This window comes from Dromaius novaehollandiae, chromosome 2 (assembly GCF_036370855.1).
Source record: "Dromaius novaehollandiae isolate bDroNov1 chromosome 2, bDroNov1.hap1, whole genome shotgun sequence".
NCBI lineage: Eukaryota > Metazoa > Chordata > Aves > Casuariiformes > Dromaiidae > Dromaius > Dromaius novaehollandiae.
Window position 1 is genome coordinate 134,985,936 of NC_088099.1, and position 243,793 is coordinate 135,229,728.

The following is a 243,793-nucleotide window of genomic DNA, read 5'->3' on the forward strand; positions in this document are numbered from 1 at the left end:
TTGACAAGGTTTCTTTGAGAGAAAGGTACTTCTCTGCTGGTTGAGAGAGGCAGGTACTTCAGAATAGTGAAAATCTGTTACTTAATAATCATATCAGCTAGACTCTAAGAGACCACTGCAAACAGAGAGATTACAAGTCCTGTCTTCTTCAGGCTTATAAAGCACAAAATGATGAAAGGCTGAGGGAGCAAGGGACAAGTTTCCATTTTTACAATCACTTATGCAATCGCTTATCACAATCCACAGCTGTGGAACAAGAGTCAGCACTTAGAAAATTAGTGGTTGCTGTGTGTTATACAGTACATTGGGGTATACTGATTGTTCTGCAAATGTGTAAGTCACCTCACTACCTTCAAAGTATTTGTCATCTAAAACAAAATAAAAAGCAACAGACTTTGAAAAGGAGAAGGAAGAGCAGAAAAATGAAGATTTGGTGTGGCACAGAATCATTATGTCTTTGTTTCCTCTTTCATATCTTTTTTCAATCAATTATCTCCACACACAGCTGCTATGTACCTGCAAGGCTGCCCTGACTTTCCATCAGAGCGCAGGGCTGGAAGCCCGGACAGGGTATCCATCACAGCCTTCTCCGGACTTCTCTCTCCCCGGTATGGAGTTCTCAATTAGTTCTTCAGTGTATTACACCCTGCTGTTTCCATCCCATGTTCTCCAGTCCCTGCTTCTTCTCTTACCTCCTTGTTACAACACACTTTCCCACCTACTGCTTTCATATATACCCAATTAGTTAAAACCTCACTAACTTTTTCTTCTCTTAATCAGCCGTCAACAGAGCCACCTCACTTCCCAAGCATCACTACAGACCTCTGCTTTCTGCTGTTAGTTCTGTTTTCCTGATGAGTCTCTAATTTTTCCGCATCAGAAACCTTGTATTATTATTTATTAGGAAGAAATTTTTCAAAGGTCCAAATAGTAGGAAGAGGCGTCACTCTCATCAGTCAGGGTTATTATGAATTGCCATTTAAATTTTGGGCAATTTCTCCCTTCAGCTCTGTCCTGACAGTCTGTATGTAACTTTATTGTGTAGACAATTGTGTTTTTATCAAATTTTTAATCTAAACTCCCCAGCTAACCACTCACAATTTTTTCTTTACACAGAGAATGAAGATAAGTCTCTTGTGGGTTGATAGTTCTCCATTTTCTTCTGCAGTACAGACAGGTTCTCTTGAACGTAGAGGTAGTATGAGGAATATATGCCACAGGCACATAGAGGAGCATGCCAAAACAGTGAGCAAAGACCTACCCAACAGCAATCTCTTTGCATCTGACTATGGCAGGCTATTCAGGGTATTGATTATCTGTGTTCATCGTGCAAAGTTACAGCTTGTGCATTGGCAAATAAAATCCCAGTGGAGGGAAAGCACAAGGTACCTGGATAAGGCCCTGATTTATAACAGCACTTGGACATACATTTAAAATTTGAGCATATGCTTTAACACCTCTCTATCACACTAGAATTACTTGTGCTTTCTTTCCTTCATCTCACTGCTCTGAATAGTGTGTGTCATCTCTAGAGGTAGGAGAGAGTTAAGCAATGCTGCGCACTCACCTGAGGGAGCCCTCAGCCTCCACACCCAACAGTGTCATGCCAAAGCATGGCTGGGATCAATAAACTGATCACTTCTGCACCAGAATACCCAGAGAGAATCAGAGTGAACCAGTTCCACCTCCATAGCACCGAGTTCAGTAAAATGCAACAACCTTGGCAAATGTCACTTCAAACAGCTGGTACTACTGCTGCCACCACTATCCACTTTTATACTGCAGGGTGAGGGTAGGTATCAGCAAAGCCAGATACCTATGCCATACCCCCTTGCCCTGCACAGTTCCTGCCTCTGCAGATTTGATAAAGAAGTTATAGCCAGGTTTTTGAAGTGTACTCCTACAAGGTGGAAAATGTGGTTTTAAGTCCTTCACACCACCATCACCACAACCCTACTGTAGCAGAAACTGGCATACTGCTCCATGTCTGAAGGGCACATATCACTTTTACCATCAGCAAATATCAATAAATATCTGTAACTCATAGGAGCTGATTTAGTCACCTACGTCCACAAAGAATAATTGGCCTTTGAATCCAAGTGGTATTAAAGGTCTAATGTGGCAAGTGTTCTTGTCTGGGAAAAGAAGTAACTTCAGACACATCCCTGTCTGTAATACTACCTGTTGCAAAGGTTAGTGGCTTTCTGCCCGGGCTGTACTTCCATGTCTCACTGGAGCTCCAATTAAATTAGCCTTGTTTCACAGGCTTTCATTCTGTGTTGTCTGTGTGGGCACACAGTGAATCTGATCACAGAGAGGGTCCAGATGAAAAAGCAAACACAAAATATTTTATTGTAGTTTTATTCATGAGGATCAGTGCTGATCTGGTTCACCACACTGCAGTAGAAGGCTCATGGAAATAAAGACACAAAGTGTCAGATCTAGATACCAACCATCACACCAACACCACAGTAACTTGATGGGTTGTGGACCCTGGGATCTGGGCATCTAACAGTTAAGTTGTGGTGATACTCAGTGCTGGTGTGCTCCTGTTCCTATGAGGATCTGGCCCTTTCTTAGTTTGATTTACAAGGGATAGAGGCATGCTGTTCAGCAGACCATGCTGCTGGTTATATTTGCTGTGCATTTAGTAAATATCTTGAACAGAATATGTTAGTGCAGTACATCTCATCCCAGCCTCGCCAAAAAGGAATTGGCACTCCTCATGGACACAGTGAATGGGGTTCCAGTAGGTAACAGTTTGTCACTTCTACAATTCTTGCATTTTCAATCTGCTTGTAGAACTCAAAAAAAACCTCATTTGGGGCTCAGTGAACTCTTCTTAGAGGGTGAATGTGACTCGAAGGAAGTGCCTGCAGCAAAGAAGAAACTCAGAATGCAACTCAGTCTTCTGTGTTCAGGATGATGATCCTTCCTTTACACTGGAACTTCCTTTGCCCTGCAACTCTACCTGTTTTTCTTCTTCTGGAATAAGAAGTCAGCTTTGAAGAATTCTGTCTAATTCTACTGTTTGCTCTACTTCTCTCATAGGCAACCTTGCACACAGGAGACATTTGATTTCTATTAGAAAAGCACCAGATTTCAATCTAAGACCTGCTCCTCTCTGGGGATTTGCAATATGCGACTAAGGATGAGTTTGCATAATGCTGCGTTGCAATGATGTACCTACAATGGCTAAAGCAGCCGGCAAGGACTGTTAGGCCTGTTAGGACTCTACACATTCCACAGTGGATGTGTAGAATGAACCACAGAATATAGGCGCCAGTGCTAGTGCCTGTACTTCCTTTCCTACTTGCCAGTTAAAAGAAAGCAGATCACTCAGACTGCCTACAAGCACATCGCACTCTTCCACTTAAGCAATTGGGATAGGCAGACAATAATCAGTGTTTTATCACTGAAATATTTATCTATTTTGAGCTGCTCTGATGGGGGGGGGGGGAGAAGAAGATGAAAGACCTTTAAACAGAATACGGCCTTGAGCAAACCAGGACACACTAAAGTAAGAATGAGCATCCTAGTCACCATGCAGCTGCACTTATCCAGCTCAGACCAAGCTCTTAATCTGTATTTCTTATCATCATTTGTTGTGACACATCCATAATTAAGATCAGATGGTTGTGAAGTCATGATTAATATCATAAGGTATCTACTCTAGTTTAATGTGAAGCATACATAGTAATTCACAGCACTAGTGGTTGCATTGCTCCGCTAAAGGTGTCAATATCTACCATACTGCAAAGGCCCAGAGTTTTATGAACGTGAAGGTAGACCAAAATACAGTGCAGCCCTTTAGCAAAAGCCTGCTGCAGATTAGTTACAAGTAAGCGAAAGTGAAAACACTTAAAAAGTTGCTCAGACTTGTTCTTAGGACTGGAATGACCTTGGGTTCCTTTAAAAACATACAGCACAATGTTATGCAAAATACAAACAATGCCAGCCCCAGTCCCACACTCCTGGAATTATGCCAACACTCACAAATTACTCCAAAAATACTAATATGTGGCATGAGGGTGGTGACATTCTCATCTGATACAAATAGGACAGTTCCATTTCTAGACTGGAATCAAGAATAACAATAACACTTCTATAGTACCTCCCACCTGACAGTCTTAAAAAGGGTTTCTTTACATTAAGGCTAACTTTCATCATGCAGACAAATAAACTGAAGATATCCAGTGAGTTTTATTTCTTGCCCAGGAGGAGAACTCTGTAAAAGCTGGGGAAAGAAGCCAGGTCTCTCAGCTTCTAGCCTCCTACTCTGATCATAAGGTCAGTCTCAGTGTTAAATGTTATTAATTTGAAAGTATTACTACCAAGTGCAAGTCTTATTTAAAACTTTTAAAAATTAAATGAATGCTTTTTACGCTTGTTTTTTTTCTTTTTAAGTGAGCCACTTTAAACAATAGAATCCACAAAAAGAAAGCAGCCACCAAAACCAAATTTGATCAGTATCTCTGCTTGGCTATCATCAGCCTCCTGGATTTGCTGTATTAAATCATACATTAAAAACTCCTCTAAAGTATTCTAATTTGATAATTTATTTTTTGTGAGCAGCTCTTGAGGGTGCAGCAGTCTTAACTGTAGATAAGAGTCTAGACTTTGACCCAAAACTGAGTACCTCAGAGAAAGAACTTTTGACCTCTTTCAACAATACTTTAAGTAGAATGTGCAGTGGAAGCAAGAAAAGTATTTATTTAAACAGCAGGGCAGCTTTCAAAACCCTGCTCTTTCCGACTACAGGGAGCCAATTTTTTCCTAAGCAAGCAAGCAGAGCAACCTTCTCTCTCACCAGTATACAGCACAATATACCCATCCTTTCTTCTTGAATATGTTCACATATAAGGAGTTCTAAAAATTTCTTTGGAAAAAACAGGTTATTAATCACTGTTTAATATTCTTTATTATGACGTATATTAAATCTGGTGTCTCACGGCTGAACGTTTGCTTAATTCAACAGATAAAGATAAGATTGTGAAAATTCTATGCTCTTGTTTTTACAGAAGTGTAACTGCAACACAAATATACCAAGCTGGAAAGGGGGCATATTAAGGATCTAAGTGCCAAGGAAGTATCTTCAGCCATATTTTTCTAATGGCACTAAGCATCTCCTACTCTTACCTACTTCCTCTAAAGTTGTGAGTATTCAATGCTTTTAAATATCTCAGTTCTGTTGTTTAAACATGAGCATAAGGTTAAAAAAACCCTCCAAAATAATGTCAGTTTAAGGGAGGAAATTATCTATAGCAGAAAATATGCAGCACTTGGTACCAAGTTAGCTAACTTAGATCCTATTCTTCTCATTCCTGTTCTGTATCCCAACTACAGCTGTAAGCCATTTTGCAAGTTCAAGTTTCCTTCATTCACATGAATGACAACAGCCACGAATGTCACATTCGCCCCAGTGAAACCTTGTCTCACGCAGGATGACTTCATGCACGGCGTGACTATGCCAGGCGATCTCTCCACACTCAGTGTAAGCTGACGTGCAGCCTCTTCACGCTCAGCGTGAGCTACAGTCCTCCCGAATGCAGCAACATCTTCACACAGGCCTTCGTGGTGAATTACCTTAAGCCCTACGCAACCCCAAGACTAATATTGCCAACTTTCTCTCAACTTCCTCTGAAGTCGAAATCACTGCCCTCCTTTCCCCCAGTAACACTTCTCCAGCAGCGAAATCTCTTTTCTTCCACCCGCAGAGCCCAGCTAGGTTACTTTCCTCAATAAATAACGCAAAATTTCACCAGATGAATTGCCCAGCATTGTGTAATTTCTACAACTCCAGTCAGTAGCTTCTCCCACAGAAGTGATTTCTTCGCTTACAAAAATCAAAAACACATTGTGAAAACCAGCAGTTATGAGGAAACTGTGCAAAAAAAAAAAAAAAAAAAAAAAGAAAGAAAAAAGAAAAGAAAAGGAAAAAGAAGTGTCCCGAGAGCCCTCGGCCGGCAAGCTGCTCCCTTGACCCCGCGCGACAGCCGAAACCCGCCTGCCCGGGGCCGGCCGCTGCTCCCTGCCGCCTGTGGGCAGCCGCCCCGCGCCCCAGCCACCGCAGCCGCGCGGAGCGGACGCGGAGCGGCTCCGCTCCGCCCCCGCGCATCCGGCCAGGCCCCGCCGAGGGGCGGGCACAAGGCAAGAAGGACGGGGTGGCTAGGCCGTGCTGCATGAGGGCTCGCGGCGGGATCCCGGCCTGTTCTCGCCCGCCCTGGGGCCGCCGCGCCCTCCCCGAGCAGGCTGAGGTATCCCAGGCGAGGGCTGCGGGGCCGGGCCGGGGGGTCCCGTGCTGGCGGCAGGCGGCGGGGGGACGCGCCGCGGGCTGAGCGTGCGGAGGGGACGGGCAGCCCCGGCGGCTGGCGCTGCGCGGCCCCTGCGGGCCCCGCGGGGGCGCGGCGAGGGGCGCGGGCGGGCCCCGGGCGCCGCTGGGGGCGCGGGCGGCCCCTCCGGTGCGGCCCGCGGCAGCAGCGAGCGCGGCCGGGCGTGAGGGCGCAGACCTCGGCAGCGCCGAGCTAGCAATGGCCCCTGGAAACTTGCTGTTTTTCTTCTGTTTTTTTTCTTTTCCTTGATATTATCAATTACTTAGCGGACAAGGTGTGTCTTCCTGGAGTAATACAGGCTGCTGCACTGCAGTAAACTAGAACAGTGTGTTATCTTCTAGCTAGTAAGGAGGAGATTGCTACACGTAAGTCCTTGGGTTGTCACTCCAGGAACGTTATGTTTTTGGAGGGTTGCAACCCTCCAAATACGATGGGCCAATTCATGCCTCACTCTCCCCGGGTGACTTTATGGTCGACTTTTAACAGAACATAGCCTTGAGCAAACCAATTTTTGTTGTCGTTATATTATTATTATATGATCAGCTGTGCCTAGCAGAGGCATATTCCAGCTCAGAAGTGAGCCTAAGTTCTGCCCTGGTGTTTCATGAGCAGTGGTAGTCTGCAGGAGAAAATCGGCTGTGAGCATCAGCACGTGCACAGTCAAGACTGCTGGCAAAATTATCAGTAGCTGAAAAGAAATCTTCTAGATAAACTATGTAATGATTTGATATTTCACAACATGTAACAGCTCTTGACATTTATGTGTGGGTGTAGGCATGTTAATGGCAACATATGCCATCAGAAGCGTTGTGGTTCGGATTCAGAGGTCTGATATCGTAGTTGTGCTAAAGGTATTGTTGGTCAATACACCTGTAAATAGATCCCTGGTCACTTTGGTTGAGGAACCAAAATCGGCCAAGTTTGTTGGCTAGTTGCATTGCTCTTTGTGGGTACTCTTATTTACTAATCGCTGTAACTAGCCATGCTGATGCAGTGAGTCAGTAAGGAGTGGGGGCCTTCTGGCCCAGTTAAAGCTGAGTTAGGTGACAGATGGCTCAATGGCAATCAAGCACTCTTACGTCCTTAGGGGATGTGGAGTAGCTATGCTAACAGAAGGTCTTCTGTAGAATGTATCCTTAAGATGACTCTGCCCAGCAGTAACTACATCTCTGAGCTCTAATGTACCTCTATCATATGCAAGCCTAATACATGATTATTTTACATAATAAGTTACTGACATAAAAGCTCCTAAAGTTCCAGTAGGTGTAGGTCAAATTGTGTATTGTACTCCAAAAACAATGACCTCTCCCTTTGTTCCATAGGGATTAAGGACTGTATCATGCTTCCCTTTAACATCCTTATCTGCCCCAGAGATACCAGTCACCTTTCACTCGAATGGAGAAAGTGTTATGTTAATTACATTAAGTTAGTGTAATCAAGTTAAACTCAGCATCTGTATTTATTTTAAAGATTTCTTGCTTCTGTTTTAGACCCAGCAAAGAGCTTGTGTTTCCAAAAGCTTGCTAGTTTTTTTCTTGAATCACATGAAACTTATTTTTCCCTGATAAAACCTAGTTTTGTTTATTTCTGTAGTAGTGCTATAGCTGTGATAGTCTACTACAGAAAATGTCAATATTAGCCCTAGAAAAATGTTACCATGCTGTCTTGGTGTCTCTTTCATTTCTCACCAGTTTTGTTGTCTGTTATCTGTGCCAGAATCTAAGCATGCACTCATATGTTCCATTTTAAAGGGAACTAAGAACAGAAAACATTTACCATATGGCTAGTCATCTTCAGAAAGAAGAACTTGCTTCCCTACCCACTATGGTTTCAGTAAATGTTTTTTTGTTAGCAGAATGGTTTTAAGATTTCCTAATGTTACTGTCAGAAGATTTTTCTGAAATGACTTGCCCTGTTTTAGTAGCTGCTTGTTCTGTTATAGAAATTGAGTTGTTTACCATGTACCAAAACCTAAGGCTGGTCATATTATGTGTATATGCACATGCTAAACTTCACGAACTTTGCTCAGTGTAGCAGAAATCCAGGTGACTTATCTCTTGGCGCTTATCAAACATGATTGCCTGTGTACATAGATAGCAATGTTAACTAAGAGATATGATCAAATTAGGCATGTAGTGCTAAAGGTTGAAGTGTAAACTCCAGCGTGCTGTACCTTTAGCTGAGAAAGAAGAGGACAGAATATTTAGACTGGATCTGAAAATGCTTTTCTGTTCTAAAATACTAATGTTTGCATTATCTTTCTTTATGGTTTATTCTATCTGGTAAACATTTTCCATTATCAGGTATCTGACGAAATAGCCTCAAGATGAACTTCTTCTTGGAGATACTCAAAGTTGTCGGACTTTCATTTTATTACCTGTTGGAGTCACTAACGTTCTTGATTGTGCCTAAACGGAAGAAGAACGTTGAAGGTGAAGTAGTATTAATAACAGGAGCAGGAAGTGGAATCGGAAGACTTCTATCTATAAAATTTGCCCGCCTTGGAGCCACGCTGGTTCTTTGGGACATTAACCAAGAGGGGCTCAAGGAAACAAGTAGACTGGCCAAAGAAAATGGGGCAGTAAGAGTACAGTCTTACATCTGTGACTGTAGCAAAAGGCAAGAAGTCCACAGAGTAGCAGATCAGGTAAAGTACTTCATCTGTGACTTTGATACCATTCTAAAATATGTGTGCATGCCTGTGTGTATGATGTATGTTAAGTCTGAGAAACTTCAAAGTAAGAGGTTAAAGTTAATTGGTTCTGAATTTATTGCATATGCTACCTATTTTAAGAATGTTGTTTTCTAGAGTTTTCTTTTGTTCTCTTTATTTTTTTTTCCTTTTAGTAATTCCAACTGATTAGCTTCCCTGATTAGTTAAGTTACTGAGCAAGCACTTGGTGGAGTGCAGAAAGTGAATTTATTGACATTAATGAAGTAGTTCAAGTTCTGGCAACCTTCTGTAAAACTAAACCACAAAGGCCGTACCTCATCAAAAGGATTAACTGGTTAGGCAAATTTAGACTAACTCCATCAATGAATTTTGTAGATGCACTTTAAGAAAATTAATGTGTCTCTTGAAGGCTTAAATATTTCTTACTTTCCTTTTTGAAGCACTTTAGCAATAAAGCATATGGTTGTATATTTTGGGTAGACCAGTAGATATGCCAAAAGCTAAACTCAACAATTTCCATTATAACAACCTGTTCTCATTTGCTTAAAATATTGCTAAACTTAACTGTTGGACTAGAAAGTTTCCACAGTGAGTGTTTGCCTCAGGATTATTATTATTATTATTATTATTTTCTTTAAAGAAAAAAGTTCAGATGCCTTTGGGAACACCTGTTGGCTGAAATAATGTTTCTATTTTGTCCTTTCCAGTGCTGTTCAAGAAGGTCTAGCGCTCTGCGTTTTTCTGTCTGTATGACAATGACCATAAAACAAACTTTCTGACAGGTGAAGTTTGCAGATGACCTGTAGCTTGTTAGAGGCTGCTACTGTTAGATTGTGACGATGTTAATCACGCTTGCCCTGTCCTGCAGCTCCTTTATGCTGGTTAAGTTGCACATCTTCTGTCTCAGTAGAGCAATTATATATGTTTCAGTGCAGGCCTCTAGGTTTTCTGCTGAACTGGGAGAAGGAAGAGTGGTAGTGTGAAGGGCTCAGGAAAATAACCTTCAGTTTTGAGGACTCAAGGGCTGGCGCTTGGGTCTCGTAGAGAAGGTGGAGAGCAAAAGTTTATTTGATCAAACATAAAAGGGAAAAGAGGGTGTGGACATGCATATGATACGGGTTAAGGATGATAAAAACAAGAGGGAGATTGGAGTGAGGAAGTGAAGAGGAGGTCTGTAACTGGTCAGTGCAGGCTTCCTGAATTAAACTATTCTGTCACCGGTCACTGGGAAAATCCACGGATAAATCAATTCTCTGGCTGATCGTTGTAGAAGAAAACGGCCAACTACTGTTTCAGAAATGTGTCCTGTTGACAAATGTGTCCTGATGCAGAGTCAGCTGACATCTTCCCCATCTAACTAGTAACAATAAGACCTTAATATTAACTAGTGCTTGATGGCACTGCTTTAGTACAGTGTAGTAGATTTTGGTTCATAGTGTGCTCAGTAAGCCTTTGCGAGATGAGGCAAAACAGTTTGAGTCTGAGAGGGTTTTTCTCTGTGATTCAGCTGTACACAATGACTTAGAGTTTTGCAAGATTATAGTGAACTAAACTCACACAGGCAGGACAGAATATTGTTGAAAACCTTGTGCCCAGCAAAACAGTCCTACAGCCAAAATGAAATGAACATGAGCTTAGAAATACCCGCTTTTGGTACTTCATCAGCCACACAGAGGATATGATCCCTTAACACTCAGGAACTAGAAAAACAATTATTGCAGTAAGAAGAAAACCCAAAAGTCCTGGCCATGTCATGTCCTTGTTCCTTTCCTGTACCAACAGCAGGAAGGAAAGCTTATGGCTATTAAAAGCTATACCTTAAAGCTTATTTATAATGTCCCCCTTCCAGAAGCACCCCACCCCCAAAAGGAATGCAGCCTTCTCCCAGCCACTGCCTCTTCCCTGGAATAACTTTCAGGCTCTAGGGCTCTGAAAGAGGAAGGTAATTCTTCATGATTTTTGATTTCCTACTTGTGAGGAAACAGAAGCCTTTTCCTCATTATCAAGTTGCGGAATTGTGTCTGGGCTCACATTTACTTCCAGAATCTCTCTTGCACTTTACTGGTTTGCCTATGCACTGGTTTTGCTTGTTTGTTGTTCCACGTGTCAGTCTGCAGCCAGTTTTCCATTTTTCTAGAAACTCTTTTTACTGTTGCCCATATGCACACCAGAAATACATTTCGCAGTGATATTTCATCCAGCTCTTGTTTCTACGCCTTCCTGCCAGTTATGGAAGGGGAAGGGAGAGAAACATTGTCTTAGTTCCCTGGAAATAGAGACTTTGAGAGCTGTTTGGGAATCATGGTAATTACTCACTAGTAAACTTCCACTTACAAGGCAGAAATACATATGTGAAAACAATCAGGAAACAGTAAGCATCTTTTCCGAGCATGAGTAACAGGATCAGCTCTTTGTTTTAGGCCTGTGTAAGGTAAACATCATGAAAACACCTGGAATGCATTTTCTAGCACTGTACAATGGAGAGATTTAAAGTTCTGCAAGGTCAGCATTATCTACACCTTATTAACTAGGGAAAAGATTTTTTTGTAAAGGACTTCTGTGCTTGGCCTCAAGGTGGGATATGGGAGCCTGGGCTAGCTGACTTAGCTCTCTGTGTTGTGCACAGTAAGAGTTGAGGGAAGAAAGGAGTTAAAATGGTTAGTTTGCTCAGCAAGGAGCTGCCACATCTAGTTTGTTGGAAAGTAGCATGAACAGAAGTGTCATAAAGCCAGAAGTATCTGTCTGGGTTGTAAGAAGGCACTTGAATGTGCTTTGAATTCTCTCCAAGGTGTGAATATTTTTTGGAAAGCTGGGTAGAAACAGCTGTCTTTAAACATTGGGAAGGGAAGAGGTCATTTAAGTTTTCATCACTAGTTACAGCTGTTACAGGTGATCAAGGTTTTGTTCTTCTTTCCCCTCTTCTGACAGTGTTTTCATCTCTTCCATCTATCCTGAATATCCCAATAACCAACTTACAAACTGTGCACCACATAGCCCCACCTCTGTCTGTGTTTGTGTGCACAAAAGGAGCATAATGAAGTACTTGCATAAACAGTGATTTTCCCCAAAGGGTAAGTCTGGGATACTGGTCCAGGCTTCTAGGATTACTAAATCATCTGACATGAGGCAATACTAATGCACCTTTTACTAATGGTTGCATGAATGTCTCTCAACTCATACTATTTTGAATGTGTGATGCATTTCATGCTCCAGCAGTGACTGGAACAACTTGTCTAAGGCTGGTGCTACTTCAGAAATATTTAAATTGTTACTTAACTTTTTGAGAGGGAAATAGAAAGAAAAGCATATATAGGAACAATGACCAAGGTGGAGAGGGACATCTGGCTTCTGTATTCATTATAAAAATTATTCTGTATAATCCTACCAAGGCTGCCTTGCATTTTTTTTTAAATGGTTAGCTAGCTAACAAACACAGATGAGATTGGAACAGATTTAAGAAAAAATGAAGTTAAGCTGAAGGATTTATGATAAATCTCTCCTTAATTCTTTCCTGTTATACAGGCTATGCTACCTAGTTCTGCCTGTGCTTTCTTCAGTCACTGTATTCACCTAACATAGGAGATACCATAAAGAAATGAGGTTCTGTGGTCTGGAGCTATGTGGCTAGATGGCATAGGAAGAATATGTTTCCATGAACTAGCTAAGCATATATGCCGATCATATTTGATCTGGAAATTGTAGATAAAACAACTAAGGGGAATTGTTTTCTGCTTCCAGAAAAGCTTAAATTAATGAGCTGTACTTCAAATACTATGTTAAAAATATTTTCATGAAAGCTGGTGTAATATCTTGATCATATTAGATGGCTTATTATCCTCTCAAATGAGCCTGCACAAAAGTTCTCATTCTGGAGCTGAAATGAAAACTATACTTTGTCTTACTGAACTACATATGTAGAGATTATTCTTTAGTTAACTTAAGTTCTGGGAACCATCTCAAAGTTTCTGGTACAGTGTTAGGTTCAAAGCACATATACCAGAAAAAAACTTCTGCACCACAGTCTGCTTCAGAAGACTCATAAGATTTCTGCCTTCTGTGGATGCATGTGTCATTTTAAGAACTCCGTCACCTTAACTGTAGGTACATGAACAAAATCTTCTTTTATTGAGAAACCCAAAGCTTTTTTTAATTTTTATAACAAACTCTTGAACTTCAGTTTTCTCACTTTCTGTGTTGTCTTGAGAGCTAGTATAAATGGAACCATGGTGTTCTTTCAAGGGATCTTCATGAAAAATAAACTTATATAAAAACTTTTACTTGATAAGAGAACATTTTAAAAGTTCCTGACCTATAAAGCTGCTTGCAGTAATCAAGATACCTGAATAAAGAAAAAGATTGTAAGAAGAAATTACTTTATGAAGGGCCACTATGTAATACATCTTAGTGTTTAAAGACTGTAGTCAAGAGAAGTAGAACATGTGGAAAACAGCACAAAGCATCTTGAAGTACCTGAACTATTAAGATGCTGTTAAGTAGCTGCTGCTCTGTGCAGTGGGAGGGATGCTTTCCTGGGCTCTTGAGACACGAGCAATCAATGCTACTAACAGGGAATCCAGTTTTTCTTCTGCTCATCAGAAGACTCAAGTGCTGTGCAAGCTGTCTGTGGTCCAGAAGTTGTATGGTTGTACAGCTTTTTGACCCAAGGAACTGTGTCGAAAATGCAAGAGAATTTGAGTGTAATGTAGCTAGATACTACAGCTCTTGCATAGATTTGAGGTATATGCTTCTGTGGGACCTAGCTTGAGGATCTCTGCACTATGCTTCACAGCACAACATAGAAATAATCCTAAGTACAGAATGGCTCATTGGTTTTAAAATGGTTTTACTGTAGCAGAATACTTCTTGCATTAGACAAACTTCCTGCAGGAGAGATTTATATGGAACAGTCATAGCAAGATCCAGAGGTGCTGAAACCAGAAGCCTACTTGGAGCTGTGGAACTGTTGGGCTCCACATCTCCAAAAATGTCCAGGTCCTAGCTTAGCTCTAAAAAGAGACATCAGGAGAGAATGTGGGAGAGCAAGGGATATTTGGATCCATAACAAGCCTAATAAAAGTTTAACTTAATTGGAACCTGCCATATTTATATTTCTTTTATTTTCATAAGAAAAACTTGGAAAGTGTATATTATATATAGTGCTTGACATCTTGCGGCTTTTTATTTTAGGTTAAAAAAGAAGTTGGCGATGTTAGCATCCTAATCAACAATGCTGGTATTGTAACTGGAAAGAGGTTTATTGATTCTCCAGATTCACTTGTGGAAAAAACCATGGAGGTGAACACAATGGCACACTTCTGGGTAATACATGTACTTATACATATTTCTTTATTTACCCTTTTAACATGTTTTCAGGGTTAATTTTGCCTTTTGGAATTGAGGAAAATATGGAAGGGTATATAGCTTCTTATAAGCTCAGTCAGAAATGATACAGGAAACTTTTTCATGCCTGTGAGTCCATGAAATAAAGGGTGGAAGAATGGATCCCTTGGGAACTTCTGGGTAGTAGGTAGGTGGAAGCAAAACTGTTTAGTATTTAGAAATGCTTTTGAGAATTGAAGTTTATATTCTGCTAAATCCTGTAGTTAGTATGCTATACCCCTTGATATTGGTATCATGCAGGCCTAGCCTAGAAGTTGCTACTCTATTACTAGAGAAATGTCAATCCTGTCTTTGTTCTAGTTACTTCGTGGTTATGATAGTTTCAGTAAGAAATACCACATGTTCAGACAATGCTTTTATACTGATTATGTGGGACTTGGTCCAAAATGAGTAACTTAATGTGCTTTTTTCCTCCTTTCAGAGAAGATGGGTCATGTATGTTGTGTTCTTACTATAAAGAACTGCAAAGGGGATGTTAAAACATACTTCAGGTTGATAAAGAAATTTAATCAAGAAGATTAAATTATTAGGAGAAAGAGAGGAAATTCAGATTTTTGTCTTTGCTATTTAACTCCAGTTTGAAACATTACAGCTCTGAGCTTTGGACTTGCAGAAATCTAACAACTAGCTGAAGCTTTATCCTTATCACCATAGATAGATATACTGGTATTGGTGGGGCCTTGAATGTCCCAGCTTAGCAGATGATAGAGTTGAAACAACAAACTCCTATTTTTTTTTTCCCTTGCATGATGGGGGGGGAAAAAAATCTTAAATTGCAAGCAGAATTCCTTCTAAAATAGCATCAAAATATTAGAACATGTAGCTTTTTGAGTAAAATGTTTCATTGCAACTCTGACTTACACTGCAGACTTACAAAGCCTTCCTCCCAGCAATGATGGCCTCTAACCATGGACACTTGGTTAGTATTGCAAGCTCAGCAGGGCTCATTGGAGTCAATCGTCTTGCAGGTTAGTGTAATAAAGCTAATGCTTATTTAGACAATTTATCTGGCTTAAACTCAGTGAACTATGCTCACCTGCCCTGCCCCCTCCCCCCCCCCCAAATCTGCCAAGTCTGAATTTCTGGATCACTGTATATAGGTAAAAAAACAAAGGTCATACTTTCAAACCACTTAACTTAAATAGATCGTTCCTTTCAAAAGATGATTTCAGATGCTCAGCGCTACTGTGAAGCAGGTTTTTCTGCTAAGGTAGTTAGAGGATCTAGGAGCTACATATAGACATCTAGAAACTGAAAACTTCAGTGCTGTAAAGTTAACCTGAAGGTGTTTGATGGGGAAGAGATTTGTTTTTGTTTTTTTTTCTTTTTTGCAAGTATGTTCGCAATTTAAGCGAGGTCCTGTACAAGCTCCCCTAACTGAAATTATTGTTAAAATCTAGACGTTGTACAGTGGCAGATGTGTGATGACTTATTTTGCATCCTCTTGCTCTTGGAAATGCATTCAAGAGAATCCATACAGTGACAGAAAAGAAAGTGTTGAGATTAGGACAAACTGAGAAGAAATTATAGGAAAATGTGTGCGAAGGGGGAGCAATATGAAATCAGGTGGCATAGCAACGAAAGAAATCTAGCTCTGTTATCTTCAAGGCAATGATAATGGAGACAAATGCAGTTGCAAGTTGAAACCAGATTACAGAGAGCCTTGAAAGCTTGAGTTTGCAGTAAATAAGAAGCTAGTGCATGGATTCAAAGGTAAAGTCCAATAGGAAGAGATTTCATCTGCTGTTGTTCAGTAGAGTGGAAAGGTGATAGCAGGGGTGTGAAGAGAAACCCTCTATATGCCAGTATGTAATAACAATTAACTTGAGAGGGAAAGTAAAAGAACAAACCACATCAAGTCTGAGTAATACTTTAATCATGCAAATGGTCCTTGTCCTGTTGTGAAGTACTTTATTACCAGACAGTAGTTTTGTGCAGGTACTGTGTTTATGTCATTTGTATGTCATGGGGCTGCTGTTGTGTATCACAGCCACTGTGGATGCTCAGTTTACTCTTATTAAAGCATAGTTTTGTCCTTTTCTTCTCTGTCAAAAACCGTTACTGCTCCTGTGAAGTTGTTCAGCGGTAAGCCCCACTGAAGCTGGTTAGTAAGGTTTAATTAGTAAATGAAAACTGCAATTAATGCTTTACTTATTTTACAGATTACTGTGCAAGTAAATTCGCAGCAATTGGGTTTGCAGAGTCAATTAGTTTAGAGATGAGAGATCTGGGAAAGACTGGTATTAAAACCACAATTGTGTGTCCTTACTTCATAAACACAGGAATGTTTGATGGCTGTAAAACCAAGTGAGTAAGCTTTTGTGAAGTTTTTATGCAACTTGCATGTTTACCATGCCACATGCTCATATTTCCTTTACGGAACTTACAGGCTAGACTTTGCTCTGCTTGCTTGCATTATTTTTAGGGTCTCATTGGATATTAACACTGTTATTTAATGACAGGATAACTTAAATGTCAACACCTTTGGTACCTAGCAATTCATTTAAATTGAAACATGAAACATACAATCAGTGTCCTTTTCTACAGTCCTTTCCTCTGCAGAAGTCAAATGCTCCAGTTGTCCTCCTTGATTTCTAAACCCCCATTCAGCTCCTGAAATCAGTGACATAGCTCTGCTCAGTATGCTTATATAATTACACTAGGTTTTTATTTTGCTCATTTTTGTATCTTAATAGGAGGACTATGTGGGTTTGCCTTGTGGGAGATTATGCAAAGTGAAAATAACAGTGGCCCCTTACTCTCTTCAGGCTAATGTAATGAAGGTTACTTCTCTTCATAGGATTTGTTTCTTATTTTAATTTTAAAAGTCTTCATTTTGCAGATATTCAATTAAAAGTTGAATCCAAAACAGCTTGTATTGTAATTGCAAATGCCTTCTCTTCCAGGTGGCCACGTCTGCTTCCCATTCTAGAGCCAGAGTATGTAGCTGAAAAGATAGTCACTGCTATTCGACAGAACCAAGAAATTCTGATACTACCACGCAGTCTGTATTTTCTTTTTGCTTTGAAAAAGTAAGATTCTCCCCTTCCTTTTTTTTCCTCTCCTTTTTTTTCTTCCCTATCAAATGATGTTTCAGCTACATGTCTGAACAAAAATGTGAGTTATACTTGACAGTATGAATTTTTAGTAAGTTCTGCGTGCTTCTGGAGTTTTCTTCTTGGTTTCTAGGGGTTCCTCCTACCCTTAGACCACAGAACAGTGACAGAAATGCCTACCTGTGGCTCTCTGACTCCATCTGGGTGCAGTTTTGCTGTGGGCTGTGCTGATTGGGTCTACTCCACACTAACTGCAGATCTGGTCTCTCTTGCTCCAACTTTGGGGCACTTCTGACTCTATTGCAGGCCAGGTTAGGGAACTGATCTATCTAACAACTAAGGCTGCCGAGTGAGGGTAATAGATATTTTGAGAGAACCAATGGTACTCCAGAATAGAGGGTATATTTTCTTAATTGTTGGCCAGGTAAAATGATTTCTGTGATGAAACTGCACAACTCTTCTGATGTCTTTTTTTTTTTCTGTTTGTTTTTTTCTCCCCTCTCCCACTCTCATACCTCACAGTGTGCTACCAGTGAAAGTAAGTGTTCTTCTTGGAGACTTTGCTGGAACCCTCCATTTCATGGATTCCTTCAGAGGTCGAGGGAAGAAGGACTGAAAATAGTGCAAGAATCAAATATCAGCAACTCTAAAGTGAACTGTGTTAGGGGTGGTAGCGGGATGGGGTGCTTTCTAGAAGCTGTGGACTAAAGGTGCCTCACTTTGTTAGTAACAATTTTTAAGGAAATTGCTTTTTAATTAGCTCTTAATCAACAGCTTTGACACAAACAGATTTTTTTTTTTAATCTAGTGAAATGATTTCTTTTCACCTCATTGTGGAAAAACATTAATTGAAATGAGTTGCCTTGGGGATGTCTGTTATAATATCTTAAATAAGTATCTGCATCACAAACTAATAATTGGCACTTTTGTGGGGAGATTGGGCCAGGAAAGAACATGCAGTTGGCAGGGCTTCAGCAAAGCCTTTAGTGGATATGATCTGTCATTGTCACTCACTAGACCATTAGGAGGGGTTACACTGCTGAAGCTGTTAAAATTCTGTGATAAACTGAAGAATTCAAGAGTTTCCTGAAACAACAGATTCTAAAATTCAAGTTGCAACAAAGGGAAGCTTTGTGAAATGAAAATACTTGCTGCGTTGGTGCATAACCAGTAAAATGCATTAATTTTTGAGGGTGTATCAGGACTCAGATGACTGAATGTCTGGGGGAAAAAAATGGATGTAAATGATGCATTTGTGCTACTAATGTACTTTTATCAAATATAAAATTTATTTTTAAAGCCAATACTATGTCTACAGCTATATAGTAGAACAAAGTCTTTGTATCTTTTAAGTGCAATATTCCAAGAACAAACTTAGATTTTCCACTCCTAAGCAAAATACACCACTTATACAGCATAAAAGTGCCATTTTAGGGGGCTATCAGACAGCTCGCCAGGTAAGACAATAAGCTACTAACGTAACATAACATAATCAAGGCTTCTTCTGGAATTATTTCAGAAAGGAATGATGCTGGCAGACATGAAGTAAATGAGATCACTATAGACAACAGCTATAGTTTCACCAAGTGTTATGTTTTGTTCCTCCGAATTGAGGGGATTGCCTTGCATCTACAGAGATTAGTTTTACTTTCCTTTTACTGTTGGGACCATTCACTTATTTTGGACAAGTGCTGAGGAGGCCTCCCCCCTCCAATGGCCACTCACTTAGAAAATGAAAAGCCCCCCCCTTGACTTTTGGTAAATCCAAAACAAGAAAAAGGAGGATTATGCTTTAAATGTATGCCATTTAAGCATATGCTGGTTAATCCCATCTCATGTCACAGTACTCAACTGGTGACTGGTAATACCTGAAAACTAAGACTATACAAAACTCTTTATCATGTAAACTAATTGAAGGATGGTAGAAGAGGGTGGGGGGGTTCTTTGTTTGTTTGTTTTAATGTCTGTCTTCCATGTTGGTCTGGAGACTACCTTTATTTCCCTTGTCTATGCAATTAGTGAGGTTTATCAATTGATAAAAGTTTACATAGAACTATTTTACTACTGAAGAACAAGAAACACTTGAGTAAAATGAGCATGTTAATAATAACTCTCCATATGTACTTTGCACTGTTTGCTGATAATAAAGTTGACCACTAATAACTTTTGGGTGTATCTGTGTCTTGTAGACTCCTCTCTCTCCTTCATTAAGAGGATGAAAGATATACCCACACCAGCCACACTTTTCCTCTTAACTATGAAATAATAGGTGCGCAGAATTCCAGAGCAAAGGAGGAAGGAGGCAGAGCATACATATGAACAGTGTGTATCAAGCTCCAGTTCCTGTTAGGGCCTATAGCTTTCCATTCTTAGTGTCTCTGCAAATACATTCTTATTTGGGAAGTTCAAAGCAGTGAATCTAGTGAGATTTGTAGATTCTCACCATGCTCAAGTTTGTCATACCACTGGGAGGATCTTGCCTGTTAATCTGTGCTAGAGAAGAGAAGTTTATCTCCATAGAGATTTTACTACTTCACATAATCACTGATGCTGGAAGGGACCTCTGGAAGTCATTAGTCCAACCACCCTGTTCAGGACAGCATCAGCTAGACCAGGTTGCCCAGGACCGTGTCCAGTCAGGTTTCAAATATCTCCAAAGATGGAGACTCCACAACCACTCTGGGAAATGTCTTCCAATGTTTGACCACTCTCACAGTATTTTTTGTTATGTTTAAATGGAGAATTCTTGTTTTGGTCTGTGCCCATTGCCTCTTGTCCTTTAACTGGGTACCACTGAGAAGAGTGACTGAGTCTTTAGTCCCTCCCATCAGGTGTTTATACAGATTGAGCCTGTGCCTTCTCCAGGCTAAACAGTCCCATCTTTCTCAGTCTCTCCTCATAGTAAGTGCTGCAGTCCCTTAATCATCTTTGTGGCCCTTGGCTGGATTCACTACAGTAGCTCTATGTCTGTCTTGTACTGGGGAGCCCAGCACTCCAGATGTGGCCCCACCAGTGCTGAGTAGAGGGGAAGTATCGCATATCTTGACCTGCTGGCCACTCTCTTCCTAACGCAGCCCAGGAGGTTCTTAGCCTTCTTTGCCACAGCAGTACGTTATTGGCTCCTATCCAACTTGCTGTCCACCAGGACCCCCGGGTCTTTTTCTGCAAAGCTGCTTTCCAGTTAGTTGGCCCTCACTCTGTGCTGTGTATGGCATTATTTGTCCCCATGTGCAGGACTGCACTTTCCTTTGAACTTCATGAGGCTTCTGTTGGCCCATTTCTCCAGCTTGTTGAGATCCCTCTGAATGGCAGCACAACCATATGATATATCAACCACGCCTCCCAATTTTGTATTATCTTCAAACTTGCTGAGGATGCACTCTGGTCCATCATCTAGGTTATTAATGGAGATGTTATCTCCATTAGTAATGGATTTTTTTTTTTCTGTTTTTCTCTTGCAAGCTCAAGTTGAGTAAGATCTGAAATCTGCCATTAAGTAGGTAAATGATAGCCTTCCTGAATGCACTGGCAACTTGATAAAAGAAGGTGAGGTGTGACTTTTGGAGCTGTAGTTGAGTGTGTAAAATTTGCTAATGCAGTTTCACTAGAAAATCTCTCCTTTGCTGGCCAGCTATCCTGGTAGGAGTACATAAACATTGCTTTTATACAAGTATGCTGCTATCTCTTTAAATATCATGGTCACCATACTGAAATTACTTCATGTGACTGGAGGATAAGATGCTATCCTGATGGCAGTTTTGAACCCCTACAAATACTGACCACATCTATTGAGATGGCCTGATAGATATGTAGAGATATATCCTTGAGATCAAGAGATGAAAATCCTTCCTCTGTGTTGAGGAGGTGGGTATGAAGTGAGTGTTTGGATCTTCAACTGAACTATGAACTTCTTGAGATCAAAGATGGCTTGCTACCAGGAAAACAATGGTTTTCATTTCTTTCCTGATATTGATTCTACCTGCTCCTGGTAAGAGAACTAGTCACAGAAGGATCTCAGCGAAAGACCCAAACAAGGAGGTAGAATATGAAATAAAAAAGCACCTCAACTGTGACAGTGCTCGGGGCTGACAACAATGCAGAGCTGCTTTCTAAAGCACCTCAGGAAGATACTGCAAAGGAATTATTTGTTCTATGAGCATTGCTTGAAACTCTAAATCGTCTCTACCAAAATGCCCGCATCTCAAAGTTGGCTAGGATAGCAAGGTTGGCTTGACAATCACTGACAGAATAATTCATAGACAGTGCAGAACATAGTGTTTTGTTACCTGCTATATTTCTTCTCCAGGTGTGGGAGATCATATTCCTGTAACAGCAAAGATCTTACTAATCCTCAAAGCATGGAGAGTATCATTTCTCTTGGGAATATTTTGATCCTTTAAACAAGACTGAGGAGGAAAAGAAGATAACTAGCAGCTGTGATACAACCTATATTATTATTTACTATTCTATTGCTATGTATTTGGAAATCATCCATGAGCAATATCCATCTACCTGGAAGCTGGTCATCATGGTTTGATCTCGTTTTATGAGGGAACTAAACAGCTACCTCTTTTCTGGTAACTTTCCTAGGGGCAGATGATACTCTGAAGACAGGTATCTAGATTGTGTGCTTTGGTAATCAGCTGTCCTAAACCATAGTCTTTGTAGAATAAATCTTATAACAAAATAACTTCTCTGGATGAGGTTTTTTGTTTTGGTTTTTTTTTTGTTTTTGTTTTTTCTTGTTTTGTTTTTTTTTTTGCCGTCACAATCAATATTGACCTCTTCAGATCCGCAGCTACTTGTTATCCCAGGAGGATGAAGAAGTACTGTCCTTCTGGTGAGACTTGGTGGTTCATGTTGATGTTTCAAGAGGTGGGGGGCAGTACTACAGCCAGCGGCTTTTGTCTTTTCGGTGTATAATATACTTTCTCCATAGCCCTAGGGGCCTCTGACTTAGTATGTCTTTTCCTTGCTTGCCAAAGCCACCGGCTTGTGGCCTGAAGTTGCAAAGGTGGCATGTGCCTGAGGCAAATACAGTTTTGTCTAGGGAGGAAGGGTGAAAAAGAATCCTTCCTGGCTTCTTCCCTTCCCCTCAGCAATATTCATGCTATGAATGAGTAATTGTCCATGTGATCTGCAGATAAATGGACAAGAAAAGGGTATGACACTGGGAGGCAAAGGCTATATGTTAAGATTATACATCAACCTTTCAGTGTTGGGTCTGTTAGATAGTTACGGGTTGAAAACAAGTCATAACTAACAGTATAGCTGTGTTGAGAGATGTGACTCTTATCCCAGGTGGTGAATAACCACATCTGCCTGTAAGGAAACGTGGTTCTACAGGGCTTGTCTTGGAGCCTTCCAGGCTCCCTGTACAAAACTCAAGAGGAAAGAACTGCAGAAGACACTCAAGAGAGGCAGAGCCCTGAGATAGGTCATACTCAGGCACTTCCTTCTCTCCATGTCTTGAGGTCCAGTGGCAGCACCACTGGTTTTGGCATAGGAGGAAGAATCAACAGGCCCACGATAGGAGGAGAAGGGACAGCCTTATCAGCTGAGGGTCCCCCAGGGACAACGGGTACAACAGGAACGACAACAGTAGGCAACAGCAACAACTGAGGTTCTTGCAGAACAAGTTTGTTGTCACCACAAACTTCGGTGTCACAATCTAGGCTATGAAATTTAGATGATAGTGCAGTCCCATTGGAGAAGAGTCACCAGTATTGACTGCATTGGTGTAGAAGAAGCTTACTCAGAAATTAACATAGAGATAGATAGCTGAGGCATTCTGTCATGCGTGCAAGGCTCAGTGAGTATTGTTCAGTGCTGGGAATTCTTGGTGGAGGGCTTACTTAGAGGAACTTCTCTGTAATGATTTTTTTTAAAAAAAATACACCTTGAATTACTTATTAGTCCATCTGTGTATTTCTGGAATGATTATGGTTGTGACTGGAAGTAGGGTCATACAATGCTCCATGTTCAGTTAATTAAATTCCAAAACCGACTTGAATCATGCTATAGTGATTGTTATTGCAAAATAGCATACCTGTGTTTCGGGACTATTCTAACTAACAACTTACTCAAAGAAAGAGCTGTCAGTGACAAGTAATTGTATACCAAAAGGATGTGTACCCAGAAAGAACAAATCTTGACAGAAGACTCAGGTGAGGTACTTGTTTGAGGTGTTTTCTTCAAGAATTATGTCACTTCTGTGCCCTGGTGTTGAGTGAGTCTGTAACAGAGGATGGGAATAAAATGACAAGATACATAGTTGAAATTTTGTGCATTACAACTCCCTAAAAAAATGGATGTGGAATTTCATGCACACACGCACACACAAAAGGAAAATCAAAGGATATAAAATATGTAGTGAGCTTCAAGTAGCTCACTATTTTTGAAGCCTGAAGTTTTTCTAAGCTGCATCTAAATTTCTTTGACATGGATCACACTCTACTACTGTAGTTAATGGTTTGTTCTACAAATATGCAAATAGAATTCTACCTGAATTTAAGGCTTTTAAGGCTGTTACCTACATCTGCTATAGACCATGTATCCTGTCCTTATTTTCATGTGATGACAAACCAGGTGGTTTGTATAATGTGCTTTAAGCACACTGCTAAAGTGTCTTTAGCACTTTAGCAAGGTGGAGAATTGAACATATACACCTAGTTGGGTCCAAGAGGACAAAATTAAGATAATTCATTAAAAATTATGATGTTCCTTATTCTCCAATACAGCTTATGTCTCTGAATCTATAGAAAATGAGAAACATAGTTGCCATTACCCTGTAGTGTACCAGCACCTTACCCTGTAATACAGGGCAAGTGGGGATGTGACAGGAATACTTGAAGCAGGTAGAGCTTGCTTGTAGAAATGATAACCACCTGCAGCAATGGGCAGAAATCTGTTTTCAGCCTTGCTTCTGAACTGAAGATTTGCAAGATAGCTAGGAAACTAGTTCCTTCAACTTTTTAAAAAATTGTCAGTGAAAGGCCTAACTGCTTTCAGTCAACCTGTTAGACACAGATAATTTCATCTGCAGTTGTATTTATATTAACACTTTAAAGGTCATGTTAAAGGTCAAGTTTAAAGCATTCAGATAATAAAAAAACTAAAGTATCTTCACTTTTAATTTGCATGTGATTGTAACTCTGCTGATCTAAAATGGTTCAGGTTTTCAGATAATCTGGTCGATATTAGAAGCATCACTATAACAATCCATTTGTCTGAAGTTTACTCTTCTCAGAAAATCCGGATACCTCACTCTCTTCCTTTAAATGCTCCTTCTTTTCTGTGCAATCAAAAGTACAGTGTCTCAATGGGCTGTAAAAAAGAGGAAAATGACCTAAATGTGCTGTAAATTGCCTGTAGTGCCCCAGAGAACTACCACTAACTCCACATCAATCTCCCTATAGACCATCTGGGAAAGACAGGAGAGTGGTGTAATTAGGCAAAGACACTTTGAGGCCAAAACAAAAAAAAATCTCTAAGTCATGGGAGGACAGGGATTCCTTTAGGCCTTGAATAAGTAGAATAAGAAAGTTTAGCTGGAGCTGTTCCTTGGTTTAAATCAGCCTATGCTGGTAAGCGTAATTCCTTCGTTCAGATTGTCATGGGAAAGCAAGAGCTTTCAGATGACGATCTGAAGGAATACACTCCATGTTCAAGCAAAAATGTCATGTTGTCTTGTTCCCAGACTGGGAAAGAGGCAGCAGGATTTGGCGAGGAGAGCTACAGGTTCCAAAATGCAGGAGCACCTTAACAAGACTGCTGGAAGGATGAAAAAGTAATGAGGAAGTTTAATTCACCTTGTTCCAATGTGAGTCCACTAAGTATGTGGAGGGAGGTGGGGAAAGAGGGAAGGGTGATCTTGTTAATGAATAATTTGTTGGTACAGGACCTCCCAATAGGAAGGCCTTTTGCTCCATAGGATTCTTGAAGGAGGGAACTATGTCTTCTGCTTTAGAGAATCTCCTGAATTAAAGAAGGGGTAGGTTAGCGTTGCGTCTTAAATGTGTTTTGTGGAAAGAATAAGCAGAGGGATGGCCATTTTGGAAGAGCAGAATATAGGCTAGGAGGCACATATATATATATATATATATATATATATATATATATATATATACACGTATATAGATAGATAGATATGTACACATATATGCTAGTATGGCCAAAGGAGCAACATGCCTTCTTCCTGTGGCAGAGGAAAAGAACTCCAAATCCAGCCTCCTTTTCAAAATCTTTTTAACTAGTTTTTGCAATTTGGATTTTCTATAGCCAGCTAGAGCTTTCTGTTTGAGGCCATGTAGAGCTTTATTTACGCAGCTCTTTACAAAGATTAGCAGCCTGCCACTCTTTACAAAGAGCAGTCATATATGGGGAAGCACCCCAACTGCTACGAACCCACATTAAGTAGATGCTAGCATATGCAAATCTTTTTTCTCTGTAGTCAGGGACAAGGCTAGCCTTCTTCTCATTGCTTTTTAGTATGCCACACAGAAGTAATGGATTTTTAACATCCAAAGGAAGAGTCATTTTCTTCCATTGTTGAGGACTGTCTTATGTTCCCTTGTATAAATATGCTTTTTGTCTGATTGTACCATGGTGGGCCAAGTCACAAGGCCTTACTATAAATACCTATGTTCTCCACCTGAGTTATGGAGCTTTTTTTTTCTTTCTTTCTTTTTAATAGTGTTGACTTCATATCCAAAAAGGACCACTAAAAACACTCATAGATCAAGCGAACATACTAGGAGAGATGTTCAGGGATCACACTATTCCTTGACTGAGGGTTTTGGAGGAAATCTAATAGAGCAATGAATTATTCCTTTGCAAACCAAATATGATTTTTCTTAACTATTTTGAAGTATCTGGTCTGGCCATTTTCACATCCAGAAAATCACACTGAAAGAATCTACAATGTCTGTTCTTGCATTTCTTAGCATTAGAGCTTCTGTGGGGACTGACTAGTGAAGTTTTGCGTTCGTTAGGGCTTCATGCTTGTGTATTCCATGAAATCTTCTTTTGGAAGACATCATTTGCCACAGTACTGTCTCCAGATTTTATACGTTTACAAACACTTCTAAAGAACACTTTCACACCAACAAAACTATAATCTTTAAACTGTAGAACAAATGTAACCTAAACCCAGAATGATGAGTTTAGGTGGTAGCTAAAATAGTTTCTTGTAGAGAATGTTTTGGGGTCAAAGAATGCTGAAAGGTTATGTTTGTTCCTAATTAGGCAAACAGCTTCCTTTCTTCTTCTTTACGCACTGCATAAGGAAGTGAGAAGCCTTGCCTTTTTCTGGGATGCATTGATAATATCTGCTAATCCGGGGCAGAATGGTCCTACATCTAACTTTCATCAACCAAATATTCATGGCACTGCTTCAGTAATGACTTACTAGCACTTTTAAGATTTCTGGAAATTCCTTGGCTCTCATCCTATTACCACTCCCAAGTCAGACTGTAAAGAGACTTGGCTGGAAAATATTAAGAACTTTTGTATTATGTCTGCATAGAAAAAGGGATTGCTGTAAATTGACTGCTATTATCATAGAACTTTTTTAAGAATAGTAAAATGGATTGATTGTAAATAGAATATAATCCTTTAAGCAATAATATCGCTCCTAACAAAAGCAGTTGTTTTAGGAGAAAAAAAACCCTATAAACCTACATGAACATACATTATGCTTAACTTCAAGACAGTGACTAAATAGAAGTTAAATACAAGTCTGAAGTTGGACTAATTTGTTGGAAGAAATAATTCATAGCTCTATTAGGTTTCCTCCAAAATCCTCAGCGAAGGAATAGCGTGATCCCTGAACATCTCTCCTGGCTTGTTCTCTTGATCTGTGTGTGCTTTTAGTGGTTCTTTTTGTATATGAAGTCAACACTTATTAAAAGGAAAGAAAAAAACCTTCAGAAGTCTGGAGACTTTCAGTGGTAAAATGGTTGGTTGCTAGTTTGAAAATGAATTGAGGTAGAAAGACAAAAAGGCAAGTCACAGTCTGTATGATGCTGATAATACTTATGTGGCTCTAAGATGTGTGTGTGTGTGTGTGCGTGCGCATGTGTACTGTAGTCCAAGGAAGAACACAGCTTAGCAGTGGCTCTCTACTGAGGTGTGAATGATATTAAGGAATACAGTATTACATGCCACTTAGAGAGGCATGTGTACCTTTGCTTTAGTTTCTCCATGGATGCCTACACTTTCCTTGTAGTGATGTTTTGGAACAACATCTCCGCAGATAAGAACCTTAAATATGTCTACTATTCCAGACAATGAAATATCATATAATATTAAAGATGTGGGAATTTCATGGAAAAATATGTAAAGGAATGTCTTAGAGTAAATCTCAAATCTGTTTCTCAAGCAACATGCTTATCGCAAGACTAATTTGAAGGCTTATTGAAAGACAGTGAGTGTGATCATATGAGCAAACATGGCTGTGGGATTCTGCCATCTCCTTGGACCTTCCCACACAGAAATGTTAATAACAATCGGACTTGTTCCAAAAATAAGAATTGATAGAATTGCAGTTGTTCATTTAGCTCAGTCCTGCCAGGTGATGAACCCTCTCCTCTGGCTTTGCTACAGTGAGGAGTTATACAGATACATAACTTCAAATAATGCTATTTGGCACCGTCTTTTCTACCCTGCAGGACTGAGAATTTAACTAGCCTTGTGCAGCCATTGGCTTGTGAGAGGAATCTGGCTCAAGAGACCCTGACAAAGATGATAGGAAATATATGTTAGGACAGGGTGAGCTTGCCAACCAGCTGAACAGTGACCAAGATACTGTTATCCACATAGGAGAGAGGGGAGCTGGAGATACGCCTTTATTGAGGATGAAGCCAGTTCCCCAAAAAATCTTAAGCCATAATACCAAGAGGCCAGTGTAGACAATATCCAGCAAAATATTTGCCAATGTAGATAAAGCTTAGTTTTTCCCTGTGACTTTCTAAATTCTATCATCCTGAATGGACAGTGGGAAGCCAAGGTAACTACCTGTGATTTTTCTTCAGACTTCAGCCGCTCAAGGAACTATTGCTGGTTAGGCTGAGTAGCACAAATCTGCACCACGGCAGGTGAAGAACAAAAAGCATGCTGGTTCTTGCCAAGCTGTTCTCATCGGTGACTTGGAGCTGATCTTCTCACAGTGTCTGCTTGCTCAGCAGTAGAGGTGGTTGGTATTACTGTCACTGAGAACAGTCAGCTGGTCACTTTTCTTCTAATATTAAGGGAAAAAAAGGTACAGATACTGAAAGAAATAGTCCAAAAGGATCATTGATCACATTAGTCAAAAATGTCGTGGTGTACTAGAGTTGTCTGGTGTCTCTCAAACTGGTTCAGTTTGTTTGCAAAGGAAACTTAGACTTGCCACATAGTGACAACAAGTTCTCTTTGTTTTTCTGCACAGCTGCTGGTTGGACATGTGCAGTCCCTTTGGGAAGCAGAGTCTGGCTCAGTATGTGGTTTTTAGTTTTCCTCCTGTCTTTCTCTGCTGTCACAATCCAGAAAATGGTAATTTGAAATTGCAAGATTTCAGAAGGCTCTTCCAGCTCTGTTCTCTTTGGGAAAAATTGGAAGTAACACCTGGTCAGAGATATTCCATTATTTTCCATGCTGCCAACTGGAAAACAGTGAAGCATCCCTGACCAGTTTCTCCAGTTACACTGTATACGAGTTATTCACAGATAGCTTTTCTGTAAATGAACGCTTATGGCAATGCTTGTGAAAAAGTCCTTCCTATCATGAATGAGCAGCTGCACAAAGAAGCTTTGATTAGACAAGATCTCAGCAGGGATTGTTGAAATTACAGTAAAGTCTGTGCAGATGAAGACAACCACCTCCAACTGCAGCAGAGGTAGATGTGCAAGCAGGAAAACACTCCCAGCTGCAGAAAACCATTTCCTTGCTCGTCTGTCTTGACAGTTCACTGTTGCTTGAGGAACTTGAGCCAGACTATCACTTTCAGCACTTCAGCAGGTGATTCACCAGCAGCTGAGTCATCCCTGTCTGAAGGTTACCACTTCCAAAAACAAGGGAGGGGTACACAGCTGAGGAAAGGAAGCACAACAAAACTTCCTCTGCTAATTCTTGCCATCTGGGAGTGACAGCCTGTAGCTTCATTTGCAAAATTTTGCTTACATTGTTTGTTACTGAGTCCATAGGGAAAAGACTCACAGTTCACAGTTCATCATCATTACAAAAACTAACGTTCTGGATTCAGCTTCAGAAAACAGGAAGCAATACTTGTAAGGCTGGTTTCTTGGGCTTTTTTGCAGACTACCATTGGTAAGAAGTTAGATGGGAAACTGAAACTGGACAGTGTCATGGAATTGGAATGTTGTGGTGTTACAGGTCTCTTTGCTGAGCTAAGGAGATAGGAGCTGTTACAGTCTTGACTCATCAGTTTGAGCGGTAACTCTGGCTTGTTCTTGAGGTCTCTTGCCCATGACTGAACAAGAGGGCAGCAATCACATATGGTCATCTGCAAGCAGATGCTACGTGGTCCCTGTAGCTCACGTGTCCCAGTGCTTGCACAATCCCCATGCTTAAGCATGAAATTTCATGAGGCAAGTCATTAACCCAACAGAAACCTGTTCCCTTTAACCTGCTGGGTTAACAAACTTAATCAGTTCAGTGAAGGGTCCAGCAAGTGTCAGAACTAGTGAAAGGTAGAAGCTTACACTGTCCATAGGTAAGAGGATGGCGTAAAGGGAGCAGGCTCTCCCCATTTCAACAGTGACGTGCTGTTAGACAGCTCAGCCCTAACATGTAACTTCATCTTAGAACCCTTCCTTTATTGCTCTCCGATGCCACTTAAAAAAAAAAAAAAAACAACTCAATAGTAATTACTGAGAGTATGATTTGCTTTCCTTTTGGTGCAACCAACAATTAAATAACAAACTCACAAGGTAAATATACACAATGGATTATTCATCAACCCACAGTGCGAGAAAGACAAATTCACAGACCTTGGCTAACGCTTTAAACATCAAATTAAAGTCAAAATACATGTCAAAAATCACATTGACCTGTAGTTTCCATGAAGAAGGAGCATTCATTGCACTTCCACTCTGATCATGCAGCCTGGATTGACAACAGAGTTTCTAGCATCAAGAGTGGGGTGAATGGAATGGACACACTCATCTTCCCCAAGTAAAGGTAGGCTTTGGCTGAATTTCAAGACTAGAAAATTGGACTAGAACTAAGATCCTGAATCCCAAATCAGCTCAGGTTCTGTCAAAGGACATAAATGGGGGCAAAACATTCCCAAATCTCCTCTCCCTTTTTGCCCCCACTTTCTCAGACATGACAAGGAGCCAGGAATTCACATGTGGTGCAGGTTCGTGAGGAACCTAAACAAAGGCATGAAAACAGTAGGAGTGTGATATCAACAGTTAAAGGCCAGGATTTCAGGTGTATCAAGTGGCTGAGCTTTCAAACTGCGAGCATAGCCTGAGACATACTCAGAGGATCAACATTCACAGGGAAGAAATACTGCCTAAAATCACAGCCTTCCATTCTGAAAGCACTCGCTGAAACTGTCAGTATCTGGACCTGGGTCTATGAATATGAGAGCCATTGGCATCACTGAGGATGGCATAGGTCTACAATGAATAGGACACAGACTGCAGGTTTCCTCATCTGTCTGCTCTAATGGAACCTTTCATCTCTAATTGAAGCTCAAAATTCTCCCATTTTCTGACTTCAGAGCTTTGATATTACAGGTGCATGTGAACTTTTAAAAGTTATTCAAAAAAGTTACTCAGATCCACTTATTCAGATCTAGCAATGGCTTAGATTTTTTTTTTTTTTTGAAAAAGCCAGCTTTGGCAACAAAAATCCTCCTCTAAAAAAGCTGGACCATAATCTTTATTAAAAGAGGTCCTCAAGCTATCAATAAACTACTACATTAACTAAAGCTAATTATGATAACTATTTTCAAATGTTTGAAAATGTTTGTCTATCTTAAAGTCTGTAAATGTTCTGTTAAATATTCTATTTTTCCTTTCTCTCTCCCCTTCCTTGAATTATCCTGATAAATGGCATTTAGCCTAATAACATCTATGTAGCTGAAATAGGTCTTAAAGAAGGGGAAATAAATATACTTCTGGTTTGAAGAGCTAAAATGTGATTGTCTCACCAGAGGGAAAACATGCACAGGAGGTACAGTGGACATTGACAAGTAAATGTCTACTTGGATGTGTGCCAGTTGCCTTTGTTTTAAAGGGGAATGAGGCCTAGACGTTTGAAAAATGAAGCCAGAAATTATTTGGGAGAGGTCTACCTGAGAAAGCTGTATTCATAATAGCGTTACGGAGGTGCCTTTTACTGCCGTTCCTTGGGCCAGTTTTTTTTCAGAGCAGCTGGTAGAACATTATCTGTGTGGAGGAATTTGGAAATTTTTCTGACCCTCATTAATAAAATCTCAGCTGTCCTTGACAGCCAAATTCAACAGACTTATAAGCTTCTAAGGGAGCTATAGCCAGATGGGAGGGGGGGTGGATTTTTTCCCTCAAGAATTAGGTTTTCATAGCAACTGAGGAAAAGAAGTAGCAGTAGTTAGATTTGGCTTCTTGAGAATAGAAAAAGATTACTTTGGTTTGCTATTGCCATCTTTGCTGAATTAAAATACATTTTAACTCTGCTGGGTGGCCAGAGATTGGGGTTGCTGTCTTTCAGGGTTTATAGGTGAAGCTAATCTTCAAATATGCTGTTTGCTACACACCCAGAAGCAGTTGAGGCACCTGGTAATAAGCAGGATATCACATCATCTTATTTTTCAAACAGCTTTGATTCTGTTTAGCAGAGAGGGAACATTTTAAAAAGCTGCTATCATCATATTTATTCTGAGATTCACATGGAAGAAGAATAATTTATAAACTCCCTGATGCAAACAATGTATTTTCTCACATTGTTTTCTCACATTTTCTTACTAGTATTTGGTAGCTTAAATGTTTGATTCATCTTGTGAGGGTGAACTTACTTCTACCAGCCACCCAGAAGGGTTGAGTAGTGCAGCCCAGTCCTTACCAACAGCCAACAGGTTCTCTCAGACTCCACGACGCTAACTGTGAAAGTAATGAGTATTCATATGAACCTAAGTTGCTGCCTCAAGTCTTTAGAATGTATTGGATGAATACGGATGTGTTTCATTAAATCAAAACTATTTTATGGCAAGAAATGTCTTGCAATTGAGTTATGTTAGGGGACAATACTGTTAAAGGAAATGGAAGAGATTAAAATACAGTGAGGTCATTTAAGGACAACTGTTAGTGATATTCTGTTTATTTTGAAATGTCCAGATTTTTTTTTTTTTTTTTTTTTAGAAAAAATCCTTCTAAAAGTGATTTCTTATTTTTAGAGTTGCTAAACTTTATGAATAATCAAATTGAATCAAAATATGCTTCTAATTTTAAGAGAACAAAATCAAAGCTCCACTTTAACAAAAAACGTGACTGGGAAGAAAAATAGTATTGTTTCAGCTTCAGGAATGAGGAAATAATGGCACAGTCTTAGGAATACAGAAATATATGTATTAATATAAAAATAACTTGGCAAACAGACACTGTCAAAATCAAATGCTAATATTTCATAGTAAAACTCATTTGTATTTCGGTTTGCTAACAGAACTCTTATTTCAGTGGCCGAATTTGTGACATCTAATACTGGCTTGCCTGATGATTTCACACAAGATCAAGACTTATTACTCTAATTATCAAAACAGAATACTCAGGATACACTGGCTGATGAAGGTAGAAGCTATATATTAAAGTGGGATCACCAGTAATGAAACAAAGTGCTTATGGATGTCTTACTCTAAGAAAAGCCATACTAAGGACCTACCTTCACAATATGGTAAGATAAAGTCAGTCTGGCAGTCTAGTAAACTGTATTATGCACTCCAAGAGTGCTACATATCCAGAAACAGCAGGACAAATTAAACAATCTATGTAATGTAAATAAATGGAATATAAACCTAGTCATCTTCTTATATCTCTCAAAGAAACCTGATCTTTGTGCTACTCCTTAGAGGTCGGGGGGGGGGAAAGGAAGGGAGGAAGGTTATAACCTCTTTTAAGTCAATTTAAGGTCATTTAGTTAAATACTGTGGAAGTCAATGTTATCTGTGAGCTGCCTGACAGGCTGTTTCAGACAAAATCCAAAGCACATGATCAGTAATATCTGATCCAAAGATCCACTGTGAAGATGTACAGCATGTTCTGAATCCCATGAGCATCCTACAGTACAGAAAGTGATACAGGGAAGGAATTTCTGGCAAAAATTCATTTCTGATAGTGCAATCACTTCTCTCCAGAGAACTTAACACTTTTAATTACAAAAAGCACCTAACTTCAGTGGTTCTTGGTCTTTGGGGATACAGATAAATGATTTTTCTGTCCAGAAATGTTGGAATATGTATTGAATATGGGCTTTTGAAAGAAGAACTCTGTGCACACCAAAATCTTCATTACTCACGGAAGGGTTTATGCATGTGAATTTAACACAGTGAATGGTTTGCCTTGTTAGGAAACCCAGAAATTACTGTGAGACCAGTGAGCAGAGTCCTAGGAAGTTCTTCTCTTTTTGTGCATTTTATAAGCCAAAACCTAAGACAGGCTGGAATATCTCCGATGAAATAGAAAGCAGTGAAGTGATAATATAAAACAGCTCACATTTCTTTGGGCTGTTTCAAATTATTATTTTGACTTTCACAGATTGGCTATGTAGCTCTGCATCAATTCCTGCTTTGAAAACCTGAACGAGAACAACACTGCTCTGCTGTGCGCTTAGCTGAGCCATTCCCATCACGCCCTCTTTTGGTGGGAAACCTCTCAACACCAACAACTCCACTCTTCCCCTCTCAAAAATACCGCATAAAACAGATAGTTTAATAAGTACCAAATTATATTGCACTAATAAAAATAAAAATCTTAGCTAAGCAGTTGATTTGGCTCCATCTAGTTTGATGAAAAGTGGTTTATTAAATTAAGTCAATTTGCTTACCTAAAATTTGTTGAATATGTTCTTGCAACACCACATGTAAGAATGTCCTTTTAAAGGCTTGTGTAAGAACATCTGCAAACCTCCTGTGTCAGAAATATCTCAGAAATATTAATCCCTTACTGAACAGAAAAATGTTATTTCTCTTGGGTTTCTGTGGAATCTAGTGGTGTAAATGCTAAACTGGAAATAAATCGACATAAAGACTTGCACATAAAATCATTCTGTAAAAGCGAACAGCAATTCTATACTTAACAGAGGATGCAAACAAAGCATAAATGAATCAGTTCATGTTTTAAATTGGCAAATTTCTTCTGAGTACTCTGATTTTAGAAACAATGTCAGCTTGTCACTCTTTTACAGAGGTCAATCTGTAGCAATAATCGGCAGAAAATGACCTCACAAGCACCTTCAAAGACAATCAGCTTGCACTTCTGAGCCAGTACAAAATTGTACGGAACTGTACCCATTCGAGTCAAATTGGGAATTAAAATTCCCAGCCCCAAGGAATGGCTGGCTGTTTGCAAACACCTATGGCCAGCTTTACAGCAGCTTCTCTGGGAGCAGATCTCCTGCCGCTGCCAACTGGAGGAGACCAAGAGAGATACTGATGCTCTCTGCCAGCTCCTGGCTGGCAATTTTTCTATACTGCAGAAAAACCAAAGCATTTTGTGAACTCTTCTTGTCCCACGGCAGCCCTAAAAGAGCTGATGTGTTAAAGTATTTATTAACATAATCAAATCTCAGGGTTTTGAACATTAAAATTTAAGGGGCAGAAACTTGAAAATTGCTTTTAATGCATGGGTAGGTAAAACCTACCACCAAGTCTTTTATTGCATTTCTACTCCTCATACTTGTGTGCTTGCAGCACTTAATTGCAACACAACTACATTTAGGTGTAAAAAGATCAGCACACTGTCAAGAAGCCTAAGCTGGAGATACTTAAGACTAAGACTTAAAGTCTTGGCTCCTTCCAGGTTTTAGCTGCTTGCCACCTCAAGAATCACAGCCCTTGTGTACCCCTGGGTTTGGAAACCTTAACCCTTTCTTTAAGCAACTGCACTCTGGTTTCACCTGTGGTAGTTGCTGTGGCTTCAGCATTTGCTCCCCATGTTTTGCTGCCCACTCAACCGCCCTGTGTTGTCCCCTCTGTCCCAAGGGCACAAATGTTGCTGCAGCTGCACAGTGAAATGCCAGGGAACACACTAGACTGAAAAGCAATAGCCCTCCCTCTCCCCTTCCCCCTTTTTCCTGGGCTGCTTTTCAGCTTCACACATTCCCCAGGCTCAAGCTCTGCACCAGCATTCATGGTGGCACAACAGGGACAAGCTGAGGGGCAGGGACAAGGAGCAGCAATTGCTGAAGGCAGTCACTGAAAAGTGGTTATCAAATAACACCCTGCAGAAATCTAAACTTCCTCCCCCCCACCCACACAAGTGTATTTCATAGCCACTTCCCCAGACTGATGGGGTGAAACATTTCTTCCATGAATCCCAACAGCACTGAGCAAGGGATAAGCGCCCAGCCCATCGGCCCCATCAGCACCAAAGAGCCCTTGGCAGACCCAGAAGCAGACTAGGAAGCACCAGAGACATTTGATATCACAAAGCTTGGCACCTACAGCCTCTAGGTTAGCTGACAGAGGAACTGGCCTTCAGGAACCTCACTTTGAATTTAAGAGTCAAAACAGTTCTTTCATCCTTTTTAGGACTAGCCTAGAATTGTAAACTAACCTTAATCTTTAACTAATTTTTTTTAAAGGAACTGCTTTTGTTTACCTGTCAAGCAGAGGAACACTAAAATGCAGCATTTCTTAGACCATCAGTAAAGACTATTTGAATCCACCAGCTGCTAGGAAACCTAGAGCCAAAGTACTGAACACTGATGTTGCAGGTTATCGCAAAAAATCACAACATATGCCATACTTCAGTATCTGCCCCTTTAACTTTATTCCTTCCTTTTAGTACCTATGCACTGAAGAAAGTATTGTACTGTTAGAATATTCCAGCGCAGCAAACATTCAATTCCAGCATGTATCCAAAATCTAGAGGAAATACCACAAACTCAAGTCCTGCCACTAATTTTCATATGCAACTTTGTTGACTCTATAGCCAAGGATTGCTTAGAGGTCCACATCTTTCAAGGCAAGAATTTTGTTTGAGACTCACATGTGGTATAATAAAAAATATGACAGCAGGCTATTTCAGCAAGAACAATGCAAAAAAATTTTTTTTTTTTTGAAAAAAGCAATTGCAATCTTTTATTAAAGAAAAATGTTTAGATTCTTCACAGAAATATGACAACTTCCAAGCTTGAGCTGATCCTATTTTTACTATTAGTCTAAATTGGTCTTACAAGTGTGAATTATGTTTAGTATTGAGTCCCTTTTAATCTTCAGCATAACCTTTCTTGTACATTTTCTTATTCCTCTTGCAATTGTTTTCCATATTGGAACAAATTTTGAAGTACAAGTGTCTATCGCTTCACTTTTTCACCCATTGCTATAACGTGATATATCATTTGGACATAGAATCCTGATATTTGAGTGACAGTAATTCAATTTTGTTGTATGCATATAAAACAAAAATCTGATTCTTGACCCAAAGAGTTCACAAATTGAACAGTTTAAAAAAAAATTCAATCAGGTCACCCAAACTTACATTCAACTGCTGCTACTGAAAAGTACTCAAGGAAATCTTTCATTTTCATCCCAGTAAGAATAAATTTAAAAGAGCGCTGTTATTTTTTCAAAAGAAGTTTGTTGACTGGATACTTTCTATTTTAAACCTACCAATCTATACCACACACAAGAAAACATCTGGCTGTTGCAGAAAAGGTAAGGCAAAACATGGTGTTTTGCAGTGACTGAGGGTGATTATTCTTATTTTAGAGGGTAATGAATGATATTGATATTCCTTGGCACAAAGGACAGGTTGTGTGCCAGGAAACTGTCATGTGAAATGTTAGAAAACAAAACAAAACATAACCCAGCATAGCTAAGGTGCTGAAGTATAGGAATTTAACATCAGCTTTCGAAAAGCAAAGGCTGCATTTAAAAGCCATTAAGAAAAGAATACAAAGTATATAGAAGAGGGTGTAAACTGAAAATACCGAGTGCTGTACATAAAAAGCATTGTACACAAAGAGCAGGTAGTCAGATACATGCATTTCTGTGCCACTGAGGATGTCAGATACAAGATCTCTTCACTAAAATGGAATGAAAGATGTAACACAGGAAAAAGATAAAATGCAATGCAGTATTTGTAGTACTGTTATTGTAAGAGTAAAGCCATTTTCCAGATAAAATCTGAGCCTGACATTAACAGAAAACATATTACATACAAGCTATGGTCCAACTTTTGAAGCTGCTATCCACTGATGCAACCTAGAAGGTGAAAGAGCAAGAGTAGGCAAGATGCTTTTGAAACTGTTTGAAAATGGAAACTTTCCAAAGAAAAAGTAGTGATTTTGACAATTATTTAGACACACTCACTTTTGTTGCAGGTTCACGTTCTGTTGAAGTTACTTAAATATCAGAAAGTGTTCACAATGCAGAGCTGCTTATCAGAGTAAGTTAGGTAAGAGGTAGCCCAAGGGTACTCACACTTTCAAAAAAAGTCAGAATAGTGCAATACAATATGGAAAACATTTTTCAACAATTAACATTTGATTAAAAACAGAAGCAGATTGTGGAATAATTCCAGTTAGATTAAAATAGTGTAGAACTGGGGTCTCGGTCTGTTCAAATTTAACTTTTTAAAAAACATACAGATCCTGGACTGTGAATGAGAGTTATCGTTAGGGATATATAGTACCTAGAAGTTAGTGTAAATCTGTTTACTTAAAGGGGAGTGTTACATGTAAAGCCCAGATACAGAAAATTATAAAAATAATTTTAAAATGATGTTTCAGAGGAAAAACAGTATATGTTCAACAATGAAGGTTTTATTAGCTTTAAAAACACACCAACAGAAACATCTGTTTTAATTGATGGAAGAGCCATGACCCTCCAACTTGTCTCATTTTGTTAGACAATATTTATATATATATATATATATATATAAAAAAATAAAAAAGAGAACTATTCCTGTAGACAACATTAGGAGAAAGCACTTCATATTAAATTGCCCTCTATGTCTCTTTGGAAGAGATTAACTTGCGAAGGAATTGCTAATAGTAATTAGGCTGTCTGCCACACTACTTGAATGTCAGAAAAACATTAAAACCTGTTGAAGCTCTCAGCCTAACAAAACTCAGCATTATTTTTACTTTTTCTAGAGTGCCACGGCTCTGTATGGCATTCTACAGACTAATAAGAAATGGCAGGTTGCTGCTCAAGGAGCTGACAATCTGCATTAGACACAAGGCACCATAGTATAACAAATGAGATTGGAAAGTTTTTTGAGAAGGGGCTACCAGAACTTTAAAAAACATTAAGAGATATGTTTTCACTAGCTACCAACTTAGTATTTTATATGGATACACAAATATTCTTGGATTTGCTGCTAGAATAGCCTTTTCTTTTCATCATAGGGAATTAGCTACAGAAGTGCACCTTTGGGCAGGAGTGGAAGCAGTCCTGTAAGAAATAAGTTTTAGATGTACTTGTAAGAGAAAAATTCAGCTAACACCTGTATGAGCAGGGAAGATATTTCACTCAAAGCTTGTACAAATCAGCTTGTGAAAGAACACAAGTTGGAGAAAAAAGCTGTAGAGAAAGGAAACTTCAAGATGAACTTTGAAACTCATGCATATATGGAAACCATGAAGTTACAAGTCAAGTTCAAAAGCAGCATAATTGATAAAAGAAAGTAATAGAGAAATCAGGACATGAGACAGTATTGAAGCTGAAAAGCACAAAAAACACAGTAGGAGAACAGGGTCTGCAGGAAGGAGTTCAGCAGCATCAATGTGAGGAAGACAAAAGGCTGAAATTATTGAAAGCGATGTTGAAGGAAGAGACAAGCAGTTACCAAGAGATTTCATGTTACCTACATTCAGCTTAGCAGCTTGAGCATCAGAAGGGAAGTAACCATGTGATTTAGAGATCATTATGTGATAGGCATGAAACCTGAAGTCACTCAAAAAAGTATCTTGAGAAAGGAGGCATCAAGACAGATCCCTGGAGGATAGCAAGATTACTTGTTCAAAACCAGATGAGTCTTAGTTATGTACAATGGAACATAGTATCTTTTTATATGTATATTTTAATTACATGCTGCATTTAGTGGATAAGTATAGTATCTCTACATTTCTCTATCAAATATGCCAACTTTTTTCCTTTCTTATAATCTGCTTGTTCTGTTCTTTATTAGTTTCAATACTTGTAACACTGTTTCCTGCAGTCACCTCAAGTTCTTAAGCCTGCAATAGTGCAGAATAGTTTTTTTGGCACAGTCCAACTCTTTCCTCAAACTCCCCCCCCCCCCCCCACTGATGACTTTTTCCATAGCTATTTTGGTAGATTGACTTGAAACATGCAGATACTTTTAGCCTGGGTTATTGGTAGCCTCCAGAGGAATTAGAGCAGAATTACATTGCATGCTCCATGTTCATCCTATATGTTCATCCTGTCTGTTCTGAGGAAGTTTTACTGAAGCATTCCTATATGTGTATGACCAAGGGCATGTGTTTAAGTCAAAAAATGGCTTAAAGCAGGGATCCAGAAGTTTTATTCAGAGAAGATCATGAAACAGATGAAATATAAGGCTCAGGGCTGCTACACAGACAACTTTCTGCTTTACAGAGAAGCCTCAGCTACTAAACCCAAAGAGATCTTCAGGACTCTAGACTGGGATGTCTAACACATTCAAGACCACAGACCCATCCTAATCCTGGCAGCATGAAATATCTGAGGCCAAACATGCAGTGGTCTCACCCTACAGGGTAATGAGAAAGAGTAAAGCATACAGATATGAAACTGAATATTCACCTAGGCCTGGCAGAGAGCCTATAGTTGCTACTGCCTCAGTACTCAACTACTTCTGTCAGATGACCACAGTAAAATACTGTTCTGAGGACCATAATACAAGGCTTCTAAGGCTGCATGCATCAAAAACCTTACACCTTCCAGCACAGATTCTGGTCCTCCTCTTTCATTTACAGTGTCAGGACAGCACCAAACTTCTTTCTCCCACATGACTTCTGCAACCTCTGTACCAAGAGGCTAAAAAGCCTACATAAAAAGGACCAGTTCCAGGAGCGGACTGGTTTTGTTTTCATACCCTCTTTGCTGTGCAACAGCACCATCCAGCTGTCAAACAAAAAAGTGAAACGTCTTAGCACCAGTATCCAGATTTGGTTTTTGTAGTACTTTGGATCACAAAAAAAGAACACAGACAAGATGAAGAATTCTAAAACTATTACAAAAATGGAAAATCTTCTCTCTGCTTCTGAATGAATCATACTAGTCCTGTATGCTATATGCCTGTACATAAACTCAGAAGTGTGCTTTAGAGAAACTAAGAACTCAGCCCAGCTTATTTCTGCTCAATAAGACTGGCAATCTGTAGCTTACCTCTATAGCTTACCTCTGTGTTTCAGTGAGCTATGGAATATAAACTCTCAGACATGAGGAAAACACCATTATCTTCGGCTCACAACCAAAGACAATTAATCATACTACAAAAATTAATGGAAAAAACTCAACTGTTGCATACATAAGAGCCTATGTTTCAACGACCATAATTTACCACCTCAAGCCTCAGTAGTAAAAGCAAAGACAGTAACCTCCAGTGAGGGGAAAAACACCAAAAAAACCAGACTTCACAGGATAGCTTTTGAGAGGCATTATGGCATGAGGAAGAAAACTTTTGTTTTCTGAGATTTTTCCATTAAAAAGAAGTTGTGTTGTTTGAAAGTAACTACAAGACACACTCAGAGGAAATACATGAGTAAATCACATTGCTCAGAACAGGTGACTACCTGAATTAAACCCATTAAACCCATATGGCTACTGCCTAAATTGCCCTCAGATATTCACTGAGAACCTAGCTTTGCAATAACATCCACAAGCAGTTTACCATGTGTACTCACTGATCATCAGAAAGCCTCCAATGTTAGAAACTGTTCTTGCCTGTGCCTTAGCCTGTCCTGGGATCTCGCTTTTTTTTTTTTTTTTTTTTTTTGCATTGTAGGGTATTTTTTAATCACAGAATGCACCTCTTTCTGATTTTCTGAAGTCCAGTAGTTTGAAAAAACCCATACACTCTGTAAAGCAGTACAGGCTATTCAGGCCTAAAGATAAGTCAGCCATCTCTTATAAGAAAGCAAACAAACAGTGGAGACTAGTAAGTAAATAGTAGCAGAAAGAATTTGCAAGTGCGACAGCCTAGGAGAAAGGGCTTTTCTATATCCAAAAGGTGAACTAGGAAGGAAAACCTAGGATAGACAAGTGAGATACTACATGAAACTTAAACTCATGCAAGGAAGAATGAACATAATCACTTCAAGAACAGAGACTGTTTTCCCTCATACATTACTAAAACATACAGTAGATCTCAGTGTAAGCCCAGAAAATAAGATTCCAGTAACAGGAAAACAGCAAGTACTACAATAGCAACTAAAGCCATAGGAGCGAAGAGAACATGCCATTAGAAGAGAGAAGCAGCAAGACCAGAAGATTCCAGAGAGATACAACCCAAAGGAAGAGGGAGCAGTCAGCTCCCTGAAGACTCTGAATGAACAGATCAAATTGAGGCATTGGCCATTAAGGAAACAGCATGGCTAAGTCAGATCATGAAAGGAAAAAAATTCTGCTCTCACCAAGAGGGAGAACACACAGAACACATGATCTTCAAAAAGAGGACCTTCATTAGAAAGTCACTGCAGGACTACAACATGAGAACAGAGAAAGAACAAAGCTATTAGGGAAAAAAGGGTGGAATAAGAATACAAACCAAAGAGCTAGAACCAATGAAAGAACAAATCTGGGCCAAGCAGGCAAGAAAAGACTGATAAGTAGGAGGGTATTGAAAGAATTTGAAGGTGATGGGCAAGTTAGAGCTTTTGAAGTTATTACAGAAGTTTCTTCTCCATACCACAGACACAGCATGATGAACAATGACAGCAGAGTTTAAAGTACAAGTACAGAGAAAATCATTTAAAAGAAATTAAGAATTTGGCAACCTTTATTGGAAAAAGACTATTTCCCTCACCAGAGCCCACCAGAGAATTTGCTACATGGTTTGGAGACTGGACAGTTATGCACCAGGAGATGTATACTCAAAAGGCATAGAGTTACACACTCTTTCCAGTAAGAGAAAGAAAGGATATGATTGATCCACTGCTGAAACTCGAGTGAGTAAGAGCAGCCAGAATGAAAAAGGAAACGACAACATTACAAAAAGAGTAAAAAAAAGAGAAGTTCTTCATTAGTTACTAGTCAGGTCAAACAATAAGGGGGAAGGTGGAAACAAATATCCCACTAAGTATAGAAATAGGCCTCTAATGGAAAGAGATGAGAGAAGCCAGCCAGAAGGAGAAATTGGAAGCCATGAAGTCTTTCCAAAACACTCTAAATAGATACAACAGTTTTACACCATCCTCCCTGAGGTCAGCCAGAGTTCTGCCAGCTTCATTGCAGTAAGTCTTAAAGGATTTCACATGGAACTTGAGCTGATGACTTTTTTTTTTCTGTTTTACCATAGGGTGTAATTTTAAGCCAGAACACCAGAAGGTAATCAAGGTAGAAAGGTAGTGTTTCACTAGATGACAACCCGATTACACTTACTAAGTGTCCAGTTTAGTTAGGGAATCAATCTTAAGATTAGAGTTCCTGTTCAAACTGTGCGAGTCCTGTATGAGCAAAGGTTTCCAAACCCAGGCCATCAGCTGTCCAGAAAGTCTTACATGGATGTACTATAGTTAAACCTGCAATGTCACTCAGAGTATATGTTTACATGTCTACTAGCTTCCCCCAAGTGAAGTATCTGTTTACTATCCAGAGAAGGTACTATTACTACTCAGTTCAGACCTGAGTTCAGTTTTATCTTCATCAACCTCTCTAACCTTGTAACAAGCAAAGCTTACCAGTCTGATTTATAGCAAGCTTCTGCTTTCAGTGGTGAGTGCGGTGGTGAGCCTCCTCAAGGACAACTTGTTAAATCTGCAGTTTTAGTTCATGAACAGTCTTATTTAAACCAGGGACATGGAACAGTTGGCACGAAAATACTGATGCACTCACACATGAGAAATGCTGACTGATTGTCAGAATAGCTAGATACAAGAAATATGCTGCAGAGAATCTTTCTAAATCTGCTTCATCCTTAGAACTATATTGCAACTCCCACCATCACCCCCTTTTGAACAAACTTTTTGGCAGTCCCATTAATTTGATAAAGACTTCACTTGTTATGGAATGCTACTTCCAAAGTGTCTAGACATAAGTTGTATCAGTACCCAGTTTCCAGTGGAAGACCAAGTTCCCATGAGGGTAAGTATGAACAGAACCAAGAAGTCCTATTTCAAAATTCAAGAGCTTATTTTAATTCCAGATATGGCAACAGTAAAGTTGCCAGTTTAAGAAGCTTGCTGCTGACAAGTCTTCATATGTACAGTGAAAAGAGTAAAACAATGCCAGTTTGTAGTCAGCAGGGCTTCCCTATTGATTCCAACATTTTCTTTTGCTCTTCTGCCGAAGGCATCTCTGGTTTCACATCATTTCTTCTCCTTTGCATCTTAATACCACGCTGAAAATAGAAGAAAGCGAGAATGAGAACACACATTTCTCTGAAGTCTTTGCCTCTACTGAGCTCCTACTGAATAAGGTTCTTCATAGAAGTACTTTTATATATCGGAATCCAGATATTCTAAGTCTGATTGACTGATAGCTTAAGCTAAGTACCAGTGCATCTACTTATCTGACAGTTCACCTTGCTGTTTCAGGAGACAGTGAAATCAAGTACTCTTGAAGAATTACAGTATTCCCATGACACCATGTCAGACTAACATACAATTGTCTGACAACAGTTTTTTCATTGTTTGTGCAAGCATTTAAAAGCATCAGCTGAAGAGCTCTTTACTTGCAGGGCTCATGCAAAGAAAATAGCAGTTCAACTGCAGACAGTTCCTCATAAAACTTTTCTACCCAGAAGGAGAAGGAAATAAAGACATCAGATGAAGAATGAACTTTTCCTAAGCTTTATCTTAGGTTAAGGACAACATGACCCAAAATAATGAAAAACTAGATAGGCATTTTACCTCAGATAGCTTTCCTTATAATAATTTAAAACAAAACTTGTTACTAGAAATATCTGGCTTAGATTCAGAGGGAAACATATCAGGTATTGTAAGAACATTCACTTACAAATCTAAGAGGGTAAACTTAGGAGAGCCAAGTATAGTCTGATGTACATCTGCTTAAGTCTTCCAGCAGCACATATTGAGACTACCTAGGAACTATACCTAGGTCTGTAGGTCACTGTAAAAACAGGAGTAGTCAGCACCAATTAAATCTAAAGAGTCCAGAAAGCAGTCTATCAGAAGTAATATAGTTACAGCAAAGTATGGAGTAAAATTTCAGCTCTACTGTGCTTAAACCTGCTTACCCAGAATTTTCTGCAGCTTTTGTACTTCAAAAAATAATCAGTACACATACTCTTGTCATAGTTGTCATCCATACATTTTCTAGAGGCATCTGTTTCCTTTAACAGGGAAAGGATACTTCAGACCTGTGAGAAGTTACCATACTAAAAGTATACAAATTCTAAAGAATCATTGAATGTCTACAAAGATAAAAGGCAGCTACTCAGATGAAAAAATATTGAGGAAAGGAGGCTAACATCCATCACAAAGCATAGTAAGTAGCCCCAAGCAAGCCCAATTCATTTGGAGACAAAAGTTAGGACAGGAGTCCACAGGATAGCTGTTTGCGAAGATGCTTGGTTCATTTTAAAAGTCTTCTGTGGGTTATACCAACCTTGTCTAACCAGGATTTGACTCTTAAATTAAGGACACAAATTTCAGAAGATTGCTACTATTTGTGTTACTCCTATTTATGAAGAATTACTGGTTGCCATTTCACACTTGCTACAAAGTGATTTTCAGCTTGTCTCTGCCCCCTCCCCCCTCCCCCACTTCAAACTCTTAAAGAAATTTTATGCAAGATCTTCATGCAAAAGTGCTACCCACAGTGCAATTTCTGCAAGAATTATCTTAATATTTTAGCCTAAAAATGTATAAGCAGAAATCACAATTTGATCTTACCACTACACATGGGTTTGTATTATGGTCTCTAAGCTGTTGCGCATGTCTGGACCTTCTAGATGGATGCTTGCACCTTGGTTAGAAACAAAAAAGAAGCACATTAGATATGTATTTTTTGTTGCATTGGAGGATTAAACTTGAATTTCCTTCTCAGCATCTAGTGAAGACCTCAGTTCTGCACAAATAGCTTAAAGAAAACAACTGTTTTGCAAAATTGTATTTCAAAGGGGAGGGGAAAGAAAGAAAGGCACTGTCTAACAGCAAGACAACTCAAACCAGTTTAGTCCATCACCAAGATGGTTACTACCTGATAAATTCCTACCAGGAGTGAAGCCACTGTGGTGTCCCTTACACCAGCCTGTCACATTGCTAAGCAGGTTAACATGTCTAGTATTTTGGACAAACAGCTACATGAAACAGCCAACACTTCAGACACTCATCCTTCAGTTAACGGGGCTGGGAAGCAAAGCACAAAAAAACTTCCCCAGACTTGTACCTACTCTTTGACTGGATCATGACATCTGCATCCTTTACTGATCTTTCCCAGATGTATAGAAGCTTTCTCCTATATTGCTGTATCAGACAGGTATTTGACAACAGAAAAAAAGCTGTTTCTCTGCAAGGAGATAGCCACTTACAGCATGCTTGACAGCCTGAAACCTCATTTTTGACCAGTTTTAGCCTGGCACTGAGTCTAGGAACTGTGAGCTTGAGAGACAGTGAGAATCCAGTGCCAATAGCCTAGTTGATTCAAGATTGCTCTTCTTGATGTTATCAGCAGACCCTTTGCTACATCCCATGCATTAGCTCTGGAAGAGATGTGGTGGTGAAAGCAGCAGTTCCAAAGACCAGTTCTAACAAAAAAGCTAAATGAATGTTTACCACGTGACTGTTTGAGCCAACACACATAGGAACACAGGACTGAGGAAAAGATGGTCCTTAACAGCAAAACTGAAGTACAGTTGACTACAGAGATGAAGAAACAGCACCTTTGCTTGGTCTCAGTTTATTTTTTTCTTAAGATATTGCTCCTAAGTCCATGCTCAAATGTGTTTCTGTTCATGTTTGTGATTGATTACTGTAGGTCTGCAGTAAAAAGCTGATTCTGTGCAATATCAGCTACCAAAAAGTCAAATACTGCTGGCCATTACCCACAGAGAAACTCACCGAAAACAATGTTCTAGAAGAAGGTTTTTTTCCTCCAGTAAAAGTAAACAGAGTAAATAAACCTTAATTTTCACATTTAGAACTTCAGTATAATCTCATAGCAGCTAGAGCACTTTCTTTTACTCCCCATTGACACAAACAATTTTATGGACACAGGTCTTAAAAAAAGCATCAGGAAACCCTTCAACTTTCCTTTGAGAACCATCCAGTGTTTAAGCTAGCTTTAATAGCTAGCTAAGTTGTTTTTTTTTTTTTTTTTTCCTTAAATGGGTGCAGGAGTATTTTTTGACCAGGCACTTAGAACTAAAATGGGGACACAGGCAAGCAGAACAATAGCATTATCCCAGATTTGAAAGCAGGAACAAACAAAAAAACAGAAGCAGCATACCACAATACCTCATCTAAGTCAGTACTATGGACACAAGATTTTCAGAGGTTTGTTTACATCCAGTTGTAACTCAGTGTTACACTGATTTTGGAAGTGTTAGTAAGTACCACCAAAGCAAGTATGTTTTAAGGTGTACAGTATTAATTGACTTCAGTCTTCTCCTCAAAGATGATTCCCAAATGATTTGTGGGCACCATCAGCACTGTTCATTATACACATTGGAGTTAACATTTTCAGTTTGATTACAGTACCAGGGTCTACTAATGTGCCAAATCTAGGAAAACAATGTGTAGAATACACTGAACACCTACTTAATGAACGGGCAGTTTGGGCTCCCATGAAGCTGCTGAGTTCAGAGTAGGCAAGTGCTTAAACTAAAGTGCTTTAATAGTACTTAGTACTATTAAAAGTCTGATAGTTCCTGTACACATTCCCTCCTCCCTCCCCTTTCCAAAGTTCTTCAAAAATCTGAAACATTATCAGCTAGAAAGGGCAAGCAGGTCACATGCAAACACTGCTATTTGATTAAATTAACAGTTTGGCAGGAAGTGAACTTTTCCCACAATTTTTACACATCTACATGCTTCCCTTCCTGCTGTAAGGCTACAGGTCTGAACCCAACCACAACCAAGGGCTTGTCTATTCCACAGTTCTTAATTATGTTTTAACACATTAACAGTTGTGCACTGTACCACAGAGAAATATATTTGTTGCTAGCACTCTCCAACCTTAAGGCTTTTTCAGTTCATAAACCATCACGATATTTTCCATGGGCTCCTTCCATTAAAAGATTTTTAAGTATATATTTACATAGAGCATTGCTAGTTATACTGCAATACAGACCAGGCTATTAAACCTTCGGGCAAAGGCTGTGTAAAAACCACTACAGCTTTCACCGATATTACAACGGGGAAAATGGAGGGGGAAGGAGGCAGTGAGCAGGTCTACATGCTGCACACTACAGAGCCGGTCTGCCTGCCCCGGGCTCCGGAGCATGGCTAGGGGGGCGAGCCGGGCTCAGACGGTGAGAGGAGGCCACCGCAGGGCCAGCCAGCGCCCGCCTCCCCCACGGACGGCGAGGGGCCCACGCCGAGCGGCAGCGGCACGGTCCCGCTCTCCCTGCGCCGCGCGGGCAACGGCGCGCCTAACCGCCACCGGCGCCCCAACCGCCACCGGCGCGCGCGCGCAGGCCGCGCTCGGCACCACCTGCCGCGGAGAGCGGTGCCCGGGCCCGGCCGCAGCGCAGCCCGCCGCCGCCACCGCCCGGCCCCGCGGCTCCCTCGCCGCCGCCCGACGAGGCAGGGCTCCCCCCACCTCCCTCAGGACGAGCGAGCGCACCCCGGAGCCGAAGCCGGAGCGGCACTGCACAGGGGGAGCGGCGCCCGGGAGGAGGGCGGCGCGGGTCCCCGGCGGCGGCGGCGGCACTCACCTCCGTCCCCGGCCGCGTCCGCGGGAACCCGCGGCGGGAGGGGGCAGCCCCGTCTCCAATTCGAAAGACGTCAGCGGCTCGGGCAGCCCGCTTAAGTACGGGCGCAGCCTACCCCGCTCCCGGCCTCGCGGCTCCCCCCGGCCCAGCGCCGCCGCCGCCCACGCCCCGGCGGCGCTGAGTGGCACGGCCGGGCCGCCAATGGCGGCGGCGGCGGGCCCGCCCCGGGCTTGAGCGGCGCCTCCTTCCACCAACGGTGCGGGCGGCGCGGGCCGCAGGCGCCGGCGGCGGGGCGCGGCCGCGGCGCTGACTGACGGGGGGAGGCGTCCAACCCGCGGTGCGTGTGGGCGGCGGGCGGTGTGGGCGCGGCGTGTGCGGCAGGCTGGGCTGCACCGCAGCGCATACACTACAATGGCTGCTGGAAAGACGGGAAAGCAAACAATTTCCAGGCCCGCCGCGTCCAGCCCGAAATATGGGGAAAAAATTACAGAAAAATCGGAGAACACTGTAAAGGGTGGAAACGGGGCGCAGAGGGGATGCTGAGGCTCCCGCGGTGAGTCTGCTGCGGGTTTGGGGGGCCGGCGCCGGGGTTTAGCAGGGAAATATCAGGGTTATTTAAATTATGAAGGGGGAGGAGGAGAAGGAGGGGGGAGAGAGGAGAGGAGCAGCGAGCAGTGAGGAAAAGTTTGTGTTAATCATCCCTCCCTTCCATCCTTCTCCCCCCGTCTCCCTCAGCCCCCCACCGCCCTGCGTCGGACCCCCCTTGAGGGGAAAAACAGGGGAGGGGATGCGAGCGGTGCCCCCCTCCTTTCTTCCTCGCAGGGAGAAAGAGATGATTTTCAGAGAAACCTCTCTCAGGAGTTTCCTCCACTCCTCCCCTCCCTCCCCGCGGCGCTATACTGGTTCGCGAGCAAGCGGGCGAGGCAGCGGTCTGCCCGGGGGACGGCAGGAGGGCGCGGGGTGCCCGCCGCCGACCCCCGCGGCGGGCCGGGGCCGGGGCCGCGGCGGCGGCGGCGCGGGGCAGGAGCTGCGCGGCCGCCCCCTCCCCTGCTCGCCTCTGCGGAGCCTGTGCTGTGAATGCAGTGACAGCGGCGAGAGCGGCGAGAGGGAGCGGAAGACATTAGAGACCGCGGTGCCGAAAAATGAGGGAAAAAATTAATATAAATTCGCCCCCCGCCTCAAATCGGCTGAATTTCGCACAGAAATTTCCCCCGCGGACCCGGCTACCCGTGGGGTGTCCCCCGGCCCCGGCGGCTCCGTCTTTGGGGGGATCCGGAGTGACTTTGGGGCACTCGACCCCCCTTTCCCTGCGTTTTTTGGACAAAAGTTTTTTTTTTCATAATAAAGAAACGAATTTGCCTGCTCTCCCCCTCCGAGTGACCCGGAGGCTTTTCCCTTCCCCATCGGTGTGTGCTTAGAGAAAAGTGTGAACCCAAGTAAGTGCTGAGTCGTGTTGCATTGGGGAGGGGGGTTTGCTAACTGAAAGCAGGAGAGATCCGGAGAGAGAGAGAGAGAGAGCAGGGACAGCTTGTTGTCAGTATCATAAACAACCAAAATGGAGGGAGAACTGAGGCATATAACAAAATAAAAATCAGAAAAAATGCCAAAAAATACTTAAAAATCGGGGCAGCTCCCCCTTTTCTTCCTCAAGGTAACAGAATAAAACCCGTGTCTTCCTGAGCCCGTTTTAAGGTTTCAGGGAGCAAGGAGTTAATATTTATTATTTTTTTTTGTTGATGAATTCTTTGGAAAGGCAAAAGCCTCTTATAACTCGCCACCGACAATGAGAAAACGTGAAAATCCCTTTCAGGAGAGAGAGGTAGGGGCAGATGATAGTGCAGAAAGTGCATAACTTTGGGGTAATGTGGAGTGATCCTAGATAAGATAAATGCTGTATATGCTGCTTTATAACTTCCCTTTTCAATGTTTTTTGTGTGTTTGGGGGATTTTTGGAGATGGGGGCTCTTTCCTTTTTCCCTGTCTTTTTCTCTCCCTCTTTTTTTTTTCTTTGGGACCGGAATGCAATGCCTTTGTAGTGTCACTTTCCTGATCTAATTAGGATGTGTGAAGCAGAGAGTAAACCTTTCCGGTTTATAAAGTACGGTTTCGTTGCCTTTCAATTTCAAGTTTTCCTGGTGGCTCCCTCCTCTATTTAAACTGGATTCTTCAGAGGAGTATGGGGTTGAGGTAATGCTCCATAGGGAAAGCCCAGAGTGCTCAGAGGCAGGGCACCTCTCCTGCGGCTGGTTGCTGGTTTCCCTGGCATGCTCAGTTCACCTGTTTGTGTCCTACCAAGAATGTATTCTGCAGTCTCCTCGTTTTATTTATATAAAATAATGATGCCTCATCTTGCCTCACATTGAAGTTAATGCGAAAGTGCTGCTGATGTTGGTTCCACGTGGGATCAGGGACATAGCAGGGCATTTTAAAGAGACAGCTTCTCTTTTCCCATAGTTATCATCACCTCTGCAGTACCTCTGCCTCTAGCAAAGGGATGGTGTGGTGGTGTTTTTTTTGTTTTTTTTTTTTTTTAATGGAAAGGTGTTAAATCAGCCCTGGTCTGATAAATTAATACAGCTCGATAGGGGGAAAACATGCAGATTTGTTTGGATGAAAGTATTTCTTTTGTGTATAGCAGGTCTTCAGGGTAGTTTTCTTATGTGTTAATTAAAATGCTGTGTTTTGGAGAGTGTTTTTTGGAATGGATGTTGTAGAAATGAAATAGTCTCAGGTTGTTAATATTAAAACCTATTGCTGTTCTGCTAGCTCTGAATTCTCTGAGAGGAGACCTGTGTGTGTAACACAATTTCACTGGTGTTTTGTGAAAGTTGCAAAGTGCATTATTTTTACTTTAAATAACTTCAGTTTTGTTGGAGACACCTGAGTTTGTTCAAAAGTATTGTAGGGCTTGTTCTATACTTAAATCTTCTGAACAGTTCCAAAAGGTTTTGAAAATAGTGAAAATAACTGCAGGTTTTAATTGGCCAAAATAGGGGTTTTTTAAAAGTACACCTTAGGTGTGTAATTATAACATCCATTGGAAGAATTACCTCTGGCTTTGTTTAAAAAAAAAAAAACAACATCCTAACTGTGGTCTAGTTTCATATATGTGTGTGCATGCATGCTTTTAGCATGTGTTTTGGCTGATACAATTTTTTGCTTAATTTTTAATTTGTAAATGTTTAACTGTAATGATGTGAAATGTTCTGCTTGTCTGTGTTATCTCCTATGTATTTTAATTTTCAGTTAAATGTCCTATTAAAAAAATTAACATCATCTCTTAATATGGCAATTTGATATCTTTATGAGGAACTACACGTTTCCTTTACACATGCTTTGTTTTTGTAGCCTTTGTGTTTAATTCTAGATTAAAAATTGAATACAGGTATCTGGCTCTAGAGAGGGAAGATGGAGTACTGAACTAGTAGGGAGGCTATTTCAGCAAAGTTTTCTTTGAACTTCTTGGTGTTGAATGTAATTGTGATAGCCCTCTGCGTTCAATAGCGTGTGTTCACAAGTGATCTGTACCTTTTCTGCAAGTGTGACTAAAGAAGCTGTTGTACAGTAGTTGTTGACTAGGATGGTCTTGTGGTTACAGATTTTGGAAGAAATCTCAAAGTTTTCCAGTGACTCACAGTTGTGAAAATTAAATCACATCAACTACACTTAGGCTTGAAAAAAGGCTCATTAGGGGAGAAAAATTAATCAGTTCGTATAAAGGGATGAAATTCAACATTTTTCCAAAACTGTCTTTTCATGGTTTGGAGGTGTTTCTTATAGTTAGTAAGAATTCGTACTTTGAAGTTCCTTTCCAAATATTTCTTACACTGATTTTTCTTTTTGTTGACTGAATTTACATTCTCTCAAAATTTATAGAAATTTGATGAATTAATAACAGTGTGCCATGTCTTGGGTTTTTTTAATGCACCGGGGTAGATAGCTAGTAGTAGATGTGCAGAACTAACTTTATTAAACTAGTCGATGGTTATACTAGTTAATGAAAATAGTATTTGAGAACTCTTCAAATACTGCATCTGTGACAATCAGTACTGAAGTATTTAATATGTTACAACATTTTTACCGATTTAAGAACTTCTAAATCATCAATTTTGTAATGCTGAAAATAGTTATAGGCGTAGTTAGAGTTATTTGATCATAACAACATGTATGATACACATGTTGTGGAATATATTTGTTGACTTGCAGTTATGTGTTACAAAGTAAATTCAGTATATCCAAGCATAGCACAAAATTCAGGACATAGGGAGGAGGAAGAGGGAAGGGTGTTCTCATAGAATTTGATACTCTTCTAAAGTAGGTTTAATTTGAGGGTATAATCCAGATGATGATGATAGTAGTAGAAGATGAATATTGTTTAGGATTGTTTTTTACAAACTTAGTTACTCTCCGTATGTACAAAACTGAATTCTTCTTAGGGGGATGATGTGAGGCTTAATAAAAATAGAAGTAACTTTCAAAGCTTCTTTGCTTCTAAGAGTTAAGATAATCTTTTCTATTATACATCGCTCTGGTTCTATACATGATTCAGTAAGATTTTCAAGATTTTCTAAAATTTAAACACCTAAGGAAACAAATACTTATGAGTTGTTGCTGGCAAAGTTACCCTAGATTTTGTAGGTAAACTGGGGAGTTCTAAAAGTATTAAAACCTTTTGTAGATATCTATCAAGCCTATTGAATAGTGTTTTAAAGTTATTAACTACAGTATTCTACATCAGTTCAACAAATGCAGGAATCTAAATTCTCATGCATTAAACTTTTCCTGAATGCTTAGTTCAAGAGTGTTTCTTGGTGTGTACATTTTATTTAGTAATTAGTCTGAAAAATGAGTTTTCCCATGTAGACCTTTGAGATTTAAATTAAGAATTTTTTTTTTAAAATTTATGTAGCTCAAAAAGACACTACATACAAAGTGTAGCCACTTCTAATGGTCGCCCATCTCTGCAGTTAGTCAAAATGGTGCCCTTAGGTCTCCTCCTTTCAGGGCTGTGCATATGTTTTAAAATTAATGGGTTAAAGAAGGCACTGCTCATGTTCTAAATAAACTACTGTTTTTAACTGTTTAAAGTTATTTTGTTAAAATAGATGTTTTATTTCAGAGTCTGAAACGTAAGGGTTTTTTAATTTTGTATCTGTAACATTAGATATTTTTAAAAGTAGATTTTCTCAGCAGACAAATAACTTTTGGGAAGGTTCTTGAACTAGTTTGCCTGTTTACCAGAGGGAAATATTCTGGAAAATATGAAGTGTGTTAGACAATTGTCAGATGCAGTGTAAAGTTAAAAGCAGCTAGCAGCCACCTCCACTGAAGTGATAGAACACTTGGTTTCAAGGAGATACTCTCCAAATATCTGCAGCTAGTGAAGATTTCGCTTGCATTACTTTTGAGATAAATGTACAATATCTGTGCACCGAACTGCTAACCGTCTTTAACCAATTACCAAATATTTAGGTAGCCTTAACAACTGTTTTAAAAATAATTCAAATATGAGAACAAAGTTACATTTTGTATTGATCAGATGTAAAAAGTTTAAATTTCTGCAGTATAAGGGAAATTTTTTGCATTTATCTGAGCATCTCAATAATATAGAATTGTGTATTTTTCCTGTTAATCAAAAAATCACATTTAGCAGTTAATTAAATGTATATTGATTTTTAAATTGTGTGAACTTATAACTTGAATGTATTTCATATTGATTAACTCTCATTAGAATCACTTATGCAGCTTTCTACTTTTAATTTTTCAAGGAACATAATAACCCTGTATCTGAAATAGAATAGATGCAATTACTAATGAATTTAAAGTGAGCAGTTGTCCATCAGACATCAAATGAGAAAAGCTCCAACTGTATGCAGTTGTGAAAACCTATTATTGAATAGAATTGATCACCAGTACTGCAAGTTAAATTTTACTTTTATATAAACTGGCTTGTCAAATTATTTCTTGTCTACTTAAGTGCCAGTGTTCATCTGCTATTATCTCATCTTATAGGGATGAATTAGCAGAAACTAATAGAATTACATTTTTTTTAAGTGTTGACAAGACGTAACATGCTTTCAAAAATAGTTATGCAATAGCAGTTATAAATGATGAGGCCTTCTCATAGAATATATTAAAATAGTTAGTATTTAAATAGTTCCTGGATGTCTTCTAAACAGTTATTGCAGGATGATGGCATTAAAAGTAACCACAGTATATAGTGGGGATTTGAGATGGCTGTGTAAGTACTTGAACAGTGAAGAGTGGGAAAACTTATATAGTTAATCTCATGCTGAAGGAATAAATCCATTTGTATTTTAATCCTCTTTGCAGTAACTTCTGTTCCTTTTCTAATTCACTCACTGTTCAGAGCATAGAGATAACTCATTGACTATATTAAAGTACGTGGTCATACTGATGGACTAATTTACACATACCCAAACCTGACGGTTTCTATAGATTTGCAAGGGCATGAAAAGAATAGAATGTGGCCCAGTGTACATAATTATATTTTATTTATCTAAAGGAAAGATTAAAAAAAAAGGAAGTAAACCACTATAAAATCAAAAAGTGAGATAGATAAAACAAATGAATATAGACAAATGTGGCAGTAATACACAGAACTGTAGCTCAACTCTGAAATAAAATAGCTCAAATCAGTTTGGAGAAGTTGAGTGGCAATCAGGAAAGCAGAACCTAGAATAGCCATCCAATACAATTAGAAATAACTATGTAGAGGAACTTGGAAAAGGCAAAAGGGGGCCGTTACAGTAAACTGAATTGCTATAATCTTCTTTTGCACTTAATGTGCTAAATGCCTCTCTCAAAGGAGAATATCCCTAGAAATCAGATTAGAAAGTGTTTAAAGGGAATTATTTGTCAAAGTTGTTTTTTTACTAAAGTTAAGATAACTAATAACAATCTCTTCCACATTGTTGTAAGTAGTAGTTTATTTGGTATCATTTAACTATGCAGGTTGCACATTGACTATAATTTACTACATATTGTACGGATACTTCACCTGGAAGCCCAACATTGTATGTTGCTAACTTCCACCCTAAAAGTTTTCTTTATGGTTATGGGTCAGATTACATTTTTGAGACTGCCAAATCTAAAGTATTTCTCATGAAATAAGATGTAGCTAGCTGATATTGTCTTATTCCCATTCACTATGAATTGTCATGTAATCAAAAGCAAGGAGAATGTGTCACAAAGCTTATCTTCTCTGTTCATTCACTGAGTAATTTGTATACTACAGGGTATCAAATTTACTAGGGCATGATTTCTTAAAAAAGCCCTGCAAATCATTTGAATCTGAATTAATGAGATCTCATTACACTAACTGTTTGAACAGCAGAAAGACCCTGTGTATGCAAATTAGAATATTTTACTATACCAAGTATTTGTCACTTCTAGTGAAACAGTGTTTATCGTGTGCTGTATGTATTTATCGTGAATGTTACCTATATATATTTATATTGAAGGGAAACCTCAGGCTGGTTAGGCAGAAAGTCATGTCCTTTGAGTGAGTTGTAATACAGGAATCTTTTTGAAAAGAGACCCTTTTGAAAAGAAACCAGTGATCTTATTACAAAAAAAAAAAAAAAAAAAAAAAAAGCAGAAAGAAAGATTCTGGCAGCTTACTATTAAATCTCAATCAAGCCTGTATAGTTAGTAATAAAACATTTACAAGTTTGTAAATGTTAAGTTTCTTCAAACTCTTATTGTCACGTGTGGAATTTTCATTTATAATAATTGTGCGTTTAATACAGCTGCCTACATTCAAGGCTTAACAATAATACAGTATTTATCATACATATGTATAGATACAATATAAATATGTAAAAGTGGAAATTGCCTACAGCTATTCTTATGTTTTCATAAGATGGGACACTGCAAAGGCAAAAATTTGTGCTGTTAACTGCCTGTTATCACTGTACTGGTGCTCTTCTCCCCAGAAACATTTTAAGCAAAATGGGTATTAAACTAAAATAAAACAAATGTAAAAATCCTTTCAGGGTTTTATGCTCAGTTTAAAAATAAACTTCATTAAAGCTAATTTTGATTCCTGGAAGTTACTGTGGTCAATACACATTTAATTTGTCTCATCTAGGATGTTAGGAAACTGTGAACAAAGTAGCTTAAGAAGAGCTTAGACCTTAGCAGGTAACAATTAGACCTCAGCAGGTAACAATAGAGGCCAGTTAATTTGAATCTGGTAGGGTTTTTTTTCTTTTTCTGCTTTGACTTGACACAGTTTTCTTCAGTTCTTTAGAGTGCTGAAATTGTGTTTAGACTAAACCACTTCTAATTATACCCCAGTGCAAACATACAGCTTATGGCTATATTTTAATCAGTTTCAGAAAAAGTCATAAAAATATTATTGTATATGTCAAAGGATGGTGTTGCTACATGCTATTTTAAATGGTGTTTAAGTACAGTTATAAGCATACCAGTACAATGAAATCAGTTCTATTCCTAAACAACAAAGTTACATTATTTGTTACTTAAGAGGTTACTCAGAATCATATGTTAATTACCCTAATTATTCAGGCTGTTTTTAATATGTGTTGAAATTGTTTTAAAAACTATATATGAAATATTTATATTAAAATAGTTTAATTTCTCATTACTTGTAAAATGTAATGTTTTCCCAGTTGTAATTTTTAAAGAGTTTTTGTCTTAAATACATGAGTGTATTCTTTTCTTTCGATATCAGGACCTAACTGTTTTTTAACTTATTTTAAACTTTTGTTCTCTCAAAATCAGTTTGTGGCCCGTTAAAGTGTTGATATTGATAATTTTTGTGCTACAAAAATTGTGCTGAGGAATAATTAACTTATGCTGATGATGATACAAGTATAAAAGGGGTGGGGCATATCACAGATAACTTAATCAGTGGTATTTGAATGATGGAAACAGCCCCAAACTGGGTGCATGTTAAACTAGCCTAGGAGGAAAAGATGTCAGGCTTTACAGTATTGTAGCACTAATCAAATATGTGGTGAACAGTATCACTGTTTCTCCTGGGAAATACCCAAACACACTTGTAGCATCGATTGCTGTAGAAGGCAAACAGAAAACTAGATTATAGTTTCAGAAACGATAAACTATGAAATATGTTTCTTTGGAAAATACTGGTTTTAGAGATCTCGCCTGTAATATAATATTATTTTACCTTTGAGAACTTAACCACTTCAGAGTATTTGAGAACCAGTAAGTTAAGTCCATCTTCAGTAATACTTTTGAGATTTCAGTACAGTTTTTATCTACGCATCGTGTAAAACAAACTTCATACTCTTCATTAAGGTTAACTATTTGTGCTGAAAGGAAAGTGCATTTGAGCTGATTCATTTGATTGGAGTAGAAAGGTGTTTTGATTTGGGAAGGGTAAATATATGTGATTCTCTTCTCTTTTGCCGAAGTTAGCCTAATAAGTATGCCAAATATAAAAGGAGGCTGGATCTTTTCTCAAGCCTCGAGGGATGAGGGGGGTGCAGTTAGGAAGGGACTCTGCTGCCTGAAGCCACTAGCCCTCAGTCTCTCAGAGTATCTGTCCTCTGTGAATTGGTAATTTCAGTCGCACAGCAGTGTTGCACCCTTGAAACTTGTCAGATGTTCAGTTATCTTGAGATAAATTCCACAGATCTTCATCAGGCAGATTGAATTCCCTAAAAGTTTTGTCTGAATAAGGGCTTGAGTATTGCGCTGCTTGTTCCTGTATGGGCAATGTTTCCATCAGGTGTTGAGCTATAGAAAGTCTCATTTCTCTGAACAAACCCGCAGAGACTTCAGGGATGCCCTAGACTACCCTTTGAGGTCATTCCTGTTACAGCTCTAGCTGTTACACTACGCTTGCACTGAATATAATCCTTTCAACCAAGTGTCCATGTTTTATCATAAAGGATGTCTTTATGTACGTGATTTAACAAAGAAGCATAAAAGCAGGCAGCAGTTTGCTACCAAGTTGAAAGTGCTCTGTAACTATTACATGAAGTAGCGCTTAAAACACATTTGTTTCATTAACATAGTGAGACCTGTAGTTTGAAGAAGGCAGAGCTTAGCTGATTTGTCAGTCCCTCCTCCCCAAATACAGGTTAAAATTTGTTATGGCTCTTGCTGCCTAATAGCGCTCTGAGTATTCTCCATGCATATATAGGCAGACTTTTTGTAACTTAGGCCCTTGTAGGAAATTCAGGAGGACTAGTGGATGGAGCTCATGGGATGTTAGTATCCCTCTTATGGATGAACTGCATTTAGCAAGTTTGTAAATTCATGATGTGATTTTATATTCAAGGGTACATCTGAGAGAATATGTAGTCAAAAATATGAGTATCCTAACTGTGAATAGCAGAGCTAAGTCTTAAGAAGAGGTATTCTACCCTCTTGCTTTGGGTATTTAGACAGGTTACATGGAGATAAACATTTATTCAGGTGTTTTCCTCCGCTTGATGCATTTATCAATTGTTGAAGAAGTCTATTTCGAGTTTTGTTGAGAAGTATGTAACAGTGGCTGGTGAAGTTATTAAGTGGCCTGAACTACAGAATTGGTAGATGGAAGAGGGAGACTTTTTTCCTGACCTTGAACAGGTTATTTGCATGGTTCCTTGGCCCTCTCAACAGCGCTTTGCTGCAAGTCAGAACAAAGGAAATTGAAGAAATATTCCATAAAAACGCACATCGCAGGTTTCTCTGGCAAAGCTTAAAAATCCAATTGAATGCTGATAGTTCATCTTCACTGTGACCTCCAAAATATTCAGCCTGTCCTTCCTGCTCTCCAAATATGATCATTTCCATCTATCAATTTCTAGGTAGATCGTTAGTAACAGTGCAGTAGTAACTGCGTATTCTGTAGGCTAACAATTTCAGCCTCTCTCAGCACAGGAGATTCATGTTCAAGTTGAAACACTTTCTAGGGAACAAATGGTATTTCCACATCTTTTTATTTTATTTTTATATATATATATATATATTTATTATAACATGTCTCCAGATTGAGGCAATTTCATGGTGGCATTCATGAAAATGAGTAATCTTTCAGGTTGTCAAGAACGAAGCCATTCAGGGCTTTGTAGGTTAAAGCCAGTATATTTTAGCATCCTTCGGAAACTGGTCACCATTCAGGGTACATCATGGAACAGTAGAGTCATGTGCTACTCAGCAGGGCATGCTGCTTCATGATGGGACTGCAGTGTCCTGAATTGGGGAGGAGCAGACCTGCACTGAAGGTTTGGTCGCTCCCCATAGTGTGAGTAGGGAACTGCTTTACTGTAGCTTTTATAAATAAGTTTTTATAAATAAGCTTTTATAATTTTACAATAAGATTCTCCACCCACCAACATACTTTTTTTCCTGCAGTGTCAAAAACTGACATTTCAGGATGATTTTTACAAGTCTGTGAACTTAAAAGGGCAATTAACATAACCACATATAAAGTCAGAGTATTTGAAAAGCACAAAAATCCTCTAAATGAAAATCCTGGGAAAATATTTAAGACTGTCTTTAAAGCAAAGAAAAATAACTGCCACACTAAAGTGATGGTATTTTTCAACCAACTAAGTAATACTAAGATGTCGTGGGGGTTATGGCTTCATTTAGCAATAGCGTGAATCCCTCAATAAGGGAGTGTCTGTATACTAATATATATATGAATATAATATCTAATGTACATTTAGAAAAATTTAGTTTTCAGTAACAGAAATCATCAGAACTAGATCAAAGCATTTTTTTTTTAATGCTATATCCATATACATCTGTGGCATTTTCTGACGTGAAAAGCTTAGGTACCTCGGTACATTGAGGTGTTCAGAACCCTGCCCTGTCTAGTCCTTGGAGGTATGCAAACATAAAGCTCTTAGACGGTGTGCAGATTGTGTATGATAATGTGCTTCCTAAGGTTGGTGAGACGGTTTGTTGTTTTTGTGTCTCTGAATTCAGAATTAAAAGCGATATGTAACGATATGTTACTGACTTAGTAACACACAGCACTTTAATCCAGTATAACGTGTGTGTATTATACAACTTTAATGTAAATGTTATGTGGCTTAGACTTGACTTTCTGGTACTATAGATTGTACCTAAGAATAAAACTGTTTTGTTTTGTCAGAATTGCTGTCTCCCTCTGGTGTATTTGCCTTTAATTGAATTCTGTTCTGTGACTTTTTTTTTTTTTCATAGAATTGTTCTCATGATTTTTCCTCCAAATGAATACAGATAGCATTGTGTTTCTGCTGTGAGTATTATACATAGCACCTCTGACTCAGCAGATCAAAAGTTATGTTTATTGAAAGCCAGAATTGATATTTTATACTTTTTTAGATCACTTAAAAATAGCTGCATGAAAAGAGATTATGCCTTTAACATGCTAATCCCCTAAGCCATTATACATCATTCTGTAGGGAATGTTGTATACTAGGCAGCTGTCTCTTACTGGAGTCCGTTTGCAAGGTTTCAGGTTATCACAGAAATATATCCATAAGCTTGAATTCTTAAGGAGAAAGGCTTCTTTAATACAATGTATAATATGTGCACTACCCAATTGCAGCCTTTTTTCCAAGAACTGCTTTATATATCAGTATTGTTTGGCCTGTTTTAAGTACTCTGGACATTTGAGACAAATTGTTGATAAAAAGTGGCATATGCAAAAACCTTCTCTGAGTGTGTGTGGGGGGGTAACAGTTCCTAATTTTAATGGAGCATATTATGTTGTGGTAACCAAATATCTGAATGGAGTGCTTTACTGATTATGTGAAAGACAGAGTAAAGAAGGGTGAGAATTTGTGTCAGATGCACTGAAGACTTTGAAGCTCATCTGAAGTGGTAGTGTCAGTTGCTAGTCTTACCCCAGTTCCTCTGCCACTTTGCGTTTTTAGCAGTTGCATTTTCTTCCTTCAGTTTTTGTAATTGTATACCAGACTGTGGAAAAGAGTCATGCAAACAAGGGAAACAGTAATACTGACTTTGCAGAAAATGCTGTAAAGTGCACAAAGTGCAGCTGAAAAATACAGTTCTATCTAATCTTTTGACTTCAGAAATCCTAGGTCTTACCTGTAAGAACAGTATGTGTTAGACTGGCAGTTGACTACAGACTGACTGCCACTTTGTACATCTGTGACTAGAATCTTTTAGTTATTAAAGATGAAGAGAAATAATTTGCATATAGTTAGATGAACTATGATGCAAAGTTTGCTGACAGAGCTTAGCAATAACCATTTTCCTTTACTTTTACAGATGCTAATTCAAAACGGTACAACATGAGAGAAATGTTTAGTTAGCTATTACTACTTGATATTCTATTCTGGCTAGTTATAGAGCTCTACTTAATGTTCTCTGACAGGTTAGACTATTTAACTTGAAGATCTGCTGCTGCCAGACTGGTGAGCTGGGACGTTACCTACTGTGATAGGCAATTGGCAAGATGTCTGAAAACATTTTGAGGCAAACTTGGCCCTGCTTGAATCTAATAGTTAGGTAAGGTTTGATACATTTCTTAGTGACATATTAAAATGCCTTTTGCAATTTGGACAAATATATTTTTGAACTGGAGAAGCGTGTTTCACATAATCTAAAAGACTTCCAGTGTCAGGTGGTATTAGTTCCTTCAGTCGAAGTATGGTTCATTCTTTTGTTGCCCGAGTAGTCTATGAAGAAGTACAACCATAGCACAACATGTTGTGGTGTTGATCACTTACATATACAGCCATCCGCAAGCAACAGTGCAATAATGAGAGACAGGGAGTATATGCGAAAGAAAATAGCATGTGGGAACAAGTAACATGAAACATTGTAGGGCTCACACTGAGTATACGATAACAGTGCAAAGAAGGTTATGCTAACTGTTCTGTTGTAAGGCTGTGTGCTAGTTGTATGTGAAGATACTTCCTAAATATTGCATATAGATTATATTAATAATTATAATATTTGCGACAAGAAGCTTTACGTTTCAGCAGAACAAAGTACTGCATGGAAGTAACTATGTTAATTTTTATGTACATTGTTTTTAAATAGACTGTGGAATAAGATTGTGTTCCAAACAGTTGCAGTTTAAAATCCTGAAAAGGAAGGAATTGTAAATTGTTTTGTTCTGAAGCTGTATACCCAATCTTCCTGGCAGATAGGATACTTCATTCTTCTAAGGCTATCTTTTCACTGAGTAATTAGCAGGAGTTACCTACATTTGAACTAATTCCTGAAGTTAGCCTAACTTGGGTGAAAACGATAATGCTGAAAAACAGTACATAAATCACTTTGTGGAGCTGGGTTGTTAACTGCATTAGTAAAAAAATATGTTCTTTGACTCACCAGTTTAAATTAAAAAAAATAAATAAAACACCTAGAGAGTTTTGTGTGTGATTAGGATAGGGCATTACTCAATTTGTATGTATGGCCAGTGCAGAAACGAAGAATGTCTCTAAATTCAGCAAGTGGTGTGTGTTGCTCTAAAGGCAGCAAGTGACTCATGTGACTGTCTTAGCAGCTGGGCAGCAAGATTAGAGAGCCACTATGTACACATTCCCTTACTGAGGGGTCCAAGCTATTGCTAAATGAAGTTGTACTACAGCCAACAACCGAATAACTGGCATAAGAAAATATAGTAAATAAGTGTGTCATCAGGTTGGTGCGGTACTTATTTTAGACGGTCTTTAAAGTGGAAAAAAAAATACCTTTTTCAGTATTTGTATTTAGCAGATTTTTGTCCTTTTTCAAACAGTCTAACATTGTATGTGGTTACATATTAATTGTCCCTTTAAATATGCAGACTTGTAAAAATCATCCTGAAATGGCTGTTTCTGGCACTGCAGAAAAAAATGAAAATGTTAGTGAGTGAAGAATCTTATTCCAAAAAATTCATTTATTTGTAGAAGTACTAAAAATGTGTTTGTATCATGAAGTATTTTGATTTGAACTGAAATTGGCAAAGCATATACTTCTTGGTCACTTGCTAGTTTGAAGACTTATTCATGATGTTATTCCTCATGTATTTCCTAATTGTAAGAATTTATGAAGTTTGTTCCAAATTGTCTTTAAGTTTTCCTGGCATGCCAGTATAGATTAGAGGAATATGTATTTTTTTTTTCTGAATTTCCATAATCTATTTTTTTTTACTCAGATACCTGCCTTTCTTAAGAAAGTTGCTGAACACTTATGAATGCTTTGTCCTTTATATTTTCAGCTACAGATAGATATTTAAACTAGTAGTTATGAATCTAAACTCAAAACTGTCACCCTGTCACATATCTCTGTGGAAGAAAACTTCGTAAGAACTTTCAATCCTGAGGACCGAAGGACGTGAGCTTGACTGTTGCAATCAAGTAAATTGATACAGAAATCAAGAAGAGATGAATGTGGAGTTCCTTGGTGCTATTTTTAGTGTCAACTTTCAGACCAGAATTATGCTTTAAAGATGAGAATGTATTTACTGAAGAAGAGTTTTTATATTTAAAAAGACAAGGCAGACAGGAGGTCAAGCCCTTGATAAATTCATTATAGTGAAAGAATACGAGAAGAGTGTGTGTTCCTAGCATTACTCACTGTGTCCTACTGCCCTCAAAAAGATTAAACAGTTTGTTTTTCTTTTTGTCTGCTTCAGGGTCTCTGGATTTCTACTTTCTCTCTTTTGCTGTCTAGTAATGACTTGTTTCCTGTATTGTTAATCTCTTTCATGTTTATTCCAAGTTTGTGCAGCTTTCCTTACTAAGAGTTTTCATTTATATCCCTAAGATAAAAAGGATAACATAAAGTAGGGTTGTCTGAAATTGTCAGTGCATCTGAAAACTACCCTCTCAGAATGAACCAATATTTTAATAACATTATAAAAACATCTTGTTAATCCATCCCTTTTTTTTGTGTATTTTTAATATTTCTTTGTAATTGTCTGCTATTTATTAGTATTTTAAAATCTTTGATTCATAGGAATTCTTCCATTTTTTAATTTTTTTTGGTTCACTGTTTTCTGAATCTTTCCTTACTACTTTTTTAATATGTACTATTTTTGTGTACCAAATTGCTTTTCTTTTTTCCTACTCTGCTTTCGTCATTTTTCAGTCACACATCAGTTCCAGTCACACACCAGTTGCAAAAGAAAAATGTTTGCGTTCTTATTTCTGCACTGCTTAGTCTGATGGCGCTGTGTGACATAGGAGTACTAGGCAGCAAAGAGATTCTTGTATATTGATAAGTAGCTTGTAGATAAGGTGCTAGCAGATTGTGACCAAAGATATACCTGCAGAATTTATTGGTCCTGTGAAACCAGTAGCTGCTTGTGTGCTTCAGTGGATTCTTGTGTGCTCTTCTTAATGCTTCTCTTGAATTTAAACAACAAAAATGTCCATCTCTCGAAAAAGCTTCAGGTGCTGGGTTTTGGTGCTCTGTGTTGTATGCAACAGCCGTTTCTGGGGCTTTGACCTCTCTGGCACAGCGGAGGAACGTCCACGGCGTGTGCTGAGCCGCTTTCCTTGCTTCTTCAGCACGCTCTGTTCAGAGCACCTTTTGCACAGCTGGGAGAATAATACACAAACAGCTGTCCTGAGAGAATATTTGTGTGAACTTGGGACTGTCTTGTTTATTTGTTTGTACATTTCAGAATTATGTCCAAAATTTTTGAGCCCACAACTTTTGAGCCACAAATTTGTGCTGCTAATCCCCACTGAACTAAAGGGGAAGTGTCGTCTCATGGTTGCTACAGAAGAATGCTCTTAAGCTACACGTTAGCCAAAAGTATAGTATTTTCTTTAATGAATTTGATTTGCAAATGGCTAAAGGGAAACAGCCAGCGAATAAGAATATCTCATACTTGTGTGAGATTGTCTGCTTTAAGCTGTCATATTTAAGAAAGATAGGAATAGGGAAGTATGAAATGAATGGGCAATATCTTGCTTAATACAGTCCTTTTCTGCCCTGCTCCCCGTGCCACTCCGTTCTTGAGGGGGTAGTCATCACTGTGTTTCCATCTTAGGGCTGTTAAAAACCATGGATATTCTGAAGGAAGTTGAGGGGCTGCTTGTGAGGCTGGTTCTGTCCTTCTCAGGAGAACTTTGTGAGTGTTTTTGTGATGGTGTGTGCCACCTGCCCAGTATGCTTTCTTTGACAGGAAGACCTACAGCTGAGAAGAAGAAAAAAAAATGGTTTGGGAAGAAGTTGCCAGCTGTTTTTGAAAAGCTCATCCTGTGCTCTTTGACAGCATTTCTAAGGGCTAGAGCTGCAATCTCACCACTTTCCTTGCACCAGCAGAGATGTGGCAAATTGGTTGAAAGTAATAAGCTGATCTGAAGAGACTCTTTAGCTCTTCAGTTTCAGTTGTGATCGTGGTATCTGATCCTTTTAAGGAGTGATGAGCTTCCCAGTGATGAGAGAATTTCGGTAGCTGCCTTTGAAAAAAGAGAAATCTTGGTTGTGGTATCCTCTGAGAAAGCAAGCCTTCTGGGGCAAGCTTAAAAATAAAGCCTAGGAAGGATTGGGGCCTAGATAACTGAAGCACTCTTCTCCAGTAACTATAGATACTGTGGTCTTTCACAGGAGAGCAGTGGACAGGAAGAATGTTTGTTTCTAAGCAGTGATGACCGTGTAAGAATAAATAGAACTAAAGGAGGCCTTAGGAGTTGTGTTGCTTTGTTCATGTCTTTAAAAAAAAATAGTATCCATTTTTAGGATTCAGTGTACTAGAGCCTGAAAAAGAAAACACAGCAGGCATTTGTCCCCTGACAAGCTTACAGTGTTACTTTGAGAAAAAGAACACGGGAGGCATTGGCGGGGGGGGGGGGGAGGGGGGGGGGATGAAGTTGAAATGCTTACAGTTACATATACGCATGCTGTTTAATTTTGGGTGTTAATTTAGCAGCAGTGGCTGACACTGCTGCTGTTGTATGAAATAGTAAAATCAACTGTCCTTCACTTAGGCAAAGCCAAATTATATTACTCTTAATCATTGCCATGTGCACTCCTAGGCTATCCTGCTTTTCAGGCCCTAGATCACTGAAGGAAAATACAGAGTGGGATGCTAGTTCTCAGAGCTGTATGCATCCTGCAGATGGGAGTTCATAAGCCAGTTTGCTGGCTGGAAACTTATACATGGATCTTGACAATGGAACATATTTATACAGAGTTCTGGTATGCTCTCTAGTATGTTTGATGTTTTGCCTCAGGCTCTGGATACTTTGAGAAATCCTGCCCTTCAGCCAGTCTGTACCCTTGTGAAATACCTAGTTGCTTGTACATGGTTTCTGGCTCTTGTGATGGAGAGACACTACTTGTCCAGCGTACATCATAGCATTTGTACCATAGGCACTTCAATAGCAAAACAGGAGAGCCTGCAGTGCGTGCAAATAAAATGCAGCATGAAAGCAAAGTAAATGGCTCTTGTGGTTTTCTCAGGGTTGTTTTTTAAGAATCAAGTTTCTGTGGCATTTTTCAGGAGAACCTGTTTTGAGATTACTAGGCCTAGTTTTTCAAAACTATTGTCTTTATAATCCATTTAGAACACAGCTTTCACTGACTTCCACTGCAACTGCCTACATTAAGCATTTCAGCAAATCCCTCCGTGTAGACCCATGCCAAGGACCCAGAAAGTTAACGGCTGCTTCTGCAGTGTTTAGTTTGAATGACATAGAGAATCTCTAGTTGAAGCTGAGAAGAATCCAGTTCTCTAGGACAGCATTCAGTTATCTGACACAAAAGGTTAGTTTCTGAACGAGAAAAGAGGTTGCAGAAGAGGCAGCCAAGAATTGGCCAAATTTGGGTAGATTTCACAAGAATGACAGCTCTGCCACCTTTCCCATCTAATTTCAAGTCTCCATCCTGAAGGACAGGGGTTCAGAACTCTACTACGACAGATCTGCCAGAATTTTTCAGCACAAACTAAACTTTTTTTTTTAACCTTAGACGTTATTTTTTGAAATGGCTGTAAGACATTATTTTTTGAAATGGCTGTAATATTTTGAATGAATAAAAGTAAAGAAAGCACTGAAGCAGACACTAACTTGTAAAATTTCAGCCCAAGTGATGGCAGTTTGGCAAAGTTATAAGTTTTCTTATGTAAAGAAGATTGTCTTTCAATGGCAAGTGTCAGGCAGCAAAACAAAATGTGATACTACTAATTCTGCTGGTAGTAAAATATTCTGGGTTTCAGTTAGCGTTTGAACCTACTGCTAGCAGTGTCAGTTCTTGTGTAAATTAACACAGGAATTATTTTCCTGCTTCAAAATCAAGGGTTGATAGAGAACCATTATTTCAGGTCTTATCAATCCAATTGAGGCCCAAGATGAAAAATACTGTATTTAATCAACCTGATAAATGCTGATCAAATTCTATGCGTGTGTGTTTTGTTTTGTTTTGTTTTTAAATAATCACAGTTATACTTGTGTGCATATCGAAGTCTTATATTCTGTTTCTGATAGTCACAAAAACAAACCTGTAGTGAAAGACACAGGAGCAGGGCAAGTATGTAGTGACAGTTTTCCCGGACTAATCTACCAGTCTCCAAAAGTTTGCTGGTCGAGGGTTTTCTGAACCAGACACGGTGTTTCTGTGCTTGCTAATCCTTAGTAGACTTTTTCCATGAACTTTCCCAGTGACCTCTTGAGCCTTTGTAAGCCTCCAAGTGTCTAAACACCCTGTCACAAGAAGTTCTACAGCATAAAGATGTGAAGATCCAGCATCTTTTCTTCTTGAACTTGCATTCTGGTAATTTCATTTGATGACTCCAGTTCTTTTATTGGAGGAGGCAGTTACTACCAGTCTGTTCACCTTCATCTGTCAGTCTCTACCCGCTTTAATGCAGGTATACTGGCATTTTAGCAATCTCCGTTATCTACATGTTATTGTTTCCTTCAAAGAACTGCACTTGCTTTGTGGAGCTTGGCTTCCTTGTCCAAAAGTTTAGTTGTCTCTTCACTAATGTCATATTTTATTCATATGTCCCCTCCCATTTTTATTAACGTTTCTAATGATTTGCCTGATGAGGATGTCAGGCTTACTGTTCTGTAGTTCTTAATGAATGTTGGGAATTGTTAGAAAAGGAGTAAAAACAGGCAACAATCCATGGTGTGTCAGCGTCTTGAATACCATAAGTAGTTCTGGTCTTATCTTGTCATAGGAGATGTATCTAAAATGGAGAAAATACCGGACAAGGTGATAAATATGATCAAAGTAGTGAAACACCTTCCATTCAAGGAAGGCCTAAGTAGACTTAGACCTTTTAGCTTGGAGAAGATACTACAAAGGGAAAATTCCTACAAGTTTCATATTTTAGACAGGTGATCATAGAGGAATCATGAGCAGTATAGATGGGATGAATGAGGAACAAAATCATTCACTGAGGGGAAGGAGAAATAGCAGGTGACAGATTCAAAACAAGCTAAAAGAAAGTGATTATTAATAAAATGTGTAATGAAGCTGTGGAACTCCTTGCCATGGGCTATTAAATCCATCTGGCTCAGGAAATACCTAAACTACAAATGGTGATACTTCCCCAAAATACCACACGCTTGCCCTGTCGTACACTTCTTCCTTGTGATCTGCTGTTGACTATTGCTGGAGCGAGGATGCTGGGTGGATGGACTTCTGGTCTGCCCCGGTGGGACCATTGCTGTGGTCTGATGAGAATTCAGGGACTCAGTCACTGCCACTGAGCCAAATGCCTGGCTGTCATAGGCAACCGTATCTGCCTGTTTGTAAACTTGCATAGATCCACTTGCAAATTACATTTTTCTGCTCTTCACATCCCTATCTTTTGGCATGTGCACTTAAAAGCAAAGATGTTTTTGGTTCGGAACCCTTTTAATTTCCAGCCTAAACTCACTCATAGTAAACTTCCATATTTTCTTCATGCCGACCCTGCTAGTTTCCTCTCTGGTGTATTTATTAAGACCTTTTGTGACTTTTGTCAGCTGTTTTGTTGTGATACACCAAATACATTTTTTGTGAATATGTATTACCGGATTTATACAGGGTGTTTTCAGCAAGATCTTGCTAGTCTGCCATAATGGCATCTCTGTGTTCCCTTCTGCACTGGAAATACAGTTGCTTTTTTGAATCATCATATTTTGTTCTTTTCTCAGCCAGCTTTCATTAGTGACTTATATTAGCTGCTCATAGAATGATTATACATAGATTTTCTCCTTCTCTATTACTTCCAAGTGATGATGCTTCACCTTTCAGCAGAAATTATTGTCTCTAGGTGGGCTACCCTGTCCTTTATTGTTACTATCCATCCCATTTCTGTTGCAGCTGTCCTTGGCATTTGTCAGTTTTTCCTGTAGGTTGTTTCAGTCTGTGCCGTACTGCTGATGCCTTCTAGTTTTGTATTTTCCACAGATTTTGTACTGTTCTCTTAAGGGCATAAAAAATTTCATAAGTGAAAATACTGAATCAAAAAAGACTGAAGACTGATCTTGGCAAAACTCCAAAAATAACATCCTTCCACCTTTCAGAAAGAAATCTGTTCTCATCTCTTCTTCAGCTGCTGCTTTTCCTGCCTTATGGTTCTTGAACTAACCCCTGTCATCTCAGCTCAACAAACTACTTCTCATGTGGTAGTATATCATGTTTCTTACTGAGTTAGACTAGAATTGTTGTGCTGCTTTTGTCTAAAGAATATGCTTTCATGTCAAAGAAAGGAGTTAGATGTTTGACACAGTTCAACTCTTAAAAATCAGTTATGTTTTATTCTATTTGCTCTTTACCTTCATGTTTTCATTCTTTCATTCTTTTGTACTCCAAGCCTTAGGCCATGCTATCATAATGTACTGTATGTCCAGATCACTTTTCCCACCTTTCTTTAATATTGAATTAAGGCAAAATATTTATTTGGATTTGATGCTGTTCTGAGACTCTTCAGTCTCATCACATGGCAGCTGTGCTTCCTGTTAAATCAGAAGATAGTTCTATTATTTATATATGAAAGGTAATGGTAATTGCTGTGGGAGCAGTGAATTGAAACAGTTGCCCACTGCATCTCTTTGTTGTTAATGATTATTCATTGTATTTGGTAGACTTAGTTCTGACCAAGCTTATTTTATTCAATAAAATATTCGTGCTTCCAATAAAATGAGTTTAGTCATTTAATACCATTGTCACCCTTGGTAAGGTGGGGGCATCTCGCAGTGCCATGCGCTCCGCAATAGTTAGTCCGTTGTGCCCACTCTGCTCGGCGAGGACTGTACCCTTGTCCTGCTCTCGGCTGTTGTGTGCGCAAGCCAGAAGTGATGCCAAGTCTGTTTCTGTTTAACAGGTACTAACGTTTCTGCTCTTCCTGACACTGGACTGACACGCAAGGTGGTCAATGACAAGAGACCATAGAAAATCCATAGGTGTGGTTTCTTGATGATTTACACTTTGAGTTAGGGCTGCAGTAGGCCTTGTGCTTCCCTTCACCTGAGATGGCTCTTCTCTGCCTCTTCTCTCATTCTGGCACCGGGCCACTTCGAAGACCTAGGCTGCGTGCAAACAAACCACATTTTTTGTAGGGTTAAGTCTTGACTGCTTTAGCTTTCCAACCTGGTATGCAGTGTGGTCAGACGAGTGCCAGTGTGAGAAGCAAAGGGAGGAGAGAGGAAGCACTAGAGCTTAGTTTAAACTGATTGAACGTGGAAGCACCTCCAAAATAACTACGTTCTTGTCAGCCCATGCTCTGGGCTGATAATGTGTCCACATCCAATCCAAAAGTGTCAGCCAAGGTGCTATGCCAGAGGTAGCGCACCCTGCCGCGGAGCTGGTTGTGTTAGCTTGACCCTGCTTTCACTGCAGAGCCCGGCCTCGAGCTGAGCAGTGGCTTGCACCCAGGCAGCTTGGGGTGGTGGCACGGCCCGTTTGCCTCTGCCCAGCGGTTGACCTACGGTAAATAAGACACTCGCTTTACGTGGAGTTAGCTAGTTGTGGAGATAGCTGTTTGGCTTTTGCTTTGGGGACTGGATCCAGAGAGTAGCTGCTGAAGCTGCTTGCAAAGTGAGCTGTCAGATCTGGTGAGAAATCAGATGAGGTTAACTTCCGCCAATTATCTGTGCCGTATCTAGATCCATGACGAGTGATTCTTCAATGTTTAAAGGAAAAAAAAACAAAAAGCAAAAACAGTGTGGTCTCACAGTGCTGGTTTCTGTAGCCCTGTAATTAAAGTGAAGCATAAATATGAGCCCTCTTCTTTGCAAGTACAAGATTTTTGGGGAAAAAACAAAGTTTTTGTGACAACTGTGGTAGCAGTGAGAGTAAAATACACAGGGCTGACCTATTCTGAGCTCCTCTTTGGGATACAGACTCCTCCAGAAGCACCTCCCTGCTTTGGTAAGCTAATGATTTTAGAAAGGGACATGTTGAAATCATCAGGCCTCTGTACCTATTCTTGTCAGCATTGAGCCTTTTTTCTTAGCCATTCTATCCCATCATCTTAACTCTTTTTGACCAGTTTGTACCCATCCCATTAGCAGATGTTTCCCCCAGCACTAGTCATGGTTGCAGCTCGGGCTAATTGGCTGTGCTGGGAGAAAACAGTATGTTTGGGGAGGCTGGCAGAAGATCATCGTCACTATGGGCCAGAAATAAGTGAAGTGTGTGTGGTCAGTAATACATAACAAGTGCGGTTTAGTAAGATGAGCTTCCAGCTCTCTCTGCAGGAGAAGGGGATGCATACCTTTCTTTACTTCTGCAGACTTCTGTGATATGATAGGGGCAGGAAAGAAATTCAGTTTCTACGGCCAAGTTGCTATGTGTTACTTTCTCATGTGTTCTTAATGATAGCAGGCTTGGGTGGGTGCCGCGCTGTCAGACTTCGTTATCCAGTATCAGCTGTTCGTGAATCCTTACCTCGTGTTTACAATTCTTGCAAGCATTTCTTTCTTTTTTTTTCCTAAAGAATGTTTGTGTGCTTACAAACAGTGACGGCATGGGCCTGGGTCTCCCCATCTCCCTTGCCTGCCCTCTGCTATTCCGAGTTGAGTGTGCAGGACCGATGCAGTTTGAAATTTGTGGTTGTAACATTATCTGTTACGGGTTAAAAATCCTACTGAAACAAGTGGTGTACATCGCACTGGATCTACTTCAGATATGTCTGTTGCTTTGTGCAAGTTAGACCAAGTTTTTTAAAGGATTAGTAGATATTATATTTTAAGAGATTGGTTAGCAGCAGGAAATAAGGCTGCCAGTGAAAATTTTCTTGAAGAGTCCAAATGCAAAGATCTTGTATTAAAATTTATCCAGTTGTTCAGCTTTTCTTAACAGAAAGTTCATAGGTCATAGAAACAAGTGCTATATGAAATTTCAAACTGGGTGGTAACTGGCTTTTAGAGAAAAATGGTAATATACCCCATTTTAGAAGGCAACACTGTTATTTATTTACTGTTCTGCGCTGTCAAGATATGCCCCTATTAGTTTTTATTCATCTGTATACCAAACTGTTTGGGTTTTTATTTTGTTTATTTTTTATCTGTAGAAGCCAGGACAGTCTTATGAGGATTTCATTCCCCTTTTTTTTCTGGATGCTTTCTATTTCTAGATTCATTCTTTTCTTTTTTCCTAAGAAAAGGTGACCATAACAAAATTGTAAATAATCCCCTCTGTATTCAAATATGTTGAACAGTGAATGTTGCCTTGCACCGTTAACACTGCCACCGTGTTTCTGCTTTGCTTCCTTTATCTATTTAGACCCTCTCTTCTTCTTCACAGTATTCTCTGGTTTTAACCAACTTTATCTTCCAGAAAAAATGGCAGGGAGCAGGGTGAGGGGGAGAGATTTCTTTCTTATAATTGTCCAGTTAAGAGAGCCTTGCTGTTCATAATCCACCTATAATTTGTCTGTTTCCTCTTCCTTGCTTTTCTTTTGCCCCGTCCCATCATCTGCTCATCTTCATCCCCATCCCTCCTGCCTCCGTGATCTTGGTTTGATTTTGGAAGAAGCTGGAGGCTGGTTAGTTGCCAGAAGAGCTCAGTTATTACTTACACAGGGAAACTTCATCCTGTCCAACAAGAATGCTATTCGTAGCCTTCAGGGCTATATCTAAAGGGCACAGAGTTTCCACTCAAAATTTAAGTGATTAGATTATGTATACATATTTGTTGTGACTTGGCAGGTATCCCAGTGCCCGAAGTCTTAAAACATATACTCACCTATACTCAAGGCAAGCTTGACTGCGTGTTTCAAAAGATGCTCTGGAGAGATGGGAGACTGCTACCTGGAGTTCACAAAAATGTTATCCTCCGTAGATCTGATATGGCATAGGAATTCAAACTACTGTTCTGTCTAGTCCTGTATGTTGTCTTGATACTAGCTGCTATCAGATGCTTCAGTAGTCAGTTTGGCTATAAGACACAGGGGAGAAAATCCTGTCTTAACTTTCTGTCGGTTTGGATTTTGTCTTGGAAGAAGAGGGTTTGTCTTATTTTTCTGAAGCCGTCTTAGAATCATATTATAATTCTAGATGATCCATTTATGTGTATGTGTTGTCTGTGTAACTGTGTCTGTTGTCTTCTGGCAGTAAATCTCACAGGCAAATAGCTTGCTGTTAAAAAATAAAGCATTTGTGTTTATTAGTTTGAGATTTGCTATACTGTGATTTGATTGAATGTCTCTCAGTCTTGTAAGAACAGAATAAATGATGTGACCAATTTACCCTTCTGCTGATTATTTTAATAGTATTATCTTGTGTACTTAAAAAAAAAAAAAAAAAAGACAATGCCAAAATTCAGGTGCTGTAGATAATGTTGGAGGGAGTCCTGTAGTTAAAACAGCTGTATTTTATGAAATTCTGTTTGATATGGCACTTTTCCTTATAAGGTCCAATGACCAATTGTTTTGATTATTTAGAGGGAAAAAATTCCATGAGAACTGTTACCAAAAATGACTAACTTGGCATTAGTGATCTGTCGCTCTCTTACAGCATTTGATGCAATACTGAAGTTAATCAAGATAGCTGAAATACGCAGTTAGCCACTAAGCACTTCAGCTGATCAGTGATCTTCAGATTCATATGTGACCTGTTTATTACATTTTCCTGCAAATTGCTAGTGATATCTCTGAATAAATACTGGTTTTGTTTGTAGTGGTGTCTTCTGGACATCCACTCGTTTGTAAATAAGGAACAGCCTCTATATCTAATAGAAAGCTTGAACACTTAATTCACAGTGCACGATGACCTGTGGACTTTTGCAGTAAAGAGCTGAAGCGATTGCTCAGGTCTTGTCGTTAGAGCGGTGAAATCTTTGCAGGAGGATTGTAACGCTGTGCTTGCTGACGGACGGTGGAGAATCTGCAATAGCCGAGTGGGTAGAGCTGCGTGTCAGAAACCAGGGATTGTCCTGTCAGATTGCAAGAGAAGAGAATATTTGGCAGGGAGGCAGACGGGATGTAGCTAAGTGGTTTTGCCTCTTTATTTAAGCAAGGATTGGGAGTTGATAAAAATACACTAGCTGATGTGCGGTAGATAATAGCTCCTTTTGCTCAGAATTACAGAGGAGAATGTGAGAGAGATGGGACCAGCATTTAGTAGATCTGAAAATGTATGTTCACCTGACCTATTCTTTTGGCATCTCAGTGGCTTAGAGAAGACACACTTGAAAACAGCTACTGCAGTTGCCAAAAACATTTGTTATCTATTAGAGTAGTCTTTTAAAGTCAGAAGTTGACAAGTAACCTGTTGTGTTTTGGTTTTTTTTAACCTTCTGCATGATATTCTTCCTGTATGTTGAAAGAAGGATTTCTCCTAATGAAAGAAACTGCATGAAAAATTTACTGCATTTTCTTGTTTTACATCTTTTTTGCTTTTCTAAGTATGGAAGCATAGTATTCACTCAAGCAAATAGTAGGTAGACTTGTTTCTTTGTAACCTTAAAAGGGTGACCCTAAAAAGTGGAAAAAAAGGTCTAGACTGTTGATCACTGGGAATTAATAACAAAAGCAACTTACTATGGCTTTGTTCATGGTATGATGTTACTTTGAAAAACTGTCGGTCCTCTTATGGCATCTTGGGTCCTTGCTGAACTTGATTCTCAAGGGTGTATTAAAAAAGACTACTTACTACAGTAAGCGCAGCAAATGCAGTAAATGCATTTTGCCATGTTTTAATTTACACCCTAAGGTTTCTGTGAGTTAATGTGCTATGGTAGACTTTCTGCACTATATTTCTTTGTACCTGGCGCACTATCTATGTTCTTCATTACTCCAGGATCATGTTGGCTGGAGGTAAATGGTATATAAGTGTTGGCAGGCAGCCAAGAGTGCTCTTCTTTATGATGGTGGTCATAAGCAAGTTGGTCATAATGAGTTATTACAATTATGAAGAGTCTGTAAAGGCCACACACCTCTGATTCATGTATGTCTGACCCTACCCAGATAAGAATCATTACAGGACGGACTTTTACAGGTCACTGCTCGTATAAAAGAAGGTGAAAGCACACCTAAATCTGGCCCCAGGGATGAATCAACACAAAGGACCATAAAGGAAGTATCAGAAGACCGAGAAACACAGCAGGATTCTTGAGCAGCGTCATAAATTCTCTGGACTGTGGTTTTGCAAATGACATTGCCACCAAATCCAGGAATGTGATTTTTTTCGGATAGTGCACAGTGCCACAGCAGGACCCCAAGATAAGCATGCGAATGCCCAGCAGATAAAGCTCAGTAGCATCACCACTGCCATGCAGTCTGACCGGGCCGGGGCCTGGGGCTGCAGGACACGCTGTGGCTCATCAGGTGGGAGCCATACCCAGGAAGTAACTACAGAATCCTGCAGAGGCTGGAGAAAGAAACCGATCCAGTAAGTATTGCATGCTCAATTGCACAATAATTTCACAGCAGGATTTAAGCTACTTTTTCTGGGGTAGGGCTCCCTGGCTCACATAGTGGCTCTTCCACTTGCCATTGAACTCAGCAGTCCTCTAGCTTAGATCAGACACCTATTTATTTTAGTATTAGTTTTGGGCCTCTTGTCGACACATATACACTGTCACTTACTGGCCATCTCCAAACTTCTGCGCTCCAGCTACCACCCCTACGTGCCTTCATTTCCCTTACCCTGTCATCCAGAACGTAACAAATTTTACTGCTGATATCCCACTTTGCCACCCCACCCCACCCCAAATTCTTGGTGTCAAATCCAGTAAATTCTGTTCAATCTTCACTGGGCTAATCTTGTCTAATTATGAATCCTGGTTTACTGAAGGACATCTTGAAGTCTGCTGTGTCAGCTCCTTTGTACCTCCATTTCTTTCCCTCCTTCCCCTCACTATCTGCACACTCTATCTTCTGTGTAAGAGATCCATCCCATGGGGGATGGCCGTGGGTTCTCCTCACTGCATAAGTCTTTGCAGCTCCATCCCAGGGCTACCTTGCCCTATTTGATAAGCCTGGAGTTCTCTACACAGAGCAAAGTGACCCTGCTGATGGTGCTGATGCAGCCACTGAGCACCTTGCCCTCTCCTCGCCTTCCCTGGGGAGCCCCAGAGCTGCAGAGAAGGTACAGAGCTGGGAGGAGAAAGCAGCCCTGCCCAACCAGCTAGCCATTGCAAGGATCACGCATGTCCTAACTGAGCCACAGCGGTGCTACAGCTTACGTCTAAGCTCCCCCTTTTCTCAAAGAAAGTGCTGTGCCCCTCACAGGGTGCAAGAGGAAGAGAATTTGGAGAGTAGAGAGAAATGTGTGTACTGAGGGAGGCACAGATGTAGAGGACAGATGGAGTTACATGGGACTCTTCATGTTTCTTCCTCCTGCTTCTGCCTGCACCCCTCGTCCCTGCCCTCTGCCCATGTGGTTGGTCCTTCAGTTCAAGAAATACAAATTTAACCTCCTCCCAGGGTCATCTGTGACATTTGTGCTGTTGACATAAGGCTCTGTGGTTTTCTCTCTTCAGTATCTGACCCTGCAAATACCACAACTCTTGGCCACACTTCTTCACGCTCGTGCCTTTTTTAGATTGGAGTTTTTTTACTCTTGTTCCCCACTAAGTTGAAATGGCATCCTTTTCATCAGTCTCATCTTAAAGCTTTAACACTTTATTTCTTTGCAATGCCAGTCCCAAACATGAGTTACACTTTTCTGCCTACTTTCTCAGCTGTTTGGTCTCCTCTCATTTCCTCTTCACCAATTGCACTCTTCCCCAGCTTTGGCTGTGCTGCCCCCTGCTCCAGACCTTGGTCGTGCATGGGGTGTTTCTAAATCTTAATGCAGTTTCAGATGTAAAAGCATGCTCAAATTTTTGCTGAGATTGAATCTCAGACTGCTCTGCTATTTTAAAATTTTATAGTGGGCTTGTGTATATAGAACAACTACTACAGGATTTTCTTAATTTTGCAATATGTTTTGCAGTAGAAGCCAGAATATGGGTGAAAAGGGAGTGTGTGTGTGCATGTGTGTGTGGGGGAGATTTGACACAAAAATTGAAAGGTAAAGCAGTTTGGGGTTTTTTTTTGTTATTTTTTTTTGGGGGGGTGGGGGCTTTTTTCTTGAGGAAATGTTCATCTAGCACTCTTAGACTAAGCTCGTTGATAGCCTTGCAGTGTGTTATCCCAATTTGCCTGTTGTCTTTATAAACAAGGCCCTTGTATCTCCCAGAAATTTGACAGATTAATACCCTCCAGCATAAGGAGCTGCAATTACCAATGTAATGCCTTGTAACTTTTTTCTTTAGGGGAAAAAACCTAACCTTTATGTTTAAATGCTGATCCAACTGTGTCCTACCATTTCAAGTTTTAAAACAATAGCAACCAGCTCACCCTGTAATGTACTTCTCGGAAAAACCTATAACAATATATGTAGTATATGAAAGCAATTTGAAAAGCATCTTGCATTTTTGAAGGGAACACAGTGAAAAGAAAACTTAGGAGGAAAGAATTTGAATGTGGTGATGAGGGAAACTAAGTGGCATTTTTAAAATAGAGTTTGTAAGGAGTGGGCTGACTAGTAACATTTATTTTTTCTCATTTCTCTTAGCACATATAATGATGCAGCCCATATGAAGAGGGGAATTATTAGCTAAAAGACATCTGTCAGATTTCAGAAGATAAACAAAAGGTGGATCTGAATCTTGAAACTGTCAGCTCAGCTCAGGAGGAGGCTGCAAAGGCAGAGTTGTGAAAAGAGGGTTTCCTGGAGATTCCCAGAAGATTGAAATGGATTATGTGATCCTAGAAGGAGACAAGAAGCAGGCAATACAAAGGTGCTAAACAGTTGGTCAAGCACTTTTCCCCTACTTTCAACACCTTGAAAAATGTAAAAGACCTTTCATATTGAGACCACTGTTTCACCTGAGCTAATCAGAAATGTTTCCTCACAGTATTCAGGATCTTGCACACAGCATCTAGAGGAGCACTCCTTGCACTGCCTACTTTGTTTTTGTAGCTATTATTTTTTCATTGAAAAAGCACCATCAACTAAATCAGTAAATAAATCAATTTCCTAAATGCCTGTCTGAAAAATGAATTCAACACACAAATATTGTAATACTCATCTCTTCACAACGTTTTAAAAATAAAATTAAACTGAAACATACCTTTATTTTGGTTGCAAATTTTTCGTTATTGCAGAGCTACTTTCCCTCAGTGTAAAAAAGAGCTCATGCGTCTTGTTGGAAAGCACTTTAAAGAAATACATTCTCTAGGACTCAAAAAAGCATCTCCATTTCATGTTTCCATCTGCCCTGCAGGATTTTTTCCCATAACGTGCATGAAACGTTGATGCATACCGTACAGTCATAAGACCATATTTTTATTCCATCCTTTTTGTCACCATCTTCCTTCCACCTTTCTGGAATCCTGCCACACTGGCAGTCTGCAGCTGTTCAAGGCAAAGTCTTGCATATGTTTTTCTCCTATCATTTAGTGCAGGTTTATAAATCAGGGAAGCAGAGGCTAAGCTAAGTTGCTTAAGGGAGGAGAAGTCTTCATTGCCTAATGTCTTGGGTTACAGAGAACAAAAATTACCTTGCAGAACAGAGGTCTTTAATCACACACCACACGTTATTGGTATTGGTGAATGCTTACTGTGATAAATGGTGTCTGGTAGGACCGTGAAGAAATACGCCTTTTTGTTGATGATGTCCTAAGCCTGTGTGTTTGGGAGGTGCAGACAGGATAGAGTGGGGGAACAGGTGTGTGTCTCGTGGGCTGTTTTGTGCCGGTTGGGAACCCTATCCCTTCAGAGCTATCTGTGACCTCCGGTGCAGTGACATGTCGTGGAGCAACCTCCTTGTGCTACCGTGAGCCTTCCTGACTCAGTTGCCCTGCCAGTAATAGCCTGATTACTTCATGACTAATTGTAAAGATGTTTGGTGACTATCTACACGGTTATGACATTTCATCAGGCTGATAGGAGCTCCCAGATTAGTTTTCTATTGGTGCAGCTCCAGGGCAAAAGCTGTACAGACTTCTAGGAAGTTCCATTTTTGCTGCCTGAACCTAGTATTTATTGCCAGTCACCTGAATCAAAAAATTGTGCTCCAGGTGACTGTTCTGGATACTAACTGCCTGGCTTCATCTCCCTCCACTATGTTCAGTCATGTGTAGCTGTAAATTATGCATGACTGCTTTCAACTGTTCGTAAATTGGACATCAGATCTCAGAATTCTTATAGATTCTGGCATGCATCCCAAAATGTGCTGCATGACAAACTGGAACAGAGCACTGTGAGTGAACCACTTAGAGGACCGAACGGGACGCTGGAGTGAATGCAGGACTATGGACTTACCTCCCTAACAAGGATGCTCTCATAACAGCATGGGGGTGGAAACACTCTGTAATGTCTTTGTGATCAGAATAAACTAATTACATGTACATTAACATCATTGTGTAGGCAAAGCTGGTACGTGTGAACTAATTCGAAAATATATTCAATACCTGAGCTGCGCAGGTTCTGAAAGGCCTGTTAATAACAACTTTCATTCACTTGCTGACCAGTTCAGAAAGGGTTTTGTCCCATCACTGGAAATTGTCCTTTACTCCATGCCCTCTTAATTCTGTCTGTCTGTCTGTCTCTCTCTCTCACGCGCACACACACACACATATGCATGCACACATAATGGAGTATTACATGAGGCTTAATACAACAGAACCCACTGTATCTCTCTCAGAATGTATGTTTTATTTTTACCTTAAATATTCTGCATCTTCAGTTATCCTTTCCTAAGGCTTTTGTATTTTAGCTCGTAGCGTCATTTGGTACAATCATCCAGCATCAGAACTACCGCAGTAGTGGCAAAGGCCATCTTGACTAAATGTGAGTGATGCTTTTTATTTAATGTAAAGCTGTAGTAATCTATCAAGTTATTTTCTTCAGATAGAACAGCAGTTCCTCAACAATAGGGTGTGTTAGAAGATTTGCTGCTGCTTAGAATTTGGGCATTATGTCTTACTTTTTGCCTTTCTTTCGGGGCTGGGATGGGGGGCAGAGGAACTGGAGAAATCAGGACCAGCATTTTAATTGGAATAGCACTAATAAATCATATGAAAATCCAAGGTTACAAAAAAAAGGCAAGGCTAAACCTTGTCACAGTTTTTACCCCCCAGGCAGTGTTGTTCAGACTGTGTGATTAAGGGCAGGACTGGGCTTCTGCTACGTTCTTTGGACTGCTGTATAGAGTTACCATGTAAACTCAGTATGTGGCATATGTGCTGGGAAGACTCTCCTTTCTCTCAGTGACTTTCTATCTGTCTGTTTTGAGTTGGTATATTTGTCTCAAATGTGAGCTTCTGACCATCTAAGCTAACCTCACTTCAGCTTTTATGTGCCACTGCAATTTTTCAAACACTTCCTCCCACCACCTTGTCCTCCTTATTTGAGCTTGCGTTAGTGATACGGGTAAGTATTACCCTTGTTTTACAGCGGGCGAAAATTGAGGTAGGATAGAGGACTTGTCCAAGCCCAAATGATGAATCACTGGTTGGATTATTGTAGTCCAATGTTTTTTGACTCCTAGTCCGTGCTTATTTTACAGACTTTGCTATTTAAAACCTGTCCTTGCCTTCTGGCACCCTGTTAATTTCTCCAGCACAGCCAGTTCCTTTGTGCTGTCTGCATAGCAGACTTTCAAGTGAAATTACTGAGGTCTTTGGTAAGTTTTATTTTTTCAGCTTAAATTATGAGCACAGCACAAAGTAGTATGACTGGTAGCTGCTTTTTCCTGTGCTGTGTTGGCTCTGACTGCCTCTAGAATAGATATTGCTAGCTGTACAAAATTATGTTGTGTGGTGCAATATGTGAGCGAGAGCTTATCTTGAGTTCACCAATGTCATTGTGATTTCCACCTAGCAGGCTTGAGCACCAGAACCCATTTTTCTTGACTGGTTACTGAAACTGTTAAAAATGTCTTATATTATGATTCAAGTTACAGGACTCTGTCTCAAAAAGCAAAATTTATAACTAGCTTCCTATTCTATCTAGTCATGCTCTACAACCTAATTATATCATTTAAACGGTACATCCTAAAGGGTGCAGGTTTGGAAAAATACTCTGAAATGTAGTAAGATCACTATTTCAAGGGAGGTCAGGGGAACTACAGGCCTGTACCAGGCAAATCTGAAATCTGTACCAGGCTATTTTGGTAAAAACTATAATAAAAAATAAAATGGTGGCCACCAGGGTAGGTATGGGAAGAGTTAAACTAACATTTGTGAGAGAGTCCTGCCTTACGGTTCTGTTGGATTTCTCTGGAGGCATCAGCAAGAACGTGGATAAAGATACTTTGGTTCAGAAATCCAAGTAAACTGTATGAAAGGCTTTTAAGGAAACTAAGCAGCCATAATGTAGGCAGGAAGGTACTTGCATGGGTAAGTGACAGATTAAAAGACAGGATCAAAAGGTAGAAATAAAAAGTCAGTTCTCAATTAAGGGAGCGCCCCAGCTTTGTTCCACAGAGGCCTGTGCAGTTCATCCCATTCATAAATGATGTGGATAAGAGCATGAGCAATTGGGTAAGCAAGTTTGCTGTGAGGAAGAAAGCCAGCTGTGAAGAACTGTAGAAGGGCATTACAGTGCTGAGGGACTGAGCAACAAAGTGGGAGGTGAAATTCAGTCTAGATAAATGAGGATAAGTGGCCAAAACGGTCCGGATTTCTCATACAAAATGCTGGGTTTGATCTCTGAATTACCACTCAGGAGTAAGATTTTAGTTGATGATTCTGTGGGATCATCGGCTCATTGGTCACCAAAACACAGCCCAAAATGAGCCCAATCCAGAACAAAATGGAGAATGTCAGTATGACAGTGTATAAATATGTGGTTCACATGCATCTTGAATACTGTGTGCTGTTTTGGTGCCCTTATCTCAGAAGGGGTATGCTAGAACTGGGAGAGGCTCAGAGAAGGAGGTCAGCAAGGTTGATGAGTTACATGGGATGGCTTCCCTGTGAAGAACACTTATGCAAACTGGGACTTCTCTCTAGAGAGGGAATGACTTGAGGACAAGGCCATAGAGATCTGCAAAATCAGAGACCTGCAGAGGAAGAAAGAGGGTAGTCTGACCATTGCCTTTCTAAACAAGACCATAAAAAGTTAGGAGAGTTAAAGTTAGCTTCAGACCCTACAAGAGGAAGTGGTAGTGTACAGGGCAACCTGTGAGACTCCTTTCTGAAGTATGCTTTAGGTATTAGAAATTGGTGTGGTTTCCAAGGAGAGCCTGGACTATTGCTCGGAATGGTGATTTGTTGGAAATTGCTAAATTAATAGAAACCACATCTGGTTGTGGAAGTCCCTGATGTCCGAATAGTTGGAGAAGGGTATTAGAGAGAAGTATTGGATACTCCTGACCTGTTCTAACTCTTCCCTACGTATCTGGTTATGGCCATTACTGGAGACGGAATACTGGGCTAGATGAACCTTTAATCTGGCCCATACACCTATTCCCATGTTCTTAAGAGATCCTAGGAAGACCTTGTTTTACTTTGGGGAAAATGGAAAATAATGTTTCTCACTTATATCAATGAATTCATCGTCATGATAATAGTATATAGTCTGATGGGCACCTTTTGGATGTGTGTTATGTTTACTTATGCATATACAGAATTTGCTTTTGGTTAGGGTTTATTATAAAAATGACATGGTCCTAGATGCAAATTATACAGTAACCAAAAGTTTGCTCTCACAGAAGCATCATCAGTTTAAAAATGGATTTATGCAGGTTATTCTTTAGGGGTTTTTTTTGATTCAGAAATATATAAAAGCCCTTTTGGATTCTAATAGTAATTACAGTAGCATTCTAACAGTAATTACAGTACCAACATTATTTGTATCACAGCCTCTCCAGAATTTTTAGAAAACATATCTATGCAGTGCCATAGGGATTCTTAAAAAGCCGATAAAACCACAAGCATCAAATGGGTTAATTCTAGGGAGCTCTTGTTTCCTTTAATTTAGTATATAATCAGGAATCCTTTGGAACATTTAGTAACCAAAACTGAGCTCTTAAAATTTGAAATGGACCTAAATAATTTGAAACATGGAAAGCCCACAAAAAGATGCTGGATAGTATTGTGATTTTCTTTTCTTTTTTTAATTACAGAATATTAGGTCATGATAAAATAAACTTTGGTAAATTCATGCTCTACATTTCCAAAAACTTAAGAAGAAAAAAAAGCAGGCATGGTAGAGTATTTTTTAAATATTCTTAAAAGGTTATGTAATATTCCTTCTACTGTGGCATATTATAAAAATGAGTTATTTTCTTACATTAACATGCTGGTAATCCAACATTTCATGACCTTAGTACAGCTTTAAAAATTGCAAAGTCTTACGATCATGAAAAAAAATGTTGTATTTAGGAGGCAAACCCATATAAATATCTATTTTCATATGACAGCTACTGTCCCACAGCAACTTAGGTTTTTTACCTCCAGATGCTTGCTTTCTTAAATAATAAGAGGTATGTATATTTTTTAAAAAAAGTTTAGCAGTGGAACTTATGTATATACAGTCCAGGAAAAAATTGGTTTTGGCCATTTTGGTCCATTTGTTCCCCTTGCTGCCCATGTTTGACACTAGTTTGAAAGAGATGGATCAGGGTTTTTTTTCCCCTCAATTTTATGCAGTTCCAGAAAGTTTTTCTCTTTTGTGGGTATTCTGCTAAAAAACAAAGACTTTGATAAAATTTTGTTGAAATATCTTAATTCTTGTATTTTTCTACCTTATACATAACACTCTTTACAGCTTAGTCATTGTTCTACACACAAAAGATGTTATTACTGTGCTGTCACTAACAGAAGACTAGAATGATTGCCTGTTTCTAGTTTCAGTGCTTATGCTAATTCATTACATTTTAGCTGTTAGGCAGTCTACCTGGGGGTTAAGTCTGGTGTGTTATTATCGCTAAGCTATTCTTATCTTTATACCTAAGATCACTGGATAGATATTTTCATTGTTTTGCCCATATCATTCCATTTTTCTACATTAGTTTTCATAGGCAATTCTCCTGCTGTGTTCTTGAAATTTTTTTTTATTTTCCTGCAGTCTGTATGTGCTCTCGTTGCCATCCATCCACACTCTGTATATTGTAGACTAGAACTTGAATCTATGGAAAAAGAGTCTTCTGAACCCATCTTCCTACTATAAGGAGAAATCCTGAAGTTCAAGATAAGATAAATACAGCCTTGTAAAAAAAAAAAGAAAAAATTTTTTTTCTGATTCTTTTATGAAACCCTTTAAATGAAACACTGCTCTACAGTAGGGCCAGTGCCTACATCTTTGAACTGTTTACAATAAACATTGTCCAAAAATACAAAAGACCAAGTGACTTCACCCAACTCTCAATTCTGTCTCATCACCACCACGGCCTTAGTGTAGATTCCCGTTTTTTTTCACATCTCTTTATAAACCTGTGAAAGAACAGCAGCTATAAAAACTCCAACTTATTCTCTGCTAGTGTAAGATAATGTATGTGTTGGCTCTCTTCCTCTCTTTACCTCCCATACAGAAGTCCAAGATGGTCAAAGGCAGGGCTCCAAGATTTGAAATCTGTCCCCTCTGCCATTCAGCAGTGCCTTGTGTATGACAGTCACGCCAGGTGTCTTCTTTGCTTAGGGGAGAAACATGTGCATACATGTTGCTTACTGTTCAGATTTCTTTCAAGTTACCCAATAAAGCAGGGAGAAAATTAAGTAAAGTACTACTTTGTGAAATTGTAGGTGCAAGCCTGTTCTGGCCTAGGCAGGCTCACTGGTAAGACCACCTTGCTGTTAACAGTCTCACTCCAACAATGTCCCTTCTTCCTTCTTCAGTCCTCCAGGGTCAAAGCCTCAGCTTGAGCTACCATATGTAGCAGGACGCAGGTCACAGAGACACCTCCTGTTACCCTCCCTCGTACTGCCTTAGTCCAGTCAGGAGCAAATTGCAAAGAAAACATCTTCCTACCAAAGACTGGATGGTCCACCTAACCTATGCATCAAAGGTGAACAGGCTTCACTGGCTGTTTCTATTAAAAAATGACGTGCTGTTCAAATAAACCTGTATCAGGCAGCCAGTCAAGGACAAATAGTGACGTAGACCCCTGCATCAAGGGGGGTCATCAAGACTGAGAAAGGCACTCCTAACATCATCAGTACTTCAACATCTTTGCCAGTTAAGCATGGATTTTTCTTAGGTGTTTGACTCTTTCGGTTGGTGGGATCAACTTTTCCGGCAGATATCCTCCCTTACTGAAAGTTAGCTCTCAGTTAAGAGGCATCTCTGGAAGTCCCGGACTTGGCAGCTAGAACTTGTGCTACCCACAGCTACTTTCACATGAGCCTCTTGGTATAGAAGTCCAGTACTTTTCTGCAAGGTCAGAGGAACTAAGACCTATTGCTCCAAGGTAACCCCCTGCTCAGTGCGCATGTGCAGTAGGCACAGTGTTCCTTGATCTAGGAGTGATCTTTTAGCCTTTCAGGGCTCTGTGTCCTACCATGCTGTTCTGTAGAGATGTGGGCAGCTTGCCACTTGTGCTTTCAAGCCCTTTCCAACTGTTGGTCCAGCAGAAGTGTCAAAGAAGATCAGAATCAAATCTTCACCTTCCGTGAACCAAACTGCCTAATGGGAGGCATGGAAAGCAGCAAGTCCTGCCGTTGAGGAGACTAAGTGATGCTCCTTTTTCGGTTGCCTTAACTCGTGAGTAGATTCCTTGATCTTCAGTAATTCTGATGACATTTGCACAACTTTGATAGCCCTGGTTGAGACACACAAAGTGAGGCAGTTTTTCATTCATTTCTGCTGCTCTCTAATGAAGGTACTGTCTAATTGCCTTTTTGGCTTTTCTATTCCAAAGTAAATGGTTACACGAATTAACAGTTATTTTCTTCATTTTCTCCTTCTCTTATCTGGCTTCTCTCTTCCTCCAGTTTAGCTCCCCCTGCTATCACTCACCACTGCCATCACACTGACTGTTTGCTATGCCACAGAGCAGGTTTCCTCAATCAGTATTCTTGCTCCTCTCCCACTCTTACAGGGTATGACTTACTAGTCACCTGATACAGAAGAGAAGAAAAATGGTTATTTATGCTACAGGAAGTGTGGTTCTTCCAGACACATTCTCCATAGAGGTTCCACAAGTGATCTTTTGTCCCTCATTCTGAAGAATACTTTACTGGTGGCAAATTTGAGACAGGTTAGGTTGGAGCTGCCCAAGCTTAGTTTGCTCCATTACCACTATTAGCAGCCGCAGCTCCTGGCTTCCTAGGTTGCACATGTTCATCTTCTGTCTTTCTAAACCAAGAGGTCAGTCTGTGTTTCCACTTCCCTATCCTCGCAACCAACTTGCAGTTAGGACATCAACCCCTGCCCATTTATTTCCCTCTTTGTGCCAAGCTAGGACCCTAGTCCCTTATATGAGGCTCAGTGAACCTTGTCTACTCTCTCTCATCCAACTTCCAAAATCTTGAGATAGGAGCACATGTTCAGGACTGGCAGGATTACAGCAGATGCTGTTTCCATGTGGGAGCAGGCACTGAAGCTGGAAGTTGCCACTTCTCAAAGCAACCATTTGATGGTAGCTGCACACATAATGGCTCTTACCCCACAGCCTAGGTAAAAAACAGAGTTTGGAGCTGCTGCTGTTGCACACCGCATTAGGTGCCCTAATGATGTGCATTGCGCAGTCTGGGAGTCCTTTGGTCTTCTGCCATTGATTGTAGTAATCACAAGGGTTCACAGGCACAGCCTGGATGGACATTATTGTCTTCAAAGAACTTGATCTTGTTCATGTGAGTACGTGCTCACCGGGGATCTGTGTGGACAGCACTTCTTAAAGAATCAGAGTTACCATAGGGTAAGTAATCACTTTTAATTTTGTTTCCTTAAAGAAACATTTAAAACCGAGGATGACTCTGTAATGCCTTTGATATCTTTAAGTCTATCATTATTATGACTAATGTTTCTGAGACCGTTATTCTGATTTAGAAACTGATTAATTTCAGGAGTTGAAACTAGATTTACTCTTCTGTATAGAAGACACAAGGACACAAATTGGCACTGGGCACTGTGTTCCCATTATAGCTGTCTTATTTTGAAAGAAAATAACCATGAAACTAATGTTTTCCTTTATTGTGATTGGATACTCTAAAAAGAATACGAAATGCAAGTTAGGAGGAAGATTGTTGGTTCTATTCATTTGATGTCTTAATTATCATTTTACTTTGCGTATCAAATCATGTTTTAAAACATTTTCAAGTGCAGCTATTCTTTCAGATTCTTAAAGATGACCTGCAAATTTTGAAAAGAGAATATTCCTCCTTTTTAATATTAAAAGCAGGAATAAATGATTTTGCTTAGGGCTTTAAGGTTTTGGTTTTTTTCTTTGATTCTTTAAATGTCAGAAAATCAGGTATTGGCTAACCTAAAATTATCTGGGTACTTGGAGACTTAGTAAAACTAGTGCCTCATAGATAATAGAAAAGCCGATTAATTATGAGAATTACAATCTCATAAATTATAAAAGAGAAGAGTAGAAGAAGTCTATTTTGTTATGAGTTTCCACATGGGTTTTAGGCATGTACATGTGACAGTGCATTTTGCAGTGTGATGCTTCTCTGCTTCATGTGGAGAATAATCTGAACTTTGGTATTCATTAAAAATTGATCCTAACTCATCTGGTTGAGAAGAAAGCTTAGTAATACTATAGCTATAAGCAGTTATAAGAAGAATGGTACATCTTTTTCCAGCATTCTGCCTCAGAGATTTTCTGGCATCAAAAGCTTCTGAGAAGGGTGGTCTAAAAATTATAATTGTAATAGACGACTTTGATATTCTGCCCAAAAGAGACAATCTTTGAACCAGTAGTTGATTTACTGTTGCAAAGCATAGAATTTTTTTTAGCTTCTCTTTTTGTTTAATCCTGTCAAAAGTAGCAGATGTTTTCATTATTCATATAAACTTCTCCTCCTTTATATGTATCTTGTTAAGCTCTTTGATTTAATAATGGTCCTGTAGAAGTTGAGATCCCAGGCTAATTGTGGGTATGTCATTCCCCTCATCTGGATCCACTGCATTGCAATGTTGCTATATTTCTAAGGTGGTAAATATGAGCATCTGACCTTCCTCCTTCATTCCATTCAGCGTTTTAAGTACATCTGGCCTTTACCTTGCTTATTTACTGGTTGCGGTTGCTACAGTTTCTCCTGGTATGATAGTCTTTCCATGCCTCTGATGGCCCATCTCCGAGTCCATCTGTTTTTTGCTCAAGAAACTTTAGACGTGTAGTGAGAATTGAACATCATAAGCGTTTAAGAGAAAATGTTTGTCAGGCTTGGTGGAGCATTATAACATCTTAAATAGATTTTTTTTTTTAAACAGGAAATAGTCTGTAAATACCAATAGTGGAGAGGCTAAATGTATGAGGACTTAGTTCATTAAATTTATGTGGCTGTTTTAAATATTGACTATTTATTGTGGGCTACTTGAGTAGAAACATCTGAATAATGAAGTTTTTCCTTTTTGTTGTGTTAGTGGGAGATGTTGAGATAGGTATCATAGGGTAACTGATTTATAAAGGTCTTGCTGGGAGAGGGACTGAGGAATCATCATCATTTTTCTCCAAAATAAAGCGATCTTGACGTTCAAAAGAGGAGGTGAGAGTTATGTCCCCTGTCTTGTACATTAGTTGAGAACAGAGGTTTCAGGTTTTCTTTAGGTACCGGAGCTGTTTCTTATACCTACCTGTATGTAAAAAGCCCCAAATAACTGTTCTTAGCTGTCAGAAAGCTTCCCTCAGTTTCTGCAAAGCACTTTTGCCTTTGAAATGTGTTCAAGCATGATGGTTCGCTCACATACATGCTTACCAGCAGAGGAGGTTGGGGCTGTGCAAAGTTGAACTCAGTACCAAAATAAAGAACACTTTACAAGAGTGAATGGGAAATGAGAAAGTGTTGGGGGCGGGGAAATGCTACATTATTTCAGGGCCTCCTGCCACCTATCATGAGCCTAATATGCCACATGAGGTATGTGCTCTCGTTAGGATTTTGCCCTTACGTGCCTGGAGGAGTTGGAGGACATAAACCTCTCCCCTACAGTGAGGTGCTGAACATGTTTTCAGTATATGCCTGTGTTATCCAGAAGGCCTTCTAGCAAGAAAAGGAAGACATATTGCATATTTACAAAAGGATAGTGGAAGAGAAAAGGGAGAAGTAAGGAAAATTCCAGAAGGGCCCTCTGGATTTGCTGAGGCACACCTAGACTTGCCCTGTATTGGGACTTACCTGTAGCATGTACATCATTAAGAGGCTTTATAAGTTTTTTAAATTAATTTTATTTTCCTTTGCAGGTCACCTTTTAAGCTGCTATTTCCTGTATAATTAAGCAGAATGAAGGCATTAGGTTCTAGTGTAGTTGGGCCTAATCCAGAAATCTTCTTTTATTCAGTCTTTTCTGAGTAAGAAACTGAAGTCTGGGCCCAGCATTTTATGTGTTTTGTTATTATTTCTATATTATTTGTGGTCTCTGAATTTTTTGTTTTGTTTTTAACTTTACTGAAAGCTTCTTTGCATTTGTCTAATTTTATCTGTTTATGTGTTACTATCCAGTATAGCATTAGTTGAAATGATGTAAGTATACTTAAAGTGCATAATTGCTACTGATAATGCAAGAACAATTGATTCATACTGTTCATAATTAACAGTGTATAATGTTTTGTGCATGGGTTGGATCTATCCCTTTTAACTTTTGCTTTCTGATTCTTTCTGACCCCTGGTTTTGCCACATCCCAGGCTTTCTGAACATGCTGGTTTCACTAGAGTCTAGTCCATTCTTCCTTCTGTTTTTCAGACCAGTAAAAATGGGAAGTACTGGATTCTGGTTTCCTCCAAGAAGAGTCAGCGGAACTGGTTAAGACCAAAATCTGAGGACTTTAGTGGGCAAACATCAGGTGTGCATTAAACAGAAGCTGCTTTAATCCTGCTTTAAGTATATGCTTCTTTAAAATGGTGTTATGTATGAGCTTTTGTATAATGTGCTTGCTACACTGCATGTAGTTATTCATCCTGCAGTTGTGAAAGCACCAATAAGAATGAGGATTGTAAGTGATAATATGTTGAGACACAAACAGGCAATATTACTCATAAAATTCTTTCAGCTGGTCTTTGGAAAGTGTAATATTTGAGGATCAGTGTTTTTTTAAGTTTTATCTCCATTGCTCAGTCTATACATCCACAAGAAAAAAAGAGAGTGGTTATTTGCTATTCAGAGATCAATACTGAAGTTCTTAATTACCTGATCTGTTGAGAAATGATACTGAGATAATAGTGCATACACGTTTTTAATAAAACACTATCATTGTCAAAGATTGAATCCACACTATACTTGTTTTAATGATGCATTTTTAAGGACACTTAAATGCAATTCAAAGTCAGCTTAATTAATTTGGATCATAGAGAAACAAAACTTGAATTCCTTATCCTCATGAATGTTCTGACTTACATTTGATACAGCAACTAGGTTACTTGAAGTTTTGGAGAAGATAAAAGTAACGTTATATTGGCCTGAATATAAGGTGGCCTCAAAACTGAGGTGTGATCCTCATATTTAGAACAGACACGAGAAATTGTCCAAAACAATTAAACCTCCTATGCTGTTCCACAGCAAGCACTGCTTCTGGCCTCATACAAGACCCTGCACATCGCCCTTCCTCATGGCCTAATATTATCCTGCATCTGCCCAGCTTGATGCACGCTCATTTCCTCCTGGCTGCCCCACAAGGTCCTACAGCTTACCCCATCCTCCTTTCTTTATATGTCCCCAAACCCCATGCAGCGCTTCTGCACCTCCTTGGCCCCACAGCTGCATCTCATTTCCAGCATTGTTGCCCCCCATCCGCGTGGCAACTCACCCCCCAGCCATGCCTCCTACCCTTGCCATCTGCTTAGCACGCAGACTGCTTGCTGCTGAGCACTGGACCCAGCATGATCATGTTAATCCCACTAGCCTAAAGCAAACCACGGATCTTTGCTCTTTGCTGCTCCTCCTGCCTGCCCCTTCTCAGGCTAGGTGTGGGTTTGGCAGGGAGGCTAAAGGGGTCCTAGCTCTGTCTTCCCCCATTGCCACGGTAGGTGGTTTCTGACTGACTGACTGCTGGAGCTCCTGCCTGGGCTGTGCAGGGAGGTCCACTCCCTGTGGTAGGTCTCCTAGGTGCCTGTGTGGTATAGAGACATCACCTGTAAACGTCGAGTGGGCTGGATTCACCCTCCCCAAGGTTCACTTGTCAGGAGAGGACAGGCTAAGACAACAGTTCATTCTATATTCGGGCCAATATGCGTAGAAGACCAGTGTGTTAATTTGCAGGAAAGTACAATTAATTCTATTAACAGATTCTGATTAAAGTGTACATTGAAAAATCTTTCGATCTACAAATTTGTCACAACTTTTATGTGGAACATATCCTCCTTTTGACTGCATTGGCAGCTCCATTGAAGCCTTTGGAATTAGTCTTCGTTTATTTTTGCTGCAGAAACAGACTTTGGTCTCAAATTTCCAAATAACCGTTTCATCCCTTCACTCATGAACTAGAAAGTTCCTCGAAAGAGAGGAACTAAAATTAAGCTGATTCTTTGAAGGCCTGTGTATGTTCCCACTCATGGGATTGTCCTCAGGCTTTGTCCCATGAGTTGGAATGAGTCAGAGACAAATCTAAAGTAATAAGGGTCCTTAAAGAAACACCTTTTCTGTCACTGGATGTCTTTAAAAAGATTAGTGGTTTCATACAAAACTTGGGGGGGGGGAGGTGGTCTTACAAAATGTTTGTGATTTAAGAGTGTAGTATAATCTGCTATTCAAAGATTGTAGGTTTTGAAAAGTAGCAGATTTCCATCTTGATCTGCCAGTATTTCTTTCCTCGTATTAAGACAAGGGAGAAGTTATGGGGAGGAGGGAGGACGAGGCGCAGACAAAGACATACTCTGTACATGCGTTTCAAATGGAAATCTCAATCCGAAGCATTCCTAAAATGCACATGCACATATTAAAGAGGCACCTCCCGTTCCCCCTCCGGCCCTCCCTGCCCCCAGCCCTCCTCGCCTCCCGCACGCTGGGAAACTCGCAGCCTTGCCTTGCTCCCTGCTTCCTCCCCGTGCCATGCTGGGGGTTACTTATTTTCGCACCGGTTGCACCCGCACAGTGCTCTCGGCTCCTTTTTCCGAGAGCGTCCACGCCGCGGGGCCCAGCCTCCATGGGGCAGAGGGCCACGAAGCCGTCCAGCCTCCTCTGGATGCCAGCGGGGAAGGATTCGTTTTGTTTTTCGGGGCGGTGGCGTGAGGCTGAAGCAGCTGCGGCCTGGTGCTCCTCGCCCGGTTCCGGCCAGCCCCGCTCCACCTGTCCTGACAGCTGCCGGCTTCCCCAGCGCTGCGCGGGGGCAGCCGGGCCGGCGTGGGGGCTGCAGCCCGCCCGGCCCTTCCCGGGCCGCCCCGGCCTCGGGCACCCACAGGCCGAGGTGCGCAGCTGCACCCGCAGGCGTCCAGGCCGGTGGCAGCTGCAGGAGCCGCCCGCGAAACCGGGGGTTGCTGCTTTGCAAGGGAAAGGCCAAGTTGGGTGCTCGCTGGTCCTGCCCCTGGTTACGCCGAAGGCTGCCGATGCATCTTCCTCTGCGCTCCCCAGCGGCTGCAGACCCAATGGTTGGCCTTTTCCGCTATGGATGGCTCCGGTTGTGGTATCTAGAGTAGCAATCATGCTCGGATGCGTAAAAAAAGCTGTCGGCCACTTCTGACAGTGGCAGATTGTTAAGCACCCTGTGATCACAGATGCCCGGTTGCTACTGTATGTTACCAGATTGTGAATTTAGAGCTATCCTTGCCAACGAATTGTGTATGAGCATCACGCGCCTCCTTTAGCTGAGCGTCTGATGCGCAGTTCGTCATGCCCCACGACAGGCAGCGATCCCCCCGGAGTGACGAGCTGAGAGCCTTCCTCCCTCCCCAGCTGAGCTAGACCTCCCCGTCCACAACACATGCATCCTGCAGCGTAGCGTGAGCAGCACGCGTGCTTCCAGGGTTGGGCCAATACCCTAAGCTGTGAGATTTCTGTTATTCCTATGACAAGTATTTATTAGCAGAGGATAAGTTTACAGGAGAGTTTCACTTATCATTAAAAATTATTGGAAATGTGTACATTTTATTAGAATACATACATACATATATATACAGTAATCAAAATGAGCTGGTATACCAGAGAATATGAGCTGTGCACCCCTCAGACAGTCAAAATGTGTAACTACTGCTTTTTGTGTACATTTTCAAATGTACAGTTGTGTTTCAGGACTTAAAATTTTTCATTTTGATAACCGTGTATGTGCATGTGTGTGTGCATGTGTGCGTGTATGTACAAACACCACAGGCACAGCATTAAATCCTTTGAAATCAGAAGCTGCCAAAAGCCATCTTCATACGTTCTGAAGTAAGTTCTTTGTTTGATGCCTCCTGTAGTCTGACAGAAACTTTGCTGTTCTCCATCAATGCCTGAGGGGAAAGATGTGAGGTGTAATTTCAGGGCATATGTGGATCTGTTCATCCTGAGCAATGCATTTTAAGAGTTGCAGCAAATAGTGTAAAGAAACCTACAGGTATTACATTAGACCAGCTGAACCTAATTTTATTTTTAAGTTTTATTCAGAAGCATCACATAGCAAGTAAACTTCAAAATTTAAGTTTAGTTACAAACTAGTTGTTTCTTATTTTTTTTTTCCAGTCCCCTTTTGCTTTCTTTTACGACCACATGAAACTTGAGAAGCCATCTAAAGCTAAATCATTTAGTGGAGTTGGGCAATTCCCAAGTGTCCAACAAGAAGGCCTGGTTTAGGCTGCGATGGCCACTGTCATTCCTGGTGATTTGTCAGAAGTAAGAGATACCCAGAAAGTCCCTTCAGGGAAACGTAAGCGTGGTGAAACCAAACCAAGAAAAAACTTTCCTTGCCAACTGTGTGACAAGGCCTTTAACAGTGTTGAGAAATTAAAGGTTCACTCATACTCTCACACAGGAGAGAGGCCCTACAAGTGCACACAACAAGACTGCACCAAGGCCTTTGTTTCTAAGTACAAATTACTAAGGTATTAAACTCTATTTATCTTTCAGATTATATTATCTATTTTATGTTGGCCGTGTTAAGCCTTGTAAAAGTATATATTTGTGTACGCCTTCAGCTGATTGCAGAGAGGATATGTTAATTAAAGTAGACATGGGATTGTTTCTAGAATTCTAAATTACAGTGCATAAGTTTACAAGCTAATGTCTTTGATTTTGTTTCTTAATTTGTTTTCTGTTTTTGTTTTCTGTTTGTTTGCTTTTTTAATGAGAATAGAATTTTCATTTGTATAAGGAATTGTCACAAGAAAAGAGTATGGACTGAAAAATTTTTTGGCTATGGACTTTTACACAAGTACTTTCATACTTGCCCATATACCCCTGTTACAGTAGCTAAAAACCACCAAAAACTAAAGTGTCGATTTAAGAGAAATGGCTCGTGTTTTGCTATATTTTAATTTGTCAAACTATCTTTGTAGTGTCATGCTTTCAGTTAAAAGGTTCTGTTGCAAAGCAACCTTAGTGTAGTGTTTAGCAGCCATTAAAAATGAACACATGTATCTTTTTCATCAAAATAATTACTTACAGAATATATCTGTGTTTAAAGGCATATGGCTACTCATTCTCCTGAGAAAACCCACAAGTGTAATTATTGTGAGAAAATGTTTCACCGAAAAGATCACCTAAAGAATCACCTACATACACACAATCCCAACAAAGAGGCCTTTAAGTGTGAAGAATGTGGAAAGAACTACAATACCAAGCTTGGGTTCAAACGTCACCTGGCTTTGCATGCCGCAACAAGCGGTGACCTCACCTGTAAGGTATGTTTGCAGACTTTTGAAAGCACAGGAGTGCTGCTGGAGCACCTAAAAACTCATGCAGGCAAGTCATCGGGTGGAGTGAAGGAGAAAAAACACCAGTGTGAGCACTGTGATCGTCGGTTCTACACCCGAAAGGATGTCCGTAGACACATGGTAGTGCACACTGGAAGAAAGGACTTCCTCTGTCAATATTGTGCACAGAGATTTGGGCGGAAGGATCACCTAACACGCCACATGAAGAAAAGTCACAACCAAGAACTTTTGAAGGTCAAAACAGAGCCAATGGACCTTCTAGATCCCTTTACCTGCAACGTTTCTGTGCCTATTAAGGATGAGCTGCTTCCAGTGATGTCTTTACCTTCCAGTGAACTGACATCAAAGCCATTTACAAACACTTTGCAATTAAATCTCTACAACACTCAGATTCAGTCCATGCAGAGTTCTGCATCTGCACACCAAATGGTTGCCACATCGTTACCTTTGGGAATGCCTTGTCCTATCGATATGGAATCTGTCCACCCTTCTCACCAGCTATCTTTGAAATATCCGCTCAGTTCTACCTCATACGCAATTTCTATGCCTGAAAAAGAACAGCCATTAAAAGGGGAAATTGAAAGTTACTTAATGGAGTTGCAAAGTGGTATGCCTTCTTCATCCCAGGATTCTCAAGCATCTTCATCAAAACTAGGGCTGGATCCACAAGTAGGGCCACTAGATGATGGGTCTGGGGAGGTTTCCCTTTCCAAGAGCTCTGTTTCTATTAGCGAACCTCTAAACACCCCATCATTGGACTTTTCTCAGCTGTTCAACTTCATACCTGTAAATGGCCCTCCCTATAATCCTTCCGTTTCAGTGGGAAACCTCGGAATGAGTTATACGCAAGAGGAGGCACATTCTTCTATGACTCAACTTCCACCACAAACACAGGATCCACAAGATCCTAGCAATAGTATAGGTCTTGGGTCTCTGCACTCATTGTCAGCAGCTTTCACAAGCAGTCTAAGCACAACCACCACCCTACCACGATTTCATCAAGCTTTCCAATAGGATGTACAAAGCTGGCTTATTACTGTCTATTTGTAGAAATGCCTTAGGTGACCATTTTTAACTTAGTGCCTACGATAAGACATTATAAATTCTCTGCTTTTGTACAGTACCGATCTCATGAAGCCAGTAAGAAATTTAAATTAACTTTTTAAAAATGTTTGAAAGTGTTTATTCTAACTGTTTACTTTGTTTTTTAAAAAAGTCTCATTGTATTGTTTTCATTTTCACTGCCAATTGACACACACTTAAAATATTCAATAGAAAGTCATCCCTACCAAACTTTTTACACTAATACTTTTAAAAAAACTTTTCCAGCTGCATCAGTTATTCTGTTTTGTTGACTTCAGTGGTAGAACTACCATTTTTACCTTTTATGTATTTTAATATTTGCAGATAATCCAGTTAAAATATATATCGCACAGATTCCTGAAGATTTGGGGAAAAAAATCCCCCAGCCCTTTTCCAAAAAAACCCCCTTCCCCAACAGCACCATCTGATCTGTCCTATTATGGCAAATCTAAATTTTTAAAATAGATATATAAATCAGATTTTTCTGAAAACTTGTGTGTATATATAGAAGTCCATATATACACACGTAGATATATATAACGTTTTGACTTGTATTGAAGTCATTATAAAATTGGCCATTTTCTGGCTTAAATTGCTGTGGCCTGTTAGAAATATTGGAAGAAAAGAAATTTAGTTTAATTTTCTAAAAGCATGATTTAACAGAATTTGAGAGAATCTCTGCTTGCTAAATGACAAATGTTTCCAGCTGAAATTGGAACTGTGTTGTGCTTTGATGACTCTGGTAGAGGGAAACAGGCAAAAACAATGGCTGATCTTGAAATATAAAAGTGTTGTAATTTAGTAATGCAGAATATTTTGTCGCAGTTTTTGTTTTAATTCTTAACTTGCTGTTTTTTCTGTGTAGTGGCATAGAAAGAGTACTGCATAGGAATCTTCCAACAGTGTATTCACATTTGTAGGCATCAGTTTTCTCCCAGCTGCCACCGCCAAAGGGTGGGTCAAGTCCAGCCAGAAAGTGTTTATCTATTGTCAGTTCAATACTAGCGTGCAGTCAGAGAGTGAATGTAAATTTGCAAATACCTTTTTTTTTTTATTGGAATGATCTTTTCAGTTGTGTTACATGGTGTGTTATGTCCTCCTAAGCAACAAGTTAGATGTTAATCACGCTTTCTACACCTGGGTACTTGGTTAGGGACGTTTTGCCCGTTGCCAAGATTTAAAGACAGGACTCTTAGGAGTGAAGTAAAAGCATATTGCTTACACCACTTTTACCTAATACAATATATTCTATTCCCCAACCCCTAATAACCAAAAGAGGGAAAAAAAAAAAACTGTGATGCGTGAAAGCAAACTAGATTTGCTGTAATTCAATACTAACATTCTTTTCCTTGTCATTTTTGTACAAGGAATTAAAAAATAGAAACCAAGTACATTAATATCTCTCAAACAGTAATGAGGATTCATATAAGGTTTTAAGTGGTTAAACTAAATATATACTTCACAGAAACAAAAGTTGCTCCCATTTAAGGAGCTTATGCTCCAGATATTTTATCAGTAGCTCCTACTTTTTTTTTTTAATTCTAGGAGCAATATGCAGGTGTAGTTTTACTATTTTATACATATGTGTATTTAAATTTTATTACTGAAAGATAACATTTTTATAAATGTGTTTGTGTTCCAAAGGCATTAAAATAAGGATGTATTAATAAGGAAAATACCTTTTCAAATTCTGCAAACTACTCCTAGATTTTGGGCTTAGGAGCATATTATCTCAGAGTGGGCTTTTAGCTCTGCTTCAGGACTGCTTCCTCTGGTTTCTATGAAACAGATTGCTTGCTTACTTACATCTTTAGTTGAATGATTTGTTCAATATTGCTTTTTTCTCGTCACCTTTTTAAAGGACAGGAAAACACTTATAGACAAACAGCACAAGGCAAATGGAACAGAATGTAATTCTAGTTTCAGTCAGCAACCACAAAAGCACATAGGAGGAACCTGGTTTTATTCTCGATCTGTTACATCAGTTTGAGGTGAAGGTAAAGGGACTTGGTTCCTCCAGTGGGCTGTGTCCTGCGTGGAGCTGAGCACCCGCGACTGCCCATGGAGTCCAGGGGCAGAGCGAGCAGTCAGCATCGCCCGCGCTGCCCGTCGTGCCCGAGAGCGTCGGGCGGCGGAGGCGCTGGCAGCCCTCATGGACAGGGCTGCTTGCTCCGGGCACTGCACGGCTGCACGTACACACATCACGAATTTCAAATCTGTCAGGAGTTTCTGCTCAGGCGCAGAGGAAGTCACTTCTCCGAGTGTTGCAAATTAGTTTAATCTTTGCTGCCACTGCCAGAGCGGGATATTCTGACAGACTAATCGCCACGCTGCTGAAGGGATTTGATGTGGTGTATCTGACATTTAGCGAAAGGCAATGCCATCTGTTTATCAGTCTCAGTTGCTGATTAGACTTGATAAAAAAACAACAGACACTTTGCCAACACCCATTTCTTAGTACATAGTCAGAACCTCTACTACTTTCTTAGTGCCTTAGCTCCCTGAAAGGGGATTGATATTTCACTTCACAGTTAGACAGACATTTCACTTGAGAAGTAGGGACCTCAGACAAGATATTGAACCTCATTCAGTCAGGGTTTCACTTGGTGGCTATGTTAGCTATGTTTGCCACTGAACTAGGACGTATGGTTACGTGGAAGCGGATTGACACTGTAAGCAATACTAACACGTTAGTGCTTTCGAATCTTATTTAGGCAGAGTCGTTATTGGCCACTACTAAAATGTCATTTTTTAAAACCCTGTTTTCTAGATTTCAGACTGATTCTTCGAGGGAGGGGGGAGGGCTGGCTGATCGTGCACCACTCTTTCTGCAACTTCTAAACTTCTAGTAAGGTTTTTTTAAAAAATATATATATATTTTTGTGTACTTGTTGCTTGTGCTTTATTTAGTAGTAAATTGTGGAATAGAGTGATTTATTGTTAATTTGGCAGTAGCGGTTTTTAAAAACCATATACTGACTGAAACATGAGCCAGAGCTGATTGCTTTATTAAGCTAATAATGAATGTTAAGAGTACATATTTTCAGGATCATTTGCCTAGTGAGCTAAACATGTATTATAGGCCAATATTTTTTAAAATAAAGCTTGGTCAACCTCTATGTTACACATATTACAAGATATAGCACTTTCAAAAAGAAAACCTAAACCTTTTAAGAAAATTTCTTACAGGTTATGCTTTTTATTATAAAACCTTTTATTATAATTTGTTTCAAGTGCCATTAGATTACATATATGTAGGCCTTTGGTATAATGCTTTGTGTACAAAATGGTAGACATTGTAATTTTAAACAGGTACATTTTTACAGTGTTTTCTTATCAATTTGCTATATTGCACAGAACCAGTGTGTCTTTCTTAAGGGTTTTACAATGGTTTTTACTAGGTTTACATGTTTCAAACTACACTGTCTTCTACTGCCATTTAGAATACCAGTCAAAAAAAATTAGGAGTTCATCCTCACCAGTTGTAAACTGTGTCCTCTGGAGTTGCAGATGATAAACTATTGCAAAAATATTTAACATGCAGTATTTGACATAGATGTTTTTATCATGTCCTATCATCGCTATGCTGCTGTCTAAAGTTAACTTAGGGCCTGATCCTGCATCCATAAACGTCAAGGGGAGCAGGATTGCATCCTTGGTTATGTCTGTCTCATACACTGGTTTAGCAGCTCCTCCTATAGTCTTCTCAGTCTATAGATAAGCCTCTGAAATACATGTACTTGTCTGCTATGAAGTAAATTGTACAGACTTAGCTGCCCATCCTGCATCTTCCCAGTGTACTAGTAAAACCACAGCCTACTTAGCATTGCACCCAAGAAAGAAATAATGCCACAGTAATTCAAAGTGTGTTAGGACAGTCCCAAAGTTTTTATGTAATAAGGGTGTCTTATTTTGTTGGAAGGCAGTGTCTTTTGATAACAGTTATCTAGCCCTGGAAGTGACACAGAACTATTGCTAATCATATGTAAACACTTTTCAGTATAAGCTTCAGTGGTACAGTTGAACCAGAGTGAATGTTTATCTCCTCAGAAACACTCCTGCAATATTGTTATATTGGATCATGCTGCTAATGTAACTTGGGATACAACTCCTGTCATGGTGCTACAAACCTCCCTGTCTCATTCAGATGTATTTTTACCCATAGAAAAAAGGACTATACTAGACCTATAGTTGTATGATATATTTTTATACTGTGACTTAATTTGTCATTAATGAACTTTGTACAACACCACAATGTATTCATATGCACTTGCAAAAGTAAAATTTTGGACATGCAAATTTAAACGCTGACAGCCCAGCTCTTGTTCACAAAATTAGAAGATGACTGTTAGTTAAAATAAAATGTGGGCTTTTTATATGGTGTGGAGTGAAGAACATACTATATGTTACTAAAAGCCTTTGACTTTAGGTAAAAACTGGGAAAGTATATTGGGGAATGATGACACACCCAAACCTGACTCAGATTGCTGAAATTATATTTTTAGCTAGTGAAAAGATTGTTTGGACTTGTTTGCTAAAATGTTTTAATGATAAAAGTTTTGAGTCAAAAATAGAGAAAAAATGAACACAGAAAACCCTGCATTCCAGACTGAATTTGTATATGTTTCTTGCATTTAAAATTTGCTATCCTGTGATATGGGAAATCGAGTTGCTTATCATGTATATGTACTTTAAAATGTATTCACAAACTACTGTTGTATTTGTATAAAATATAGACAAAAAGATTGCATATATATTTTTGTGTATAAGCTCTGTAAAATAGCAATCACATTATGAAGCTGCAGCAGAACTTCATTTTAAACATTCACATCCAAAGAAACAGACTATTTATTGTCCACATACCCTGATTATAAAATATACCTTGCTGCTATTAAACAATAGTGCTGCAGCTTCTTGTGGCCTACAGTGTTATGTTTGCTGTACAAAAATATGTGAACTCCACAAAATATATCAATAAAATTACAGAATGGTTTTAGTTAATGAATCACGTATGCCTGGCATTTTAATAGATAATTGTGATCTGCATGTTTGGAATTACAGTAAATAATTATAGAGTGCAGGAATTACAATAAGTAATAATAGAATACATCCAGTTTGCTGGGTGTAATTACTTTGATTTTGCAAAGGTGTAACAGTATTTCTAATTTATGACTGGTAAAATGTCAGTTTTTCAGAAAATCTTGCAGCATAAGTATCTGCGTTTCATGATTTCACCAAGGAACAAATTGGATGATGCTAATTTATCTGTGACAAGACAGATCTGAATTGAAAGACATGACTGAGCTTGCCACCAAGTTGCACTTTGGAACTTGCTGTGAGAAACTGGAAGGTGAGTTTGGGGTTTTTACAGGGGGACTGGCTATTTGAGAGAAGTAGGTGAGTGATTCTCCATCACTTTACATTAATGGAAGTAATTTATATTGATTGTTATAGTTTTATGGTGAATTATACAGGTGTGGCATGTTTTGGACATGGTGTATGTGTCACTGAAATGTTACTGGGAGAAGCCTCTTTGCGTTGCCGTGTCCCACAGACCTCCCGTCTGCCTGGAGCGCTGCAGTTGAAGCCTCACTAAGAAGTCTGGCTCCAGCGCGTTGAGACAAGAGCAGCCTACACACAACTGCAGACAATTGCCTCTGTGCTGCTTCCATACAGTCGTTTCACTAGCATAGGCTGTTTGCCAGAAAAGTAAGAGACTAGCATTTGCCATGTGGCTGTTTCAAATTCATGTTTCATTTGCTTTCAGGACTGCATTTTGTTAATATCGTCAGCACTGTCTGTGTTTTCCTGCTTTTGGGTTCTTCTCTTTGAATTCGTTATTTTTTAGATTTCTTCCTGTACCCCTGTCTGAGATGAATTATTGTTGTAGAGAATTGTTGGCTTTTGCCTTCTCCCTACACGGAATTTTTCCTTCCTTGTTATCCGTGCGCCTTTCCTCTGAACAGACTCACCACTTCTGTGTCACAGCCTTCTAACTTGTTTGGGAGGGTTGGCCATATTATATTAAATATGAGCCAAAAGTTCTACAGATACAGGCAGATGAGGTTCCTGTCATCATCTCTTTATTGTCCAAACGCGCTTAATTGATATAGAAGGAAGATGAAAAAAAATCCATAGTAGGCCATTTAGATATTAAAGGCTCTGCAAAACCATTTATTTTCCCCACAGACAGAAAACCACCGCATTGTCTTGCTATCATTGCTAGTCTTGTCCACCACTGCTGAATTAGTATGTCCTCCTTCCACACTGACAGCCCCTGGAAACTTTGTCAGTCTCTGTGATAAGTGGAATATGGCTGCATGGATGGATGATACCTATGTTATATCCAGAGATAAATGTTGGCAGATTCCCTGTAGAGCTTCCCCTGTTACCTTCAAGGGCTTCTTCCAAGACTTGGAGGAGGGATTGGATATGGACAGTTGTACTCTCCAAAGGATGAAATGCTAGCCATGACTAGAACCTCGAGTCTTCTTATGCATCATGTGAACTGGCAGGGCCCAACAGGGAAGGGTATTTTGTGTATTTTCCTTTCAACATATTCATACTGCTTAAAAGAACAACTAAATTCTTTCTTCTCTAGTAGCCAAGTGGGTACAAAGTCCAGGTGTACCATCTCTATTCCTGGAAGAGTAGAGAAAAATAAAATGGTAAGTTAAGGATTTTTCTTATGTGATAAGGGACTGTCAAGCTCTGTGAGTTCATTTTCTCATCTTGCTTCTTCCTTAGCGAAGAAAAGGGATTATGCATTGTTGAAAAAGACATGTGGAAAGATCACCGGAGTTGTACTGAACCACAAGCATTTTCCTCCCCCTCTCTCTCTGTTCTAGCCACCCTTTCCAAAACTCACATTGGGAAGTACAGTAGACAGGCAACATCTTGAGTAAAGCTGTGAAGAATGAGACCCCAGTATCCTCTGTGTATCTGGTCTCACTGTCCTCCAGGAATGGAAGAGAAAGACTATTCTACCTTCCCCCTTCACTTCCCTTTTTTTCCTCCTCACATATAAGCATGCCCTGGGTTGAAGAATGTTTATCAGAGAAGTCTAAAGCAGTGATCCAGAGCTGCTGCTGGTGTAGCAGGCGCTGAGCAGCTACATGGTGTTGGCTTCCCGGCTTTGCAAATTAAAACATTGTATTAAATTAGATAGAAAATAAGTTTTCCAAAGTGGCACTTGCTGTAGTTGGCACAGCAAGGCTTTGTGCTCATAAACAGGCAGCAAGTAGCTCAGCAATATAAGCTCTATAATAAAATTTAGTCTGTGCTTAGAAGTGTTTTAGAGGATTAACTGCTGCATATCGTTATGAGCTATGGCCTTTAACAAAGAAACAGCAACCCTAGATTTCCATTTTCTAACAACAGTGGATAGAGTGATGTTAAAAATGACAGACCGTGGAAATCATATGAAGTGATATGTTCCAGCTCATGTGTTATATCCCAGGTAATTCAATACAAACTTTCTCTACCACTAATCAGTACAGTGTGTAACACCTCGCCCAGTATTTTTATTTTACAAAATTATACTTACTTCTTATAAAGGCCTGTATGTTTTCAAGGAATGAATGTTTTCAGAGGGACATGTATTTTAAAAACATAATTAACAGTTGTGTATACTTCAATGTCATTCTCACTCAAAAACCTTGTCTCCTTCAGGGATATTTGTGCCGTATTATCACCAGCTACAAAGCTAGTTTGCCTAAGAGTGGACTGAAAAAGATGCTAGCTAACAGCTGAACACTCTGAAAACAGGACTATAACAATGCATTCTGTGGTTGGTTTAGAAATCGTTTGCATGGATCCTTCCTAGTTTGTGCATGTCACTAATTTTAACTGTTGCACTAAACTGCAATGTATGGAGAAGAATGATTTGTTCTGTCATTTTCATGTAGTCAGTCCGAACTCTGCTTGATGCATGTAAAATAATGAAGAGTACTAGAATAGTGACAGTTTCAGAAAGCTGCTTAAGCTTTTATATATTTATGTGTGTGTGTATATATATGGGGCGGAGGTAAGCAATCAAACCTGCAAAAGTTGAGAAATGAGTTTTGTTTTGTTTTACATCAAATAGTTTGTCAGAAGTTTTTGTGTTTCATGAGTCCAAAAAATGGGTCGTGTGGTTTCTAAAGGTATCTCCTAGTTAACACATTTGGTTTCCTAAGCAAGTTGGAAGAGTTTCTTCCAAATACTTGATTAATCTATGAGAGACAGCAATTTATCTGTGGGGTGCACAAACTTCTGCAAGGAAGGTGTTTGTCAGCTATCCTTGTGTAGTATTAGATACAATTTCAGGAGAAAAGTTCTGTAGGCTGTGCAGTTGAAATTAAGCTCATCTCAGGCTTATGGCTTTTGTATTAAATTGTGACACACAGAGTCATGGGTAGATCCTTAAGTTTCCTCACAAGTATTTAAATTGAAGGTGAAAATAAAACACAGAATCTGTATGGGTAGAGGGGCATGCCATAATCGAGCAACATCCAAGCTATAATGTAAGAATATCAAATATCAAACAAACACTAATGACAAGTAAACATAGACTAAAACCCCAAACTTGTTGATGTCTGTCGTCACCTAAAAACTGTGTTTCCTCTTTTACTTTGTCAGTGCATGGCTTGTTATGCCCATAAAGTACTACAGGATTTCTCAGTAGTTTTCTGTGCTTCATTCAGCTTAGGCATGTTTTGCTTCAGCAGTATTTTTACAGCAAGCTTCTGCCTGTTCACTGATGCAAACCACATAACCACGTAGTCAAACAGTATGAAACATTTTAATCAGGCATTTTTAATACCCTTTAACTCATGGCAGCCTCTGATAATCTGCTGTGGCCCACCAGAGTGCCCAGATTATTACTGCAGAGCAACTGAATTTAGCTGGTCCTCCTACCTCCTCCCCTTTTTGCAACACCCTGTAGATGTGGTGTTTGCAAGGAGCTACCATGCTTGCTGCAGCTGTGTGTTTTGAAGAGTAGGGGAACTGGAGGTGGGTATTATCTGTGTTCATGACACTGTGTGAGCTGCTGGGATAGCCTGGCCCCCTAACACATAATGTGATCAGCATCCTCCTCTTCAACATAAGAATTCAGCCCTAGGCATCAGTATTAAATCTGTTGTACCTGGGAAAGCAGCTATCACCAAGTGGTAGAATAGCACTAACATTATCCCCTAGGCCCTTTGCTACAGTGGTCCATTTTTCTTATTAAGCATTAAAGCTGTTTTCTAGTCCCTAAGCTACAAGTCTCAAATACCACCATTACTCTTTATCTCCCTGTGACCCAGCAAGGCTATTAATCAGCTTTGCTACAGGGGCAAGACTGCAAAAACAATCTTGGACAATTTCACTGAAAATACTGCATAAGGGGCCAGCCATAGGACAGCAGTAAACCTGCCTGGATAGCGACTTGCCTCACCTGGCCAGAAAGTATTGCTGTGCATCGGAGCCTGTATTTCACATTATATCATCTTTATACTTAAGTTTAGATTCTCTTAGCTTGTCTCACAGTGCTCTTTTGCAAGTGTGATATTAATGCACAGCAGCAGGTCCCAAATTGTGATCCCTGGTCCACTGGTGGTCAGTGAGGCCACAGTAAGTTGGCTGTGAAACCTCATCTGCCTTGCTAGTGCCTTCAGTTAAAACCTCAGTGCTTTGTGGTAACGAGAACCTTTGCTTCCTACTCTTGAACACACAGAGTAACCTTACTGGGGAGGAAAAAAGCAACAGGCAACTGTTTGGCAATGTGTGTTTGAAACTTGATCTTGTTATTTATAAACTAGGGTTTAATCTTTGTAAGTGTTTATTATTATGGCTCCGTTCTAAAGATCAGCTGTAAAATAGTGTCACAATTCTTGTAAATGTAGTTGTTCTTTGCATTCTGACTTCTTTAATGAAAATTTGTTTGTATTTGCTACTCCAAGGTGTCATTTCTTCCACCAAAACAACCAAACCCTATGTATGAACTGGATTCTTTTCTGGCTTGTGCTTTTAGTCAGAAAACGGTTAAGCAGTGGCCTAACCTCAGAGCACGCTGTGTGTATGGACTGGCTTCAGATAATGGTATCACTTTCACCTGTGCGATTGATTATATCAGAACTGCTTTCATGCAACATCATCAGAGGTCAATGAGCTGTGACTGGAAGCAGCATTTGGACTGTAAAATGCTATGTGAGTAAGAAAGAATGTAGCCTGATCATCAAATCCTAAACTGAGATCACAGGGACTGACAGTAAATGAGAAAAAAGAAAACTTCGATTTAAAACTGGGGAAAAATAATCTCAGAAAACACTATGATACAGGCTGAGGAACCATGTTTTTTTTTTCAAAGTAGGACTGTAATTTAAGTACTTAGGAGATAAATTTGAGTCCTTTAGCAAGATTATAAAGTAATTTAGTAGATACACAATGCTACCTTTATACTGTAAAGCTGTTCCTAGAAGCCACTGAATACCCAGGCCTTGAAGGGTTTGGTGTATTGTACACCAAACAAATGCCCAAAGAAATAAAATATTGATTGTGGAGAAGAATACAATTATACACTCTTAAACTCTCTAAAATCAGTTCCAGATTCCAGTTCTGTCCATTTCACGTTTCAGGCAAAAATTTTCCACTGAGGAACCACAACAGTAGTGTGTACCTTGATCAAAATCAAATTCCACTTTAAGAGTAAGGGACATAGCTGTTTGGTATGTATCCTTTGTTGTGCCATGTTATATCCATATCAGCTCTTTAGACTGTAAGCCTAAAGTATCAGGGCCATCTTCTTCTGTCATGCAAAGCAATGAACAATAAAAGTAACTAGCAATAATAGCTAACAAAGTGTTCTTGATACATGATTGAAATATAAACAGATGTATTCAGCAGGACTGGTTCTGTGTTCCTTCTCAGCTTGAAGCACAGATTAGGTTGAGCAGCTGTTGCAGCATCAGATACACAGATACATTTTACTTGTAGAAATACGACACGCAGCCCTGGAACATACCCCTTGCAGCCACAGGTTGTTGTGGCTGTGACATACTGCAGCTTTTGGGACGCAGACTGTATATTCCCCTGTTGTCATTTTTAAAAGCCTCTGCTACACATTTGTTCTCAATGACACTTCAAGCAGCCAGGGAGCTCAGACGTGCCTAAGTTTGCTGCTAATGTATTCTGGTTCATACAGCTTCTTTTCTCCGTGCATTGCTGTTGCAAGAGTAGTGACATGGGAGCTGCCTGGTTGGAGGCCTCCGTGGGTGCCCGGAGCTGTGCTGTGGGTGGCCCTGGGAAGGACGGCCCTGAGGGAAGGGGGCTGCTGCCCCCAGCAGCGCGGGCTTGCAGCCCTGCTCCGCTCTGCAAAGGGCTGCGCTGCAGCCCCCCCTTAGGCCCACAGTAACGCTGGAGCTGAGTGTGGCTGTGAAGTACAACAAGGACGTCCTCCAGTGATCGTGTCTCATGGGACATACTGTGCCATGTCATTGACTGCCTTACAGGAAAGTCACGTTTATTAAGAATATAAGTCTGGTTGGTTTTAAATGTGCTTTAATTGCATTCACATTGAAAGAAATTCCATGTCCCCCTGCTACAGCCCACAGCATTCGGCTTGAGAAAAGAGAGTAAGTTGAATTAAGTCTCTTTAGATCCCCACATACGCCCCTCTTCATGTTCAAAATTGAATTCAGTAGATTCCCAAAGAACAATGCAACACCCATGCCATGAATTCCTTGCTCTCTCCATGACTTGGGCTTAGGAGTCATCATCACTATAGGCTGAAACCCGAGACAGGAACAGAAAGGTTTTTAGCAGAAAATGGTAACAAGAACATTACTAAAAAAGGGACAACCAGAAGGAATGGAGAGGATGTGGGTTTTGAAAAAAAATGGCATGAAAGGTCTACCCTATCCTCCCAAATGAGACTTCAGACAAAGAAATCTGGGAACACTCCTAATAGTGACCCTCTGTTTTATGAGCTTATATTTCATTACTGTGTTCTGCAGCATTCAAAAATCCCTATGTATGCTCCTATAATTGTCCGCCTGCTTAACAGTCCCACTCTCAGACCCTTTGTCCATACATCCTTCTTCCCACTCCCTCAGCCAACTTTCCCTTCCAAGCCTCTCTGCTACCTTAATCTAATGAAAAGAAGCTGTAACAAGTACACTTCTCCCATGAGAAGGCTGAAGTTCTTGGAGAATTTATAGCAGGAGTTGTCTCTCTGCTGTTTTTGTGTAGTATATGTAGGCACAGAAGCCCATGCCAGAATTACCACCCCTAATCACTCTCAGAAAATAACAGTAACAAAGAGAGCCTTCCTCTCTCCAATACAGACTCATCTGTTTATTGCAGCCTGTCCTTTTCATCACAACTCACGTGCCTAAAATACATTTTCTGTGAAATTTTAAGTGAAGACTTTTGCATAAAAGTGTAAAATGACAGTGCTACTCAGAAAAGAGTATAAAACACCCACTGTCCCCATGGCTGCTTACTTTACTGCATACTTAAAATTACACTAAGGCTCCTTTGGTCTTTTTTCCCTCAAAGTGTCCCTAAGTAGCTGATGTTAATGCAGTGCCTCAGGCAGCAGCAGGATATTACCTGGTTGTGCCTTACACTTGTGATGGCTGATCCTAGAATAGAAAGATCCCAGGGTGCAACAGCACCAAAGGAGTCCGGGGACCTCATTTACTATTAGATTCCCTTCTGACAGGGGCAAGGAAAGAGGCCCCTTCTGTTGTAAGCAAGTCCCATCAGCAGCAAGGGCTGTTGACAGCCCCCTTGCATCCCTAGGTCTTTGCACTCTACTCTATAACAACTCCTATAATGTATTAACACCTATTTATCTAAATCCTCCCCAACTAATTTGTCTCACATTAACAGGTGATAACCCAGATTCCCCATTCTCATTCATCTCTGGTCCAAGTTCATAAATTTGCTTCCCTGTGAACTGCAGTAACAAACTTCTCTCCTGACAGTATCAAGTCTGAGTACCAGATAAGATTGCCATCTCTGAGTTGCTACAGAATGATGCGTTTGAAACCCTCTGGCTGAGCTGATCCAGAGTTCAAACAGGGTCAGAAGATGTCTTTGGGACATTAGGTTTTCCTGTTTGGGTAAAAACTGTACCCTTCCCAAGGCAGAGAACTCCCCAACTCTGCTTGTGCATGTTCTGAGCGCTGCTGAGACCTCCCTCAAAGCATCTGCACTGCATCCTACTCACCCAGTGAAGGAGAACAAGAGGAATAGAAAACAGCAGCAAAACATTGCAGGAACCATCTGCAAAGCCAGTGCTGCCCATAGGTAAACTCTGGAGGAATGGGCACCACCAGTCTTTGAAGTCCAATGGAAGATCAGTGTCAGATGTCAGCAAAGCTGACATCCAAGTGAAAGTTGTCGGGGGTGAGGAGGTGGGAGGTAGGGTTGGGTTTTCCAAGATACTTAATTGTCTAAAGTACAGAAAAATACTTCCTGAAATGTTCAAACCATTTAGCTGCAAAGTCCCAAAAGAGTGCTCCAGTGCATGGGCAGTACAGCAGGTACGTTACACTGAGGCAGTTAGCATAAGCATTATGAATATGGGAAAGCAGGGTCGAGGGCAAAAGCCACTCTGAAAAAATATTGAAACCAGGAAGGCAAAGCTATGTTGTTTGATTTCTACCAGAACAACTTCATAACTTTAGCTAAACAGATTCAAGAAATAAAACACCCATCTGTACTAACTGCATGGGATATGATGGGAAGATGAGACAAAATCTCTATGTATAATGCTAGTTACTATATCCAGCAGGTGGAACAGAGCAATCATTTGTCTTCGTCCTGCCGTTAACCTGGCTGCTCTGTTTGGACAGACTTAAGCAGCTAAACCAGTCCCCTTGTTCCAGTCATGTCTAAGTGGCAGTTCTCTATGAACTCACTTTAATACACGTAGTTATTCCTGCTACAGACTAATCAAATGCTAGCACTCAGTATTTCAGCTGCTTCCTCTGATAGTGACTTTGAGTTGTTTAATGCATCTGAACAATGATCGTTCTTGCCTGGAGCAGTGTGAAATGCATTCACCAATCTCTGTGTTTCATTTACTGCTGGGGCGTTTTGCTGGAGGCATTCAATGGACAGAGTATCTTTCTTTTCTCCAGAGCTGACAAATTACATGAAATACATGTGAATTAATACATTTTAGTTTAGAAACCATTTGCCTTGACATTCTAGAGATTTACTTAAGGGTTGGAGAAGAATGTTTTCAGCTGAACCTGATTGGGATTTAACTAGTAGTGACAGATGCAATTCATCTGGGAGATGTGAAGAGCGGATAAAACAAGCTTTGGATAGCATTGCAGAGTTTTTTCTGTCAGGGGGACTTTCTAGTCTTTTGTCTTAGAGACTGCCTGTTCTTTTCTACATTTTACTATGCCATCGCCTATCCCTCTCAATCGCTTTCTTCCTTTGGAGTTTTCCCCATCTGTGGATTTGCGACCCTGTAGCAGCCCCTTAGTGATCCCTGGTAACAATGGAAAAAATTTCTTGGGGGGAACCCCTTCATGCAGGACTCGCCGCCTGCCCCCACGCCTGGCCTGGTGCTCCATAGACTGGGACCAGCTCTGCCTCCTGCAGCCCCTAGGCTCTGGGGGCTTTGGCTCTGTCTACAAAGCTACCTACCATGGTGCAACTGTGGCTGTGAAACAGGTGAAGAACAGCAGCAAAAACAGGCTGGCATCGCGACAGAGCTTTTGGGCTGAGCTGAATGTAGCCCGTCTGCAGCATGCTAATGTGGTACGTGTGGTGGCTGCCAGCACGTGTGCCCCTGCCAGCCAGAACAGCCTGGGCACCATCATCATGGAATATGTGGGCAACATCACCCTGCACCATGTAATCTATGGCACTAGTGATACATGGAAGCAGGGTGAGGATGATGAAGGAGGATGTGGAAAAAAGGCCCTGAGCATGGAAGAGACTGTGTGTTATTCTTGTGACATTATGACTGGCTTAGCCTTTCTTCACTCACAGGGCATTGTGCACTTGGACCTGAAGCCTGCAAATGTCTTCATCACTGAACAGGGAGTGTGCAAGATTGGAGACTTTGGGTGCTCCCAAAAACTGGAGGATGGCTTGTCCCAGAGTCCCCAGGTTTGCCAGCAAGGGGGCACATACACACATCGCGCCCCTGAGCTCCTCAAGGGAGAGAGGGTCACTGCCAAAGCAGACATCTACTCATTTGCTATCACTCTCTGGCAAATTGTCATGCGAGAGCAGCCCTACCTTGGTGAACGGCAGTATGTCCTCTATGCTGTGGTGGCCTATAACTTACGCCCTTCTCTGGCTGCTGCAGTCTTCTGCGAGTCACCTGTGGGCCAAAGACTTCAGAGCATTATTAGCTGCTGCTGGAAGGCAAATGTTGAGGAGCGCCTAAGTGCAGCCCAGCTGCTTCCTAGCCTCAGGTCCCTTAAGGGCAGTCTCTAGGAAAAACTCAAGATTCTTAGTATCTCTTTTATTGTTGATTTTTTCTTATCCCCCTGTCCCCACTGCCTACCTGAACATAATGAATTTAGCCTCTGTGTGATCTAAAGGCTTTGTTGCACCTCCTGCTTTTTATATAAAAAAAAGAAACTGCTTTGTTATGAGAAGATTATAAATAAAGAGATCCTACAAAACTATTTTCTTATTGTGGGAGGGGATAGAAGCAAGGATGCAGATGTTGGCAAATATGCCTCTTTTTCTGGTGGTTCTGCCATCCGCTGCCTTGTGCAGGAAAAAATGGGGAATGTGACATGCAGAAAAATAGCTGTTTTCAAATAAGTGGTGAAGTACAAAAAAACTGCTGCTTCTGAAAGGTTCTTGGTACATAAGAACTTTGGTATTTCCAAAATATGAGATATAAGGAGTACTTTAGACTTGCTGCATTTGAGCCTTTCCTCTTCGTTTTCCAGGGAATAAGTGTGCATCACAAAACAGTGGATGCACCAAAACAAATGCAGAGAGTCATCGTTTCTCTCCTCTTTTTCAATGTACTTAATTTCAGTAAGTATGTTGTTTCTGAAATGGAAAATGTAAACTATCCAATCTCTGTTTTGAAATAAGGGACCTTTTCATCTAAGGTTATCAAAGGTAAGAAGGTGGACAAATTAACAACTTGTGCTTATATAAAAACTTCTATGCTGTCAGGTGTCTTTGTCACAGCTTGTTACTTGGTATATTAAAAACTATTGTAAACTGGTATATTGTCTGAAATATCGTAAGAGTATCTTGTATGAAATAAGTTTCTAGGTTTTGGAGATACAGAGGGATTTTAAAAAAAATTTGTAAAACCCATGAACTTGAAGTGAGATATGTAAATACAAAACTCTCAACTCTTGGGTGTTGAGGAGGGGGAAGAGGTTACTTCTCTTCTTAATGCAGGGTCAGTACTAAGTAAGATAATCAAAGTAGTCAAAAGGAAGATTGCTTAAAGTAGCAGTAATGATATTCTGTTGGTGCTTAAACCATACACTAATGAACTATCCTCTGCTCATGTCATTGCACCTACTCATGTTTTATCTACTCTGTCTTTTCTCATCTGGTTGTAAAGTGTTTGAGACAGCAAATGCTCTAGGCAATGCTGAAGACAAAGAGCTCTGATCCTTGATCTGTCAAAAATGATAATTACAGATCTGTCTAGATCTCAGCCCTTATCTAGAACTACAAAGATCTGGCTGCTGTAGTTCATATTGCCATTCTTCTCAGACTCTGCTCCCTTTTAAGATGGGAGAAAGAGTGATGTTTTAGTTAAATTGTTTTTCATCTCCACTTCCCACCATATTCCCCCATACTCTCATTGTGGGGGAGAAAATCCCAGAACTGAGCCAGTTTCTTGATTTCTGGCATGCATCTGTCTAGTCCCATGAAATCCTGGAAATGAGCAACTGTGTGAATTTGAGATGATTCTATGGGTCTTTATGGTATTTGTGCTGCTCAAAGTTAATGCTTTATAAAGCTTAACTATTTCTTGCCTGCTGGAATCAAAAAACATGAGGTAAATGTTGGAATAGATTTGTGCTTTCCCCTTCAAAATAATTATGCTACAGAACAAGAAAGTTTTTTTTTCCACATTGCTTAAATTCTTTCAGTAAACCATGACTATCTTATAAAGTTATTATGATAAGCCAGTAGCCTTTTGAAATGATTAAACAAAGGGCATTTAAAAATAAACTGTCAGATAAAGCCATTGGTGTGCTTTACCTTAAACAGCAAGTCTTAGGTAGTGATATTTCTCCATTCTTATGACTTGCATTGTATTTTGTCATTCTAGACAGCTTGTTGCGTAAACTGCTAAAAACTTGGTGTATGGGGGGCTTATCTGGGCATGCGTTTCTACTGTTCCTTCTAAGTCAATAGAAGCTATCCTATCATGATATATCAAAATTGATTCCTTGTATCCTACGAAGGTATGTGAAAGGCAAGTTTATACCTATTGCTTCATAAACTTGCATTGCTTGAATATTAGTTAAAAGATTAATTGCATCTTCTCTCTGGAAATTTTCTTCTCTTACTGTAGTCTATCCATTCAATGGACAGAATTTTATATCAGAGATAGTAGTGACAAACCCTTTCCCAATCTCTTCTCCCGTGTCCCTCTAAAATGTCACCCACCTACTTCTAACAGCATAACTGCAATTCAGTCTACTAGACTTGACTTTGAAATATGTTGCCAGTCAAATATATAACCCTGAAAACTCAGATTCTGAACATTATCATAAATTTGTCAGAGAAATTGCATACTTTAATTTTTTCCTTGTAACATAACAAATGTATTAGGGATATGCTAAACTAAACATAGGTGTGGAGTTAGACTACCTGCTGCTCATATAATATGCTTGGGATACAGTTGTCTAATCAAGCAAACCAAAATGATACTCACTGTGCTACCAAAGTGGAGACTGACAGAAGTTCTTCCTGAGCAGTACAAAGCTAATGCTCAAGTTAGAAACTTTAGCCATGAAACACTTTTTAACACAGGAATTGGTAACGCTGTCTCAATATGAAGAAGTAAAATGTTTGAATTGTATGCAGCCAGACAGAAGGGCTGTGGTAGATAAGGTCTATGGAGAAAATAAGACAAATGCAGAAGTGTTTAGCTCCTTTCTCTCCCCCACCCCAGAGACGAAAGCAGTCACATTGAAATCTCAATAAGCTCCACTTTCCCTCAACAGTGGATGTCAAGTGGTCGGCTTTGAGCTGAAACTCACTCCTCATGGAAGTTATCTTTCAAGAAGCTCTAGCAGATATTCTCAAATCTACTTAGTTGTTCTTCAGAATGAAGTGTTACCTTTTCTTATAGTAGCTAACTGGCAGAGCTTAGGAGGCCTGGGTGAATTTAATGGCTATCTACACCTGATCTGACTTTGTATAGCATAGTTGTTCAACTTCAAATATTCAGGGAATGCTTTAGCATCAAAAAGTACTACTTGAATCTCTGAAAAATGAAGCTTCCTTCAAATTTTGTTACACTTGACCAGAAGAACATTGTGTGGCGAAGACCCACCTTTGCGGTGTGATCAGCTCTGCAGATGTCTCTGTCAATTTTGCTGGATGCTCTTCTGAGATGAGAATTCTGCACAGTAGAATTGAGATGTAGAAGCATCATAATCTACTGTCACAATTGTTCTCTTTTTAAAATAACTTTAATAATTTCTAACAATTGATTTGGTCTTTTTGACTGCTACTGAGCACTGGTTTCATACTAATAAACAAAGATCTCAGGCCTGATAGGTCAGAATCCATCCTCTTATATGCAGTAAGGATTGCTTTGCCTGTTTGCATCACTTTATATCAATCTACCTTGAATTTCATTCTGCCAATTTGTAGTTGGCCCTTGCCCTTACTGTCCTGAATAACTTTATCATCAGCATACTTGCTGCTCTTATGGCTTACCCTCTTGCAGTTCATTTATCAATGTGCTGAACAGCACAGAAGCCTGCGAAACACCAGTGGTGGAGTTTGCCTAGGTGAAAGAACTGACATTTTACTCTTACCCTCTGTTCCTATCTGCTAGGTTATGCAGTCTGGGATTTTCACTCTTGGACATGGCCACTCCATTCCTTTAAAAGTTCTCAGCAAAAGATTTTTTTTCAAAAGCCTTTTGAAATTCAAGGGGAAACATATCAACCAGCTCCTTATCTGCATGCTGTTGACTCTCCTAAAGAACTCCAATACAATTCAACACAATTGTGAAGCACAACTCCTTTCAACAGAAGCAATGTTGACTCCTAAGCAAATCATATCTGTGTATGTGACTCTTAATTCTTTTAATACTGTTTCTACTGAACTACCTGGTACAGATACCAATTTAATGAGTTGATAGTTTCTAATTCTCCCTAGAATCTTATTAACAAGAGTTTTTTAAAAAAAACAAACATATTTGCTCAGCCCTTTTGTAACAAAGATGTTTTAAGTGAGGTTTCATAATAGGATTACTAAGACAGCATCTATTTTACTCTTTTTGTTTATAAAAACAAGATGAATACTGCCTAGTACTGGCAATGGGTTACTGTTCACTTTTTTAGTTAGTCCTCAGTCAACTGGAAGATGACTCACATTTCCAGGCCTTAGTCCTAATGCTCCTAACTTTAACCACCCCAAAAGCTACTGGAAGGGCAGCACAGTAGGGCACAAGCAATCCAGATGATTTCTGGAATGGATGAGAACTCCTTGACACAACTGACTGAGAAGCCGACAAGGGGAGATGTTCTGTTGAACCTCATACTTACAAGCAAGGAAGGACTGGTTGGGGATGCAAAAGTTGCAAGCAGCCTTGGCTGCAGTGACAATGAGATTGTAGTACCCAGGATCCTGAGAGGAGGCAACAGACAACTAGCAGATTGCATCCCTGTACTTCAGAAGAGCAGACTTCACCCTGTTCAGGGACCTACTTTGAAGATTCCCATGGGATACAGTCTTGAAGAGAAGAGGGGTCCAGGAGAGTTGGTTAGCTTTTAAGGGTCACCTTGTCCAAGCTCAAGATTGGTCCATCCTAACAAGCAGGAAGTCAAGCAAAGGCAGTAGGAAGCTTGCATTGATGAACAAAGAGCTCCTCATTAAACTCAAACATGAAAAAGGCATGTGTAAAAGGTGAAAGTAGGGTCAGGTCATCAAGGAGGAATATAGAAACACTGAGCGTGCAGGGATGGTATTGGGAAAGTCAGAGCCCATCTCAAATTGAATCTGGCAAGGGATGTGAAGGACAGCAGGACAGGCTTCTACAGCTGCATCAGCAGCAAAAAGGAAGACTAGGAAGAATGTGGGCTCACTGCTGAATGGGTCAGCAGACCTGGTGAGAAAGGACATGAAGAAGGCTGAGGAACTTGATGCCACCTTTGCCTCAATCTTTACTGGTAAGACTGGCCTTCAGGAATCCCCTGAGACCAGGGGGAAAGTTTGGAGCAAGGAAGATACCTCCTTGATAGAGGAGGATGAGGTAAGGCAATATTTAAGCAAATTGGATGTACTTAAGTCCATGGGACCCGATGAGATGCACCCATAAGCACTGAGGAAGCTGGCTCATGCCTTTGCAAGGCCACTCTTGATTATCTTTGGAATAGAGCGGGGAAAGTTCCTGAAGAGTGGACAAAAGCAAATGTCACCCCAAGGGCAAGGGAAAGGATCCGGGAAACTACAGTCTAGTCAGCCTTACCTCGATCCCTGAGAAGGTGATGCAGTCAATAATCTGGGAGCTGTTTCCAAACTTGTTAAGAAGGTTATTAGGAGTAGTCAGCATGGATTTATGTAGGGGAAATCATGCTTGAGCAACCTGATAGCCTTCTGCAATGAGATGACTGGCTTTTTGGATCAGGGGAGAGCAGTGGTTGCTATCTCAGCCTTAGTAAGGCTTTCAATGCTGTCTCCCATACCATCCTCATAGATGAAGTGATGAAGTATAAGCTAGATAAATGGACAGTGAAATGGACTGAAAACTGGCTGAACTGCTGGGTGAAAGGGCTGTGATCAGTGGCATGAAGTTCAGCTGGAGGCCAGTCACTAGTGGTATAGCCCCAGAGGGTTGATACTGGAGCCAATACTGTTTAACATCTTCATGAATGACCTTGCTGATGGAACTGAATGCACACTTAGCAACTTTTCAGATGATACAAAATTGGGAGAAGTGGTTGATACACCAGATGTTTGTCCAGAGGGGCCTCGACAGGCTGGAGAAGTCAGCTAACAGGAATATCCAGAAGTTCAACAAGAGGAAACAGAGGAACAAAAGGGAACATAGGAACCCTATGCACCAGTACAGGCTAGGAGCTGTCTGGCTGGAAAGTAGCTTTGCAGAAAAGGCTCTGGGATTCTGGTGAACACAAAGTTAAACATGAACCAGGAATGTGCCCTTGCAGCAATGAAAGGCCAACAGCCTCCTGGGCTGCATTAGGAAGAGTACTGCCAGCTCCTCCAGAGCATTGCCCGAAGTGATTGTTCCCCTCTACTGGAGGATTCCCCTCTACTGTGGTGAGACCACGTCTGGAGTACTGTGTTCAGTTTTGGACTCTACTGAAACAAGCAAGACATAGACATGCTGGAACAAGTGCAGCAAAGGGCCATTAAGATGATCAAGGAATTGAAACATCTGTCATATGAGGAGAGGCTAAGAGAGCTGGGATTGTTCAGCCTTGAGAAGAGAAGGCTTGGGGGGAGGGGGTGGGGGTCTTACCAATGTGTATAAATAGGTATTAATGGGAATGAGAGGGGGTAAAGAAGACAAAGACAGACTCTTCTCAGTATTTTTCAGTGAATAGACAAGAGCCAGTAACCACAAATGGGAATACAAGAAATCCTATTTAAAAATAAGAAAAAATAAATACTGCGAGGATGGTTGAACACTGGAACAAGTTGCCTAGAAAGGCTGGGAAGTCTTCATCCCTGGAGATATTCAAAACCTGGTTGTACATAGTATTGAGCAACCTGCTCTAGCTGACCCTGCTGTGAGCTGGGGGTTGGACTACAGTCTGCAGAGTTGTCTTCCAACCTCAACGATTCTGTGATTCTGAAGTAACATCAATAGTTTTTTGAATTTCAGAAAGTTCCTGAGTCCTCCTACAAAAATGTTTCTAGCATGGGACTGTTCTCCAGGAATAGCATAAATGCAAGGAACACACTTTGATTCTTTGCAATGGCTTTGTTGCCTTTGGCTGGGGGGGTGGGGGTGGGGCTTCTTGCTCCAGTTCAGAATTCTGTGTTCATCCAGATTTTTCCCTAAGTCTGTTTAGAAGCTTTTTTTGTTCATTATCTGTTCTTCCCCATATGTATTTAACACAGTTCCAGATGGTTAATAAGACAAGGTTGTAAGTCAGGAAAAACTTTAAGCGTTATACCTCCCTAATTTATTCTCTTCATTCCTGGAATGATCACCAGCAGGTTATCAGCCTAAACAGAAAATCTATTGAAGACCTGGAGAAAGTGCTACAGCCAGGTAGTTATAGTTTATTAACATCTTCCAGTGCTTTCTGAGCCTGAAATACTTGTGAAGCCAGTGCTGCCCCAATCATCCAGCCAACCATTTCCAGTTTTGGCGGGAGGGGAGAAGGAAGAGAGGGGTGTTGTTTTTTACCCCTGTCTGTGACTTCTGAATGAACTAAAAATGTGTGGTGATGGAAGGAAGGCACAAAGCACAGGTGCCAATATCTGTGTGACCTTGCCATGATGCAAAATATAGAAAGGGACTTCACTTCTTCTGTGGACTAAGCCTTGACAGGGTTTCCACATCAAATGGAGGCAGTTGTCCAGGCCTCATGAAAATGATTTTGGGGGAAAGAGGCGAGAGGCTAAATGATCTGTTAGAAAAGATGCATAATGAGTTTGGCTGGACTAGCATTCTTGTCCTGATCAGCTCTGTAGGGTCTAGCAAATTCTGAAGTATGGGACTCAGTCCTTCACAGATTTGGATGATGTAGTATTACTGTAAAGCTAGCACAGTGGTATTCTAATGTGTCTGTAAACAGTGCCCTCTAGCCTTCTGCCAGTCAGATACGCTCTACTCAGTGTGCAAGTCCTCTGATACTAAGGCAGGGAAGAACTGGCTGGACTTCCTGAAATAAGAGTGACTGTGTGTCTTGAGTGTGCTCTTAGGAAGGAACAAAGTCTCATTTGTCCTGACTGGTAAATGTCAGATCTCTTCATGTCTTACCGATAAACTTGCTTTTGTAATCAACTAAGCGCCACAGCTTGCCACAGTCCACCAACATGTGTCCACTTCTTCCCCTCAGATGGGCATGTGGGAAACTTTACAGGATGTTGTTAAGAAAGAGATTTTTATCTAACACTAAATGAACTGAAGGCCCAACTAAGCCTTCCTAGTTAGTGCTGAAATGGTTTTACATCAAAATTAAATTACTTCTTTTCTCCATTCTAACAAACAACTTCCATGTGCGCTTTAGCATTCTGTAAAGTTGTGGAATTCAAAAATTACCTTAGCAGTCAAGAAGGAAAATAAGAAAAGACAGCTACAAGCATGGGAACTGTACAATTGTAGTGACCAAAAAAAAGTTTCTAGGAAGAATGAGAGGGAAAAGAAAAAACAAGGGTTTGGAACTGTAATTTTATCACTCTGTATTACTTTTGATTTACTGTCCTATAGCTATTACTGAAGGTTTAGTGTCTTTCATTCCCCAGAACAAATGTCAGCGGATTAAGAATTGAAAATTGAACTTTCAGTTCCCAATAATATTCATAATCAGTTAAAAAAAAAGAAGCATAAGTTGCAATTCTGATGCTACTCGGAATTCTTTATTTTGAGAGGGAGAGAATCATAATTAAACACACTTGCTAATTAAGGGGGGAGGGTTATCTGTTTCACTTTTACATAGCTCTTGGCTTCCCATCAACAAGAAGTCTCTATAACCCTGCTCTTAGCTCGTTCTGTTGTTTGCCTCTCTTTCTTTGGAGGCTTTTTCTGTGTCCACTTACTTACTTCATATTCTCTGTTTTGCTCTTCTCTAGTGTGATGCCTTATTTCAACCCAAAAAGACAGAAGTAACAACACTCTCTTCCGATGATAAAAAATACTCTATAATTCGGAGTTGGAGACATCCTTAATGCAGAGGGTAGGATGGGAAGACATGAAGATGATATATGGGTTCCTTCTGTATTCTTTGGGAAGATACAAATTACTAATGAATTACTGGACCTTTATGAAGTAGACTCTTCCATATAATTTACCACAGAACTCAAATGTAAATAATTTCAGCAATCATGTAATCCACCGTTACTTTTAAACTGTGTACTACCTTCGTATCTTTGATTATAATCTAAACATAGGCATCCAACTTCATTCTATGTAACAAAAAAAAAAAATTAATGGAATTCCACAAATATTTGTAAATTTGGTGGGACGACTCTGATAATTAATATTTGACTTACGTATCAATTTTTGTAGTATTAGCATTTGGGTTTATAAATTCACCACTGGAATTGAGGCGAAAATGGGGGTAAACAAGTGACAGTTATTTTTAAAATTAACTTGGCTTTGAACTTTTTACTTATACTTTATTTTAGCTATTTATCTGCTACAAATACCCTATGCAGCATTAAAATAGCCTCTTTCTATGCTTCAGTAGACCCAGCTGCCAAATATTTGTCTGCCTGTCAAACAAAAAGACTTAAAACCAGCTCAAGAAAGAAAATGGAACAAAAAAGTCTACTGGCGCCTATCCCAGTATTCCATCAGCTAAAGATGTCATGGGACGATGTGATAGTAGAGGCACCATCAGACCCTTGTCTTCCCAGAGCATATGGTTGAGATATTATGCTACCTGCCCAACCTGAAGTTCAACAGCCTGAGTGTTCAGCAAGGCAGGGAGGTGATTGCATTTGCCTTTGCAGAGCACCTGGGATAATAGGGTAATTCATAACTTAATAAATATTCTGCTGCACGTGTGCCAGGCTACAAAGAGCAAAGTAGGCTGAAAATTGGAAATGTAAATGTCCAGCTCTTTTTAAGTTACTCTCCCCCACCCCCGAAGGATGAGAAGAAGAACATTTTTTACTTTCAAGCCATGTATTTTTCTCAACCATTTACTTCAAAAATGGTGAAAAGGTTTTGAGTCAAATATGCAACTGGCCTCAGAGACAAGTATGGAAAGTTGCACCTGAACAGAGATATTTAAAAAGCTGAGTATAAATATGGGAAAAGATACACTGTGGATGCTGAATTTTTTAAATAGTAGCTAATAGTTTATATTATGTAATACAGTATGTTTAGAGAGATATCATACACTTTTTCTTGGCCACATCCTTGTCTCTCTGTTATCCAGCAGTTCTGTTTAAATGATTTGCAGATAACACACATCTATACACAAAGCTTCTGGAGGAATGTATGATTGTATTGCTATGCCAGTGGATGAATGTCATATGAATCTCTCTTTGCATATAAAGTAACAGAACTTTTCCAAACTTCACTTAAAGTTGTCAATACTTGTATAGCTTTTAGAAATGAAATGATTGCTATTAGATGTTTTCTAATTTAAAGCAGAGAAAAAGGCTATCATTCCTGTCAAAGGCTGACTTTGACATGGAATTGATTTCTTTAAATTTTTCAAAAGTATTTTTCAGCTTTGAATACTTTCACGTTTGCATGTTCTTTGAAAAAGTTGTGTGTTGAATTGCAAGCAGCATTTGAAAAAGTGTCCTAGCCATAAAAATTAGCACTAACTGACAAAAGCATAATAAGGATAGTATGAAAGCGCAATGTGTGTGGGGAGATTAGGGGGTTGCTGGAGGAGGCAATGAGACGAGCCAGAAACAGCGAAAGGGGAGCCACTCCAAAAATGAAGCCATTTACTACAAGCCCTTCAATTAGGAAAACTGTCTTTGAAAAATAAGTAAGTTCTTGATGGCTCTGGAATGTCTGTGTTTTGTCTTAGAGCTACCTGCCTCATTGACTAAGTCGGGTCCTCGTATGACTTGAAACTAAGGCTCTTGAACTAGCACTTAAAATTGGACAAGGACATCGACTCAGATCAGTCACCTACTATCACTAGGTAGAGATGGTCTGCTGTCTAGTTAAAAAAAAGCATAGCCCTACTCTCCTCTCCCTCCCCCAAACCAAATGTCCTGGCTAATCAAAATGGCAAATTGGCAAATTTTAAATACCCTGTATATCATTATCAACGCCCAAAATATCTGTAAGGTTTTTTTTTTCTTTCTTTCCTTGATGATTACACTATGTGCCAATTATGATGATGATTAGACATTTGGATACAGCTTTTTATTGTGATACTTTACTGAGACAACACAGATGATTTAACAATACATACTAATACACAAATAATATTGGATCTTTCACTGAAAAACAAATTTTCTGTTACATATGCAGAAGATTTTACGAGTTAGGAGCTCATTTCCGCCTATCAAAGCTGTGCTTTTGTTTTCAAGAAATAGGAGAATCAAGTCTTGCATCCCTAGGTATTTGCCTATGCATTTCCGCCTCCAAGAATGAAGTGACTGGCTTTACCTCACACCAGGAATAGTTCACAAGAGTATATTAGAAACAGTTCTTCCTCTGAGCACAAAAGGGACTCTCAAACAAGAAATATACCTTCTGCAATGTTTCAGGAAGTGGGCCATACGTGCTGGGTGGTCTCAGAACTCTTTCAGTAATCAGACTGTTTCAACATATTTTGTAATATAAGTATTTTGTACATACTGCTCCCCTTGATCTGTGCATGGAACACCTGTTGCTACTGTTTTCACTGTGCATAGAGATAGGGATGTTTGGAAAAGAAGAGCAATTATGTGTGCCTAAGTATAGTTGTTCACACAACAATGTAAGTGGTTGTTGCATGGGGAAAGACTTCTTTATATTATAGTACATTTCCTGGGAGACTAACCAATCCATATTCTCACACCTCATAATAATTGATCATTTGCAGACTGCTGTGAAAGAAAATGCACAAACTATTTTTTTATTACAAGTGAAATAGGAAATTCTGCTGTGTATTTAGGCCACAGGTTAGGAGACTTGCTGTAGTCTCACGTAAATTCTTCTCTTAAACAGAACTGCTGACTCTTCTATGAAACCACATTACAAACTCTACAGTTGTTGTTCCTGCCCCCCAACCACAACCTCTTAATTTCTAAGAAGTAGGCTGCAGCTGCCGCTTTGCCACATTAACTTTTTAGAGAAGTTAGCAAGCCCTTTGAAATCAAAACTTCTTAATATTTGATGCCTCTTGGATCACTTTCATGTTACACTGTGGATCTGACCAGCTGTTCTGAACAATCATAGTGTAATGATTTCTTCAGTAGCTATTAATTCCTGTCTGTAAAGCACATCTTTAACACCAAAGCATCTCCTCTAGTTCCAGGTCCTAAGTTTTACATTGTTATTCCTGTTTCTGTCAGTTTTTGAGTAATTTAACTTTGCTAGTTCACACAGGGTCAGGTCACAACAGGAGAAGCACTACTGAATTGGCTTCAGTAGTTCTCCACAAACAGATTCCAGGGTTGCGAAGGGCATCTCTTCTCAAGTCCCACAGAATTCAATCTGACACCTATATGGAATCTAAAGCAATTGTGGAATGCAACCACTATCCTGCTCTAATGGTCCCTTACTACCAAGATGGTGATAACATCTTCCTTTACATCTCCTTCTCATCATCTACGGCAAGCATTTGCCAACTCGTTCCAGTGCTCAGAGGTATTCATCATCTAAAAACCAGCTGGTTCAAAACTATCATGAGCAGGGAACTAATCTTGGTGGGATGAAGAAAAACTTAAAAAAAAAAAAAAAAAAAAAAAAAAAAAAAAAAAAAAAAAAAAAAAAAAAAAAAAAAAAAAAAAAAAAAAGGCAGTGATACATTCTGTATCAAGAGGATAGTCGTTTAGTCATAAGGCAGCGTGAAGTCACAATCATTCCTTAAATTATCTCCGCTCCATGACAGAGGCAGCACACGCACCATGAAACTTCCCTCCAACTCTATCTCACAAAAGAATTATATTAAAATAGTCTTTGAGAGAAAAGAATACGATCAGTGACTCCATAAAAAGGCTCTAAAGTGGCAGATAGAGGCTCATGGACAAAAAAATGTATGTGGACTACATATACTGCAAACAAATTATTGTAAAATTATAAACTACTTTTCCTTCTTCAAGGACAGACCTACAAAGTCATGCAAACACCCTGTTGTTAGTAGCTTTCCACGAAGTCTTTATAGGAGGCAGACATAAGGAAGAAAGACAACTCCTGAAGTTTTTATTAGCAAGTAATGTATTATAAGAGTTTGTTTGCACTATTATATACTGCTAGTTCCTAAATGCTCGATGTACAAAGAGTCTGTAGAGAAGCCAGTGAAGTATGCGCAACATGCCTGAGCAAACCAACAAGTATCCTGGAAGCCATTTCCAATACACCTGTTAAAAAAGTTTGGTATATTCAAATAGTCAATTGATTTTTATTTGAAGAGATGCAGCTTTCAACATGTGCTTCAAACTATAACAGAATCTTCTTGAACTATATTTTTCCAAAATAAAACACACAGTACTATGTGGTATTGCCTGAAGTGGCAAAATCTAGGTTAGAGAAATCTATGTAGTTTGGAAAAAACTTTTTATATGATTAATCTTTCCACACAGGAAGTCTTTCAAAGTGATTTCCAAAATGAAAACTGGATGCCACAATATCAGGTTTGCTTGTACATCCACTATTTCTGCTGTTGACTGATGTTAGGGATTTTTTGTACAGGAATCGCATGGCCCCCCTCTTGGTAATGTGGCCTGGATAACAACAGATGATATGGTAGGAATGCAAGTGTAAATAGCATGTGTGAACAGAATATCCACATCTGCCTGTCCCGAGAGGATGTTTGCCCCCAAACCGATAACACTAAGAAGAAATTAACAATGACAAAGTTTGTTTAAAACAATGATCAGCCAGATTAAACAGTAACCAGGGGATTACCAAGAACCTTTTGAGAAAATGAGTTAGCTTGAAAAGTAGTACAAAAGTAACATGAGAATTTGTGATTGTGAGGAGAGACTTTGGAGTGAGAAAGCAGTAACAGAGCAGTCATCAAACCAGGCATTACCACTTCTTTCTAGGCCTCAGAGCATCCTCCCCATCAGGCACTGCAAGCAGCCTGTACTGGGAGGGGGTGACAGCTAGTGGACTGTTGGCATGGAGTGCAGCAGTAGGGAACCACCCCTCAGGTGTGCCCATGGGAACTCACATGGTGCCCTTTCAATGGCATGTGGATCAGCTGACTGCAGGGAACTGCACAGATACATGTAAAGCTGCAGCAACCACATCTCCAACAGGGGATATTTAGAAATAGGAGAACCTGCGCTCCCCAAAGAGGGGTGTGCTCTTGTAATCCACACTTCCTGCAAGACAGGAGATGTGCACACAGAACCACATGGAAGCAGCTATGGGAGCAGAGTTTTTAAGGATTAATTATAGAAGGCTGTTTAAGAAATCAGTTTCTAGTATTGCAGTTTATCTGCTGTATTGCTGATACCGATCTACAATATTTAGTTAACTGATTGCTGACAAATTACAGGTTGCTAATCAATAAACCACTTTGATCCTGTTTTGATTTAAAGCATGTGAGTTGAGCAATTTTTCCCCTGAAAGAATTTTTGTTCAGTTTTGTTATTGCCAAGTGACAAGTGTCACATTGGTAAAGCAAGAAATAGAAAGGCAGACACCTTTTCAAACAAGCATGGAAGACATAATTCAGCAATTTTAAAAGAACTAAAGACCAAACTGGCTGTTTCAAAACAAATTCAAGTGATATACTCCTGAAAGCAGCCCAGATGCACAATTCTATGTTCAAAGATGTGTTACAGTGATATACCACAGGTTCAGCATCACCGGAAATGCTGCAGCATATCAGGAGTTAAGTATTTTGTCACAGTAATTTGTGTCAAGAGAAGAAGGCAGCAAAGACTAAGCAGAAGGTCCTGGGAAGTCAGGCTGTAAGCAGATTAACAATGAGAGGCCTCGTGTATTATCTGTTAGGAGAAAAAGTATGTCTTTATAGAGAAAAAGAGCTTGTGAGGATAATTATGAAGCTGATTCTGCCCACTTGAAAGACTCAATTAACAGTATTTGTGGTAACTTTTGTCAAGTGTAAAGGACTTCTTCAAACCTCAATTGCTCTTTTTTCTGAATCACGGATCTACTTCATAGCTTCCTCAATTATGTAAGAAATTAAAGAAAACCTAACATGTTGAGGTGTTTCCCTATTTTTATATGGTGAACTTTATGCAAGTATTATGAAAATTTAGGAATAGACAGGCTAGATGCTACATTAGAGCTCCAGCTGTGGGCTTGTGCTTATGCATAACACATGCTATACATCTGCAAAGAATGTTAGTTAGCAGTTAGCTACCCAGCAACCCAAGTCCACATTTAAAATGGGATATTTTCAGTTCAGCTGTGAATTCTGGAAGAGTTCTAATAGCTGAGGCAGCTGTGGACATAAACATAGATACCCAAACTCTAGAGAGTACAAAGGGTTGTTAGTAGATACTACCCTTCCTGAACCAAGAACTTGTAGGAGACCTCTGAGTCATGATATAACTGAACAACTTCAAGCTGACACAGGAAGATCTGCAGATACTCAGGATTAAGACCAAGCAGATCCTGAAGCCTTACTTAAGAGGCTTGAAAAGAAGTTTCATTGGATTTATCTACGTAATTGGACATATCTTGTCAGCCTGCTGACTGGTTTAGATACTCCACCATATATCAATGACTTCATGAGAAATCTTGATTTGCAGAGCCTGTGGAATGTGCCTGTCATTAACGCTACCCAAAGGTACAATCAGAATTCAGCATTCACAAGAAAATAACAATTAAAAATGCTGAGATGCAATGGGAAATCCACCACAAGCAACCGTTTCAAGAACAGTTAATACAATATTTTAGCAAATGCTGAGAGACAACAAGAATATTCTCATTCAGTTAGTCCTTCAGTCACATAGGCAAACTTATACCTGGATCCATTCTTGAATTATTACTGCTCTAGCACTACAAAAACATCTAGAAGATCTCCTCAAAGACCCATTATCCTATGACCAAAAGACAACAGAAAGCTAATTAATGGCTAGGCTAAATGGATTTAGATTTGTGGAGTACTAGGCCATCTTTATGGAGGTATAATTTTTTCTTCAATCGCAGTAGAGAAAAAAATTCTTCCATGTGAAAGGATTAAATAAAATGGCATCAATAGCTAAAGAATCAGATGACCATTCCTTTAGCGTAAAATAAAAAATGTGCAGGCTAAAACTAGGCAAAGGACAAAACAAAAATAATGATAAGAATCTAACTGCCTATACATGTATTTAATTTGGAAGTATAAACTCAATTTAATTGGTTTTACTATAACCTAGTGAAAAATACATGGATTACAAAATATCATCAATACTTACAGACTATTTCTGAAGGACTAACTGGTCAAAGGGTGGAAGAAAATAGTATGAATATATGAAAAGCAAAATAAAGTCAGAAAGGGTCATGAATGCACATGGATCAATGTTCCGAGTGAGAAATCATGAAGTTTAATATTAAATAGTTTCTGCTATAGAGTATTAAATCATATTAGGAACAGGATGCCTTGCTTCTCAATCCCTGTGTGACGTGAGAAAAAAAGATCCTGAAAGCTTCATCTAAAAAGCATACGCCAACAGTACATTGCATGTCCAAAGTCACAGTGTCATAACTGAAGGAACACTCGTTGGGGAGAAAAACCTACAGTGAAAACAATACATAACCAAAGCAAAATGGACACAGTACAAAACATGAATGAGAAGCTAGGAACTGCAGAAAATTCACAAGGTAACCAAAAACCAATACTGGCCACAGATGTTGATCCATGTGAGAAAAAGGGAGGAGTTATCTTGTATGTATTTCACAGAAAGCATCAAATTTAGATAAATGTTTCTGTTCTACATTTGGGAAGAAGTACACTCATATCAGAAAACTCTAACAATAACTAAGGAAAGCCTCAAACATAGGAACTAAAGTAAGGCTTTTTCTTTTTAATATATAATTTAGCATCTCCAGATTACTTGCATCCAAACCTTTTAAGAGCTGGCAAAGGAGACCTCTGTACTGTTAACGAGGATTTTCCATAAGCTTTGAGAAATCAGGGGAAGCTCAGAAAAAACTTTCAAAGAAAGCTAAGGTAATGCCAATATTCTTAAAAATAAATAAATAGGCAAAAAATCTCAGGAACTTACTGTCAACCTTGTATTAATCCCAGGAAAAAGTGTGACTTTTGCCTTGATACATGACCAAGAAGTAAGTGAGAAAGCTATTGCTTAAATTACTCAAATGTTTTAAAAAATACTTTTTGGACTATTTCTCATGCAATTAGAGCATAAGTTTGGCAGACAATAGAAACAATGTTGATGTAGCAAACATTTGTGATCTGACTTGTTCTGTATAATGCTGAGAAACTGACATAGTAGTGCACACAGTTCATGTTAAAGGAGTTAACATTAAGGGGACAGGTCTATATTATTAATAATAAATCAGTCAGATGTATTTCTAATTGAATCCTACTGGGATCAGTTCTCAGCAAAGTAGTTAATATTCTATCAGTTTATCAGGAAATAAAGTTTACTGAAAAAGCTCATAAAAGCTCTAAGTAAACAATGCAGAAAGATTGCTGATTCACAACCATCTGGATCACTGGAAAACTAAGTGTTTCAGCATGATCATATCACATACCTAAGAGTGATGAATATAAAACACTTATAGGATGGAAAACTTCCTCAGGAAGTAGTTGAAATAGCTGATAACAGAGTAAACGCTGGCTCCTTATGCATAATTGAGTTCAAATTTGTTAATGTAGTAAATCAGCTCAGAAAATAAACCACCAGAAACAAATGCTGCCTTCAGTGTAGGAAGAGGCTAGAGAAATAGGACTGTAATCAAAACAGATTCTTCACCTACTGTTCTCTGCTGGCAAAAGCCATTGCAGGTTCCAGCCAAGAGTAGTGGGATGACTACTTCTGAATTCATGTTTATCATGACTACCTTACACCATCACATTCCAAAAACAATTATCAGTAAATCAGAGATTTCAAAGAGCAAGTACAAATGCTAGAAGAACTACAAGACAAGTCTAAAACCAAGTGCTGCAATGTAATGCTTAGCATATCAAAAAATTACCTCATCTGCATGAAGGGTAAAGATCATGCAAAGACGTATAAAGTATTTGGTGGTGGGAACAAAAGTTTATTTTTGTTCAAAGGCAAAGGCTTAAAAGACCCACTGCTACAGCTGAATTACATTTCAGTTTAAAATAGAATGCAGACTGTTTTTTGAAAAACTATAGTAATTACTAAGCTTCCAAAGGTGGCAGCAGTTTTGCTAACACTACATACATCTGTGACTACTGAACTGCAAAAAAAAAAAAAAAATCCCAGAAGCTACAAAGTTAAAACGTTATTTGAAAAGCCATAGCACAGCTGAACTAAAAGATGACCACGCTGACCTTACTATAAGCCATAAATCATAACATAACACCCATTTTTTCAGTTTGATAGATCTGTGAGGTAGTGACGTAACTAAAAGCAGACATACTTGCAGTAGGATACTTTTGTGAGTGACAACTATCAATGCTCAGGCCAAATCACTGGCTATTCTTTCTAATACTCTTTAGAATGCAGGATCGGAATAAAGGGAAGGGACTTCAATAAATAAATTGGAGCTAAGTTCCTAAACCGAGGCGTGAATGAGGCTAGGGTTTTTACTTGATAGTGTTTAAAGTTTCCACTCTTCCACCTCCACTTCTAACAGCGAGTCTGAGATACAGCGTTACTTACATGGGGACGAGTCTACTACCACTGAAAGCAACGCAAGGGCGCTGGCAGAGCGGAACCTGGTGTTACCTATCACAGAAAGAGGAACTCTACCGGCAAAGAGAAACACGGGCGTAAGACGAGCGCCGCGTCCCTGCCGCAGGGCCCCGACACCGCGGCCTGTCCCCGCACGCACCCTCGCAGATCGGCTCCGCCGCGTCCCCCGGGGCGGCCGGGCCGCGCCGCAGTCCCTCAGCTCAGCTCAGCTCCGCGGCGGCGGCCGGCCGCGCCTGCCCTCCGCCCCGGCGAGGGAAGCGCTGCCCGGCCGCTTCTCGCCGCAGCCGGCTCCCACCGCTCTGCCCCGCTCCTCTCCCCGCCTCGCGGCGCGGAGCAGCAGAGCCCGGCTGAGGCCTCTACCCCACGCTTCCGCGTCCGGCGCCGCGCCGAGAGGTCCCCGAGCACCCGGATGGAGGCGGCGCCGCCGCTGCCTATATAAGCGCGCCGCGAGTGCCGCGCCTTCCTCTCCCAGTGCAGCCCGCCGCCGCCGCTGCCGCGGCCTCCTGACTCACCGCTGTTCGCTGGGCCGCCCGCCGCCCCCCTCCCCCCGCCCGGGAATAAGTCGGTCAGGAAGGCTCCGCGCCCGCCATGGTGAGGCGGCGGCGGCCGTTGGTGGCGTGCGGGGGGGAGGGAGAGGGGCGCGCGCCGCCTCTGGCGGCCGCCGGCGCCGCGTGGCTGCCGGGCCTGGGCGGCCGCGTGCTCCGCCGCCGTGCGGGGCCTCGGCCGCCGCGAGAGGCCTCGGCGGCCGCGCGGGCCCGGCCGGGGCTTGCGAGAGCGCGTGTGGGTGTGTGAGCGTGGGGGCTGCCGCGCTGCGGGGCGGTAGGCCCAAGGGCCGCTTTTGGGCACGGCGCTTCCTCCCGAAAGGGGGTTTTCGTGCGAAGGGCTGCCGAGCTCCGGGGGCACCGAGGCGGGGGGGCGGCCTTACCGCTGGCTCCTGGAGGAGCCCCCTACCCCCCCGGTGTTTTGTATACCAACTGCTCGTGCGGCAGCGGGGCTACGGTCGGCCGCGGCCCGTGGCGAAACACACAAGGACATCAGAAAAAAACAAATAAAAAGTCAGTGCCGGCGTGGATTGTGGTGGAAAAGAAATGCGCATTTGTTCTTAAAAATGGCTTTCATTAGGGGCATATATGTCAATTAATGCAACAGACGTTATTTGAACAGCTGGTGAAATACAGTATTTCAGCCACTCTTTTACTTCCTATGCCTCTTCACTCATTTCTTTCCTTTCAGCAGTGCACTTGGCCCACGTTAGCACCCAGTTATTTGCGAGCATTTAATTGCATAAGCTCTTCAAATCAGACTCCCAAAGTGGCCTAATTAGTTTTTCTGGCCAGCTGCCCCTTTTTGTTCTTGTTGCTGAAGTGATTCATACAGCCATGTTGCTGATGTTCTGTTGATATCTTGGGTACTTGATTTATGGTGAGGTTAAATTGTAAGATATGTAAAATCTTAAATGTGTTTATCTTCGAGTATGAGTAGGATTAGTGAGGAGGTGGCCTGCTGTGTAAGGCAAACCATGGAGGGATGTTCTTGCAGCTTCCAAGGTGCAATGCAGTCAGACTCTCTATATTGCCCTTGCTCAGAGCAGTTAGAACTACAATTTTGCCCTTCCTGCCTGTTCCCACCACCTGGTCCTTACCACCATACCCTTCTGATGTGTCATCTAGTAAGCAGGGTCAGAGTCCCACAGCTAGATTGTTTTTTTACGCTCTAGTCCTATGTTTTAAGAGGCTGCATGTAGTGTTAGTTGGTGTTGACTGGTGTTTGATATTCATAACTTCAATATTTTAGGCATTTAAAGATACTGGTAAAGCACCTGTGGAACAAGAAGTAGCAATTCATCGAATTAGAATTACTTTGACAAGTCGCAATGTAAAATCACTTGAGAAGGGTGAGTGATGCTTTTTTTTTTTTTTTTTTTTTTTTTTTTTTTTTTTAACAGTGGTAGCTTTTTGAAGTAATGAATGATGCAAAACATAATGTGTTGAGATCAGTACCAATTAGCATTTGCCTGTTTGCTTTGGAGGTGGCTAGCAAAGCCAACCCAGAGGGTTTCATATGCTGACCAGTAGGTTCTAATTTTATTTTGAAGAGAAACTAGCGTTTGAGGTTTTTCATTGTACTGGAAGCTTCATGTCATGATTGCTAACTTTAGAGAGTGCACCTTCTGCCCTTTAGTTCTTGTGGCAGTTTTAAATGTTACTATTTTAACGTACAAAACCAAAAAGACACGTTATCTTAATTTAAATTGTCACTCTTGTTATGAAGAGTTTAGTTTATTAGTTTAGGATTCTTTAAGCTTTTATTTAAACTTGCTTAAGAACTAGCTATGCCAGTGTTTTAACCATATATTGTAACAGTTACAGAATCATTGCTTGATGCAGGATCTTCAGGCTGATATGGTTCAAAAAAACTTAAACTTGTAGTAATGGCTTTTGTAACATGATTTGGTAAACCACAGGGTAACTCTTCCACTGATATGTAGTTGGCTGTGAGGATAACTCTTGAACGTGAATTACTGTGATCATTTTATACGCTATTCTGAGCCAGCACTTGATCTGAAATCATCTTTGCTTAAAAAACAAAACAAAACCACTCCTGACCCTGAATGTCTGTTTTACAATTTTTAGTCTGTGCCGACTTGATCAGAGGTGCTAAGGAAAAAAACCTAAAGGTGAAAGGACCTGTTCGCATGCCCACCAAGGTACTTAAGCTCTCAAGAAGATGGGGAAAGCATGTTGTTTTTCTATATATGAACACTTGGAACATCTGAAAAAATTTTGAGATGGAAAGCAGTATTACTAAATTGAGGAGGGTTGTGTAGTTTCACAGGATCATGAATTAACAAATTTCTTTGACACTTGGGAAAAACTACTGCAACAAATGTTGAAAGCAGAAGCTTTCTGTCCTTAAACATCTTTTAATGTTGAAATCTTTTTAAATTAAGTTGGGTATAGAGAATAGGCATTAAGAATGAACATTAGCGGAATCTCTCTTTAACAAGTAATTCTCCAAAGACATTATAGATAACATGTAGTAATTTTAGTTGGACTGATTCTAGACAGTCTTCTGTGTACATCAGCTTAATGCTTCTTGTTTATGATTTTGTTTCAGACTCTGCGCATCACTACCAGGAAGACACCTTGTGGTGAAGGTTCTAAGACCTGGGATCGTTTCCAAATGCGTATCCATAAGCGACTCATTGACTTACACAGCCCTTCTGAGATTGTCAAGCAGATCACTTCCATCAGCATTGAACCAGGTGTAGAAGTCGAAGTTACTATTGCCGATGCCTAAATGATGGTCAACTACTTTTAATAAAGTTGATATGCACATTTTTTTCCACTGTCTGTTTTTATATTTGTGCAAGAGTCTTAGGTAGTCCTGTGATGATTTTCATGAAGTACAGCTGAGATTATAATGAAAATGCTGTGTGAGGGGACTGTATTTTAGAGAAGAATACCTCAATTATAAACATGAGGAAGATGAAACCTGGGCATCATAGTTTCATGAGAGGTTGGTGATTGCACAGACATGAGTACATAAACATAGGCAGCACTTAAATTATTAAAAATATTTTTTCCATATAGGATTTAACTTTAGTTGAAACTTTAGTCTGTACTCAGACAAGCAATAGCATTAAAATTGATGTTTAGGTAAACTACAAGGTTTTAAATTCTTAGTTTTTGCTGTGCAAGGCTAAACTAACATTTAGCTTTCTTTGAGGCGTGTTTTTTTTTTTTTGAGCTTTCACAGTCAACAGGTCCTGAGGATGTTAGTTATAAAACTACATTTGTAATGAACATGTTGAATTTGGCAAGTTCTTTCTTTAGACATGCATGCAGAATCACAATCAAAACTAAGTTGTGGAACGCTAATTCTCTTTCTGGGTTTAGATTTCCCTAGATTGAACCATTAAAGAAATGTAAAAAGTGAGCTAACTTAGTATGTTCCATTTTTGTTCCTTGAAAGAACTATAATTAATTCTTAAACTTACAAGAGGTAAAGCCCTGAAATAAGTGAAAGATCACTGTCTCATTTCATGCATGAAGATTAGGTTGCCATCCTAGCTTCTGCTCCAAGCACAGGAGAGAACTTGAATTCTAATTAAGCAAGTAACAGAAACAAGGAAACCTGCATTTGTGTGAAGATTGAGATTCCATTCACATTTTCCAAGACCTAAAAAGGTTGCCAAAGCTTGAGCTTCCTTCCTCAGGGGTATTCAAGAATCTCATCTGCCCACTCATCTTAATTTTATTTAATTTAAATCTTAGAAGGGTTCTATCCCTCTGGCTAGCAGCTTGAGAAACTTTGCTGGAAGGGAGAGGAGAGAGTCATTTATGCACTGAGATCACAATGAGCCTGTTTGCTTGGGAAACAGCTTAAAAATAATTGTTCTCTCAAAGAACTGTGAGAATAGAAAAAGTATCTCTTTTCCTATAGGTCAGTTTCTGATAATACATTATAGATGTGAACTATCTGATAAATATTTCCAGTCTTCATTTTTAAATTATTTTTATTTTATAGGGTGGTCTGAAAAGCATGTTAAAAATTTGACTTTGTTGTGAACACAAGTCAGACTGATTAAAATGGGATAAACTGGGGCAGACAAGTAATAGCCTAAAAAAAGTGCTACCAGCTGAGGCTGGCTGACCTTTGTATATGATAAGCTATTAACTTTCACCCAGGTCTTCTTCCCTCTGCCTGTTTAACCCAGTAACTTTCTGACCTAAAGTATTGGGAGGAGGGTGGGTTAGCTAGCTTTGAAATGAATGTGTGACTTCACTTCTGCCTTGGATGATCTTTCCTGATGGTCAGTAACTATTACTATTAAATAGCTTCCCATCAGCTCACAGGCTGACTGCATGTCCGAGTTAAATTGCGCTGCTGAACATACCCAAATGACTCAGTCCCCTCTATGTTCTTTGGGTAGCTGGGGCTCTTTAAAAGAAGTTCTCTGTAGTCTTTGAGTCTTTGGGGTTTTCTGTTTTCCTCTGCCTCTGACTTGCTTGTAAAAACAGGAATGCCTGAGTTTACTTTGCATTCCTGTTTGTGCTTCTCAAAAATAAAGCCACCTTGCTACTCTCCTAATTTCCTCTTTGCCAGATAAGCTGTCAGGGAGTTTGTGTCCATTTGTTTGTTTAATGGTTTAAGTTGATGGCCTGAATGCCCCGTTTCAAAATTACCTCACTGGGGAAATAGGTCCCTTCTTTCTGTGGATGTGGTGTGTTCCACTGAGCAGGTGCATAGTTCACTTAAATTGTCCTGATCATATTGGCATTATAACCGTAATATTATAAATACTATTACATTGTAACGATTATAACATGAACATTTTGTGATTTTTTTCATACAAAAATACTATGTAGTGTTGAAATAGTTGCAGAGCAGTCATAATAACCTTACATAACTTCTGATGGAAATATTTAGATATCTGCTCCTGCCCACCTGCCCCAGCACGCTCTCAGCGAAAGACACTTCTTCCCTTGGCTGTCGCTGTTGGCTGGTAGTTTCACGCTACCCCTTTGCCGTTCATAATCCAAATCCCCCCCGCCTTTCGCCTGTTAAAAATAACTAAGCCCCGCGTCACGGCCGCACGCCGGAGGACGGCCCTCGCTGGCCCGGGGGCGCCGGCTGCGTTGTGCTGTGCGGCGGCGGCCCCTGCCGGGCGGAGGGAGGCGCCGCGCGGCGGCGTCGGACGGCTCCGCTCCCCCCCCGCCCCCCCGGCCAATCAGCGCCCGACTCCCCCCGCTCAAATCCTCCTTCCGCCGCCCGCGTGGGGTGTTTTCTGGGTTCCCGCGCGTGGCAAGGTAGCGGCCGTTGGTGCTGCGCGCCGGCGGCCGGGGCGGCGCTCGCCTCCGGCCATGCCCGGCCTCGCGCCCGCCGCGGGGCGGCTTGAAGCCCTGCAGGGCGATCTCCTCCGCGGGACGCTGACTCCCTTGCGCGGCTGGGCCGTCGCCCGGCGGTGCCGGCTTGGCCCCTGCAGCTGCCTTGCCAGGCTGACGGTGCTTCGGCTCGCTGAGGCCAAGCCGGCACCTTGGCCTCGGTGCCAAAGGGCTGGCCGCAGGCCGGGGCTGTACCTGGAGGCAGAGGCCTGAGGGGCCGAGCTCCCGACAGCTGGGGGTGTTCAGCCTTTTGGGGAGTGGTGGGTACGGGTGGTGTCCCCAGCTCTTCCAAGTGCATGAGGATAGTGCCCAGCTGAGGCAGTTGGTGTCCTTTGGCTTGTGTATTTCTTTAATATAACCCAACTGTTTGGTCTTTAAGGTTCCTTCATACTCCTAAACTTCTTATGAGGACCTTATTTTCTTAAGAAGTGTTTGCTTGTGTACAGATTAACCAGATCCCTGTTTCAGTCTTTGTATATTTTTGCCTGTTCTTTGAGAAAACTGTGCCTTTTTTTTCTTACAAGTTCCTCAGCACAGAGCAATGGATGATGAGGGGAAAAACTATGTCTCTGCAGAAGAATCTGATATGTTGGAATCAGTTTCTTTTCTGGACTTTGGGGGAAAACCCTCACCTATGGAGTCAACAGTATTGCCTAATACAGAGGAGCAGGAGGTGTGGATGGGTTTTGGAATATGTCTTTTAATTATGCTTCTTTTTCAAGCTTTGATTCTGGAAAATACATCTTCAGTAAGAACATATCTTTTCCCCTTGCCTTGAAGATATGTTTGATTGTTCTGCTTATTTCTCACTGTTTACAAATGGATCATGTCCAGTAGCAAATACTGTTGTCCTAGGCTTTTGAGAAGGAAGTAAAGAATTTCAGTACTTGCACTGAATGTATTGGTACCCTGTTGTTCTGGTTAGCAAGCTAAAAAGGTTATAGGTCCTTGTTGAAAGCCTCTTAGATGCTTGGTAATAAAAATCTATAATACTGCATACTTTTATGTTCAGTGGAGCGCTGGTCACGGCAGGGCTCTAGAAAAGTCTGGTAAATCTGTCTGCTACGTGAACAAGTTGCCAAAGTAGAGACATCTGAGCTCTGAGAAAGGAAGGAACGCTGGGATAGCTGTAAAAATCTCCCACTATTATCACTGCACCTAGATGGGGAGACCTTTGCACAACAGGAACCGGACGGAAAAGCCTATCTTAGTAACCAGAAACCTTTTTGTGATTGTTCCTGTGCAGAATGTGAGGGGTTAGTGACTGGATGGTAAAAATGCAGTAATATGAAGGTAAAAAGGTGTTGATCTATTAACTGAACATGCTCTGTACAAAATGGAAGTACAGAGCTGCAGAGCAGCTATTAGAAAATACAGCTTGAATTCAGTGCACGTGGTGACCAGAAGGTGGAAGCAGTGCAGTTTAATCCTCCAATAACATGCTCTTTTTAAATCATTGGTCGTCATACAAAAGAACACTAATGGGGGGAGGCAAAGGGGAGCTTGAATGAAAAACAGATTACTTTAGGACACCAGGCGGTCAAGAAACAAATGACAGCTTAGGGTATGATGTTTACAAGGAAGGAGAAATAGAGGCAGTAAGATAGGAAATACTGTATCACAGATGTATGCTGATAAATGATTTTGGGGGAGTTCAATTTTAAAAGTGACAGTTATAACACTTTTTTCTTTATGAATAGGCATATCAACCTTTGAAAGTCTTCTTGAGAGTGAGGCCCTTTTCTGTAGCAGAGCTTGAAAACCATGAATCTCAGGTTAGTTGTAGAGTCAAGTTATTCTTCTCCCCTGAAGAACTACTTGTATTGTAAGGTGGGATTTCCTTTTATAAAAGCAATGTTTGCTACTTCTAAATAGAGTTAGTGGATGCTTGGGTAAACGTGACTTTTTTAATTGAAGCTTTTAATAATTTGCCTGGTACACACGTACTCGCACACACTGCCCCCTACCTGTCGTTCTGCAAAACTTCTTTGGTACCTTATTTAAAAATTGGTGTCACTCTTGGCTCTGTGCAGTGCTTGAGTAACAAAGGGGTATCGTGCAAGAGATCATGCACTTTGAGGCGTAATTCAGGTTTTTGACCCTTGAGTTCCTTTGGAATGTCTGAATGGGTAAATGCCTTGTTCTTTCAATTTGTTCTATAACCTCTATGGTTTTTTCTGTCAGTTTTAGATGCTTCAATATTTTGTGCATACATGCACTCACGCGCACACACGAGTACTCCAGTTTTCTTCCCATCGTGAACACTGATGAAAAGAATTCGTTTGGCTTTCCTCAGAATACAAGTCTACTGCAGTGTATCTTCTATCTGTCAGCCCTGATCATTGATGGACTTCTTTTTGCTGACCCATTTGAAGAAGGAATTAATATTGGTTTTGATCCTTTAGCTGATTTGCGTCTTGAGATTTGCTTGATGTGTGTGTTCCCCTCCCATGTGTAGTTGTCATCTTGCATTTAATCTGCCAAAGTTGGAACCTTTTTATTTTCTTCACTTGGGTGCTTTTTCCAGAATCCATTTACCTTTCTTCAGGCCTTTCTCGTTCAGCAGTACGGCCTGGCACACTGTTTCCAGGATGGAGTCATTCAGCAATCTGAGGTGATTGTAAGGATAAACTGATCTACAAAATCAAATTGTTCTACAAGTTGCTTCTTTCTCATTCTTCTCTGGAATGGAAAACTTCTGAATACCCTACCGTTAATGAAACTACTTGTATGTTCTTAAAAGTGAGGGATGTGAATATCTGTAATTTGCAGTAAGTTTCTTAAAACTCTTGCTTTCAGGTAGTTCTTCATAAAATAGTTGATCTTGCAACACATTAGTGGTATATATTGATTTTTGCACTGCATGAAGGCTTTCCTTCTCAGCCTCCAAAAACTCTGAATTGGTCTGCAAGGTAATTCTTCAACATCTTGTACGTTTTCCATTACTGATGAGCTTAACTATCACCTGAATCCATTAGGAAGATGCTTAGTAACAAACAGAAAAAACTTCTAATGTCTGTAATGGAGAGCTCAACTTAATTCTTTTGTTCTTTCTTCTCCCTGCCATACCTAATTTTCAGGAAACCATTTTTCCTCCAAATACGTAGCACATCAAAAAAAAAACCCACCTCATTTTAGTTGTAGTTTGATGCTTTAAATGGAGGCACTCCACAAGTTAACTCAGCTATTGTTGCTTACAGAGACAATGACTTAAGCAAGCAAGGCAAAAGTGCCCAAGATGAAATTCTATAGGCTTTATACAACTGCCAGTTGTATCCAGAGAGTATAAGGGGTCAGAGCATGGCACAGGTGGAGCAAGTGTTTGGCCTGAGCTTAGTACCCGTTCTTACAGCTTCTAAACCAGTTCATAAGCTGGCTTGTTAAGTGAGACTGCTGGGAAAAGTGATATTGATATGTACATGCTACACACGATTATTAGTATTACCAGTTCTGGCTAGCCTCCAAAATGTTGGATTTAGTAGCAATTGATAATCCCTGTGCTGATGCTTCGAAGTGCTTTCAAGCTGTTTTGGTAGTTCAGATTTTATTTCTGGTAGCCTGTCTGCTGTAAAACTCTCCGGTGGTACGCATTCTACATTTGTCTAGTTAAGTGAATGCTAGGTAATTGTATCTAATATTTACTTAGTTAAGAAATAGCAATCAAATTAGACTTGAAACTAATTCAAGTCTTTTCATTACTGATGACACCATCTATCTGTCAAAAGATAACGCTTCAAATATGTTTTATTTTGTTTATGCTGTTCATAGCTTGTTTTTCACTGCAAATGATTCAAGTGGAAAACTAATACATTTCTATATAGCTTTGCTTACAGTTATATATAGGGTACTGTAAGCCAGAATCATAATATACTAGTGTTCAGAAAGTGTGAAAAAAAGTGACTGTAAGGAATCTTAGAAAAATGTTAAGCCTTCTGCAAAACTTCAGACAATGCCTTAACTTTGTGTTCTTTCATGTGAAATGAGTATCTCTGTAGTTGTTGGGTGCCTCGAGAGAGATAATATATTGAATTTTGCAACTATTCATAGCTCCAGTAAATGCATGAAAACACTGATTTTTTTTTCTAGGATAAATTTCTTCCTAAGTAATAGCTTGATGTTTTGTTTTACTTTGTCTTTTTTTTTTTTTTTTTAAAGGGATGTGTAACTATTGAAGGTTCTCAGACAGTAACTCTTCATGCACCCAAAGAGTCTTCTGCAATGAAAAACAGTGAAAGAGGGATTGGCCATTCTGTACAGAGATTCACATTCTCTCAGGCAAACCTTTTTCATATTTTTACTTATGATTTTTTTCCTCCACTGTAATGCTTAAAAATTAAAGTGTTCCTATTATATTATACAAATAAGATCTTTCATCTTGAAATTATGTCTGGTACTTCTTGGCTTTAAAAAAAAAAAAAAAAAAAAAAAAAAGACTGCTTATTATTTACTTCTAGGTTGTTAAGGAAGCTGCATTACAATGGAGATGCCAGTTAGATGAGACAAGGAAACTTCTTTGAGAGTTCTGTTTTCTTTGATTAAATGCCACAGAAGTTTCTTGTAGGCTCACTGTGGTTCTGCTGTTTCTGCATGACCTCAACTGGGAAGTGTTACAAGAACTCAGGTGTTTAAAGGGATTTCTGTAAGCATGTGTTTAGTGATGTAGTTCTTTACTGAATGAACAGCAGCCTAAATGCTTGCACCTTCTACATTGCAAGTTTATTCTTGATTAAAAAAAAAAAAAATCTATTACCTATTGCAAGAACTTCTGTTCTTCCAGTATCAAAAGATAAACTGTTCCATGCTTGGTCATTTAGACCATTGTAACTGTAACAATCATCGACAGTTGAGAAGATCAGCAGAGTTAAGAACATTGCTCTTAAAAATATGCACTAAAAGGAATGTGTTCAATAACATTCTGAGCAGTTTATCTTAGGAGCAGGAAGATATTCAAGAATAAGTGCAAGCCTGAGTGCATCTCAGAATTAAGCAGGTATGCTATGATAACCCAAAAGAAAACTCTGAATTAGGAGGAGTTAGGGCAAAACAGAAAGTCCAGCTGGTATCTCCTGCTCAACTTGTTCTGAAAAACTGGTCAGTATTCAGTATTTAATACCATGATATATATAAATAAAACTTTATATAAACTTATTTTAAATATTTATATATATATAAAAAGAATATATATTATTAATAATATTAAGAATATTAATATTATATATAAGAATATATATATTAATATATATATAAAAGAAGTTTATATAAAGTTTTATACATCCATTTTTTTCCTCTCTGCTCTTCCCCTTTCTCCCCCAAGGTTTTTGGACCAGAAACTACTCAAAGCGAATTTTTTGAAGGCTCAATGAGAGAAATAGTAAGAGCATATGTTAACGGAGTCAATGGACTAGTGTTTACTTACGGAGTTACAAACGCAGGCAAGACATTCACTATCCAAGGTATAAAATTTTGTCAAAAAGCATATATAACAACCAAATCAAAATCCATTGACAAGTTTGTGTCAGTGTCTGAATTTTATGTTTTTATTGTTATTTTGAGGGTCTTCAAAAGACTTTGGTATTTTGCCTCGCTCACTTAATGAGATTTTTAACCACATAAAGGGAAGACAGTACCTGAAGATGAACTTTAAACCACATTTGAGCAATGATGTTAAGAAACTAGAAGATGCACAAGTTAAACAAGAAGAAGCCATAAAAACTGCCATTCTTGCCTCACTAAAAGAGGTCAGTGACCCAATACAACTTCTTACTGAATGAAACTTCTTAAAAACTTTCTCACTAGCAGTTAGAATAGTTCTAATAAAATCTGTTTAACTCTTAAAGTCCTTAAGTTTATGTTGATCTACAGTATGCATACTTTGTGAACCTTGAAAAATAAGGCAACTTGCCATTCTTAGAGCCTGGGGTAAACTGGAAGAACTTTCTGCAGTCATCAGTACGTAATTCAAAATAAAAAACATTGCAGAAGCCGAAGGCTGAATTTCCATAAGGGAGCAGTTCTGACACTGGGTTGACACTAGCTCTTGAAGAGAGTGAGAGCTGACCTACCTAAAAGTTGGTTCTTGGTGTTGCCAAGGGAATCTTCTTTTGGATCAGTTCCTTAGGTTGGATTTGAAGGCGGTTGTTCAAATTCTGGTACTGGTTCAGTGGAGATGGTGACAACTTTTTAGCAGAGGTAGGAAAGAAGGCAGAAGAGTCCCTTCTGGTGGAAGACAATCTTAAGTCAGATTAAAAAGTTTGTGAACCTGTAATTTATGTAGCTTCACACAGAATGTTCTTCTGATGCATCAAGCAAATTGAGATGTCACCAAATTAGTTTCCTAAAAGGACTGCAGCATGCTTTAGGGGATTGTATGTATCTTAATTTGTAACTCTAGTCTCTGAAGACTGTAGGTAGAATGGAAGAATCTTTCCTTTGGCAGCCTTCTGTTCTCAGTATAGCTAGCCAGTTCTGTCAGCTCTGTTGAATGTGTGGCTCTTCTATTCTTCTAAGTCCAATTGCAAATTGTCACAAGATGTGTACCCTTTTTCCTTGTAATCTGAATGTCTTTAGTCTGGTAAGTCAGAAGTGTGGGCTCATGGATTTAAGCTAAAAATTCAGTAGGTTCAGCTCATCATTCAAAACAAGCCTGAATGATGCTGGAAGTGGAGAATTAGTGATTGATTGACTTTTCTTTTTTATGTTGTCTAATACCAGCATTGTTCTTAAAGCACTCTAGTTAGCTCTCAAAGAATATTCTTCAAGAATCAAAATTATATGCCAGGTTCCACTCTAAATTCTATTGCTGAATTTAAACTCTGTGAACTGAACTTTGTTTATTCTGAATCTAGTTAACATTTTTGAGGAAAGACCTCATTTCTTTTGTGAGTGTCTTAAGCTCACATGCACTCTGCATGTGTATAAGGGTGGAGATCCTAAAGAAAAAATGAGTTAGTCAAGAGAAGTAGTGGGTAAATATTTTTAGAATCTTTAGAAAACCTACAAGCTCATGGAAAAGAAGCAGCAACTCAAGGTATAGAACAGGAGGTCAAACATCTTATTTTGAATGTAACTTTCACAAGCACTTCTCTCCATTAAATCACTGATTTGATTGATAGTTCAGTTACTGAATGTTATAGTAAGTAGTCTAGATGCTGATGCAGTACAATGAAAAGTAAGCAAGCCTCCATCTATCAGGAAGGAAAACTAAAATGCATATAGGAAGTAATGCGTGACGAACTTGCCTATTTTGTCTGCACTGATGCCAGCAGGTCTGTGCTGCGATGTTTCGTATTGATAGCTCAGATATCAAGAAGCATGGCTTCAGTATTGGGGATAGCTTGTGAATAGCATCACTGTTCTGATGCTCACTTAAGCTTGTAATTTGAGAGCGGATAAGGCTTGGTGGGGTTGTTTTTGGTTTACGTGGATTTCTGTAGGCCCTTTTCCCAGGCTCAATTTACATGTTGTGCAGAATGAATCCACTGTTCCTTTTATTCTCTCAGCATAAATTGTTCTGAATTACTGCAATATCCTTGTATTTAATATTCTACTGTTCATGTTCACTCTACTGCTGCAAAAACTCATCGTGCATGCTTCACATCCTCTTCCCTTTCACTAGTCTCTTTACTGGATTAAATATTTCTTTTTCACTGGATTAAAAGCTGCTTTACTTGCACTGCAGTTCCCACCTGTCCTCTGTTATCCCCTGTCAATTGTCAGCCTCTGGCAAACAATGTCAGATTTTTTTCCCCACTTGTTTTTAGACAGTCATCTTAGTGGTCTTTTCTATATTAAGTCTTGTGATTTGAAGAATAGTACAGTGACATAGCTAATTTACTCAGTTTTGTTGAAATCTCTTTACAAAAAACTTAATCTTTATCATGCACACAGGTATTGTGGTATTGTTTTTATACTCCATTTTTGACATATGTGTGCCATACAATTGAGTCCCATACCCTGCTTTATAATCCTGCTGTGTGCTTTACAAACAGAATGAATAGGATCGCTGCTAGTGATGTCATTTGTAACTACTCTAGCAACATAAATAATTGAATGTATTGCCAGTGCCTGTCTTGGCAAAGTGGACATTTCTAAAATGGCAATGAAATCTCATGCGATTTACATCTAAAATGCAACAGCTGACCTCTTTTCTGTTTATAAATACCTCCATTTTGGATATAACAAGCGATTAACATAGGCTTACTATGAATTGTCTAGTGCTGCCTATTGCAGCATTCTAATAGGTAGAGCATTATGTCTGAGACTTAGTACTTTTTGAACATCTGTGCCCCTGTTGTACTGTGGGGTGACCCTCTCTCAGGATTGCATTTTGGAAATCAAGGTGAATATCCTAGTGAAAGTATATACTGGCATAGAAAATAAAGGGGAGAGGGGAAGATAGTAGCTGAAGAGGTAGGAATCTCTAGCGAGAGTTTTAAAAAAAGCTTTGTAATGAATTTCAGTGAAGGTGTATACTTGAAAAAACTGTGTTGTTATCCATGCAGGACTTCTTATGGCTTTTTAATTGAGGCATAGGTTATTGGTTTATCAGATCTTTAAGTACTTTATAAAGATATCATTTCCCTTTGAGGTATTATAGTAAGTTTGACTCACTCTGACAAACTTGTCACAAGCCTGTAATTTTCCAAGTGATTTGTCCCAGGCAAGCAAATAAGAAATCTCTGCTGCTTTAGTCTCTTCTTCATTTGTCCTTCTGCCATGCATGCGCACGCACACACACACTGCCATCTGTCTCTGGAAGATTCTTACTTCTCCAGCTTGTCTGGTTTGTCGAAATACTGTTCGGATTTATGTAGTAATTCATAAAGGCACTCTTGGCTGTTATGGTCAGATGGAGGATCTATTGCCTTGTTTCTCCCTGAACTGTAAAGTTGGTCTCTCACATTAGCAGCAATTAGCCTCCAAGACAGGCTGCTAGAAGCAGCATGGGGCAAAAATTCTTGTGAGGAAAGAGCATTTGTGGATCTTAGGTTCAGTGTTAGAAACGTTTCACTTGGAGCAGAAGTAAGGGTGGCTTAATATTTAATGTTACTTGAATATTTAACTCTTAAATACTGGAATTACTGTCATGTTTTATTTTTCTTCTGCTGTTCTCATAGTCTGTTCATCTGGATGTAACAGTCTCTTATTTTCTCAAGGATACAGAAAGCATCTTGCATACTATTACAAATGTGTTTGATTTAGAATCGGCTTCATCTACCAGCTCTACTTTGAAAAGTCTGCCTTCTGATTCACTAGGTAAAATAAAGTGGAAAATTCCAATGCAAATATGAATAGAAATTCTGGAACTTAGGAATGGAAATGGATCACTCTAGTGATTTTTAAATCCACTACTATACTATATGCAAAGTACAAAATATATTTTTTAACCAAGCTTAAAATTGTTAAACTCAAGAGAGAGTAAGAATGTAAAAAGTATTTTGATAGCTTTGCACCTTTTTGGGGGGGAAGAGGGAGATTTAGCTCTGCAAGGCTAATGGACAAGCTGTGAAAGCTTGTGGTAAGTGGAACGAATGTCTAAGAACTTCATCTTGTGCATGTTCTGGCTGTTGAGAAATACAAACATTCTTGGGTAAACTTGGAAGTTATGCAATACAATGCATCTCATTGTACAACACATATATACAAGCCTCCTCTTCTAAAAGGTTCTACATACTACTTTAGTACCAGAGTTTACTGAATGAATTAAAGTTTATCAATAAGGTGTTTTATCATTGAGCTTTTCTTTTCTTTTGGTTATCAGAAAAAAAATTTGTTCCACTTGACGTATATAGGACTAATATACACCAAAGAACACAAGCATCTGTGTGGATTTCCTTTTATGAAATTTATAATGAATATGTGTATGACCTATTAAGTATATTGTCTACATCAAAAAATCAAAAACGCAGAGTCTTAAGAATTTGTGAGGACCAAGGAGGAAATTCTTACATTAAAGGTAATACTATTTTATGACCTGGGTAGTTTCATAGAATTTTTACTGGTGATCAGAAGTGTCTGTAAAAGGTCTCTTTTTACAGACTTAAAGTGGATTAACATTCAGAGCACTGAAGAAGCCTGCAAAATACTAAAAATAGGAAACAAGAACCGAAGCTTTGCATGTACTAGAATGAATGAACAATCAAGTAGGAGGTTTGTTCCTCTAATTATAAGCATATGCTGTCTCTTTTCGGGCGGGGGGAAAGGGAAGATTTTAGAGCATCTCCACAATGAGCAACTCCTCAATAACAGTTTAAGAATTTCCTTGGTTATTCTGGTTTTGTTAAGAAATTTCCTTTCTGGAAGAAAACTAAGATGGGTGTGGAGAGACCAGACAAGTTTAATAGTAGCTGGACTTTTGCCATTGATAGCTTTGCACAACTAAGAACGATCAAAACACACATCCATTTTGGAGTGTCAACATGGCAACAGGTCTTGGCAAACGCTAATGAAGCTGAGTGGGTGTGGCTGTGAAGGATGTAGAAAGAAAACCTGAATAATTCTTAATCACTTCTTTGGCAGTGTAACTCTTAGAAATCTAATGCCTGTCAATAGGGATGTAGGAAGGTGTGAGTCTTGCAGTACCTTTAAGTGCTGCTAAGTTATCTAGACCCCAATTGCTGTACTGTAGCTAACCTTCATTAGTATCTTAAAAGTGAAGGCCTTACCTTTAAGCACATAGCTTTTATCCAGCTCTGGGAGAATCTGATTTGATGATATGGGAGGATATAAATGGAGATGGTAGTATGCTTTCTGTTGAAAATGCCCTCTTACTCATTTTTGTATCCCCTTATTAATTTGTCCTTTAATACGTGTGGAGGCCATGTTATATATTTAGCTAATATAACCACACTGTTATTAAGGCTGCTTTTTCTCTAAAAAGCAGGAGTTGTGCCCTTCTTTATTAGCTACAGGCAGCTGCCATTAAATTTAATGTTATGCCTCCCCCCAAATTTCACTCAAGCTTAAAGTATTGCAGAGAAGAATTCTGTGCTTTTCTGGTGGAGTTTCACACCTAGAATGTTCTACTTTTGCTCTGGAGAATACACTGACTTCCACTTAACTTGCTTCTACATTGTGCTGTTTTTTATAAACTTCACTAAATTCAGTTTGGCTGAGTGCTGACAGGTAAAGCCCTGCTCTAAAACTATACTGGAGAAGTGTATCTTCTCCAGTATGTGCTTCATGATTTACTGGATAAATTGGGGACAGAGCACTTCTAGTTTTGGAATTTTCTCTTTGGTTTAATATAGCATATGTCCATTCTCTTACCTTTGTAGCTTGATGGTTAAAACAAAATAACTATGGCTTTAAAATATTACAAATGCAACCTGAAAAACTGAAAAATTTTAAAAGTGAATATTTAACTGTATGCAAGAACTAGGCAGAACTACAGCTTCTAGGCTTCATGTGATATTTTTTCTTCTCCTGTATAAAAAGTTGCAAAATATAACTTTTATTAGCTGTTAAATGAAATGCAAAGGTAACTAATGTAAACTAGTGAATTAACTACTGTTGTTTTTTTCAGCAGTGAACTTTCTGTAGCCTGCAGATTTTACTTTGCTTCAGTGACTGCTTAGCTTTCATAATTCTAGTCATTAACAAGGACTTCTTTCCATTCCAGTCACAGTATATTTTCAATCAGGTTACTGAAGCTAACTGATGAGCATCAGCCACGTGTTCTTGGAGTTTCAGAGTAAGTGAATGCTTTGGTTGATTAACAGAATCTTAAATATTTTAGAAAAGTTGATAAGGCATAAGCATACCAAACTGGTGAACTTTCTTTTAATAGACAGTTCCTCTGGGAGCTGAGAAGGAAATCAGAAGTGCACTGGTTACATAAAACTGACTGTAAACCTGATAGAGACAGGAGTAGAAGTGTTTCCCTACTACTGTTCCGTTAAGGTTTGGCTGAAGGAACCTGTTAAAACTCTTGTCAGTAATTCATAATTTGAGGGAAATACAGGTATATAGCCTTAATTAGTCAGAGAAGGATTTGGGACAAAGTAGTGCTATGTAATAGCACACTGTTCAGTTAAGTAGAAGCCAAATGGCTGTCTGATAGAAGCTGATGTCTAAAGTTAGAGCGCAGCAGCTAGTGCTGAAGATTCAGTGTGGATGCTATGCCAGTGCTGAGAGTATCTCTGTAATTTGGGACCAAACTATAGTTAGTTAATGGGTTAAATGTTTGTGGCTGGAGCATGTTTAGTGTTCTCCTAGAACACAATTTCCAGTGTCTCTTAATCCAAAAAGAATCCAGATAATATGATTGAGACTGCTTGGTGATGCAATCTACAGCACAGTAAAAAGGGATCCTCAGGAGATTTGCCTCAAAACTGCTCTTCTGACCTGAAATGCTAATGTAGGTGTACCCTATGAAAGCAGTGCTAAGTCCTTACTGCTCTCTGTTCCTTTCTGATTTAGAGGAAGTTACTTAATGTTTTGGCCTGAAGCTGTTATAGTCCTTGTTTTTTGTGGGTTTTTTCTTCTGATTAATCCTCCATTTAGCTTGAAATGGAGTAATGAGTGCAGTCTTGAATCAGAGTGTTTTAGTTCAGTCATAGTTCCTTTTGATGTCTCTTGTTTCTGCTGAGCAGAGATGGTAATAAATAAGCACCTTGCTATGAGGTAATGCCATTTAATGTCAGATGTTGTGGTGATAAATAATCTAAGAAAAGATAACCTGAGGAAGAAGTGACTGCTTCTGTATTCTTTGCCATTCACTGTCTAGTGTATTCCACTGGTAGAGCTTGCAGCAGCTGCTGATTGAAGGACAGAAAATTTGGATGTTGCTCAAGGAAGGAAAAGCTCTTCATCTCGTACTGAAAAGGATTGAGGTCATAAGATCATATCCTTTCACACAGCTGAAAATGTGCATTATTAGTGCATATTATGTGTACTTATTTCAACTGTATGAAAGGATATGATCTCATGTACGTGTTATTTTATATAAATCAAATCTATGTATAAGTGAGTAATAGTGAGGTTACATAAGTTAACTAACTTCCAAAACTTTGTTTTTTCAAGAACTTTGTTTATATTAAAAGTGAAGAAGTCCCATCATTATTTGGGATAGTTTTCTCTGATCATACCTATAAAGCCATGAGTGGCAATTCAGTGGCCTGAATTTAATAGCACATAATTGTTGCAGCCAAATAAAGAGCTATGAGGTGGTTATGTTAAAGGACTTCTTGCCTTTTATTTGCAGTGTATTGAAGCATATCATCAATGATGCCTTCTTGCATTTGTTTGAGTGCTGAAACTAATGAAGGCAAAAATCAAAAGTGCTTTTGTAGTGTAGCACCACTGTACAAAACTGTTTCAGAAACTCCTTTTGTCTTGGAACGGGTGGCACTTGGGATTGCATTAGAAATTAGGTTCCTGAAGTGAATACTTGCCGAAGAATGCCTACAGAGTTTTAAATGAAGTCTATGAGCAGACTTTTTCAAATGCACTAAATAAACTGTTGTAGGAGCCACAACCTGTTCAAGAATCTTTACATGTGGGAAAATAGTTTAGTGCTGATATTCTAAATACTTTGCATAGTGCATTCAGAACAACACTTGAACATTGAAGAAGTATAGCTTCTTATATGATCTAAGTAGGCCAAAATGAGTCACTCATTTATGCTTTAGACTTAAAGAAATATAAAGACATGTAGTTCTAGTTTCATATTGTTTAGAAACAAGTTTGTATCTCTAATTCTTTCATGCAGGCTGTCTTTCTGTGACTTGGCTGGATCAGAGAGGTGTAATAAAACACAAGCCTTTGGAGATAGACTAAAAGAAGCAGGAAATATTAATAATTCTCTTCATATCCTTGGAAAATGCATTGCAGCATTGAAGCAGAATCAAAATCCAAAGTAAGTGACAAATCTTAAATGGCATGCTTAGCCTTTCAACCTAAAACTTGGCTTCCCATTATGCTTCTGGATGAGATTCACAAGGTAAGAGGACTGAAAATGCAAATCTGCAAAACCTTGTCAGCCGCTTTTATTCCAGATGTCACTAGAATACCTGAAGTGGATGTTCTTACTCTTACTGTTGTTTGTGGAGAATGTGGAAAGGGAAATTGGAAACAAAACTAACACACTTTTGTAGTGTGTGCATATGAGCAATGCATTTTCTGTACAGAGTTCTCATTTTGTCATCTTCCTTCCATCTCCAAATTATACAGGTGGACTCATCAGACAGTTGACAGAAGTGTCTTGTATTTGGCATTTGGATTGTTCCAGTATCTGTTTTCTAACCTTAAGGACTGTGGTGCAGAAATGCTTTACTCTTTTTTTAAATACTTTGGAGAGGTTCAGAGATCTAGCAATGACCTTGGTCTTTGAAATAGTTTAGGCTCAGATATGAGTATCCTACTGATAGACTAGATCTCTTTCCTCAAAGACAGAAAGAGAACTAAGCCAAGTTATGGTATCACATAGGCCTTTCAAACTTTTTTTGGAACTTTATTATTCTTTTCTCTGAGGATGAAGCCAAGCTATATTCCCTTCAGAGAGAGCAAATTGACTCGTCTGTTTCAGCCATTCTTCTGTGGAAAAGGCAAAGCTTGTATGATTGTAAACATTAATCAGTGTGCTTCCACCTATGATGAAACACTACATGTCATGAAATTTTCAGCTATAGCCAAACAGGTAAGAGGGAATCTACTTTCCCTGCTGTTCTGCATTCTGTTAACATAGAGTTGTGAAATGATCAGGTTGTATTGACTTCAGGGTTATTACGGCTTTTAATGTGTCATGCTAATTTTTCTGCATGTAGCTGCTTCTCTCTAAAAGGCTTTCAGTACTCTTTCCCATCCTCAGATGTATTTGTGGTGGCAAGATAAGATAGCTGCAGCTGTCTGTGGCTTGTTAAATTCTACACCACAAATGTTCTATGTAAAAAAGTACACTGGACACTTTCAGATATGACTGGTTATACCATACATTTCAGCAAATGCAAGATCTCAATTCATGCTTTTGATGACCTAAGTGGTGTGCACTTAAATATCTGTTGTATTAGCCGAGTTGTTCAAAACTTCTTGGACAATAGCAGTGCTACGAAGAGTGGCCTTTTTTCTTATTTTCCAGTATATACAAGATATCTTGTGCCCACACTGTTCTTATTTGGTTAAGTGTAAGTTATTAATACCAAATAAAAAGAAAAGACGTTTTGTGTAAATGAAGGCTGGAAGATAGTGTGCTCCTCTGCTTTGGAGGTCTCTTAAGCAAAGAAAGACTCTACTAAATCTAAATTATTCTGTGCTTTCTGCTAGCTCTGCTTACTAGTCTCCCTTTAAATTCAGGACTTGGGAGTGATATCTGATCTTAACCTTTTTCAGTTTCCCTGGAAGCTGTTGCTTGTAAGAACTTTGAGTGGGATAGGGGTGCATGTGTTTGAGGGGTGAGTTGGTGTGTTCCACAGCAAAAAAAGTCTATTTCTAGTCTGGAATTGTGGATCAGCTCTTACACTTTCCAAGTCTGTAATGGCATGCCTAATATGATCTCAGTTTTTTTTTTTCCTAACCATCTTTAGCTGCAACTTCCATCATAAGAGCACACAGTGAGGACACAAGCTTCTCTGATTTGTTCTATGACAAACTTACAATCTTTACTTACTAGAGTGACTTGCTGGATCCTTGTCACAGTATTTTAGGAAGGAGCAAATATGTTAAGGATTTGCTTTCAGTTTTTTACTGACCTTTCAGGAAACTACACCAAAAACTGACGTTATCTTTAGGGAAGAGAGCAGCTTTCTAGACAACCATATTAAGCTTGTCAGAGTACAGTCTTTCTAGTTACCATGCTGTTAGAGTAATAAAGCTTTATATCGATACTGATAGATTTTTCTGTCTGCTAAAGGCATATTAAGTTTTGTTAAATGTTCTTGTAATCATTAAATGAAGTGTAAATACAACAGTGCACTTGCATCACTTCTTCCTTGTATTCCTGTCTCTGTCGTATTGACAGCATTGAATCCATGTGGTCCGCTCTGGTTTGTGTTTTTTATTTTTCAGGTAATCCAGACGATCCTACCCAAAAGTTTTGGTTACTTTACCCCCAAGCTAATTGGAAGTGATGGCAAACCTATCATACACTTTGGTGTTAACGCATCTGTAGACGATTTCCCTGATGGTACTGAAACCTCCATGGAAGAAGAAGTGGACATCACCATTCTGAGTCATGAGGTAGATATACATCTACCCAAAATTATGCACAAGAAAGCCATTGGTATTAGCTCTAGTGTCAGAAACTCCTACTGTAAGAGATGTGCAAGAAGCTCTCCCAGATGAGACCTGTAAACTTCTACTCATTGTTAGATAGACCCAGACTTAGTCGTCTAGCTCTGAAAGAGCAAATGTAATTGTGCCTTTTTCAGCTTGTAGTCATATCAGGTGCTAAAACCTGAGTTAACTGATTGCTCAACAAGAAATGTAAGGAAGCAGTAAGTCTGTTTAAGACATAACATTACACTCTAGAAACATCAGGGACAAGTATTAAAGTAAGCTGTGGCATTTTAAAAACAAAGCTATACAGTCTAATGCCAATAAACTGTAAAAATCAATTAGCATTCAAGCTAAATGGTTGGACAAATTAATATTTAAATGCTGAAATGTATCAAACTGGTAACATTTTTCATAGCAGAAACCATCAAGATGGAAAAAGGCTGTCTTTGCTTTAGAAGAAACTAAACTTTGACAGTACTTAACCTTTCACCCTCCACCTTGAAAATATGGGTTTGTAGAAAGGGCCTCTGAATGCCTGTATTAATAGATCAATCTTTCATTTGATATTCATATTGAGATACTGTTCTGACTTGTTTTCTGAAGTGAAATATTTTTTATCCAGGACCTTTTGAAAACTACTGAGAACCTAAAGGAAAAGCTAGTTGCAGAAAGACAAAGTAAACTTCTTCTGGAGGTGAAGATACGTAAAGAGATGGCAGAAGCAATGTTCCGACAGCTACTGGAAACGGAGGAAGCCTGGAGGTAAGTCAGATGGCAATCCTACACAAGACTGGAAAGACTCCACATATACCGACACATACATAAATGTGTATATGACATGCGCACATGCTATTTAGAGAAGTTAGGGCTGGCCGGTTTTGAAGCTTCTAATGAAAAGGAAAAGAACACTAAAACTATTTTACAGATCAGCCTCTTCCTATGTACAATGAAAACAGTAATGTTACTTTGTGTTGAATTTTATTCTCTTGTTAATTTGAAATTACTGGAGGTTCTCTTGACTTTCTTGTTACTAGTATCTAGCAGATGCAAAAGGCTGTGGGTACCCCTGAGGCTTGTAATTATTCTAAAACATGCACTTGGTCATGTGAATATATGTGATGTGCTTCAGGTAGGCTGAATTGCATATCTTCTAACTATCCTGCTGGCTTCTTACTCCTAGACGACTCATGAACCTCTGTTATTTTATTGCATAAATTGCTCTGGCTGTGTGCATTGATGTCACTAACTTAGGGATTTTTATCAAGTGTGTCCAGATTGCTCCAGCTGAACTTACTTGCTCTTAATTTTTCTCTTAATCAGTTTCTTGTTTGAATTGCTGAGCAGAGACTGACTCAAAGTTAACTTGCCAACTGAACACACCATCATTTAACACTTGCCCTGAGTCTAAAATTTTTTGTGTGCCTTTGGCCAAGGGCACCTGAAATTACCACTGATACTTCTTCTCTGTTGGGGTAATGTTCTGTGTCTATGCTGGGGAGACTTTATTAATCATAGCAGAATTAGTGCATATGTTCTATAACTTAAATGCAAAATTGACCTTGCCTCATAACTACAAAAAAAAAAAGAAAGAAATAGGAGAGATGCTTCAAATATCAGGTCAAATCAGGTGTAGTCATATCTACCATTATATGTTGGTGGATTTTTTTTTTTTTTTAGTAAAATGTCATTTGACAGATCTCCCAAGACATGATCCAAATCCTGTAGCTTAAAATAATGTCATTCAGAGACTTTAACAGTCCTGATAACACCAGAATCATCCAGGAGTGATATAGATGCAAGCACTTACGTGCCATTGGTATGCCAACAGAATTTAAAGTATATCAGGAGATTTGAGTGCCTCAACTGAAATTGAAGCAAGGATTGCACTTATACTCAAAGATTTCAGGGTGAGTTTTTCAACTTTGTTCAAAAGTGAAAAATGACTTGTGGCTTAGTTGTAGCAGGAACTACTGGTTCCTGGGCAGGGTTTCTGTACTTTTGTGTGACAAACAGCTTGTGGTTCTTCTGTAGGTTTCCACTTGTTTGGGTGCTTGCATCACTGTCAAATAAACTTGATATTGAGTATTTTTGGAACTGTGAAATAGAAATATTGAAGTTCAGTGTCACTGAGAATTCATGCACTTGATTTGTTAAGTGCTTGGATTATGTAGTATGTCAGGCCATGTAAGTGCCAAAGATGTTTTTACTTTGATTAAAGTTTGTCATTACTATTATGACTATTAGCTTCTAAACAAGGCTGATATAATAGTGAGTTTGTACTGAGATCTGTAGCCGCACTTAGCGGGTAAATTTCTATTGTCACACCAAAGAGAAGAAGGGATCAGCATAACAGATAAGATGGAGTTCAAGGATTAAATATGTATTCTTCTATGCAAGTTGTCTTGGTATATGCAAATAGTTATGTCTCAGTGTGGTTCTGTAGGATCACTGAGAACAGAAAGGAGAAAGGGGAGAAAAGTACTGCTCTGTATCTTTACTTCACTGCTGGTGATTAGATCTGATAACTTTGATATTGCTAGGAGAATGCATGTCATCAAACTGAACAGCTGGAATGCTAATATATTAAATAAAACTAACATGTCCTCCTCAGCAACCGCTTGGAAGATATGAAAGACAGTTTTGAAGAAAAACTGGAGAGCAAATTTGAAATGTATAAAGAGGCCATCAAGAAACATGCGTATATGTGTGCAATGGAACAAATTGAAGATCGTTATGTTCCCATAGAAGAATTTTTGGCTGAGCAAGGGAAAGTTCAGGTATGACTTGACTGTTGCCAAAAAGCCATGTCCTAAATATGTTAGCCTCTTAACTGTAAACACTGCTTTTCCTTAACAGCATCGTTCAGGAATCCTAAATGTAACACTAAACGGTCAAAATAATTGTAGCAGCTCGGCAAAGCTATTCAGGTGTCTGTTGCTAAGCACAAAGCTAGAGATGTGTTTTGTCTAAAACTGTGTATCATTTACCTAAACTTTCTGATCTTTGAGGGCACAGTTCAATTAAAGTCATCTTCATTTCTACGATGCAATGATTGGAACACCTGGAGGGATAGTATATCCAGCAATCTAGCTGTATGGAGATCCTTGGAGCTGTAGGTATGAAGTAAAAAAAAACTTAAGGCCTGGTGGGGAATTGAGTAGAGAGATAGCTGTTGTAATTATAATGAGCCTCTGCTCTGAAGCTCTAGAGGGAAGATGGTGGGGTAAGAAACTGATGCAAAATCAAATTTTATGCAATTTAGACTCCTGAATGTACTCACACATAGAACTGCTCAGTAGTTGTGGTCAGTAAGTTACTACTCCTTTTGCAGAGTATAAGGAAGTATGTGTACCATCTCAGAACTGCATAAATATGCTACTTTAATGATAACTACCCAAGTATGAAAAGTACCCAACAGCACATCTGGAAATCACACACCTTTTTTTTTCTTTTTGAGGTTTCTTTTTGAGGCTAAAGTTAGTGGGTACTTTGACAGAAACTAATACTAGATTATTACTGTCAGTTACATGTGATGGAAAGGGTTTAAGCCAGAGTACTAAATGATGCTTTGGTTTTACTAGTCACAAGCCAAAGTAACATTCTTATTTTAAAACACTCACTTTTGCAGAATGAGGAAAATAAGTGTTGTAAGTGCTTACTTAAACTTTAACTTTGGTGTGTCAAACTTGGTTCTAGACTTAAGAAAAAAAAGTATAGAACTCATTTCCGATGGTCTTTTTCTACACTACTGTAGTGATATTCAGTTGTACAAGACTTTTACATTCTGTGAACTAGACAGCACGAAGGATTTTGTATCTTGCTGTGTCAGAGCTGATTAGATAGTTTTGTTTTTTCCCTTTGCCTAGTAGCCACCAAGTGCAAATGCTCTGTGTGCATGACAGACTAAACTCTCTTCTGAATAGCAGTTCTTGTGGTCAAGCCTCTTGCCCTCTGCTGCTGCAGTCACAAAAGGGCAGAGTAGCTTCAGAGGCCACTTAGGTCTTCCTGTTGTACATAGGTGGGAAGCAATGTCTGCTGTATCTATTCCAAGGCTGAGATGTGCTACAAAGAACTGAGGCAAGATGAATTATTTTTGCAATGAATCCTTTACAGTCTCTTCATCTGCTTTAGGCCTTTGTGTAAGAGATTCTCATCCTGCTGTAAGCAACTACTCTAAATAGCAAGGTTTTGGGTTTCCATAGGATCTACTTCTGTAGGGTCTCTCAGGGACTTCTGAGAGACTCCCACTGTAAACAGAGGTAATTTCTAACTTTCTGTAGATTGCAGCTTAATGTACCATGTCACCTCAGTGGTGAGGAAACAGCTACCACTGAGGGTTTTTTACCTTTTTGCTCTGTAAACATCTATGTGAAGTTATATCCACAAGGAAAACACCACTCCCAGACCATGTTATCTAGGACAACGTTATATTTCATGTCAGTGAGAATATGTCTCCTTCAGCAATGACTTCAGGTGAGAATACCTTCAGATGCACTTCAGAAAGTTGTTGAAAACCTAGCTTGAAATCCTGAGCCTTGTTAGCCATGTGTAACTTTATCATAGGCTTTGTCTAGCCGATGGATGGATGACTGACCCAGGCAACAGATGAGACTTGTGGGTCTTAATCTATTCAAAGCTCTGTATTGGGAGACTAGAATAGTAATGGTGTACGGTAGAGTTGCTTTCTCAGTGCGCTCTCCTGCCCAGGCACTGATCATAGGCATCTTGCCCCACTGATAGGCAGTGTCCTTTCAAGGTGTGAGGGAAGTGGTTTTCTCTTGTAGATTGTGATATATACACATTTCTGCTTTTACAGCGCTCTGTTTAGGTGCTGACAAGCAATGCTGCATTGCGCAATGGCCTCTGTTCTTCTTGTTCCTCCACACTTGTCTTTTATGGCAGGCATATTTTTGCACATACATTGCTATACTATTCAGATGGTTGCATACCTGATTTTCCATCAAAACGTTCACCAGATTAACCCCTAAGGAGGTCTCTTTAACAATTATTTTAATGATTCTTTAAATCATTCCTCTGTGACTTCTGTTGAATAACTTTTTCAGCAGTGGACCTCTTCTCTTCATGCAACATAAGCAGAGCAATAGCATTCCAGCCAACAAGTCTGGTCTCTGGAGGGGAAGGAGAGATCTTGGCCTTTATGATTGGTCTCTGATAAATTACTCTTGAAAAGAAAGATCACTCAAGTCGTATCCTAATTTCTTTCTAAAACAGTTCTGAATCTCATGCTTAGACAATTTTTTCCTAAGCCTTATTATATTGTTGGTAAATCAAGATTTCCCTTTCAACATAAGGATGGTGTTATTTCTTCATTCAGAGCGTGATCTTTTGGATCTTAGCCCAGTCTAGCTATGACTTCTGCAAATTGGCTTAGAGGGCAATCAAAATGATTCAGACATCCATCTGAGAGCTAGCTGTGAGCCTTTGTCTTACTCTTTGCTGTGGGTGTTTGTTTTGTTTTTTTTCTCCTTAGAAATAAACTGAGATGGGCTGCTACCAGAATGCAGACTTAGCACATCCTTATTTGTTAGGTCAGGCTGGCAGGTAGCTATTCTGCTTGTCCACGTCTTTTAAATGAGGCTCTTCCTTCATCCAGTTCAGAATGGAATTGTGTGGGCTGGGGCGGGGGAAGGGGGTAGAGAAACATTTGATTTCTAGTACAGGTAATTGATCTTGCCCACTTAAACTCAGCTTTTATGGTCACTTTCTTATGGCCCCGATTATATAACATTTGGTGTTTAAAAAAAAAAAAAAAAAAAAAAAAAGTGTTCTCTCTAGTTACATAGCTGCCTCTTACTCAGCCTTGCAGCCAGTGTAACAGAAGATTCAGATAGGATGGTATTGGTAGCAAATCAGACAAGGAACTGATGAAGTGCTTAAGATGTAAAATTCCAAACTGAGGAAGGAGAGCACTTCATGAAATCTAAGTGGGCAGCTTCAGAGAACCAGGATTGGATGTGTAACTCTTCTTGGTGGTGAGACTTGTTTGATCTCTCTGATATATCACACTGGCAATCTGGAGGGTACGAAACAGCAGTGAAGAAATTAACATTCAGTTTGGTGAGATATATTCTTCCTTTACCAAGCTAACTGGCAATGGTGTTTAATACAGATGCACTAAAGTTTCACTTCTGCATTATGGTTGCTTTTAAAACAATTTGGAAATCTTCAGGCTGGAGGAATTAACTCCTGTATAAAGATACCTCCTTTGAGAAGATCTCATGATCTGAATAGCATTCTTTACTGTGATTTCTCAATCATAACCATCTAATTTCCACTTGAAATTATTTAAAAACTGCATATACATATGTGGTATAGTTGAAGGATGTGCAGTAGTGCAGTCAAATTAAGGAGACACTTGAGACGATATCTACCATGTCCCCTTCTCTTTTCAGGAGAGAGAGAATAAAATAATGCAATTGGAAAGGCAGCTTGATGAACAGTCAGGGAGACCATTGGCTCTGGGAAGTCCAAGTTCAGATACACCGACTACAGAAAACTACATGGAACTGGGTAGGAATCTAAGCTGGCTATTCATACTTCATTAACTTTTTGTACTGTGTATAAACAAGATAACTTTTCTGTTGCCTATAGATCTTATAAACAAGCTGATGAAGAGAACCAATGAAGGACTGCAGAGGCAATGCAAAGAAAAGGAAGAGGTAACTTTTGCTTGGCACTTAATAAATCTGGGGATAGTAGTCCTAACATCTTGAATGGTCAACACTTGAAGATCTGCACTGTAGACAAAAGCATGAAAACTCCTGCGATGACACCAAGTTTACAAAAGAGTGCTTGCCCAGCTGTAACCTCTTTTGTCAAGATTGGCTGTGTTCTGGCTTTGCCTTAGTTTGTAAAAGCAGATGCTACTATAGCTAGTCACATGGTGAATATAGTGGGAACTGGAAGAAGGGGAAAATCTGGCCTTTTATTGGAATGTGTCACTGCTGTTATGGCCTCAGTGCTTTCCTTCCTGAAATGCTGCCTGCTTGGACAAAGGGAAACAGGATGACAAAGAATCTGGTAACAACTTAGATCGAGATCCAAAATAGCACCTTAAACCTGTTCTTGCTGTTAGTGCTGAACTCCGTCCCCCTCCCTCCCTCCTTAAACTCCAGTAATAGATAACTTCTCCTTCCCTTTTAAAAAAAAAAAAAAAAAAAAAAAAAGTCTGTGTTCTGCATGGCATGTAGAGGTGGAAATCACAGGCTTCAGAATGCTATGGAAAACAAAATATTAATCACTTTTAGGTATGCTTTTCTTTTCCTGCACCGTGAACAAACTTAATGTTAGGCTGTAGTTAGTTTCCCGTGTTTAAAGAGGATGGAGAGAAGGCAAGAGACTTGAGCCTTGCTCCTTTCACTTCCCAGAATAATTCCTAATAGAAAATAGGAGTAGGGGTTGGAGAAGGAGTTCCAGCTGGTTCTAATAAAGCATGTAAATGGAAAGTGAGCTTAAATCCTCTTCTACTGAAAAAGTGTGCTCCAAAAATAACTTTTTTCCTTACCAAGTTTAATGTCTCGTTTTATGGCCCTGGCATTTGTTTTCCACTCCTGTTCTCCAGAGCTCCACAACAATTTCCAGTTCTCATGTCAATTTCAAATTTTGATGCTAGAGAGAGAGAGAGAGTTTGGCTTTCACGCTTGATATGTGAGTTCAATATTGATTGTTTTGTGTGGCTAGAAGATGTAAGAATGATGGGATTGCTGCCTGGCAGTAACTGAAGTGAGAGCAATTTAAAGCAGTTACTTCTGTCAGTGCCATTCTGCTGCTTTGCCTCACAATATCTGAGCCTGTGTGATGAGTGATTTTCTACTTTTTGTCCTTTTCTCCCACTTCCAACCATTAAATGTGGGCAGAAGTTTTCTTTAGCTATCTAGGTATTTCCCTCCAAGTGTAAAGAAGTTAATGATCTTGCTGGCTCTGGATTTCTTTTCCTTCTTGAATTAATGCAACAGTATTAAAAACCAACTCGCCATCAGAAAAGTGAGGTCTTCTGTCATAATTATGCTTCAGTTCAGAGCATGAACAGTATTAACAAGATGAGAGCACCCTCTTAACTACCCTTACTGGAAAGGAGCAGACAGTTCCAGGAGCAGCTTAGCCTATGTTGGGGCTCTTTGTGGTTGACATATGTCTGTGCAAACCCACTAGCTTCAGCACAGTGACCCTTGAATGCACCATGACATTATTTTTTGACCAGAAATGATGATGGGTTGGGGCACAGGTTTGAGAGAAGTGGATTTCATCTCAGTTGCTTTGGTCTTCATTTCTTCTGTTCAGTACTAATCACTTAGAAATGCTTATTGTGTCTGTATGAGTTTTAATTATTAACAAAATTCATATAAAACATGCTGTCCTGAACTTCAATGTGTAGGGGTTTTATTTTCAGCTTATAAAATCTCTGAAGTTTAAAATACAGAAACTAAATGAAACCCTGCTGGAAGCTAATGAAGGCTACAGAAAAATGGCAGAAGAGAATAGTAGACTGAGGCATACAGTCATGCTTAAGGTTTGTCAGCTATCTAAAAGAAATTTTAATATGGCTTGTATCTATAGTTGTATTATGTTTCTGCACCCTCTTCTGTGTAAAAACACTGTTCAGTCTTATTCATTGCTTTTAACATGAGCATGATGTTTTTACTTGAGTTGTTTTTGTGCTTTTTTTGTTCCATCCCTAATTTCTTAAACTGAGTCAGACTTCACAATCCTTGTTTTACTCCTTGACTTTATCTTGTAAGACAAAGCTTTTTGATTTAAGGAATAGACTTGGTGAATTAAGTAACTTTGTGCTGTAAACTCTTGCTAATCTAAAGATGCCACAATTTAGTCAAGCACAGAAAATACTATTTGGAACCCTTCTAGAATTTCCTCAGACCATGAAGTGCTCTGCTGAGGCCTAGCAAGCTGTTAGTACACAAAAGTTAGCACAACAATACCTAAGATTCTTTGGCTTTAAAGCTATGTTGGCATTCCTGCAGAGGTGGCCAAGCTGAGTAAGAGCTATGGGCAGGTTAATCACTTAATACTGAAACGGAAGAACTCTCCTTCAGAAGCAGGGGCTTCGTAAAGGTGAATGCATCTGACCTTGGGCATCATCAACTAAACTCCTAAATAGAAACTAAAATTTTTGAACTCCTGACATCTTGTATGTATGCCTCATTTGTAATCTGGAGATGAAACAAGGCACGTATAAGACTGCAGAGTATTCTGAGTGTTAAATTACTTTCTGCATGCTTTAGCTCAAGTCTGAGACTGAAAATCATTCATCTTGAACTTCCTGAGTCTTAGAACCAATTAAAGAAAATGAAGCTTTTATTTTATTATTAATCACAAGGTTTAGAGAGTCTCTTTAAGATTCTGCCCATTTGAAACATTCAGTCCTTGATAGTAGAATTACAGCTATGACGTGAATTTTGATTTGACCAGTTTTGCTTTCAGTAATTAGTTTGCAGTTTAAGACAGGAAGGCTGCTTTTATTTAGTTCCTCGAATAACTGAAGTTCTTTGCGTGGGATGGCTAAACATTAGAGTGTCAGCTGCTGCAGTCAGACTGTCTCTAACTAGATCTGACGTCCCATTAGTTTGTTGTACTAAGTAATTCAGGGCACTGAAGAGCCATTTGGAATCGTAATAGCTGACATTTACTGGAATAGTAAAATCTTCTGAAACAGAAAACTGGCTCTATGGTAAAGGTGTTCTGGTGTTCACATGCCTAAAGCAGTCTTTCCTCATAGGATCAAGAAATGAGTAATCTTCAGAACTGGGCTAAACGTGTTCTTGAGCTTGAAGAAACAGTGTATTCTCTGCAAAAGGAACTTGATGAACGCAAAAAGCATTTGTGTGCAGAAGATCCAAAGCAACAAAAACCTAAGAGAGGTTTGTTAGCTAACCTGAAATCCACAGTAGCAGGCACTTCTGGTACACCCCTTGGTAAAGGCTGGGGGAAGTATGAAGACTCTTCAACCTCTTCAAGAAAGCAAATACCATTGGCTCATAAAGTAAAAGAATAATATTTGATTAAAGTGTGCAACTGCCGGGCTTCTTCAACATTCCTGAACTGTTGGTAGCTTTTTCTCACTCTGAAAGTAGATGCAATCTTCACTGTCATGGTAACTGATAGAAAAATATTTAATACAAAACTTTAAATCAAATCAGGGTAGAACTTACAGAACTGTACAAGTGTAGACCCAAACTTTGGTTTTTAACAATTGATATGGGGATATTTTTTTAGTCTTGAGTTACTGCTGTCATGGACTCCTGCATTGATAAATGTACGACTTACGTGAAGAGAGATGTTCCTCTTCTGCTGCTCTTGTTACCTTTTTATATTAAATACTTGGGAATTCCTAGAATCAGAGCTTGTAAACTTTACCTCAGGCACTTGAAATTGGTTGTTTCTTTAGTAACAGTCTGACTTTGCCTTGAAAACTGCTATGTTCGGATCGAACCGAGCAAATTCTTGAAAGTAAGATGTTTAATGGAAGCAACAAAGCTAGGTCTTGTGCCTCCTTGCTGTTTTTCAGCTAACTTTGTACAGGAACTTGTTTTAATATTGTTCAAAGTTTCACTAAGAATGTGCATGAAACTTTAAAATCTATTTATAATAAAATTTTGAGTTACTAGCTTATGTTCTGTTTATTTGACAAAGGTGAGAAAAATCAATAGAAACTAAGATAAGGAAACGTAGAGGCTAAATTGTCCTACAGTGAGTGATGTATGATGATTTTTAGCTCAAAGAATCATAGCCCTGATTATTACTTAAACTTATGTGGTAATGTAATAGCAAGACTAGATGATGATAAAACATAAAGAAGAGGTTTCTTAAAGCCATTTCAGTCAAGAGTAGTGAGGTGAGAGTGTGAGGGGGTTGGCTGCTGGTGCTGAAAACACCAGGACTAGGAGAGTTGGAGAGGCCACTTTAGAGCGAGGCTGAGCCTGTCAGTAGGCTAGAGCCATGTGTTGCTGTAATGCTATTTCAGGCCGTGCAAGAGGCTGTGATGCTGAGCAAGAGCCTCACCCTTGCTCTGAAGACACTAGGTGGTGCAGCCTTGCTGTGTGATGCTCAGACCAGCCCTTCTGGAAGGTGATGGCTCTTGACACTTTGAACCAAATTTTTTTTATTTTGGATTGGTCTGTTCAAGTGCACTAATGTGTAACTGCTCTGATGCATCTTTAACCAGTCTGAAGATGTAAGACCTGAGCCAGTGCTATTGGCATGCTTAAGCTGTTTCTGTTAAACATAGGTTATCTGGCTCCAGTAGTTTAAAAGGCCTATAATCCCCTAGCACAGAACTTATGAACTATTCTTCTACTCCCACACAGACTATTCCAGCTATTACAAACTATTTTGATGGAGTGATACAATGCACTGTGTTGATCCCGTGACTAAAAAGTTATGAAATACAAATTGCTTGAGGAATGGCAGTATTCAAACAGAACTAAGAAACACTTGATCAAAACAAGCTAGTGGTGGACACTTCCTGCAATAAGCTAAAACATGCTCTAGTGCTATGCATTGGCAGTCTGCAAGTTTATGTAACACTCTAATCTTTTACACCCTGAGCAACTGCTGCTGCTATATACCATCCTACTTCCTGGAGCTCTTTGATTAGCTATGGGAAATGGAAAGACAAGGTTAGTATTTTAAGTGTCTTTCTGTAAAATAAAATAAAGCCTGTGTTGAAGTGCTGACAGTTTTTTTTTTAATTGTTTTGTGTTGCAGTGGACAATGTTACATTAAAGAACTGTGAGAAGCTGTTTAAAGGGCATGTGAGGACAGTCCTCCTCCCTTCCTGCCCTCTAAACCAAAAGAAAAAACCCAAACCAGGATGCAGAAATAGGTGGCTCAGTCCTCTTCCACTTCTCAAAACTGACTGAATGTAAGGAAAGCAGAATTCATTAATGTTTATAACTGCAAAATAACCTTGTTAGTGGCACTGCACAGATGCTCTCATTTCTGCACCAACCCAACACTCCAGATAGAACATCAGCCATTTGTAACTCAAAGAAACTATTATGGTACAACATACTTAATCTTTAAGTGTTTATTAAAATTAAAAAATCACCATCAATAGAAACAATATTTACATACTTAACTGATAGTCTGCTTAAACTGCACAGATTGAATGAAGGAAGCCAATGGAAAAGAAAAGCAATGAATGTTTATGCTGCTGAACTGTAACTGCAGGCACACTGAAACTTTATCAAAAGGGTTTTTAAGCTTCTGCGAAGTACCATTTGTCTAAGTAATTGAGGGGGGAGGCTGGGTTTTAAGTGTAAGAAACAGTGTCACTTCAAAAAAGAAAAATCTACACTGTAGTTACATTGCAATTGCACTAGCTCAGCTTTTTGAGAAGTCATTTTGACAGAACAATTTAACATATGCAGAGCTTAGCAAAATGCATTAACTTTTTGTTATCAGTTACAGATTTATAGAGTAAGCAACAAGCCTCTAGTGTCACTGCAATGTAACTTGATATTTTATTGCAAATTGTCACAACTTTTTTGATCACGTTAGAGCTAGTTTTGGCTTTAAAAGATTTTAAGTTAGGTGATTAAAGCAGCAAAAATAAAAAGAACATTCTTGAATAATCATGACCACTTAAAAGAATTAAGATGAAAATATTTTTCACTGGTAACAGTTTTAGTGACTGCAATGAGTATATTAACTTCCTTCAGAATTCTGTGCTTTCCTGATGACCTCAGCTGAGGACTCTGGACTCATGGGAAACTAAAGGTCAAACACATGCTTGCTCATATTGCACCTCTGCATCTGTGATGGCTGTGCGATGCTTTGAGAATGTTTTGAAATTTAATATGAGTAATATAGCAGTAGAAAAAAAATCAACTTCAGTGTAAAAAAATTACATCCATAATCCTTTCTTAAAGGAAATTTTACACTTTTTAGAAAGTCTTGGAAGAGGTGACAGTACTCCAGATCCTAATGTGAAATAACAAGGATATAAAAATAACTTCTACAATATGTTTTCTTTTGAAAACAGCTGTTCATGTATCTCCTCATCCTTTTATAAAGGTTTCCTTGTAATGTATTACATCACTTAGATTCTGAAAATGCTTTGTCAATCTACACACTCCTTCTCTCTCCCCACCCCAAAAATACTTGGTTTGGGATGTTTCCATGTATGCAAAATGCAGGGTATTTAAAGAGAACTTCAACCTTCAGAGGCACTATTTTAACCAAAGAAAAAACATGATTATTTCTCTGCAGAATTACTCTTTCCTTTAGCATTTCAGCTTCCACACTTGGTTAAGACATCCACAGTCACAAAGTAATTGGTTTGACCAGTCTGTCCAAATAATAGTCTGTGCCAATGGTCCATGCCAATAGAAAAGAAAAGCGTTCTTTGTTCTATGGCTGTTGCTGATACTGCCCTTCTGTTGCTGTATAGAAGTCATCAAGCACGCTCTGTAGATAATCAAATGTTGGCCTCTCTTCTGCTTTGTCTTTCCAGCATGTTTTCATGATATCATACAGCTCAGCTGGACAGGTTTCCATACGTGGCATTCGGTACCCACGCTGGAGGGCAACCATCACATCTGAATTACTCATACCTTAAACAAAAAAGAAAGTTTTGATCAAATGATCTCTGACTCCTAAAGAAACTATTTTATTTTACTTTATTTATTTATTTATTTATTTATTTGCCTCACTCTAAAAAACTTCATTTATCTAACCAAATGATACAGGACTATTACTACTTAGTAAGGGAGCTACTAATAAGGGCTCAATGAACTAGATAGATAGATAGATAGAGTCACAGAGGAGCTGCTCTGAAAATCTGAGGGTAAGATTTCCATTTCCCTGGTTAAGCACAGTGGTGTCTTTAGTGCCAAAGCTGATGAGACCAGGGGAGAGATTGTACCTGTTGCCACCAGAATTAACTGCGTTCTGTTCCTTGTGTTCTGCTGTTTGCTCTGCTTTCAGAAGTGGTGGGAGTCACAGGCAAAAGCCCAGCTCCAGCCAACCACGTCAACAGTACAAGATCCTTCTCACCTTTCTCTCCCGAGCTAAGTAGCTCCTAACCTGCTTGCCCCACGGCTCCCACACTGACAGAGAAAGGCATAACCATTTGACCAGTGTCGCTCAGCCTTTTGCATTAACACACTTTCGCAGATGGTTTCTTCAACATCAGCTTTTGCATAACTGCTGCCGATTGGAATATACTGAGCATCATCAGGGATATTCTGCCCTGCAACAGGCAATTTCTTCTCTCCTCTTCCTCCTCCTATTCTTACTGTGCAAAAGAACATCTTGCTGGCTGTTTTGAGTTTTGCCCATTATGGTTTTCTTCCTGAGGACAAGAACCCTAACGCCAAGAACTGCACCCTGAGCCTCAGATGCAAACCAACAGAACAGTCACAGGTCACAGTCACAGTCCCCTTCAACAAGCCTGCATTTTTTTTTTTTTTTAATCCTTGAGAGATTGGTTCACATAGCAAATTCGACACCTACTTTTACAAGGCAGTGAAATGTATGAGGTCAGCTATGCCAGGGCAGACAAAAGCATACCACTTCCTCCCAAGAAACCCCTGCCTTTTAGCTTGCACCTTCCGCTGCAACTCTTAGTCAACTCAAGGGAGTAATATGCCAGGATTACCGTCTCCAAGACACAAACTCACAGCTCTTCGTAATCCAGCAAATGCTGTTTCTTTCAGTAACAGGACATGCAGAAGCACTCGTACTTCAGCCTAGATATTAGCCACTGTCCCTGAACTAGACTTTACCTCCCTGAGAAAGGGTATTCTAGACCCCACAGCTGCTGTGTGCTCCTCAAACTGCTCCGCGTGGCACAGTTCTGCCTAAGCCTGTGGTTTCCGATGCATTTCTCAGGCAATATGATACCCTCTGGTCAGGTAAGTATGTGACTTTTACTGCTTCTCCTTATGCCAATCCCACAGCGGTGCAGGGAGAGTGGCTACCTACACTCTGCTGAGAGGGGACAGGGCTGCGCCCTCCCTGAGCAACAGCAAGCAGAGGAGATGCAGTGGCTTCCCTAAGTCCTCAGTGACCATGCAGATCTGTAGCTGGACCTTTGTACCTTTTTCTGAGTAGTGATTAAGTATATGATTTAGGCCATTTGGCGCATAAGGACCTATCTGAATTACAACCAAATGACAACTTAAATAATCAAAGTAGTTCTACAAAATAAAGATGACTATATGGGGATTTTTTTTTTAAAACACACATGGAGGTTCTGCCAACTACAATACACAAACTGCATGACCAAGCCAATTTTTCTCCTTTGAAAGGCAGGCACCAACATAACAGAACATAGTGGATCTCCTTTCACTTCATTTTGAAGGGAGAGGTTATTTCTAAAATCTGCGTAGGGGAGGGTTAATATTAAATAAATAATTTGCAGAAAATTAACAATAGGACTGACCCAAAAACTGGGTTCCAAATTCTCCAAAAGGTCAGAGTTGCTTCGGTTCAAGCCTTTTGGTTTTAACCTGTTCCAGAAATGCCATGAAATCTGGTTGTGGACCAGAACACCTATGCTGGACACCTATCTTGTACTTTCAAAGTTCCACTTCAGAAGGAGGAGTGAGGCCTTGCCATGTATACAAAAATACCATTTTGAGGGCAAAGTGGAATGGGATATTGTCACAGAATAAAGTATTTTTACTATATAAAAACAAAGCAAAAGCCAAAATAAATGTAGGAAGAAAGTTGATAATGCATTTTTATAGAGATATGCTAATGAGCTATAACAGTGATTTGATTGGTTGAGCTTAAAGAAGCATAGTGTATAATGTATACCAGTACAGTAAAATAGTTATTCACATTCTACAAAGTCTCAGTTAACTATGTGTAAAGCATAAGGACTGTGCTGCCAGGCTTTTGCCCTGAAGGGCACTGATTCTGTGGGTTTAAGTACTTTGAAAGGTTGTGCTTAGATCTAGTGTCTTCAGGACTGATTCTGTTAAATTCTGAATGCCAAGGACAAATACTCTGTTTCAGCTACCTCGCAGAAAGCCTATTTTTGAAAGAACCATTTAAGTTCACAAGATAAAAACAGAAAGTCTTTTATCAGTACTGCATAGTAAATACATCATCATAAATGTACTTGCATACATGTTGGGGTTTTTTTGTTTCTTAAACACAACAACTTACCTGTCTGCCCCAGGTTCCATCCAGCACTTTCGAAATAGCTACTTGTCTAACTTTTCCAAAACTATTTTTTTAATGGCTAGAGAATTAACTGTTTCATCAAACTGCACCCTGGTCAGTAAAATAAAACCATCCTGTATGCCTGTTTCTTATACTTACACCCACTCATGGTCTCGTACCATACATTTGGAGTTAGTGTTCTTTGCGTGACGGTAATTAACACTAGGTTACCTGTTAAGCTTCACAGACAAAGAAGTATGTTCTTATATGAGAGCCTGGGAAAAGATGTGAACACAGTGGTATGGAGAAAGAATCCCACTCTATAGAAAGAGGTATATCTAATAAAGGGCACCTGACACAAGTGGAATGCAAGCTTGGATGTTTCCAATGTTTCACATACTATATAATCACCTGGAAATTGGTTTTAACAACCAATTCAACTTGCCTACAAAATCAGATACTTGCTTCATATTTCAGAGGTAGTTCCTGAAAGTATAGCCCCACTAATTGCTCTAATTTTCTCAGGAAGAAAAACAGCTGTTGGAATTTAAGAACAAAGATCACAAAAGCTTCAGGTTTCTTGGCTGGAAATGCTTCCTGTCAAGTTGCCTGCTTAGATTTTCTTTACAGTGGTATTAACTACTTGTCAGTTTTAACTCAAACCATTTCATATCTAGCTCTGGGCTGAATCCTTTCTAGTTGCTGGAGCTAGTTAATAACTGAAAATAATGGTTTTGAAGCATTCTCATTAGAACTGAAAAATCAATTTATTATTTCTACTACAGTGCCTGCTAGTTACAACCCATCACTAGGTCACTCTTGCCACACTGTGGTAATTTGCCAAAACCTATCACATCTCTTTATGTGAAATAAATTGGTCGCCCATTTATTTTGCTATCCTGCTGGTTCTTCGGTAGCAACTTTCAGTCCAATAGGCTATTTAAATTCCTACTCTTATTTAAAATGGACATCTCTTCCAATTTCATACAAGCAGTGCCTGCAAACTATTAAAATCTTCCAGTATGCAGTCAAATGGCTTCCCCCTCTAATTGCTGCTTGACAAATGAATCCTCAGTGTATGGCCTATTTATGGTGCTCATAAAAATTCCTCCTTGTTAAAAAAATATTGCTCAGACTTCCCCTAGAAGAATATTTTCCCACACTAGTTAGAACAGTCTGCTGTACTGATTGATTTTGCTCTTAAAATAAAAATATGACACCTGTTTTATGGAGATAACTACAGAGCAGACTTAGCTGTATTTTGTATTTTTATAGAGCTAGTCTCTAGGTGGGCCCATAGGTTTTTTCAGGGAAGGACAATCTTCAAGGCATCCAGAAATAACCTTGCAAGGTCATCTCAGCGTAGGTAAGTGTCTGGACACATAGGCATGTACTAATAGGAAATAAAGCATCTCAGCTGTGGGGAGAACCATGTATTACTCCACTGCATACAACGTCCATTTGATCTTTCTTGCAGGGGTGAACAGTGTTTAGAACAGATTGGGGGAAAGGGTCTGCCTCCCATTCACATATGTTATAGTTCTTACCTAAAAAAAGCCCATGAGCATATGTTTAAACATTTAGCTGTGCAAGCAGCCCTATCACTTCTTGAAGTTTAAGGAGGCTACTCTTGAGCTTAAGTGCTTTCCTGGACTGGAGCCTTGCAGAGCAAAGAGAATGTCTGTTTTGGCTCTACCTCATATAAGGAAAGCTGATTTGTTCTTTTCTAACATAGTGTAAAGTTTGCCTCCACCACCACCTTCCCCCACTGCCTGAGTCTTGCCAGAGGTCTGGTCTCCTTGTGCCCAGAAGTGTTAAGCCTCCTACTGTCATTCCGGGGTCTGGGACTCAGATCACCCAGCTCTGCCCCTTTGAAGTCTTTGGCGTTTCGGGATGCAGAATTCCAGCTGCTCATGAAGTAGTAGTGAAAATGTTTTCACTGTTTAAACAGGAAGAACTGCTGCACTCAAAGTGCTGGAAAACCTTTGCTTGAATGAATAATGTGATCTCCCTTTACTGTCTGTAAGCTGCAGGATCCTAAAGCTTCTTCTGAGAAGTTACTCCATTTATGAAAGTGAGATGAGGTGAGTGAATATGGCTATACTTTCCTCATTTGCCCACAAGAATTTCAGTTAACTTTCCATAATCTCAGTAAGCTTAAATGAAGGCAGTTTGCTTCCCAGAGATAATCAGTTATGTCTGAGATAGAACATCTCTGTGCATGCATAAATATCCTTTATACAAGCTGTTCCAGTATGCTGAAAACATTAATATGTATTTTGTTGAAAGGTTAAAAAAAAAAAAAGACAGAAACATGAAGCACATAACCATTTCACAGCTACCTAATGAAGCCATTATTCATATACTCCACTGTTGTTCCATTTCTGAGCCATACTGATCAACAAACAGTAAATATTTCCAGTGGTATGTCCGCACTTGTTTAGGCTCTGCTTTCATATATGTTTAGATTAGCTAACACTGACAAAATGTAACAGCCTATTTGCTGTGAAAGCAAATACTTTTTTAGTACTTTATTTCACATATTCTAATATTCAACAACAACCACCACCGCCACCACCACAGCTCATACAGTTCCACTAGAACTTCTAGTACTGGGTCCTCAGTATCATGATGCTGCTTAATATCCACTACTGCAAAAATCAGGATCTGTGACAGTTACAGGAATTCAGCATTTGCTGAAATTGTAACATCTTTTGAATCCATAAAAATGACTATTTGTATATGGTGCCATTATAGTCTGTTTGCTAAAAATTGCACAAACAAGCACATGGTTTATGCACACAGTGACTCTTAAGTTTCCTAAACAATAACGTGCCCTGCAAGACATACTTTTCAAATCATTGCTGCTGCTACTGTCAGATGCCAGCTCTTTCCCTAGTTTTTTTTTTTTTTTTCTTTTAAAAGGAACATCAAAGTATAAATACAGTGTAATGATAAACACATGTCCATACCTGGATAAGGAATCTTTCCATATGTAACGATTTCATACAGGAGAATCCCAAATGACCACACATCAGATTTAATAGTGAAGGATCCATAGTTAATTGCCTCTGGGGCTGTCCATTTGATGGGAAACTTTGCACCTAAGAAACCACACATTCTTAATCAGTCAAAGGCAAATTTAAACACTACATCAAGCCATTAAAGTGACTTGTCTATGATAACCCCAGATTAGCAAAGGTATCAGCAATTCCTTCTGTCCAAGAGTTATCAAAAGAGATGTGCTGCAAGATGCATTTTACCACACTGTATGCCTGGTGTTAAAGGTGCAAATAAAACACTGAAAGTTGCATAGTATCTTTTGCCTCTCAGGTATTGTGAATTTTTGCCAAAATTATACTAACCAACTATTTTCCCTTCTGCCCAATGGTCAGGGAACAACGCCACCTGTCCCATCAGCTGGAACTTTGCAAGACTTTCTTCACAATGAGAAAAGGTGGTTAAAAAAAAAAATCAATCTAGCTTCAACATACACTTTAATTCTTGTATCACATTCTGTTACTTCTGAATGACCATAGATGCAAAAGGAGCTGTAATCTATATCTCAAAATACTATCTTTCTACATAACTGATTCCAGAAAATCCCCTGTATTACAAACTCCCTCTAGTTAAGTAAGAAAAGCTCAAACAGCCTTCCTTGGTGAATATTACTTTAGCTCTTCAGGCAATGAAGAGTAATACAAACAAGTTCTTTCTGTGCCCTTTATAGCCTCCTATGGCAGTCTGGCACAAAATACCAGCTAAGCTAGGAAACTTAACTGAATACCTAAACTCAAAGAAAGGCACTTTGTGTCTAACTCAGGATAAAGAATTCATAACATGAAAGGTTTATTTGATCAATATACAATGTTCAGAGCTAGATAAAAACCACAGACAGGGGTTCTTTACCTTTGAAAACAGCTTCATCAGGGCCTTCCCTCCACACTCCTATTGAATTACTATTACCTAGTGTTTTCTGAATAGCTCACCTTCCTTTAATCTCAACTGAGGTGCATTGTTCTCTTTCTTCCTCCTACCTTTGCTTTTCTACTATCATCCGACATTACCACAGTTTCCATCCAAAATATTAGGTAGTCTTTAAAATGAAAAGAGGAAAGCCAGCCAAGAAACATGCTCAGAAAAGCTTTAGGCAGTTACCCTAATACAATCTGTGCACAGAAGCAAAAATAAAAAGTTTGTTTGTTTGTTTGCTTATTCCTTTAAAAAGACGTTGGCATCAAAGTGATGCCTTTAGGAAGTTATTATGGCATCTGCCCTTGGTGTCCAAATAGTTTTTAGATACAGCCACACTGCCTCCCAGGGACTGACGCTTTAGAGACAAAAATACATACCTTCTCTTGCTGTGTATTCATTGTCTTCAATGACTCTGGCTAGTCCAAAATCAGCTATTTTGCACATCAGCAAATCTGAAACCAGAACATTAGCTGCTCTCAAGTCTCGGTGGATATAATTTTTTCTTTCTATATATGCCATTCCTTCTGCAATCTGTAACAAAAGAAATACTGGTTTTGGTATTTTGGTATCACATAGGGACAGCAACAGTTGTGAACACACTGTTTTTCCAATGCATCTGCAAAGCCTTATTCTACTAAAATTTTTCCTACTCTAAACTATTAACAAGTTTATGATCCAAATAATAAGGGAATGGAAGGAACCAATATATATAACAAGGTACAGATGTTCCTCTAAGGACTGATTAAGCAACAGTGCAGATAGAGAAGAGATTAAAAAGAAAACTAAGCCCCCCAAAATAACAAAACTTTCTAATTACCTAGTATAAGCCTGGACAATCAGGAAACAATTACTGAGATAGGTCAAATAACTTCATGTTTATTTTCATCTACAACAACACGTATCTGTTCATACATAAGGAGCATTTGTCAAGAGCCATCATTCGGGTACTATCGTAAGTAAATTTCATTTGCATTTAAGCAGCCAAAATTAATTTCCAAGCCAAATTAAAAGTGAGTAAGTCCTCAAAATATGCACCAATGATGATTTTTTTCAGTATTTGTCCAGACTACCCTTTTTTTTGAAAAACAAAAATTTACTTTTTTCTGAAAAAGAAAATGAAACAATAAGATCTAAACTCAGAGCCATAAAACTCATGAGTAGTTAGTATTCTGCCCAAAAGTCTGATAGGAGCTAAGAAAAAATAAGCATAGTGGTTATATGCAGTCAATTTTTCTCTTCCTTGTGAGATTCTGCAGATACATCATTCCTGAGCAAGTCTAATCTGTGCTACAGATGTTATTTCAGAATTTCTGTAGATGACAGATTTCTGTATGTCATCCACATTGTATGGGGAATGCACTAATCTCTCAGATTTGTTAATGCTAAACTAGCAAAATATAAGGGTCCTTTTCCAGTACCGATCCCTAGCATACTCATAAATCAGCTGTTTCCTCTGTATCTCAGGAGGAGACAAATACACAGATAGCTTTTCAGTGACAGATTTCCACATTTCAGCTGTGCTGTAAAGCAGACAGGAGCACCTGATCAAACTTCAAGAAAACATTAACACTACTTCTGCTTCACCATTTTTAAAAAGTCCCCGAGGGGTACGACAAATACACACACTAGCACTTACAACACCAAAACCATGCTGTCTTTGTTCCTCTTTTTCAGTTTAGGCAATGGAAAAATATAACCACTTTCCCCCCAACTCCTTCCACTGCAACCCTTTTCTTATGAGGCAACATATTGCCCATTCTTCAGCCTAGAGCTTTAAATTTCAATATATAACATGCAGAGGTTCTCATTCTACACCAAAAGGAACCTCTGTGATGTAGAGGAGAATGAAGAACACCTGCATCGCATATTTTCTAGAAGTAAAATACATTTGTGTAATGAAGGAAGCAGCTACTACTGAATAGTTGCCACAGAGCCTTGCTGGAGACTTGCAGCCTACTCGCAAGCTGAAAAAGCAGTGCTTGATTCTCAGCCTTCCTTGCCTCTTTCCCTCCCCACATGTGATTGCTTGGGCTTAGGGAGGAAAGAGAAGTGAAAGTGAAGATTTTGCTCAAAGATTAAAGCTGTAATTGGGCTGTCTAGCTTGGCAGATACAGTTGAAATGCAAACAAGTTCACTAATGCCACTTAAAATACATCAGCAGTTATGAAGGAACTAGCTTTCCTCCTACTTCCTTGCACACATTTAACATGTGGGCTAACTGCTGGCTGGTGAACGAGGAACCACTTGACGAAAGAGAAGTTTGTGATGCTGATTTTTAGTTTCCAAGCCCTAACAACCAAAACTTGGTCTTTCCGATGGCTTTATTTCCTCCCATTTGTGCCAGACCCACTGAGTTCACTATCTAATTAGTCACAAATTAAGAATGTGATATCAAACAACCCATTATGTTTTCAGCAAATACAAGTTACACTTCCATGTAATTCCAGGACAATGGTTTTGACCGTATTGAATTGTACAGAAAATCAAAGAAGCCATGTATGTACAAACATTTGGGCATGCAAACAATTCCCAAGCAGGAAAAGAATAATGGTCAAGCAATTTTGTTTTGAATGGGAGGAGGGGAAAACAGAGCAACTGAACAACTCGATTCAAACACTCACATTAAATCTTTGTTTGTGACAGAAAAAAAAAAAAATTAATCAAGGAAACAGTGCCAGAACCCACGTGTTAACTCCTTATGGTAACTATTGGGATTTCGTTGACAAATGTTATGTTCAGTGCACAACAAATTCAGGTGAACAAAAGGAAAATATGAAAACACTCTTTTCCCCCTCCTTTAATGATCATAGACTTTTTCAGCCATATGTAACTACTAGTCAGGAGAAGGATAAGAAGGCTGATTTGGGTTTGTGAATTTTTTTTTATGGTCCTTAGGAGACGATTCTGCCTACACTGCACAACTGTTACTATCAAAATGAGATCAGTTTCCCCTTCCTCTTTCATGAACTACTGACATGCTTCTAAAACTACCTAAGTTAATTTGTTTTAAAACAAACAAACAACAAATCTCTAGATACTAAAACTATGTACACAGGATAAAAATGATGAGCAACCCTCTTGGAAGAAATGACATAGGACATGTCTCCATTCGACAGCCTCCATACTGCAAAGCTTCATCTAAAAATCACGCAGTAAATCAATCAAAGCTGAAGTTCTGCATTCAGTTCTCTTGCTGATTAGTTGTGTGATTTTCAGCTAGCAGTGCTCTTTCTGCTCTGTTTCAGTTCTTTCTATCTGTAAAACTGGGTGAGCAAATGGTTAACTTTCCAGAACACTTATGTGTCATCTCAAAATGAGTATAAAGGTCTTTAAAAACACTGAAAGAAAAGGGTAGCAAAAGCATGGAATAAACAACGTTGCTAGAACAAGTGTTTCACACTTTCTGAGGAGTCTTTGTACTTTCTGAGGTTGTTTGTATAAAGTGGCAAAAGCAGCAGAAAACTTTTAAGTAGGGAGCGGAGAATCTAATAAACCAGCATATCGGGAGAGGACACTCAACTTTCACAGAAAGGCTATACCTCCTGAACATGAAAAGCACTTTGTCACATCTCCTCGGTGAAATGCCATAGCTGGAGTTAGACAGCATATAGGGATGGACAGTTATGTTCTCCCCCCCTCCCCTTTCTTTCAAAAGGTGAAACTCAGCTTTTTTTCTCTCTCTCTTTCTCTCTACAGAATTGGAGAACTTCTGGATTCCTCAATTGCTCGGTTTTTCAATCCACAAAGACTTCTTTTATTTCAACTTCCTTGCCAAGGTTTGTGACCCTCTTTTGCAAGAGTTATTTCAAACAAGACATGTTTTCAACATAGTTTGCAAAGCTGTTTATTAAGACAGAGAGAGAGAGAGTTATGGTAACATCTGTAACATAATCCACTTGTATATTTCTAGGCTATATGTAAAAATGTGGTATACTGAAGAGACCAGACTGGTTTGTTTAGGCTCAACATGATATATTGTTTTTATATCATGTTGAGAAAGAAAACTGAGTGAGAGGGATCATGAAACAAGTGGAATAGAAGTGAAATGGAATGAAAGAATGGCAAGGTAAGATGACACAATTTCAGCAAAGCAAATTTCAAACAACCTGGAGGACTGGCGTGTACAATCTCATGGGAAACGAGTCTCAGGAACAACTACACCCTCCAATAAACAATAATTACAAGTGCAGGTGCAAACCATAACAATTGTGAATAAAGTGTCCAAAGAACAGTTTGGCTAAATCCTATATGGTCAGAAACAGCAGCAATTGCTAAGGTCAAATTACAAAGTACAAAATAATATCCCATCTGTGACAAAAGTCAGAATGGCCCAGCCACAAAAAGTGTTACTAGTACTAGTAAGTATAGTCAGGGAAACGCTCCAGGGGTGCATTAGTAACAAGACCAAGATCAAGGAAAACATTCACATTAAACAGAGGCAGAAAGCTACATACAAATGGTGCAGAGAACTGACTAACGCCTGCCTTTGCTTCAGCCTTCCCTGCAAAGGCCAAGGGTGCGCGCACAGCTAACACGAACAACAAAGACAAAGAACACAGGATGGAAAAGGGATGGAGCTGGGTTCCAACAATTCTGTTGAATATGGGTGATTTATGAGACACCTGAAAACTGTATGTAAAACCAAACTCACACGTGTTCACTTGCATGTAGGCAAGTAAAATGGGGAAAATGTAATAGATGAATCAGTATTCAAAGTTGAGCCTCGCTTTTATGTGGTTATAAATGAAGTCCACTCTGGGGAAAAAACAAAGCGTGTGACCTATGATTTGTGAAATATTGGGAAACACTGGGGTAAGAATGCCCCAATCCTTTCTGGATGTAGTTTAGCTAAGATTTTAAATCAAAATCACATAGAAATGATTACTTTGAGATGGCTTAGGTATACTTTTAAATACTTCGCTTGGTGTTAATAGATTTTTACTCTTTTCAAGATCCCTACGTTAAAGCTACAGGTGAAACTGCACAAAGTAAAAGCCAGGGATTTATGCATAAAGGCAGCGTCAAAATTCCCTCTGCATTGCTGCTGCTTTTGGTACAACATGCGGTGCTGGAACCACGCAGCTAGCTCACCCCAGCTGCTCTGAAGGTCTGAAGCTGCTTCTGAAGGATCAGCACTCAACAGGACATCCTGGCCACATCCCTCTTCCTCCGCTGGCCTGGCAGGGGAGGGCGGCCTGACAGCTGCTCTCAGCTGAGCACGGGCTCCAGCTCGGAGCTCTCTGAGATACTCCTGCTAAAACACGTAAAACAGCCCAAAAGCCAGATTACGTGGGAAATCAGTGAAGAGCACTTCCAGCGGGAGCGAGTATCTTACTGATGAAGTTTAAGCAGAGGAAATAAGGTAGCATATCCTGAGGTCCAGGCTGCTTTAAATTCAGTAATTCTCAGTTGTTAGGAGAGTGTCTCTAAGAGCAGTCTGCAGTTCAGAGAGGCTTGAAGCAAACATGTTTTGTTATTGATCTGGATAGGACTGTCTTTTAGTCTAGGATTAACCAAAACCAGATTCCTTTCAATAATGTTCAGACACCTAATAAAATAAAATTTACTTCTAGATCACAGAGTTTTAAAAAGGGAAAGATTGCATTTTCGCATGACCAAAAAATTTGCCTGTCAAGAGGGTGAAGACACCTTGTACCTGGCAATTGAAAACCGTTGATGAACAGTCATATTTTCAGGTCATCTTCAGGTGATATATTAATGTAATACTAATTTTCAGTTTGCAGGAGTTACTGGAATATCAGAGTATATTATTAAAAATAAAAGAATCCTGAAAAAGGAATATGATGAGGCAGCAGTGGAAATCTCTCAATGCCAAATAAGAGTCACGATGAATTCTGGTTTAAGATTCCCTCCCCTTAGAAAAGGGGGGAGAGGGAGGGATTAAAACACTGCATCAAAAATCTGTATTAAGTTTATTATTATTCTAATAGCATTGTAGTCTTAAAAGGGAATAAGAGGGGGATAAGAATTACAAAGTAGCAGATTCTAGAAGAATTAAAGTAAGTATCAGCATTGCATGGAAAAGAAAAAGGACTGATTTTGTGATAAAGCTTTGACTAGTTTGAGAAGTAGAACTTGAGTATGTTGAGTAACTATTCATATAATTTTCTAAATTCCTAAACACAGACACTCTATGCACAGTGGATAACAGATCTGCATAAGATGAGTCCCTGAAGTAGGCAGAGTTTATAAATGCAAGAGGTTCACTGAATTTGCACCATACATTTTCAGCTGACTTCATAAAACAGAAGCAAGTAAGGTTTCAAGAACTGTGAAGCTTTTCAGATAAATTAAATTAGCCCTTGGGCAGGGCAAAAAATACCCATTAACAAGAGTTTGCTAGTCACTCTAGTAATGAAATAGCTAGGCTACTGTCTGCAAGATTGCTCCGTTAGGAAGATGACAGATTTTGTGGACAAAGTGATGAAATTTGCCCAACATTTCAACTCATAACTGGGAACCGATAGCTAATAAAACCTTTGGGTTTCCTCAGCCCTCTTGCTGTGCTGACAAAGTACCAGGAAGTGGAACCGCTTGTAAATTGTGCCAGCTAATGACTGTTACAAGATCAGCCGACGAAGTTGCTGCGCTGCTGACCTGCTCACCGAGAACTCGTCACGCAGGCAGTCAGCACAGGGAAATGGGCTCAGATTCTGTTTCTGGCACACTGTATGTTTGCGTTGCCTAATTCTGCTGAATTATACAGGATTTGCCATAGCTGTATCGTAGCAAGCAGTATTTGCTGAAGATAAGTTTGCAAAACTCTGCTTCCTTTAAAACACTTATTTCAGAGACTTGTAGCAGTTATCTCTAGAGGCCAAAATTGTCTTTGCCAGGGCACAACTAACACTAGGTTTTCCCAGCCCCCACTCATACACACCAATTAAATACAGAAGAGAAACTTCGAGTCTTTCAGAGGGCAGATTATTTTAGAAAATGAGCTGGACCACCAGCATAGGAAGCATCTTCTTGCCATGTTTTCCACAAACCTAACTTCACAAATTGTGAATGTTAGCACAAAGAAAAAATTGCTGGAGTCCACAGCTGTATGTTAAAGTAGGCTCTGAATTTTCAAGGGTAACTAAGCAAGCACTCAGCTATTATCGTTAAATTGGCAAAGAGTTTAGAGGCTGAGCTAACAAAACAGCCAAACCAATATAGTACAGTAGAAGTATATGTGATTACTTGCTTGAAAAATGTTAGCTTTTAAAAAGGTGTTTGTTTCCTCTGAGGAAGAAGTCCTTGTTTTTTTCTGCAAAATCAGAACATTTTCTCCCTTGTAAAGAGGGAAGATTTCTTTCAAGATTGTTCAAGGTAAAGGCTTTATGAATTCAGTGACCGTACCACTAACTAACTTGTCCTAACTTACAGCATTCTTTTAACGCAATTTGAGAAACTGGCTTCAGCAGAGCGTTCAAGTTTAAGGGCCACTACATTCTTCAGCTATCTGTTAGTCACACAGACCACATCCCCCCCTCCCCTTCTCCCACTCCCAATCCTTCCTTATCTGACAAGGCCATTGTAAGGTGACAAAGGCCATTCCTCTGGATAAAAAGGCAACCTATTAAGTGGAACCACTTCCTGTTCATTTTCGTCCTGCCACATCCCACGCCCTTTGCTAATGTGTTGTTCTGTAGTACCCTTTCAGAAACTTTCACTTCAACAGACTACTTGCACGCACACGTGGATACAGGCAGGCCAGCTATGCAGCGTGGTTGTGAGCAGGTCAATCTAACGCAATACCACAGGAGATGTACGAGGGCTAAAAAACATAATCCTCAGATACTGTTTGTTGCATTTTCAGTTTTCCCAAGAAGCTGGAGTAGGCTAGTAAACTGCATTATCAGCATAGTGCGAATTAGACAGTCATGCTGAATTCAAGTGTGCGCCAACCAAGGTAAAAAATACGTCTGACCTCATTTAAGTAGTTCACCATGGAGTTTCCCTCCATGCCTCTTTTTACATCTTCTGAGACACAGCGTGTCAAACTTATTTTCCCTTAGGCTAAACAGGGAGGTTGGCACTAATGTTGTAAAGATAAACTCCATCCATTTATAAAAGACAGATATGTACCAAAAATCCTAAACACATTTTATGTCCTCCTTCATTTAGTATAGCTGACGTTCTTGAAGAGTGTGATCCACAGGTGTGCAGTGAAATTATCATTACCTTAGCAGCAGGCCAACAAAAGTTTGAAAATGTGTGTGTTTGTCTTTGACCCTAAAGAACAGTGAATTAAACATTCACAAACTGTCAGGGTTAGAAAAGAATAATGGAATGTCTTTGCTGCTGCATCTTCCACTCTGATTACTGTTGTCTTTAGTGCACAGGAGGGAGCAAGATCTCTAGCCTCAGAAACATATGTAGCCTGCAAGTCTATTCCATACAATCCCGCTATTACTGAATGATACTGAGGGCTCTTTACAAACATACTTGAAAAACCTATGAAGTCCTTCCCATCAAGGAAAAGGATCAAGGATTCCGTATCTCTATTCCAAAGTTTTGTTTGGTCTGTAGTTAGACATCCTCAAAGAGGGTTTCTTGAACATCCCTTAAAGATGACTCTGCAGCTGAATGCATGGCTTACTCTCAGGAACTTCTCTTGATAGCCAGTCTACATCTTATGTAAGAAAGAGACTTCTCATATTACCTACCCTGCATAAAGTCCTGGCCTCTGAGGCTGAGTGCAGGAACAGGCTCTCACAGAGGTTACTGTCAGATCAGGGTGACCAGTCACCTCCATTTCAAGTGACTCAATCCTTCAAAGATTTGTAAATGAGGATCTCTGACCTCTGTCACCTTGGAAATGATTTATCCAAGCTGCAAACAGTTGTCTTGTTTGACCCTTTCTCTCTAGTTCTTTAACCTTTTCAAGCCTTGAATTTCTGAAAACAATACTCAGGTTTAAACAATACATCATCCCTGAACTTCAGTAAAAAAGGTCTACTGTAAAACCACTTGTGCCTCTTCGCCTCCTGAATCTCCTAATGTACCACTGTTCAGATGTTCTTCTTTCTCATCAATTTTATGCACTATTTTCAAAGCTATAGAACATAATTCTTTCTCTCTCTCTCTCTCTTTTTTTTTTTTTTTTTTGTCTTTTCTGCCCAGTGTTGTTCATGTCTCCAAACCAAGACTTAGGACCAAAGGTTTTCCAAACCTAAAAATTTTTATCCCCACTAAATTCTCAAGGACAAGTTATCCAGATAGTTCAGGAAACTTAGTAAACCTGCAGCTACGCTGAAACAGCAATTACATCAAAACCAGCTCTGAGTATTGAAGCTATGTCTCTATTTTCTAAACATAGGTCTTCAAGTTAATGATTTCACCAAGGGCAATAACTTCAACTTCCACACACTTGATAACCCAAACAATACCTATATAAAGCACATGAGTTATATTAAAACTATAATAGCTATTGCAATAGCTATAGTGAACATCTATATAACAATATATAATACATAACATACAACAACGTATATATTTATATAACGATAGTTATATTGAGCAGTTATGTGATAATGGTATATTGAATGTAAGATATAATGAAAGAATCATCTCTGTTTTATTAAGTCATTTAATATCTTTCTTGTCTTTCCTCATGAATCATAGCAAATTAATAAACAGGTTACAACAGTCTGTAAAAGTCTAATGCTTATTAAAAGAACAAAAAGATTGGTGAACCAATATCCTACCCAAAATGCCTTCATTACATATTAGTAGCATGATTCACAACTTACAAGCTCTGTTTCCTATATGCCACCCTAGACGACTTCTGCTGGTCACTGTCAGAGGCAGAATACTGGGCTATGGTCTCCTTTGATGACTTACAATGTCACTCTTGATGTGACAACTCTTACATAAAGTGACCTATGAACCTGAGATCCAACCTTTTCCAGCAAGCCTTTGATATGCATTCACTCTGGTGCCTCTGCAGGTTTTGCAGGATATCCTCTACAGGATAACTGGCATACTTAGCAATGATCATCATGGTTCATAAATCAGATACTAGTACTTTCACCTCACAGCTGCTAGAAGTGGAAACAGCCTTTCCGCAAAGAAAAGTGGCTGTACCACTGTCATCCAAGCAGATCACTGGCAATATCTAAGAGGTAGGTCCAACTTTGCATACTCCCTTTGAAGCATCTTTTCTCTATACTATCCTTTCAATAATCTTATTTACTCAGACCAAAACACGTTTGAAAATGAAATTATTTGTTAATGCCACAAATTTTAGGATAAAGTTGCCCAGTGTGAATTTCAGCCTGAGAGATAAATAAAACCCCTTAATTTTGAACATAGTTCTTAAAATTTACCTGAGCTGAGAAGTCAATTAGCTTTGGAAGCATCAACTTACTTCCTTCATCACTCTTCAGAAAATCCAGCAAACTCCCTGTTACAAGAGAGAAAGAGTAAGTCAGCATACCTTATTACCAAAATAAAGTTCACACCAGTCTCACAATTTTCTGGATCATAACATTTTAACAGTGAAAGGTTTTGATGTATTTTCAAGTTGGCTACAATAAGCTGCAGGTTCTTTACATACTCTAATAATAGCAATATCCAGGTCAGCATGTCAGGTGTCTAAGTTCTGCAGCTTTCCAGGATGTAAAAGCCCTCACTAGGCCATGCCTTAGCTCAGTGGTGTTGAATTTGATAATTACCTTGTTCTATGGACTATCAGGAAAGCTGTCTAGGATAATCACACATATTAATCCTTTCCAAGTCATAAAGAATAAGTTGCTGTTGTTTATAAAGTCATCAGCAGATGACAGCAGAACTGTTTGACAATATAACAAAATAAAAATACCATTACCCAAGACAATCTGAAGAGGAAGCCTCACTTATTTTGTGTAGTGCTGCTCTATAAAGGTTGTGCTTTTCCAAAAGTGCAGCAGTCCTTGCAGGAGCACTCATTACTTGCCCCATTACACAGGTGAGTATCAACTGAAGAGCTACATAAAGGAGATTTCTAAGATTTGCTTTAATTAGTAAGTGTCTTGTTATGGCACCAGACACAAAAGTTAGGTATGGAACCTGAAGTAACTAGAGCTATTTTGGGGGTTATAGTTGCATCTGAAACATTTCAAAAATTATACATTTAAAGAAGCCTGTAAAAATAGTTTATTTAACAAATGCAAAGATGAATCATAAAATTAAATCCTCAATCCACCTCTAAGATAGGTGCTTCTTCTCATGACATGAGAATATACAAAAGAAAAATGCTAAAACCTGAAATACTCTTTTCTTTATTCCTTGCTTTTTTAAATAAAAAGGATTGATTCATGAGAAGCAGAAGAGTTATTTAAAACATTGCTTACAGTTCTTGTGTTGTTCTCACCTTTTGCCATGAATTCTGTTATAATATAAATAGGTTCTTCTTTGGTCACTACAGCATAAAGCCTAACTAGCTTGTCATGCTGAAGTGTTTTCATGAGGTTAGCTTCCTCCAGAAAGGCTTGTGCAGACATAGTTCCAGGCTTCAGAGTCTTCACAGCCACTTTCGTACTATTATGATAGTAACCTAAAACAAACAAGTATATTCAGTGCACTTGAGGTCATTCTGCACAGCACAACACCCTGACTAGTAAGAATCCATAAAGCAGGTAAGGTTAGAGTTCACTAACAGTTAAGTGTCTGAAAGCAAGCACCCAGATGTAGCACAAACAACTGTGAATCCCCTCATATTTTGCAACTGATACATTAATGCAGTGAACAATAATCCATTTTCTATTTTTATAAATCATTTATCTGAAAAACAAAAATTAGGAAAGCAAATTGCCACACTTAATACCAAGTTTTACTTTATAAAAGTCCGTAAGAAAATATTCAAACAGTCAAGAGATGTTTTAATAAATCATTGCATAAATCATCTCAGAATCTAACAGATTCCGTGGATTGCTTGCAAGATTCCAGAAAATCTTTAAATACCATGACTATAATTACTTCGTGCATACCAGTCATATGCTAACAATCCTTTCTGTAGTGCTCTCCACTCAAAATGGAACCTTATAGTAAAGTGGGACCACATAAACATTCTCAATAACAACAAAAAAAGATGTGCTGGCAGGACAAAAAGCCTGCAGTGTTCAAGGGAAGACTTAAAACATGATCATTTCTTATCATATAGCCCGTGCCAAGAGTGGAAGAGATTGAGGCCATTTCATTTTCCGTTTATTAGACATTCTAATATAATAATTATATAAAATATAACTACTAGTAAATAGAAAAGCAATGAACTATCTTCTGATCAAAATATTAAACATCTTAAAAAATAGCAAGCATTGATCCTAAAGTTTATCTTGCAAAGCCTTTTAAGTTAAAAAAAAAAAAAAAAAAAAAGAAGAAGAAGAAAAAGGAGGACACACACATACAAATGCAACTCCTTCCAAACATTTCAGAATTACAGAATGTTTTGGTAGCATAAAATGACAGCCTTTTGTGCCCTACCATATGCATTTCAACACTGCAGAAACATTTCTCGGAAGAGGTAAAGCTTCCATGACTCAACACAATTGCTGCAGTTCCTCACTCAGCAACAATCTGGACAGTGTTGCAACAATATATGTACCTCTAAATTAAAGTCCACAACGTAGGAAATCTGTGCCAAAGTAAAGAACTAGTCTCCAATTCCTAAATGATTTCTCTAACCTTTGTATCTTCTATCCCTTTTTTTTAAAGAAGGGTGTTCAGCTGAATAAACCCAATACATCTGTCACAAAATATGCATCTTCATGACTACTTGACTTTTTATTTCCAGGCACAGTAAGGTCAACTCTAACAAAGATATGTTTCCAGATGACCAGATAAGAAATGACAACTTCAGGTCAAATTCTGCACAGACATACAGTTTCTACCTATCAAAAACAAGTGTTAAATACATCTTTTTGTGCTTAAAAAGGAGAAAGTTCATTTTTACAGTTTCTATTATTCCATCCTGTACCCTGAAACAGAGCACTAATTCCACTCCCAATTTGTTCAATGCTCTACTGAGGATATTAATTAATAATGTTATTTCTGTGAAGCAATTGTGACCAACACACTTAACATTAGTGAGCGTAAAATACTGTTATACAGTTCAAGAGATCCATCAGACTGGGACTGTACTTAAAGTTTACATTACTAACCATACTCACTGATACTGACTTCTGCAGGAAAACTGTCTATTCCTGACTCTCGGGTGGTAACATACAGAGCACATGAGCTGATGAGAAGACTAGAGATGTTTGATCCTGATTTCTCTCTCATTCACTTATTTCATCAATGACTGGAAAAAAAACCTAAAGAAAGGTGGTCATGAACTACATATGTTCACTAGCACCCACAGTGGTGTCTGTAAAAAATGGACACTTGACAGTTTGACAAAACTTGAATTCTTCCCCTCTTTTCCTCACCAAGGTAAGTAAAACAGCTGTTAACTTGATTTGGGCTGCGAACCACATCAGACTTGAACGCTCCCAGAGCATGAGTCCCTACCTCCTCAGCTACACAGAGGTCACCTAGCTGTTAGTGGTAGAAAGCTCCCACGATTGGCATGTCAGAGGTGGCAGAGTAAGAATGACAGTATATATGAAGAGCAGGATATTAGGATGCCACGCTAGACAGACTTGGAGCAGGAAGCATCTTTTTAGTGTGTGTTTGTACCATACCAACATAGCAATGTCCTTGTCCCCATGTTGGGTCATTTATTACCATGAAAACCTCTGTGCTGGTTTCCACATAGATTAGCTGCTTAGCAGGCACACTATGACGGTGTGGGCAGCTGGAGACTGCAGCCTTTGTGTAGGCAGAGGGAAAACTGGTGACCTCAGGGTACCTCAACAGGTGACAGCAAATTTAATATTGAATCTGTATCACAGAAGAATTCCTCTGGTGCACAAACTGCTGCAGGAATGTGTGCCTACAGCAGCGAACTGCACCATGTCATCCCCATCTCGGGCAGTAACTGCAGCTCTGGACCCTTCTCCAGTGTCTCCGTTGGCTGAAGTGAACCTGGCTCTAGGTCTAAACACTTGTATCACATTATTCCTTGACATAAGATGCACATGAACATATGTTCAGTTTGCCACTCAAACATGAATTCAAAAGGATAGATAAGCAAAGAAATTCTTGCTTACACCTAAAACATCTGAAAAAAATTCATGTTCTTTACAACTAACATCCAGCCCATGTATGCACTGTAAAACACTTCAGTGATATTGAGGAGATATACAAACAGCTGTTCCTGGTTCATTTTAGGTGCCTTTTGTTTTAATAACAGTATTTTTGTAGTATGATTTACTCCGCTTTTTCTAATGGCTGCATAAGAAAAGATAAGCCAAGAATGTGTATTACTTACAGATGGTCTAATTTGGGCTATGCTAAATGAGAGAATCTTTTACACCTGAAATGCAAGCAAAATGTGGCTCATTAATAAAATACACCATAATGGCTCCATTTGGGTTGTTAACTTTTCTCTTAGCCCTGCTTGAGAATTCTATTCATGGATTATTAATGCCACAGAGCATTACAGTTCACATCATATCAGTGCACGCTACGAACAAAAATGCATAAAACATAGACCCTGCTCTTGCAGTGCTGCTTTGGTCCATCACATCGGTAAAGAAGCTGCCCAAATGCACTAATCTCAATAGTCTGAAAACCTTCTATACTATGGCAGGAAGCAGGAAGTCTCTCTGCAGTTTGGGCTTGTGTCAAAAATTAAATATGGTGCAAGCAATGATATGAAAGTCTGGGAATCTGATCAACTCTTAAGCAGAGAGCCATGTTCTCCACATGTTAAAACAAAATCCTCCAAAGCTGTTAATGTTTCGCCTATTTATTTTTGAGTTAATTATGATTATTTTGGCAGAGTAATGTCCTGGACAGCCAGGTTGCCACCAGATTCTTGCATGGGTTTAATCAGGCCAAGCAGCTATATGAATTTGTAACAGACAATAATGATGAGATTGAATCCACCAAAAGCCTTTCTGACCAGATCTCCAGGACCCAATATGAACGGTTTTGTGAACAAGCCTACAAAATACAGCTTCTTCCTCCCTCTCCCCGCAAAGTTATACTGGGAACACCTTTTTTAAGCTACATAAATATGACACTTTTAGAAGCCAGATAATGTCTCAGGCCATTACAGCTGCAGGAGGTGCAATGTCTCCTAGGCACTAGCTGGGGAAGTGATTGAGGAATAGCAGTTTCTCAGCTTCCTGTTGCATGTCAACACACAACTCTTCCTTCACCAACTGCAGCCATCACTCAGCTGAACAGCAGAGGAATGCAACTGTAATCGCATCTCTGCATCCAACACATTAAACGTGAAGGCAGAAAGCACAGGCCGCAGGTTTCTAACTGCTTCCATGGGTGAGCAGTGCATAAAACTTGGACACCATTCCATCATGCTCTTTTGTTCTACCACGCCAGCACAGCTGCTGCCCAAACACACATGGACAAACACTATTGCAACAGCCTAAAAATAGAAAGTCTTTATAAATTGTATAAAATTACACATAGCTGTACTTAGAAATTAAAAATGTGGTGCTTGCAGTGGCAAGCAGAACCGGGAAACCGGTGAGTCTTTACAGCAAGTTTTCTCTGTGTAAAATAAACTTTTCAGAGTTGAAAGCGATTCACCTGTTTGTTTCATAGTAACCTGGATCCTTTGCAGAGGCTCAGAAGCAGGAAACCCTCCACCTCACAGGGACATCTGGAAGGAGCACAGCAGAATGCCTGGCAGGGTGGGAGGGGAGGGCTGCTCTTCATTCCTAAGGTTTTTTTAGTCTTCCCAAAACATAAGCTAACTTCCTCCAAAACCCAGAAGTAAACACCCAAGAGGAAGATGTCAGCTTGGAAGCCCAAAGGGTACTTACGGCTGAACTAAAAAGAAAAGACTATAAAGGAGTGCTGGCAAATCTTCACACTGCAGTAACAGTATCACCTCTGTCTCCCTACCCACATCCCCTCGGAAACCCCAATTCTAGGTACCCTTTATCAAGCTGAAAATTCTTCAGTAATTACGCCACAGAATGAAGTTCATATTCAGTTCACACTACTGTCTAAATGAATGATTTTGTTCTAGATGAAGTAAATTATCAGGAGACTATAACAAGTAGCTTACAGGAATAAGTAGTACCACTCCTGACACCTCTCGTTGCTCATTATCACAATAATCAGTGTTTGTTGATACCCTGAACGGCAGGGATGACCTAATAGGTATTTCACAGCTTCAGCGTCTTTGGTTCTAAGATTCACAATGCTTCTGACTAGAAAGGATCTGTGCCATGCAAATCAGCCTCTCTTGCTTCAGAAAGAAAGCAAAGAGAAAAGGAAACACGGTGATCTGTTTCACAGTACAGTAATTTCTCTCACAGTGTAGCAATTCAGATACAAGGGTTAAGCCCAATTTAGATGTTAAAAAAAAAAAAGAAAAAGAAAGAGAAAAAGATACAAACAAGAGGAAACATCTTGAACCAGAAACACCCTTTTTAAGTTTTATGCCTTTGTGTCTGTGTGCGTGCAGAAGTAGTCACTTCCCAAAATGGTCTGCATTTTCAAACAAGTGATAACATTCTGCCACAAAGCCTTTCATTGCATTTCAGTGTCATTTGAGTTCTTCTTGCCCTGTTTATTAGGCAGAAAAACAGCACAATGGGTGACACTTGTCTTAACTAGTATGTAAAATGTCACTTATGTACATCATAGCCAGAGGCTTTCTTGAGTCTTTTCTTATGAAGGCAGATAAAAAGCCAAATTTGGCTATATTATAGAGATATGCTGCTTGCATTTTAACGTGATTTATATCAAAAGATAATACTTATGGCTGCATTACAGCTTTCTGATTGACACTGTAATCATGTGTCAGACTTGTCAGTCAAACAGCACCACTCTGTGCTTTCCTTTTCTAAATGAAAACATCTCCTCAAAACAACGAAATTCGAAGTAGCATGTTCCCATTAGACTTCTGCACTCTCGTGGGTCATCAGAGCACACTTTCCAGCTTTGTATCTTCTACTGAGCTTAGGGATACACTAAGTCACTCAGAAATGTCCTGCGTATAGAATTTTGATAAATAATAAGCTACTTATAACAATTTCATTAGCACTTAAATAAAACCTCCAGAAAGAAGATTCCAGGAAGGGTTAAGAGAATGATTTCAACTGAAAAAAATTCATAATGAAGGCACTTTGTTATGAGAGGAGTTATAGTTTATCTCAAAAAAGTCAAACCAGATAGTAACTGGTAACAAGTGTGCAAGTAACGAATAATACAGAGAACATGTAATATCGAACCCAAAAGAATACTTAGCTCCCTGAACAGGCAGCGTTTCAAAGCAAGAGAAGTAAGTGCTTTTTGCAGAACACATGATTAGACAGTGGCCATAGCCCCTTGCCACAGGAAGTCTGCGAGGCTAAGAAAATAGGACTTTTTTTAAATGAATGGCAAGGCTATTTATGATTGTAATAATTAATGCTAGCATTTTTTCAGGGTATGTATTAAAATTTACTACTTGTAGGTCTTTTGATACTTTCATTATTAGAGACCTGCATTATAATTCAAAGCTGATTAATCTGCAATCTTCTTACTACATAAGTCACCTACTTTCCAGGCAGCAAGTCGGCAGACTATCATCTTGGACTAAATGTCTCCTTGTTTCACCCAATACAACAGTCCCATGCACTATATTCCGAGTCTTTTCTTTACCAGGAGATGTAAAAGCTCTACCCATCACTCACTAAAAGACATGGTTTCTTTCTATTTCAAGTTCTTTACCACTTTCTGGTTTGAAACAAAGTTCCAAGATGCCCATTGATTTTGAGAACCAGGAGTCAGTTCTTACTATAAGGCTCTCCTTCCTCCACAAAAGACAAACAAATAAAATCTGTTGTATTTGACCCTATAAATTGCAGTGCTTACCCATAAGGGGCTACCACTGGATTTTTGCTTTAAAAAATACCAAAGGATTTGTTTCATGCCTTTGTCAGATGTCTTCCCTCTTTTAAATTCTCTTTCTTACTATTCCTCCTCATGAGAGAGGATGTTCTGGGTCTCACTATCCTGTTTCTACAAGTATATTGGACCAGGTTGATCCCCAATATTATTCTGAATAATTCTGAAATGGCACTGCTTTCAGCAGATTTAAATACTATTTGCAAAGGACTAAACTTACCCATCCAGACTTCTCCAAACTGACCGGCTCCAAGTTTCTTCACTAATTTAATTGATTCCCGTGGAATTTCCCATGCATCTTTATCCCATGGTTTTTGAGGCTTAGGACTAATACAAGCTTTTTCCAACTTTCTGCATAAGCCATCTGCTTGCTCTGTTTTCCAAAGGAAAAACAAAATACAAAATCCATTACGCTTCTCTGCCTCAGATGTCTTGAAACGAAGAACACTTAATTGCAGATATGTACCAACCAGCTCAAAATCAATTTTTTTCATGAGGTGCTCTGATGCACATGAAAATTTTCTATTGTTTTCACATAGCTTTATATATAACTTCTGTCATGAAATTTGGCATTCAGAGTTCAAAGACTGATTTAAAAGAGAAGTATGACATGCATCTGGTGCAAAAAAGATTCATGCTACCATCAGATTATTAATTTTCTTAGTACCATTAGTACCAAATAAATAAAACACAAGATCTCATTACTGACAGTACGCTGACGAAGATGCAACCTGGGGTCAGGCTTGGAATCAGTATTCTGAATTTCATATTAACTTCTCTTTTAGCATGGTTTCAGACATGTGTGTGCACACACTCATGCAAGCATAAGTAGGCCACGATTAATTTTTCAGTCACTGAACAACTATAACTTAAATACAAATGTAAAAAAATTCTCAGGTTTTCAAGCTGTGCCAAAGAATTACCATAGATGTTACAATTCAGAGAAATGTCATGGCTAAGTCCTCACTGTGGCTTAAAACAAACAAACAAACAAAAAAAAAACCAAACTGTCTTACTAAAAAATGTCTTACAGTCTCCATATTTTCAATTACAAAATAAAAAATATATATATTTTGGCTCTACTCACCAGGAAGTTATATATAATGAAAAGTCACTTTTGTAGCTAGGAAGTGGCTGGAAACAACTTCTTCCTCCCTCCCCCATTTTTGTAATACTGTTACCATTTTATGCAAGTACAATATTTCTTTCTTTGAAGTCAATGGAATTTTACTTCCTCCAAAACTCCATTCACAAAAAAATATAACTAAAAATAAATATAATTTTACAGGAAAATAAAAATGTTTCCACACTGACCACCAGATACAATACAAGAAGACATTTAGAAGTCTACACAAATAACAAACATTACCTATTATCATGAATACAAACTTACTATCAAATAGAGAATTTATTAATTTACAATGCAGTCAATTCTTCTCCCTCTCTAATTTCACATCAACATAGCTCTGATGAGACCTTTTATAAAACTATTCTTTATTTTACAATGGTATACAACAGATCAAAATCAGCCCTAATGCTGCTTGCTAACAAGGTTACTTGGGTTCTAACCAATTTCACTTTATCTTTGATAACATCCATGCCTCGGTTATTTAGAAAAAATGATGAAAAGGTCTGAAACAAAACAAGAAAGCATATATTTTCCTCCACAGGAAATAATGGCTGTATTCTACTAAGTAATCTACTAACCAATTTAACTTACTTTGATAATGTTTGATCATATCATTGATGCTGGGAAAAGTTATTCTTGGAGAGATATAAAATCCTCCATTGTCTAGACTCCTAATTTTGTAGTGCTTAATAACATCACCATTTTGTGGATCGTAGTCTCGTATGGACAGAGAATAGCTGCCTGTGAACAAAGAAGGAATGATCATTAACAGATTACAAGTCTGTAGTGTCCAAACACATACAGTTCCAGGTAACAAAATTATTATTATTTTTTTTTACCCCGCTATTTCCTCAAAAAGCATTTTGCAATCAACACAAGGAAGTTAGCCAACAGCAGGTTCTGAACTGAGCCCTAAAATGCTTATAGTCGGACTTTCTTTTTCAATCTCATTCAATACACTTATGAGTTCCATAAGCCAGACAGTTCCATGACTAATGTCCACTTCTGCAAAAAGTCCCACTGACTTGAGCAGGACCATATGGGAAAGCAACTTCAGGGTTATCACACTAGTCAGATACAAGCTAAAATTCAAAGATAAGCACATCAGAAGAGCAACACACTGAATGTCCTCGGCACCCTGACAAAAGGCTAGTTTGGAGATGGCTTGGGGCATACAGGAGGGAAAGAAGATCTGTTAGTACCAGGAACCATAACCTCAGCAGGGATTTAAGAGCATATGGAGCAGCAGTATCTATCTTAAACTAAAGAGTTTTTCATTTCTCCCACTCATACAATTCTTGTCCATTTTCTAAGGATAAGAAACCACCTCAGCCCCTTCTTTCTCCTCATTCACAGATCCAGTGACAGAAGGGGATAGAAAGAAATGTTTTGGTGGTGCTTTGCCCTACTCCCAAGCATGAACTCCCAAGTTGAATTTTGATCTCTGCCTTCATTTCAGAGAACAGTGATATGGGCCCATTACAGAGAGCTACCTAATCAAGGATCTGTAGTATAAAGGCCAGGAAAAACTAAGCCTATGGAAAGGATAGCCATATGATGGTAGAATCAAGATACTGGAGGAGAACCCTCTTACATTCTATTGAAAGCCTCAGTTGAAGAGTCTGGTGCTTTTATTAAACATTTCAGTACAAAGAGCTGTCTCTGTTGTAGAAATCCTTATCAGAAAGTTTAAAAAAAAAAAAACCCTACTGTGCAGAAGTGTAAATTCTCATCATGTAGTAAACATATTTTAAAACTTTTAATTACAGATATAGGTTCTATAATGGAAGACTTTACTGAAGGACCTTTTTAGTTGTAAATAGTAGGTGCTGCTTTTTATATAGGAATCACAAGTGTTCAGAAGGAAGACGACCTCTTCATTCATTGCTGCTTGTCAGTGTAATGGGCCATATGTTTTTTATTTCTATCTCCACTTTAAGAGTTAAGCTGTAACTCTTCTTTCTTTCCCGGTGATTTTCTCACCCTTCTCACTTCTATGTAACTGCAGTAAATTCAAACAACAGGACACGCTGGCACAATTCCATATCCAGTGTGACTTGATGCAGTTTTGTGAAGATAGATTGTATACTTTCAACTCTACTATCAATCCCAAAGTAATCAATTGCCTACCTTTTAATGTTTCACTTTCTCTGATGAGGAATGCTCCAGGACCATTTCCAGGAGCCAGGAGTTGTCTTTCAGCATCTTTTCGGGTTATGTCTTTGAAGAACCATCTGAAAAGTATTTCAAAGATTAGAACTTTTCCCCTCATTCCCAAAGGATACAACACTATAAAAAAGACAACTGCCCATGTTTAGAGTGTAGAAGAACCTACTCTTCGGTTTCCAAGGTGTTTACTTTTGCTACATAGTTGCTGGGAATGAAGCCTTCTTTCCTTGTTGTGAGAGATTTTGCTCTCCACCATTCTCCTAGCCTGAAAAACAGAAACACCAGTAATATTCAAAGTGTGTGAAGGAAAATAATGAAGTGTTATTCAGCTGCTGCTGTACTGAGGGCTTTGTCTGGGCTGGGGAGGAAAAAAAAGCATTTTTCTCTGAACTGAAGTGCTTGTAGAAGCTGTTGACTATTTCAGATCAAAGTTTGGTCACTGTTACCAAAGGCAGCTGCCAAGCCCTACCAGCAACTAGGCATACATTTGCAGTTTCACATACAAGGGAGCTCTTTCTTAATGTTCATATACTCACATTATGAGTATGAAACTAAGAAATAATAACGGGATCAAGATACGGCTAAAGAAAAACTACAACACAATCAATACTGTCATACTTACTCCTCAATAACTTTCAATTTTTCTCCTTTTTTGAAGGACAAGTCATCTTCGTGAATGCCATCATAAGGATACAAAGCTACCACAATAACTCCATGCTCCTCTATTTCTAAAAAGGCAGAAATCAAAAGGAATATTCTTATTTCACAAGTTGGTATGGGCCTAACGTACATCCGAAAATTCTTATGAAAACATACCTTCAGGAATGAATCTCTGTCCTGGTAAAAGTTGTGCTTCTGTAATTGCCTACAACAAAATATGTCTTTAATTAAGCAGTTTTAGATCTTTGACAATTTCTTTTCAGGTGTATGCACATTACAATACGATATTCCTCAGTTGCCTTGAAATCATTTTATATATCTTAATGTTACAGTCTTTTCCAACCATTGCTTAAAGTGAATTATAATGCAAACATACAGTAAGTCCCCACTAGACTTCGAATTGAGCAGCTCAGACCTCAGGAAGGTATGAAAAAGGTGTGGGGAAGTTCACAGCTTTGTGGCTTTTGCTGAACAGGCTTTACACAAGATAATTCAACAGGACAGTTACTGTCCTGATGCTAGTATGAGGAGCTGAAGAACTACACCCACAGCTATTTTCCTAACTTTCTGCAGGACAAAAAGTAATTTAAAAAAAATTTAAACAGTGCTTGTGATTTGTGTACATTGATTCAGAGTACACTGAGTCTACAGCCCCAGCTGGTGACACACAACAGAAGGGTGTCACTCACACCAGCAGACGATATGGCCCCTGATTAAGGATAGTCAGGAAATACTGCTTCCTCAGCAGAGTAGAGAGGATGGGGAAAGGGGGTACCAGTAAATGTGCAAAATATCAAACCAGCTTAATACTCTATGGGATTCCCCTCCCAGCATCCTTTCTTTTCAATGCTAGACATCACACAGAGTACTTCCACTGGCTTATTCCTCTTATACCACACTGCTGTTTACTTCAGAACTGCACCCATTCTGCTCCCATTCAGTCCTGGTGAAAGATAACATTTTGGCCTTCAATGAATAAAAGGACAGTTGACTAGAACTGGTAAAGAGTCTGATATAAAAACCTTAGCCTGTTATAAATAGAATAATTCACACCTGGATCCTTGAGTTATTAAGTAACTGCACTGTAAAAGCAACAGTATATTCCATACATTGCACACTGGAAATAAAAAAGTGGTGTTTCTGTGAAAAAGTCTGATGCTCTTCAGCTCTTATAAGCTTAGGAGGCAGACTTTTCAAATGCTGATGCTTTTAAAAATGTTTCTAAACTGCCTCAGATTTTTTGAAGTTACCTAGCATTCTTCTACAGACTTAGCTATATCTAGAACAAAAATGTCCAAGGATTATTGTTTTCATGTAGAAAACTATGACAAATATAACAAAACAATCAAGCAATAAAGTGACAGAAGCTTAAAAAAAGTATTTATTCTTTGAGGGTGAACTGCACAACACTAAAAGCCAAACTGTGGACTAATGGTCAATTCGAATTTTTTCATGCATGTGTTTCTAATCAAAATTTAAGCTATGCCAGTCATACTTTCATCTTGCTACTGGAATTCTCCCCTGAGACTATCTACTTACTGGCCTTTGCTGTTTATTGGACGTTGGATCCCTCACATAAATAGTTCGTTCAGTTTTACGTACTGGTTGATTCTTCAAATCTAGCCCATCTCCATGCAGATTCTCTTTCGTTTTTGATTTTATACATCCCATATTTCCTGTTGGAATAAAAAAGGTATTAAACAAAAACATTATACCATAAACCAAGCAGTTTCCCATGCAATCATTCAGTTTATGTAACAAAAACTTACTTCCTTTTCATCCACAGTAGTTCACTAGGATAAAAACTGAATATTAGGAGCACCAGCTACAAGTTTTTTTCCCCACTGTACAGGAAAGGGGTGACGTTTTGTCTCAATCCACAAATGAATTAAATACTACAAAATAATTATATACCAGCCCAATGCTTCTAGATTTATCACCTTTTCTCCTCAAAAAAATCCGCCAAAACAGAAAACCCTTACATCTTACTGATATTCTCTGAGTTTCGGGAACAAATATGAACAAGCCAGCTGACAAATAACTACTCTGATAGCAACTTGTTTCAGTATGTCTTAGACAGAAGGCTGTTTTGCAAGGTAATACATAGGAAATGTTCCAGAGGCTCTAGTGTAGTGGCTCTTTAGGAAACCCCCACTCAAAATTTCCAGTTCAAATGGTGGGAATTTTAGTTGGAAGTGCCAATGCGTGCATAGCCTCACTTTGTTTTGTATATGCCAATCTAACAGGGAGCTCAGCTTGATATAGATCCCTGTCTCACACGAGGCAGATGACTTGTGCAGTCCCAGCATCATGAGACGTGCTGCTACTGTGGCCTTCAGCAGTATATCTCCCTTCTTCAGACAGGTCTTAAAGAGCCCGTACAGGCATCAGTGATGGCAAATCACCACACAAGTATTTCTCCTCCAATACATTCTAGAAAGATAATCCTACTCTCTGGATGTGCATCCATGCCTAATCAGATGAGATACAGCTGCTAGCATCTGCATGACTGGAACCTGACTCCTAATCCCATCATGTAATTATATAGTACTTGAGCAAGCATATACACAACGTTATCTCTATATTCCTCCCTCAGAGGATAATTGTATGCACTCTTTAAAGAATCTGCTATGAATGCTTTTCAAATCCCGTCTTCCTGCCTCCCTCCCTCCTTTCAGGTCAGTGCTCTAATGCTAGGTTCAGTCATATTTTTCTCTTGCAGACACATGCTCTCACTCCCCCTGTCCTAGTTAATCTTTAAAACCAGTTCTTTGAAGAACAATTTAAAACCTAGAATAAGTGCCCAGTGCATATACAGGCACAAGGAAAACAGCAGTGACCAAAACGCAGCCAGAGAAACCAAAGCAGGTTGTTATGCCTTACACTACATCTCTCATTTACACCGTCTCTACGACAATAAAAAGATCATCACAGTAAACAATATTTAATTAATTAATAAAGTATAGCTGTCCTTTTGCAGACACAAATGTTTCAGCGGAAAGGTGCCTTATATATTATATTTCTGTAGAATAAGGCATGCCAGTTTGGGTCCATATTAAGACTTGTACTTTTGCAACAGTATCGATAATGATTATAATACTAATGAACATTACTGTCACAATAAAACAAGGCCTAGATGCAGCACTCCCACATGACAAGTCTCAGCTTCCCACACCACCTTCATTTAACATCCCATCCTGCTATTGAGGAAGCACCACTTAATGAGAGATGCATTGTCCTGGACAGGAGCTATACTTTTCCCTCTAAACATGCGAGGAGGGGACCTGCTCTCTCCTCCATTTCTACAAATTCTCTGTCACCCATTGCCAGTAAATCTTGAGTGTCCATAAAACAGGTTCATCAGTGCTGCAGGGAATCACAATACTGGTTTAAAAGTATCATGAGAACTCATTGCTTCCTTTTTTTCCCCCTCTTGAATTAAAAAAAGAAAGAAATCACACAGAAAAATCAAGAGGCACTGACCAGGCATCACCAGTCAACAGAGAGAGAATACAGTCTCCTGTTCTTGCGTATCAATATTTCAACATTTTCATCTACTTATTTGAAGGCATGGAGGGGGACCTTAAACCAGGATCTTCTCTTAGAAACAAAAATCTCTACTCCTTAGTTTGCACTAGACAGTTGGGAGCTCAGCATCCAACTACCTGCTGTATCTGCAGAATCAAGTATTCAGCCATCGAAGTGCTAACCTTTTTGCTCTTGAATAATCCTGCTTCTACAGAACAAAAGCTAAAGTTAAGGACATAATGTAATTTGATCCAAATTGTCCATCAAAAATCCCTTTGCCTATTGCTGTAAGAAATCCTGAAGATATCTTTACAGACTGCAACTTGCTCAGTGTCAATGTAAACATTGAGAAAACCATTCTCACTCAGATTTTTTTTGCAGCTTAAAGCATATCAACAGCTTTAATTTAAGCCTGAGTGAGGTTCTGCTGATATACTCAAGGTTAGCATTTGTTTGTGACTATAGTAACAGCATATCAGTAATATCAACATGCATGTACCACATAATCTCACAAAAGTATACTTGATGTTATGTGATATTACAGATTAAGTATGTGAAATGCATCACATGTGATGGCATCAAAGAAAAAGAGAAGATCCTGAATCTCATCATGAAGTACTCTTTGTCCCCATGCAGATGAAAACCCTTAGTCCTCACAGAACTGAAGCTATCTCTACATTAGCAAAGAGTAATTAGCAAATAGCCCAAGAGCAGCAGATTTGTAGAGTGAAAGAGCTGATGCTGCTTCAAGAGGGCTTATTGCATGTTCATTCTAGTATGGCCCCAAGGACTGAACATCCAGCAACATCAAGAGCGCAATAAGTGCACTCCTGCACTGCGTCTTCCAAAAGGAATCCAGTTTTTGCCCTCCAAGCTGGCTCCACAACGTGAACCAAAGCCTAGCAAGTGAGGACAACTGCTTCAGTAGCGGAATCCTGGTCTGAAATAAAATGCTAATGTAGATATACCCTGAAACTTTTAGTTTCTTTATCAAAAAGAAAAGAAAAAAAACTGCTTTAATCTTTCAAAAGAAACATGAAAAATATGCAGTAAGATGAACAAAAGTATTTAATACTTAACAGATAAGCATAAAAACAGCTGAAAAAAATGTTAAATGCTAGAAAGTGGATCAATAAGCACATACTCTTTTGACACTGTGAAAGACTTCTTCTGAACTCTTCAAAAGCCACCAGCATTTGTAGAAATGTAAGATTTTGTCTTTTGTAAAACTGTGTGCACTGGGTTCCAGACTTTACATTTAAATTTCTGTAAGTACAGCCCTATACCCAAGGCAAACTTACCTGTCTTGCTTTCAAAAGCTTCTGCTCAGTGACTGAACTGCAGCAGTAACAGACCTGAGAGCATACACTTAATTCATTCCAACTGCAGTGCCAGATGCATTAGATTCCACTGCTACATTATACATTTTATTGTGAAATCTGATGCAGTTCTTGCCACAGGGTTTTAAGAGTGATATCCAAGTAAAGACTGATAGGGCTAGTATGAACAGCAGGCACTGACAGGGGCATTTCAATTATCACACATTAAATAATGGATTTCACAATAATGGATTTTAAAATACAAAATGCTACATAATCACCAAAGTTAACTTCATAAACATTTAACCCTAGCAAACATATGATTACCCCCTTCAACACACACAAGCTTTGAAATATAAAAAGTGCATGCATCTTTCTTAGTTTTCAGAGTACTTGTAAAAGAAAATCTTAAGGGGGGAAGTTCATTCATGCATAAATAAAATATCATACTCAGTGTAAAATGTTTATTTGCATAGCTCTCTGTTGCCTTATCACTATCAACATCAAAGAAGTGCTTTGTGTAGATATAAAAAGAAAGAATATAGTAAGCTAAAAGCTATCCAGAGAGTGCAGTATTGTTACATATGGATTTATGTTATTGTTCTTCAGAGAGAAAAATAATTTAGACATCAAAGGAAATGCTGTCGGTCCCTACTCAGACGTTACCCATTCCAACAGTTTTATGATAAAGGAAAATACTACTTTTTATCCATACTTTTCATTTATTCTTCTTATCCATAGGTCTAGACATGAAAGACAAATATTTAATTAAAAGAAACTCTATATAGCATAGCAGTTAACTTTTATAAATGTATCTAAAAAAAGCAACACGTCATCTCTGAATAAAAAGCATCATACTACATTACATGGCTAAAATGTAAAATGTCAAGACACGTACTTTTATTAACATCTACAATGTGCTAATAAAAGCCTAATTTTAGGCATTTTTCTAAAACCCACAGAACTATCCATAAGAATTATCACAATAAGCCTCTTTAAACAGGTTGTTCCATAGACAATTTTGATGTCTACAGAGAACTTAAATTTTCTGCCTGAATCCCTTATTATCTGACCTTATTTCCCCTTGCTACAGCAGCACTTGGCCTTGATTTCAAAATAGAATAAAGTATCAGAAACTAGTGCAACTTACTTTTTTCAAAGTTAAAAGCTGCTGTTTATCCAAGGTGCGTTGCTGCTTTATATGCCTGTTGCTATAGTATTAGTAATTTATCTAAAACTTCATACTTGCTGCTTCAAATAGTCAAAGTTCTTATGGTCATTGACAGTCCATCCACCATTAGTAGCATCTGAGGTCTCATTTCCTCCAGGTGCTTATCTTTGTTTTCACCTAAAACTGACAGTATTTTTCATTCTGTTCATGGTTACAGCTATTGGCATCCTTATGATTCTATTACAGGTAATATTTATGGTGCACATTAGAAACTGTTTCCTAAAACAGTTGCTTGAAGTAGCTTGAAGTAGCAGGGCTTTTCTTGAATGAAGTCATGTGTTAATAGAAATGATTCTCAAATTCTCACAGATTTTTCAACAGTTTAGAGCAGCTTTACTTTAATCTTTATAGAAAGTATTAATTTTTGCCATGAACTATAATGGATTATTCACTGGCTAATTTTTAAAAACAGCTAAAATAATTATACACTGGCATTTCAGATAACAGTAACTTCTTTAAAGAATTAGAGCTATCATATTGCATATATACGTGTTATCTTATTCAATAAATATACATTTTTCAAAAGGACAGTAATCATATATATAATAAGCATCAGTTCTGTGGGTGGATTAGGCTTTTAACAGATTTATACATATCTATTTTAGTAGATACATAAAAACAATTAATTTGTATTCAATTACAAGGTTTATGAGCAGTAAACTCACTTAGCCCATAAAATTTTCATTTTACTCTTTGCCTGCTGCATGACATCTGTGAAATATCATTAAGTAAATAAAGCAGAATTGTTTCTTAGCAGCACAAATATCACAGAGTAAAGATGCATTTAAAAATGAAAAGAAAAATCAAGACCCAAACTATTCTGGGTTATTGAACTGTGCTCTATACTTAAGCTTCTGAGTCAAAGAACAAGAAGCAGTTATTTTCTTCTATACAAAAGCACTAAGACATATTTTTTAAAACTGGAACTTTAAAGCAGCTTGGAGAGCAGAGGTGTAAATCATTTTATTTGTAACACCTCTTTCAAAAGTTGGGGAAAACATCTTCCTCCTCCTCTGTTTTAAACTTTTCCTGGTTTCATTCTATTTTAATCTTAGGATAGTCTTTACTGCCAGCTGGTTTGCTGCTTCTTCACAGTTTATAAACCCAGAAGGTAACATCGTGATACTTTCATGTGACATCCTGAATAATCACACCATAAGTCTTCTCTGCGTTACCCTGAAGCTCAAGGCGGAAGTATCTTGAAAAAAACAAACTCAGAGAAATCAACCTGGATCTGAAAATGCTGCGGAATAAAAATCATAAGTCCACCTTGTCCAGGAACACAAACACCTGTCTCCTCAGTATCCTCACCCAACTTTCTGCATCAATGCCTCTGCCTGCTGGTTTCCCATTCTAGCAAAAAAACAGATGGACAAATCTTAAGTTTGAGGAACTCGTTTATCTTAACCTTTATTACTTATTTCCTCTCTCTATTCTCACCTGCTACCATGACATTGTGGTATTTGAGTGTTGCAATGATCTTCTATACTTCTGTTATTGGGACTATCAGGAGGAACAGTTCATCGCTGAGGGGCCTGGAAATATTATGTTCATTCCTGATCTGTTGTCACATGGTGCAAAGCAGCACAGCAACCTCCAGGGAACCCAGAGGAGTTTCATTTGAGGTGCTAAAGCTCAGCAAAGGCTTATCAGTATTGTTTTGTGATGATGCATTACTAGACCAAAGTAACAGTAGCAGTGACAAAAGTAAGTTAGCTGCAGTTGGAGTAATGTGGAAGAATTAAACTGGACCGCAGCTGAATAGAAGTGGATTGTTATCCCCTGCCTGAAACAATGTGCTGCTTCTGTTCAGTTTTGGTTTTATTCACGCCTTTTCTTATTTTGCAATTGATTGTAAAAATAATTTTGTCTTACTGTGAGTCCCAACTCCATGGTAATTTTCATTAAATTAGGCTCTCGCAAACACAGAAATCCGGGGTCAGCTTTCATTTTGGGCTTGGCATTAGAGACCAACTGGGCAAACATAAGCAGCTTGTTCGTCCTTTGCCTTTCTGCTGAAATGGTTATGTATGCATCAGTCACTCCTAAGCAAATACATTTTAATCTCCTCTTTATTTATTTAGCTTATCTCTATGGGCCCAGATTACAGTATCTGTATTTTTCCCAAATTTTAATCAATTCCTTGTATGACACAGGGACACAAACCCAACGTTCTCTGAAATACATTTCAAAAGTAGCATGAATAGCCTGAATCTACTCAGCGTTCAACTATGACAAAGGCTTAACCTCCTGCGTAACCATCAAACCCCAAGTATTACTATAGCAAAAATGTAGGTAAGAAGCATGTTACCGTGAGATTTCCTCAAATTTGCTCTCATTTAAGTCAAACCCTCAAATTCTCTTAGTGTGCCCTTTTTATAAGAGCAAGATAACATAGTTATTAAATTTATCATCGATGATTAGAAGACAGGACTGAAGAAGATTTTCTGGGAAAGACAGATTCACTCTGAACAGCACAAGCACATCATGAACTCTAAGCAAATTTATCAAGCTCCATTTATAGAGTAGCTGGGTGGGGGGGGGGGGAGAACAAAATATTATTGCTGAAAGGTTTCAGACCTTCCACTTGGGTTAGAAAGTGTCTCCCAATTCCCAGTCTTATACATGTTTTTGTGCAAATAATGACAATTAGCCTAAATAGCTCTCTCTCCTGTCTGGTGATGAGAAAGAACAGTTACACCTCTTTCAGCCTCTTTTCTAGGTTTTAAAGACCAAGCCCTTTTGGTCCTTTTTTTTATTTCCACTAGTCATCTCAGGAACCCTTTTCCACATCTGTTTCAGTTTCAATTCATCCTTCTTAAGGAGAAGAGACTGGAGTTGGTCATGTGTTTCATGACGACTTTCAGCAGTTTCTTGCAACAAATAGTATTTCTACTTCCCTGAGTCTACAGAAATACGCTGCCCAGTGGATTCCAGCAATGAATATCATTTTCACACTTTCATCATGCTGGCCTTTTATAATCGTCTTGTGATCAGCCGACACATCCAAGTTTTCATATAGTTTGGCCTTTGACTTTGAGAGCTTTAGCAATGAGACTCTTCAATGATTTTTCTTTCATTTTTTAAACCGAATCAACTAATACATTTTTAGCTCCAAAACTACCTCCTAGGTATCCTATGCTACAGTATTCTTATTAATTATACCAGTCCTAAAATAATGCTGATTCAGTGACTATTAAATGGAAAAACCCATCATTTATCATATCCAGGAATAACTGGGCCATACCATTATTAGTTGTATTTGTTCCAAGCAATAACAGGAAGTCAAAATATCTATAACAACAGTTTCCTGTCTTAAGGAGGTGTTTGAAGAAGGGAAAAAGTCCTTTTCTAGGCTGCTAGGAGAAAAAAACAACCAAAGTGCTTCCTTAAAGATATAACATTAGGCAACCAAGAGTGGTATTGCCAAGCGTTTGGGGAAGTGCAGCAGACAGACACCACTACCCCATTCAGCCTCTTTCACAATTCCTTCCTAAACAATTGTGACCAAGACAAATTCTATTTTTTCCATGTTATCTCATCTTATTTCTTTATGATTTTCCTGCATCAGCTACAGAAAACATCTCCCTATCAACCTTCATATCCTCCAACATTTGCATTCCAATTGCAGTTCTAAACCTCCACGTTTCTACTTACACTGCAACATCCATTTTCAAGTCTTGCATCGATATTTCTGCTCCTCCTCTTTGGGGCTCTGAATCCTGACATTAGCACACAAATATCTGTTTAGGTGAATTAATTAATACCCTCTTTCTTCTTGCCACCCACTTTTCTGCCTTCTGGTATTCTGTTTTCCTTTCCCATATCAGCCTGCATATTGAAACGAGGGGTAGGACTACACGACATTCATAATTTAAGTGCCACTTCATAGCTTAAAGGTTTTTTTTTTTTAATTAAAAAGGTGTGAGGGGGGAAAAGGTGTGCTGCCATCTGACTATAACGGGAGTGCACTGTGTATTACATCGTACAACAAAAATTTCCCAAAAGCTGACATAAGTACAGGAAACCTCTGGTGAAATAACATACCTGGAGTTGCTGAAGAATACTTTCCTCCTTGCTTCCCCTTCCCCGCTTTATTTTAAACTTACCAGTACAGGCATTTAGCTATGTAATAGCTTACATAAACTATGTAAATAGAAAATAAATACTACACTAAATAGAAAAGAAATAATTTAAGTTATTGCACCTCAAACTTCCAAGTATGACATGATCAAATACAGCTACACAGAAATTAGATGGGGTCAGGCAAGTTTTGAGGTTTACGTATTTCCCTTCATAGCCTCTGAAACAGTCTTCATGGACTGCTTTGGTAAAACTAACTGTATCGGTTCAGGTAAATAGTTCCCTGTGTTCAGATGATATTAGTCTCCAGTCCAACCTTTGTCTAGTCTTTAAGTCTCTGGGAAGAGGAGAAGTTTATTCAGTGCTCAACTAAATGATATCTGATCTTCGGTGAAACTCATAAACAGATATGTAACAAATGTCAGCATAACTCACCACGTGAAAGGTAGCTCTAATAGAGATTGGGGGAAGAAGAAAGGGAAAAAAAAATTACTCAAAGAATTCCCTTTTATTTTGTATAAGTCCACTATGGTTTTTGCCTAGATTTGTTAGAAGCTTGGTTTCATGCAGGGATTTTGCCTGTGGTACAAAAAGAAAAAAAAAAAAGTAAAAACACTGAAAAGAGTTAATGGCATCATAGTAGCACAATAATGTTATTAAGCTTGTAAAAGGATGAAAGGATGAAAATAAAATTCTGAAACAAAACGTTGCTTTGAAACGAAGCATAATATAATTTATATGAAATTCTGATTCTTTTTCTTGTTGAATAAAAATACCAAAAAACAAAAAGTTAATCCACACAAGATTGTAATTTTGTTAACACTGCATAATAGACTGTATGTATTATGAAAACGTTCCAGATTCATGTAGTCAGTATTTTTGGCAACGATTTTAAACTGAGTCTTACATTAAGCTAACATCTGTTTTCTGACCTTGTAACACTCACTTCATTTTGTTACAATCATTTGCCTGAACTGCATCCTTGCAAATTTTGAATCAATATCAACGAGTTAATTCATTTTGCCAGCCCTACAGCAACCACGTCTTTCATTTCCTCATTTTTTCCCACTGTACTTTATCTTTTGAAGATAGGGGTCAAATAACATCTTAATTTGTCATAACAAATACTTTTACCGAATTCTTCAAACCGAAGAAATATGAAATGGAACACAGAAAAACTGTACCAACATATTAACCAACTTATACGGAAGGTTCCCAAAACACTTTACAGCTTAAGCGTCATGCAAACTATATGTAAAAACGTAACTTTTTTTACTAGTAAAAAACTCAGTAATGACAAACAGCAACTCCATATAACAAAGTCTCCATTTCCAGCTGAAAATCTGGCCAAACCACTATGTTAAGGATAATCAAAAATGTTCCCTAAACGTTAGCAAGTGTTCCACTCCAGCTGACAAACACAAAGGAATATGTCTGCACTCCGATCTGAGTTTATCTATAATTTACACACGCTGTTTTTTCAACTTTAAACTTACCTCTTTGGGTAAGAATAACAGTGTAGCTAAGTTTCTATTGTCTAATATTTGCCCTGAGTTTTGTACGTATTAGTGTCTACCAATAGCAGTAAGATCCTTCCCCCCTCCCTTTTTAATGACTAGTGTAATCAGTGTGGCATGAGAAAATGAGAAACTACCCATAAAAATGACAACATCTTGGAGCAAGGCCGAGCAGTAGCCCAAATGACAGTATGGAAATCCATAGATCCTCATAACAAGCCACACAGCAGAGGGATGGGAAAATAAACTTTACACAGCTTTTTTCAAGAACGCGTTTTGAGCAGCTGCAGCATATTATACAGCTATGCAGGCCCCCTTTCACTGCTTGCTCTGGGCCTTGCCCAACTTAAAGATCTATAACCTATCCTTCCGCAATCCCAACACTATTTACCTGTCTCCTTGCTCTCTTTCTCCCTCGCACACATAAACTTTGCCTCCCAATATAAGGTGCAGTTTAGAGGTGCACAGTGAGGGTTTCTAGGTCAGTCCAAAATGCCTAATTTACCTACACAATGGTTTTACTCAAATATTGTGGATTCCAACACACCTGCCAATGCATTTGGAAACAAGGGCATAACCAGCAAACGAGTTATAGAACAAGTTGCACTGCATCAGCTACTTCACCACAGCAGACACCTGCATTTACCCTGTGATACATGAGAGAGAAATTACAGGTAGCTTCTCCCTGTTCCAGTGAGCCTCAGAAGAACAGATGGGAGGAAGGGAGCAGCTTTCTAAGGTTAGTGAACTTGAGGCCAATTAAACTGTCTTTCTAACATCAACTATCCAGCTATATCCCAACTAAATATCTTCAAGTGAAATCTGTCACTCTGTCTGCCCTCTCCTGAAGGTGCATAAGTAGGTATACTTGCAGGTAGCAGCCAATACCTGAAAATTATCATCTTATTATAATAATGCAGTCCAATGCTCCACCTCCACATGCCTGGAGGAAAGCATGAACAGGTCATTTGTTAGGGAGAGTCCTTAATAGCCAATATCACTGTGGGCAAGAGATGGCTATTTATGAATATGGCCTCAAACTAGTTAAGGATGTTGTTGACGATAGTGTCTTCTCCAGATATGACCTTCTGCTTTGAGATGTACGTGTAACTCAATCTCACAGGTAAACTGATAACAGAAGACTCAAAGATCATGAAATTATCACAACACATCAATGAAAACATGAGGAAGTACAGCCAGTTCACAGCCAACGAGCCCATGATAAAGGCTTTGATAGTGGCCTCATGGAAAGTTTACCACTTCTCCTTTGGGTTTATCTTCTGTTTTCAGGTGTGTTTAGTGAAATAAATAAACACAAATAACATAACAAGTAACAACATAATAAACATAAAAATAGAAAAGTATATACTATTATACATAACTATAAAAATATACATTACATAGTTTAGTGAAATAAATACATCACCACTAGGTAGGAATTCACTAAAAAAAAAGAAAAAAAGAAAAAGAGCGGGATCATCTGTGCATATTAGCTTTTTTTCTCTCAGATTCTGTATCTCCATGGAATAAATCATACTGTTACACATCTTACTTATTTTTATACATTTTACAATCCATTTTCAACATGAATGCAATGGTTGTGATTAAATTAGTGCAGAATGACTTCTACATGAATAGGTCTTAACTCTATACTAGCCTTGCCATTTTCTAACCCACATTACTTTTACACCATGTTGCATTTACCTTCCTGCTCCATTATTCAAGGGTCTTCTTATCTGCTGTCATCTCCATGTTTAAATGCTGACACATGTTCATGACCAAACTTGTGAAACACACCATTCTTATTATAACAGTATTATACTATGCCTTGAGCACCCGTCTAGAGCACTAAATTTCTCAAACAACTCAAAAGAGAAAATCAGACTTTTTTATCCTCTTCAAAAGCGAACATACAGTTCAGCTGCAAAGAAAGTTACTTCTCCAATAGCCTATTTTGTGTTTCATTAGATGGACTGCCCTGAGCATTAGATATACAGTACACAGAACAACTCTTCTGAAGTACAAGGATTGAAACAAGCCACTGCACTGGTATATGTAATGTGAATTTAAGAATGAGCTTTAAACTTATACGAAAATTTGGGGTTAAATCATTCGTGCCAATGTGGGGTAACACTCTTACTCAGGCTCCAGTTCTTCCTGGAACTTTGTGAACTTTGGACAACTTTTAAGTTGCAAGAGGAAGTTGCAAGTTCTTTAAAATCAGACAGTGTCCAGAATCCAGAGTCCATAAATTACCCTAGCAGAAATGAACTCTTGTGCTATTTAATCTTTTCAGTGATATCAGACAAACATTTAGCACTAACTATATAAGGATGCGTGTTAGGAACCACCTGATCTTATTCTCACTGATGTAAGTAGCAGAATCTCCCTTAACTTTGGGGGTGTTAAATTGTGCACCATGGTCCGGCACTTCAGAGTCCTATTTATGACTCATTCACTTCACATTATTTTAAGCTCTGTGTTAACTATATGGGCATGAATCTAAAACATTCATGTTCCAGCTGATTTCTTGCCCGGCTGTAGCTAAACAATTGTTGCAACTGGCGGGGGGGGGGGGGAGGGTGCAAAGAGATTGTTTGAACCAAGAGTTTGCTACAAATATAATAGAAGTAAACGCTATATGGTATGGAATTTTAGGAGGTTTTTTTAGATTAATTCCTTGAGATTAGGGTTTTTGTGGATACATATGCATACACTGTGCATAACCCCACCAAACACACCATAAGGAATGCAAATTGCCAGTGGTTCAGGTCTGAAAAGCCGGTAATGTAATGACAGAATCAAATTTGACAGAAGTCTCACAAAACTACATGCTGAGGATGGGGTAATAGTAAGACTGTAAATAGAAATACATAACTGAATGAACAGGGAATAAGAATTCACATGCAAGTTTCTAAGCATATTTTTCACATTTGTGGCAAACATGAGAAGGAATATGAATTTCCTTAAAAGTTAACCAAAAATAAATATTTGACATTTTTCCAATTTTCAGAGAGGAGAGAAGGGAAATCTGGAAACTTTCTTTTGAGAGAGGATGCTGAATAACTGGCATCACAATCCACTTGTTTTCATTCTTCCCTTGAGAAAGATCTTCTGCTAAGACATATATGCGTTTAAAATTCAAAGTCTCTATTCCTTAGAACAACATTTGAACCAGGAACAGTTCCCCAGATCACTACACCAGCAGCTATACAAGAATATTAACTTGATTAAAGTCTTGTTGTATTTGACAGAAGTTACTCTATACTACATGAAAGTTCTGAGTGGAGGACAGCACCCTGAAGCCAGAGTTCAAGAAGCATGCTGCATTTGCTTAATGTGTTAACTTTTTTTCATTTTCAGAAACTGATTAATACTTAGACTGTCCTGCTGCAGTTTGACTATGCCTTGACATCTCTTGTTTTATCTCTCTAAAAACAAACATTTCTGTTTTCATAAGGTATCATCATTAGTGGATTGCATTATTTGTGTGTTGGCTCCAGCCTTGCTGAATGGTCAAGAGCCTATAATCGGTCGCAGATGCAGACCTAACAATTACTGCTACAGACCTTCCACTGAGCCAGGTGCTGATCCCAGAACTGACTGCATGCAATCCCTGTGCTTACAGAAGCTCTACGGACTTTGAGAGACCACGGCAAGGACTTTTAAACAAAGTGCAGGACATAGACCTTAATGATTAGGAGAGCCTGTGTGATGTTGGCAGATTCAGACTCATGGTAAACTAGAGGTCCATGACAAGAATTATTTTCGCATTTGTACTGCAGATTGCAAGGATTTTACAGCACTCTTATTATGACCAGAGTGGCTATTCATTAAAATTTAAAACCTTTATAAGTTCAGATATCAAATATATGGCTCATAAGCAGGCTACGTGATTATATTGTACCAAACAAAACCATCTTAGACTGTGCGCAAGCTCCATTGCTCATAGGTGATTTTTGCACTCACAGACCACCCAACTAACTTTCCAAGCAAGAAGTAAATCAGCGTTCATGATGGTTACCAAGTTGTTTCAGGAGACTGTAATAACTCCACATTGACCCATCACGTGAATCCCATGGAATTAAGTATTGCGTAATGAAGACATATGAAAAACTAGTAGTGCTGCTTCATTGTTGCGCATGCACAAGTAGTTCTCAGGACATCATAAACCATATAAGAAAAGGTGTAGGGAGGAAGATTTCAGACCCTGAGAGGTCACAATTGGGGCTGTTACAAGGAAGTAAATGCAGACAGGAAAAAAAAAATCAGAGAAACAATGAGATAATAGGAATAAAATCAAATAAGAACTCAAAGAGTGACAACTAATGGGTAGAGAGTTACAGTCCCTAAGGAAGCACATTTTCTCAATGAGCATGACAAGATACAGAATACTTAATAAATGTAATATAGTCACATCACTGAAACTGTTTTCTGTTCTCAAAGAAGCAATAATTTTCCTGTGCCATACTATACCAAATGTCTTGCTGGTTTTGCTTTTATCACAGGAGCAAAGAAAAGGACTTCTTTTAAACATAGCAAGAAAGGACTTGTGCTGTACATAAATGTATTACAGAAAAGAAAATCTGTTTCAAGTAAGGTATTCAAATGATGAATTTCACATTTATATCCAATGCTCTCAGACTTTCTAAATGCTCCATCTAGAGCACAAACAGCTCACCCGAAGCACCTTTCTCCCACTACTCCACAGCACCAGCCAAGTCTCTTTTCTGCCAGTGCCTGCTCTGCTGGCAGTTAGTTCTACAAAGCTTCAACTGTCTTCTCAGTGCTAACTTTCTTAAGTTTCCTTTTCTTAAGTTTCTCTTCAGGGGACAGAGCGTTTGGGGCATGTTGACATGAGGGAGCACAGCACAGAAATCCTGGAACTAGAGCTGTTGCCACAGCACCAAACACCCACACTACCAAGCCTTGCTTTCTTCTTCACAGGCCAGCACACATGCTCATGTGTCCACACTGTACTCCACTGAACCAGACAGATTTACAACAACGGTCAGTGCTAGCTTGAACACTCTCCACATATGCCACTGTGCACCACAGAAAAACCTGCTGCATACTAGAGAAACAAAACCTGACCAGAACAACAGGTAGAAGCAACATCACAGAATGGAAAACAAAGGCATAGCAGCCAGTCCACTCTTACCATTTTCAAGATAGACACTAACCCATTTTACAAAAGGTTGAAGGACGCCAGTTTAAAATCAGATGTGGTAAGCAGTGATACAGTTGACTCTAAAGATAGATTATACCTACACATAACACATACTCTAGTTAGAAGTGTCTTACTGGCAGTCTGTAGTAGCACAAAGTTATCATTTAAGGAGGTACAGTCTACTTAAAACACTGTGAAGACCATGTTAGTATCGTCAAGTTGGTAGGCTAGATGACTGCACACCTCTACAAGAGGCTGGGGGCACATGTTGCTGGGCACATATTCCCTAAAAAAAGCAGTACAAGGAGATTACAAAAGACAATTAGATTATTAAAGATGCTGAAGCTTATTTTGTGGAAGGGGAGAAAAGAAAAAGAAAAGCTTCTGTGTGGGGATCCAAATCAAGAGATGAGGTAAACGGCTTATATCACAGACAGTCCTTGAGACAAAGCTGGAGATAAGGAAACAACAGAATGTTGTTGTTGAAATAAAAGAATGATGGGAGAAGAAAAAAGGAAAGAGTAGTATCCCACTGCTACAGTGGGATAAAGGTTGAAATACAGCTTTTTCCAGGAAATAGAAAAAAAGAAAATACAGCACATTAATATTAATTAAAACATTCAAAGCTGTGCAGCTCTAAGGCTTTTCAGCCACACTGGTGAGTGTCATGGTAGAGGGACTGGAAGTGCTACCAAGCAAATTAAGTGAGATATTTTCAAAAAAAAAAAAAAAGCAAGTTCTCCTAGTCAGGCCTAGTGGGAATACTGCTGGCCTCTGCCTGCCTAGCAGAAACACAGTCAGACAGGCCATCTACATGCCAAGAAAAATGGGCTTAGCATTCCCCTTAATATGTCCCAGTGCTTCTTCACTGGTGCCAGGATAGCTGTTTCAATATCGCTCTCAGCTAGTGCAAGTATAGCTGAAAATCAGTGAGAGCACAAAGACCCCAAAGCACAGAAAAAGGAAGACAAAGTGCTATAATTGCAATAAAGCTGGAGAGTTGCTTAAAAGACAAATTTCCCTACCCTCCTCATGGGCTGTAACACTTCTCTCTAGCCTTTGTATAGTTTAGCAGATCTTTTGCAATGGCAGGTCTGTAGTTATAATCTACTCTGAATCTCATTTGCATGCTCTGCTACCCCATAACAGCACATTCAAATGACTCTTGCAATATATTTTGAACACGTTGAACCCAGAACATCCAACATAGGATTTCCTCTTCCCCTGCCCATCCCCTTCCTGAGTATTTACCAAAAACTTTCACTTCCTCAGTGGCACAGACACCAGTTTTGGCAATCGCTTAACTATGTTCTCCAGCTCCTGTCTTCCCATATCTGAATCACAGCTACTGTAGGACATTCAGCACCTTACTGGACAGTTTTAGAAATCACATCAAGCCACATGGTAGGCCTGGGGCTTGCCCTACAGAAAAACAGTTTCTGTCCACTGAGTCTAATGAATTTAAGCCTCATGATGCTGGTAAGGGATACTGGAGCAGGCAGGTAATTTCAGTAAATGTGATATATACATTACTTTTCAGATCTTTTCTCACTTGGTTGATACTACTGGGAAATATCACCTTTATCAAGATAGAGTAAAAAAAACAAAAAGAAAAAAGAAAAAAGAAAAAGCCATAAGAAAGACCTACACATTTATAAATAATGTCACCATTATGTAGGAATTCACTAAACATACTCATACCTTCTAATATTCATTTTGTTGGCAGCCCCTAGTGTAGTCATGTATGGAAAGAACAAACCTGTTCATCAGCCAAATATACCTCTGCATTAACTCCTGTAGTATCATATTATTTCAGTTTATGCCCTAGAAAAAGCCTGAATATAAGATATCATCAAAAAAATCATCAAAATGGTTTGTACACAAATATCTGTCCAAACTAAGGAAGGAGACATGAAAAATAAGGCAATATATTATATATATATTATATTAACTGCATTTCCCACATCAGAAAACCCCCTTAATAGACTATCTTTTTGTTGACAAACTTCCTGAAATTGGTTTCTGCTAAACCAACAAAGGAGTAGTTAAGAACACATTTCTAAAGTCCCTTCCCTCTAAACTTTTATCATCTCTGGCTTTAAGTAGTCTTATAAAATAGAGGAGACTGCAGAAAACACAATTCGAGAAAAGTAGCTGTGTCCCTTACTTTAATCCCTAGGGTGAGCTATCAAATTCTTTAGTTTGAGATGATGGAATTTGCTATCATAGGTACTTTCAAGAAATGGCTTGGCCACAAGAACCTGCAAAGTAAAAGCAGGCCTTCACAAAGTAAGTAAGTATCAAATTTTTCAACCGCAATTTAGACAGGAAGAACTAGTCTCATGCTACACACAGCAGAGACCATAAAGGAAGAAGGACACATAGTTTAGACTGTTTATCATTTTAATACTTTGAACTGGAGTGAGATAGTATGCCGCACAAGCACATGAACAAACTGTAGATACTTGAGATGCCAGCAGTTGAAAAAGGATAGACAATGCTGTCCTCAGGTATAGCAAGTATTTGCTGCTTCCGTTCTTTCCCTAAGAACCGGCACCTACTCGTTCTCCCCTTCATCTTTCCCTAGTCTCCTCCTCCTTCTCTCTCCGGCAAAGTGTTTCTGCCAAAATAACATTTCGGTTCTGATGTTCAGCTGACAAAAGTAATGAAGCTATTTAGCTCCTATGAGGAATTCTTTAGGATGCACAACAAATACAGGTGTTTCATGAATATTTGGAGCAAATATTTCCAACACAAGATGAATTCTGCCTTTACATTTTGTTCCATGAAGGCACATTTTCATGAAAGATGCTGAAGACTACCGTGACTAATCCAATCCTGGAAATTACCACATTTAATGATAACGTCAACAGGAAATGTATTTGACTCAAGCAAAAATAAATAAAAAAGCACAGTCTGTTCCATCCTTCCCTGAAGGACAACTACCATTTAAATCTAAACTAAGAACATTCAGACTAAGGACAGTTACATTCTACTTGCTGTTTTATTCATAGAAGCTAAATTTCCTGCAGAAGTGATTAAAGTTACAGTTGTTCATAGTATAGCAGTCTCCTTTCCTTGTTTACTTTACTGAAGATTGTTTTCATACAAATGTAATTTTATAACGTTAATCTGCATAGTTTGCTGAGTCATGGCTTGGTAAGTCTCAGGTCCTCCTATCTATACTGTCTTTAGCAGTCATACACTCGTATGCAAGGGAGGACACACACAGATGGGAGAAATAAAGTAGCAGGTCATTGACAGGAGTAGGAATATGGTCAGTAAGAAAAAACTCCTAATTCTCAGAAGAACAACTGGTGCTTCTACAGAATGAACCTGTTCTTCTTAGAGATAAAAATCCTTTAAAGGTAAAATAATAATTATTACTACTTAATAGAGTTGCACAGTTTTGTTCATTACACTTACACACACAGCTTAATGGCTTCAGAACAAAGTATCACGTACTACACACAAAGCTCACGCAACCCTGAGAATCCCAGCCAAGGGATTCTCTCATTGCTTGCATTATCACATAATGTCTTCTATCCCTTAGGATACTGTAGAAATACAAAATATGCTCTATTTACAGCAATGCTACCACAGGCAGAATGCTAGGAGTCCTATTGTACAGCTAACTTTTTGTTTGTTTGTTCAAACCTTCACACTATTCCTCAACTTTTTTTTTTCCCCTGTGTTCATTCACTTTTGCAAAGGCAGCATCCATCCCAAGGGTAAAACTGACTTCACATTTCCCTGAACACAGGGAATAAAGTCATGCTAGCCCTTCACTCAGAAAATGCACATATGGAAAGGAGGAAAGACCCTGTCTCCTTCTCAGATCACCTAACCCTTTGAAAAAAATAAGAATGGGCTCGTGGCCAATACCTTCCCATCCAAAAAAACTCAAAAGACACCCATTAAGACTCCAAATAACATGTGAAGTACAGAGAGGCAGACAGTTCCTTTTCATCATGGAGATGAAGTCATATCTGAGATTTAATACTGCAATACTTAAATTTTGCTGAATAACTATAGATAGGCCAAATGCTACTCTCTAACAAGACAGACACCAAAAGTAGTGTTTCCGATCTTGCAGGCCACTCTGCTAAAGGGAGGGTCTTAGACCTCTTTCATTGCCTGTTCCAGGAATTCCTTCCCACAAGACCTGCTACTGTGTGATGCTATTTATCTTACAAGAGCCAACGAGGTCATAGGAATATATCTTACTTCAATTATACAGATAAAATTGAGGGAAACAGTGTAATGAAAGAGTTATTTATATATTCATAAATACATATAAGAAAGAATTTCACATTTAAGGGAAATCTATCTAATACACTTGAACGGATAACATTTAAAAGACAGGAATATTAAAGATCTTAAAGGCAATAGGGTCTAATCTCATAGGTGAAAGTTTCATAATTGATTGCACTGTCAGAAAAAGCATTGCAGAAGTCCACTGGTCAAGGTAATTATAAGGAAAGACACAAGACTATTCCTATTCCACTGCATTTACAGAGCAAAAAGGCTTATTTACTCAAAAAAATACAGGGGAAAAGCACAAGTTACCATACTGACAAAAATGCTCATTCTAAATCACTACAGTTAAAAATCTACATCATTACAGTTAGAAAAAAATCTCAACAGCATACAGGTAAAGTAGATCCTTATCTTATTAAATCAACTAGTCTGTAGCTCATCAGGCTGAAATGGAGAAAGAAAGAAAAAGCTATAAATCTCAGAAGACATCAACAGAATTTGACTTCAAGTTCATTAATTTTCAATTCTTGCCCGAGATTTCATAGTGTCCTCTTAACAGTATCCAACTGATTTTAGCTTGTTTCTACCTTTTCACAGAAAACTATTTTTTCTTCTCATCCACACTTGCAGTGCTGATAGTACTTATTATAAAGATATAAAATGTAGATATGTAAAACATAAGTTGCATCTATGCTGCATTCAATACAAGGTTGGAAGCAATTCACAGTTTCATTATCCTGTCTGTGAAACCAAACTACATTTTCCCAAGATAATTTAGTAATTTCCCCAAAAAATCTTTAAGATAGTCCCTTTTTTTTATAACTCTTTAGCAATACTAAGATGAATACAGACTTATCTACCTGTCGCTTACACTTTACAGACACTTGCAATTAACATTAGGATACCTAAATTACAAGTCTTCAAGGTACCCTGTGGGATCAAGCTAAAGAATTTCATTTCTGAGTTGTATTTCGGGGTGCTAAAGTACATTAAGATTGGTTGGACAGGCATTTTTTCAAAGGTAGAAACGAAAGGCAAGAGATGAGGTCTTGATTTGGGAGTTCAGATGAAAGAATAGAATAAGAATTCAACCTCTGTGCTCTCTATGTACATTGACAGTAATATGGTCTGCCTAAACAACTTTCAAGTGTTAATCAGTGCCAACAGAGATCAGCGAAACAGCAAGATGAGTTCCTGCAAACCTGTTAAGTACAAACATATAAAAGATGCATTTTCAACAGAAATCCGAAATGCAGAATCTTTACTGAGGGTGAGGCATCAACTGTAAAGATCTAGCTTGACTTTCAGATCCTAAATTAAATTTAGGAAGGAGAAAACCCCTCAAGGCTACTCCATAGGCACACATCATCATTACTACAGTAGTCAGCAAGAAACACCATGCATGAAACATCACTACACTGTTTTCTCTCTTTTAAGTACATTTGAATACACAGTTAAGAGGAGGCAGCTTTAACTTGGAAGATGCTCCAGGAACTAATCTACTAGAAAACGCAGCTAACAAGGAATATCCGGAGGCCGCATTACCTTTCTTGAATAAATTAGATGTATTGCCTTGGCTTAGGTCACGGACTGCAGACCTGGATCAGTGAATTTTGCAAGCGCAAAAGCCCCAGAGGACACCCTAGCCCTGAAGATCAAAACACGAGCTGGGCAAAGCCGCAAGAGGTTAAACGGTTCTTTTGAGAATTACGTATTTATTTGCTGTATTTCCTTTAAAACCCCATCTGCTCCCAGCGGGGAGGTCGCGGGCAGCAGCAGCTCCTCCCTGAGGCTGCCGGCAAGGCAACCCACCCCGAGAAGCAGCTCTCGCCTCACGCTGCCCCGTCGTGATCCACCTGGAGACCCCGGCGTGGCTCCACCGTCCCACCCTCCCCCCGCTCATCAGCCACAGGCGGCGGAACACCTCACCTTCGCCCCGCTCCCCGGCCGGCCCGTTGCCCCCCCCTGCCTCCTCCGCCTCCTCCTCCTCCTCCTCCTCCTCCTCCTCCTCCTCCTCCTCCGCCGCCGCCTCCTCCTCCTCCTCCTCCTGCCCCCCAGCCGTGCTCGGGCCCCTCCGGCCCCTCCGTGAGGGGGCGGCGGCGCGGAGGGGGCGCCGCGGGCCAACGGTCGCGGCGCGAGCCGCGCGCGGCGCCAACGGCTGCGCCCCGCCGCCAACCGCCCGCGGGGGGAGGGGGCGGGCGGGAGGCGCCCCCGGCGGGGCGAGCCGAGCCCTCCCGGGGCGAGCCGGGGAGCGCCGGCAGGCTGCCCCCGCCGCCGAGGGGCCCGCGGCCGGCCGGACCCCGCGAAGACACTTACTTTGCCGGGTGCGAAAGTTGGGCAGCGGCAAGTGAACTCCACGGTTACTGCCGGGCGGGCAGACGGGCGGCGCTGCCGCAGCGGAGGGGCCTTTCGGCGGGCGGGAAGGCAGGCGCCGCGCCGCGGCTCGCCTCGCCTCCGTGCGCGAGGGAGCGCCGAGCCGCCCGCTGCTGCCCCGCGGCCGGTGCAGCCCGCGGAGGAACTTCGCAGTGCTTCAGGCGGCCGCCTCAGCGTTTCTCCGCGCACTTCCTGGTGCTAGCGCAGATTTGCATAGAGAGCGGAGGGGACAGCGCGGCCAAAGAGGAAAAAGCTTTCGGTAACCGCGCACCGGCCGGGGCTCCTCGCGGCCGGCGGGGGAGGGGCGGCGGCCGGCGGGCGGGAAGGCGGCGGGCGGTGGCGGCTCCCCCGCCGGGCGGCGGCGCTGCGGGAGGCGGCGAGGTGGGACCAGGCGCTGAGCTGCCTGAGCGCCGGCGGAGCCGCCACCGAGCAGCGCTCCCGGCGCCCGTGCGCCCGGCCGGCTCCGTGAGGCGCCGCCACCCCGCGAAGTGCCGCTGGTCGGGAGGCAGCTGTGGGAGCAGCACGCTAGAAGACCGTCGTGAACGTCTCCAAAATTCAGCTACGGCAGCTTCTAAGACCCACGGGAGCCAGGGTTGGAAGAAGACAATGAACAAGTGAATGAAACAAGTTTATTTGTATTTATTTATTTATTTTTTAAACAGCGGTCTGCTGCCCTGTTGAAAGGCGGAAATGAGATCTCATAGATCAGCAGAAGTCCGAAGAGGCGGTGTGGGCGTGTGGACGTAAAGCCTAGATGAGGCAGCTGAAAAGCTCTGCAATAACTGGAGTCAAGACGCGAGGTGCATGCTGCCACACCACCTGAGGAAGTTTGGGGTGTGGAGATTTTGAAGACAGAATTTCAAAAGAAAAGTGTGGCAGCTTCCCACACAAAGCGCTGAGGACAGTGGGGCAAGTTTGAGGGACGGTCAAAGTGGTTCTGGAAGCAAAACGCAAAGTGCTCAAAGGGAACGAGGTTGTGTCTGTACCGTTTTCCAAGTCCTCCTGTAAAGTCTGACTGTGAGGTGGAGCCGACTGAGGAGCTGGCTAGGACTCCCAGCAGAGCGTCCAGATAGCTGGGAATGACTCAGTGCAGCTCACATCCTATGAGTTTAAGAGAAGAACCTGAAAAATGTCCAGGAAAGCAAACGGTAGCAATAGGATTTACATATCTGGTATGCATGCAAAGGCTTGCCACACACAGTGGTGTGCAACAATTGCTTCATTGTAGTTTGTGCTGCAGTACTCTCTCTTATCTGGGACTGGAGCATATAGGCCACTGCCTTAGTCCCACAGAAGACTTGGTCCCTAGAAGCGGTCAGAACATAATTTGTCACATTTCTAAACCAGTCCCAGATGTGTCTAGACATCTGTAGAGCTGTGAAAAGTGGAAGGGAAAAGTTGCTTGTCTTCTTTGAACTGTAGCATCAATGGTGATTCAGATACTCAGTATAAGACCAAACTCTAAAAATATTGTAGGATGAGGTTGTTGGAGATTCTTTCAGTTTTTTTAAATGAAAAGTTGGTAAAGGTTTTCTCCCTTTCCCCAGTTTATGTGAAGTTGTTTAAAAAGAAAAAATGACTGGTTTTCCTGATGAAAAAAATGTATAAAAAGGAAATACCTGATTTAGTTTACACTGTCTTTGGATTTTTTTTTTTTCAGTTGGAAATTTGGATTCCAAAAGTGTGTCCAAAAGTGAGCTACTTCGGAAATGCTATCACTGTGGCTCGTGAGAATGAGGCAGTGCGAGTGCCTCATGCTTCCACAGGACAAGTTCCTTGAACTTGTATCTTCTTCCTTGGAAAGAAGAAGTGGTGCAGAGAGCTCATATCTGTATTATCCTCCCTTCTTTCCTCCCCATTTCCTCTTTCTCCTCCCATTATCAAATATTCTCCTTTGTTTAAAATTCACTTTCCCATATCAAAGCATTAATATAAATAAAACAAAAATAAGTTTTATAAATGCATAACAGTGTCTAGCAGTCTAGAAAAATACTTTATTATCTGTAATGTGATTAATTCAGAAAAAATCAAAAAACTATTGAATTACACTTAATAAGCTGCTGTGCGATATTAGATCCAGGAAGCACAGCAGAAACTCATCAGTTCTGCCTCTGAAAAACTAATGTGAAAAGAGGACGGAGCAGAATGAATATACTGTGCTGTGTACAAAGAAGAGACAAAGACAGGTGGTTAATATTATATGAAATAAGTCACCATTTTATGCATCTTAGTTCTCTGTGATAAGAAGAATCCATACAAAATCTACCTTGGGAATTGTAAGCAGGAAAGGAACTCTGTCTGTCATTATCTATTCACCAAAAGGAAAACCAGAGCTGGCTCCAGCCTCCCTACATCTCTACCGTTAATCACATTTTTTAAAACATGCCTTTGTGTTTAGATCAAGAAAGATGGGAGGTAAAACAGAGCATGAAAGAAACTCCAAGTCTATCACTGAAGTTCTTGTAAAAAAGGCCGTGAGTCATGTTAGCCAGTCACTGTTCATACTCTGCTGTGGATTTTCTGCTTAGGGAGCCTAATGCAAGTCATTCGAAAGACTCCCTGACTATTTCTATACTAGTGAATTAAATACACCTGCAAGACAATTCTGAGGCCAACAGTCATTGAAACAGTCTGTGTCCGTAGTATTAAATTCTCTTGGCATCCAGAAGAAGATGGCTACATGCAAACAGTTATTTGAACAGTCTTTGGCACATGTTAACTAACTGCTAAATCAGCTCTGGAAATTTTTTGAGAGTGATAGTTGGCCTGGGCCAGAGATTAGTCTGACAATTTGTCACTAGCCTCAGAGCTCCAAGATCCAGGAATGTTCCCTTGGACACTGTATAATTCCTGGCATGCGCGTGGCCCTGCAACAATCCAGTTGTTCCTACCCAAGTGGGTCCTAGCCCGGTACCTACGTGTTGCACCTAGTCAAGTGGGTAGCTACTGATCCACGCTACAGTCACTGTTTGGATTGTATCTGTGAGTAGGCAGTGGCAAAGAACTGTAGGGGAGAGCAGCTCTGGACAGTAAATCAAAGGCGCTGCCTTGTCAAAGGCAGTGGATTTCAAATGATAATTTTGTCTTTCTATGCTTTTATATATTCCTTAATCTCATAGTTTCTGAGTACCTTCTGCAGTATCTTTGAACACAAAAGCAGAATGGTAATAGAAAAATGCTAATGATGAAAATGTAAGGGGAACAGCCACAGCAGTAGTTTGAGAGAGATCCCAAGGCACACTCATGTTCATTCAATGGAAAAAGTAGGGAAAAGATCACTTTGTTCAAAAACACATCTACAAGGATTTAAATGCTTTGTAGAAGAACAGGGAAAGAGAGAGCATATAGGAAAGCAAAGATACATGTAAAACTAAAACATTAAACCATCTGGCTTTGTAGATGGAGCCAATTTTGGAAACTGGGTCTCAACCTGTTGAGACGATGGAATGTCTTTTCTCTAGAAATTCCAGCATATACATGGCCACTGCCTGCATTGTTGCACTGTATTTTATTTCTTCCTTGAAAGATTAGTGTCAAGTAGTTAAGGTCCAAACTGTTTAGCTGCTTTATAATAATGTAGTGATTTTTAACAAGTAGGAAAGAACAGATTTAAAAAAAATGAGATCCGGGTGAGACAGACTTCTTCACTATATTTTTTTGGGGAAAAACAAAAAATCAGAACATAAAAGAGCAATATATTTTTGCATTCATTTGCCATTCCTTCTTTTCTTATAGTACCTTAAGACTTTAGAGAAAGCTGTATCGAACTATGTAAGAAGAATATTTACAAATTTTATTCTTAGAAATGTGCTTCTTATGTGATATAGATTGTTTTCATTTATTTGTTCAAAGAAAAAGAATATAGAAAAGCTTGAAACAACAGGGTAATGTGCTTATATGTGTGGATATTCATCTGTTCCTCTTCCCAGTTCCAGTTTGGAGCCTGGTAAAATAGGCTTTGCTACACTAAAGAAAAATGAAAACAAAAAAGTCCTCATTTTTAGTTGTCGTCCCATTGTGATTATTTGAAATGTATCATACATTAATTTATAATCTTGAACAATATGCTAAAAACTTTTAAATGACTAAAAACACTTTTGAGAAAAAAGCATAGATACCTATATTGAGTCAACCTGCATTTGACCCATCATTCAGACTAACACTACACCTATTTAGTAGTTAAATTTAGGAAAGTTGGCATCTTTCCTGTATTCAGTAGTCTGCCTAATGCAGTGTCTGTTACATTTTATTACATTGACATTTTCTGGCCCTAAATTCTATATTCATCCTTATTTAGTTCATCTGGTTAATTCCGTATATATACAGGAAAAATGCTTACCTTGAGATTCTCTTCTTCTGAAAGTTTAGAAGAAGCTGCTTCTTCTGTGTCTTTGTTGCTATCAAGTATTTTATTCACTTGCCATTAACTTTTTTATACACAGGAATCCTTTCTCTTTTTTCTTTTCTTTTTTTTTTTTTTTTTTTTTTTTGCTTGCTTACTTCATGAATGTGGGCAGAAAAATTACTAGTTATTGAACTAAAATATGCCCAATGCTGGAAGCCAATTGTAGAACCTCTTACAGTGAGCTAGGTTGTGTTTGCGGCATGGCATTGGTGAATATCCTTACAGAGAGAGAAAAAGGCCTACATGTATTTTACAGAGTATCTTGGATTACCTTTTTGTAGGAACGACAGATCAAATAAAAGATCTGCAGTAAAATAAGAGAAATGATCAAAAATGTAATTTAAGATTGATCTGAAACTGAGGAACAGGCTGACACATTTCTTGATTCTAATGAATATCATCTTATTCATACAGCCAAGAAAAAGAGCTGAACCAAGGGATTCTTCACAGCTCATTCCTATAGGCAATAATAAGGATGAGCAGGCAAACGAGTGGTTCCAGGAGCCCTTTGCTTTCAAAGATTTGAAAGTAGCCATTTGTAGATATTCTTATAGGTCCGAAGAGACTGCTCATGCTATTGAACAATGTGTTTAATTTATGCTTGATTTAGGACAGAATTTTGTGATCACTAATATTAAATTACCTGAAGGAACAAATTTGAACTAATTTAGAAGCAAGCGTATGATCATTTCAAATTAGCAAGATCACACAGTCATTTTTTTCTGTTTTTGCTGCCTTGTACTATAGGAATTATGCCTGGTGTCACCAGCCAGGATGGGCATCCAGCCTGCATCTTGCCCACCCTGTTTCACATGAAATGTTAGTGCAGCAGCAACGTGGCGTTTCTGGAGGCAGCTCCCAGAGTGAGGTGCTGTGGAAGCGCAGCTTTCCCTGTCCAAGATCAGCCAGTTGCTGCAGAAAATTACCTCACAGAGAGGCACCGGACCATCATTAGCATCTCATCTCTATGAGAGTTTAAGCTACTCCTGGACAGCTGCAGTAGCAGTAGGAACAGTTCCTGGCCACAATCTTACAGCAGTATGAAGCATCCCCGTGCCCCCGCAGCTTTCCTTTTCCTATGGGATAGCATAGAGCATCAGGCAACATGTGCGGACATTGAGTTACTGAAGTCAGAGGTGGTAGCACTGATGGAAGCATTAGGTACTGATTACAGTTATCAGCCCCCTCTTTCAGCAAAGGTTTTGTGGGAAGAGGGAGCTCTTACCTGGGGCAGAAGAGAGCCATTGAGAAAAAAGTTGCTTTCTTTGTTTGAAACCTGGAACCACCTGACTTTTCCTGGTCTGTTGTCAGTCAGCCTGGGCTTAGGTAGGTGACATCTACTGGTGTGAGTTAATAGGTGACATCTGCCACCCGTAAGGTTCTCAGCCTGCACCCTCTGCGGACATACAGGACCTGTTGGAAGGCTCCACTACCCATAATAGCTACATGATAGCGTGATTTCTTTATTCCCTGCCTTTGCACCTGGCACAGTTTCTCATGAGCAAGAAAGTCATGAAGAACGATAGAGAGCCATCATGGATCATTATAGATACTTTACAGCTGTCAGCTCAGGCTGGCTGGTCTGGCAAGGCATATGGCACTCACCTCTTTCATAACTCATGCCTGTCTGATGCTCTGCAGCCATGCCAAGTACAAACCTGCTGCTGATCCCATTCGGAGCAAAGGAGTTGCCAAATCACCCTGGTACTGGATGTCTGCCTACCTCTTGTTACTTGCATTTAGCAGCAACATAGCCACTGCCATAACCTCTTGCACTGCCACCTCAGCACTTCAGAGTGGCTCTGCAATGTGTCCAAAAGGAAGCTGGGGGATAGTGAGCTGCCCTTCCAAGCTAGATTCCTGTTTGCATGTTGTTTCCTTCATAAAAATTCAGAGAGCCGAAAGAGCAGATGGTGGCAGGATAGGAGTTTAACAAGTGGAACTAGAGCTGTCCCTCCACCAGCTGCAGCTTGTTCATTTCCTGTGAAAACTGTGAGGGTCATGCTGTCAGGGACAACCTGTCTAATTGTTTTCTGCTGAGTGGCTGACACCTGTTCGCTGTAACTTAAAATCATGCATATGTCGGACATGAGCAGCAAATCAGCTTTTCTCTGTCTTTCCTGTTCCCAGTTGCTGCTTCCCCCTGAAGCCCTTTGTATCCCATTCTTGGATCCAGGCCTTACTGACTTTGAAATACCAGCTGTGCTGTCCTATCTGTCCCAGCTCTGCAACTCTCAGCCCCAGGCCTTGAAATCTTTTAGATTTCAATGCATAACATCTCTGATGCCATCCAGCACTGTCATGAAAGCCCACAAAGAAGACTCTGAGCTGGAAACAAATAAAAAGTACAGGAGGTCATTGAAAAACAAATGCAAAAAGAAAATCAGATCATGAACAAAATTGGACATGGTAGCTATTTCCAGACATAACTGAACTGAGGGTGTGGAAGACACTGCCAGAGTTCTTGTCTGGGGTCAGATTGTAGCGAGAATCTCACTGATGACCATGCAGTGTCTCCTTTAGGCAAAGCTTGCAGTACGAGGAATGGTTCCTTAGCAGCTGCTGAGCCTTGGTAAGTTATCTGGTGTGGAGGTGTTTAGGATGGGATATGAATAAGTCAGGATGGCCAAGTCTGAGGTGGCAGGAGCTTTTGAGGGAGCAGGTATTTCTGATGTTCACTATGGCCACTACCAACCTGCACTACCACACCAGTGCTTGCAAGCTCAACAGCAGCTGCATTTGTCTCCTGGCTCAACTCTATGGATGTCCTAGGACACTTTATCTAGTCCAGGACAGTGTCTGTTGTTCTTTCTGCCATAGAATTGCTTTAGCAAGAGAACCAAAATAATCATTGTTCTTTCCTCAGCTAAACAGGTCATTAATCTTTCCAAAGATTATTTGAAGGTTAGCACCAACAGCTTCTCCCCTGCCTGGATCTGCTCAACTGTTGGTAGCTACCATGTGCTTACTCTTGGGATAGGTTACTCCCAAGCCATGAAAGCCTATGTGTTCACTAAGGGGCAGAAAACCTATGTGGTGCTGGGTTTGGGGGAAGGAGGAGGTCCCAGGATGAGTGGAATCACATACACTCCTGAAGGATGTGTGGCCTGACACACTGCCTTTGAGACAGAAAATACAGTGGGCCTGCAACAGGGTGGGACAGTGAAGGTAGATGGCTCTTCTGGTGAAACCTCTTCTTCAGAGACAAGCTTCACTCCGGACAATATCACAAGTGGTTCTTCCAAGGGATAGGATTGCTGAGTATAAGAAAGCAATACTGGGACATGCTGGGATCCCAGACCTGGAAGACTTTCAGGACCATGCTATGCAATATGGCCATGGTGGACAGGGGGACACCCCGGGTAGTAATAATGGGGAGGTACCTTACGGTGCAAGCCTGAGACAACCCAAGACAGAAGCCTCTGGCACAGGCTTAGAGGAATGCAGGAGTTAGGGAGCAGCATTCTAGATCAAATACTAGGTAGCCTGTTAGCAAAGTTTTTGAGAGCAGAATGAATGCCTAAAAAATAGTAAGATATCCCAGGAAAAGAAGAAAAGCACTCTTGGAGCATTTGGGAATAGATGGAGATTTTGTCTACCAAGAGTGTATCCATTCTCCTTGGTTTCCTTTTCCATGATGGGCAGGTCCTTGTGCTCAAATTCCTCCTCTACCTTAAAGGGAGTGTACTGACCTGTGATGAAGGGAAGCATGCACATCTCCACCATGGAGAGATGCACAGGCAACACTTGGCCTTTCATTTCTATTGGTGTCCCTTGCCACCTTGCAGAACTATTCAGAGACTTATCCTTCTGCAAGTCCCTTTGATGTCCCCGCTGAAGCATCTGTGGGAAATGGTGAGCTGTTTATTTAAATGTATTGCCTACAAAGGTCCACAGCACAATGCAGTGTAAGTGGTGGAACTGGGATGGACAGTTTCTGAGGAACACCAGCTGTATTTATGGCTTGCAGTAGACCTTGTTTTAGTTAGCTTGGAGCCTGGCTCTGAGTCAGCAACAGTGCTTGTTGCCAGACTAGCTGCATGAATGTTGAGGCAAGGCAAGGCTTGAGGAAAAGATCTTATGAAGAGATCTGATGCAAGACATCAGCCTAGGATAAGATCTGCGACAAAGAACCCGACTACAGTGTGCACAGACACATTAGAGATGGCCAGTGTGACTAAGATCATAAGCTTACTGGTGACATCTGGGGCTCATTGTCTTTAAATAGAATGAGCAGAGTGGAGACAAGATGGCAATGGGATGTGGCAAGCTGTGGGATATTCACTGGAGTTGTGCTATACCAAAACTAGCTTAAAATCTGCTGATACAAAGTTAAGCCATCAAAACTTTTTACTATATGTACCAGGGCAGTTCTCTGCATCAGATGGCCACTGCAATCTTGATCCCATAGTATTTAAAAAAAAAGATTTACTGTTGCATTGAACCACAGCCTTAGAGGCAAGGATAGACAGTATAAACACATCTCAAATGCCAAAACAATTTAAGACTGAGCTGTGGGGGTGGGAGGAGAGAGAGAATTAGGCTAACATTGTAGAGAGCATGCATATTAAGAAAAGTCTGATTAACTAAGTTAATTTTTGTCTGTATGAGATCAAATGGCAAATATCTGGACATTTTTTTTCTGTCATCCATACTGTGATGTAAAATTGTATTAAACTTAGCTTTCCATGGACAAGTCAAACAGTTTACACTACTAACACAAGATTATTAGTATAACCCATAATTAGCTTCCACGTATGCACACATGGCAGTCACTAAGCCAGCCCTCTTACTCAAAAAGAGTTAAACTTAAGTGAACTAGTCCTCAGAAGTAAACCAAATTTTCTTCCTAAAAGAAAAACAGAAGTGCACTCTGTGGTCCCCCGAAGTCTAGAAATGCTTACACTAGACAGCAAATTGCTAATTTGCTATTTGTGCAAATGCATTGCCATTTGTTCAGGTGCAGCTGTGATGGTCCTTAGGAAAGCAAGCTCGGAGATAAACTGAGAGAACCCGTCTTTAACATTCTTAACCAAAATACATACTACACATTAGATTCTAATCTAATTCTTATCTACTATCTAAGCTACTGTACAGACAGTTTTTCCAATTTTACAGCTTCTGCTAAATAAAGCTGGTGAAAGTAGACAGAATAAATATTGTTTGGGGCCTGAACCTCTGTCGAATGCTATTCTTTGGCTTAAGCACAAGTTAGAGAAATCTTAAGGATGATGCATCTTTTCCAAGTCTTTCATCTCCCAATAAGGCTATCAGATAGGGACCTAAAGGGAAAGTGAGGCATCAGAACCAGCTAGAACTAGCGTGCCTGGTAAGGGATTCCCAGCTTCTTGGATATCCCCACCAAAAGAGCTGAACTGGATTCCATCTCTTTGGGGCTCAAATGGGACAGAACTGGCCAGATGGTCTGACTCTGCATGTTCTCCTACTTCTCTATTTGAGTTCTGATCTCCTCTTCAACTTGGGATTTAGACTTGATGTGCTATGGAATGATATGCTAGCTACAAATATTTTAGCTGCTTCTGTAAATTTTCTAATGCTTTTTATTTATAACATTATTATCTCAGTATAAATGACAGTTCTGGAAAAGAGGCAACATTTATTCAGCTAAGTGGACTGATTAGTCAGAAAAAAATAAGATGACAAGAGTGAAAAAACAAACATCCACAGCAGAGGTAGCTACATGCTTCAAAATCTATCAGACAATCCCTATAACTATATAATGGCTTAGATTTGTGGGTAATTACATAAACATTTTCTCTAAAAAGGCAAATTCTTTTTTAGAATGATGCACACACATTTTAAAATGTACTAGCTGCTGTCCCATTGCTCAGTGACATTACTCAAAATGTCGCTCTGCTTTGCCATCACCTTTGCATGAATCTAAGGCATTGTCAAGAACTGACATTACCAGGCCCCCAAAGTAGCTGCATGCCTTGATGTGTCAAGTTGATATCTGCCAAGTATGTTGATGGGGTCATTGAGCAACAGCCAGTTGTTCTGTCAAGCTCATGAACAGAGGAACAGTTCACAGCATTCCCAAAGCAATAGAAGAAATTTCTTTCTACTGGTAACAGCTACAGCCCTGATAAACATTTCAAGCAAAAACTGCCAAACAACACTTATGCAGGTAATCTGGAGAGTGGCTTCTGGAAGATCAGAATGCTTCAAAATAAATGGGCAAGTGGTTGCACAGCAAGCTCAAGGTCAAGCCTGCTGCAAGAAAGAAAATCAAGAAAGCAGTGCCTAGGCATCCCTTTCTGCCATCCTCACATTCGTGTCTCAGAGTTGTCTAACTTAAGACATCTCATCTGTGAGAGAATAAGTGTAATGCAAAAAACAGTATCGCTGATTTTTATGGGCACCATCATATGTGAATAATCTCCTGTTTCATCCTCTGCATAATTTACTCATATTAGTACAAAATTAGCTAGTTTTTCAATTAGTTTTTTTTTAACAAATCCAGGTCAACTCAAACCCTTAAAATGAATCAGTGGGACTACAGCTCTCAGATAAAAACTTCCGGGGCCAAATTCTTGAGATGCTCAAGTAATAGAGCTACAGGACATAGCTGGAACCATGTGGCCACTTTCCTCCTGCTATTTTTTTCCCTTCCCACTTTCCATTTTCTTTTAGATATACCATCTTCTAGAGCCTAGCTTTTTGGAAGTTTTCTTCCACATTTAATTTCCTCTCCTGCTTTTTCTCCTATCTTGTTATCTTTTACCCCTTTCTGACCATGGATCAGTTTGCAAACTGGAGTTGGTTCAGCAGAGGGCTGCAAAGATGATTAGGGGACCGGATTGCATGACATATGAGGAGAAGCTGAGACCTGTTCTCACCAGGGAGAAGAGATGTCTCAGAGGAGGTCTAATTGGAATCTTTAGCTACTTAAAGGTATGTTTTAGTGAAGAAGGTGACAGATTCTTGGAGATGCAAAGTGAAAGAACAAGGGGCAATGGCCAAGGTTGCAGCAGGAAAAATTCCATCTGGATATAAGGAAAAATATTTTCACCATGAGAGTGGCTAAATGCTTGGAACAGATGCCTAGAGAGCTCTGTCCTTGGAGATACTTGAAATTTTAAACAGGGACCTGGACAACTGGATCTAACTTGGAGGCTAGCCCTGCTTTGAGTGGGAAGTTGGACTAAATGGTCTCCAACTTATATTATTCTGAGTCTATCTTCCACACTCTTTGGTCTGCTAATTCTCATCTCAGTCTTCTCAAGGTCCTCTTCTTAAATAAGCTTCCTTTACCCCATTCCACTCAAGCTTTCTGCCCTGTCTGGTCAGCTGTCAGCAGCACTGGCCCCAAAGTGAGATCACACTTTTGATTCATACACACCACTGCTTTTTTGCAATTTTTCATCAGTACCCAATTATCTTTGAACTGGAAGAAGTTATTTTAACCCTCAGCTGTTCTTCAGGTAGTGATTGGAAGAAATCTATGGAACAGTAAAAACTGCCGAGAGTCACAAGCAGCTTGTTGTATATGAGGCTGAGCCCACCCATCCAGATCATATCCAGATGCTTCATCCAGTGTTTGCGTAGGACATGTCCTGTCTCACACCATGTATGACTACTTCATTGCTTGATATTTGAAAGCCAAATTTAAAAATATGGCTCTTAATATCCAATTTAGTATCATGACAAGAATAACAAAAACCTGATGAAAAAAACATAAAAATGTAACAAAGATGTTAAGACACATTTATTCTCATCCAAATATATCATTAAGGCAAAGTGTAAGAAAAGAGGACTCTATTAATTGTGTAAGTAAGTTTAACCTTGCCTGGTAGAGCAAAATTTCTGTGCTCCTTTAAAGGCTGAAGGACATTTGAAAAAATGAAGCAGCAAGTATCTGACAACTGCATGGTTGTCATAGTCAGTATTACACTGTTTCTTGAAAGGCAAGTTATAAATAGCAGTTTTGGCAAAAGTCTGGTTTTGACTAGCAACGATAGTAACTTGCTATTACAGCTCGCAAAACAAAGTTAAGGCTATGTGCTAATGTAAGCACATGGTGAAAACTAACAATCTGGTACTTCCTGAAAGAGTTAGCTCAGAATGGATACTATTTAGAATAATAAAAATATTAAATAATAGCACTTAGAAATCGTGTTGGGCAAATAGACCCCTTGGTCATGGCAAATAAAATCTTCAGGAACTAAGTAGCCCATTCACCTTTGACCGTGTGGCTTTCCCCTCGTCAAAGCAGTGGAGAATACAAATGAAGATAAACAGGAACAAGTGTGGGCTACTTGCTTATAAAGAGAAACACTGAAAAGCTCCATGAAGCAGTCCCATGGGACTCCCACTACTCAAAGAAACTGTCAGCTTGCATGAGACAGCCAGAGAAAAGGAGGACTCAGCAGCACTGAGAACCTCTCCACTGAGTGGCCTCTTCCTGGCCTGCTCTATGACCACTTTGTTGGCATCTGCTGGGAGGGAGTAGGCAAGGGGGTCCCAAGACTGTGTGGAGCCTCAGAGGGGGATTGTGTGAATGCGAGAACATGTGGAGGGAAAATCACTGCTGGAGCCCTGTGGAAGCTTCAGCTGAGTTTGCAGGAGCACCTTCCTGGATCTCACACTCGTGACAGGGGACTGTCTACCACACTGTACTGTGGCAGGATACGAAGTCAAAGAAAGGCATAGGCAGATAGATGTTCACTAGGAATGAAGCATCTGTAGGACAGACTGATGATTATCATTCAGCTTGCTGTGCTGGTGAATGGAAGACTATGCAGAGAAGGCCATTGATACAGGAGGTGTGTTAGACCCACCTCAGCTCCAAGGCAGTCAGGAAGCACCTGCACAAGATAGCCACAATGTTCATCTACTTCTGCCGGCAGCTGCTGAGAGGTTTCTGATGCTGAATCCAACAGCCAGGATCAAGATGCTGTGTGGAGAAGAGGCTCAGCACCTGTCAAAGCCTCGTGGCATGGAGGCTGTGATGTCTGCTGGGAGGGGACTTCATATCACCTCCCTGGACACTGCACCTCCAAGCTTCTGCAGTGATACTGTCCGACCCCAGGATATTGGGACCAAGCCTACCCAAGAAAGGATAAATTGGTCTCCTCCTCATTTTCCTGCTTAGGCTGTGAACAATGATGTGAACCACGCAGGTGGTTTGTGCTGTATTCAAGGAAGAGGACAGTGACAACATCCATACAAAACATCTACTAGTTCTCTGACAGTGTTGCATTCTGGATAAGGCCAAAATAGGCCAGATAGAGAGAGATGACTTAGAATTATGCATACTTTCACGCAAAACCAGCACGCAGCTTCTGAATACACTTATATGTGCACTTAAGTACATGCTTCGTGAGTATTATATTTCTTGGTATTATCCAGTGTATGGCTTCCATTGAAATATGCATTATAAAAATAAATAAATACAACAATTAATGTAAAAACTAACAGCAGCATAATACAAACTCTATTTCCCTTCCCAAATGCACTATTTATTTTCTATTTAAATTTTTAAAACCTTTTCAGTTAATTAATAAGAAAAGACTTATCTTTGTGAATCAGCTCAACCATGTCAGTTATCAAAGATAAAGGGAAGTACAACCCTAAACCGGTTTACTAGGTATGTTCTGCTGTACAAAGAGAAGGATTACAGTGATTACGCCATACTAAGTGTTGAGAACATAACAGAAAATTGATACCACAGTCACCAACAACAAACACTGAAAGCACGTTAGTAAGTAAACTAAAGAGAGTTCCCAGCCATTACAGAAATGAAAGTACCATCTGGAACAAAGCAACACTTTCTTTCCTGTGGTATTTTTCATAGCATATTTTACTAAGCCAACTAAATCAAAGGTTTTAGGAAACAATTGTGGGAGAAAAATTAGGAATGAAAGATAGGTTTCAGGTAGGATTTGGAGAAAAGCAGAGAAAACAAAGTTATTCAGGAAGGCTATTCCAATTAAAAGAAGGAGAAAGAAAACGTTCTACATTAATGGTGAAAGCAGTCAGAGCAGACGCTGAAACTAGATGAAAGAAAAAGAGCAGAAAGACATTTGGGGATGGAGCTCAAGGACTGATGAAAGACATGATGAAATTTATGGTATCCTTTATAGTAACTTATCATAAGCTATAGCAACCTTTTGGCCAAGGTAGGAAGTCATGTTTCAGTAGTAATTCCAGGAGGTACTTGGAATTAATAAGTAAAAGCTTTTCTCACCCACACTAGCATTATTTACTGTAATAGGGTGTTGAGGTCTGGAGTTAGGGTTTTTTCTGGATAAATAAATATACATACATGTAAATCCAGAGACAGTCCCTGCCCCGGAGAATTCCCGGAGGTGGAAAGAAGATAGGGAGTGGAAGGTGTTTTGTTGACAGAAACAATTGTGAAGCAGATGACATTGGGGGAGGACAGGAGAATCGGTGGCTGAAAACTGGAAAAAAGAGTTGGCCAAGGTAAAGAACAAAATGCCTGCTGCCAATGTGCCTGTGACCAGAACAGGAAAAGACTCAAAGAATGAAGGAATGGAAGAAGTGTATATGAAATCTATGTAAAAGAACTAAAGAAAAATGTTCATCCTGGAGAAAATGTTGATATAAATAGAAAATGAAAACAAGGATCCTTATCTTTACTGTTCTGCCTGCTGAGGTTTTATATGTGTGTGTGAGAGAGGAAGAACAGTGCCAGAACTAAACAGATATAATAGTAATAGCATTTAAACACTGACTTTGCCTCATTTCACTGTCAGATCATGAAGTTATGAGACTTATTTATTGACAGATTTTATTACTGGTCATTAATAATGGGGTTTACTGAAACCACAACCACAATTGGAGACCTACTTGCTATGTCCTGTGCAAATGCAGAGCGGCATTTCCTGATACTAAGTAAAAAGAATATATACTAAGTGGGAATGAAAAATTAAACAAGGAGGGCACAGGGGCAGGATGTTATGCTATGTTATGTCATGTTAGGTTACGTTACGTTACATTATGTTACCTTATGTTACCTTACCTTACCTTACCTTATGTAGCTCCTAGACATCTTGGTGATTCCAGTTGTCAATCAGGGTAAATAAAACCCTCCATCTCTCAGTGACACATGATCATTCTAGCCTGATCAGCTACCTGCTTATAAATGTCACAGAAAACATAAGTCTTGAGAAGGGATTTCAAGGAGGAAGGCGAATGTGAGGAAGTTGCAATTATTTCCAGTGCAAAGTCATGCCTCCAAAATTTGTTACTGAAAGTCAGGCCTTATTCATTTCTAATCTCTCCACTAATTCCCATTACTTGATCTGTAGTTATAAAGCTGACTGTTTAATTTTTAGTGATTACATATGTGCACACACAAACACGCACACATATAAACACTCTGTCTCTCAGACTTACTCTAAGATTTCTGACTAAATGCTTATCTACCTGATGTCTGATATTTTTTTCCAAAACCTTTAGGTAATAACAGATAGACTTTTGATAGGTCTGAAGTTCAAAGCTCTGTTTATAGTTATAGACAGCTTGGAATGAGGAAAGCACTTTTTTGCCAAAGTGTTTCAGCCCTTCCTTCTTTCTCTGTTGTGTTTAAATATACCAACTGTCTGAACAGAATTACTATGTTCTGAATTATTTTTTTGTTTAATTTAAGGCAGGGTTTGTTTGAATCCAGCCATGCCATTTTTACTGCTATTCTGATCAGCTGTATCTCCTTATCGGTATCAAAAAGGAAAACCAGCATCTCTTAGAAATTCTTCTACTCGCATGGGGAGAGCTAAAAAACAGGTTGGGGGAAGATTAGTCTCTAAACTATGCATGAGAGAAAGGACTGTTGGCACAGAACCCGCTTCAGACCTCTCTTCTCTTACAGGTCTTTTCCAAGAAGGCTCCAGTGAAGACCCTCAGCTACTCTCTCCCTCTGATGCTAGTCATTGCTGAAACTTTTTCGAGAGACAAAAGGCTCAAAAAAATTACATCAGCTTCTCTAACCTGCCTCAGGATGCTTTGTCTTTGAATTCCCTACTGCTGGCCAGGGGGAGACCACAAGCCATCTCGCTGATGTAAACACAACGTCTCCGTAACTGGGTGGGCAGTTACCTCAAAGGTTGACTGACTTCCCTCTCATGACATGCGAGAGGATCGAAGTGTAGAGGAGAGTATAACTGCATAGGCAGGAATCCACTCCCACCTTCTTCCCTACTTCACTATCTATGTTGTAGGAAAAAAAATGTAGAAGTTAAAGAAACTGCACAACAGTTACAGGATGTCCTGTTGCATTTATCTAGCTATGCAGGCGAATGACTCACCCAAAATATTTGATGATCGGAAACTATTGTGTTTTTCTTTCTTTCTCACACTTCTTCCTGAAAATATCAAGTATTCAAACTTTAAAACATGGTTATCAGCAAATGTCTTAAAACTATATGAATACCATGAAAGAGTAAGGGAACCAAGTCTATCTTTAAGAGCTTACCATAATCCAGAAAAGCATCATGTGACAAATATGTGTCTGTCCATCTTTGAAAGCTGTGTTACAAGGCATCAAAGAGTGCCATCCAGATCACTGGAAAAAATCCTGCCCAGAGCATATTCTTTGACTTGGATTATATACTGAATTTATTATCCTGATCTTTGGTTTTTTTTTTTTTTTTTTTTTTTTTTTAATAAAAGAATGTCCATAAATGGTTAGTCATGCCAGAAGCAAGTCACACCAGCATTAATAACTTTAAACTGTTCCCCAATTTGTATCCTATGGAAATCAATGCAAGCTTATTCACCTATTAGTAGCCAGGCTGTAGACTGCTAGCTAGTGCCTTGTGCACAGATGTAGGGAGGTTTGGATTCTGCGTCTTCGCCTTGTCACATCCTGAACCAGCCTGGGTGAGGGGGAAACCCGAACTCCAGTCCCTGCTCCACAGACTATCTAGTGTAAACAGAGATCAGTTATAAAGCCTGGTTGTGTTTGGCCTTGTACATACCTGCGCTAAGAAACAATCTCTGTTCAAAAGAATTTACAGTCCGAAACAGACCAGAAAAGGAAATATGATTATCCCCATTTCATACAGAAAAACTGAGGCACTGTTAAAGTGACTTTCCCAGAGTCATGCAGGAAGTCTGTGAGAATGGAGCCCAGATCTTCTTAGTCCCAGCCTGACCACAGACTGTTTAAGGAAGAAAAACAACATGGGAGCCCTTTATTGAAAGAACAGAGAAAACGAGCCATGTGTAAATTGTCAGAATATCCAATACACATTTCTGTAGCTTTTGCATATTATCAGCACACACTTCTGGACCAGTAAAGGAAAAAAAATTCAAACCCTAAAGCTGTCTGATTGGGGATGAGAGCAAAGACTGTTTCAGGACATTTCACTTTGAAACAGTTTTTTGTGTAATTGTATAAAGGAAGCAGCAAGGAAACATTAGGATTATTAAGCCAGGAGGAGTGAAAAAAGGGTCAGAATGACAATGAAATGATTTTATTTACCTTTGAGATTTAAGACTCTCTTGCTCATGTTTTCTCAGCAACCACAAGACTAGAAATTTATGTGTGATTATGTTAATGAAGTCAAGATTATTGTGTCGTTCCTTGATTACCATCAGCAGGAGAATTAACAAAATATCACATCCTGTGACATTCACGAGACTGTGAGATTTGATCGGACTGACTCTACGCACGTGGAATAATCTTTACATGCTACACTCATTTTGGGTACTGAGCTGTTGGCTATTCTTGGGCTCCCTTCCTCTTTTGGTTAGAAGAAGGAATTCTTCAAGGTTGTGCAACAGAGAAACAGATAGGAAAGGGCAATTCCTGTCACAGAGACAAGGCAGAAAAAAATGGGAGACAGAAGAAGGGAACAATTTAGGCAGTTCAGTGGCTTAGCCAGACACCAAGCTCTGCTCTGACCTTCAACGCAGAGCTTTTGACCCCAGTGCCATTTACATGTGACATATTGTTTTAGAAAAGTCCACTGGGTTATGCAAAGTAAGGCACAACCTAAGGCAGTGTAAGAATATCAAACTTAAGGTTCACAAAGTCCATGTTTTAAAAAGGTCTTTAATTGGCCTTTCCCAAAATAATAGCTCCCCTCAAGCTCAAATGTGTCACAGTAAGGATTTTCTCTAATCCATTAAGAAGTTGACTTGTCTGCTAGCTTGTTTCTCAGGGATCAGCCTGTTCACAAACAGAAAACATACAGACATCCAGCTGGGGGTGACTGCTGCCAATTTCAAGACAATAAATGGTTCACTGCAGTGAAAATTCAGAACTTCTATTCCACAGAGCAATAAAAGCAGCAGACATTGCCTACTGATTCACTGCCAGGGTAAATATTACCTACTGTATAAGTTTCCGCTCAGAGCTTTCATCCGGTCAAAGTACAACTACAAGTTGTACTACAAGTACAACTACAGACATCATCAAGCCTTAGACTGCATTAAAAGATATGACAACATTTAAATTTCATTTTTAAACACATTACTCATTACATCTTAATAGGCTATAATCTCACTCAACAACAGTTGGCACTGTTTCCCTAAAGGTAATGGTTTTATGTGAGATGAAGGCTTTTGGGGATGAGTGGCTTCCGTGGTATTTCTGGCACCCCAAGGCAGGTGTCCCCAGTATATACAGAAGAGGTGGAAGTGTCAGAGTTCAGTACACCTACAATACAGCCCCCGGCTGCAGCTAAGCCAGGAGCAGAGTTTTAAGCTCACTTTTATTATTTGATATTGTTGGATTTCTTAATACAGCCAATTGCCACAGAAAGGGTGAATGTGGGCCATATGCATTAAGCAGACCATTGGTAGGTTAGATTAGAGAGCCACCTCCTAGTATTGGTGGAAATGCTGGCTACAACTATACCAGCTAGAAATCAAATATACAGGTGAGAAATAAGAGTATTTGTATATTTGTTCCTTAAAAGTAAATCCAACGTGTTCCTAACCTTGTCATGTTTAACAAAAAGTTAGTTTGGCTCTTTCTTTCTGTACCTTTAGTAAAACTGTAGTCCATGTACCAATTCACAGCTTTATACTGTGCTTTGCACTGTCAGACTGTGATGCCCAATGTGCGAATATGCACAGACAGGGATCAGCACACCTGGGTTCTGTCCTGAGCTCTGGTATGGTCATTTCGTTTCTCCCCATGTTGGCTGCGAAGTGGAGAAAATATTTGTTATTTGAACAATTTGAGCTGTCACATGGATAGAAAATGCCGTATCAGTTGTGAGAAAAATATGCTTTATGTGTGACTAAAAGGTTAAGTGACTTGGGCAATGGTGAACCCAAGGTCTGAAATGAGTTTCAAAACTGAGCACCTGTCATAATGAGTATCTCTTGGCAACTCTTTTCCTTTCCTACTGTAAGAAATCTAGATGAGATGCTTGGTGTATTGACAGGAGAGCAGCAAACTTTCAGGTAACAAGGTCCCACATTGTTATTATACTTTAGGATGAGGCAAAACTTTGATTTCTACAAGATAGTTACCAGAAGCCAAGATGAATCATGAAGTGCTGGTCTAATATGATCTTGCTATGTCAACATATTTTAAGAAGCAGGCTTCAGCTTTCGAATAATACACGTGTAGTCCAGTGAGCAGTACATTACATCAGATGACCTAATTAAATGTAGCTGACTGTACCACAGTTTCAGGGCTCTAGAAAAAAGGTATCTCCCAACCATTAAAAAAACAGATTTAGATTCTATATGAAAAGAAAAAAATTAAATTCTCCATCCAGGAGATGGAGCATAAAATGCATATGCACCAACAAGCAAGGCTTTCTAAAAAAATTAATTCAATCCATTCTATTAAATAACCCTGTCTCTTTTCCTAGGGTTAATGCTTGTCCCTGTGGAGCATACTCCAAGGTTTTGTTTGATCTGGATTTTTTTTTTTTTTTTGGTTTGTTCTTCCTTTGCAAGGAAGATTACAATTCTTCAAGCTTATGTAACAGAGAAATGGATAGGAAAGGGCAATTCCTGTCGCAGAGATAAGGCAGAAAAAAATGGGAGACAGAAGTGCTTCAGAGCGGTTCTCCAGCCCAATACAATAGCTTTTCAGGAAAACATTTTTCTGTTTTAGTATCACACTTTAAGTTGTGGTTGCATCCAGCAGTGCCACGCTACAGAATCTCTTTTGCTTTTATTGACTTGCTCTGGTACTTGGCCTCTTTTTAGGTCAGACTCAGATTTCTTTAAGGTAACTTTAAGAAGCAAGATTTTTCTCTGCACTAACTAGTAGTTATCATCTTGTTTTCAATTATATGGACACTTACTGCCTTTTTAACTGCTCAGCACTGCAGTCTGGCAATTATCTGCAATGCCCCCTACCAGGGCTGGGGAATGCATGCACAACTGATAGGAAATGTAATAGTAGCCCACAAGAGGCTCATATGGAAGCTGTTCATTAGAGCTGGTTTAGAGTAAATGTGCTCCACAGCAACATGCAAAAAGAAGGGGAATTGCTTAGGAACTGCATTTTTAGTTCATTAAAAAAGAGATACTCCTTTTCAAGACCTATCATTGGGTGGGAGAGCAAACTCTAAAGAAATTGTTGGCATTGTTGACAGGAACGAGTCATAGAAGAGACAGATATAGGAAGGATGGTCTTTGGGCATCAAGAGTTAAAACTAGGAGGTTATGATCTATGCATGGAAAAGAGCTAAGAGCTTTGTATATGTGGTAACCAGTCCCAGCTCTTGGAGCAACTGAAGTGGCAGAATCAAACTGAGAATGTTGATTACTGTAACTAAAGAATGAGTATATACTTATTATCTGATATAAAACAATTTTAGAAACACGCATGGTTTTAAAATAATGGTAATAACAGTAATTGAAAACATGAACTGACAAGTTGCTAATAACCCATTATATCACAGCAGTGTGCAAGTGCTCATAGCTCTTACAAAGCACCTTCTATCAATCCAGACTCCCAACAAAAACATACACCCAAATGCAGCCCAAATGCAGCTACCGTATGGAAGATGTTAAAATCTATCACAGACCAACACCCACATCTTGGTGTTTCTTCTAGACCTTTTTGTTACTGGAGTAGGGTGGAACTGAATAAACGTATCAAAAGCCAGCTCAAGTAACTCATACAGGTTTGTCTATACAGATTTATTCTTTGGTGTAAATCAAATTAACTACTCTGAGCTGCCTGGTTTCACTTACATTTGATATGAGCTGAGACAGGTAGGTGGAATTAAGCAGGTAGGATTAAGATACTATCTTTCTGTCTTGCCTCCAAGAGGTATAAGCTGGAACACTCTCCTCATTTCAAGTAGCTATAACCTATTAGCTGTCAGTCTCTCTCTTAACATGCCTGGAAACAAGCATCCAGACAGGGGTCTCAGACTTCTCTTACTTGGGCTTGTATGGGATAAGAATAAAATTTCAAGACATCAGAAATGGAAAGACATTATTTATTACATAGACAAGCGATTCAGAAAGCATGTTACATAGAGACTTGTCACTTGAGCCAGAAAGGCTGCAGCTCAGCCTGCCTGCATGTGTCCTGAGTCAAGTCAGAAGAGATGAGAGAGGAGGACATGGGGACGAGTGCCATGTTGCTGCCTGTTTCCTCAGCCTGCCTTGACAGTGGAAAAGATGGAAAGTTTTATAGAGAAGCAAGAAACTTGGTCAATGCCAGATTGGACTCTAGAAGGAAAAAAAAAGCTTTCTTTTCTTCCAGCTATTACTGCGTTCACTTCTTGGAAATCGTGTCTATAACAACTTTTTGGAAGTGCTAACATAAAGCAATTGAGAAAACAGCTACATTGAAATTCTCTCTCTACTCCACGTTGGCATTCAGCAGCTCTAGGATACCTTATCCTTATGCCTGCGCCTGGAGAGTGACAGCCGAAGGAAGAGGAAGAGGGAACATAGTTGTACTTCTTGTGCTTTCTGCTTTTGGAACTTTAATATAATGTACTGGCTGATCCAGTCTCTAACTAGCCCTGGAGCTAATGAGCTGCAAGAGCATTATAAAGTCAGTTTTGTCATCCTGCAGCCCTTCTGTGTGCCCTACACCAAGAGCTGCTCAACTACATCTAGATTTCCTCTAGATTTAGGCAACCTTGGATGAGATCAGTCCAGACCCTAGTCCTGATTTTTTGGTTATGCTGAAGAGGCTAGGAAATTCGGTTCTGACTTTGTGAGCGTTTTCCTGTGAGCTCACACGAGGAGTGTGAATTGCAAGCTTCCATGTGCAGATGGACTCCATCCACTTACTTCCATGCACAATGTGGTTATGCTTTGGTCTCTCCTTGTGTCTTTCCGATGTCTGCCATCTGGCAGCTCTCTCTCATATTTGCAGTACTCTCTGAAAAGGGTGATGGAACCGCTTGCCACCAGCCACACAAACACACACATTGTATGTGTCTGGCTGTGTGCCTGGCTTCTCCCAACTACAGCATAGCCCACCCATTCTGAACATCTCAACCCGGATGCATAATCAGCTTAATGTACAATAATAATTCATTCTTATTTCAAAACAATCTTGCCCTACTTGCTACCACTTCATTCCTTTCTTAGATTGGGTTGCATAATTTCTTTTCTGAGTTACACCCAGCAGCTCCATTTCTGCGTCATAGCTGCAGAGCTGCTCTGTCACAAGCATCTGCAGTTATAAGGATGGCCAGTCTTTTCAGATGCATCGATGCACACTCACTGGCTCCCAAGATCTGGATGAACATAAAAGAGGTGGAGGTAGGGTATGAGATAACTTATCTAGATAACTATAGTGTTTACATAGCAGCAGTTGGTATTTTAGGAAAACCCTTGGTAGCCATATAATTAATAAAATAATATTTATTATTAATCTCTGATTCAGCACTTGTAAGGGAGAGGCAGGTTTGAGGCTTACATAAAGTGGCATACAATTTTTTCCACAGAAAATGTCAGGGAATGAAATTTTGGAGAGGCAGCCAGGATTTGGGTATTGCCTACCCATGAGACTCCTGTTCACTGCTGTCTTTAATCGCAGTCAGAGCTTGGTAGAGGAGCGATCCTGTGTATCTTGCATTTGCAGTGATCTTGTTTGAAGCTGGTATATACTGTGAAGCCAGCCAGCCCGCCCAAGAACACTTGACTCAAACTGAAATGGATTTTATGTGAAAGCAAAATGAGATTATACTGACATGCAAAGAAGAAGTGTTCAGTGGTTCTCTGTCGAGACAGGCACATACAGAAAAAAGGAGAAGTATCCCTGAGGGCCACCGGTGCTTTTCTTAGCTCTAGTCGGTCCTCTAGTTCTTCCAGCTAGCGAGGTTTCAGGATGCTGAGCTGGGTTCACAAGGCACCTGTTCTCTCTAAGTTGTATTAATTCGGATGAAGGACACGTTCTTTAAAGGAATTTCCTGGTTGCCCCCACTTACTGTGGCTCATCTTGCAGAGCGGTCTTGGAGTGTGTAAACAGGTGAAACTTAACTAGAAGATCACTTCACCCATTAATGTGCACTAAGCTCCCAGGATCAGACTAGAGCTAGTGTGTGGTAAAACCTCAGCACGTGGCCATGTGTCCCCTGCTCCGACGGCTTTCCTCTGTACCCCCTTGCTATGGTGCTGCATGACTTGCTGATGTAGCCATAGCTGTAGTAACCTCTCCTGAACTGCATGCTGATTTGGGGACTGGAGTCTGAGTTGCCCTGGTTGGAAGGCAACATGAGAGAAAGAAAACTAGGAGTCTCTCTTTAGCTACAAGAGAAGGGATTTGGGGCTCACTCCATCCATGGTATCAGTTAAGTATTCAACTAAAATAGCCAGAGATCAGCAAAAAGTCATGAGCTGTGACCAGTAACTTCAGAACTTCAGCCATATCCCCTTACATATATTGTTTATTCCCAGCTATTGTTTATTCCCACAATGTTTTTAGCAAATACATTTTATAGCACATGTAGCAAGTTGTGGCATTCCTATTTTCTGTTACCAGCATAAAACTAAAGGTTATCATGTCTCAGCATCTAAGTGTCACTGCATCAGGCCACTGACCCATTTTGATCTGATCTTAATGAAAAAGTAACAAGGAAAGGACACTGCAGGTGCTGGCCCCGATAGATGGGGGCTGACTTTCACTTGTAGTGCCCCCTCCCTCAGCTTCTTTCAGTGACCCATTTGGAGCTGTGAAGTGTTTCAGCTGCTATAAGAGGGGACCTGGCACAGCACTGCCCATACTGGTAACATTAGCCAGTTATTCTTCATCCCCAGCTCATAGGACACCTGCCTTCTAGGCCAACCAATTGAAGCATCTTTAGTATTTCTCTCAAAACTGCAGTTTGCCCTGTGTTTTACTGCATTTCAGAGTCTTGCTGTGTGGCCACAAGGAGCAGCTCTTGTATTTACTTCCTCTGTGAGAAAGAAGCTGGGGAAAAACGAAACTGCTGGTAGTGATCCGAGCTTTGCTGCTTAGCATGACGTCTCAAAAACAGGACATGACACCTGTCACCAAGGTCATCTGATCTCTCTCATCATGTGAATGAAAAATAAACTCCCCTGCATTGACTACCCCACCCTGTGAAAGGCAATGCAAAACTCATATTGCAGAAGAAGAGAGGACAGGAACAGCCACTGTTTGCTTAACACAGTCTGGACTCTAGCAGGAATTTGATCTTTTCTTAAGATTGCTTTATCTGTTATTAGGAGATGCCATGGAAATCACTTCATCTTTGCTCAACATGTTCTGCTGTGCCAGGCAGCAGCTTCTTTAACATTGGCAAGGCTGTGAAGTAATGCAAGGCTCCTCCTAGTCATTCCCTCAAACACCTGCACTGCGCTGGGCATGACAATCTGCTTTTTCTCTAAGGCTTGTGAACTCTTTGCAAGACTTGATATCCAGAAACTGTGATCTGTAAACTCTGGCCCTTTTATTTCTCACGAAGCAGTTGACTTCCAGGCTGGGTCCACTTCTCCTTGGAATTTCTTCTCCTGGCAGTTT

General features: G+C 39.6%; 7 protein-coding genes, 2 long non-coding RNA genes and 1 other non-coding gene across 25 annotated transcripts; 7 read left to right on the forward strand and 3 right to left on the reverse strand.

The window, feature by feature from the left end:
* The first annotated feature begins 6,102 nt into the window (after nt 1-6,102).
* Nucleotides 6,103-19,625, forward strand: LOC112992579 (epidermal retinol dehydrogenase 2-like). Its single transcript, XM_026115756.2, has 7 exons — nt 6,103-6,257; nt 8,636-8,979; nt 14,194-14,325; nt 15,275-15,374; nt 16,569-16,713; nt 17,313-17,438; nt 17,985-19,625. The coding sequence occupies exons 2-7, from the start codon at nt 8,659-8,661 to the stop codon at nt 18,076-18,078; spliced, it is 918 nt and encodes a 305-aa protein (XP_025971541.1). The 5' UTR covers nt 6,103-6,257; nt 8,636-8,658; the 3' UTR covers nt 18,079-19,625.
* Nucleotides 19,626-23,073: 3,448 nt separating this feature from the next.
* Nucleotides 23,074-30,126, reverse strand: LOC135327605 (uncharacterized). The gene is made up of 2 exons (XR_010387967.1): nt 28,479-30,126; nt 23,074-23,697 (listed from the first exon to the last, which is right to left on the reverse strand). It is a non-coding gene; the product is annotated as an uncharacterized LOC135327605 (long non-coding RNA).
* Nucleotides 30,127-43,946: 13,820 nt separating this feature from the next.
* CHCHD7 (coiled-coil-helix-coiled-coil-helix domain containing 7) lies at nt 43,947-48,981 on the reverse strand (the record flags this gene model as incomplete). The annotated part of the gene is made up of 4 exons (XM_064505503.1): nt 43,947-44,173; nt 45,032-45,127; nt 45,690-45,762; nt 48,674-48,981. Coding segments are annotated over 4 exons (579 nt in total), but the record flags the coding sequence as incomplete, so codon positions are not given.
* Nucleotides 48,982-49,001: 20 nt separating this feature from the next.
* Nucleotides 49,002-122,420, forward strand: PLAG1 (PLAG1 zinc finger). Of its 13 annotated transcripts, none has more exons than XM_064507519.1 (5): nt 49,002-49,223; nt 75,981-76,404; nt 90,859-90,958; nt 94,765-95,123; nt 95,705-102,042. In XM_064507519.1, exons 4-5 carry the CDS (start codon nt 94,882-94,884, stop codon nt 96,966-96,968), a joined length of 1,506 nt encoding a protein of 501 aa, XP_064363589.1. In that variant the 5' UTR covers nt 49,002-49,223; nt 75,981-76,404; nt 90,859-90,958; nt 94,765-94,881; the 3' UTR covers nt 96,969-102,042. The 13 variants fall into 13 exon arrangements, 7 of the variants coding, with proteins under 7 accessions (XP_064363589.1, XP_064363588.1, XP_064363594.1 ...); XM_064507518.1 differs by having other exon boundaries at nt 76,012-76,404; XM_064507520.1 differs by lacking the exon at nt 49,002-49,223 and adding an exon at nt 49,758-50,106 and having other exon boundaries at nt 76,012-76,404.
* Nucleotides 110,552-113,228, forward strand: MOS (MOS proto-oncogene, serine/threonine kinase). The gene has a single exon (XM_064505482.1). It carries the CDS (start codon nt 111,423-111,425, stop codon nt 112,470-112,472), a length of 1,050 nt encoding a protein of 349 aa, XP_064361552.1. The 5' UTR covers nt 110,552-111,422; the 3' UTR covers nt 112,473-113,228.
* An 8,861-nt stretch (nt 122,421-131,281) lies between the features above and the next one.
* RPS20 (ribosomal protein S20) lies at nt 131,282-134,182 on the forward strand. The gene is made up of 4 exons (XM_026097522.2): nt 131,282-131,435; nt 132,639-132,738; nt 133,478-133,551; nt 133,962-134,182. Exons 1-4 carry the CDS (start codon nt 131,433-131,435, stop codon nt 134,142-134,144), a joined length of 360 nt encoding a protein of 119 aa, XP_025953307.1. The 5' UTR covers nt 131,282-131,432; the 3' UTR covers nt 134,145-134,182.
* Nucleotides 133,334-133,399, forward strand: LOC112981913 (small nucleolar RNA U54). The gene has a single exon (XR_003258857.1). It is a non-coding gene; the product is annotated as a small nucleolar RNA U54 (small nucleolar RNA).
* Nucleotides 134,183-137,265: 3,083 nt separating the features above from the next.
* On the forward strand, nt 137,266-163,570 carry LOC112981615 (kinesin-like protein KIF20A). The gene is made up of 18 exons (XM_026097410.2): nt 137,266-137,405; nt 138,433-138,507; nt 140,888-141,007; nt 142,047-142,185; nt 142,286-142,470; nt 145,888-145,987; nt 146,493-146,687; nt 146,770-146,881; nt 148,353-148,424; nt 150,444-150,590; nt 151,205-151,370; nt 152,735-152,905; nt 153,567-153,706; nt 155,556-155,721; nt 159,358-159,475; nt 159,557-159,624; nt 161,355-161,474; nt 162,699-163,570. The coding sequence occupies exons 1-18, from the start codon at nt 137,274-137,276 to the stop codon at nt 162,972-162,974; spliced, it is 2,502 nt and encodes an 833-aa protein (XP_025953195.1). The 5' UTR covers nt 137,266-137,273; the 3' UTR covers nt 162,975-163,570.
* A 1,423-nt stretch (nt 163,571-164,993) lies between these two features.
* LYN (LYN proto-oncogene, Src family tyrosine kinase) lies at nt 164,994-218,544 on the reverse strand. 4 transcript variants are annotated; one of them, XM_064507528.1, is made up of 13 exons: nt 218,412-218,544; nt 196,590-196,663; nt 195,144-195,192; nt 194,950-195,055; nt 194,494-194,592; nt 194,289-194,392; nt 192,750-192,899; nt 191,250-191,402; nt 184,434-184,616; nt 183,409-183,485; nt 173,449-173,602; nt 172,069-172,200; nt 164,994-166,536 (listed from the first exon to the last, which is right to left on the reverse strand). In XM_064507528.1, exons 2-13 carry the CDS (start codon nt 196,656-196,658, stop codon nt 166,334-166,336), a joined length of 1,479 nt encoding a protein of 492 aa, XP_064363598.1. In that variant the 5' UTR covers nt 196,659-196,663; nt 218,412-218,544; the 3' UTR covers nt 164,994-166,333. The 4 variants fall into 4 exon arrangements, with proteins under 4 accessions (XP_064363598.1, XP_064363596.1, XP_064363597.1 ...); XM_064507526.1 differs by having other exon boundaries at nt 196,527-196,663; XM_064507527.1 differs by lacking the exon at nt 218,412-218,544 and adding an exon at nt 217,641-217,744 and having other exon boundaries at nt 196,527-196,663.
* Nucleotides 218,545-218,586: 42 nt separating this feature from the next.
* LOC135327606 (uncharacterized) lies at nt 218,587-220,100 on the forward strand. Its single transcript, XR_010387968.1, has 2 exons — nt 218,587-218,727; nt 219,131-220,100. It is a non-coding gene; the product is annotated as an uncharacterized LOC135327606 (long non-coding RNA).
* Nucleotides 220,101-243,793: the final 23,693 nt, after the last annotated feature.

Bases quoted from the DNA above. Each gene is read 5' to 3' on its own strand.
- LOC112992579 (XM_026115756.2), top strand. From the start codon at position 8,659: ATGAACTTCTTCTTGGAGATACTCAAAGTTGTCGGACTTTCATTTTAT. The intron at 16,714-17,312 runs GTGAGTAAGCTT...CTTCTCTTCCAG, and splicing joins TTTGATGGCTGTAAAACCAA to GTGGCCACGTCTGCTTCCCA. The intron at 17,439-17,984 runs GTAAGATTCTCC...CATACCTCACAG, and splicing joins TTTCTTTTTGCTTTGAAAAA to TGTGCTACCAGTGAAAGTAA.
- PLAG1 (XM_064507519.1), top strand. From the start codon at position 94,882: ATGGCCACTGTCATTCCTGGTGATTTGTCAGAAGTAAGAGATACCCAG. The intron at 95,124-95,704 runs GTATTAAACTCT...CTGTGTTTAAAG, and splicing joins TCTAAGTACAAATTACTAAG to GCATATGGCTACTCATTCTC.
- MOS (XM_064505482.1), top strand. From the start codon at position 111,423: ATGCCATCGCCTATCCCTCTCAATCGCTTTCTTCCTTTGGAGTTTTCC.
- RPS20 (XM_026097522.2), top strand. The intron at 132,739-133,477 runs GTGAGTGATGCT...TACAATTTTTAG, and splicing joins TGTAAAATCACTTGAGAAGG to TCTGTGCCGACTTGATCAGA. The intron at 133,552-133,961 runs GTACTTAAGCTC...ATTTTGTTTCAG, and splicing joins CTGTTCGCATGCCCACCAAG to ACTCTGCGCATCACTACCAG.
- LOC112981615 (XM_026097410.2), top strand. From the start codon at position 137,274: ATGGATGATGAGGGGAAAAACTATGTCTCTGCAGAAGAATCTGATATG. The intron at 142,186-142,285 runs GTATAAAATTTT...TGTTATTTTGAG, and splicing joins CAAGACATTCACTATCCAAG to GGTCTTCAAAAGACTTTGGT. The intron at 145,988-146,492 runs GTAAAATAAAGT...TTTGGTTATCAG, and splicing joins TCTGCCTTCTGATTCACTAG to AAAAAAAATTTGTTCCACTT.
- LYN (XM_064507526.1), bottom strand. From the start codon at position 196,658: ATGGGATGTATAAAATCAAAAACGAAAGAGAATCTGCATGGAGATGGG. The intron at 195,193-196,526 runs GTAAGTAGATAG...ATTTTGTTGTAG, and splicing joins CCAATAAACAGCAAAGGCCA to GCAATTACAGAAGCACAACT. The intron at 173,603-183,408 runs GTAAATTTTAAG...CTTTTGTTACAG, and splicing joins TAATTGACTTCTCAGCTCAG to ATTGCAGAAGGAATGGCATA.